Genomic DNA, 257,801 nt, shown 5'->3' on the forward strand with positions numbered 1-257,801 from the left:
GAATTTCTCTGGAGTCCCTGTAGCTGATTGTGCAAAGTAGAATGCTGCACAAGTTGATGAGCATAGTGGACTGCACACCCTTGATGAAACAACATAGTGTGTTCAGTCAGAGGCTTCTTTAGCTCTGCTGCAACTGTAAAGGAGGTCATTCCTGTCGACAGCAATAACTAATGACAAACGAATAATACTGACAATGCGTTAATCATAAAAAGAGGAATAACTTTTAAATATTATATGCCACATTTTTGCTCATTACTAACAAGTTAGATTAACTGCCAAGACGATGTCCACATGTGTAACTGTATTTTCAAACTTGTTATTTAACCAGCTGGCTGGTCATACAAAAGGGATATGGATGCTGCTTTTCATTGGCAAGGCCAAAGGAAAAAATCATGTCATTGGGAAGTACTGCTAAACAGCTTGTCAACATCAACATACAAACACACAGAAAGCCCAGACAATTTCACCCGGGACACAAAAAAACCCCAAATAGTGCAAATAATAGCTTCTGATAACAATAGTGCGCAGAGGGGCATCTCGGAATGAAACGATTTGTGAACTTTGATGGGTTACTGCAGTAGAGAACCCTGCTGCCTTTCAATCATGAGCCTCCAGTAGTAAGGCAACAAAGCATGCAACAAAGAGCAAGCGAGAACAAAACTCCATAAATAAAAAAAAAAAAAGAAAACGTTATCTGGTATGACAAATCATAATTTGACGTATAAAACCATGGACACATGCTGCCTAGAGTCAAATAACTACGTCGGAAGAGAACAGAGCCTTGTGGGGTTTTTTTAGGACATTTTGGCTAAGCCAGTTAAGCAACATTGTAACTTTCACAGTTGATTGGGTTTATTCTGTTCATTCTGTACAATTATGTTAGTAGAGTGACTGACCAACAGCAGCTTCAGTTAAATATAATACCAAACACAGTTACCAGCTCTTAACACAACAGGGCAGCCTTTATATTATCTACATTTGCTAAAAGGGAGAATCTGACAAGCAAAAATGCAAGAACTCGATGATGCTGTCAAGTCAGCAGGGCTCCAAATTTCCTATTCCGGAAATCGGGTCATCTTGGAGGAAACACTATCAAAGTCATCTACAAGTGCATCCAATCAAGCATCTTCTAAAGAAGTGCTTGATACATCCCCTTTAACTGTGAGTGCTGGTTGATGAATAAGTCACAGACTGCTCAGACAGTATTCCTATATTTTGAGATGTTTCCTCTCAACTTGACTTTTAAGAGACCTGAAAACACAGTGCCTCCATACAGTCTTATGACAACAAGGAACGATGAAAGAAGAGGAACAAAAACAAAGAATAACAGAAACAGACAACAGGAACACCAAATTATCAATCCATTGATTCATCTGGCTGTTTTTTTGCCTCGTTTTGAAATAATAATCACCATCAGCTGTCAGTTGAGCAAACAAAGTCAATGAACAGGCAGGCACATCTGTGGACAGCTCAGTCTTACTGCTGTGGATGACACTGCCCTTTGTGTCACGTAAATTGCCATGCGACCGATGTTACAAATCACCTTACATTAACTGTTGACCGTCAGTTGATTGCATTAGTACTTACTGATAGCAACTATGGCTGCTACAAAACCAGAAGAGTCTTACCGCTGTCAGGATCTGGATTTTTGGTTATATTTTTGTACGTAGACATTTTGTACTTAGTTAAAATCCATTTGATCACCAAATGGATTATTGTTCGAATGAACTGCCACGTACAATAAATATTCAGTCACATTGACAGGGCCTTATATTCATTTTTCAAAATATGGGGGAATTCCGCCGTCACCTGCTTCTCACACGGACATTTATTAACGCTGGGGGGATACTACTTGTTATCTCAACTACAGGTATTTTGCTTTCCCATTTATACTTTATCGCATTTTTTGCCTTCCTCCAACATGAGGGTTTCTCTAAACTATATACAGGTTAAAATCAGTTATCACTCTCCCTCCCCTCTCTTAAGACAAGTTCACACTAAGACAGATTTTAAAGTCGAAGACAAATTGAGAAGCTTGCTGTAACGCCCCAGGATCCCAGGATGCTTGATATTTGGTTGGTAGGGGATGATTTGACCCGTCAGAGAGAAACTAAAGCCAAGCAGAGCACAGCAGACTGGGTCAGGTGACACGACCAGGCAAAACCTGGAACATTAGAATAACAGTCATACATTAAACAATATGACTGAGAGCACAGTGAAGAACCACGGTCTGCTCAGGACACTGAGCAGAATTTGGTAAATAGTACATCCATGCTTACTAGATCTTATCAGTGTGTGATATGACAGACCAGAAAAACAGAATCTGTCAGAGGGAAACTGTCACTTTCTCTTCAACAACTCATGGGATGAATTTGTCAAAAAAATCTTGTAGTGTGTGACCTGTCGCAGATCAGTCATGTAGTGTGAACACACAACTTCATAAGTCCCAAACACAAGAGAAACATGCTGTTTAGTGTGACCAATAAAACAACCTGATGACACTGAAAATCTTGTAGTCTGAACTTGGATTTAGTGCTTATCTCTCTGAGCTGCATCAGTGTGTTAGTTTTTGTTTCGGTTGTCTCTCTTTTCACTCATTTCAGTGGTACATTAGTTTTGTTCATGGAGATTTTCTCTTAGTTTTGAGTTGTATTATCTTACATACTTCGTTTGACTGTGGCATTATTTATTCTATTAATTAATTTACTTTTTTAACATTTTCTTTTTCTAGAAAGGCCACTCCCAGGACAGACCGATTGAATTTGAATCTGGATCTTTGGCACGACGCCCCCAGTTGTTTTTTTTCTGTCCCTGCAGAAATTAGCATAAAAGCTGACCAGGACACTTTCTATGAATGATACATATTATATGATACATATTTTTTTTTAAATAGTAGAACATCAAATAATAGGTTAAATAACAGAGGTACAAGATATATTAATACATTTTGTGACATTGTGACTTTTGCTTGAATTCAAACTGTGTAAAGTCAAAAAGTGATAGGAAACTTAACCAGAAGAGCATGGCATTTTCAAGACATTTTCATGCCCACACTGAGAATCGTGGTGACACTATGTCCTGTGGATTTGCTGCTGAGCCGCAACGCTTCCCCCCTTACAACAGTATGTATCATTAAACATTTTTTCACACTCATTAGCTGTGTTGTAAAGTGGGGCCTTGTAGAAACCACTGCAGCCATAGACAATAATGAATTCGTGCCATTTCTGCTGAGATAAAAAAAAAAAGCCATCGCTCCAGGGAAAATGCTGAGCAGCCACTGTGTGAGCCCTCCAGTATGCCATCAACGTGAAATCTAAGCATTGCTCTTTTCATCACAATACTAGATCATAATCTGTCAGTGGGAGAAGAGCTGTATTGTGAGATGTTACACTTGACTGCACAGCAAGCAGATGAAGTATACAGCTGAGGACAGGAGGAGAGAAAAGATGATGTAGATTGATGCAAACAAATCAATATATTACCATCAAGATGGCATTCTCTCTATACTTATGTATGTCTTAATACTTATAGATTACTCTGTCATCATAAAATGCATGATAAATGTCTATGTTTTTGTTTACAGGCTTCCATTTACATTATATACTATATGTTTGAGCTGGGTAGTGAATTCAACATTCCCTGAGCTCTCTCTGACATTTAATCATCGTGCAACATTGTTCAACACTTGAGAAGTAGAGCTTTCTCCTCTTAAAAACATGCACACTTTAATTTTGATAGTGTGTCTACATCATGATGAAATGTCATAAACTCTGAAATCTAGCTGTCTAACACTGAAATTACAATTAAATCATTACACAGAATAAACTGCTAATAAGGGTAAGCATTCAAGTCTTCTGTACTCAATCCACTATATACACATAATAATAATAATAAATTTTATTTATAACGCACTTTACATTTACAACAAAATGTCAAAGTACTACAGTGGGATAAAAGACAATTTTAAGATCAAAAGCAGGGACAGTAAAATGCAAATAAAATACACAAATAAAAGTAGTGAGTCTTTTAAATGCAAAAAGAAATAAAAACAGGACAGAGTATTTAAAGGGAGATCATTAAAAACATTGGGTAAAAATAAAGGTTTTCAGGCCTGTTTTAACGTGTATGAATGCTATTTAAAGGTATTAATGCATGGAAAGTAAAAAGATAAACAACAGCAACCTAGACATTTTAATTGGGGTTTAACTTCTTTCAAAATGTTTGTGTTCTTTAGAATATAAATAAGATGCATTAACATTTACTGTAATTGGAATTATAGGTGCACGTAAATCATTTCTAGAATCTCTGCTGCTTCTAGTAGGAGCCTAAGGAACGTGTTGAAAATAGCTACTCATCGATGCAAATACACTTACACTAAGTAGCAGCAAGAGGACCTAACTGAAATACTTTATGTCATCCTGCTGTCAAATCAGGTTTATCTCCATCAGATGTGTCTCCTCTTTTTTTCTGTCAAATTACATTACAAGTATGTAGCCATTATTTTCATTTTGATTCTAATTCTTCAGCTGAAACTTTTCCATATCCATTGCGATTTGCTTGAGTCACATCCAATTTGAACGGTTCACCATCGTATAAGAGAATTAGAAGAAAATGTTCTAAGAAAATATTTGAAATCGAGCTGAGGCAATCAGGGAATAATAAACATATTTCCATGAAAAATTTGTACCAATAATTTACAACTATTTAACCGATTTACTAATTGTATTCACTTCATTGACCCAGGCTGCTTTCAGTCTGGCAATACCTATTGAATTATTAAAGCCCCTCAATATATACTACACATATGTACACATATTTATTTCATAATCTTCTATTATCATTGCAAAAAGAATCATGATATTTAAGTTATTGCAGTTTCACCAATTCTGGATGAAAACATGGGTATTTGGCAGCATGTGTAAAGCTTCCAGAAAATAAAGTAGGCTGTGCTATATTTCGAGGCTTATCATGCCACCGCCTGCCTGTCAGGTAGGAGGAATGTATTTGGTAACTCTCGCCCTGCTCCCGTCTCAGGGTTTTCATCTCAGATCATTTTCACCTCCCATTTCATGGCACTCAAAAAGGTGAAATCAACTGAGAGGAGCTGGAGCGCAACCCTCAAGTGTGTGGTGAAATTCTCAGATGAAGGTACAGTCATATAACATTGTCACATCCGATTTAGCATTGGAAGAGCACACACAGCTAAAGGTAGTCAGATTAGTGCCCATACAGAATGAATTGCCATGGTTATTCTAATGGAGAGGCAAGAAATTGTGCTCGCTATAAAAAGGATGACTCAGTTTGGTCATACTGTCACAGCCAAAGCCTTGAGGGAATTGTTGAAAAACTTCAAGGATTTAGAAGCAAAATGGGTGCACATGTCAGCTATAGCCATTGCCATAATACTAATAATTCCACCTTAGAATTTTCAGATTTGTGAGTCTTTTCTCTCTTTTGACAAAGGATATTGTGTCACTTAAGTCTACTTCAAATGTATTTTAGATCTCAGGATAAAATACTAAGGTTTCATAAGTATAGTCACATAAGTAGTACACCTTATTTCTATTCTAAGGTTTAACCATCATGACAGAATTTTGAAAAATCATCTGGTGCTTATCAGATCTTAAACTTAGGCAAATACAACCTCAAATGAACAATAATGCATGACATATTGCACAGTCGTTATTCATTTGATAGAAAACAAAGAAGGAGAGAAGAGGACACCATGAGACAGAACAGATGCATGATTGTCATCACTTCTTGTCAAACAGTTCATGTCAAAGACTTTCTCACTTATACAGTGCAGTAAGTTGTTCCTTTGATTCAGTTTGCTTGTCTGAGGCATTCAGGTGTGCCAAAGAGGAAAGACATTAGTAATGATCTAAGAGAAGCAATTGTTGCTTCCCATTAATCTGGAAAAGATGCTGGACAGTTTCCAGAGGTTCCCAGGAGTGGACGTCACAGCAAGTTGACCCCAAGGTCAGACTGTGCAAGAGTCGTGCCTCAGTTGGCATTTTAGATGTTAAAGTTCATAACAGTACAATTAGAAAAAGACAATTGGAAAGAAGAGTGGGCCAAAATTCCTCTGCAGCAATGTGAGAAACTGTGGCCTTTTTTCGATTAATCTGACAATGATTTTCTGTTTAGTTTATTAATATTTTGGTTTACTTACCAATAAATAATGACAATTTCTAGTAACCTTTCAACCAATATTGGGATTGCTTGTTTATACCTAAAATCATAATATTATTTTTTACAATATTTTACCCATGATTATTTACCCCATTTACTCAGTGACTTTCAATGCAACATTCATTTTAATGGTAACTTTTAATGAGATCTGGCTTTTAAATAGCAGGTTTTTCCTCTCTTAAAATGGGATCAAATACAACTGAAAAGCACCAACAAAAGCATGTTTAAAAAAAAAAAAAAAGGTTGAGTAGCACCGGGAGTCAGTCACTGATCAGGAGTTTTGCAGACTGAGCTATGTGTTTTTTAATCATAAAACGTGTCTTCCAAACTTGTGGAAGTCTACAGGTTAAGACAGGGGGCCTGGGACTACACGTGCACATCTTGAGACCTGCACTAAAGCTACAGGAACTAACTCTCAACAAAGGGGAGCGCTGTATGTATCACAGGAGACAAAAACAGGAGAATTGTTGTGAGATGGAATGCAGCAGGATAAAAATTTAATGCAGATGATCTCGTTTTACCATTGATGGCCATAACTGTTAAAGAACTGTAACCGAGTCCTCCACATAAACAAACTGCCTACAACTTGCACACGTGATCGAAAGTGGAAGCTGTTTCATTCTGCCCATTTGCATTTGCTATCCTACATAGAGCCTTACTTGAGTTGGTTTTAATCACAATATTTAACGAAATGCCTGGGAGTTATAAAATGACAACATCCAGGCGCTGATACCAACCAACAGTCAGTCTAACTCACAATACTAAGTACTTACGCTGTTACCTCATTGTCTTCGGGTCTCAGAGCTCAAGACTGTACCCTTGTTCATTTCAGTTCATTTGTCTGAGTGTCTGGTACACTTAGCATGCCTGTGTTCATTGCTTCATTAAGCTCCTGCTCTGTATCAGGGTTGCTTTGTTTTATGGTTTACTTATGCTCTTTGTTTCTACCAAATTCTTATTTTGTGTATTTTATTCTGTATAATCTATAGTTTTGCTTCTCTTCAACTCCACTTCTATTACACTTATTGATTTCACCTGTGTCTTGTTAAGCAATTAGTTCTCAGCATGTCTACATAGTCTTGCTGTGCTTGGTTATTCCATCTGTTCATCCTACTTAGTTGCCTGTTAAGTGTGCCTCTTTACCAAACCTCTGTTCAATTTCCTTGTGTAATCCTGCCATGATACTAGTTAAATAAATGCTGTAAGTCTTAGTTTATACTCAAGCTTTAGTTTCCCCCTCTGTGTCGTTGTCTTAGTTTTGTTATGTCTCTGTTGGATACATGTTGGACTGCATTTGGAAAATCCACCAACTTGTCACACGTTACAGAATCATTCCAATTGTTTAACACCATGCTCTTCAGAAATATTTTGTACCATTTCAACCTCTTAAAACTACATTTCATCTGAATAGCACTAACTTGTTGTTTAGATAGAAAACAAGTAGAATTGATATTTGGCATCTAGTGAGTTGTAGTGACGAGGTAACACAAAGCTCTGTACAGCAACTGTAGCAATAAACCACATCCAACATTTGCTGGTAATACACTGTCTGTTGAAGTGACATATTAAATATAAGGCTTAAAATTCACCTGATATGCAACAAAAGGCTAAAAACAGACTTCATCAGATAATTATTCACTTAAACATATCAAAATCACAAATATACATTGGCATAGGCCAGACACCCTCTTCATATAAAATGTTATTTAAAAAAAAGTGCTGATAAGCAGCAGGTGACCATCAATACCAGGATTTAAGCTTTGGGTTGACAAAGCCGAATGAAGCTGTGCAAGAGCCGGAGCACAGCAATACAGATGTAATTATGATATGAGGCCCGATAAGCAGTACTTTGAGCTGAGGCATTTCCTCATTGTGTTACTGAAAATAAATGGAGTGAAGAACATGTGAATGACAGTGATAAGGCCATTTTTACTGCGAAATATGACTGGGCTCTTTGCGGGACACAATCCGTTCTTGTTTTGTTTTTTCTTCATCAGAGTCAATGTATACTATTTTACATTTCGAAAGAGGAACAATAGGCCTGTGTAGTCACCAAAAACAACAACACGATGAGGTGCAACAACAAATAAACCTAAAACCATATGGCAGCGCCATGACGCACGTGAAGGTCGTCAAATAATTGCCAACGGACGACAGTGCAGATACTGCATGTGGATAACTAGCAAAAAGGCCGAAAGCAGACAACATTGTCGCATCAAAAGAGCATGAAAAGTACTTGATAACAGCTAAACACATTGCAATGATATCCACCCAAAACAAACTTTAAAGAAGAGGACTAAGCAGCCAACATTACCTTGGAGTAAAACCAATTAAGTCTCTTGGAGGGATCAGGGTCGTTTAAAATTATACCTTTTGTCTTAAAATGAGCTTTGTGGCATAGAAACAAAGCATGTCGCACAAATCTTCCTGAGATTACACAGTTGGTATGTTTGAGAGTTTTTGGGGTAAATATTTCCACAGACTTTCAAACGTGCAAAATCCGGAGCATTCTTCTGTAGCTTAAAGATATAGTCATATTTGCTGGCAACAACTTTAAGACGAATTTTACAAAGGATCCACGCATTCTACTTCAAATTTTGAATACATTGCACGAAAATTGGAAACGGTTCAGGTTTAAGCCGACTAGTCAAGGTTATTGACATATAACCCCTAGTATCAAATTCAGAAGTCACTCCTCACCCAAATTATGTCAAAAACAGTCATGTATTAAAAGGTTTTGCATAATCACAACATCACAATACATATAGGCTACATTTATGCATAATATGTAACAACATACACCAATACACATCATTCAGTAGTTGCTCACGGAATATCTTTATCTGGTCTGGGGCAATAGTGTGTTTACAGTGTTTTTTTGTTCATTAAGCAGCTTTAAACCGACCAACGTATTATTCACAACTTAACAAGGTATGCACTTTGCAGCTTGTCACAAAAACAAATACGTACCCATTTCTTTTGTTACATATATGCAAAATACCTTAGATATTTTGACATGTATATAATGTTACTTTTGCACCAACAAAGTGACTGCAAAAGAGCTACTAGCCAGAAAGTCAACATATTTTGGCACTGTTTGCAATGTGTCTTTGAAATTCAGGAGGAAACTGGACTTTTCGAGGAAAAAAGAGGAAATAGCAGGTCTAAAATATTATCTATAGTCAATGAGCAATATCTGAAAGTGATGTCCTTAAGAGATAAGGGAAAATATCCAGCAAAGAGCTGAATTAGGACATGAATGTTCATCCATCTATTGAAGGGCCAGAAATGATTTTGTCAGATTTTGATCCACCATGCAACACCATCTGGAAAGCATGATATTGGCATTCAGCATGACAATGATCCCATATACACTGCCAATGCAGTAAAAGCGTACCTGGATGGAAAAATGAACAATAGAACACTATGAAACATGGACTGATCTCCCCAGAGCCCAAATATCAACATTATTGAAGCAGTGCAGGATCATCATGAAAGAGGACAAAACAGTAGAGCTTTGGAATGTCCCTCAAGAATGTCCCTCGCTTTTTCCCTCCAGGAAAACTATTCATGGAAATTACTTTTGGAAAATTACAAGAAAGCTTGCCTGAGAGGATTGGGGCTTTGTCGAAGAAGATAAGTGGCCATATCAAATATTGTCCCCCCAACTTCTTAGGACTGTACAAGCTCTACGTTGTCTTGTATACTGTTTTTTTTTCATTTGTGTTCAAATAAATTATGCATATAGGCCCTTTATCTTAATTTTCATTTAAATTATTTTGTCATAGGTGATGATTGGTCATAAATCTTGATGCATGCTATTATAAATCATAATTATCGAAGTAATGACAACCACCAGACCTCCTGATTTATTCAGATAGAAACATAATTTTTGCTGTTCATGATATGTGACAGCTACTATGAAACAATACGCTGTCTCCGAACAGAATTTTCTAATAACTTGTGGACAACAGAATGAAAAATGTGAGCACATTTTCATTTTCAAACCATTTTCATGTTAATTATATTGCTATTGGTATCTTTTGTTTTGACATGTCTAATGCACGGACAAGGCACGTTTCCTCGAATAATTCAAAGAGGACAGAATGAATGCTTTTACCCTCACAAGTCTTAATATCCATTGCGTGACCTTTTCAAGCCACTTCCAAAGGGAACATTATTAAAGAGCCTGTGACAGCTGACAAAAGAACATGTCTGCTTTTAATCCTCTCAAAATCCTGAACAGCGGGTAATGTAGACATAATGGACATTTTTTAAGGGCATTCTTCTGTCTATCTATCTTTTTCTATCTATCTATCTATGAAGGAGGCAAAACATAATGTATATCTTATCAAGACAACAAATTATTGATTTTTGCACTAAAATTATCGGTATATATTGTTAAAGTTAAGCATAACTCACCTTGCCGGGTTTTATCTTTCTGGTTCATGTTTAAAGTGCAACATGAAATACAGTGGTATGCAAAAGTCTTGAGTCACCCCTCATTTCTTTTTATTCTACTTCCCAGGAACTGGACATTCTATTAAAGCAGGTGATTCAATATTCTCCAGGCTTTCTGAAGGTCTGTCCAAGTTTTTCTTTGGACACTGGCTACTTTTTCAGTCGTTTTTGGTTCTGTCCTTGTATCTGACCGTTTTTAGGATGTTTGTTTGTTAAGGCACTTCACACTAACCTATAATCATTCAAGCATAAAAAAGGCACCTAACTCAAGGAATGGACCAGCGGTGTGCCGACACATGCCAGACATCTTAGCAAAGAACCAATTTTAAATTGTATCTTTAGTCCTCTTTGTTATTAGCAGCCATTGACAAAAACACATGCATTGTTTCTATTTCCTTAGTTGCTGTTTTGTGGCTGTCATGAAGCCATTCTTAAGAAAGTGATACAGTCAGTAAAGGATATTTATGCCAAATGGAGCATCGCGGTAGTTCTGGCAGACCACGTAGTCAACGCGCCCTTTGCCTATTGGCTGACGCCGACCCAACCCCTATGGCTCCACAACGAGCTGCGCTCAATGGGTGATCAGCTCCTGCTCGCAATTGGATGCTGGCATTTGGGGCACTTCATTTAAACTTGGTTTGCTGTCACTGCTTTTTTTTGCTTTCTGCTTGCACCCACCACCTCCCCTGCTCCACCGACTTCTCATTGCCAAACAATGTCATACTGTTGTTCATTGTTGCTTGCTCTGTTCTAGGGGGTTTGTTGCCTTTACAGCAAATGGAAGGCACTCCACCTGAGGATGCTGCTGTTCCCTGTCTGGCTTCCATGGAGCTCATGGAAAAGTCGGGAACTTCCTCCGAACAGAGCCATACCGCCAAACACAAATTGTATGCATTCAGAATAAGCTTCTGAAATTCATCTCTGTTTCTCGTCTCGTTTTGACGAGAGTGGTTCTGACAGAAATGGTACAAGAACTGGACTGAAAATCAGTGGCAACAGGTCTTATGGAGTGATGACTCCTCCCCAGAGTCCAGACCTCAACATTATTGAAGCAGTGTGGGATCATCGTGATAGAGAACGGAACAAAAGGCAGCCGACATCCAAAGAAGAGTTTTGTCCTTCAAGAAGCCTGGAGAACTATTACTGAAGACTACTTAACGAAATGACAGAAAGCTTGTCAAAGTCTGTGTTAAAGAATAATGGTGTTCATACCAATTATAGCCTTTCAAGCTCATTAGAAATGTCCAAACTCTGTTTTAGCCATATGTAATTCACTTCAATTTCATCTATGTGGTTACAAATCACAACAAATGTCATGTCAAGGCACTTCAAAGATACAGTTCAAGTATACAGTATACAGTATTTATGTTTCCCGCTTTCCTGGCACAAGTGCTGTATCAACTAATATGTATCACATATTAGTTTGTACTGTCAATGCAATCATGTATACAGTGTCATACTTGTGTAAGGAGTGACTAAAGACAGGTAAAAAACTGTTCATATTATATTATCCACCCCCACATGTTTGCGTGTAAAGAGTCAAGTTCCCCAGCCTTGGAGCAACAGATAACTGCTGCCTTTCCGCCTCAGTTGAGCCTCCTCAGCCTATCCCCTTCACTCAGATTTATAGAAAGTAAACAGCATCAGAGGCAAACATTGATTCGTACATGTGTTTGGTTTCACCAACGGTTTGAAATATTGACAACATTTTTATCAGTAGCTTGTATAGTCAGAGATTCCATCAAGGATTGGCTTGTGATCCACTTATAGGCTTGATCCAATTAGTTTAGCTGATTAAATTAAAGGGGTGTCAATGAAATGCAGTGACTCAAAGTCACTGCATTCAGTACTTGATCTTTTACTGCTGTTTCTCCTGCAGCTATTTTATACAAACCATTACTGTTTTTTTTCCCCCATCCTGTCTTCTCGCTTTTCTGTTTCACAAATCATTAGATTAGGTTTATATTTTATATTTTTTATATTTTTTATATGCTCATGTCTGCACTGAGAAAGGAGATGCTTTTAATCTCATTGTACTTGTATAGTGACAATAAAAGGCATTCTATTCTATTCTAAATAATCCTCCCATTCTATTTTTCTTGCAGAGCTCCTCACCTCTTCTGCTATCACTTTCCCTCCTACAGTTGCTCATCTGCCACCACAGACAGGACTCTGCAGTGTGGTGTCAAGACAGCGAGGGAGAACTTTTGCTCCACAGCACAAGACAAGACAAAAAGCCACACAATGCAAATCTCAGAGTGCTGAGCATGGGCTTGCTCTGGGCTGATGCCCAGGGTTTTACTGTTTATCTGCCAACCCGTTTAGGCATTGTGTCCCCCACTTTTAGTCATGCATGCAGCACAATGAGATGAAATCCGCGTCTCACTGAGGGTGAACACAATGCTTGTATATAGATTTAAGAGTAATATCTCCCTTGTCATGGTACATCTTCCATCACTTACATCTAAAGAATATTGATTTGACATCCTTCTTTACCTGCGATCTGGATAAACAAAGTCATTGTTGCATGTCATCTGTACAGTGATAACATGAGCTAGTTCTATGTCCATGTTCACCCAGAATCTCTTCATCCACATCACTGCTTACCACTGGAAGCTTTTGGCTAAACTCACTGCCCTTAACATAAACTTATACTAAAGCTAAAGCATGTAAAGTGTTAATACATTAGGATTTGATTAACTGAATTTGTGGAACGTCCAAAAATGGTATGTGTACAAACTATGAATTCCCATTTAACTACTCTATCAAATAATCTAACTGGGCAAAGCCTTGGTGCTCTAATGCAAACAAACATCCCAAGCGAGCACACTTGTTTGTGTTGAAGCTTCGACCAGAACAAGCTAATTCAGACACAGATCGTTGTATCATCCTGGAAACCTGGCAATAAATAGATCAAATGTGCCTTTTAAAAACAAAGACTGAAGCTTTTCTGTAATTTGGATTTGATCAATTTTAAATGCTGGAAATACAACACCATGAATACTTCTGATGATAACTGCTTGTGGGGTTAAAATTCGATTTTATGTTTGAGGAATCACTGGTAATGATTGAACTGATGTGGCTCTACCTTCCATTGTTCCTTTTTTGTGTGCCTCTGAACACGAGCCTCTCTGTTACCAATTCCCCAGACAGCATTCTAAAGTTGATTTTAAAACATTGGATCACACAATGTTTTATCAGACACTGTGACATTGTGAATGCTCATAAATGCTCAGATTATTACCTAGACAAACATGATGGACATATTCCAACTACTATAAAGCATTTTAAACACTAAGACTTCACAACTTCAGATAACAATCAGTAACTGGGACCATTTTGTCCCCATAGATCGGACAACTATTAGCAATTGTGTAAACAGCTTATGCTATCATATGCAGCCCATAATGTTCTGCAACAACCTATTTTGTAAAATTCACAAAAGAATAGGCTAAAAAACCTGCCAGGAAAAGAAAATGATGGCATATTGCTGCAGGCCACCTTTGTTACCACAGGGTGTCAAATTAATTATACTGTCAATCAGTGGCAACAGAGGAGAAATTCTTAGGCTTTATGTCTTGTCAGTTTACATGAGCTTGAAATCCCCTGCAACATCTCAGCATTCATCTATTTTTCTGTCAGCTGTATGTTATCAGGGACAGCACTGTTTTTCAGTTTCGACCAAGATAAGAGTAATGACTGAGAATACAGCCGTGCCCGATGGGAATCTGCAAATTTCAGTCTTAACATTTGTTTGATTGATATGGCTTGATTTTGGATTTTTTTTTGTCTCATTCTTATTTTCTCAAGCCTATGATTAATCACTATGTGCCTGTTATGTGTGTGTTTCTGTTGTATTTGAGGTTTTTATTGCCGTATATAACATTTGACCTAGATCGAACCTTCTGTATGTAGGTTCTGTTTTACCCATGCTTTTATTCACGCGTCTCTTTTTTTCTAATATTTCTACAATTAATCTTTTAATGTAAAGCCGATAGAACTTACATGTAAAACAATGTAATAGTAAGTGCAATTTTAATCAGGTTCTTTTCAAATTCCCTCTGTTCTGAGAAAAAAAAAACGCTATTCTGTGACCACACTACCTCCGTATTTATCTCACAGTGCTCTATATTCATTGCCTGATGCTTTACTTCAGTGTCCAAATTATGGATGCATTGTATGGTGAGTAGTGCTTTTTTTTTTTCCTAGCATAGGAAACCAATATATTTTGACAGCCTTAAGTATTTTAACACAAATCTTAAAATGGACCAGTCACTACTGGTTTAAAGAGTTTTCTAAAGATTTCAAATGAAATTAAATAAGGTTGACAAAACAATTTTTGAGGTTGCGAGTGTGAAGAGTTCTTTTTTTCTGTTTTACATTTCTGGTGGGAAGTGATAAGAATGTAGGCTCAGCACATAAAGGCCTTTTGCTTCTGTGTTTGCCTGTCCAGTCACAACGTAACAGACTAACATTCATCTTTATTCATATTTAACACCTTACACTGACTGACTCGTGCTTGTTGCTGAACACCTTAACTGCTGTCAGTAATGATGCACAGATGACGTCTTAATGTGTATTACACAGAGAGTGGGTGGATGAAAACCAGGGGGCAAATTTAGAGGATTTTGAAGAAGAAATGATTTGTTTTCATAAAAAAATCATTTTAAATTTTTGTCGGATCATTTATTTTTCCTTGTCAGCAAATCCCAAAAGAATCAACATTCCTTTGGTCCACTCAGTAATACTCTCTCTCTGGCACTCAGCCTCAAATCTTTGTGTCTCTGCTGGACATGTACATTCTCAGTTGTATATTTTGAAAAGGTTCAATAATTTCCCAAAAACAGCTGCATGCTGTAGTTCTTTGCAAATATTAGTAAAACAGAAGTAAATATTGCATTTGCCAAAGTCTATTCCCGGGCATGGATTAGTCACTGTGCAGTATGTTTGGTGCTCTTGTGAGTATTTACAGCGGCATGAAAATGTACGTAGGGCCAAATCAAAATAGTACGCGCTGAGACCAGACATGAGGTTCATTCACATTACAAAAAAAATAGACTATCCTCAGCCTCACCGTTCTGCCTCTGCATGGTGACTGCATACTAAAGGCAAAGTTTTAAAATTTCCCAGTGTTGGTTCCTTTTTCTCACACTTAGTCTCACTGCATAGTCCGACATGCTTCCAAAGCTCCCAACTCTCTTCTGAGAGTCGTGTGAATGAAAGGCTGCCCTTGCTACCTCTTTGAAGGGCTGCTCGCAGCATGGGGAACACTGGCACCCTGAGGACACAAAAGCAGCAGTTACACTTAACTCCTGGTATCTGAGTGACAAGTAGACCGATTCAGAAATAACCTGTAGCACAGACCAGTGTTAAGTGCTAAAGTCTTTGCCTGAGGGAGCCAACAGGGAGCAGAGCCAACACAACAAGCAAGCTGAGTTACTATTTTGAACAGAAATGACTCTCCTTGAAGCATTCAGAGGCTTCAACACATACTGTAATCTGCTTACTGAGACACGGCATGCTAACGAGATGAGACAACATCAGCATGGACTATGGATTTACTTTCATTAAGGCTCCAGCTGTGGAATGGATATGGGCATTTTTGAAAGTAAAGCATGCCCTTTTTACTCTCTACGGCTTAATTAAACTTTGAGAATAACAAAGAAGGTTGCATTTTCTACTGACACTTATTCTGCCTTTATTACAGGCAGTAAATTAAAGTTTTTGCTCCTGTGTCGTAATCATTTGGGTGTTTATAAGTCAAGTAAAAGGTACGTGTGCTGTTTATCCTTTAAAACAAATCCTAGCTTGCTGCTCTGCTTAAGATACAGTCCAACTTTGTTTCAGCATATTAGTCTGGGGTTCTCTGGAGATTAAATCCAATCTTTGGGTTTCGGTTGAAGAATCTTTCAACGGTGCCATAAGTAAGAGAGATGCAATCAAAATATATCAAAGAATTAGGGAAAAAATATACATGACTAGAAACTGAAAATAACCCAATTATACCTGAAGAGAGTTAATGTATTAATTCAAGTTTAATGAAAATGCTCGACTAAACACTCCAAAACCTCGAACAATATCAACAGACATGCCAAATGTTTACATTATTTCTCAGGTTATTATAAACCCCTTTGTCCTACCCTGCAGTTACAAATGTTGCGTTTGTCACAGCTGCTCCTGTGTCAGACTCCTAGGCTGCTTCCCTTTGTGTGTTTGTTCATGTCTCTCTTTCAGATGCTGACATATCCCACCTGTCCACCAGTGTGTTTTCCCTGGTGCATGGCTTCCAGCACAGCTGGTACTCCTCTCCTCTGCTGTGTCTCCATCGCTTATTATATGCTAATTCTGAACGTGTTTGAAGTGTGGAGTGGTTCACATGGGATAACTGTGTATCAACAAACAAAAGGATTTTTTAGCTATCAGCTTCACAGAAACGGTTTCCCTGGACATTATGGCGTTATAATGGGAGTGTGAGAAGGATGTAAAACTATGTTTGTGTAATTTGGGTTTGCGTGCTTTTTCTTATTTAATAGCCTGCTTCAGTGTTACTCCATTCTGGGTTTTTTTTCACTTTGTATTATAAAATGGTTTTGTGTGTGCTGTTTTCAGGGAGAAAGGAGCAATAGAGCAAGACGAAGATAAAGTGATCACCAATGCAAACCTCATTCTGCCAGATGAATCAATGAGCTACAAATGAATCTTGACTGATGATGGCAAAGCCTGTCTTGGTTTTATACTAGCTGTGCAGATCCTGGATATAACCCCATAACTCAGCATTGTTGCTAACCGGGAGCATCCCCCTGTGGACACAGTTTACCATTTTCCCAATGAATACTTTCTTGAAGGAAATGCAACATGGCAGTGACTTACATTTACTCCAGTGGTCTCCCCAATGGCTGATTTCGATTCAGCAGAGAAACTCCAAAATGTGAAACAATGGACTGGAAACTCTACAGAAAATATGTGAAACTATCTTATAAGGGGATGAGTAATCATATTTTACTTTCAATAGCTACAGTAGTTATTACATATTAAATATTACATTTGTTAATTCATTTCTGCCTGGAATTCTTTTCATATCACCTATTGTCTTGTTGGAGTTTTTGTTTTAACCTTTATAATAAAAATCACAAAGTTGTAATCTCTCTAAAGGTTGGTTATTTATTTCAATTGACTATTTCAAGTTCAAATTATCAGTACACACAAGTAAACTGAAAACAGCTTCTGATGCTGTTTCATGATCAGAACATCTGCCATTTCTGCAGCTAATTTTCTGTTACTATTTTTGAGGGATAAATTAGTTCACCCACAGTGCATTGGTCATTTGCTTCTCTGTCTGCTGTTTGGAAATGAAGCACTTTCTTTTGCTGAACAAATTAAAGATGTGGGTGGTAAATAAAAAGTTGGAAACACTTATTTTACCAATTAGAAATGACATGAAGGACTTTGCTTTTGACAAAATCATATTTCCATGAAACAACAACTATCTGAAGTTAAAAAGTCTTGAGTTCGAAAAACGAGTGTGCAAGTGTTAGATTTTACACAATTAGCCTTTAGCTCTCAACAGAGAGTGTGTTTAGACATAACTCCTGGCCAAAATATATATTGCAGTTTAAGTCTTTGATCAGGAGAATGTTTTAAATACTTCCAAAAGTAGTTGAAAAGTAGCAATTGATTATTCAAAACATGTAGCTAGCTAGCTGCTCTGAAATTTTAAACCTGAGTAGTAGTTCAATAAAAGACCTCTGCAGTTAACAGATTTTCCCATAAAACACATAGAAAAAAAAATCATGAAACAAATGCATATAATACAGTAATGAAACATCTCGAGGCAGTGTGTTAAGGAAGCTTTGCATTTCTAACAAAGTTATTGGATGCTAGCTTGAATGTTGGAGCCCTGATGTCTGAAAAGGGGGTTTCTGGAATAATGAGAATCTCAATGTTAACCTCCTTTCTTTTTCAGTTTGACATAAATAAGATGTGCAATTATGAATAATATATCAGTTTGGTGTCCGAAAAGAACTTGCTACATATTGCACAAAATAAAAAATTATATGGTTCTCAACCTTTGAAACTGGTGAACAGCTTTATTTAAAGCTTTAACTGCATGCAGAATACATACTTTAACACCTAGATAAGTCTAATTTTGCTATTTCATCTATGAACTAAAGTTTGGTTCATAAATGAAATAGCACACACACACTCAAACTGGGTTGATTTTAATTTACTTGGAATTTACCCTGGGTGATAATGTTATGTGTAATGATTGATGGATTCCTAGTTTATTGATCCCACAAGAGAAATAGTTGTGTTGAAGCAGCAAAAGAAACTAGCACTTGCATAAATGGTAAATGGACCACATTTAAGTGCTTTTGATGTCTTGTTGATCTTTCAGAGTGCTTAGAGTAAAAGTCACATCTATCCATTCAGGTTGATGCAGTGCTTCTTAGAAATTAAATGAAAAATACTTTATCCCAAAGGGAAACTACATTGTTGCAGTCATGTTTTTTTCCTAAACAATAAATATGAATTTTCATTATTTCATTATGCATGTATTGCTTCTAGCAGGAATGACCTCCTGTATCTATCTGTGTCACATCAAAGTTGAAGAAATTTACTACTGATCATATTCCATTATAGTCTACACACACAGCCCTTTTTCTCTATCGTACCCACAATTACTGACCTATGAACACATCAGGTACTTCGGTATCTTTCTCAAGGCTATTTCAACACATGGACTGGTGACGCTTGGAATCAAATTGCTTACCTCCTTCAGATTGGTAGAAGATTGAGGCACATATTGAAAAATCTGAGCTTTATTAAGAAATAGTCTGCTCCCTCATTTCTTGTACACAGCATCATTGATCCTGCAGTCCAGTCTGTTATACAAGTTGAACATATTCAACTGAACATGTTCATATTGAACATCCAATTATTGCCTAATGGCACAATCTTCCTTACCCACAATGTTTACGGACTTGGTCACAGTTCTTATCCTCCTGTAATCAACCGTTTCTTTACTCTTGTTTACATTTAGGGGAAGATGACTCATGTTTTCTACCATATCCCTGTACTAACTTAATACCATGTAGGTAATTCAGTTAAATTTTACATGTAATATTTGTCATTAACTACTTTTTTAGTTGCTGTTTACCCGGCTACGAAATCGGACACTTTACAATCAATCATCACATAAACATTGCCACCTCGCAAAGCTGTAGTCACTGGTCACATGAAGACAACAGAGTGGGGAAAAAATAATATGTCATAATTGTTTGTAATTGTTATTATTGGGCTCAAATAGGAATCATTGAAGGTTGTCTCTGTTTTTTTTTTTTTGTTTCTAATGTGCTTTTAACCTGAAGTAGCTGCATACTGAATTGGGGTCGCAAAGGATACACCAATTGTGTTATTTAAAGTCAGGAAAAAGTAACAAGGCTGCATTCAGAGAAGTCTTTTGAAGGGGACTGTTTTGTCATTTTCAGTCTAAAAGCACTGACTTCAAAGAACCCAGCTCCTGAATTGGGCCACAGAAAACACAAATACAACAGCGTAAACTCAGTGACGCACTTGCTGAAGACTTCATCATTATTAATTTGGGTTATATTACAAAACGCATTACCTAAACCCATCTTTACGCATGATATGTGACTTGATTAGTAATGTCTTTACATGAATAGGCTTAGTCACTGGTAATTTGTTTATATGACCATAGAGGAATAGATCTCATTCCCTCTATGTGTTTATATTAGTCATAAATATGGAGGACAATAAAGTCTGAAATCCCATGACTAATTTCTACTGACTGGGCTGAACGCTTGGACAGAGACTGTTTGCGAAGGCTCTTAGCGCAGTACCCTGCAGAAACATTTCAACCTTGTGTAATTGCCTCTGGGTTCAAAGAATTTTTGACAAGTAACATAAATTAATTGCAAACTGTTAGTATTCTAGCTGTTATATTTTAAAATTATAGTCTGTACCCTCTCCCCCTCTAACTTTTTTGTTCTGTTTTTACCTTTTGTTTTCTTTAATTGGAAATCGCCACGTAATTAAAACAGAATGTTATTGTTTGTTCTCCACTGCAAACTACTTTATGAACTGTTGCTCTCTCAACTGGGAAAACAAATCCCATAATCTCAGCTGGATCAGCCTGGGTGAATAAAAGTTAATAACACAGTGCCCCTTTCATCTGTCCTTGAAGATGGAGGTGAGTGTCTAGGTTTTTCCAACTGTGCTGTAATGAAGGAAGGTAGATTCAACTAACTTTCTGACATCTGCCAGGTGTCAACCTCAGTAAGAACATCTTTCCTCTGTAGGTGATGCCAGTCTTCACACTTTCTCGTAGGACAGGAGTTTTAATGCTGAAGCATGTGTTGGGAGAAGGCAAAAATAAATATTATAGATTATGGGGAGTGGATTTGAAAATAGTGAAGTTGAGAAAACACCTACTCTAACACAACACATTGTATGTGATAATCATAAATATTCACATAAAAAAATCTACTGAATTAGCAAAAAATGCAATGCACAAAAGCTGATAAAAACTGTCTTAGTTGTCCTTGAAATGCAGATGTCATGGAGATATTGTATAGTTTAATATGATGAACTCCTTCATCAAAAACACAAAGATACTGTGTTTACTATAACTGAATCAAATTCTTGTATTTTGAAGGTTTGTATGAGTCAATCTTTTAAATGAAATTAAAATATTCTCAAATTTTCCCATAAGGCTGGTTATCACCTGTGTAACAAATAATCAGTTGATTGCTAAATGATTTTAATTTTGAAGCACATTCTTTTATTTATTTTTTTAACATTGGCCACACCCTTAACCATTTTAATATCTAATCTTTTCGAATAATCAAATCTGACAGAACAGGTGACTTTCATGACAATGCCCTTTCTGTAGAAAGACAAAATCTCAAATGTTGAGGGTGGCGTCCAACAGCAAGAGCCCATTGGAGTCATGTTTAATACCTATCTGGCAACAGATCCTGTCATCACGTGGATGCCACTCGACTCCTATTAAAATCCACTGCAGGGGACTTGTTTCCTCTCCCTTTGACTACCATAGCCAAGGTCACAGCGGAAGACATTTACTGTGTAACCTTGTCAAAAAGAGCTCCACGAGCTTCTTGGAATTAGACTAACGTCATTGTTACTTAACAAGAAATTAATCATAAATAAACCTGAAGACATATGTGTTTATAGATAGATTATGTTAGTTATGTCAGCTCAGATATTTGAAAATAACATAAAGTTTTATTGGTATTTTCAACAGCCCATGGTGGAAAAAAAAACAAGAGATTAAAGACAATAAATGAGGAACAAGTTAGTAACCTTGAACACATGTGCATACAGTCCTCTGTAACTTAGAGACCAAGTTGCTCGTCCTGATTATCCTGATTATTTGCAGTCTCTGCAGTTGTAGATCCCAGTTGGTGACAGGTTAGTGGAGGAGAATGGAGTTTCAGTTTTTCCCCAACATGTCAAACACTTTAAGACAAGTATTGTTACAACCAAGTTTCTTAACTGAGAATGAATGAGGGGGGAATTATTCACTGGCTGACAATGGGACAACACTGGGGAAAAAGAATTAAGCAAGTCAAAAGTTTACTCTGTAAGGATTTTAATAGAATAATGTAAAATGAAAACAGACACACATTGCTAATTACTTATTTATAGTTGTATGCCTGCGCATACGCAAGTTCTGGCTTGCGCATCTACTAAAGCTCCATCAACATATTGGGGCCTTTCACACATAATCACACAAATTATGAGTTTGTGTAAATCAATGAAAAGAAAACAAGCATCAGAAGGAAGTAGATGTTTGATGTTAATTGAAACCTCTTTAACTGCCTTTATATCCACTGCCTGACATTGCTGCCTTGTAAAAATAGTATATAGACATATAGATATTATGAACATTAATACTAGTACTCTACGTTCAACTGTCAAGACATCCAATAATCATAGTGAACTGCATGACATCTGTTTTAACAAATTTGCAGTTTGAGAAAAAATGAATTGTTGAAAGGCTCATGGTATGGAGAGGACGGAGCCCATCATTTACAGATTGCTTTTAATCAGTTCTGCTGAACGGTAGGTTACAGTAAAGCCTGGACAGCTGGTGACTCTCAGCGCACCGCCTGGTGACAGCTCTGCAGGCTGATAAGTGCTCTGAGAGAGGTAAGGGACACACATTCAAGACTCGCCCTGCCCTCAACAGCCCAGAGAATCGGAAAGTTAAGTTGAAGAAAACCCCCATCCTGGTGATTTAGAGCATATATAACCAAGTTTATGTAACAGTTTATGCGCCTTGGTACAATCAGGCGCGCAACAGAAAGTGAGCGCACATGGACCAACATTTGTCAGTTTGATTCAGTGACCGAAAAATAGCTGAAAAAGTTAAGCCAGCGACAGAGGAGTAGCGGAAGCCTACAATGTCTAATTCCCCCGCTCCCTTTCAGGGGAACGCACGGAGGTCTTCGACTGTGGCACGTGGAAGGAGACCGCCGGATTTGGAGCTGTCGGAATCCAAATTGAATGCGCATGATTCAGGGACACCTGTTGGCAACACTTTCCACGAGAGAGACAAAATGCAAATGGATTGTAGCTCTCCCACCGATGTCCCTGCTGTTCACCTACATCCCAACTTATCTCATCCCCGGATGTCTGTGCGAATGTCGGTATACAGCACCGGGGTTCGTCCTGTCCTCACCCGCGCCCACATCCAAGGACGCGTGTATAACTTTCTGGAAAGGCCTTCTGGCTGGAAATGCTTCGTGTATCACTTCGCAGTGTAAGTGTTTTTATTTTCATACTCACCCTGATCCATGGGATATTCAATAGTATTATTGCAACTCTGAGATCCAAATTCAACAAGGAGTAAGTTCGAGATGTCCGAGCCTAGGAAGTCATCACTGCAAATACTGTGAATTTCAAAGAGATGCTGCTCTGATTCCACATGCCACATGACTCCCCTTTAAGAACATTACAAACATATTTTGGTCGATAAATTTGATTAAACAAAAAACAAAGCAAAACCCAATTCATCCCAGACATGGGAAAGTAATCCCTCACAGAGAAAGCAATCCCTCATGGGACCACTAAAATAATATTTTACAGATATTTTCATTTGGAAGACTATTTTCCCATGCATAACTCATTTAAAAACAATTTAACCTTTCTTAAAAGTTGTTGCTACTAAAAAATTAACCTCTATACACAGATAAAATGACACTGTGTAGTTGTTGTTTTTTCTCATAACCCTTCTCATAGAAACCCACAAAGTATATCCATATGAGATAATTCTGCCACAGGTTTAGGAATGTGGGATATGATTTTCCAGCACACTCCCATGTGTGCTGCCTGTCCCCACTTGCTGGCATTGATAGCAGGCAGCTAAACTTGGCAGGATGTGTGCTGTGGAGGAGGTAGTGGCCCGGTCTCGCACTGCCACCCCGTGACCCCGTGGTGTTGGTGGGGACTCAGAGGAACGCAGCCTGTCGGAGCAGGTTACAGTCTCACTGACTCAGAGGGAACACGAACAAACATACTGCAATTCCAGGATATAAGAACAGTCCCAAGAACAAAATGCACAGCGCACTGTAAAAAACTTCTTGTTTTGATTATAGGGAAATCTTGTTTATCATTTGGGTTATTATCTGACTGTACATCAGTTACAGAGCTGCAAAATTAGGTGCTTTAATCTTTTTGTAATGGCTACTATTTGCTTATATAAAAAAAGGAGTTGTTTAACATACAAAAGCAATATGTTTTTCACTGTATCCAGAGCAAATTTAACTTCTTTGGTTGTTTGATCTGCTGATTATTCGCAAATCTGTGTTTTAATATTGAGCAATGCCCTGGCTTACTAAAGTTAAGTCTGTCACATCCAGCCCCAATTTTCAGTGTTTACTGCAACTAAGTTCAGCCCCAGCCATGTCTACTCAGATTTGAAATTGCTGGTATCACTACAGGTACAGGCATTTTGGCCTCAAGGCTTAATGAAATCTGCTTTTCATTTTTCCCCCTACTAAAAAAAGCATATGAGAAGGAGCTCCCGTATTGATTGTAAATGTTCAGCAGAGTGATCAGAAACTGTAAGAGTTGGTGAGAGCCATGCTGCAGGTCGATGCATGAAATTGAAAATTTGTACTAAGCACGATGATGGAAGGCTGCAGGGTAGTGTCATAAATCTTACGTTCAGAATCTGTTTCTGTTGGCTGGCCGTGCACATAAACAAGGTCAAAGTTAAACAAAGGAGACACTGCAAAGTTCTGTCCTTTGCACTGGATCCAGCTGATACAACAGACAGACAGACGCAGTATTTGAAGGACAGAGTATTGTGACGGCATTTGTGACAAAGATGGCAGGAATCAGGAGGTCCAAATCCTGGCCTCAAAAGCATAACCTTAGAAACCTATGGCACGATTTGTGGTCCTGTTCAATATCAGTATATAGTCTGTATTTGATTGTGTATTGTGGGGTAATTTATGACAAATCCCTCCTTGTGTGTGGCGTTGTAATATCTAATAGTTTTTGGGTGAGTTCAGAACCTTGTTTCGTAAATGTTTGTGTGGGAGAAAAGCAGCTTAGAACAAGCATGGCCTTATCACTGGCCCAGAACTCAAACTAGAGGGTGACCCGAAGCCTTATCAAAGGTACCCTTCCGAGTGTGCGTGTGTGTTTGCACTTCTATACGTATGCCGCTTTGGTGATACAGTATGGTTCTGGGACATTGTGTTCTGATACAAGTAAAAATGTGTACATTTCTTTAGAAATTTTAAGGATGAATAATTAGCATCTTCAAAGAAAAAAGCATTTCTGCATGTTTTATTAATAGTCTCTTCTGTTTTAGCTCACCACTTGCTTGTTTTCTTCTTTTTTTGTGCTAAAGCCGAACAGTTAAATGCAGTGTTTTGGTCAGCACCAGCATGGATCCATCCCACATGCTGGTTATGGATGTGTCAGCTGGGAGAGTTAAAAGAAAATAGATATCAAACAGTATTTTTCAGACTGAGCTCTATTAAACTGAACCACATATTCTGTCAAATAGTCAGAGGAGGGAAATTCAGACACATAATTTAATGATTTAACAAAAAGACTAAGAGATCACAAACTGTTATCCCTCTCCATCAGATCAACATTTTGACTCACTGTTTGGATTTCATTGTTTATTTTACTAAGCTGGGGGGAAAAAAAATCAGCACTTTTATTGTTTTTCTTTCTCCAGCAAATTCAGTTCTCTGTACTCCTGTGTCAAACTCAAATGTCAAAAATATTTCATTTGACTCCAAAGGGAGCTATGATTCTTAGTGGAGCACATAAACAAGTTTACCCATCAGTGATGGCCTTCTTTCACTTAACTATTAGTCCCATACTGACTAAAGCTTTGGCTCTTCTGTTGCTTTACAGCAATATTTATGATACTGTCAACTTTGAAAATAACAGCCGGTGGCATGGTCAGCCGAGTCGCCACCAGTTCTTATCAAATCTCCTTCTTTGTTTCAAATCTTACTGCACAACAGGCTGCAAATGAATCTGTCCATCAATAATAGATAGGAGCAATGCTTTGAGCTTTCGTTTAGAGTTCAGCTGTGCTTATATAGCTGTACCAATCTATTATTTTGTCTGTTGCTACCCCAAGCCCCAGGGTGCCAGACAAACATACAGAGCTTGTATTATCTAATGGCCAGGATGTAAAAGAAAGGAAATATGATGATGCAGTTAGTGGTGAATGAAAGATGAGTCTGACAGTCTTACATGAATAAATGGTGAAGCAGAAGTGTTTTGTTTACAGACATTTCAAATGTCTTGAAATAATTTGAGCAGAGCATCCCTGACAAATTGTAGTCATTATCAAACTAGCGTGTGGTTTGAAGAGTTTGATGCTCGGTTGTCTCTTTGATCCTCTTTTTAACTGCCCCTGTCCCGTTTTTGGTTAGAATTCTACAAAAAATACACTGCATATTAACCTGTCGTTTACCTTTTTTTGTCCACTTTCTTGTCATTCACCTCCCATTTGACAAACTGACTTGCATTTACTTAGCAAACATACTGAAGATGTCATTTTTGAAACTCCAGAGTAATTTATCTGTCCTGCTTTGTCTTCTTGCTCAGTTCTTTCAGACATGACCAGCTGTTATGGTGGTGTTATACACCAGTTCTGAGCAGGTCCCTCCTCAGTCTTTTATCTGTGTTGACGTGTGGCGTGCACGTTCATGCCTATATGTGTATGTGTTAGCTTTAAGGGGGGAGGGGGTATTTGGATTCCTGGCTGGACTTCAATAAACTCAGGCTGTAGTATGTGGTGATAAAGGTCTTCACGGTGCAAACACTGACTGGAAACTGTAACGCTCTCTACAAATACTTTCCATAATGTCTGCTCATATTTGAACAAAACAGATTTTTAAGAGCTGCCATCTGAACGTTTAAGACTAAATTAACTGGATGACAAGTGAGAAAAGTCCCTCAGCACAGTTTCCCTCATGCAGCAGCAAGACAATACCCGTGTTTTTATTGTTTGAAATGCATGTATAAAAACAGCTGAATGGAAACACCCTGAATTAAAAAAAACAAAAAACTCTAAATGTTGCAAGAAAGTTTCTATACTAGCAAAAGTTGAAACATTTGGCAATACTTGGACATAAATGAGATAATATATGATATTGAATCAGAGTGAATGCACACAGGAGTCCATAGTTGTAACAACAGTTGTTGAAAAGCCACACTTTTGTGTATTTTTCTTTCGTATTTTGAATTATCAACCTTAATTAACTAATATTTCAAAATTCTGTTAAATTAAGGTGTGATTAGATTTCATAAAACTAATTTTTTTGAACAGCTGCAGTTTAACTATTGCAGACCCACATCACAGTCATCTTTTCCCAAGTCCTTGTGAATCCTCCTCCTCTTAACCTCATAATATTTTCCAACAAGGTCATGTAAAAGCGCTTTAGGGGGAGATTATAGTCAATTTTTGACTTTTTGAACGATCCTTTTGTTTGAGGTTCTCCTGGTTTTTTTTTTTATAACTTCATCTTGTAGGGCCATATTCCTCTCGTCCCAAAGAATTAACTCTTAACAATCCTCAACAACAAGATTAGTGGATCTAAATGCACATAAATTTGCTTTTTATTTAGCAGATTTTCTTAAAACTTGTTTGCTAAACATTTAAAAACAGCTAATAGGATGTGACATTGATTAGATAATTTAGACGTTTGGGTAAAGGTGACTTCGGGTTTTCAGTTTTGACAGTGATGTTGACATGACCCCATAGTGGCGACTTCGGCAAAGGAGAAAGAGCTGTTGTTTGCTCTTTGGTGATTTGATGACTGGCTTCTCCTGTCTTTGTGTCAAAGTGTCCATCGGCAAGACGCAGAACCCCAAATTTGCCCTGATGCATAAGTGTGTGAGTGTGTAAATCATTCTGCATAGACTAAAAAATTGTATATATGAAGTAAATCCTGTGTTAAGGGGTCATTATGGTTTGTCTTTCTCAATACATTAAATTCTTTATCAGTAATATTCCATCTGCTCTGCAGTAAAACCACAGTCTGACTCTGCAATAAATCCAGTTAACGTTATCAGTTCTAAACTAAGCAGCATTACCACAGCCACATGCTTTCTCCACTGAAGAACGCGGAGGGCAAGAGATTATCTCACATCTTCACTAAATTACTACCATCTACTGTCTGAGGTAACATGAACAACAAAGATCTAAAGGGTGATTTAACCAGAGTGCCATTATTAATCATGGAGCGTAAAGCAGCAAGAGATAAATTAATCTGAAAGTAACTGTATCCACATGATCTGATAATGTGAGCAGTGAAGAATATGTTAACTAACTGGAAACTGTCATATGCAACTCCATACTTACATGAATGCTTTAATTTGCATTAAAACATGGACTACAAGGGCACTTAGGCAGCACACCTTAGGCTGGTCACATAGTGAATTAGGATATAAACTAAAAGGAAAATCGATGTAATGTAAATGTAAACAAATTGTCCTTTTTCTGAAACCCAGCCTATCCAACGAGTTTCGGTGCTGAGAGAAATCTTAAGTTAAACAATGGGTGAAAACAAAGTAAAGTTTAAAGTGAAAGCATTGATGGCTGATTAACTAAGGTCCTCGGTGTGTGTAATTCCAACATCTCAACATCCAGCCTCTTGATTATTTTGCCTGTTAAACTTGTACTTACAAGTGTAAATCACTCCTTTTGTAAAGACCTATGCAAACATGTGCAGGGGTTTGTCTGGGCCAGTCTTCACAGGTCGTGCCACCCAGAAAAACACACACACGTGATTTCATTCTGCCTTTCATCACCACATCCGTCTCCACCTCTTGCCAAAGGAAAGGAAAACTTTGCCCTTGCTTTCGTGTCAAACTTTCTGCAAAATTGAATACTGCTGCCTGACATGACTGGCCGAAACACATGTGAGCAAGGCAATGAGGTACAGGATGGTTCATGACTCATATTACAGTTCACACTGCTTTCCTATCTTCCTCAACTTTCATCAGATCCATCAGAATCTTCTCATTTTGACCTTTACGAACAGGTATGAAATATGATTGAAACAGGGTAACTTATGCTGGCCTTTATTTCATGCTATACAGTATTACATGAAAACTTTTAAACCGAGCTGTTATTCCCCTAAACGCATTCATAAAAAGACTTTTGAAATCCGGTTTGTCAGTCAACTTTAGGGGCACTTTACACGGAAACGAAAACGGGTTAAAAACGCAAAACCTTTTTGCGGATGCACTATATTGTTTAGATGGTAACGGCGTTTTGGCGGCATGAAAACGCAAAAAAGTGAAACCGCCCTCCAGAGTGGAATTCTCGAAAACGCTCCACTGTCGCGCCACCGTGTAAAGGATGAAAAACGCAAAACTGCGTTTCTCATCACATAGAAATGACGTGACAAGCATAATAAAGCGCCAGAAAACCGTGGGAAACACATCAGTAGGCTATCAACTTGTCCGTCCCTGCGGACTTTCAACTCGCCTTAGGCGCGGTAATTGACGTTCAAGAGTCATTTCATCAGATAACAGCAATGATGAGCGAGAGTAGTAAAGAACAGACCAAAAATATGAACTACGTTCTCGAAATTCTTGAAGTTCATAGAGAGAGCAGACCACCTAGCCATCTGGCGTGTTTACTGCATCGATAAATATGAAACGTCACACACTTTTGTGTTTCCGTATGCACGCAGATTTTCACCCTAAAACACTCGTCTAAATGCAGATTTAAAAGTGAAAACGAAACGCCACTTTTGCGTTTTGGTTTCAGATCGTTTCCGTGTAAAGGTAGCCTTAGACCTCTCTTTAAGAGTCAAAAGTTCAAAGTCATGTGAATGCTGCTTATAGTTGTGATGTAGTGTCACAGGAGCTTAAAACGTTTTTTTCAAGAATGATGTTTTTTTCTCTCCCTCTCAAGGAGTTTCAGGCATCCTGTTGTGTGGTACTTGAAACACGGTAAACCTTGAGTTGGATGAGAACATTGTTAGAGCAATTTAGAGTTATCCGTTTCTGTGTGTGCGTTGTGTTAAGTGTGAGCAAACCCGTGTGCTCGTTATTTTTACAAGTTTATGATGTGCTCTGCATTCGTACCATGGAATTCAAAAAGGTATTTCCCTCAGAGTGCCGTCAATGAGTGTTTGAAGTAAAATCTGACTTTTTAAAAAAGTTTTTCAGAGGGTATAACTTGAAGCAGATATCAAAGTTGAGCTTGAGTTTTGCAGTTTAAAACAAACTGAAATGCGTGAATATGAGGAGGGATTTTTAAAAGTAGATCGAGAAGCATCATGTTTGCATGATGTAACAGATGACAAACCATGCAAAGCTTTGATTTAAGGAAAAACTAAATTTTTTGATGAACAAGATTTAGTCCAGTTAATTATGCAATTGGATCTTTTCAAGTAAAAGAAAGGAAAATGATCACCAATATAAAATTTGCTGACATTCTCACCAAGACTAATATGTGTTCTGCTTTTATTTTCACAGGTTTGTTATAGTTCTGGCCTGTCTGATCCTCAGTGTCCTCTCTACCATTGATCAATACCAGGACCTGGCTTACACAACTCTCTTCTGGGTGGTGAGTGCAAACTTTGATTAAAAACTAATACCTGCTATTTTCCTCAAAAACAGAAAAATCTTTAGGTTTTTCTGTTTGTCATTTGATTTGGGATTATGGTTCCACTGTAGAAACAACGCTGAAGGTCAGGCATTTCAGTAAATGCCACAAAACAACATGATATATGAATCAAAATAGAGTGCACTGTACAGTATTATTAAGATATTGAAGCCGTTATAAAACGTTTTCTGTTAAAATATAAGCTAGTCATTCAGATTAGATCAGCTACACTGATAATAAAAGCCTCAAGGTAAAACTTTCAATTTTGAGATTACTCGTGTAATATTCATGCTACATCAAACCCACTGGCTATGCTTGCAGCTTGTGTAAAGTTCTAACATAACCTGTAAGATGACTCAATGTGGACACCATACAATTAGGAAACTAGATTTTGAGACTTCTTAGAAAAATAACTTTTATGTATGAATTAGGAGCATTTAATTGTAACATTATTAGACACGCTTACAAGCTCTTCACAAAAAGCGTTTTCAGCTCTTTTCTGAGGATTTATTTTATATAAGAAATATCTTCTTTCAGGCACCCTTCCAGCATCAATAAAACGTGATGTTGTCGAGCCGCTACTTAAACAGAGAAATCTGGATAATTCGATGCTTATTAACTACAGGCTGATCCCTAATCTTCCCTTAGTAAGTGAGATCATGGAGAAAGTTATTTTGAATACATTTGTGTAACTTCTTGCAGATGAATAATGACCTTCACAGGCTTTAACTGGGTTTTACATCACAGCACTGAAACTGTGACTTTGCTGTGTACATTAAGGAGGACGGAAGTCTCAACACTGAGGGTTGTTGAAAACTTACAAACACAGACCAGAATGTATCTGTTATTTGCGGGCCAGTGTCCACATAGCGCCTTTCTCTGGCAGGAAAGAGCTGGCTGCTGGCATTTAGCAGTTTCCATGACAACAACATCTCAACAGTACCTAGCCCAGGTCTCCACTTTAGCTGCTGTTAATGAAAAACCGAGTTTACCTCTTTGTTTTTGTATGATCTATTTGTCAGTCTACATCTTTGCCATGTTTTTTTCCACCATGAGTACTAAACAGAGGAAGCTTGCCCTCATATTAATGATTGAGTCTGCCATAACACATGTGTGGGGAAATGTCAGTGCCCAACACAGTTTGTCAGAAACACAGTGCATTTCACAGTCCTGCGCATGTGACACTATCAGAAGGAGCCCCCTTTAAGGCCTGTTTAAAGTTAAAAAAGGGACAGGTAGGGCTAATTTCTCATGGTTCAGGGTGACAATCAGCCGCACAGATCTTCTGCATCATCAGCTGTCACCTGTGGAACAGACTGCAGCTCATTTTAACAGACCATTTGAGCATCATCACCATCACATTATTAATATTATTACTATCAACATTTAGTGTCCAGCCAATCTGTCCCCACAAATTGACTTTTCTAAACCCTTCTGTGTGACTTGTCATTGAGGTTAGACAGACAGAGCAAATCAAGGTTATTTTCTGTTTCTGTCCATATGATTAGTTGCCTAAAAGAAAGCCAGCATGACGACATCAGTGCTTTTTGTGACAAATTCAGAGATTTTTAAGTTTGTGTCAGAGTAGCCGCACTAAAATGGTGGAGCTCCCTGAAAAAAAACCCTGGGTGAAGTGGTTTTTCTCAAGCCGGCTGCATGAGGATGTTCATGCTCTCTACTGAGGAAACATTTTCAAAAAGGTGCTGGCAAAGAGTGATGTGGACGCCAGCCCTGGCACACATTACCAACTGGAAGACAAATGGTCCGTCATCAAAACCCTACAACTTTGGGCTGAGATTGTCCCTGCAAAAGGAACACAAACATATCTATGAATCATTGCAAACATGTGGATACCCAAAATAGGCCATTGTCAAGTAAACTAAGAAATCTGGAAAAAAAACAACACAACATACATCAGAGGAAAAGAAGAATAAGGGAAGAATATTGTCATTTCATATGTGGCTCCAGTCAGGGGTGCCGACTTATGTTTATGCCGGTGGGTGCTCGTGGTTCCCAACTGGGGGTCGCAACCCACAGAAAGACCCATTTGCATAAAACCTTGCTTTCCAATAATATAACCGTTTCATGAGTTGGTCACTTTATTTGTATGTGTAATAAATGTATCCTATTTATTTTCCCTGCGGATGTCACATCAATATTTTACAATAAAATAGCCTATATTTGAATTGAAATTGATAATGGAATTAGGCCTACATTACAGTTGGCAAACGCTTTTCTACAAAGCGACTTAAAAACCGATGACATAATCACAACATGCACTGAATTGAACTGAAAATATATTTATACAAACTGAAACTAGTACTGAAACTTATACTCACGACTCGGAGACCGCATCCACTCAGATTCTTATACTTCTTTATTGGTCATACATAGTACGTCTTCTTAAAATGCACGCGTGCTGGAGCAGGAGCCCCGGGCGCAGTATGTGCATTGCACCGCACATTTGCTGAATTTAATGGTACATGACATCGCCCAAAGCATCCCTGCATGTAGAAACTTCATGTCCCTCATCCGCGAGTTGATCACACTGATCAGAAATTCACCAAAACGACTCGCTTGGTTCAAGGAGTTTCAGGGTACAGACGCACCATCGCTGAGACCTCTCTGCCCCACTCGCTGGACTGTGAAGGCGGCCTCTTTACAATCCATTGCTGCAAACTACAGTGCTTTGATGGACTTTCTAGAGGTCTTGAGCGCAAATGAAAAAGGTGATGCAGGGGGTAAAGCCAGTGGCCTGCTCGTGCACTTGCAGAAGTTTGGAACTTTTTTTTCTTTGCGGCTCATGCTCACTTTCTTCTCTCGCGTGGAGGCGGTCAACGCCGCTCTCCAAAAGCGCCAGCTACACACACAGAGCGCAAGAGAAATGATTGACACACCGAGAGGCGATCTGAAGGCTATTCGGGAAGGATTCGGTGAATTTTGGGAAAACACTACAGCAGCAGCAGATGACATGGTTTTGGAAAGCCCGGTTTTGCCCCGACCAAGAAAAATTCCCTGCCGGTTGGAAAACGCAATTGCGCCGGCGCGCAGCTTCCAGACACCTGACGAGCTATACTATATAATGGTTGATTGTGTCACTGCAATGCTCGGATTTTTCTGTGGGTGCTCATTAATCCCCGTGGGTGCCCGGGCTCCGAAGCACCCACGCAGACGGCGCCTATGGCTCCAGTGTCTGTGAAATTTAGAAGGATTTTCTCCAAACATTACATACTGGTGTACTTCAAACCCAACAACACCTTCAGACAGAAGCCCGTTCACCCGAAGGATTAAACACCCAAAAACAAGCCTTTAGTGGCATTATACATGCAGTCTGGACAACACAGGACACATGGTCTGAGGGAGCAGTTAGAGAAACGGTTTGTGTTAAATGGGAAAAACCTGCATTAAGCAGAGGAGGTACTGCCTATTTTAAGCTTACAATGACTCTCTCGAAGATGACACTGATCTAAACCACCCACCGAATGGGTCAGTGAAATATGTGACCTCAATGACTCCTAAAGTGTGAAGATCCCAAAAATAGCATATAAGCCTGAAACTCCAGCTGGTCAGAACTGAAGAAGCCTTTAGGATGAGAGGTGGAGCATCTTTTAGAACCAAGAAGCAAAGTTCATTTACCTTTTTTCAAGCTCATAGAATTACCATGACCTGGATGACTGAGAATGTCCACCATCATTTGAACGCGACGTCCGACTGCCAGCTGGAACGTTGGCAATTCAATCCCTAAATCCTTACACTGGTTTTTAGCAGTCTGGGCCCACTTTACACCGAGTATAAACCTGGAAGATGTCTTAAATCTGCAGGAATCGGTCAGCTGTTGGTGCTCAGAGTTTAAACCAAACAAGGTGAAAGTCATTTTGCCCCCCCCCATGGAACATAGTTTGCCTCAACTGCAGTCTGCGCTGAAGACAAGCGAAAAACTGTCTTCTCCATCGCCTTCCAGTTGTGTTACACTTGGATATATCAATTAGTTTATGGTGAACCCCTTTAAGATAAAGTCATACCCTCATTTTGTATCATCCACACACATGCCTCAACTAGTGTTGAGTTGTGTGGAATGGTTGGAAGATTCCCAAAATAATTCATAGATTTATTTTATTAATTTACTGAACAATACAACCAACCATCAGATGGTAAAGAAAATGCTCAGACTTTTAGGAGTAAAGATGGGACAAAGATCATGAGCTGCCCACAGTAGAAAATGTGTGGAGAATATTGGAATGGAAAATCCAACAACAGCCTTGTACTGTTGCACACCTTAAGATGCGTTTTCAGGAAGAATGCGGCATAAAAACAACTGAAAAACTTCATTGCTTGGTGTCCCCAATGCTAAAACGTGATTTGAATAAAAGGTTTAGCATCTAAATGTTTTTGGAATGTGCTGAAATGAAGTAGTGAAGAAAACGCATGAAATATCTTAGGATCATATACTGTCTGCAGTTAAACAGAAGAAACTCTTTCACTATAGAAATGATAATAAGTCTGCTGCGTTTAATCAGGCAACAAGAGCAACTAAAGAAGATTGGCAGTGCCTCCCATTTTACTTGGATGCCTGTAAAATGTTGGATCTCTGTAAAATGTAGCAATGTGCCTGTGTAAGATAAGAAAAAGAAGAAAATTGCAAGTGTGTAAATATTAATGAAATCTGTCCACTATATAGATATTTTGAATTATAATGCATCACATGTATTTTTTAGTCTTTAAGGAAACATGGAAGGTGTTGGGGAAAAATATATAATAAGTGTAAACCAAATTATGTTTTCAAAAAACTACAGTGTTGCTGTAATGATGCTGATCAGCGGTTCGTGAACCTCAGGTGTCAGTGAGATACAAGGAGAGTGACTGAGACCTGAAAGAATTTTAATATCAGTCACCCCCTTTTTTCTTATAATAACATTGTTTATATTGCAAGTTCAGCCTACATCATTTTCTACACATCTGATCTTTCCTTTAACTCCCATCATCTGCTCTGTGTGTTGGATTAGTCTGTTTATGTTGGCTGACATATGCAAGAAAGCTTGATTCTGGTACATTCAGTCGTTACTGAGGCATTTTTCTTCCTATCACTTTTTCCAAACAACTCCGATCAAACAAATAAATATACGGAATCAATATAATGTACTTTTGGAAATTAAATACAATACAGTCTTCCGATACACTTGTTTAATTAAGCACTGAATAAATAGAGAAAACGGAGATGTTTAATTTCCATTTAAAGGATTTTCTTTTTTGTTTGTTTTCTTTGAAAAAAAACAGAACAAATACCAAACCCCAGTGCCTGCTGTCTGAAAAGTTATTTTATTTGTTGATTACCCAAACCTCTGCCTCACCAAAAACAATTCAGGAACATTTTTGATCAAACCACATATCTGCTTTCTATGAACAATTATAGCATCCCGTTGTTCAACAGAATGAAGGCGCTGCCTTTAAAATCAATAGTAAATGGGATAAACTTAACCCCGAGCTGCTGTGCACAAGAACTGTTTTGGTGATGGGTAAGTCACTTAAGCTCAGATGAAAGAAAACCCATAACAAAGGATAAAAAGAACTTGAGGTTGTTTTGTGTTGAAGACTGAAGTGTGCCACATGTGACAAGTTCACCTTGGATTGAGAATAATGGGATAAGATAGTCATGGTCTTTTACTGGCTGCCACGTCAAATACTACAAGCTCATTGTTGGATTAAAAAAAGAAATCTACTAAACACGCATATTGGAGTATAAATAACTGGAAAAATGTCAATTTTTTTAATATAACACAAGCATAAAATATCAATTTTATGGCAAACTGATTTTCTGCCTGAGGTTCACCCTCTGGAAGATGTTTAATCTTCTTATTCTTCTCTTCTACATACTGAATAATTAGAATTTGCAACTTAACCTCGCGAAATCTCAGACGTTCATCTCTTCCATCCTCTGTCCCACAGAGACTGTGCTGTAGTTGCTTTTCAGTTTAGAGATTTACTCTGACCCTGCCACTCTTTCATCCTCCACCACAGAAGTGTCTCCTTTGTCTCGTTTTTTTCTTCCTGCACACCCAAGGTTAACATAGACCACTCTGTTCTTTACTTGGAGATGCAGCTCTGGCTGACAGTGTTTGTAGGATAGTGTTTGGCCAGATGCTTGCCTGAGGAATCTATGTTCTCAAAAGACTGTTTTTTTTTCTCATTTCCAAATAGAAAATACTACAAACAATTTAAAGTATTACTGCCTTTATTTTAATTCTGGACCACAGTACCAAAGTATTCTTGCCATTTGCCATTTAAGATGTTTTACTTGTGGTTTTAATAATGCAAGACCATCAAGTTTTGCTTGAATGCTATATTTTTTTTTTTTTAAATGACACAAGTGGGAGGATGAACAAGGCTCGATGTGAATCGATGATCGATTTGGGTCAAAAGATGTTGGAGAGATGAACTCTGGGAGTGAGACTCAATGTGGGAGAAATTACTTTGGGAGGAATCCTAGATTTATTGTCCCTCTTGTGGTTTCTGTAATGAGAGAGAAGGCAGAGTGAAGGCAGTGAAAATGTGGGGTTGTGGGGGGAATATATTCAAGAATTGTGAGTTGTGACAGAAAAGGAGGTTAGGAACATGTAGCTGTGTATAACTTTGCTCCTTAACATAGCTTGAAATAATTTAGTTAAGTATAGATAGCTGCCTTTACAGACGTTTTGTAGAATTGTCTTCCAGATTGTAAAGCTTCATCACAGAACAATTGCAAAGCAAATATGGGTGTAATAATGTTAGAAAATGTCATGTTTATTAGCTATCAGTCATGGTCTTCCCAGCTATTTATGGCAAATTGGGTGCATTATCACCATCAGTGGAAGAGTGTGAAACCACTGGCAGGAGCATCATAGCCCAAAATGCTCACCAAAAAAATGCTCCATAGTACGACCAGAAGCAAAAAATTCTATAGAGAAGTTAAACTTTGTAGGTACATAGCACTGGTAATGTATATAGACCACTACTAGCAGAGTGGTTCCTACCGCATCACACTTCCACTATAATCCATGAAACTGGCTGCATCAGGTGTGAGAGCGTTACACAAGCTAGCAGCCCAGTTACCCCAGAAAACATGGACTACGTACATTGTCCAATATAGATTGCAATCCATGACTATAAATTGTGAGATGTTGATCTATCACTTGGTTGCTGTTATATGTAGGGCAGCATTCATGTGACATGAGGGGAATTGCAACGATGCATTTCACCTTGTCCTAATAATATATGTCAGTTTTAACCCTAACCATTCGCTGATGTGAGTGCAGTAAAAAGTAGAAAATGCACTGACTGTTGAAAACATTGTGCAGGACGAATCTCAAATGAGCTGTGAGTTGGACGAAAGTGTTTAACTTGTTACTGTTACAGTTTTTTTAACTGGAGGTGGCTGTGGGCTGAAATTGCTGCACAGACCTTGTGCTTTAACCTATGAGGAAAACCCTCCTGAACGTAAACAGTTACATTATTTTCCAAAAAAGAGAACCCAAGCAGTTTTAATTTGTCATGTCATAGGTGCCTGAACAGAGCTACACAGATCAACCACTGGCAGGACAATCTTAACTCGTTTCACACATGAACACTAGATAATGTCCTTAAAATGTGGTTAACTGCTCTAAATCTGAAATCATCCTGACTTTGAACCAGGGAGATGGCGGGATAAAGTCTGCGCAGTGTTTAGTTTGACTAATTCAGGGATTTTATGTTTGCACATACAGTTCCTTCAGGTAGTATTTAGCAAATCTCTGGGCTGCAGAGCATGTGTGAAAATGGCTTATGTGTCTGTTTATTTTCCTCACTTGCTGTTGGATAATGTATAGATTTTTTTTGAAAAGACAGTTTGTTTTTCAACCTTTAAAAAGAAATCTTCCGTGAATAAATTAAGAAATGTAACATTTACTTAACATTAGCTTCCAGGAACAAAATTTAACATGTTATTAATCCAATTTTTCTCTTTTTGATACACCTCCAATAATTCAGAAAACATCTGCTGCTCAGCGTGGAAAACATAATCTGTCTGATCCTTCAGCGTTTTCCGATCATCATTCACTGCAATAGAATTGTGTCACCATTAAAAAGCTATGCTGCTATAGCCTGGGAATTCCCATGCTGCTTTGCGCTCGATTTCATTCTCACTGCAAAGTCAGCCTGGAAACCACCGCCCTTATTTTTGCTAGAGTTTGGGAACCAATCACAGAACGACGGGGGGAGCAAGACGATGACGACGTCCATGCGCTACACCGAAGCTTGTAGAGCGTTAATCCAACATGACAGCGGACACAACGTTACCGTTCAATGCAGCCTTAGAAAGTGTTTCACCCTAGGGTCATTTGAACCGTGATATCCAGCCAAGTAGCCCACCCGAAGTTTTTCCGATATTGGCTGAACATCAGCTGAGTTACCGAGTTATTAAATTACCACACTAAAATCACATGTCATGACACCAAACTTCTACAGTTGTACAAATATGGTCTGTACTCACCAAACGATGCATTTGGAAGTTTGTACATAGTCCAGGAGTTTATTATTATCATCAACACAAGCCTGATAGCTTTTCTGCTGCTAAAGCTTCGTTGACGTCACTTCTGGGAGCTGGGAGCTTCAAAGTAAGATGAGGGTTGATCTACTACTGTAGACAACAAAGTAAGGCTGCTCAATTTCTCCATTATTAAAATAAATTCACAACTCTACAACATAAAAATTCATGTAGAATATAGCATATAGGCCTACTTTGTTGTCAATTTGAGTAGCTTAGAGCGCAAGTTTACTTTTATTTTCCATTTTTTTCTTCTTCCTCGTCGAATTTCTGTCGTCATGTGGTATAAGTGATACAATTGGCTATGAATCGCGCGCAAAGCAGCATGGGAAGAACCTGACGTCATTTGATAGACATTCGTAGCGCCCAATAAACGGCTCTAGGCATTCGTAAACCACGCCTCAAATACGAGAAAATGCACACCTAGTTCCCAGACCACCATCTCATCGAGATTGTGGACGCGTCAGCCAGGCTAATGCTGCTATTGATTTCTCGTCTTTCAGCCTTATTTCCAAACAATTGTCAATGATTGAGGCACATGCGGAAGGAATTGCATTCTTATCCACACCAGCTTGTTAATTTCCACGTTGGGTTCATAGTGTGAAGCAATTGGTTTGTTTTTTAATCCAAGGAGCTCTGGATGAAACTTGCCTGGAATTGAAATTGAGCTGCTTTAATTCAGAAGCATGTGTGAGATTTTAGATCTGACACATGTTGTTGTGGACTTGTTTAGTTATAGTTCAACACATTCTCATTCCCAAGCGTGTCACACACTGACGCTTTGTCCAGAACCCCTCACGTCAGTTTTCAAGGCTTGGAGTGTCCCTTCAGCATCAATCTCTGACACACAAGAAGCTGCTCTACAGCTGCATATTTCCTTCAGCGGCAGTAGGTTTACAACCAGCTGTGCCGATTGTAAACTGCGTCAGGAAAAGCTCATTTTCTAAGTCTGGCTTATTAGCAAGTAACGAGGACTTTATAAGGAGGCTGAAGAGGAGGAGGATAGTCTCATTCCCAAGCCTGAGTGTCTCCACTTCTTTATATATTTTTGTTTATTTTACCTCTTGTGCTCTACTTCTAGTCTACTTTGTTAGGCATTTAAAGTACTTGGTTATGGTTCAGGATTAAAGTACCTGTTTGTGGTAAGAAAATGATCATGGTTAGTTGTAAAAAGGCACATTGACAGACACGCTATTGTCAAAATCTGTGCCGACATTTTCTATGTTTCTATGGCTACGCAGCCTATGGCTGTTACATTACCAGCTCAGGAAACCTTGCATTTCCTTATGTAATGCTTTTGGGGTTTTCTTTGCATTAAAACCTTTGCAGCAGACTCCTTACCAAGTTCCAATATATACATGTTTGGGAGAGAGAAAAAGATATAACAGAAATAAGAGAATAAGAAGAAATCAAAATCATGGAAGTAAGTCAACTAAACAATTGCACACTGTCCTCCCCAAAACATGCCCATGTTGCATTTTGTCATGATCTGTGTTTTTGGTTACCTCGTTCTCCCCTCTGTTTTTGGTTTCGCCCTTGTTAATTTGCCCCAGATGTTTCGAGTTCCCCTGATTACCCTCATGTGTATTTAAGTTCAGTTCTGTCCCTTGTTTCCTGTCAGATTCTTGTATGTCTACCTGTGCTTCAGTTCTGTGTATGTTTGCGCCCTGTCTTTGGATTATTGAGAATAAATACATTCCTTATATACAACGAGGAGTTCCTGTCTGCATTTGGATCCTACTCACCACAAGCCGTGACACATTTGTTCATAGAGGAAGATACAGCAAATAATTGCATTCAAAGAATATGCTAATCATAGTTGTGAGAGCACCTGCATATGCAGGGTAAACCATGGCATCCATGACAGTGACAGTCATGTTGTAAAAAGACTTCTAAAAAAAGAAGTATTTTAGACCTCATCATGATCATTTCTAACCATAACTGAGGAATGTTAACGTGTAAATCAAACAATAGTTTCAGTAAAGTGCGGGACTATTGATGTATGTTGGTCTCAATCTCATGTCACACAGAGACCCGTGGCTGAGAGTGCAGTCTTTAGCAGCACTATCCAATCAGCCATTCTTCCTCTTTATTAGAACTTTCTGACTTCTTATACAAAAACTTGTGAATCATGCCTGCTCTGTTGTAGAAAAGCTCATATGAGTTATTTTTTCCATTCTGCCATGTAGGGGCGTTACATCACCAGACACCATTATGAGCCATTCTGAGAGGTACGAACAAAAAACCTACGTGACCGTTTCAGCTGGAGGACTTATTTAAATATTGAGCTCATGCTGGCATCAAGCGAGCTTAGTGTAGCATTAAGACTAGAAACACCTACAGTGCACCTAAAATGTTCCGGATGGCAAATGAAGGAAACACTGTGCAAAAAATACCATGGTGACTATGTCCATCTTTTATATGCAGTCACTGATTATCTCTGCAGCCAAACTCTAGCAAATGAACACAACATCAATAAATATCGACACATTTTTCAGACCCTGGTACACTTAACAACTGAATCAAAGAACTCCGTATCTGCTTAGGGAGAATAAATAATCCTTGTTTAAGTGTGATGAAATTATGAAGTTTGTGTAAGAAGCTGTTCAGAGCCATCACATTTGTAATTTAACCATATGTGTTTAAAAGCAAACTTGACACAAAGCTTTATGTTGCACCGAATAACCAGCAAAACTTGTCTGTTGTGTGTTTTTTCTCATCCTCTGTCACTCTGCCTCATTTGTCTAACAGGAGATCGTCCTTGTGGTGTTCTTTGGTGTGGAATATTTCGTCCGTCTTTGGTCAGCTGGCTGCCGCAGTAAATATGTTGGCATCTGGGGACGACTACGCTTTGCCAGGAAGCCGATATCTATTATAGGTGGAAACACAACATCCATGCTCACACATATCTAAATACATGCAAACAAGTAGATATGCCACACTTCTTAAACAATTTCTAAACAATAACAGTAATATACCCCGAGCATCATCCCAGAAATGATATATCTTAGACTAATTCAGCGTGAAATTAAAACTGTCCCTGCAGTATTTTTCCACCTTCAGTTTTTATTCTTAAATTAGAGCCAAGTAGGTTTTTTTTTTTCATATCCAGCAGTAAATATTATTGTTAATATTATCCGTAACCCTTTTCACCTACATTGGTTGATGGAATAATTTTAAAATGAAAACCAACGACAATTTCTTAATTAAACACTTTACTTTTTTTGCACCTTTTCACACTCTTGTTACACTGACAATCCAAGTATATATCTGCAAAAATCTTTCACATTTTTTATGCTTGTGTCATATTCATACTGATAGGCTTGTTCTCTGTTAACACAGATTTAATTGTAGTTCTTGCCTCGATAATTGTGCTGTCAGTGGGCTCCAAAGGCCAGGTCTTTGCTACCTCTGCTGTAAGGTAAGAGACTCTGTATATGCAGGAGGTAAATATATTCAACTTAATGTAGATTCCTTGTTTGGTATGGCAGCAATGCCCTACACACAGTCCCTATCTGAATCCCATCTAATACTTTTGAGTTTAAATGCTAAATGTTTATTGTTTAGGTATCCACATTCTTTGAGCTTATTGTGTGTGTGTGCATGCATACTTACATAGTGTGAATGCAATGCCAGTATGTAAGCACTTTTGTGACATTCCAGAGGGATTCGCTTCCTGCAGATTCTGCGTATGCTCCATGTTGACAGGCAGGGAGGAACGTGGCGTCTCCTGGGCTCTGTTGTCTTTATCCATCGGCAGGTACACTTTCACAGCTGCAAATGCACATTACCTGTTAAGTCCACTGCCATCACTGCCACCAGGTTTTCTGATTATTATTAGTATGCTGGAGGCTCCACATGTATTATTTTTTCCCTACTATGCAGTACAAGTCTTTACATGGGAATACAACACACAATTAAAAGAGGGAAAGAAAAAAGCACAATTGTGCATTAGATTGGGTTTTTAATGTTATAGGCACATCTGGTACAGAGGATTATGTCTTCCTCTAGGGTGTCATTCAGCTGAGACACGGGGGTGGCTGCGATTATCCCTGGTGGCCACAGTAGTTGTCTTTAATGTCCATATAAAAGGAAAGTGATGAGCAGGGCATCATGGATTTTACTTTACAGTACCACCTGCTTGGTTTCATTGCCTTTGCCTCAGCTTATGTTCACATTTCTCCCAGCTGAAGATAGTCATCAGTAGCCACTGCACTTAGCTGGAAAGTGTGTGGGTACATGGAGGTATTAGAACATTTTTCGAAACAGATTTCTGACCTGCTGTACTAAGCATTTCAAGCTTAGATTATAGAATAACAGATAATTAGGATGCATAGAAAGTAAGAAACTCTGTCACAATACCAAATAGTGATTTTTTTTTTTTTTTTGTAATCAGTTATGTTCTATTTTCGTATAAATCTTCTCAAGCAATTAATATAACAAAGGCAGTATGTATAAAGTGTGGTATAAGCATAATAATAGATTATTTTTATTAAGCTGAGCACAAAGGCTTGGTTTGCAACTCTTTTAGACTGTGATCCTGTAAGGCAACGCTTCATCTGCTCAGCTCTTGCTGTTATTATTTCATTCTATAAGGATAATGAGCACAGGTTCATGTAGTGAATTATCTTGTTAATATATGACCTAAGCAACCAACAAAATAGTGTGCCATGACCTAAACTAATAGAGTTGAATAATTCTCACCATATCCTGGTCAAGTAGTTCTAGTGCCTCGAGATACAGAGACTTAGTTGAGTAATCCTTGCCAAGGACTTATTATGGATATAATTTGCCCCAGTAACCATCTTTTGCTCTTCTTGATCTTGCAAACGGTATCATATGCCGAAACTGACATCACAATACCTGGTGGGTCTGGGGCTTTGGGGTTCTTTTAGCCCGTCGTTCGTTTACGCTTATAACTTGTCATATGCTGCACAGCCAGCGCCTTTGAAAAATGGAACAGCTAGAGGGAAGAATGTGTAAGTACATCTGTATGACATAAAAACCCCTGATGGTAAAATAATTTCTAATGTTACAAAAATTTTACAGAGCACACATGACCCAAATGCAGACTCAACCAAAGTCAGACAGTTTAATAAATGCATAAAAGTTTTTAAACAAAATTACAGCTAACAGTCCTGCAAAGTCCAGAAAAAAACTGAAATCCAAAAATGCTGGATCAGAATCAGAAATCAAGATGACACAAACATTGTCGGCATGAAGCAGAAAAACACCCAGGGACTATAAGAACAATGGAACAGAACTAAAGAAACCCAGGAGTATGAATCCTGAGGGAAGTAATGACTAATGTAACACAGGTGTGGCAATCAGCGACTGCAACCTGGTGTGAAACAAGAACGAGAAACAGAACTTAACAATGCAAAAGGCAACAGGCTATATGAAATAAAGCAGGTGGTAAAGCTAATGAAGGTGCAGAAGGTAAACCGATTTCAAGATAAAAATGGAAATAAAGTATATTAGAATACATCCATTCCGTTTGTATGCACACTTAATCCAATTCACAGTCAGAACATGGGAATCCAATCTTTTAATTAAAAAACACTAACAGTTGAGTAAAGAAACAATGAACATAAAAAAAAAAATCTACAGACCAAAATATGAACATAACAAACCATGACGGATAAGTTGAAACTGCGCAATTCCTTTTGCGATGTACCTCCTGTACAATTTCTGACGCCGTTGCAGCGTAATCTCCTCAGTAGCGACACCTGTTTAGGAAGCAGACTGCAGCAAGTCCATCGCTTCTCAAGCTCTGGTACTGACGTGCATGATGCCGTGCTGACTTTACAATTCTCTTGCACAGTAATTGAGCATTGACATATTTATTTGTTGATATGAATGAGTCAGTACAGTCTGGTAGTAGGTAGTGTACTGAAGGTACTTACTGGCAAATATGCAGTAGAAGAATGTGCAATGACACTTAGAAATCCTCTGAGGAGAGAACAGAAAAGAAAAAGTATTTTTTTTACATTGGAGATATGCTTTATATTTCCTGGCTTGTTCTTTTTAATAATTTTGTCAACTTATTAAACATACATTTCTTATTTTTTAACCCAGCATTTTAACCTATGAGCACAAGATAGGATTTTTAATTCACATCATGTTTCCTCCACTGTCCGACCCCTGTTTGGCATGCACTCAGAGTAGGGGAGACTGACAGGTCAGCACTGATAGAGTATTTGAGGATTTCATCATCCAATTCCACTCACACACACACTAGCTTGGTCCTTAACATGGTGCCCCCTTCACGGTTTGACACAAATGGAGTCCAAAGGGTGAGGATGAGTGTAAGATTGACTTTGGGAGAGGCCCGGTTAAATGCAATACTGACCCAAGGCATCAGCAGTCAATATGTGTTCCATAGAGGTTCCATCTCCATTACAATGACAAGTTTTGTATTAATGTTTTACTTTTTTTCTATGTCACATTACAACCATTTCTGGGTGTAATCAGATGCTCTTGCCAGGCCCCATACAACTTCAGCAACTACAATGGAAAATACAGTGTGTACTTGTACAGCAACCAATACTGTAGAGGTCATATTGCCATCTTCATCTAAACTTTGCTATATTGTTTCCGTTATATTTTTTTCAATGCTGATTTATTTTTTTTTTTTCTTACTGTTACAAACCCTGAATCTTTTGTTGAGTAATGGAAGCTACAGTCCTGTGGTAATAGCTGCAGTTTTAAAAGTGAATGGAGTTTCGATTAGTCCAATCATTAGCCAGCCTTCTTTTTACGGCAGCATTTGAATACATTCTTAGTAGGTTTCTGCTTGTGGATTGTAAAGACAATTTTGCACCGTTTACTTGCAGATGGGAAGTACACTCTGCTTGAATGAGTTTGCCAGGTCAAAACAGCAGCTACATTTGTCCAAAGTCCCAGATAGCTACTCAAGGAAAATTTACCCATTGCATTAAATAGCTGTTTCCAAGAATTATTTAATCTTAAGCTGCAAGTAGTTGTTACAAGCTTGCTCAGCTATTCACTGCTGAAAGACCACAAGTAGTATTTGTCAAATGTAATGCGAGTATAGGTTTATGTGGAGCCAAACCTAATAAGAATGACAATGAGTGCTTTGGCCCTCTGAGCAGTACAACTCAGTTTAAATCACATAGTAGGTGAATGCACTTAAAAAGCGTTTTCAAAACTGTAAAGCAGTCGTCCAATAACAGTCAGACAGAATAAGAGTCAGGCCCAATTTGTCAGGATGGGTGGAGGTGAAGGTAGGACACGGATGCGGACTTCAAAAGAAAACTGGGTTTATTTCACAAACGAAAACAAAGTGCAAACCAAAGGCGCGGCTGAGCCGGATTAAAAAAAAACAACTGTGACAAAATAAACAAAGAACTTGGCATGGCATAGAATGAATAAATACTTAGCTTGAAGAACGACGAATATCATGGGACGCACAGGTAGGTATGGCAAACAACGAAAAGATCCGACCACAAGACAGGGGAGACAGGAAACTAAATAGAGGGCTGGGAGTTATTGGAGACAAGGTGCAGCTGGTGAAAATGACAGACAGGTGAGGGGAATTAACTGGTAAGTGAAGTGAGGGGAAAAACAATGGCAAAACCTAACACATGAACTCAAAAACCAAGACCTAAAACATGATAACTAAAAACAAGTCCCGTGGTGTGACACAATTGGTAATAACAGTAATAAGATAGGTTATTGTTATTTTGAATACAGCGCGTATGGAGAAAGTGGTTATCTGGGTTTCAGAGTAATTGGGGCACAAGCACCAAGGCTCCATGGGTAACCATTATTTTTCTTTCATTTCTTCATCATTTTCTTGTTTTTTTGTGCCATTAAAGTGAGTGGCAGTGAGCAGTTTTCCACTCAGGAAGCAAAGCAATTGTGGCCTTTAGAGATCTCTGGTGTTGTTCCTGGGATCTATTCGAGCCACTCCCCCAGTTTCTGGGTTATGTCTCAGAGTGCTCTGATTACCACTGACACAACTGTTGCTTTTACTCCTTCACTCCACATATCTTATCAACTTCCTCTTGCAGCCCATGCTATTTTTCAGGCTTCGTGTGCTCACCATTTATACACTACTGCCTTCTTCTGTAGCTAGTTGACCATCACAATGTCCATTTAGTAAGCCATAACCACTTTATCCGTCTGAATCTAGGAGTCCCACAGGATCTAAGCTCTTTCGTTCTCCATTTTCCCTCACCTTTGGTGGGCATCTCCCACTTTGACCTTTGGAGGGCATCTCCTACTTTGACCTTTGGACATCTACCCCATACTCAGCACAGATGTTCCTGTAAATTACCACTTGGTTAACTTGTGTTTACATTTATATCTATGCAGCTAGCAGATTATTTTATCCAAAGTGACTTAAAAGGAAAAGGGAGAATTAACTATTAATTGAATATATTTTAAAGAACAATTTACAATAAACAATTAGGTAGCTAGAGGGAGAGTGTGTTTAGGTTAAGGCCGGCGCACACCTTTACGATTCGTGTACGATTTTGTCGGCCCGATGACTTCGCATGGGAATCGTAAAGGTGTGCGGTAGCAGCCAACAAAAGATTTTGTCGTTTCATCGGATCAAATCAAACATGTTTGATATTTCTGTACGGATTTCCCTTGTGCCGAATACAATCGTATGTGTGTGCGGTCTCTGTTCCGATGTCATCGCGCAGGATTATTTAAACTGCCAATGGGAATAGCGCACTTAGTCACGTTGGACGACTACGACACAAACACAACTTTCTCTTCTCCCTGTTCTCAATTGCACGATTACGGCGTAATCGACACAGTAGAATTATGATAAATAATGCAAGCCGGGGAAAATCGATCGCCATTTTCAGTTTGAAAGTCACGTGATTTGTGGCTTCCTATTTCAGTCATGTGATAACATTCGGTCAAAAAAATCGTAGGTTCGCAAGTGTGTGCGGTGGACGTGCGAGCGTGTCAAATACGGTCCGAATTGTTATGCCGATCACCCGACAAACGATGCAACGATGACATCGTAAAGGTGTGCGCCGGCCTTTAGTTAGTTGCAGTACAAGAGAAAAAAAAAGGTATGTGTGTGAGGGGTTCTTCTGTTCTGGTAGAACTTGGTATGTCATTCCTCCATCTGGGGACCATGGATGAGAATAGTGCCTCGCTCGTAGGGGTGGCAGTGTCTGACGATGTTCCTTGGAGGAACATAGAAGCCGATGGGTAACACAGCTCTGTATGAGAGCGTTAAGGTACGAGGAAGCAGACCCTGAAGTCAAAATTTGAATTTGATACGAGCAGCTACAGTATACATCCTTTTCCTGGATGTTTGTTGTCTTGTCCTGAATAGTAGCTCTGACACTCACCAGTTGATTAGTGTACACTCTCAAGGTGCTGGACTTGAAATTCTCCATGTATTGGAGTTTTCTTGCCTTGATATTAGTTTATCTGGTCATTTGGCTAAGTTATAATACCAGTGGGGCATATGTGTAGATGGCTCAGACTTTATTCTTTCCATTCAGCTGACTCTTCATTACATGTCTTACTCTTTCTTGGAAAGGCTTTGTTAAGAGAGGCTACAATAAAGTTTATTCAGCTCAATAGTCTTTAAAAGGTCATTAGTTCTCTTAAATGTGTGTTGAAATCTAATTCGATTCAATTAGTATGATTAAAAGCAAAATTATTCTACCCTAACAATGTGAATTTGTCTTAATTTTCTATTGTCGAAACCTGTTAATATGTTAAAATAGCAATTTTTCAATGTCGTAGTCAGATTGACAATATGAATTTAAATTTAAATATACATTGTCAAACACAATTCAGAACAAGACCTCCCCTCCCCACTTTGGCTTTCAGTTTTTAAAGCAAATCCGGAAAACTGTAAACAGTCATTCCTTATGCTGTGTGATGCACTTATTTCTAAAGCCCTCAATGGTAAAGCTCTATGCTTCCTTAAAGACTGTTTCATTCATTATCATCCCACCAGACGTATTTGCTCTTGGAATGCAGGTTACTTATAGTTGCCAGAATAGATACCTGCAAAAGTGGTGGAGAATGACAGAGACAGCTATGGCACCTCCTGATCGATGTACAAATTTGTAAGAAACTGCGGAGGACAAAAGAAGGTGCAACAGTAACATCAAGAACAAGGAACACAAGAAAAATATGAATATGACTGCTTAGAATGAAGATACTTGGTTGCTTGTGTGCAGATTAACTAATGAAGTCCATGCAGTCTCAAAAATTTCATGGTGACATTTATATCACATAGACACAAACCAGACTACTTCTTATCCACATAAACACCCATTGACTGTATACACCTACATAATGCACTTTGACTGTTATGACAAATTCACTTATTACTAAGGATTGGTTGTTTTCCTGGCAATTAGAACACTTTACCCTTGTTTTGAAAATTATCCATCTCCTTTGATTGGTAACTCACACTGCTCCCAGACACAACCCTGCCGACTGCTACAATAGAAAGGTATCTTACTATCCCGCTGTCTGGATTTTCTGATATACAGGTACTCTGGTTTATTAAGTTTGACTTGGCTATGGGAACCAGTGGCACACTGAGAGTTGCAGACTGGTAAAATATATCTGTGGATCTGAGCCTCTTTTTATATGTGGGTTGGAGCCTCTGCCAATTTAAAAAATACTTCAAATGGGAAGCATGCAGTTTTAAAACTTATTTTGGGTTAGTTACTGATATTTATAGGCACCAGCTCCATTTGGCAGTCATGTAAACATGGCACCCAGAGGGATGCACTAATTCTTATTGAATGTGCTGCACTTGGGGCTGCAACAGCAAGCACAGCTTTCCTCAAACAGAGACTGGAAGTGACAGTGGCACCAACCAACAAATATAAAGAAATATGATGGATCTATTTAGCCAGTCCAGATGACCGCTTGCAGTTTCAGTCCTGCTGAATCAAAAATAATCAGAAGAGAGGGTCTCACAGGGGATTCACCAGAGACTGAGGTAATTTAGTTTAGCTTCAAAAAGAAAAAACAACAGTCTTGCTTTGGAGCCATCTCTGAGACTAACATCTGCCAATTTGTTCCACTGCCAGCCTTCCAATGTACAGATCTGGCTTATTTGCTATTTGAAACACACTTATAAAGGATCATTTTAGATGCACGTTCATGGACAGCTTGATGAGAGTTGTAATCTGTAACTTTGGAAAGTTGAGATTATATGTTCCCATGGTTTACAAACACAAAATGTTAGCGTTTTACTTTAGTTTACTACTAGAGGTAGTAACGATGCCCTCCAGAAATAGTAAAAGATCCACAAAGATCTGACCTGGGATCTGAGCATCTTGCCCAGTAGTTGATCCATGTACTGTTCATCAGAATCTCGTTAAAAATGGTCTCAATGAAAAGGTTGCTGGCAAGAAGCCATTCTTAAGGAGCAGAAACAAGGCGTAAAGGCCAAGGAATACAAAATGACTCAAGAATTGGACTGAAAATCAGAAACCTCCCCAGAGCCCAGCTTTAGATTTTAATGTAGTTTCCAGCTGGCTACAGTTACTCATGGTCGCACCAGTCGCACAAGTATTCACACAGCCACACTTAAAAATAAAGATTCTTCCCCAGTAGTCCTTTGCAACCCCAGGACTCCTCTGAGGCTCGAGAGTCCTCAGCGTGCACACAACATAGCCCCAGCCTAGCTGGATTGGCTGTCCTCTGCCACCCAAGAGTCCAACACAAAGCCCCCAAATGCTGAGGGAGAAGGCATCCCCTACGCCCACTCACCACTCACTGTTGGGGAAGAGCTGAGCCACTGCTGTCTCTAAAAGTAGGGGTCCTCTGTATGCTCTCGCTCCTCAAGGTTTCCTCTACCCTCAGCAAGATAGGGCGCTAAGCGGTTTCAGTGGAACACCACCACTCTGCACCCAGTTCTCAACCTCGGTGAGCTGCTTGAGCACAGTGCTGGACCCAACCCAGTGACTCATTAGTTTGGAAGAGAATCCTTTCTTCTTCATTGAGCAGTGCACACCTGCGCCCCAGAGGCAAAGTCTCCCTCCCTGCTCCGAATCTCGGGGCACCCCTGCTGCTGTCAGAGCCTGCTGTGCAAGCTTGTGCACATCTCGCAGCCGTTCCACCAGGCTGTAGTAATAGTCCAAGGCAGTCTCCCCACTCACTTCCGGTTCTGGAGGGGGGCCAAGTCCACCGATGTGTGGAGCTCATGGCAAAACGTCAGAGCCGAGGGGATGCACTGAGTTTACTCCTGGACAGCCGTTCGGTATGCCCACAGAATCAGGGGCAGGTGTCGGTCCCAGTCTCGTTGCCTTCGCTAGCTGGTGGTTAAGCTTTTGTTAAAACCTTCAGCAAGTCTGTCACTTTGTAAATTGAGCGGTGTGATGTGGACCTTCTTCACCCCCAACTTCTAGCACACCTCCTGGAAGGCCTTGCCCTCAAAGCTCTGCCCCTGGTCACTGTGCAGTTCCTCAGGCACACCAAACGGCTGAGCAGCTCACCCACCAGTTTGTCTGCAGTGATGGTGGCACTTTGGTCAGGCACCACTGTCAGCAGTGTAGGCGCCCAGCCGCTCACGAGTTCCTCTGCGGCACTTGGCCAGTCTAATAAACCTTTTGGTGTATTTTCAGCGGGAACACTTGAAAAAAATGTTATGCACATTTTAGTCTACTTTCAATCAAGATCTAAAATGCCATTATCATTATAATCAATTTTAAGAAAAGAGTGACGCAGCTGAAACAGAATGGCAGGTTGTATCATTAATGCAGCTGTCCATTCACCTAAGGTTCATGAATGACACAACACAGAACAAACAGCAGGGTTATTAAAAAAGGATTTTAATCCTCATATTTACATGAATATTTACATCCACGTGTCATTATGTTAACAAACACATCCACATTACATGTCAAGCAGTTATCTGCTTATTGCTTATATAACTGACAGAGTTAAACATTCAAGTACAAGTTTAGATAGATTCACATTATACTGTATTAAAATGTTCTGTAAAACGGTCTGTTTTCAGGAGCTGATCACCACCCTGTACATTGGCTTTCTGAGCCTGATCTTCTCATCGTACTTCGTCTACCTGGCAGAAAAAGATGCCAGCGGCTCCACTGAGTTCAGAAACTATGCTGATGCTTTGTGGTGGGGCGTGGTAAGACTACGTATTTGCTTGTGCCTGTCTTCATACATGTGTGTTACTTTAGCCTTACTAAACTTCTGTTTCGTGTCGTTGTTGAGTTTGTCTGTCATCAAGTCTCTTTAGATGCTCTTTCATCTTTGTTTTGTGTTATTATGATTTAAATCATGTTAAGGGTAGGACATTGAGTAAACCAAATTTACTCAGATACCTGTACGATTCTTATATTTTCCAAGTTACTGCTCATTTGTATGAGTGTTGTGATGCCCCGGCATTACATTTACTATCAGTTCTAAATTGTGCAGCAAGTGCTATTCATAGGAGATCATCACCTACAGAAGGGCTGCATTGTTTTATGATCCATTCATAGTCCTTAAAGTTTAAAATAAAATCCTGATTCAATTTTACATCTTAAAGCATTTTCATTAACATCTAGAGAGATGATCTGTGCCATAGTTTTGTTACATAAACGTCAATGTATAATTTAGGTAGACATTAACCTCGGAATGAATGAAATAGTGGATTTTCCAACCAACAGTACCAGTTAAGTAGTCTAGTTTACTCCTGTATTGGCTACTCATGTAATTCCCAAAGCAGTGTGAGCAAACAAAATGCAGGGACGCAACATCTGCTGGCAGCATGTTATATCAGAAAGAACCCCCCCCCCCGGCAGAGAGGCATGAGAGACTTTTTGTATTTTCCTCTCAGAATCAGAATCTTCCTTTGATGTCAGACTAAAAGATCTGTGCGTGTCTAATATTAATTACAAAATATTTCTCCCTTTGCATTTCCATCTGTCCAGCATCTGCCCATTAATCCAATGCCTAAAACAGCCCTGGTGAAAGGAATGATATCCCTCTTATGTTTGTATCAAGCTCTGCCCAGAGGACTGTGAGCTCAGCTCAGCATAAAAGAAAACACCATTTTTTGTGACAGGATGTCTTGTTTGTTTCATCCGTGCAAGACGCTGTTTACCCCTGCTTCCAGTGTTTGTGCTGCAAAAAGCTAACCACCTGTTGGCTGTACTTTCAATGAGGGCAACTTCAATAACACAACACACTTTAACTTGTTTCAGTGACTTACTGCAGTCCTGTAATTCATTTCAGATAATCTGTTGTTTGAAATAACTGGTGGCCTAAACTGAACCTGATATTCGACGATGAACATTTTGTAAATATTGTGTTTTTGCAGAAAAAAACCTTTTTTTTTTTTTTGGCTGCATTTCGGTAAGTGAGATATGCTCTGTTTTATATCCCCTACTATTGTTACAGTTGGAGTTGAATGAAAAACCTTGGGTAGATCCAGTGGGCAGCTAATACACACAGAAAATAATTTAGAGAGGAGAAAATAAGATGGACCTCAGCCCCTTGGAAACTTCAGGGACTCGGATATTAAAAAAGAATGTCCACACGTGGCCAACAGTCAACAGCTTTTCTCGTAGAAAAAAGTTGCATTGTCTTTTCTTTTCAGTCCAATTTTTACTCTATTTTGATCTCGTCTTACACAGATTTTGTTTTTGGCACTCCCAGTGCATGAAGATGTAACTGAAAGCCAAGGAAGTGTAGTTGGAGTTTTATCACCAACAACAAGAGCTGTCTTTAACTATTTTTGTCAAGTCCAAATCAGGTTACAATCTTTTTAATTATAAAATTGTGAACTCACCTAAAAAGCAAAATAACTGTTAACCGCTGTAAATCACTTGTCTGTAAACACCTTTCTGATGAAGTGTAACACTATTTGGTTGATAATTAGTTTTTAATAATCACATGACTTTACAGAATGAAGCACCAGCCCAAGGAACCAATGATATACCACTGAGTTTGGAATCCCCTCTTGATTTAATCAAGTGGAGCAATGACATGTACATAACGAAAAAAACCTGCTCATCATGTTTGCATTGTCATGATGAGCATGATGGCAATTTTCTGGGTAGAATTTATCTAGATACTTAACACTAAACATAGTATTTGTCCACATATGAGTCCCACTATACACAGTTTATTGTATTACTGAATGTGGTTTGCCAAATAAAGCTTCTTGCATTTATTCTGTGTTTTCTGTCTCTAAGGTGACAGTGACTACAATTGGTTATGGAGACAAAGTGCCACAAACCTGGATTGGAAAGACTATTGCTTCCTGTTTCTCAGTGTTTGCCATCTCTTTCTTTGCCTTGCCTGCTGTAAGTGGAAGTAGAACTTTCTGACTGAGGGTCTTTAAGGTTGACTTATTTGTGGTCGTTGAGCAGTGTTTTGCCAAATTCTAACTTACTAGTTACATGCAAATGTTACCGGTTGAAGAAAAACAAATGATTAATATAATTTTGTTTTCCAAAGCTGCCCTTTAAAACGCTGGTTTCATCTATTAAGAGGGGTACCTAAACTTGTCTCTAGTCTATCTCTTAGACTGTATCCAGTAAAAATAGAATTATGTATTTGGATATAACCAAGAGGCAAAAGCACTTTTATGAGCTAAAACTCGTGCGTGGTTTGCAAGGTGCATGTGCAATTCACAAAAAAAACTGTGATATTAGTGAGGATGCTACTTGCCTGGTAAATAGCACAAACTTTTCCATGACATTTTGTACATTGTACTTAAGTGGATATTTGCATACAAAGTGCATTGTAACTGGAAATCTTTTTAACATTTAAAAACTGATTTATTTATATTTTCAAGGCTCTGTTTCACCAAAGAATTAAGTGAAAAGAAAGAAGAAAAAGTATAACAAACTAAACAAACACAGCATAGCTGTCTGTCAAAGATGTATTACGTACTCCACCAATGGATGACAATGAGAAAACAGCTATAACTCAGAACACTATATGTTTACAGGCATTGTCTCCATTGCAGTCACTCAAGTCAATCAAACCAGTTGTCCCTCAAAATCACACCTGCACACTGGAGGTATTACACTTATGACAACATAAGAAAAAAATTATTTAATTTTTAGTATTTCTCAAGAGAAGCAGACATGTTTTCAATGTGAGTATACTGAGACCAGTGATGCCGTGGGTCCAGAACCTCGTGTTCCTTCGTAGGATTACACGAAGGATTTAGATCTGCAAAATGCTTCCCCCTCAGTTTGCAGCAGAGCAGTTAGTGCAAGAGCACCAGCAGTTTTTAAGGCAGGTTGCCGATAAACTACAAACAAATATATTGAAAATAAATGTCAATCTATCTATTAATTTCTGTTTTACCAAAGTAATAAACTGAAAAGTTTCAGTGCTACATAGCACATCTGTCCTTAGTTTTCTGTCTTGGATGTGTGTGGTTAAAAAAAAAAACGAGTAGAGTAAATGAGGAAAAACTCTGCTGTGCTGTTATTCACAGGGAATCTTAGGCTCAGGCTTCGCCCTGAAGGTGCAGCAGAAGCAAAGACAGAAACACTTCAACAGACAGATCCCCGCAGCTGCCTGTCTCATACAGGTATTTGAAAAACAAACAGAACTTCAATAAAGTCAGGGGGTTGAACTGTCTTGGAGCCACATGCTTATTATTGGGACCAGCCTTTCATGTAACCCTTTTTTTCTTTCTTGTAAGGCATGAAATATGTCCTGTCCAACCAATATATTTCTATTTCCATGCCCCCTCCAGACAGCATGGAGATGTGTTGCAGTGGAGAACTTTGATTCAGCAACCTTCAAGATGTTTTTGAGAAAGAGATCTCACATCCCTACCTCCTCTTTGTCCAGCCCCAAGACCAAAAAAGCGGTTGGTAATCATTTTATAGATTTCCCTTCACTGCTTCTTATATAAACCATTAGGTGCACGAAGATAAAAGTAAAAGAGTCTGAACGAATGTTGTAGTCATGCAATACTGTAAATCCTAAATCCATGACAGTTCAATTATGAAGTTTCAATCTTTTTTTCTTGGAAATGTTTTGAAAGGTTATTGATGGCACTTTTTGGTCTTTTTGCTGTTCTGTGTCATTATACTGCTTTATACTGAGAGATGTTTTTAATACTTTTCTGCTCTAACTCATGTAAGTTCAGTAGCTTATTCAATTTAGCAGAAACTATTCTAACTCATGAGGCTTCAGCTGTTTAAACTGGTATGTACATTTCTATGTAATGAACTAGCATATGTGTAGTGGTCATTTTCATAGCACTTGAAACTTAGAGCTGCAGTTCCTACATGCCTGTGGACCTTATGCTAAATTAAGCGAAGCTTAAAATCGCACAATCAATTTAAGCCACCAGGATGCGATTTATTAAATACTGAAGCCAAGTGATATTTTTTTAACTGTGTCACATATTACTGCTGTTGTAATTTAGATTAGAGATGCAACATTTAACCATTATTCTTGTGCTCAAATAGATGCCTATTTTAATGTGAGATATGTGAATAATGAAATTTAGTTAGATTATTAGATATTTTTCTTATTTGTATATGAGACCGTGCCATCAGTAGTGTAAACATTTTAAAATGTTGTTCAAGTGTCAACTTGAAAAAAAGTGGTGCCTCAATTTGAAGCCGTCAGTCACAAATCAATGCAAGATATAAATACAGAACAATATGAAATTTTAGTCATTTTAGTAGCCTGACACCTAAATAATACTTTTCTTACTATTAGTCATCATTCCTAAATGCTTATTCACTCATCAATTCTGAAAATAGGGAATTGCATGAATGACAGGTCCTATGCTACAAGTGTATCTTTTGACAGTGAGCTTCTTTAATGCTGCTGCAGAGTGTTTTGCCCACATTCGTGAAAGCTGCCAAACATAAGCACAGCTTGTGCTTCTTTGAAAATCTCAGTCATTTTCAAATGCTGTCACTGTGGAGACTGTTTAGTTATGAGGGTCAAAAATGGAGGTTTAGCAAGGATAGGAGGAGAAAAACAGTCTTTTTTTTGCCACAGGGTTAACTGTGTCGTTCTGTCCTGTCACTCAAATGTCACACAAACACTGCCTCTTTAAGCTGATATGTTTGTGTTGCTTGTACAGGTGAGAATAAGGAGGAAATTGAAGAGCACTGACAAGGACAACGGTCCAACTTCTCCCACGATTCCCCGCATCACCTGTGACTCTGCATTTGACAGTGGGAGGGAGATGAGCTCAGATGTTTACAGCACTGTTGGCACAGGTACTACAACACGACAAACCCTTCAGTATGCTTATCTCGAGCAGTATATTGGGACACAGTGCACAGTTAATCAGTATTCTTCTTCATAGATGTTACAGTAAGCAGGACTGCCAGGTGTTAAACCAACTGATGTGTTTCTGAAGCTCATATTTACTCTTAAAATGTCACTCAAGATGCTCCTAGCTGATGAAATCAGTCCATCAGTGCTCTTCTGGCTGCAGATCAAATTTTCCTTGATAAATACAGTCAACAGAAGCATAGAGTTAAACTTCAGATGAAGAGTTGTGACCACAGGAGATTCAGAGGAAAAGATAGATTAGTACTCTGCAGCAATAAAACATGAGGTTGCATAGATCAGTCTGGGCTACAAGACTCCACCCAAACGTTCTGTGCTTCTGTAACAATAATGGAGAACTAACAGAAGCACAACAAAGTTTTTCAAATGTAAATTTCATTCATTCAGTGTAATTTAAGGTAACCTGCATTTCATGCACCCCAAATGCCCCTTTCAGTTGACTTTAAATCTGTTTAAGGGGTTAGGACTTGAACAGATAAAGATCAACACATCACTTTCCCAATTTAATAGTAGGGTCGCTCCAGTGCTTCTAACTATTCTAGCTATTTGGAATTTTCTGTGTGTGTGAGTGCACGGCTGTCTGTCTCTTTGTTGGCTCTGTGGTCTACTGACGACCTGTTTACCCTGCTTCTTTATGCTGTGGTAGCTGGGATATGCTCCAGTTCCTCCGTAACTGTGACGAGGATAAAGAGGCGACAGGGAATGGATGGACCAACCTTAACATTACTCTGAATTCTATCTCTTGAATGCATATGGATTAGTTGCTTTCTGCCTTATGTGTGCAACAAAATGTAAATGTATTGATTTGCAAATCACTTTAACGATATATTTACTTGAAAATAGTACAAAAGCAGCATAAACAATGCTGCAACTGAGAATTGAATATCTTTTTGACATGTGGTCACTAATAAATTTGATACCATCCAAAACTCTCTTGGTAATAAGCTGGGGCAGGGGCATGTTTACCACAGTTTTTGCATCACCCTTTTTTTTAAGAACATTGGTGTTTAGGAACTGACCTAAAACCATTTGCTGCAGTTTTTAAAGTGAAATCTGTTCCCAATCTTTCTTCACATGGGATTTCAGCTGCTACACTGTTCAGGCCTGCCCTGCTTCATTGTGTTATTTGTTTCATAATGAAACCAAATGTTTTTAATCTGTGACAACAGCAATTTGAAATTTAGTTCAAATGTCTGTTCACTTTGAATATAACCATGTTGCAGACTTGTTGATGGCTGACATAATGAGTGTGAGATTTGTTTTTATTTAAATGAACATGTATCTTGTCAAATAAACAAGTTTATGTTTTATAGATAGATAGATAGAAAGATAGATAGATAGATAGATAGATAGATAGATAGATAGATAGATAGATAGATAGATAGATATTCTCATCTTTTTCAAGAGATATCTGAACAAATTGAATCATCACTTTTGTTATTATCAGTGGTACATGCAGAGCATTAATGGATACTTTGTTCATAGCTGAAAAAATAAGATACTCAGGGGGACAGTGTTTCAAAAGGAGATAAATAAGGGTACTTTTAGCACATTCATAACATATAACATCTAATTGGATGGGGCTCTTTGTAGTGCTGAGTTATAAAACCCTTTTTTCTTTTATACGGCTTGCTAACATGAAAAGCTGCTTGGAAGGCTGGCTGCAGCTCTGCCACTAACATGTAACTAGGTAAATGGTTTTGATTTGCACCCATTTCTCGGTATTACAGCAGAATTGTCCCAGTTTTACAGATTTATATGCATGCCTGCTCACTTCATGTTCTCTGCAGTATCTTTGATTTGAAGCTAAACTGATGTTTCATGTTTGACTGCACATCTAACATCTACAGCAAGCTGCTTTTAACTTTGATATATTTTACTAAATTACCACATCTGGTGTGCGTATGCATTGGCTGGATATACAAAAATGGTGGGCAGGTTTGCTGGTCTATCTATCCTTCATACTGTGTTAATTATCACTGCACTCTGCAAAAGTGTTGAGCCACCCTTAATCATAAGAAAGAAATGTAGATATTAATTGAAACAGATAAAAGGAAATACAATATATAAGACAAAACAATGTTTATGCAGTTGTAACCTTGTAAGTCAATAGTTAATATGAGTACCTTTATTCTTCAACACAGTCTGAACCCTAAGTACTCTTCATAACACTGCACATCATGCGTAGACATGCCAATTTATCAGCTAATAGCTCTTCCGTATTATATATTTTTTTGTCTGTCCAACTGTGTTATCTATGAAAAAGATTACAAGTCTGGCAGCTTGTAATCTTTTTAAGTGTAGGTGCACTGCAAGTGTAGTGATTTGATACACTTTTTTTTACCATTTCATGTCTTTTTGTAAATCCCACTTTTTTTTAGAACTAGTTCAGCTTTTTTTTTCATTCAATTTAACTGCCTGTTTTCCCGCTTGTGTCTCTTTTTTCCTCTGTTGGCGTTTTGTATCTGCACCTGGTTTAGCAGGACTCCAGACACGGGGAGGATGTGGTGAGGTGCTGTTAGTGTCCACGTTCTGCACATGTGTCCTCTGCACACGCACTGTCCTCCCCTGTCTGTTTTAACTACTGCTTGTTTTCTTGATTGTATAACTAATGAAAATAGAAATGTGTTTGAAAAATGCAGTAATGTTTTGAAAAGTAAAACTTGTCACAGTTGTGTTTGTGTTTGCCATCATATGTGATTCAGATCGCCAGCAATCGTGGACATCTTTGTCTTCCCTTCAGTTCAGCTCACCCCCTCCAGGTAACTTTATGTACTGATGAGTTATATTAATGTAACTTTATCCATCTTGAGGAAAAAAGCTGCATTATGTGGATCAAATATAGGTTTAGATAGAACCGAGGCGTTGACAATTCAAGTAAGCCCTTGGGAGCAAGGCTAAGGGTTGATCAGGAATATAAAGAAATGATTTAGAGTTTTGCATGTGATGAACTCTGAGACAAACCCACCAGGCAATTAAACCAATCTGCTTGTCATATCATATTTGTCCAGACTAACAGCAATTAAGACCTTTTCATTTCAAGTCCATCTAAGACACTGTCACTTCTCACCATCTTTTTTTCACACATCTTAATCATCATTTGTTGTATCACACTTCTCTAACTGGTGTGGCTTAAAAACACTCTGGCTCTGGATTGGATATTCAGCAGGTTTCTATGCAGTTTTCCACGACAGCTCTGCAAGCTTTGCTGTGAACATCTTTCTGTTCATTTATTTATTATTTAGTTTTTCTGTTTCACACAAAAATCACACCCACACGTGACCAATTATTGTGATATAACTATATGATCACTCTTCCTCTCATCAAAGAGACAGAGAGCTGCTTTCCTCACAGTGGGGTTTCTCACAAGTACTGTGCCCTTCAGAAATATTGGCACTCTTAGTGAATATGAACAAAATAAGCTGTGAAAAAAATATCTCAGCTGTTTATCCTCTTTCCCTTTGACTCAAAACATTTCAAATTGTTTTATCTTTTCACCAAAAAAAAAGGCAAATTGGAGGAAAAAATATCGATAGTAAATCAAATCATCCCATAGAATATGCGTGCTTCAACTACTGTTAGAAAATCGTTTGATTAAAATCACCTGCTTGATTTAAGGTTGAGTTTGCAGGATATAGTGCCATCTTAAGGAGCAAGTGAAAGCCCCACTTAAGAGACAGTGTTTGATTTGTCCCTGCTGGGCTACTGCAGTAGTATGGTTGTGCAACATGGCAAAGGGCCAAGGAGAGTGAAGACACAACACAGATGATCATTATTAAATGGAACATAGTTAAAAATATTATTTTGTTTTTCTGCCAAAAGATCACAGTTGAGGTTATGCCTGAAATTGCAAAATGATAAGCATTTTAATCACAGATTGACTTGAATGGACAGATTAGATAAGACTCCTTGTGGCAAATGTTTACTTTACCTCAATGCCTCTTGATGATGGATGTTAGATAGATAGATACTTTATTGATTCCGAAGGAAATTCAAGCATCCAGTTGCAGACATAATAAAGCAATAAAAATGTTTACACAATTATAAACACTTTAAAAACAGTCTAAGAATTAAAAAAATTTTTTTTTTTAAAAACAGTTTAAAAATATAAAGTGACCAGTGAAGGAAGACGAAAGTGAAATATAAAGTGATCAGTGAAGTAAGACGAAAGTGAAATATAAAGTGATCAGTGAAGTAAGACGAAAGTGAAATATGAAGTGATTAGTGAAATTTAGAAGTGCCATCACTGAGAGCTGTTGTACAGCCTGATGGCCAGAGGAACAAAAGAGTTTTTGAGTCTGTTGGTGGAGCAGGATTGAGACCACAGCCTGCCACTGAACAAACTCCTCTGCCTGATGAAGGTGTTGTGCAGAGGGTGGTGATTGTTGTCCAGTATGGACAGCAGTTTGTCCAGGGTCCTTCTCTCTGCCACCCACTGTCACCAGAGAGTCTAGCTCTGTGCCCACCACTGAGCCAGCTCTCCTCACCAGTCTGTCCAGTCGGGCAGAGTCCCTCTTCTTGCTGCTACCTCCCCAGCAAACCACAGCGTAGAAGAGGACGCTGGCCACCACAGACTGGTAAAACATCTGCAGCAGTTTTTTGCAGATGGTTGAAGGACCCCAGCCTTCTCAGGAAGTACAGACGGCTCTGTCCTTTCCTCTGTACAGAGTCTATGTTTGCTGACCAGTCCAACCTGTCATCCAGCTGCAGCCCCAGATATTTATATGTCCTGACCACCTCCACATCGACCCCCTCGATGGACACAGGTTGGAGCTGTTGTTTCTTCCTTCTGAAGTCCACCACCATCTCCTTGGTCTTGGAGGTGTTCAGCTGTAGGCGGTTGGACTTGTACCACCCCACAAAGTCCTCTACTAGGCTCCTGTACTCCCCCTCCCGTCCATCCTTGATACAGCCAACTATCGCAGTGTCATCTGAGTATTTCTGCATGTGGCAGAGCCCAGAGTTGTACTGGAAGTCAGACGTGTACAAGGTGAAGAGGACGGGGGAGAGCACAGTCCCCTGTGGTGCTCCGGTGCTGCTAACCACAGTGTCCGACGTGCAGTTCTTCAGTCTGACGTACTGTGGTCTCTCTGTGAGGTTGTCTGTGATCCATCTCACCAGGTGTGAGTCCACCCTCATCTCTGTCAGCTTGTCTCTCAGCAGGAGGGGCTGGATGGTGTTGAAGGCGCTGGAGAAATCAAAAAACATGATTCTCACAGCACAGCTCTCCTTGTCCAGATGGGAGTAAGCCCTGTGTAGCAGATAGAGGATGGCATCCTCCACGCCCACCTTCTCCTGGTATCCAAACTGCAGTGGATCCTGTGCGTGGTGGACCTGGGGTCTGAGGAGGTGGAGCAGCAGCCGTTCGAAGGTCTTCATGATGTGCGATGTTAGTGCAACTGGTCTGAAGTCACCCGGCTCCCTGGGATGTTTCGCCTTGGGAACAGGGATGAGACATGAAGTCTTCCAGACCCTCACCAGATGAAGGCTCAGGTTGAACACACGCTGAAGCGGCTCCCCCAGTTCAGCAGAACAGGCCTTGATAATCCTTGGACACACTTTGTCCGGGCCCGCTGCCTTCCCTGGTCTCAGCTTCCTGCTCACCTGCTCCTTGGTGATAGTGAAGGGGAGGGGGGTTGAAATGTCCGTGGGTGTGGCGGGTGGGGGTGTTCTGCCGTCTGAGGTGATGATGGTTGTGATGGGGGTGTTGAAGGGTGTGAAGTGGGCAGTCACTGGCTGTGGGAGCTGGAGAATCAAACCTGTTAAAAAACAAGTTTAGCTGCTTTGCTCTGCCAGCATCCCCCTCTTTTGTGCTGCTGCCCTTCTTCTTGCAACCTGTGATGGTTTTCATGCCATCCCAGACCTCCCTCATGTTGTTCCGCTGCAGCTTCTGTATTCCTCCTTTGCCTCTCTCAGCCGGACATTGAGTTCCCCCTGTACGCGCTTCAGCTCGTCTCTGTCACCATCCTTGAATGCCCTCTTCTTCCTGTTAAGGCAAGGCAAGGCATCTTTATTTAAAAGCTGCTTCACCGTGTCTAGTTTGAATTCTGGGCTCCACTATCTGACCTGAGTCAGCAGATCTCAGAGCTCTGCTGGGTTTATACTCCACCAGCATGTCATTCATGGATTCTGGACCTAAACCGTTCTGTGATTTGTAGACGAGTAGCAGAACTTTAAAATCTATTCTGTATCTGACCGGGAGCCAATGTAAAGACTTGAGAACTGGGGTGATGTGATGTGATCTCTTAGTTCTGGTTAAAACTCGGGCTGCAGCGTTCTGAATGAGCTGCAGCTGTTTGAGACTCTTTTGGGGGAGTCCAGTCAGAAGACCGTTACAGTAGTCAAGTCTGTTGGAGATGAAAGCATGAATCAGCTTCTCCTGATCTGTTTGGGACATGAAACCCTTAATTCTGGATATGTTCTTAAGTTGATAAAAGGCTGATTTGGTGACTGATTTGATATGATTGTTGAAGGTCAGGTCTGAGTCTATCAGCACGCCGAGGTTCCGGACTTGGTCTTTAGTTTCTAGAGACAGTGACTCAAGATGTTTACTGACAGCAAACCTCTTCTCTTTGTTGCCAAACACAATGACCTCAGTTTATTTCTTGATTTAACTGAAGGAAATTTTGGTTCATCCACTTTTTGACTTGCTCTACGCAGTCGCACAATGACTATAGGACTGCAGTCATCTGGAGACAGTGCGAGAGGATGTCCTTAACATCACTAGTGATCCAGGGCTTGTTGTTCGGGAAGCAGCGTACAGTTTTAACGGGAACCAAAATGTCCATGCAGAAGTTCAGGTAGTCAGTAGTCTCAGGAGACTGTGGTTGTGGACTGTCTCTGGATCTTTGGCTTGTAGTGTGGTGTGAGCAGGACCAGGTTATGGTCAGACTTTCCCAGATGGGGGCAGAGGAGTGGCCGTGTAAGCTTCCTTCACGTTGGCATACAGGAGGTCTAAAGTCCTGTCCTTACAATCTGGTGAAAGTCTGGTAGTGTGGTGGTGTCCAGTGTGATGTGGTTAAAGTCCCCCGATATGCCGATGAATGCGTCTGGGTGTTGTTTTTGCAGCCTGGGTATGGTGGCGTGGATGATGTCACACGTGGTCTCGGGATGAGCCCGCGGAGGAACGTAAACACAAACTGCAATGGCGTGGGAAAACTCTCTGGGCATGTAATACGGTCTGAGTCCTTTGTCTTCCTCATTCATTTGAGTATAAATATGAGGTGACACAGGCCAGATTCTTTTAGTCGTTTATCAGCATGATAAAGAACACAGTGACAGTGCAATGGAAAGGTGATATGCACATATCAGGGGGTGCATATGAGAAAACACCCACTTACACCAACAGGGTAATAATGAAGAGGTTTAAAGTGAAAACAAATGTTAGGCTCAACCCTGATGTGTGTGACTCTTGGAGTCATTAAGTCTTCAATTAGATGTCATCTACATCACAAGAAGTTGATAAGAAATGTGTGTATCAAAAGAGAAGGGACAATGAAGGGAAAACGAAGGGACACCTGCAGAACCAGTTCAAATCCAATTCCAGCCCTCCAGTCGATATCATCAAACAGGCCCTTTGTTCATCCCCTTTGTTCATCCCCTTAAATACGACCATAACAGCATTCTTTGAACTACAGTTTTGTATAAGCAGCGATATGCCTTATATGAGTTTCAAGCATGTCCTTTAACAAGCCAGAAAAATTATCTTCAAGTGGATGGACTGAAGGTGGGAGGAGTAGTTATGTGCAGCGCCATAAACTTTATAACAAAACCTGCAGAGGGTTAGGAACAATAAAGTTAGAGTTAATAAACTTCAAAGTAAGAACTAAAATAATTTCCTTCTACGACAGAGCCATCCCATTAATGGACACCATTATTATTCTTTATGATCTCTAGAGGTTGCATTTCCTTTGAATGTAATTATGTATTGTTTCTGCTGGCATGAACAAATGCCCCATGGGGCATTTTGGAAGGTCAGTCTCTCTAAAGCATTTTTTTAGAAGAGAGTAAACATTTTTTTTTTTGCACAACAGAAGAATTCACTGTTGTCCATTGCGCTGCTTTCAAGAGAGGCAGCACTCAAACTCCCAAGCTTTGGTGTAACTAAAGCAATCGCAGGAGCTATGCCATCTTCTTCAGAATCTGCGATTGTTGACTGTCGCCAAACCTAAAACCTGCCAGCATAGAAAGCTGATGAGTGTGCAGCTATATTAGCTGACTACAAACACATAGCCTTCAGATATGCAAGATAGATTCTCTCATGATTATGATCTCACAAATCTCACAAGAATTACGCTGCTTCACAATGTAATCAAATACTGGAAAATATTAGACATAAAACAAACAGAACAGCCTATGCCAGAAAATTTTAATTGGGCCATACAGAACCTAACAGCAGGAAATTATCTGAATTACTATCTCACATTTTACAACCATGTTTCATGACACTCCAGTACTACTTATTGGATATGTGGAAAAAAAGAACAGATGACACGTTTTCTGATGAGACTGGGTAATCATGATATTTCACTATTATTTATTTTACTTTAGTTAAAAAAATAAAAGACTCAAAGATTGCTAAAATGTAATATGTGTAAAATTAACATTCAGAAGGCATTTAGAATTGAAATTGTGACCAGGTTGTAACATTTAAGAGGCACACGTGCCACTCGTTTATCCAAGTTAAAAGTAGAGGATTTAAACGGATTTTACAGATTTCAAGTCAAGTCTGTTTTTGCCAGACGGCTTTGGCTTTAAACTCTTGTCTTTTTTCCCATCAAAAAAAAAAAAGGCAGCTCTGGAGTAATGCAAAGCAGATCTATGTGCACTACTGGAAGGGTCACATGGTAAAAATCTTTCTCCAATGAACAGGCATTCCCCAAATCATTTGGGATTTTCTGTTTGTTTGACTTTTGCTTTTTTCAAGATACGAGCTAAAGTCTCTCAGGAGTGCTTGAAAATGCTTGAATAAAGCTACGACAGAACATACCACTTTGTCGTTAATTGAAGTTAAACGAGTGTGTCTGTGGGTATTTGTGTGTGAACGTGCAGTGAGAAGAGGCCCAGGCCCTTTGGACGTCCAATCTCCCACCTCCCTTGAGAGGAACTGCAGCTTTGCAGAAGACTTGGAGCGGGAATCAGAGCGAGAGAGTGAACTGACTCCTGTCAGCTCAGTATCACAGTGAGTTAACCAACATTGCATCGTGACGCTGTTGTATTAGCTGCTGTGTTTATTTATTAATGAATTTTAATGAGCAACCATGAGAGGGTCTGCATGTATTTTTTTGCTATTTGTAATTAACCTTTGGAATATGCCAAACCTAGAGGGCTCGTGATTGTCCATCAGGGAGAATCACTTGTGCTTGCTGAGGCACTTACACTGCTAGAGACTGAGACTGATAGGAGGAAATGAGTGTTAAGTAACTGCAGCGTAAGGCAAGAGCACAGTAAGTGAAACAAACGGAGCGACAGTTCTGACCCGTGGGACTTGCTTTCTAAACATCGTTGTAATGATGCAGAGTGAGAACTTAATGCAGCAGTGTTGTTGGCAAAGACAACTCTGTGCTGTGCTGACTCCAAACTATGTCACCAGCTGGTCTCATGGAGCAATGCAGCATCAAATTCCATGCTACACTGAGCCATTAAGAGACACTACTGTGTGCGTAATCCACGATGACAGAACACAGTGTTAAAAGATCTTTGAAAAACCGTTTTCTTTACACTTGGTTGTCTTTGCTTTCAAGTTCAATGTCAGATTAAATTCCTAAGTGTTCACATTGTCTGTAAGCGTGGGGAAGAAAAAGATCAGTTCAGTCATTGTCTCTGAAGTCTTGATCAGAGAGAGGTCATGTTTTCACAGCCGCATTGTTTTTGACACTGCAGTTCAGTATGTTTTGAAAAACCGAAAATGATTCAGCTGTTCAACAAAGTTCGACATGTTTGTCTTAAACGAACAAAAATCACACTTTGATTACAACGTCAGACAAGGCCTAAAAGAAAAGAGTTAGGAAAGGTTAGCAGTTTAGTTAGTTAAGTAGGTGAGAGTTAAAGGATTCAGGTTCACATTAAAACTAATGGAAGTGTTTTGATCATTAGCACAAGGTAGTTAAAAAAGAAAAAATGCCGTAAAAAGCTGTTACATTTATTCACAGTGGGGGAAACAAGCCAAACTAAATGTTTCTTGGATAGTGACAGGGTTTATACTGTTATTGAATACAATGAAACAAGAGGAAGGAAACTTCAGTCTGGCTGCAACAATTTGATAATTATACTGAGAAGGCCAACCTCCTTATTCAGAGAGTATTATGATAAAAAGAAAAGTGCTAGCCCCCATGGTAATCATTAATGCAATCTTGTGTGTGGGAAGGGAGATGTTAAGTTATATAAAACATTAAGGATGATGTCAGACTTTCTCATGATGTAATTCCAGTTCAAGTGTGACCTTTGTGAACTTGCCTTTCATGGTTAGTGAGGTAGTATAATTTAAGGGATCTTTAACCCCGAGACCCAATTGTATGACCTTGGACACAATTGATTCCGTCTCAGTCCCTTGTGACACTTAACTTCTTAATCACTGTTTGGGCAACGAAACGACTTGCTTAGGGTTACATGTTTTGCTCCATGTGAAACGTATAGGGACCTTTAAACAGACATGATTGATTGATTTTGGAAAAGATCATAATTAGACATGAATTATATCCTTTCACATCCTGCATAAAGGCTCACTATGTGACAAGGTGGGAGAGATGGGGCTCTTCTGGAGTTGATTTGTCACAATGAACCATCTCAGAAGCATCTGTCCTTAACCAAGCAGATCAGTGAAGTCAGTGAATAGAAGCCAGCTTCATTCATCATCACACCTAAATCTCATAAGACACTAGGCAAAGGTGTTTTGGCCAGAAAACACATTGCTTGCAGCTTGGCAGGTTAGGTTATCTTGTGATTGTGATCTCACCGGAATCCAGCTTCCTCACAAGATAAAGCTGAGTAGTAGTAGAATGGCTTCATTGTCCTACAGAAAAAAGTATATAAAAAAAGTAAAACATCATTATGAAACATCATGTTCTGATAAGACAAATGCAGCACATTATCTTTTAACACTTTCAAGTATTCCTTTGGTCTAAAGAAATTGCTTCTGATCTTGCTAAAGTTATAATCCTTCAAATTGTAATCTCTTCCAACAGCTTCATCCTAAATAACTCAATTCAGCTTGTCTCACTGTCATGTTTAAAAAGATGAAAGATGTTGTCTGTTACACTAATAATGATCTCATGATCAAAAGCTTCTATCCTCTGCAGCATGCCCTGTATATGCGTACATAATTTCCTATGCAATTTGTATTCTACGCAGAGAAAGGTGGGCGCCATCAGTAAAGATTACAACTCATGTTACTAGAGGATAACACCATTAGAAGGATCTCAATTTGGGTTTGACAAAAAAAAAGAAAGAAAGAAAATCTTCAAAGGATGAGAGCAGCAATTTGGGAAATATACTTTTCCCGGTTTCATATGGAGTAAATAGAAAGGCCAGTATTACAGTTTATATAGCTAAGAATTCAATCAAAGTTTTAACTGCTTAAACTGAAATTAGTTATTGAGGTTGCCCATTAACTTGTAAAGATTCAAATGATAAATTTACCTCAGCAATGTCTTCCAAAATATTTTTAAAAAAGAAAATGTGAAAGAAAATGTGTTAACTGAATACATTAGAAAAAGGGAAGTTTAGGCTCTTGATGGAGCCTGACTATGTAGCTCAAGGTTTCTTTCTTTTTGTTTTATGATCATCAAACCATCCAACTCCAGTCTAATACAAGGCAGAATATCTTCAATGCAAACTTACCAAGGTTTTATTTGACAAAAAGTTGAATTATGCTTCAAGGATGATATCCTTAAAGCTATATAAAAGGTTCAAATCACAATGTTGATTAATGGCAAAAGAATATATTCACTATAAAAAAGTCTGATAGTTGAATTAAAATAGATTTGCTTCACTGCTTTGTCTCTGGTTATATCACGAAACCGTATTCCTTTTATAATGGAAAATGGATTTCTTATGATAACACACATAGCACATTATTGACATTTCATTGTGTTAATTTGACAAAATGTTACAATAGCGTCATTTTAAAATCAGCCCATTGCTGATTGTCAGGTCCACAATGAGACTCATGCAGGCCTTTTTCCACAGGATATCAGCAAACGTGGCTCACAAAGGGCTCACTGCTCTCCCACCTGGCATTCTCATTCACGGCTTTTTCAGAGTAATGAACCCTGATAAGTAACAGCTATTCAGCAATTCTCACAGCCTAATAATGGAGGCTAACTGCTTCACAATCACCCCGGGCTTTTTACCGTTTTTTCACGGACCCCAGAAATCACCTGCCTTTGTTCTTGCTGTTCATCACCTTGGCAACACTCATGGAAGGCAAGTCATAGGGGAGACTTTGAGACTGAGCAGTAATCATGGATGAATGACGTGCTTAATATTTTCCTATGTCAATGAAGAAAATTAAGGCCAGATTTTGAAGAAACAGCTTTGATTTTATGCCTGTGTAGGTTTTCAGTCATCCAGGTCATGGTAATCCTCAGTGCTTTAACAGACCGCTGAACTTCTTTAGGATTAACAGTGATTGAAATGTTATTTACGGTGGTGTCGTCTGCTTTTTGTCTGACGCATTTACTTTTTTTAAGGAAAGATACATAAATTCCTGCAAATTTTTTAACTAACACGTAAACGATATGAGTCTCTTTTTTTTACAGACTGACGGAGTCACACCGAAAAGCCATTCGTGTGATCCAGAGAATGCGTTACTTTGTGGCCAAGAGGAATTTTCAGGTGATTGCAAATGACATTTTCTCACGACACACGAAAAATGTAAATAGATAAATAATGTTTGCATGTATGTCTGTGGGCCAATCAAACCTGAGATTAATTTGTGTTAATCACAATCATGAGAGCAGAGTTTGAGGAGTGGCAGCCTCAAGGGAACATGGTCTTGAGAATAAGTAGATTAAACAAAGTATGGCAATAGGCGCTTTTTTTTGTCTTAAGAAAAAAAAAATGAAAAGAGCTATGACAAGTTCAAGTTGTTAAAAATGTGAAACAACAACATTTTGAATAACAATCATTCAATGAATGGAAATCAATCACAACATGAGCAGCAAAAAACTGAAAAAAAAAACTAAAGCTTCAAGTCTGTGTACATACAAACCTAATGTCGGTCTTCTATGACAAACCTGAGGCATCTTTAATGCAAAGCTGGATAAAAGCTGGATGAAGTGCAACATAAGGCACTGCTCAGAGCTGGAAGAGGCTGTGCTTTCTTTTTCACATGACTGGATTGTTCATTGTTAATAATTTTCTCCTGCAGCTCAGTGTTGCAACAGTTCACTTAAAACTGCTTACAGGGGTGTTACGCTTTAGGTGTGTACAGTTGTTTGAGTATCTGGTGGGGTCTGTGTAACACCGGCTGTGCACACCCACTAGCATTTCGCCGTAATTTGTTATGACCACGAGGATTTGTATACAACAACGAGAATTCAAGTATTAACTGACCCTAACAGGGTTTTCTCCACAGTGATCAGCTAAAATAAAAGTGATGTAAACAGAGTGCTGTGTGTGGGTCGTAAGTCTCACTACAGCAGATGTACACCATGTTCAGCAGCAGACATTAGGGAGTGACAAACAACAACCAGCACCAAACAACACCTTTGTTATTGCTTTAAATAATTATCTTCCCGCACAAAAACAAATCTGACATAAAATCCAGAAATACAAAGGCTTCACGGTGAACAAGACGACTGTAAAGAAATACATTTTTCATTTTATTTTCTGTTGCAGCAAGCCCGTAAGCCATATGATGTGCGAGATGTGATCGAGCAATACTCCCAGGGTCACCTTAACCTCATGGTGCGAATCAAGGAGCTTCAAAGAAGGTGTGCGGTCAGATAAGCCTCATATGAATTACATCCCACAGTGATGCATATTGTCCGTGTTTGTTCTTCCATGTAAGACCAGCAAAAACACACACAAAAAAAACAGAAGGTCTGTGTAAATAATCTCCTGACTTCAGCTTCCCATTGTTTCTCTCAGACTCGACCAGTCTTTAGGGAAGATGACTTTGTTCCAGACCGGTTCAGGTAATGAATCACTACACGTTTGTCACAAAGTACATGACAGCAAATATGAAACGAACTGCAGATCTAATCCTCCTGTTATGTCATTTACTTGACTAATATCTACACTCGAAGACAGAGCTAGAGACAAAGGCAACAACTCTATCGGGTCCAGACTCAACAGAATGGAGGACAAGGTGGGATTTGTGCACCATCAGAAGGAAACTAGCGTAATTCCTGCTTGCCTTTAAGTCTTTCCAGATTGCTTGCAGTGTTTTTTTTAAAAGAGGAAAAGTTAGATACTGAAATCATGTCTTGTTTGTCTTCTACTGTTTTTTTTACACGTGCAGCTCATAAACTGTCGACAATACAGTTAACTTATTAAAATTAAATGCATTTGAGATTAGATTTGGAAAAAGCAACAAATGTTCAGCTTTCCTCATTTGCTGTAATGAAATAGGAAATATCTGATTACACATGTGGCCCTGTTGTTTTTGATTCAAATAAAATCTTTAAATATTTGATGCTACTTCTGCAGGACAAATCCTTTTTCTTTTCATTTTCGTCTAAAGATGCATCAAATCAAACGGGCCACCTGTAATACCCTCACCAAGTGCTTCCACAGATGTGCAATGATAAAAGGATTAAAAACAATTCATATCTCATAGAGAAATAACTTTTTGTGATTTAGATTTGGATTTTTCGGAAATACAAGAGCCGTTAAGGTACTGCTTGTAATGTTTGTTCTAAGTGCTCTGTTTCCTTTTTTGACTCGTAAAATTCAACTCACAAGGTTCATAAAATATCATTCTAGTTGAATAACAATAGACAGTAACTGTAACACCCATCTGTGGTAAACATGGAAATACTTTAATTATAAGCACCGTAAATGGTGAATCGTTTTCTGTACTCTTTAAGTATTCATTATCTGATGCAATATTCATAGATAACCCACATGGACCAGACTCTGAACTGTATCGCAGAGTCCCTCACCTTTCTGCTGGACCAGAGGGATGTTGGTGATGGCGAAGGTGGGGGCAAGCTGAGGCCGCGCCCCCGACGGACATTTAATGTCCTCCACAGCCAGGACAGCCTGCCAAGTTATGACCAGCTGTCTTCATCCCCTTCGTCGTTCTCTTCAAACAACGCCAGCACCATGCCCTGCCCTAGCCATCCCCTGAGCTCTGCTGCCAGTAAGGACGAGAGCTGCTGAAACCAAACAGCCTCAATGTCTAGTTTGGTTCTGTGTAATGTCCTAGAATATACTCATCTATGTTTAACTCATCTAGCTTAAGCTTCTTTGCTGGATGTTGGCATCATAACTTTTAGGTGGAGTACCTCGTCAGAGCATATATTGAATGTACAATGTATGAGAAAGAAACGGTTGCAAAATGCCTTAGAATTTATATTCTTGTGAGATTTTTAGGTGAGGTTTTTAGGTGTTATACTTGAAATTTATTTAGGTTGATGCCAAAGGCTCTTCAACTGCATGCTGTGCCATGATTCTGTTTACAGTGTCATGCAAGAGTTTGGGTATAATCTGGTAAAAAAAAAAAAAAAAAAGTCTGTTACTGTGAATAATTCAAAGTGTAAAGGGTTCACTCATTTCCCAAAGGCATGAAGCCAAAGTTGACATATTTATTTAACACCTTAAGCAGGATTATTGTTTTATTTCCATTTTTAACGGTTTCAAAATAACATAAAAGCAGAAGCGCCCAAAGCAAAAGTTTGCATGGTCAGTACTCATTAATATCCCCTTTGGCAAGTATCACAGCTTGTAAACCCTTTTTTGTAGTCGGCTAAGAATCTTTCAGTTCATGTTTTGGGATTCTCTCCCATACCCTGTGTATCCTGAAAAGGGCTCCTACTTCTGTGAAATTATTTGCCATCTTGAATGTACTGCTCCTCTGAAGTCTGCCCACAGTGTTCAGAGTTGTTAAGGTTGGGGGACTGTTAGCAACACATTAAAACCTTCAGCTAGCGCCTCTGTTAGGTTCTTTTAGGATCAATATCCTGTTATAAAAGCTGCCCTCGCTTAATCTTTTTAACACAATGGGATTTTTTGCTGGTATTTGATTGGATTTATGCTTCCCTCTACCAATGCATGCGTTTCACATGCCACTGGCTACGACAAGCTCAAAGCATGATCGATCCCCTTTGTGTTTAACAGATTGGGGGAGTTTCCTTTCATCAAATTGTTGAGCCTTTTTTCAACAAACATACCTTTTCTCATTGTATTTAAAAAGTTCTAGAAATTTCCATATTGATTGCATACTTTTGATGACTCCTACAGGGAGATGACTCTGCTGGGAGACGCTTGCTACCAGCAGTTTTCTCTGAAAGTGTTCTTGGCCAGCTTAACCACGACTATTCCTGTTACAGCTACCTGAAATGACTTTACTATCTTTACATGCCCCCCCGCTTTTGTGACCATCAAAAGCGGGGGGCTTGTCGCAGACATGACGCAGTTATTTTTGATTTATGCCCAATTTGAAGCGCGGTCTGCGCTATGTTAATTCCACGCCACAACGCAAGAGGGACAATCACGAACAAGCTAGGATTGTGGGTGTGGTGGGTGGCGTGTTTCTCTTCCGGTTACGGAGGTCATTCAACAACAATGGCGACTGGACGAATGCGCACTTTGATTGAGATGCAGCTGATCGATCTAGAAATAGAAGAAATATTGCTACTACTGGAGCTGGCAGAGAGGCGAAAGAATCGTCACGGTTAGCACGGTTAGCGTCACCATTAGCCGGTTAGCAAACCGGAAATACGCATAGTGTAGAGCGAATGTAGAGTTGACCAATCAGAGGCCTCCTTTCTCTCCTCCCTGCGACGATATCTGCGGCACTGTCTGCGGTGAGTTACAACTTTAGGGCGGTTTATGGTCGGAAACCAGGTCGTCTGCATGTGTGTCGCAGTTAACGCAGACATGCCCCTCCCCCCCTTACGCAGACACTCTGGTGCACCTCCCCAAAATTGTAACTCACCGCAGACAGTGCCGATATCGTCGCAGGGAGGAGAGAAAGGAGGCCTCTGATTGGTCAACTCTACATCCGCTCTACACTATGCGTATTTCCGGTTTGCTAACCGGCTAATGGTGACGCTAACCGTGACGATTCTTTCGCCTCTCTGCCTGCTCCAGAAGTAGCAATATTTCTTCTATTTCTAGATCGATCAGCTGCATGTCAATCAATGTGCGCATTCGTCCAGTCGCCATTGTTGTTGAATGACCTCCGTAACCGGAAGAGAAACACGCCACCCACCACACCCACAATCCTAGCTTGTTCGTGATTGTCCCTCTTGCGTTGTGGCGTGGAATTAACATAGCACAGACCGCGCTTCAAATTGGGCATAAATCAAAAATAACTGCGTCATGTCTGCGACAAGCTCACTGCGACACATTGCTGTGAGATTATACACGGCCCTTTTGGGGAGGTGCACCAGAGTGTCTGCGTAAGGGGGGGGGACATGTCTGCGTTAACTGCGACACACACGCAGACGACCTGGTTTCCGACCATAAACCGCCCTTTAGAGTGCATAGCAGCTACGAATTAATTGGGAGAGGTTTAAAGAGTGAGAGTATGTGTAAAACTTTGAAATTTGCATCACTTGGTCTTTGGTCTATATTAAACTTTGGTCCTAATAAGTTATTTGGCAACGGAGACCTTGGTAGAGTCTCAGGATAGCAAACCTTTAGCATGGAACCTCGTTCCTATTTTCCACTCTGGAATTGTACAAAACACAAATGTAAAGAGGGTTTAATCTTTAACTTTTGTTCATTTCAACATCACTTCATCTGCTACCTAGTAAACCGGGCAAACGGAGATTATGGTTAGAGCATTTGCCATTGAAATATTACAGTAATTTGAAGTGTTTTCATCTTGATGAGGGGGCCTTTCCATTTTAATATCTTTGACTGTTTTTAATTTGTTTTGCTTATTGTAAGTATGTCTTTTTAATTTTCTGTGATTATAATAGATGGGGCATCCGTGATATTTACATCAAATAGCAGAGCGTTTTAAATACATGTACAGTCGTGTTAAAATGAAAGTACACCATCTTTCAATTTTAAGATCGCAATGAAAATCCAAGTAAAAATCATGATAAAAAATCATTTGGTCTTTACCAGGTCTTAGAATTAGGTAAGTAAATCCTCAGATGAAAACTAAAACATGGTATATTACACTCTGATAACTACTTACTAAAAAATAATCCAAAATACAGAAGCAGTGTGGGAAAAACTAAGTATACCCCTGATTCAGTAGTTTTTTAAACATCTAAAGCATAAATTCCTTGAGGTAATCTTTTTCTGCATGATGTTATCAGTCTCTCATATCATTGTGAAGGACTTTTAGCTCACTCTTCCTTACAATGCTGCTTCAGTTCACTGAGGTTTGCAGCATTATTTATGTTCTGCTCTTTTAAAGTCCCACCACAGTGTTTCAGTCAGCGTGAGGTCTGGACTTTGCTGGACCATTGATTCTTTTCATTTTTGCATGATCCAATTTTAGCCAAGCTTTAAGTGTCAGACAGATGGTCTCTTATTTGACTCTAGAATACTTTGTTATACAGAGGAGTTTATGCTCGACTCCATGACTGCAAGGTAAAGTATCCAGATTCAAAACCAAATAATCAGCCCTCCACCACCTTGCCTGACAGCAAGGACCAAACATCTTCACTTTGGTCTAGTTTGTCCAAAGGACATAGTTCTAGAATTCTTGTGGGTCGTTCACATGCAACTTTGCAAACTAAAGCCGTGCTGCCATGTTTATTTAAAGCTGCAGTCTGCAGGATTTGTTGTTGTCATACGTAAAGTCCTAATTTTTGGCATTTTAAGAGTTTACATGATCTATCAGAACGCTTGAAGTTGAAAACGGTGACCTCCGTAGTCGCAAAATACAAGAAATGCTTATTTTTTAACCGAAAAATAAAAAGTTATTCAACTTCCTGTCCCGCCCCATCAAAACACATGAGAACTCGTGCACGTCTACGTGCACGCCAGATGCGCTTACACGACTCCTCATTCATCAACTCACCTGTCATTTGCGATCATGGAAGACACAGTAAGTAGACTAGCCCGTAATGATGTTCAATAGTCCAGATAAATAAGCGTGGGGACGAGCCTACCTTGTATCGCGCGTGCACAATCGGTGATTGACAGGCAGCAGAGCCCAGCTCGTAAACCTGATTGGTTACCTTTTACCGGTCCGGTCTGCAATTTTGTAAACAAACCTGCTGGCTTTGGAGGGACCTAGCGGGACATATAGGGGACCTAGAGAACTAATTTTTTTTTGTATTGGGGTATTTAATGTACTACTTTCAGAATCCACGGACAGTTCCAGGCATTATGCTTGAAAAAGAGTTGCAGACTGCAGCTTTAAGGTTTTCAAAATTCCGAGTCTAAAGTTGGAAAATTCGAACTGATACAACTTTCAGGTCCCTCCCCCAACCTCTACCAAGCTCCAAATCGCCCCCCCAAACCCCGCCCCCTCTGTGGACGAGGTTGTGCACGTGAGTTCACATCAGTGTGCGCGCACACAAGCTGGGGGTTCGATAGCAGCGTGTGCACAAGCTGTGATTGACAGGTAGGTAACGTGATTGGGTAAAAACAGCCGAGAGCGCTCGATTTTTGCAAGCACGATTACAGGCTTTAGAGGGAGCTACAGAATTTGGGATTTTTCTTAAACAGCCTATTTAATATTCTACTTCCAGAATCCCATGACATTTCAAGCTAATATGACTAAAAAAAAGTTGCCGACGGCACCTTTAAGAAAGAAAAGGCTTTCTCTTTGCAACCCTTCAAAACAATCCTTACTTGTTCAGTCTTTTCTAATTGTTCTGTCAGGAACTTCAATATTTAACATGCTACTTAAGGTTTTTCTGAGCACCGTATGGTCTGATCTTTGGTGAACTTGCTAGGACGTCCACTCTTGGGAGGATTGATAAGTGTTTTGGATGTTTTTCACATGCGAAAAGTCTATATCACTGTAGAATGATAGACTTTGTAAAATGCATTTTGGCTTAGTTTTTGTCAAATAAAATAATGACACAATGTAAGATGTCATATGCTGTTGTTCATCTGAGATTGTATTTGCCTAATTTAAAGACCTGATAAGGGACAGATTGCTTTTTTTTGTATTATATCCTGGTATGTGAAATTCTGAGATATATAAGATAAGAAAAAATATATATTTTAGAAATAAAAATAAGTGTGCTTTCCTTTTAACATATATAAATCAACAACTGAAGTACTTGCTGGATTCTTATTGCCTTTTTGATATCTTTTTTTATATATGCTATATGTTTGTGATAAATAATATCATAGTTGACCTATAAAGATCTTTCTCACATGTTTTACCTGCATTAGAGGCAGCACAAAGTCTTCAAAGGATTCATTATTTAACATTCAAGCATTACACCCAAAGACACTGGCTCTGTCTTGGAATCTCATAGTTGTGGTTCAATATCCTGTTTCTATTTGAAAATAATTGAATTGATTCATCTTAGGAAGGAAGCTTTATATTCTAAAAAGTTAACTGCAAAAGGTTCAGTTAAATGAGACACTGTTTTCACTGTTTCAAAATTATTTTCACTTATTTTGTAAACATTTGGAAATACTCCTCTGTAACAATAAAGGATTGTGGTAATTATTACCAAGTGTTTGGAGCCTTAAGGGGAGTCATTTCACTAAAGCAAATTAGCTGAATATTCCCATTTCCCCTTTTGCATTAATTTGTTTGAAAGACAGAAAAGTTCTGTTTTTACAATAGAAATTATTGGGCTTTTCATTTGTCTGAATCAAATTAATGCTTTATATTGGAGGAACCAGTCAGGTTTCTGTTTCCAAAAAATGATGCAGCACTCGCACTGGCAGCAAAATTTCTCATGACACTACGGGGAGGGAGTGGTTATGTCGTGTCTTCACTGACTGATAGAAAGGTTTTATAGTCTGTTCTTTACATAGGCGACCCTTGGGCAGCAGATGGTGACCTTTCTCTCGCTGGCCATCCGTGGGGTGTCCAAGCATTCCTTCACACAAGGGGCCATCTGCCTCTGGAGTCCACAACAATGGGCTGCACCCTCCTGAAGTGTGCTGAGGGTGTTTGGCCTTTGTGCTGACCAGGGCATGGGTGAGGAGCGTGTCATTACACTGAGAGCCAAGTTTTAAAGTTTTTCTACTCCCTGTAATTAGTGCGATATGGGTTATAAACACTCGGACATTATAAAGGGTCAACCTGGAATGCAATTTCAGTTAGATTGCTTACTACTGCAAAAGTAAAAATAGATTATCGACACCAGAGGCTGCAATGTTTTAAACAGACAAAGGGTTTAAACGGATCTGGAGAAAGCTGCATGTGCCTCTTCTACAGCATCCCATGCATTGGAGTCATTTGCAAACATGTATGAACTTAGCACCATCTTTATGTGATGATTTTTTCCTATATTCTCATTTTTGGTGAATTTTCTACATATTCATTGTTGTGTTTATGTTGTGTATAAGGTCATGCAGATCTATCACTGATGAGCCGCCACCAGTCTTAGTCAGGATATCGTTTTTAACATTAGATTTTACAGTGGACATAAAACAACAAGAAAAAAAAAAAGAAACAACAACATTCAGAAAACACATCACTGAAGCAGAAAACATAGCAATGGATCACACACCACAACATTTCAGAAAATACAAAAAGTAAAACTACGATATTTATAAAACACATGGATGGCTGAGGGGGAAAAAACATCAGAATACAAAACAAAAAAGACTACATTTCAGAAAATCATCAACTAAATCATCAATTATGCAAAACATAGCCATTTTGATATGTAAAAATATCTGTCCTTCCTGCAGTTTTCCAATTTATTTTCGTCTAATTTGTACAAACATTTGATCAGAGGAGGCTACAGAAACAAGAGGTTCCCTTCAATGACAACACTGTATAACTAATTTAAACTGTCACTGCAGTGTTGTTGGTGACAGCTATATTTTCTGATGATGTACTGAACAATTTCTCATGCAAATCTTCATGGTGTGCTAATTATAATGCTGGGTGGGGAAATTCAGAACCTGTGGGAGATCCTCAAGCCAAGAGATAGTTTGATCATTGTGTTTTTTTTTAGTGATCCATCTAAAAATAAATCCAGTGGAGAAATTGGTTAAATCATCTGTTTGTAATACAGAAACTGCACACTAAATTTATCTCTGAAGCAGTTGAAATTGGAATGTTTGTTTCTTCTTTTCCGCTTGACGAACACGGTCACTGCACGACGACAGGAAACATGAGCCAGGGTAAGAATAAGCATAAGTGTGATTGCTTTGGGCACATGTCATCATTTTGGCTATGAAAAGGAACAAAGGGGAAAAGAGAAAAAGCAGAGAAAAGTCCTGGGAGGGGTTGAGAAGCTCCAAAGGCTCATTTGCAGGTGAAATAGATGGCACACTCTGCTTTGTTGCCATTGTCCTGCTCTCTGGCCAGATGGCCTCTTCATATTCTTTAGAGCTGAGACCCCAACACAGTGGGACTGAATACACTTGTGTTGAACTGGCCTCTCTAATGGGTAATTTGGAAGTTACAGTTCATGTTAATGGATTTCATTCTAAGCCTGACAGCACATTATTTATACTGTGATTATGAAATATCTCATAATGCATCTGAGAAAATGCAATTACTCTAAAACAAATTTCTTCTGCGGCCGCTAAACTTTCAGCACCAATTGAGTTTTCTGGGGCTTCTGAGAGACACTTATTAACCCACTCATATGTGGCACACACGTAGTAATGCTTTCTCATAAGCCCGCCGTCTTCACACAAGGGGTGCAACTGTGAAACTGATCGTAAAATGGTTGCTTTTACATAAAGTGTTTGTTACTCTTCTGAAGAATAGAATTATCTTGTGATTTTGAACCTCGCTTGGATCATATTCCTTAACTGATGATCTCTGAATTATGAACTAATCACATAAGCTTGCTAATTGGTAACAACAGAACTTTATGATACATCCTTCAGTCATTCTTTCATGAAATAATCATCATCACTTGATGGTTACTTGGAGTATGGAGTACTGAATGAGGAACTGTGTAGCTTGTGGTTATGTCACATTGTATTCCAAATGTATATATAAGAATGCAAAGAGGGGGTGATTATGTTCTGCATATTTAAAATGGTTTGATGTGTTGGATGTTAAGTTTATTAGCAACTCAATCCAGTCTATGGATTATTGTGTTGAGTCTGTAAGCTTTACAGGATACATTTTGTTTTATGCACCAAAAACTATTTGCCTGGAAGAAAATGTCATGTATGTAATGTAAACACAAAATGTGAAGCATCTGCAACATCTCAGATTATTTAGTTACTTTTTTTATTTGCACTAACAGCACCACACTTACAAGGTTTTCGTATAATTTAAAGATAACAACATAAAATACGGATTTTTTATATACAGAAAGAGATGATGCATAAATTCAATAACAGTGTAGATAAAGCCTCACCAAATTTCATTCAGTCAGTCACCAGTGAAGTCATTTTAAATAATAAATAAACGAAAACATCCTGATATAGCAGTAAATATATCTGCAAAACAACAAGTGAGGAAATGGAACAGACTTTAAATAAAGGTCTATATAAATAAAATAAATAATCAAAAATATTCGTTGAACTTCATCTTGAGCACTGAATCCAAAAACTGAAAATAGAATAAAATGTGTCTGCAGTAAATAAGATTATGCCTATAAACGTGCATGGAAAAACATAAATAGTCCAGTTCCAGATGCGTGTTCATCGTATTGTCTTGCACTGAGCTCTTTCAGTTGAACTGTTGTGGAATGGAGTATGTGTGCTCTTGGCTTCTGTTGTCCTTCTCCTCTTTGCAAAAAAATCTGCCAAGAAAAACATGAAAAACAGACTTTTAATCATACGGTATTATCTTGTCATAACTGTGTGTATATCTGAAGGAAATAACAAACTCGTGGATCTGCCAGACGTGTTTTTTTTTTTTTACCTGTAATTCGTGCGTTAGTTATGGGTTTGGCTGCCAGTTTGGAAAGCGATCTTTTCCTCCGGACAGGCGTCACTTCAGCGGGACACTTGAGTTTGTTTGAGATGCTGGAGCAGTTCTCCCGGTCGGTCACTGAGCTTTCCTCGCAGACTCTGTCGGCATCCTCAGGTTTTGGAGAACTCGCTACGTGATTCGTTTGCGCGGACTCCAGATAGAAAGCCGCGGTGCAGTTTGCGGGCATCTCTTCCCACTGGAACCTGCCAGGTAGCGGCGTCTCAGACAGGAAGTTGAAGTTCCAGCGACGGCTGTCCTGCTCGGCGATCTCCCAAAGCTTTAGCTTGAGATCCCGTTGCAGCTGCTCGTGATCCACCGGCCCAAAGAGGCTCCTGCAAACGGACTCCCCGCGTCTGATGAGGTCCATCCTTCAAATGATTCTTTCTGATGGGAAGGAAAACTCTAAAAGTAATTTTAGGCAAAGTCTCCTCCTGTTGCTGTCTCCTTCTGGTCTGCTCTGGCCATCACGGTGCTGGAGGTCCATTTAAAGGCTGGAGGGCTCACGGTGTTTTGGTAGTACACAATGAGCAGAGCCTTCTGATTGGCCGCAGCTGTCTGACTTGGAGGACAGGCGTAAGGGGGCCAAATTCATTCATTGTTGGATGAAGACCATTCAGACCTTAAAAGCCCCCGGTGATAAAAATTCTATCCTAACAAGTAGAGGTCAAATTAGAATTATCATAACAATGGCGGTTTGTTTCACAGAGAACACCGTTGTTGCGCAGTTTCTATTCATTTTAAATGGGTCAAAATACCAAGACAACAATGTAAATAAAATATATAGTCCTACTAGCCTATGGCAGGCCAAATCCTTCTCAACTAAAAAGCAGGTTACGATACATCCAGCTCCTTACTAAAGAATTCACTCCCCATGGCATTTTCTTCAATTTTGTTGCGATACAACTTGGAATGTCTGCTACTCTGCTTCTAAGATGCTGCACTTCCCTCTGAACACATTGTATGTATACTTACCTTTAAATCTGTTAATATTTCTTCAACGTCAACTTATTCAGTCATGGTATCTGCATTTGGATCAACCGATCGCTCACAACAACGTTTGAGTTACAAAATAATTTTTCAAAAGTTTTGAAGACCCTTTGAAGCACTACTAAATCTGTTTTGGAAAGACAATACATCATACAAGAACAAACCTGCCAAGAAAGGGTAAATGATCAAAAGTCAACTCAGACAAGAAGGGTAGCCTAATATTCAGAAGTAACAAAGAGGTCACAGTTATAATTGGAGTGTCTGTTCATACGACTACTTTCTGTACGTTCCAAAAAGATGAGATTTCTGGGAAAATTACCAGGAAATGGCCATCAGTTGAAGAAAAAATAGAAGAAAGCATCTGAAAGACTCCACAAATATTTGACCTGTTAGGAAAAGCAAAAGAGAAAAAAAATCCATTTCTGAAATAATAACATTTCCTACTCTTGTGTTTACAAAAAAAATAAAAATAAAATTTCATCAAAGCACCGCAAAAAGGAGTTGTGCAGTTTAGTTTCTAGTTGAGGACAACAAAAACCAAAGTATTCTTGCCAATTTTAAGTAAAAAATTGCAGTTACATTTTCGTACCACATAGCCTATGCTTTTTAAAATGTGGACTATTTTCTGAATCTATACACATTCTCAAAGCTATTCTTCAGTGAATAATTAAAAGTAGGGCTGGGCGAATTAACTCGTTATTATTGCGTTAACTCACTTATTATTTAACTCCGATAAATATTTTACTGCGCATTAACGCAGTTTTTTTTATTTTATTTTATTTATTTATTTATTATTTTGGGGGGCTTTTTTGCCCTTAATGTATAGGAAAGTTCAGAGAGACAGAATGCAGGGGGCAGAGAGAGGGGGAAGGACATGCAGCAAAGGGCCATCTGATGTGGGACTTGAACCGGGGCCAGCTGTGAAGACTGTAGCCTCTCGTACATGGGGCGCCTGCTCAACCCACTATGCCACGGACCACCCCTGTTTTATTATTTATTTTATGATTGTAAAAGTCTATTGCTCACAGGCTTTTATTTTGTAAAAGTCTGTTGCTGTCTGCTGCGGAACCGGAAAACAAAGTAATCTGCCGATCCGGAGAACGGTACGGAACTTTTACTCGGCCCTTTTCATTTTAAAGTTCTTCCAGACGGCGGAGTCGACAGAACCAAAGTCATCTGTAAACACTGACAAGTTGAATTGTCTTCTCAGCGTAGTAGTTCCAGTCTAAAATATCACTTAAAGGCAAAACACACAACTGATAGCAGCAAGTCATTCAAGGAAACAGACAGTGGAGCGAGGCTTCTACATAAAAACTACAGAAAGATGCTGATGTTAAAAGTGTGTTTGCACTGGCGTTTTCATTTCGCAGTACATTTAAAATAAAACTAAATGCTAAAAGCTATACACTACTTTTGAATTCCTTTTTGGATTTTCGTACAAATGCGATTAGTCATGATTAATCAGGGAAATCATGCGATTAATTAGATTAAAAATTTTAATTGTTGTCCAGACCTAATTAAAAGTAAACCTTGAATAAATGATTGGACTTGATTGATGTACTTTCTGAAAGAAGAGATTATGGAAGTGTTAAAAAGTCACAAGTATGCATAAAGCTATCCACTTTAACAGTAAAGGCGTGGTCCCAAGAGGAGAAGTGTAGAGTTGCTAACCAACATGCAAAGTAATGGTGCACAGCAGCATCTGGGACTGGCGGGAGGGACAGCACCACCTGTGCACCACTTCCTGATGACCCAGGCGGTTCACTTGAAGGGAAAACCTCGCAGTTCTTTCAGGTGTGGCTCACCAGAAGAGGGAGAGGGACCTACGTTACAACAATGCAGCAGAGACAAGACACACCTCTGGTAAGTATGCACAATGCAGCCGTGTCCTTTTTTCTTTTGAAGTGAAAAACTGTAAAAAAAAACAAAAAACTGTTTTCATAAAGAACTGTTTGGTTGAAGGTTCCCATCTTTACTGTGCAGTTAGTCAAGGATAATAAAGCATTAAGGTAAAATCAGTGGACTATTCAATGTACTGTCTAAGGTAAGCCTCTGTGGGCTTTCAGCTGTGGACGATGTAATTACACAGCTGAATTCAGTTTTATTTATGTAGCGCCAAATAACACTTTCTCAGGGGACTTTACATAGTAAAGTCATGACCTGAAAGTATTACAGAGAGAAAAAGAGCAATTCCCCCTTGAGCAGCACTTACAGAGGGGAGTAAAAACTTCCTTTTTAAGAAGCAGAAGCCTCTAACAGAACGTGGTTCAGGGAGGAAGGCCGTGTGAAATTGATAAGTACTAGGAATGTACTTACATTATTTTGACAAGAATTTGTAATGTAAATACATATTGCATTTTTTTTCTACCATATCCTGATAAAACGAGCCTTTCACCACTAAATGGCGCACATGTTTAGGCCATTATCTTACATCTTTGTTTGCGGTAAAGGGAAACAATGGAGTCTTTAAATTGATAAAAAGCTTAAATTTGCTTATATTTCAAACCTCAACTATATTTCAACGTCTTTTCTGTACAGCCAGATATTCAGACACTGCGTTTCGTGCAAACTTTCCATGAATTATAAATAGATGAAAATATTTTTATTCAAAAACTAGTATTCACTGTACAATGTATTTTTCTTTCTTTCTTTCATTTTTTTTTTTCCAAGTATGCAGTTTCCTACAAGGGTCCAAAGGGGGTCTTGGATGTTACAGTTTTACTTAAACGGAAAAAGAGAAAATTTTATAATGTTCGACTTAAAGCTGAATGTCAAATGTGTGGATGGAAGTGTGTCTCCTTGAGATATCTAAACACACACACTCGCACACCCACACAGACACACAAGCACATTTATGCACACAGCCCAACCTCCTTTCCTCCACTTCTGCATGCAAATTGTCTCGTTTGCATGCCCAGTAGTCTTTTCCCTCCCAGACCCAAACCTATAGTCAAATAAGAGCTTTCCCAACAAGCTGCTCACTTACATTAAACAGATGGCTAAACAGAAACTGACTCTGAGTCTGTACAGGGTATTAATATTGCACCAACATTTTAATTTAAAGTACAGAGAGCAACTACTGCATTTCTGTTGCATTATTTTTCTTTTTGTTTTGTTTTGATCATCTTTCACTTGCAGCTCAAGTGCCCATGCAAATAAGGCTGGCTGATAAAAGTCTGAGGCAAATGGATAATCTCATCAATAATGAATGAGTTTGCTTTCTGAACTGAGTGCCATTTATTTCTGTGAAAAGAATCATTCAAAGATGAATAGACGTTGGCCATTGTCATTGTAAAGCAACAGCTACCGTCGTCATGTCAGAAGCGAATTTGATAAAAAATGCTATTCTATTTAATAGAACCAACTAACCATAGAAAAAAGCAAACATTTTAGGCACAGGAAGTAAAGTGAAAATGCTTTTAAAAATTATGGCATAAATAGCATTTAGATATCTTCACACAAATTGCTCTGAATGGAAAGAAAACCTTGATTGAAACAATATTTGGTAAAGTCACTTTTCACTGCCTTGAAGGCAACACTCTTTGTCACACTCATGCATATGCACTAAACTTTATTTACATTTTGCATTGTATCAGAAGAGTTTCATGTGTTATGAGCCCACAGTAGGTGCAGGTCAGTTTTACTAGTTTTATGAGTCGAAGGGACTGTTTTGTGTTTCTCTTGATTCAGCATCAGACAGGAAGAAGCACTTTGCATCTGAGGCGAGAATGAAAATTCAGCCAGCTTTGCATTAACCACAAGCACTTATTACAGCCTTTCCATCGGTAAAAATGCGGTGAGTGAGTCATAAACGATTAAGTGGAAAAATGACCTAGTATCGTTGTATTCATTTGTGTACAGAGGACATTGCAGCCACAGACACGATGCCTTCAATGCGGGGACGCCCTGGAGTGGTCAGAGGAACTCGGGTATGTGTGGGTGTGTGTCTGTGTGTGCATGTCAAAATGAAAGACAAAATTATTGGGTACGTCTGTTCCCTCCACATGAAGTGATGCTTTCACCACATTCATGGCAACTGAGAGAAGCTCTTATTTGAGATAGATTGTGGGACGTTAAGGTTGCATTATAAAGAAATGTCATCTGATCAGTTGAAAACAGACAATTGCTTGCTCTCTGATCAGCCCTGTGATTTAGACGCCTGCTACAGGAAGAAAACATTTGTGCATGACTAACAAGTCTTAAGTAAGTAAATAGATGTCCTACTTAAATTATTCATGAGAGATGGTATTTTTCTCAGCTGTAGAATAGAATGTTTTGTGGATGAGCATCGTGGACAAAGAAGCCAAAGCATAAAGTTGAATAATCCCATAGATCTAAATGATCAAATCAAATCAAATCAAATTTATTTATATAGCACATTTCATGTAGAAACAGTTCAAAGTGCTTTACATAAAATAAAAGCATTGCAGCAGGGAGTGCAAGAAGCATTAAAAATACATAAAATAATATAAAAAGAAACAAATAAAATCATTTAAATGAATTTAAAAACAGGCAACAGTCTAGATAAGTTAAAAGATATTTCATGCATAGACACATGAGAACAGAAATGTCTTTAACCTGGATTTAAAAATGTCTACATTTGGTGAAAGTTTAATCTCCACTGGCAGTTTGTTCCACTTGTTTGCAGCATAACAGCTAAATGCTGCTTCTCCATGTTTAGTCTGGACTCTGGACTGGACCAGCTGACCTGAGTCCTTGGATCTAAGAGCTCTACTAGGTTTATATTCTCTGAACATATCACAGATGTATTTTGGGCCTAAACCGTTCTGGGATTTGTAAACCATCAGCAGGCTTTTAAAATCTATTCTGTGACTGACTGGAAGCCAGAGTAAAGATTTTAAAACTGGTGTGATGTGTTCAGATCTCTTAGTCCGGGTTAAAACTCTAGCAGCAGCGTTCTGGATGAGCTGCAGATGTTTAATGCTCTTTTTGGGAAGTCCAGTTAAAAGAGCATTACAGTTATCGAGTCTACTGGAGATGAATGCATGGATGAGTTTCTCCTGGTCTTTTTGGGAGAGGAAACCTTTAATTGTGTTGATGTTTCTGAGGTGGTAAAAAGCTGCCTTGGTGACAGCTTTGATGTGGCTGCTGAAAGTCAGATCTGAGTCTATCAACACTCCAAGGTTACGAACTTGGTCAGTGATTGTAAGATCCAGAGTCTCAAGATATTTACCAACGCTGACCCTCTTCTCTTTGCTACCAAACAGAATGATCTCAGTTTTGTCTTCATTTAATTGTAGAAAATTCTCTCTCATCCAGGTGTTTACTTCCTCCAGACACTGACACAGTACGTCTGCTGGGCTGCAGTCGTCCGGTGACAGAGACACATAAAGTTGTGTATCGTCTGCATAACTGTGATAATTAATGTTAAAGTTCTGCAATATCTGACCCAAAGGGAGCATATACAAGTTAAACAGAAGAGGTCCAAGAATTGACCCCTGGGGGACTCCACAACTCATGGCCACTCGCTCAGATTCATAGCTGCCAATAGTAACAAAATAACTCCGGCCTTCTAAGTAGGACCTGAACCAGTTAAGGACCGCTCCAGAAAGTCCAACCCAGTTTTCCAGCCTGTGCAACAGGATTCTGTGATCTACAGTATCAAACGCAGCGCTGAGGTCCAACAGAACCAGGACTGAAACATTACCAGAATCAGTATTCAACCTAATGTCGTTTAACACTTTGACCAGAGCTGTTTCAGTGCTGTGATGACGTCTGAAGCCTGATTGAAAGTTATCAAGACTTCCACTTTCATTCAGAAAGTCGTTGAGCTGGTTAAATACAACTTTCTCAATAATCTTAGAAATAAAAGAGAGATTAGAGACAGGTCTGTAGTTGTTCATCATAGAGGCGTCTAGAGTTCTCTTCTTTAGGAGTGGCTTAATGGCAGCTGTCTTTAGTGACTTGGGAAAAATGCCTGATGCCAGTGAGCTGTTAACTATTTTTAGAAGATCACATTCTACTGAGGTAAAAACAGTTTTTAAAAAGTCGGATGGTATTATGTCCAGAGAACAAGTTGTTGATTTCAGATGCCGAACTGTTTCCTCTAGGATTTTTAAATTAACAATATTAAATTGGGACATAACGTCACAGTTATTTCTAGGTTTTAGACACAGATTAGTTTTCTTGTTTTTCTGTGTTGCGTGAATGTTTTGTCTAATTGTTTTGATTTTTTGGCTAAAAAAGTTGGCAAATTCGTTGCGTTTCTCAGTGGAGAGGAGGTCTGGGTTTGACTGTTTAGGAGGATTTGTGAGTTTTTCAACCATAGCAAACAGAGTTTGAGAATTGTTGACATTCTTATTAATCATTTCAGATATATGCAGCTGTCTGGCCTTGCACAGCTCATTGTTATAACTACGCAGGCTTTGTTTGTACAGCTCATAGTAAATCTGAAGCTTTGTTTCCCTCCATTTACGTTCAGCTCTCCTGCATTCTCTTTTCAGGTTTTTGACCGTAGTGGTGTTTCTCCATGGTGTTTTCTGTTTGATCAAGGTGCTCTTGATTCTTATCGGTGCAAATTTTCAAGTTAAAATGATCCAGCTGTCCTTCAACCGACTCTGCGCTCATTGTTGGTAACATAGCCATGACCTCCCTAAACTGAGCACTTGTTTTCTCATTGATGTACCTCTTCTTAACAGAGAAGCTGGTTGTTTGAACATTCTGAGTAATATGTAAATCAAATAAAATACAAAAATGGTCAGACAAGGCCAAATCAATAACCACAACAGAAGAAATATCAACACCTTTAGAAATGACCAGGTCCAGAATGTGACCTCGAAGGTGGGTAGGTTCTGTTACATGCTGCCACAAACCAAACATGTCCAGCACAGAAGAAAATTCTTTGGCATTACCATCCGTCATATTATCTATGTGAATGTTAAAATCCCCGGTCAAGATTAAATGGTTAAAATCAGTTTAAATAACAGACAATAATTCAGAAAAATCATCAATAAAACTTGCACAGTATCCTGGAGATCTGTAAATGATTAAGAACAGGATTTTAGGAACACCCTTTAAAATAAAACTCAGATATTCAAAAGAAGTGAAATCACCAAATGAGATCTCTTTACACTGGAATGTATCTTTAAATAAAGCAGCTTCACCCCCACCTTTCCTACCATTTCGGCATTTATCCATAAAACTAAAGTTTGGGGGGGCTGCTTCATTAAGAACAGTAGCACTTGTGCTCTCTGTTAACCATGTTTCTGTCAGAAAAAGAAAATCTAAATTGTGTGAAATTATGAAGTCATTAACTAACAGTGACTTATTGGACAGAGATCTAATATTAAGTAAGGCTAGCTTTGTGGAGTTTACAGTGGTCTCTGTTGTATTCTGAGTTGTACGTGGTATCGTTAACAGATTAGATAGATTCACCCAGCAGGTTGACTGTTTTCGATTCCTTCTTTTACTAACTAAAACAGGAAGCCTATTGGGTCCCAGCTTGTTCTCAGAACAGCTGTCAGAAGTCGGACTTCTATAGCAGGGACCCTGAACACATCATGGCATGGTATCTTTGTTTTGAACAGTACTATCTTTGTTTTGAACTCTGGATGTTGTGCTGCTCCTTGAACACCCTGCACATCCCCTTGTGTCCTGCTCTGCCAGGACAGATGATGTAAGAGGAGGAGGAGGGGGTGCCCTGCGTTTCTTGGTTGATGGTGGTCGCTGGAGTCCTGGCTGGGATAGAGACATCCTTTGGAGACCTTGGGTGATGTGGAGTAAAGGGTCTGGTGAGGGGGGAGGGCTGGGGATTGTTTGCCTCACTGCTGTGTCCTTCAGTCTAATCTGTACAGTCATGTTTGGGTTTGCCGTCCCAACAGCATGACGTAAATGTGCACCAAGTAATCTGCATCCAGTTCGATTGGGATGCACGCCATCAGCTCTGAAACGCTCCTTACAGTTCCAAAAGATATTAAAGTTATCAATGAACTTAATCCCATGGGCGATGCATGCATTTGACAACCATGTGTTTAGGCCAAGAAGTCTGATGAAAAGTTCAATTCCTTTATCCACAGTAGGAATGGGGCCTGAAATGGAGACCCTATGTGCTCCATAGTGACACAGTCTCTCAAACAGCAGAGAAAAATCCTTCTTCAGGATCTCAGAGCCAGTCTTCCTTCTCAGAATATCAAAAGACCCTGTATGGACAATGATCCTCATGCCATCTGGATGAGTAGACAGAATGGTCGGCAAAATATCTATCAGTTCCCTGACTGATGTATCAGAAAAAGTTATATTTTCCGTCTTTGCCATTCTGACATGCTGTGTTATAGAGTCCCCGATTAGAATGCTGTCTATTCCTTTTTGCGTGGAGGTGTCGATCGCTTCTGTAGTCCTCACCTTGGTTGTGGGATTTGGGCTTCTCCTGATGATCTGGTTAGCCCTTGGCTGAGGTTTGGGGCCATTTCTCTTGTTTCTCTTCATGTTTGGGTTACATTCATCATCACACACTCTATTTTGAGTCAACGGATCGTATCTATTATGCAATAGAACTTCAGGTGGCGGAGTGAGTGCTGGAGATTTAGGTTTCGTGCTGGATTTACCTCTGCGACGGACAACATGAGACCAGATCCTGGCTGGGGTTGATGATTTGGGTTTGGCACCAACACTGTTCCAGTGGGAGATGTCAGTCGGACCGTCCGGGTTGGAAGCTTCACCAGATATTCCAGTGTCATTTGGACAGATCCAGGGAAGTGTGTCAGCCAGGGCTGCAGTGTGAGATTCCACATCAGCTGTGATCCCGTGTAGAAATATCTGAGTTAGTCCTTTGTCACATGAAGGCTCCACAGCCTGCGCAGGAGCTATCATAGAGTCAATAAATTCCTCGTTGTTACGAATGTCTTGCAGCGTTTCAATCCTCTTCTCGAGCTGTGCTACCTTCGCAAAGAGTAGCTCACACTGTGTGCTGCTCACTGATACTGCAGGGTTAGGAGACATTGTTCTGTCCGATTCTCTTTGTAAACAAGAGGGCTAATACCGTTTACAAATACACAATTAAAAGAAAAAGAATGAAAGAATAAAATTATATCCAAGACTTGTGGAAAGAAGTAGAATGATTTAAAAGCGAATAAAGCAATAAGCAGCAGGAGGAAGCAGGAGGAAGCAGAGACACGTCTGCACTCTTCAGAAGCAGGAAGGAGGTCACATTATTGTAATAATATCTACAGACTCTACCTATTTAACATAGGCTACATGATTTTTTAATGAAAGCTTTGACCCTGTCTGGAAGTTCTAAAGCTTTAAGCTCGGTAACTTAAAATTATGAGTCGATCCAAACAGGTTCCTCTGGTTCCTCCTAAGTAAGTGTCAGGTGAAGTGTCTGACCAGAGTTAGTCACCACTCCTTTTACAGCTGCCATAGTTACTTGTCTTGCATGCAATTGACTGCCTCTGCTGTAGAGATGGCTTTCAGAGGCAGTGCTGAAGCACAGCAGAGAGGGAGGGGGACTTCCTCATTGTATTCGTTAAAATTTTCAAACCAAGTCTATCTGCTTTTCAAGGTTACAAAGTTCTGCTTTAACGATGAAAGAGAAATTTATAGTAAGACATGTAGATCAATTATACTTTTTTGGAATATGTAGTTTCACTAATGATATTAGTATTAATGAGAAAATGTGGTTAATGCAAAGAAAAAAAGTTCTTCAGACAGCGATTCCAAAATGGTTGGGATGTTAAACCAATATTTTATTCACAGCACAGAAAAGATTTAAGAGACATTTAACATTTCATGATGAATATTAGCTCCCCTTGAATTGGTTGGCTGCAACACATCACAACACTGAAGGTGGAAGGTTATAGGACAAATTATATCTCTTTATTTTGGATTCTAAGAGTTGAGTACGGGCCAGTCAGAATTACAAGTTTCCTGTCTACTACAGAGGACTTTGTGATGCAGTATAATGACCAATCTTATCTGTCTCTCATAGTGTCCTCCTCGGCTGTTCATGCTGTTCTATGGTGGATGAGACTATTGAGAACGTTGCCAGAGGGCTGGCCAGCAAAATGAAGAAGAAGAGTCACTGGGCAGCTGGAAGAGTGGGTGATATTGACTTTATTGGCTCAACAAAGACACGAGGAAAGGTGAAGTTAAAAATCACAAAAAGTGTGGAGGGTTTCATGGTGGCCTAGCAATAATTATTTTGACAGCAGGATGCTTATATGGTGATATTTCTCTTCCATTTATTCAGTTTGTGAGAGTGCGCAGCAACACGGACCCAGTGCTGATCTACCAGATGCTGACTGAAGAGTGGGGCCTTTCTCCTCCACACCTGGTAGTGGCGTTGGTGGGAGGGGATGAGCTGGCTCAGATGAAGCCCTGGCTCAGGGACACTCTTAGAAAAGGACTTGTGAAGGCTGCACAGAGCACAGGTTATTATCAAAGGGGCCAAATTAGCCAAGGCTTTTGACAAGAAGTGAATACTTTCTTTGATGCCCTCTATTGACTGGTGGAAGGATTGTTATTATAATTTGCATTGTCTTACTCTTTTATGCAAGAAATTGTTCTCTTAAATGAACGGTTCTTTTTTATGCTTGCTTATGTTTGTATAAATATTGTTGAATAATCTCAAAAATCTTATTTACATTGACTTTTGAACCGCTATTAAAGTATCTTCTGGTATAGTACTGTGTTAGATAAAGTTCCTGTAGAAGCTAGTCCAAATGTCCACTGCATGCACACACACACTTATACACTCATGCATCTCTGTTCTCCAGGGGCATGGATTCTGACTAATGGCCTTCGCTTTGGCATCACCAAGCACTTGGGCCAGGCAGTGCGAGATCACTCCTTGGCCAGCACCTCCTCTAAAGTTCGTGTGGTGGCCATTGGCATTGCACCTTGGAACATGATCCACAACCGAGAGGCACTGCTCAATGCCAAGGTTCCTGTTCACACATAGACAATACAGGGCCACAAAAGCCAACATCATTTCTGAGAATTGTTAATGTGCCAAAGCTGTCCTCAGTCTTTCTGCATAACTGTATTCTTTTTCATCAGGTGGATGAGCCTGCAGTATACCAACCACAGGACTTGCCCCATGGCTCAGTGTATTCTCTGGACAGCCACCACTCTCACTTTGTACTTGTGGAGGAGGATCCCAACAGACCGGGAGCCACGAGTGAAATGAGTGTGAAGCTCCTCAAACACATCTCTCTTCAGCGCACAGGTTATGGAGGTAAAATCCATTCAGTCACAGTTAGAAACAAATAACAATGTGAGAATTTTTTTTAGACAAAATGAGATAAGAATGCCATCACTTAATATTAGTTAATTAAAAGTTCAAATCCAACATGAACTTTTACTCGTAAAGTTAAGTCAGTTTAACAGTCAAATATGAATTGTGGGAATATTCATTTGAAAAACGGTAGCTTTCGTGATGTTAAATTATAAATGCATTATCCATTATTTCATTGTGCTGTACATAATACATGTGGCTGCTTCATATATGCATATCTGAAAGGAGAAATTGTGCTTCATATTTTATAACCTTTTGATGTGGCTTGCTGTAAAATCCAAGACCTCAACATTGTACAAAAGGGCAGCAGTCATGTTAAGAATTCTTTTTAAACCAATAAACCACGCTATTCCTCTTTCTGCCATTCAAGGCCAACTCTGTGAAAAGTTTCCAGGAAAAATAATGAGACATCAAAGACTTGGGCTTGTGCTCTTATGGTTTACTTGTTCACTCACTCACTCACTCACTCACTCACTCACTCACTCACTCAATATATAGTGTTCACAATATAAAAGACTCACTAGGGTAGGGGGAGCCAGCTGCCAATCCATTTCAGACCCAACTTGAATGCAACAGTACTTCATAATTATGCGCTGTACGTGTTGCATAAACAAACAACGGCAGGATACATACACACCTCAAGTGGTTGAGAACACGTTGTAATTAACAATTGCATGTTTACAAGACACTAGAAAAAAACAAATGATTTTGTTAGCCAGAAAAATTGACTTTTAAAAGGCATGTGAATATGTTAGTCTGACCAAAATCGTACATAAATCCCAAATTGTGACAGAAAAGCAGTCCTTAAAGACTATATGTCAACTTGCAATAGCAAAAAGCAATTACAGACTGTTGCTTTGCTCTAAAAGATAAAAAACTTTATTCATTAAACTTTAATAGTTCATCTGAAAAAAAAAAATCACCAATCCATTAATATAAAGGTAATGTCGCTGTGGTGAATTAAGCCATACTTACTTCTACAATAGTCTTCATTCAAGATGTTTGAAGTGGTAGAATGTCTTGGATATTTTCTCATACAGTCTACAATGTCAGAGGTATACTTCATATTAACTCCAATCCACTCCTCTGTGCATGTATACTGGGATAAGGACCATTATCCAGTGATATGGCGAAGTCAAACCCTAACAGTAGCTTGACTCAACTGTGCATGTAACCCTACCAACTGACATACAATTTCATGACACAAAAAAAGTATGTGTGCGCTTTTTGATCGTCCCATTGACTGCAGCCGTAACACGATACGATAATCTCAATAATAACGATTTAGTATTACCGACAAAAAGTAATCAAACAAGTCAAAACCCCTGTTGGTAAACAACTCATTTTGGAGCCATGTGGTTGACCCATTATTGTAACTGAATTATTTCAAAAGCAAGTTGCATTACAACATATACCTAACATGTTTACATTTTGACTGAACAACCCAAGTTTCAAATGTGGTTTCTTAAAATATAGAACTCTAGTCCAACATGTCAGGCAAACAAGTAGAGACTAACCACTTTCAGGTTGCGAGGTCTGAGGAGTTTGATGTGTTTATCAAACATTCTCAACAGATCAGACAAGTGAAAATCCCCAAAAAGCGACCAATCAACCGTAGAAGACAAAGTTTATAGTGAGACATTTTGCTATTTCGTGAAAAATATGAGCTCATCCTGAATTTGATGGCAGCAACACATTTCAAATAAATGGGGAAGGGGGCAACAAAAGAATTAAAAAGTAATTGGTAGTAAAGAGGAAATGTTACAACTACTTAGCTTAACTGGCAAAGGCTTTCAAAAGTAGGCAGAAGTTCAGCAGTGTGCAAAAATCAGAATTTATAAATTGTGGAGCAGTTTCACAATAGTGTTCCTCAACGTAAGACTTTGATTTTTAAATCATCAGTAAATGATATACATAAATATACAGTACATATCATCCAAAGATTCAAAGAATTGTAACCTGATGTTGCAAGATAAAAATGAAGAGCTGCAAGATCATTAACAGGAATATGAAGACTATAACCATTCACATTTTTCTGTTTTTACATTGCATTTTGGAAAATTATTCCAATCCCATTTGATCTCTTTGGAGGTTAAAAAAAAGACTCACACTTTGGCTTCAGTAATTCAAATTCCGTAAAAGTCTGTGGTACATTCACACAAAGTGACACCACAGTAGTACAAATTTGAGATGTGCCTCTTGGTGCTTGCAGGCGCAGGAAGTTTCGAGATCCCTGTACTGTGTCTCTTGGTTCATGGGGAACCCAGAATCCTAAAGGTAAGTCATATTTCATTATGGTATGTTTGCTATGTTATTTTTTGTCATTTGAATATCCAAACATTTGACTGAACAAGACAGCTAAGGCGTGAGAATCAGGATCAGAGTCAGAATTTGACAGTAATATCAACTGTAACTATCAGACCAAAGTCAGACTGAAAGCAAACTATTCATATCATCACTAAAATCGTCTACCAAAATGCCTGCCCAGGACAACAATGTATTTGCGTAGCTATAACACAACTAACGACTCCAAAGAAAAAGGCATTCACTTAACAATGTGTTTTTTGTTGATGAGTTAACTTTTTAAAAATAAGATCTCAGCTGACCATGAACAGAAATTTTATCATAACACTGTGTTTCCTCCTGTAGAGGATGTATAAAGGAATTGGAAATTCGACACCGTGGCTTATCCTGGCAGGCTCTGGAGGTGTGGCTGACATCCTTGTCACGCTGATGAATAGGGGCTGCTGGGACACAGACAGTGTTCATGAGCTGATGCTGGACACCTTTCCAAATGCCCACCACAGCACAGACATCAGTAACTGGGTCAAGCTGGTGAGAGCCATGTGCACAGCATGGGGGCAGGCACCTACAAAGATATGCACAAGACTTGAGCATTTGCAGAAAAATGGGACACACTGGGAAGTACTTTGAGGCGAGCTAATGTGGGATTTATCTTAAGAATTTGAATGTGACCCTAATAAGGGTATGAGGAAGGAGGGCAATATTCAAAGCATGTTGAAGATTTTGTGCTGACGTAAAACAATTTAGTGGTAAAAACATAAATTGAAAAAATAAATTGCATATTACACACTAATAACTGTTAATCTGCCGATCAGATCCAGAGGATACTTGATCATGGGCATCTCCTAACTGTACATGACCCTGAACAGGAGAGCTCTGAGCTGGATACAGTCATTCTCAAAGCTCTTGTCAAGGGTAAAGTACTTCTTGTGAGAGATATGTTCAAGAAATTTGGAATTCCCTGCAGCTGTACGATTACATGTTTTCTGACTTGACAGAGCTGTGGCATTGTTGCTGTGAACCTGATGATGTTTACCTGTCTGTGTGTTTATCAGCTTGTAAGAGCCAAAGTCAGGAAGCTCAAGACTTCCTGGATGAATTGAAGCTGGCTGTGGCGTGGAACAGAGTGGATATTGCCAAGAGTGACATCTTCAACGGCGATGTGGAGTGGAAGGTGGGTTAATACATTATACTTTTGCATTAATTGTGCAGTCAGGTTAGCTGGAAGTCTGTTTCTCATAAGCTTGAAAAAAAAAGACAATATTTGTATTCTGTTGAAAGGGACTTATAAAATAAGGATTTGACAGGCAAGCCAGTTTGAATTGTAGTATCGACAAAACAAAAATATTTGTAATTTGTGTTGCAACGAAGCATATTTATTTTTGCAGGCATGTGACCTTGAAGAAGTGATGATGGATGCTCTTATCAATGACAAACCCGACTTTGTGCGCCTCTTTGTTGACAACGGAGTGAACCTGGGTGAGTTCCTTACCTACGGTCGACTACAGGACCTTTATTGGTCTGTGTCGGAGAAGAGCCTCCTTCACAACTTGCTCCTCAAAAAGTACGAGGAGAAGCAGCTCCTGCTGGGAGCGGCCAGGACACCTGGTCCACCTGGACACCATCCTCCTGAGCAAGGGAAACCCCGTTTCACCCTCTACGAGGTCGCCAAAGTGCTGAAAGACTTTCTCCATGACTCCTGTAAAGGCTTTTACCAAAAGATCCCCACAGTGAGTCATATTCGCCACCTCAAATGTTCCAGTGAATAATTCATACTTTCAGCTGATAAGTTCTAAGTTTGAGATGTTGCTGTTGTTGTTGTTCTCAATCCTTTTGGCTTGCCACCTTAAATGTAGATTCTTGACACCTTGTCACAGTTTGTCTTTCTCTTGTGAGCGGAGAAGAAATTTTCCCTTCGAGCCCTCTCAGACTCTCTCATTTTAAACTTTTAAAGGCATCTGAAAGATGCAATAAGGCAGACAATATTTAGACTTCATTGTAAACTCACTTCTTGGTAGACAGTAAATCTTTAATTGTGACCTCAATGGCCACTCATCATGCGCGAGTAGAAATAGAACTCAAGATCTAACCATTAAAGCAATAACAATTTCAAGGTGATCCATGCTTATTCTAATTCCAATTGACTCACTCGTTGTCACCATGATTTGATAGAACAATTAATTATTTATTTATTCATTGCTGAGTGAGTCATTTCACATTCCAATTGATAAAAAATCGGGCAAAAATGAATAGTGGAAGTAATTGGTTTGTAATAACAGTTTCCATAAATTATGTGACTCCTATAAGCATTGCATGTTGTTTAAACTGTCTGCATCTGCCCCATTTACTTTACAGGTTAGATAAATTCTATATAATGTGTGTGTACTTCAGGAGAAGCCGGCAAAGGGTCGACTGTTCCACAGCCAGAAGAACCTGGCTGAGTTAGAGGAGCGCTGCGAACATCCTTGGCGGGATCTTTTCCTCTGGGCTGTCCTTCAGAACCGACAGCAGATGGCCAACTACTTCTGGGCAATGGTCAGTCTTGACGGCTTCTTTGCTCAGTCCTGCTCTAGCTCATACTAGAAAAACACTGCATGGGTCAATCAGCAGCAGCCTAAATGTGCCTGGCATTGGAAAAAAATGTATCTTCAAACCAAACTGAAGTGAGCTGAATTACATGATGAGAATTTGTATTCTGGATTCAGTGAGGCAGGTGGAATGTGGGCCAGCACAGGGCAGGTGTAGGTCAGTCCTACTATATGAAAATGTCACTCTAGATAAAAGAGCCCAAAAAGCTGCATATTTATCAAGAGCTAAAGTGAACTAAAAAGCTATCTTATCTCCAAGAACATTATTGAAACGAAGGGCATGCGGCTTGCTGAGGCAGTCAACCGGTGGTGAGATAGTGCAGGCACATCTAAAATCCTGACAAAGTTAATGAGAAATGTATCCTGACAGGGGACTGATGCTCCATGAATTGTTTAAATGACACCAATCAATGATGATTGCTCTTGTTTTCAACGTCTCGTCAAAGCACTTTTTATTTCTTACTTTCTTTCTGCCCTTCCTCAGACTAAGTTAACCAATTATTCTAATCTCATAAGCGGTCACCCTTATGTGCTCCTTTCCTGCGTCCTATTTCAAACATTATCTGAAATTATGGTAATTGCATGCAGCATGTATACACCCCACACTGCAAATCTCTCCAGCACTCAGACTGTGGCCTGGGTAGCTGCATTTATAATTTGATTGTTTGAAGTATCTCTCATGTTGAAAGCCTCATCACAATTATCCTCACAGGCTGGCATATGTGAGCAAAATCTCAGATTTTCAATAGGTAGCCCATATGAACCCATGAATTACATTACAGAGCACGATGGATACAAATCATTCCTTACTGAAAGAAAAGCGGGATAAGGTCCACAGAGAATGTAACGTCAAATGAAATCTGCGTCAGTATGCCTTCTCTTCATTTACGCTACACTTGCCATGTTAGTGCAATAAATGTTTATTCTGCAGTACTGAACATCGAGTTATTAACTGTATGTCATCTGTTGATGATAGAAAATGACAATGCAATACAATGAACATAATGTACTATGAGGCCATGCAAGGACAATGCCAGTCACTTGCTTTAATGATTTTCTTTTTTTCATGAAAGAACATCCTTTGACTCTTACTTTCCCTCGAGCTTCATGTCTTTGTCTTCAAAATGGCAGTTAGATGTTAAAACAAAAATAGCTGTATACCCAGGGAAATATACCTTTTTGTCCTCCTCCTGAGAGACAGGTGAGAGGGTTAATGCTGTATTAATTAGTTCTACCATAAAGTGCTTAAAACATTTAAAGGATGAAGAATCACAAGAGCTTCTTGAAACACACTGACTTTCTATTGTACAAAACAAATTCACACGGTGACTATGTCTAACAGTCTTCAGATGCTTCCCTTGAAGCCAAAAATGATATGAAATTGAAAAAAAAAAAAAAAATCTAATTATACAGGAGGCAAATACACACTTAGCTACTGTACATCTCCTTAGGGTGCTTCACTAAAGCATATGCGCACCACCGAGTTAAACTATTCGCACACAAGTGTGACAATGATAGATCAGTTGCATTGCTGGCTTACACAGAGTCAGGCTGTGTGTTTTAACATTACTAGACATTCTGTTGCTGTCTTGGTGTGCTGGAGGCTGTTTTCTCATCTAACTATTAGTAAGAAAACAAAAAGTGTATTGCTCTAAAGGCCAGATGATAAAAGCATGATTATGTATGTCATTCACTGAAAATTGTATCGTTTTCACAAAACTCCCACATTTTCTTTTAATTTCAGCTGGTCACTTGTTTCATTTAATTTAATTAAGTTGTCAAATATTTTTAGAGCCATAACCACTCTTTGCACAAAATATAAGCTAAAGTAAATGCAGTCCTCTTTGATAGATTACTTCTTTCTTATATTGTATCTAAAGAGATTGAAAGTTAGGCCTTGGAGGAGCAGATGAAAAACTCCCTGAAATGCATATTTAATACTAATGGGCAAAGATACTGTTAAATCTCTTTCATGATCACCACAGTTTATCCTCTCAGGTGACACCACCATGATAAAATATTGCATCACCAAGACTTTAAACAGCTGTTTGAAGTCTGCTATAACAAAGAAAATTATATTATTTCCGTGTGAAAAGCCATCACTTTCAGGAAGAAATCAAACAGTAAAAATGTGCAGGTAGAATTGTTGATGATGCACAACATCATTGAGATGCAAAATATGGAGCTCCAAAACATTTCTACACAAGATCTCTCTTCCAGACCCATTTCTTGGATACAGCTTTCTTTTAATCCTTCAGGGCCCTGAGGCAGTTGCAGCAGCGCTGGCAGGTTGTAAGATTCTGAAAGAGATGGCACGCCTGGAATCTGAGGCTGAGTCTGCACGCAGTATGAAGGAGGCCAAGTATGAGCAATTTTCCCTTGGTGAGTACTTAAACTGTTCGATGACGAGCTGACAACATGGTCAAAGAAAACTTGAGATGGTCAAGTATACCTCCATTTACCTCAAACCAACATTGTCCTAGCTAAACATAAACAAATCCCACTGGAAGGGAGGAAAATATTAATCTGATAGCTGGAGTTCTTCAAAAGTAGAATGGATTGGCTGAGACAGTTTTCTGACTCTTCTTATTCTGTTAGATGTTTTTGGAGAGTGTTATTCCAACAGCGAAGACAGAGCCTATGCTTTGCTAGTGAGACGAACACGCTGCTGGAGCAAATCTACTGTACTCAACTTGGCAACTGAGGCAGATGCCAAATCTTTCTTTGCCCACGATGGAGTCCAGGTAACGGGGACAAGCTTTCTCAAGCTCATTTGGCTTCCACTTATCTGATTTTTTTTTAAATAAAAAGATAAGTGATAAATTCAGACTATTCTATACTAAAGAACATTGCAGTTATTAAACATGTTTCAGATGCATTGTGTGCTAATAGAGAAATCATACACTGTACAGTTTTCCCTGAATAATACAGTTTTACCCTCTGAAATGTCCTTGTCATTAGAAAGTCATCACTGAGAGTTAATTGGTATTCAGTATCAGTCGGAAACGTTAACACACAGTGAATAACATCTTTTATTTAAGGCACACAGTCGGAATTATCAAGTCTTTTTAATAGCATGCTGTTAATTATGATTCAGGACGTGTATTATTTTAATAGAATGCGGATTGCTCTGCTTCTGAGGGTGGACAAGTCCATGATTAAGCAACATGCGAGTCATCTCAATCTGCAGCTCGATGTCAAATGAAATAATGTGCTTTAAGGAAGATTTTTTTCTTTCCTATATAACTCTTATTGTGTGTATTCTAAGAAGATCCAAAGACTTTAAAGTGAAAATATTCCAAGAACTATGTCGCCCCCTTGTGATGAATTTATTCATGTGGATGTTGTAAAAGTAGATTAAAATATCAACTCTCTCTGCAGGCTCTCCTCACAAAGATTTGGTGGGGGGCTATGACCACAGACACAGCCATCTCCAGACTCGTGGTATCTTTCTTCTGTCCACCCCTCATCTGGACCAACCTCATAAAGTTCAGGTGATACGTCTCATAATCACCCAGCATTCGTCTGAAACATGAGGATGTGCTTGATGTCATTTTGTTGTATCCACTGACAACCTCTTATGTGTCTTCAGTGATGAGGAGCTGGATAATCGTAATGGCAACAAGCAGTTTGTGGAGCTGGACAGTCTGGATACAGAAAAGGCTCTACTGCTAACTGATGATGATGACCCTTTGTGAGTTTGCCATTAACACTGTTTCAGTTCGAGCTCATTTCATTGGTAGCCAGAAACTAAGTAACTTTGAAAAGCGTCATGTTAGTTTTTCTCATGCTAATTTGCTAATTTAATTATTTTTCTTAATGTATAATATACTGTTTTCCTACATTGTACGACTAAAACTATACTTGTCCTCACTTTACTGTGTCTCATTTTTTTGCTACCTCAGTTTTATTCTTCTTATGGGAAATTTGTCCTGTAACCAAGTGAAAGCAAATACATGTAACATACTGTAGATTGAAACAAAAACATTCAAAAGTCCGTAATGTCATCTCACTTATAATAAGCTACATCAGTGACACATAACATGATAAGAAATAACAATGTTCTGATTAAAGGGAACATGCTGTACCTCGTAAATAGATCATTTCTATCTGAATTTTCTTTGTAAAAATGATTTTCAGAAACAGCTGTGTGTGTTTTCCACTTGTTTTCCAGGGACTCTTCAGCTGGGGGTCCAGACACACAAAGCTGCGCTTTTGTCTGGTGGCGCTTCTTTCTCCGCCGCTGGCGTCGCTTCTGGAGTGCTCCTGTCACTGTGTTTCTTGGCAACGTCATCATGTACTTTGCTTTCCTCTTCCTCTTCACCTACGTGCTCCTGCTAGACTTCCGTCCGCCACCACCCTTTGGCCCTGGAGCTCCAGAGATAATGCTCTACTTCTGGGTCTTCACTTTGGTGCTGGAGGAACTTCGACAGGTGACGATTAAAGAATCCCAGCCTCTGTTGTTCCTTTATTAACCTATTTTGTAAGTTTAAACAGCGTTAAAGCTCCTACATCATTATTTTGTGATCATTTTGTTAAGAATGCACAATTATCTAGCCAGGCTTTTCTCACCTACTGTACTAGAGCAGTATTTTTATTAGATGTGTTACAGTGTTCAATCCTGACGAGTCAGACACATCTGAGGTGGTGAAGATGTGATTCGCTGGAGTGAGCTCATTCTCTCTTGGGTTTTTAAGGATTAATGAGCCTCTCACCTCTCTGCATTACTCCCTCCCCGTGAGCCTGGTCAGACAAGCATGGTCCCTTATTGCAGTAATCCTGTTGGGCCTCCCCTGGGCATAAAAGACCCATATGAGACAGGTCTTCACTGCTGTTCCCTCTGTTTGCTGTTACAATGTGCAGCTCAGACAGTCCCTGAGATTAACAGAACCAAGGTAAAAGTAAAAAGGAAGCATAAGCAGCTGCCGGAAGAAGCTCTGGCATTTTATTCTATGCCTTCAAAGGGATGCTCTATCTATCTATCTATCTATCTATCTATCTATCTATCTATCTATCTATCTATCTATCTATCTATCTATCTATCTATCTATCTATCTATCTATCTATCTATCTATACATAGGTGTGTGAATTGCTATCACACTTTCATGTTAATATTTTGAGAGTGACGGTCAGGGCTTGCACACCAGTCTGTCACTTAATGAAAGCGTCATCCCGCCCTCAGCTTTTTGTACAGATAACAGCACCATAAAGGGACCAAGGACTGGTTCTTGATGCACTTACAGGTCTCCTGTTGGGGCCACAGGAGACAACTCAACCTTACACTCCTGGTGTGAGAGGCATTTCAACGAAGTGACAAACTGGAACATTGCAGGTGCCTCTAACACGTCAGGGCTGTGTACCTGTTAAGACCCTTTTGGTCCCTGCAGGTGTCTCTGAAAGGTACCTCAATGTGTGACCTGGCAGGGGGCATGTAGATGTAGGAAATTGCAGCCTGTGATTTTAGTATCTTCAAAGATGTTCTTACAAAACAAGAACAATACAATAATGCATTAACTATTTTTGTGAGACAGAGCTTCTTCACTGATGAAGAGATGAGCATCTTGAAGAAGTTTAAACTCTATGTAGAAGACAACTGGAACAAGTGTGACATGGTGGCCATCTCCCTCTTTGTTGTTGGGGTGTCTTGCAGGTAATTACCACTAAATGACTCGGATGACTTTAAGAAATAGTGTGGAAGCTCTACATTAGATTTGCTATTTTGATAGTGCAAGCTGTAAAAAAATCAAATATATTGTACTGTGCAAACTGCTGAAACCAGCCCTCATTTCCAAATATTTCGCTTCTAAGAAGCCAGACTTTCTTGTAATTTTTTTAAAGTCCTGAATGTCTTGTTAAAGTTTTCTTTGGATATCGGCTGCTTTTTTGCTCATTTTAAACTTGGATATCTCAATGTGGTGTGAGTTATTTTTGAAAAAGCTGAGATGGAAAGAAGTAAAGGCAGGCCTAAAAAACTATCTACAACAGATGAACAGTATCTAAAAGTGAAGAAATGGGGGAAAAAAAAAAAATCGGGGAAAAACATGCAGAGCCTGAGTGTTGCATCTGGCCTTTTAGTTGATCCATTTATAGTTCGCCAAAGCTTCATCAGGAAAACTCTCCAAGAAAGGCTGAGATATGTGAAATGACACAGGAGCTGGGCTGAAAATCAGGGGCAACAGGTCTTATGGAGTGATGAAGCCCACTAAAGCAGCGTGGGATCATCTTGAGTGAGAACGGAACAAAAGGCAGCCAACATCCAAAGAAGAGCTTTGTCTGGAGAACTTTACTCAAAGACAATTGCGAGAAACTACAAGAACGTTTTGTTTAAGAGGGTTCAGGCTGTGTTGAAGAATATATGAGCTCATACCACATATTGACTTTCAAGCTCATTCGAATTGTACAAAGAGTTTTTGCCTTATATACTGTGTTTCCATTTATGTTTGCATGTTTCAACAAATCTCTGCACCTATTTCCTTTTTTTTTGGCAATATAAACAAAGAGAGATAAATCAAGACCTCTGCACATGACTGTAGGGATGAGTGACAAGAGCGGCAAGAAATGGTAGAAATCATTAAACCAAACAAATGTATATGTGTATCCTTTCCAGAATGGTGGATGACACCTATGAAGCAGGACGAACAGTTCTGGCGATAGATTTCATGGTTTTCACTCTTCGTCTGATCCACATCTTTGCTATTCATAAGCAGTTGGGTCCCAAGATCATCATTGTGGAAAGAATGGTGACCAAAACAAAATTCTAGTGTCTGAACATACTAACTCTGAAGACTCTTAAATCATAGATTAATACAACGTAGAATCTATGCTGCCATTAAGGAGATAAAAATGTCTGTCTTACAGATGAAGGATGTTTTCTTCTTCCTCTTTTTTCTGAGTGTGTGGCTCATTGCTTATGGAGTTGCCACCCAGGCTCTTCTTCACCCAAATGACCCAAGAATTGACTGGGTGTTTCGCAGGGCCTTGTACCGCCCCTATTTGCACATCTTTGGCCAGATTCCCTTGGAGGAAATAGATGGTAAACTACAGTAAAAAAAAAAAAAAAAAAACTTTTTATATATTTTCCAAAGAGTATAGAACTTTTAAAATGTTTTCATTCATGAAAAATGTACTAAAGCCTGATTTATTGTAAAAATGAAACAGTTCTATCAAGCATACCATCAGGGACAGCTTTCTTTTGACCTGAGCTAATCTTATTTTTTCGTATTCTCTCATTAAATGGGCCACAGCTGCTCGGATGCCTGAAATTAACTGCACCAATGACTCAGAAGAGATTTACATGGGCCTGCGGCCGCCATGTCCCAACATCTATGCCAACTGGCTGGTCATTCTGTTGCTGGTTATCTTTCTTCTTGTCACTAACGTCCTGCTGCTTAACCTCCTCATTGCCATGTTCAGGTCAGTCAAGGGCTCACAATCAAGGAAAACACTCATTTGCCCAATAGAATCACTGAAAATGGTTGATTCTTTGTGAATTATTAAATCAAAAAACAAAAACGCAGCACTGTTGGCCATTTGTTAATTTTTTCCCAATTTGCAGCTACACCTTCCAGGTTGTTCAGGGCAACACAGACATCTTCTGGAAATTCCAAAGGTATAATCTGATCGTGGAATACCACAGCCGGCCAGCACTGGCCCCACCCTTCATCATCATCAGCCACCTCTCCCAGCTCTTCCTGTGCCTGGTCAAACGGCCTGAGTCTAAGCAGGAACATCTTGGTATGAATGATCTACAAGTTTGTTTTCTGCTTTTATGACATTCCTTGTTGCTTACTGGCTAAATCAAAATCAATACTCGAAAACCCTGTTATCCTTAAACCTCCCTTTTTCTTTTCATGGAAACTCTGTTAGTTTGATGGAGTCTTGCTCTGCCTCCTTGCGTGCCTGCATGTATGTTTTGTTTTTGTGGGCAGAGAGGGAGCTGCCAGCAGGATTAGACCAGAGGCTGATAACATGGGAAACGGTGCAGAAAGAAAACTACCTGGCAAAACTGGAGCGGCAGCACTGGGAGAGCAGTGAGGAGAGACTCAAGAGTACCTCCTCAAAGTAATTATTGTACAGTTTTACAGTGTCATCAGCTATTTGTCAGACTGTTATTACATTTTCGCTTTTAATCAGTAATCTTTTTGCCTTTGTAGCATACTGTACATTACATGCTTTAACCCCAGCCTGTAGCTTATTTTAAAGCTCACACCATTTATTAGAAAACAAAGATTATTTCAGAATTGGACACTGTTTAAACCGACTGATCATTATCAAGGGTTCAGAACTTGCTGAAGATTGTTGGCGGATTTAAGGACCAAGAGAAACGAATAGCATCCACGGAGGCTCAGGTAGGCCCCAGAGAAAGGAAATCTGGCAGATTTTATGTGTTGCACATACTCTGACAGACTGCATGAGCCTCCGTCATGTCTTTTTTTTGTATCTAGGTCAGATATTGTGGAGAGGTGTTGTCCTGGATGGCGGAGTGTTTTGCTCAGAGTACCCTCAAATGCGGTAAAGAACCTCCAAGAGCTCCAAGTAAGTCTAAAGTCAGAAACAGGAGTCTGACTTATAAAAGGTGACAAAAAATAAAGAAATAAAAACATTGAAGACAGTATAAAACCTTGAACATACACTTCTACTGCTGCATGGGGGTTAGGGTTTCCCATTTTATATTAATGCTGCATGAAATGTCAGTGTCTCTAACAGGCGGCAAGGCAGACAGCACTGTGGATGCACCCCAAAGTCATCCAGAGAAAGAAACCAAACAAGAAGCAGCAGAAGCCAAACCAGGTCACCCAGGATATGGAGCCAACAAGAAATTTCCTTACATTGATGAATAAAAGTCAGAATGGCAACATGAAGCACATGGAGAGTCAATGGTGATGCTATCGCCCCATCCAAATTCCTCCATCCGGTCCTACCGCTCCATTTCTCATCCTGGCATGTCGGGTGTACATTTTCTTTAAGGGGTTGAGACATAGTGGTCACCTGGGCATACATCCCTACTCACCACAATGCAAAAGAGGGGGAGTGAGCCAAGGGGGTAAATGGGATTCAGTTTATAGAGAAGTTGTTGTTTTTTTAAAGAATTTTTCAAAAACAAAATGATGGATTTAGCTTGGACTCAAATTTAGATTAACCAAAATAATATGATATCTATTTATTTCAGCAGGTTGCTTTGATGCAGCAAATGGTAGAAACTGTTCTAATAGCATAAAATGTGAATTCCTTCAGTACTAGACATTAAACGTTCTACAACATTGGCACGATGCAAGAGGACATCAAGAACATTTCAATTTGTAATGAATCCCATGTTTAGGAATCAGACATCCAGATATAAGCATTAATACAATACACTTTGATTAGATAAATCAAATTACACTAAACAACATAATTCAATGTCACAGATGGAAAACATAACGGAGTAAAATACCCTTACATCACGTAGGCTTAACAAAGAAGCATCTTGTTTTAAAAGTGAGAACATTAAGCCAATGCAACTGTCTCTATGATTAGAATATTTGTCTCGATCACATTAACCAGGAACTTGTTTGAAACACATATGATGACATTTGCGAGATCACCTTTTTGTAAACAGAAGGAAAACAATATTGGTTTTGCTGTGAACAGCTGTGTTTACGATCATAATTTATACTGAGTTCAAAGCATGAAAAACAAGACTTTTGAATATCTTAAACTCACTGCTCCCAGAAAAGGTCATCCTCTTCATCCGGCAGGTTACTCTCTGCTCAACAATGTCATCCCTAAAAGTCCAGTGTAATGCAGTGAAACTAATGATCATTTACTTTGATGGACATTGAAGGCTTGTTTCTTTTTTATTTTTATTATTTAGACTGCTGCCTCATCTTCTCCAGTCTCTCACTGAGTCTTCTTCTCTACTCTAACATACCACCTTATTCTTTCCAGTGAATGTTGCTCATCTGTAAAAAAAGGTTTGGCACATCGAAGTGTTCAGGCTTAAATGTGTTCATGTCAATGCGCTTTTTTCTTCTTATTAAGGTCTCAAAAAATGTTTTGTTACACTTATTCATTGTTGTCCAAGTTTGACACGGAATGTAATTTTACCAAATGTGGGTACAATAAAACAGTTCTGACACAACCCAGCTCTGTTTATGGGGGGCTTGCCAGTTTACCCTTTATGACTTATTTGCACTTGTTAGGCATCCACACATTGATGTGGATCCCTGTATGTGGGATGAAAAAATACAAAGAAACCTGCTTAATAAAACATTGCTCAATGGTTTCATTTGAGGTGGCACTTTGAATTCTCATCTTGTCTTCTACAACCACAAGGGAGCAAGAGGGAAATTCAGTCTTCAGGCTGACAATATTCAGCCTATCCAGCACAGGACTTTTAAACTAGTTGAACATACTAGATTGAATTGAGCAAGTAAATGTTGATTTAAAATTAACTGAAAGCATTGTATAATATGTAGTAGGAGTGTGAAGACTAACAAATAGCAATCAGAACATGATTTTAACATTTAAAAAGGTGTCACTACATTTGTATGAGGACTCCTGGATCAAAGTAAATGTACCATAAATCAATGAATGGCATAACCCCACCGTTAAAAGTTGGTTGATTGTAGATCTTGCACGAGGCGAGTCGAGGCGAGATTTTCACATCAAAGCACAACTAAAATGATCGAGTGTGTCCCCCATAATTAGAGTGGGACACACTGGTGGTGGTGCGACATTGTTTAAATAGTGGCCCACACGCTGGATGTCCTGCTCAGATCTAGCAGCAAAAGCAGAGAAACCTTTGGTTGTTGCGAGGTACAAATCATTTGAATTTTATAATGAGTAATATTGGACAAAAGTCTGTAGAGCATCAGTTAAGTACAGCTGTAGCACGGCAAATCTGAACTCACTTGGTGAGATGTCAATCCTAGGATGCTAATGCAGGAGCACAAGCAAGAATACCAACAAGGTAAAGACACCGACGTTGAAGACTTTTTCCACCACAATCTAGCCACAACTCTGCAAGCTCGAGGGCAATTACAGCACCTGTAGCCTGATTTAATGCTAAAGATTCATTATTTAACAGCCTGGTTGAAAGATGGATTTTAAGACAAAATACATAGATTAGTGCCGAGGTACAGGATACAAACTAGACAGCCTTTCATAAATATGTGTCAAACTTGAAGAACAAAGTTAAGACCAACATCAGACTGCATCTAAGTGCACCAAAGAAAATCTGTATAAAAAATCTTGTCACTGAATCCCACCGTATGCACCTATTTAAGCGTGTGGTTACACCTCACGAGGGGAGAGATGTACAACCTAGAATAGAACTATTAAAAAAAAAAAAAAAAAGAGAAAACAAAACTAAACCCGGACCTTTACTTTGGAAAACCAAATAAATACTTACTCTGCAGTTTTTTGTAAAACTTTCCTCCTCCTAACATCAGTGTCTAATCAGTGGAAATGAACTGAGCAATACTGAAACACGGGAAGCTGCGCTGTACACAGCAGCACAAAGACAATCCCACAGAAATTAGTTTGACATTAGTCCCTTGAAATCGTTGCTTCGGGTCCTCTGGGTTGTACCGCGGGTCCCTCCCGGCCGAGCATACTGTCAAAACGTGGTGTCACCTCACAGCGGATAAGAAGAGTGTCATCTTTAACAAAAGCTCTCTGACTCAGCTGAGACAAGTGCATAAAGGTGACATAACCAAATCCTTTGGGGTTGCGCTGAATAACAGGCTTCTGGAAGGCTTGCAGGTCTGGCTTGGTCTCCATGACCTCAACGTGATGCTGACTCTCAGGTCCTTGGTCTAGTATGGCAAGCCGGATGCTCCCTTGAAATGGCCAGGTCAGCTGCCCGTCATAGGCTCCTTGCATGGTGTGAACAAAAAGGGAGATGTAGTTGGAGCAGCGTGGGGCGTTCGGGGTCTGCAGGTGTAAACGCAGACACAGCTTGTAGCCTGGGCGGCCCGTGTAGAAGCCGGGGCTGTGCTCAACCACCGGCATCCCTGCTTCTTGGTTCCGCAAGTGGGCAGAGAAACCTCTGAGGCGCCAGATGAAGATGCCTTGGCACTGTTGGGCCTCTAGCTCCTTCACCGTCTCCTCCAGCATGGACACCCTACGCCTGAGCTCTGCAAGTTGGCCTGCCTGTGAAAGAAATAGCACAACAGTTTCAAAAGACAAGAATTGGCTGCTCTGAACGCAATGTTGCGTTTGGACACAGAGCTCTGAGATTTACATGTTCTCAACTGATCTCCTTAACTTTAGATAAACCCCTCTATCCATCAGAATAAACCTGCTGAAAACAACATCCAATATTCGTTTGTTTGCAGCAGACACCGACTGACACAATTCAGGCTTTGTTTGCTTTTGGTGTTTAAAAGCAAACCGTAGCTCTTTCTAATCACCGACCGATCTGCTCGGAAATTCTAATGCAGCCTGCACATTATGTATTCGATGCTGTCGTTTAGAAAAAAAAAAAAAGAAGACATAACGACCCTCAAGACAGTGTTAAAGGCACAATTTATGTTTCTGCTTGGTGGTGAGGCCTGATGTAAATTTCGTCATTCTCACTCGTCTGTGAGGGTCCACCTGGAGTCCAAATAATTGTGACTATTTCGACTACGCATCTGCATGTTTATGTCTAAGTCTATGTAGGAAAGCTCTGGCACAGGTGGCCAAAAAGGTAGTATGTATAGGACCACGTGGGCGTCTGCCGAGTCCCAATCAACTTACGCAAACACAGAAATCTTGTACTCAGCCTTAGAGACAACACTTCACTTTGGAGACACTGTGGATAAAGTCCATAACTACGTAGTAAATGAACCCACTTTTCTGTTTTCAAACGTCATCGCACAGTAAATCATGTGAAAACATCAGGAGGTAGCGAAAGGAGAACTAATTCAAGGCTCTAATCATCGTGACAAAGGAGGGTGAGCTTAACTCTGCGTGGACTGTGGAGTACCGGTGTGCAGTCAGTACCCAACTCTGCACGATCCGCTTATTTTCCAAAATGAAATATTATTCAGAGCCTCCAGGCCACTACAGTCACACACGTTTGAAAAGAACAGAAATGAGTAAGCAGCAGGTGATCTTGTGTAAACAAAGACAAACGATTGTATTTCTGACAGGAATGACTCACTAACTTGAGATAGAAGAGAGAAGAAAAATGTCCTGCATGTATCTCTCTTGGAGGGGCCCAATGTTTGAGGGGGAAATTCAAGTGAAGCGGATTTACAGCGACAGATGCACTGATGCAAATTAAGGGCATCTGCCTCTATCATTGCACAGGACAGGGTCTACTAATTGGCCTGCAGAAGAGCCTGAAATGACACTTAAATGAACTACAGTGCATTACAATGCAAATGGACACCATTTATGAAATTCAGGTGCACACTAAATTGTTGAAAAAAAAAAAAAAAAGACTTAGAGAAATGACACAGCTTGGCTGCAGTTCAGTGGTGGTGCGCTGATATGTTAATCTGTTAACTTGTGTCAACATAAAAAGCAATAAACTCACATTTCATCCATCCTAAATGTATCAATGATAAATGTTTTGATAGTAAGTCGACAATTTACAGAAATAACAAACTGATTTTTAACTGAATGGAATACTATTGATACACTCGGGTGCCCCCTACTTGTGTCTCTTTTAAGATGATGAGCTCACGCAGCTGGTGATCCTGTTTCACCAATCGTCCATCCATCTCTCTGAGCCTCTGCATCTCCTCACTCGGCGGACTTGAAGCGGTGCCGCTGCAGCTGTTCACTGCTCCTCTGGGCCCACTACAGGCTGGCAAAGATGCTGCAGCTCCTTGATCATCAGAGGAAACGGAGGGTCCTAGCGTTCGCAGAAGTTTGGGTGTGGTACCGTTGAGGCTTAGGCCCCGCAAAAACTCGGCCATGTAGCGCATATGCATCTGTGTGAACTCCTGCATGTGTTGAGCCAGATTGTGGCGCTGCATCTGCAAAGCAGAAACAGTTTTGGAATGTGAGGTCTGGTCTGTGAGGCTGACAGCAACAATAGTTGTGGAACAAAGCAAATTCTTCAGGAATGTTCTTTTTTTTTTTGCCCTGTTCAGAGCTGGTGCTAACATGTATCTTGGGGGGGATCTGATCATAAGTGGACACTGTGGACATTGTTAACCAGGGGTGGGAACATTCAAACCAGACTTAGGCTAAAAGAACACTTAAAATATTAAGTAAAGCCATTTCTGCAAGGAAAATATCAATATGTGGATTACCAAGAGGGCTTTGATGGAGAGTTGCTTGTAATTTCTGTTTTGATTGTTGTTAACAGGTTACCGTATCGTAGAATTCTTTGCATCGATCAAATTACAAGGGTCTTAGCTTTCCAATGGTATCTGCAACCACGTATATACATTATGCAGACACAACAAAGTTGTATAGAAAACAGCTGACAGTCCAAATTTAAGGAATAAAAAGCATCAATGTTTTTCTAAGCAGAGGTTCACAAATAATCAATTTCATGCTACCCCTCTCATCTTTTACATAAATAAGCTTTTTGAAAAGTGTGTAAATAATACACTAGAAATGGGAAAACTGATGATATAAAGCCCCTGACAAAAATGATGTAACCACAACTCTTAGAGGATGTTCATTCGGTTTTTTAAATCTTTTTATAAAAAAGGGAAAAAAACTAAAAGAACAAAACAAACAAACAAAAGAAAGACAAAAAAAAAACACAGTTATGATACAAAACTATTGCATATAATAGCTGGAAATTCTGGCTCTGTAAAACATTCCTAAAAATTATAAATTGTAATTTTTTTGCAAACGTTTTCAGATGGTTTAAGGGGAAAAAAATGATGGAATCACCTTGTAATTTTCATTTCTTAAATACGCAAATGGGTTAAAAGTGAGTGCTTGCAGAGCTAAAGGAACTGTTGCACCATGGGTGACTGACAGAAAACATGGCTCCAACACGAGAGGCATCAGCGGAAACAATAGCCTCTTTCACACATGGGTTGCACCTCACAGAAAGAAAAAGATGTCTTTGTTTACCCGCCATTGTTCCTCGTCATAATTTGGACTTGCCAAACAGAGGGAGATCAGCCCCACATCGCTGTGTCCTTTCAAATATCAAGCTGGCGTCTTGGAATCAGTGACAACAACACCATCAGCTAAGAGTGACGAGTTCCATGATGCCAGCTTGAGGTGGGATCGTTTGGCCTCTGTTATTACCCACATTTAACACGTTACACAAAGCGTAATGAAGGCGCATCAGCTTGAAAAGGCATGAGCGAATTAGGCTTGTGCAAAGGATTGTAAGAGGGTACAGAGTTGAATTAAACTCCGAGTGTGGCAAAAGATGTTGGTTGTTCGACATCAGCTGTGTCGGAAAACTCAAAACAATATGTTTGAAAATAGGAAAGACACAACAGAATGAAAAACAAATGGACAGATACAGGAGTCAGTGGTTGTGACCAAACTGTAAAACACCGGCTGAAGAGAGGAGTAAACTGTAGCCCCTTTCACACTGCGACCCGCTACCTTAGCGGGTCCAAATTGCACCTTCGACCCGCGTCGAGCAATGTGAACGCTTGGCGTGTTAGGTGACCCGTGTCGCCTGAAGCCGAGCTCAGGGGGCGTTGCCTAGTGGCAGAGCGTCACACGAAACACATAAAAAGCTGGGCGTGTACAATGACGTAGGCACAAGCCATGCGTCGGAGGTAGGGTTAAATAGAGTAGAGTGGAGTACTATTTATTAATCCCAAAGGAAATTAAGGTGTCAAGTAGCAAAGATATATCAATACAAAAAACACAAGGCACTATACACAACATTGCACATATAACAGCCATATAGCTGTTCCATACAATCAGCAAACAAAAAAAAAAATCACCTTGAGGACTCGTTTTTGCAATTGTATATGCAGTTCATGGAGATGTTATTTTACGGGGTGTGGATGGTTACAACGTGGGATGCCGCCGAAGAACATATGCGGAGAATACAAGAGCACTATAGTCCCCGAAATGTGGCGGTAAATAACGTCCTCTGCTCGGGGGCAGAGGAGCTCGCGGACCTCCTTGTCTCCCCAGTTGGCCATCTTCAAAAATGTCTCAAACTTGATGTAGGCTAAAACAGAGTAAAACTTGTCCTCACCTGTCGCTGTTGTTCTGAATCAGCTGTCCATTCTGTCTTTTAAACTCCTCAAGTCACGCCCACGTCCGACCCGCGTCAATTGTGTTCACACCAAACTCGGCTCGGCAAAAAGACTAGGGTCCGGCGCGGGTCAAAAGGCGAGTCGAGTTGACGCGGCAGCCCGGGTCGGCAGTGTGAACGCAACAGCGGACACGCTAAATTCGCGGATTAAACACGGGTTATTCCTCGGTGTGAAAGGGGCTAATGACTAATCCCTAAACATTTCAACTTTACAGTGAACGAAAGAGATGCGGTCGTGGACTGTGGATAGCGTTCACATTGCTCGACGCGGGTCGAAGGTGCAATTTGGACCCGCTAAGGTAGCGGGTCTCAGTGTGAAAGGGGCTGATGATTGGATGAAAGTGATACTCAGTGATGAATCACCAGAACTTTTGTTTGGTGCAGGTCCACTGAAAAAGTCTGTGATTTGATGTCAGGTACAGGACCAGGGGAGATGGCAATCATTACCTCTACAGTAAACACTCAGGTGGACATAGATTTTTTGTAAACTTTGCTCATTCTATCAATCAAAATGAGGTTTGGTGATGTGGAATTACCACAAAGAGAAGAGTGTTCAAACGTTTCTTGAGGAAGGACATATCAACTCAATGACATGGCCAACAAACAGTGTGAATCTCAATCTGACTCAAAGGTCGTGGTGTAAATTAGAGAAAAAAAAAAAAAAGGTCCATGACAAGGCTTCATCCCACAAGTGCAGATCTGTCAACTTCTTTTGGTTGAGGGATCGTTGGATGTCCTGTTTATTCAGCGGACTGTGTGATGTGGGCGTCGTGTTTATTTGCATAAAGAGTGGGCAACTGAGATCTGACCACAAGTGATTGCTCGAGACGAGTGTTGGAATGCATTGCAACACTAGGTGTGAGCACACATACTTAAGAGTTGTCCAGTTATGAAAGGATCACCTAAAATGCATGCCGGCACCAAACTGCGAACAGGTATAAGAAATGTAAGAAAAGAAACTTTAAATGCGATCACCTACCATTTCCTTACATCCAAAGATGCTGAAGTTACAGGCAATGGGTGCTTTCGGACAATCTGTGTCACAATGAGATTCCAACTGGGAAAAAAAAAAAAAAAAGAACAAACCAAAACGCATTAACAACTTAGCTTCATTCATACTCATTTACTCAAACCAGGTTTTGAACAAAAGCATTTCAAAATATCAGTTATTACTTTATACTGGTAGAAAAAAAAGTAACGAGGGAACCTGTTTCAAATAGAAAACTATTAAAATACCAGTCAACCACAGTATGTGCTGTGACTGGGTGTGGAAAGCTTCCCCTTTGTTTCAACAAAAGAGAAGTTGTTGTTGAGAAGTAAATAATTCCTAAACATGGTATAAATCAGAGGTCTTCATCATGGCAGACTCACCTGATCTCTGATGAGCTCCATCTCACAGTACTGGCACTTCACATTGGCAAAAAGGCACTGTTGCTCATGAAGCTAGAGGAGCGACAAAAACAAGATTACGACAAAGCTAATCCTCACTTATACACAATTCAGTTACATATCAGTAAGACAGCAGTACCTCTCTCTCCTCATAAGCAAAACAAGTGACACAGTCAGGACATGACATCAGTCTTCTCGGGCATTCGAGAGTTATGTGCTCCTCGAGGCAGCTCTTTCTCACGGCCTGCTGGCACTGTGTGCAAGGCACAGTAGCAAACTGACACTGTGCCAGATGATTCTGGAAGGGAAACAATATATTGATGGAAGGAAGTTAATCACATGCCTGTGAAGGAAAGCAGTAGTTGAGATAACCCACATCTATTTCCCAAACTGGCGAAAGATACTGTTCTTGATACCTATAGCTATAAAAGTCATTCTTCATTACTGCCTTTAAAGAACTTAATTTTTGAGATGCTACAAAAAATGCTGACCAGCAATGTCTCAAGCTTGTGAAAGATGATAACAGAATCACAGCATGGTTGCATATCTAGACTGGAACTTCATGAAAAAAAACTCCCGATTGGCAGTTGATCAGGAGCCAACAGTGTGATTAAATGCTGGAACAAGGAAGGATGTGGGACCACTATATTGTTCAAAGAGGAGGACGTAAGGTTACCACTTTCAATTGTTGCTCAATTGAATTTAAAGGGATAGTTTGCCTCTTTTGACATGAAGCTGTATGACATCCCATATTAGCAATTGGTGCTAATCGCTTGGTGTTATTTTCTCTCTACCTTCGTATCACTGCGTGCTGTGTAGACCGAAGTGCAGACCGAGCAGTAAACACCGTAACAGGTGCGGCTATCGGCAGGTGGCTGCACGCATTGATATGAAGGGAGAGAAAATAGGGCCAAGAGATTGTGAGGTCTGACTTTTTCTGGATGAACGATTTTGTGATGCAAATGTATTACTCTTTTGAACACATTATTTTGAGAAGCAAAACGCTTTATTTTTTAAGCCCCAGCCAACTAGCCGGACTACCTTCGTCAACGCCAAAACGAGGCTGGAACTCTGCTCACAGGACACAGCAGGGGGTAAGAAAATGTTCATAAATGATGTTGCTAATATGGGATGTCATACAGCTTCATGTCAAGAGAGGCAAACTATCCCTTTAAAATAATCCTAACAGGAATCATCTTTTTCGTAGGTTTTTACACACACTTTGAAAACTCCAGAGTGGAACTTTCTGAAGACTTTGTCTCTTTTTTCACAGGTTCATGGTCAATAATATCACATAAGTGACGTTAAATCAGTGATAATTTATGGCCCGTTCGGTATGATAAACACATTTCAGTAACACAACAGTCAGTATGTAAATGACATTTTCCTTTAGATCTTGCAACTCAGCATAATTTTATAGCACTGAAAAATCTGAACCTCTAAACGTCGGAGTTCCATTTTCTCAGCACAGCCAGAGTTTGGACAGCGAACGGTTAGCGACAGAATCTCCCTTTTGGCAAAGTTGTCAGGAAACAGTTGGTCCTCTGACAGCATTTCATTGTCCACAGGGCACCGCTGTCCTGTATCCCTGTTTTGTAAGAGGAAGAAAAGTGATTATTCAGGCTGAGCATTACGATTCTTGGTTTCCACGTGGTGACTTTATAATGCAGCATGGGAATTTACTGAAATCTTGCCTCATGGCTCTGTTACTTACTGATTGCTCTATTATTAATAAAATATAAATCCTTCCAAGAATACACCACAAACCTGATCAGAACAAATGCATTTTAAGCTTGTGTTAGTGTTTCGGTTTTATCATGAGCGCAGCACAATAACGCACCGAATGGACTTCTCAATACAGCTCTTGCAGAAACGGTGACCGCAGCGGGTTTGAACGGCATTCCTTAAGGCCATGAGGCAGATAGGGCACTCATATTTACTCTCCAGCGGTGGATCGAACTCCACGTCATAGCCTTGAAGGGGTGCAGCAGCCTGAAGACTACTGGAGGAGTTACTGTTGAAAGGGCCAGGACCATCTGATGGGCTAAGAAGGGATTCCCGTTCTATTTCCATCATCATCAAGGCACAACCCGACGGCTCTCCACCAACAGCTCCTTCATAGCTGTCCTCCTCCAAACTCCCCTTATTGCTTTCAAAGCTCGCCATCTGTAGAGAGAAGCAACCAGTGGCAGAAAGCGGCAAATTGCTCAATAGTTTTTCAATAAGCCTCATTAAGTCATTTTTTCTCTTCTCGAAGTGTTATGAATAAGCACTTCAGCACACACACACACCAAGAAATCAAGATGAGGAATGGTCCCAAAAAGGTACATATACTTTATGTACATTCCCTACTGGAAAAATAACACCCTTGTGTTCTGGTGCAGAAATGTTTCCAGTGGTAAAAGTCATCGAATTTTCAGTCAATTTAGAATCACCACTGAACCTAACATACATGTTTTGTTTTGAAATGTGAGAGGAAGCTCAATAACCCAAAGAAACATGGAGAACATGCAAACTCCAGAAAGAAAAGCCACAGATTAGATTCAAACTAGTAACTTTTTTTTGTTACAAAGTAATCGTTCTACCAACATCTATTATTAAAGAGTTTAGCCTATATATATATATATATTCGGCTTTATCTTAAGTTTCTTTTTATATTCTTTTATGTATTTTTAATGCTTCTTACACTGCAATGCTTTTATTTTATGTGAAGCACTTTGAATTGTTTTGTACATGAAATGTGCTATACAGATAAATTTGATTTGATTCGATTTTGATTTAAGTGTATTATGAGTAAAGTTATGTACACTTAGATGTCAGTGATGATTTTGCAACGTCAAAATTAAGCCAGCGTTCACATTATTTACCTAAAGCATCGGTGTACCTAACAGGAAACTCCTCTGGGTACAGAGAGAACTGTCCTTTTGGTACAGAAATGAAATGCTTATTTCTCTGTGTGTTGCACTAAAGGAATCATCAGGGTCTTTCATTTTCATTACTGCTGAGGTTTGTGATGTGACACAGCTGTTGTGACATAATCATGTTGTCCTTGAGAGCATCCTATGCGCAACGTGTTGTGTGGTATTCCAACATAAAACTCCAACAAATTGCAAGAAAAATTGGTGTCTGTGATAATAATATTTTAAAAAAGATAAACCACAAGCCAGAGGCTGATATTTTTCTTTATCCCACTGGGCTAAAATGTCTGATAAAAGACAAAAGATTCTACTTGTTTCATCTCATTTTAGTCTTTGTTTAACTTCCTCCTGTCAAATGACAATCTCTTCAACTTCCTCCATAATCTTAGAGAGGAAAAAAACCAAAGCAGTCACACGTGATAGGCTAACTAATGTGTTGAGAATACAAATACGATACCTGTTTTCAGATTGCATCTAAAAATATTTTCCTCAGTGAACAATAAGTAAAGTAATAAGTGAAATAATTTTTCATATAACTATTTCATCACATACAAAGTCTTGAAAGTATCATGATAAATTATCATATGTAAAACTTCCCGAGCTAAAGGTAATGACTTAATAAGGCTTACTTTCTTAATCCAAAGGTCCTAAACAAAAACATATCAAGATTTCAACTTAACTTTACGAATAAATGCAAAAAATATTTTCAAATGACAGACTTTCGAGAGAGATTTTTGTTTTAAAAGCGACTTAAATTCCTCATTGGTAGCCAGAGGTGTGGCAATCATTTTGCTTTAATCAATTTCGCCTCAACGGTACTTATTTCTTTTGAGGTTTCTGTTTTGTTTTTGTGTTATGGGTTCGTCAAAGTAGATTCCTACCAACTAAGAAATAAACACCTTGAATGGTAAGTCTTAAGCTAGAACTTCGTCATAAGTAAGACCGATTACCACAACAGTCAATTATAACATAAAATGCATCACAAATGAGATTTATCAGCTTTATCCAGCCAGTTACATATCAGAGATATCATGGTATAACCCATTCTCTGTATCGTTTACTGCAAACAAGGCTGTGAACTCCTCCTTAAAGCTAACGTTACACGAACGTTAGAAGTAACTACCGTAACTTTTAAACCTTTAGTTTAATAGTTAATTTGACTTTATGTCAGCTAAAACTGGAATGGAAATAATTTCTCGCAATTCATAATTATTAAGCTATAACTAGCCCATCCTTGGCACACAAAAAAAAATGTTTGCAATAGTGTCACTTGATGACAGTCATGCCCTCAATGCGGAACTGCAAATTCGAACAGAACTGCACTAAAAAAGCAACCAAATGAAACAATACTAACCACAGCATCAGGCAGCACACACACGTCCCCAAACACCGGAGAAACATTAACGTTACGAATAATTTTTGTGTATGTGAATGTCTGATATATTCCCGGAATATACCCACCTTTACCTTCAAAAACGTCTCGGACTTTTCGTTTCAGATTTCCTGTTTTTTTTTTTTGTTTTTTTTTCCAAACGTCATCAAAGACGGAGACAGTCTTTTTATCGGCGGGAACATGAGCGCCGCCGTGTGTCCGGAGGCTGGAGTTGCCACAGAGTAGCAGAAGATAGAAAAAAATGGCGGAGCTCAGGAAAATCTGTCCTGAATCTGTCCCCTGTCGTGTTAACTACACACGGAAAACATCGTTCCAGGGGAGGCTTTTCATCCTTCTTTGTGTTCTTATAGTGGATTCCGGTGGAGCTACGACCCATTGGGTTGTCACAGAAGATGGGAAAATTCAACAACAAGTATGCCAGTTAGCTCATTGACTTGCTAACGCTTACGTTATATGGCTAGCTTCTAAAGCTAACTATTTCTCTTGGCATGAATTAGAACTGTTTGTTATATTGTTTAGTTATGTAGTTGAAGCGTTTGTCTAAACCCAGTAAAACAGCTGCGGCTGGTTACAAGTTGGAGGAAAACTAGCATTGACATTAAAATAACATTTGTGTAGGTAAGTCGCTTATCTTAATTTAACAAGATAAGACGACGGTACTTTATCAGCAGAGTCAGGCGTCTGTTAACGTCTGCTTCAGAAACTGCTTGTCAGATTTAATGACACTTGTCAGTGCTGGTTTTCCAACCGTTAGCAAATTGTTATCCTCTGTTATAAAACCCGTGTTTTGTTTATGTGTCAAGCTTTGGGAGTCTGACAGGATGAGTTAGCACATCTTAGAGTAAGATAGACCGTTTTGTACATGACTTCATGGGATAAGTTTGAGATCTGAATCTGTTTCGTTTCAGGTGGACTCCCCTTTGAATCTGAAACACCCTCATGATGTTGTGATCTTCATGAGGCAAGAAACTCGTGTAAACTACCTCAAAAAGCTGGAGGTGTGTAGTTTTTCTTTCTTTGAGTTGCGATTCTGGTTAATTTTTGTTCAAGTTAATTTGAGTTTGGACAAAAAAAAAAAAAAGCAGCAGAAAATCCCATTTTAGTGCTAATACAGCCTTTCCTTTTTGATAATCCCCTCCTGTCACCACAATATTCACTGCTTTGCATTACATCTTTCCTCTGCTCTGAATTTCATGCGTTTACTCAGCTTCACTGCTTGTTAATTTTCTTGTTATTGTTGAGCAGAAGCAGCTAGTAGCACAAAAGATACACATAGAGGAGAACGAAGATCGAGACACCGGTTTGGAGCAGCGACACTATAAAGAGGATGCAGACTGTGTAATGGCTAAGGTCCCCCTGGGAGATCTGGACCTGTATGATGGCACTTATATTGCATTGGAAAGCAAAGACATAAGGTAAACTCCCAGTAAAACGCCCAAAGCATGTAGTTGTGATTTGAGAATATGAATGTGTACAGTCTGTCTTCATAGTTATATTAAAATCTATTGAAATCATTTCTGTCTCCTCTCCTCCTTGCAGCCCTGAAGACTATGTTGATTCCCGGCCTGCTCTGCCACCAGATCTGGAAAAACCAGACTGTGCCAAAGTGTTCGAACTGCCTTATAGTATCCACGGTTTCCAGCATCTCAGGGTAAGTAGAGTATTCTTTAGTATTCACAGTTATTAGTAGCATGTAGGTAATTATTTATCACCTAACAATTGTTATGTGTAAAATGACGAGGTTGAAGTAAACGTCTGTGCTTGAAACGTGTGCTTTACAGTCTGTGTGTGAAAGTGCTTGTCATTGTTAAAGTTGTGCAAGTCAAAGGTGCTGAACATAACTAATCCTGTTTCAAAATGTTTCAAGGCTTTTTTTTGTATTCTTTGTTTACCCTTTGTAAACATTTGTAACAGGGTTGTCATTTGAAATCACTTGGGGCACGCACTTTGTTAACTGGCTTACATCTACAGAAGTCACATTTGCAGTAATATTCTAAAATGGTCATACAGCTGCGGTTACAAGTGTTCATTTTTTGTTAACACATTGTATATTCACACTGTTAGTTGTCAATTATTCTGCTCATCATTGTCAGAAAAGTAAGGGCGACTCGCTTTTGTTCTCTTTTCGGAAGGACACGAACTTCCTCTATACACATTTAAATAGGACATGGTGTAACACAGGTGTCTGTCTTCAGGTTTATATTGTTTTTAAACTAGAAGTACAAATTGCCACGCACACACAAGTCTAATAACAATTTAATAAATTAGGCCTTGAGATAAAGAAGTATTGTTATACTGTGAATATTGTTATTATTGTAATTATTATTATTGAGGTCAAGTAATGTGAAAAAAGATAATGATTAATAATAATGAGCAAACTGCTCATTATTTAGACATGACAACATTACATGTAATAAGAACTTCTCGTTTCTTTATTCTAGGGTGTACAGGAGAGGGCGAACTTGACCTCTCCCCTTCTTTCTAAGGAGGATCCCATTTTTAGTTCATTGTCTCAAAAGCTGGGTCGCAGTGTTGACGAGTTGGGCCATCACATCCATCAAGGCCTGCTGAAGGTAATTCTTACTTGGTAACCCCCCCCCCCCCCCCAAAATGTACAAATAATCGTAACCCTTGTTTTACAAATATTGAAGGGGGAAAAAAGCACAACACATCCTTTTTTTCCATAGAATTTGTCAAGTTTGGATAATGTGCCATCAATGCATTTTGGGGGATTTTCTGTACATATATACGTGTGTGCTTTTTATTTGCTTGTGTTTATTTCATTTCAGTCAAACATATGAAAGATTATTTTTTACAGAGGCCAAACAAGTGTGAGCTTGACTTTGAAAGATATTTGAAAAACCTGTTCCTGACTATGCGTTTCTGTTCCAGAATTCATCCTCCTGGGTGCTATACAACATGGCGTCATTTTACTGGCGCATGAAAAACGAGCCTCAGAGAGCAGTGGACTGTGTCGTGCGTGCTCTGCATTTCTCCCCAAGGTAGTGTCAGGCTAGCCACAGAGCTAATCACAGCACACCACCAATCTACAGTTTATTTTATGATGCTACTCACAGATATGTGTCTGTGTTTGCTCTTCTTTTAGGCAGCATAAGGATATCGCACTTGTCAACATGGCCAACATCCTGCACCGAGCCCATTTCTCAGCGGATGCTGCTATTCTCGCCCACGCTGCCCTTGACCTTACCTCAGATCTCTTCACGAGTCACTACACCTTGGGCAACATTTATGCTGTAAGTAAAAGTGAAACCGTAGTAAAGGTTTGCATCTTTTAAACCACAAAACAAGCATGTATTCAGCCATGCAGACTGTTTGTGAGCTTACATGGCAAAACTGTTTAAAAGTAAAATGATCAAGGGAAGTCCATTGTTAATTAGTTATATTGATATATACTTTCTAGTTGTATGTTTATGCTGCTTTATTTACTGTATATGTAGCTCTTAAAAAGGTCACATGGTCCTGCTGGGATGACAGATTTATTGATCAGGACTTTTTTTACGATGTCATTTCGTTTTAGGAAAGAAAACTGTCTGCAGTTTCTGTTCTTACAGATGAATATTTTTAAATACAATTTGTAATATTAAATTAGATTTGTGCAAAGGACTAAATAAAATCAACATTTGACCTAATGTAATATGTGTGTACTACGCTGTACATATTTTTAGTGTACTTGTTATTGTGATTTCTGTATGAAAGAAATGATAGTTTGATCTGTGCTATATCCGTGGTTGGGGACGACTGTGGAACTTATGCAATAATGCAAAGAAGGATTTTGCATAAAATCAAGAGAATTATGGACAACCCTGAACATCCTCTCCATGAGACTGTTATCGGAAAACAGAGTCTCTTCAGTCAAAGGCTTCTTCAGTTTGGATGCAAAATGGACCGCTACTGGAAATCTTTCCTGCCCACAGCCATCAGCATCTATAATAACTCCCTTGATTTAATTGAGTTACATCAACATTTAATTTCCCTCTGGGATAAATAAAAGTATTTTTTGAATTTGAATTTGAATTTGAATTTATGTCTTCTTTTCTATTGCTGCCTTACCAGATGCTTGGGGAATACAACCACTCAGTGCTGTGTTACGAGCAGGCACTGCAGGCCCAGCCAGGCTTTGAGCAGGCCCTGAGGAGGAAACACGCTGTGCTCTGTCAGCAAAAGCTGGAGCAGCGCCTGGAAGCCCAGCACAGGTAGACGAGCACTTATGCAATGCTCCAATTTTTTTGGTTGTTTGCATCATGCTTCTCTAAATTGATCACAAAATCTGAATATTACACAAGTAAAAATATCACATATCAAAGCAGGGTCTATTTGGAGAGACTGAGAGACGCAATAAATGAATGAACTTGTATAAGAATAAATCAATGATGGTTATTGTTTCTGAGTAAACATCACAATCATTTATTTCTGTGCTTTTCTGTATTTAGTTCAACTTTTTCCCATAAAAATTACAATTGTATTGCTGAGCTTATTATTTTGTTTAGAGCTGTTCGTTAAAAAATAGGCTTTTAGGTAGACTAAGAGTTTAGAGTACCGTCTTCTAATTTTGATCAATGACTGGTTGGTGTATTATTTGATGAAAGCCTGTTTTGGCTTGCAAAAAATCTGGATTTTATGTTGCCGATACATAATATGTAATTCTGCCAATTGCCCTATATTTCCCCTCTTAATTTTGTGGTGGTTGTAGATCCCTGCAGCGGACACTGAATGAGCTGAAAGAGTACCAGAAGCAGCATGACCACTACCTCCGCCAACAGGAGGCACTGGATAAACACAAGCTGCTGCAGGAAGAACAGATCCTGCGCAACATTATCCATGAAACCCAGATGGCTAAAGAAGCTCAACTTGGTGAGATCCCATGGGCAGTAACTGAGAATAATTCTAAGAATCACGAATCCTAAGTTTTTTAACTTTAAATGCTTATGGAATGATTTAGCGACTTGTGCTGGTTGTGAATTAGTACGTTTTATGCTGGAACAAAGCTTATGTTTATAATAATCAGAAGTAACTAATTAGTTGGTGAATGTTTTCCGTATTATTAGTTTAATTGAATGAATTGAGTGCACTTGGTAACTGCCATGAGCACTCTGTTACGGGGGGCATGACAGTTTCTTCTTCAGTTCATGACTTCCTTTTTCTAACTGCAGTTTCCAAATGTTGTTCAGATGGGTGTTGTCTTCTATCACTGTAAATATAACGTTTGAATCAGACCTATGAGGTCTGAACAGGATTTAAGTTAGGATTCATGTGACAGTCGGGTCAGTATTTGGTCATATTTAGAGCCCTGTCTGTAGAAAGCAGTGGCGTGTGCATTGTCCTACATAAAGACTGTGCCTTTCTTGATCGCTGTGGACTTCTTGAAGAATTTAACTTTCTGAAACTGGCATCAGGTTTGAAAGTTTATTTTTTTCAGTCCACCTTCAAGCTTAAAAGTTGTAACTAGCTCATCCTTATGACAGCAGCCTAAACCAATACCCCCCACCCTTTACCTTGTTGGCGCCAGACTTAAGATGCCCAACAGTGATCCATGCATCTGATCCATTAAGAGACGCTCTCATCTTATCTCTCCATAAAACTTTGAAAAATTTGTCCTTAACTATATCTTATTCAAATATTGGTTCTGTAGTTTGTAAATCTTAATCACTGGGCACTATTTCTGCCTCAGACCTTTGTGAGCGCTGTACACCTTGAACCTTTGCATACTACACTTTTGAAATACAGTATAGGAGCCTTGTAAGAAAATGGGCCACTGGTAGTTGTTTTTCATTTTTCTTCATGATTTTTTGTTGTCAATTTGTTCCTTTTTTCCAGGTAGTTTTTTTTATGATACAGTTAACTGTTTTCATTAAGATATTTAACTGTCTGGTGGCCATATCTCAGTAGTTTAGCTGAAGGCCGTACGCTTTTATATTACACAAATGTATATGAAAATGATTAGATCCATTGAGAACTCAAGTTTGTATGATTTGGACTTGGAAAATGTCCTTATAGATATGATGATACGATTACTAATTACCTGCCTATGTTGAATGATCTTGCTGTGTAGAGCAACACCTAAGTTTTGTGTGTGTTTCCATGTGTTTCTGTGTGTTCTATTTTAGGGAACCATCAGATGTGTCGACTGGGTCAGCAGCAGCGCAGCCTCTACTGCCCCTTTGACCTTCCTGTGCGTTATCATCGGGGGGACCTTTTTGAACATGTACACTACGTTCAAGTGAGTTTTGGGGATAATGCAGTGTTAGACATACAATACCAATTGAAAGTGTGGGGGTACCGTCATCATAATATTACTCTGAAGAACAATGCTGAAGACATCAAATAAAAAAAAGACATATTTTGTGGTGATGTTTCAGACATAGCTGCTGTAGGCATAATATTAGAAAGCTCTCTGAGGTAGTAACCTGGACAGGTTAGAATTTCCTAATGTATTTGAGACCACCAGTTATGTTACATGGGAGTAATGTTGGCATACACCAAATAGACCTCTGCCACTTTTGGAGTGATCCACATCATTGCAAGAACTGCTAAAGTAAGTCGGAACAAAAGGCGATCCACCAATGCTTCAATGGATGAAGGTCCGTCTGGCCTGAAGATTTTAAGAACTTTAAGATGATGAAACTCACGATCTCTTCACCTCAGGTGAATATGGAGAGTTCAAACGGCATACAGCGACTGCTCAGTCATTGTATGAATCAAGACCTTATGGTTCTATTGCAAATAAGCCTCTCCTAATAAGAAGACAATATCTTAAGTCAAAGAAACACAAGGAATGCCTATTACAACAACGGAAATCTGCATGTGGTTTTCTGAGTTCAAATTTTTGACTTGAATCCAACAACTGTGTTTTTGGAAAACATGCAGAAAGTGTACTGATTGTATTGACATCTGTGTATGCACTGTGAAGCAAGGAGGATGAGCTGTGATGCTGTTGGATGATTTGCTGAATAATGGTGATTCCTTTAGAATTCGAGTTGACATTTAACCGGCCTAGCAACTAGAGCATTCTGCATAGATGCAAGCTGTCCCATCTGGTCTGTGATTGATGTGACCGTCATTTGTTTTTCATCTCAGTTGTGATACAAAACACAGTCAGAGTCTGTAAATGACATTTGACCATCAGCGGAGTGATGGAGTGCTGCATTAGCTGAACTGAACCCAGCAGATATGACATGGACTGATAAGGATGACAGAAGGCAGGTTCTGGCTGCCTCGAAAAAAATCTAAAATATCTCTTGTACACTTTTTTTCCTTCGTACCTGCCTATTACATAGAAAAGTATTATGTATATCTAATGTTTGACAAAGTAAAAAAACAACAGAAACCATCAAAAGCCCTTGAATGAGTAGGTATGTCCAAACATTTGACTGATCCATTCCTTTTCTAACGCACACTGTTTTTCACAATTGCAGCACAAAAAAGTATGACTCATTACCAAGAAAGAATTTATTTAGTTTCTGTTTCTCAGTTGTTTTTTTTGTTTCTTTTAGTTTGGAGACGAGGTGTCTGTGGCATCCAGTGTGGCACTTGTGTCAGAACCCAACTCAAACCTGACGGCAGCCAACCCCCAGCTCCATCCCTCTGTGTCTGGGGACCAGGATCCCGCTGCTGCCCTCTGGGGCAGCCATCAGGATCACACACAGGCAAGATAAGAGGACTGAAACCAAATTCTCTTGCATATCAAAAGGATGAAAGAAACATCTGCATTGTTACTGCAAAACATTTCAGAGACTGAAGAGAACTTAAACAGTGTCTGAATTTCCATTCGAATGTATGTGGGATGTTTTAACAGATATTTTTTTAATTTATTATTTATCAGAAAATTAGCCAAGTCCGATTTAAAAAATGAGCATTTCAACTTGCTATTTTTATATAAATGTAGAGTCGGTCATTAGGCAGCCACCACCTAATGCCTGACTCAGGACAGTCATTAGGTGGCGCTACTGCTCCATCCAGAATTAAAAGGGGGGGAAGTGAGAAATAGCACAAAGTGATAAATGAACATGATGGAAAGTCTGGCAACAGAGAACACAATTTACAATGGAAAATATGACTTCTGAACAAATGATATTCCAACTTTGTTCTTTTGGATGAAGTCATGTGATCAGCATTAATTTTTTGAACACTGTTCCAAAGCATTAAAACTGTTTTTCAACATTTTCTGATTCCTGTTGGAAATATTTAGCAGTTAGTTGATAGATTATTGACGATTTTGGGTTCTCGAAAGATTTTTAAATTCCAGAAAGGACTCATTTATAGATGTTAAGATTTGATTTGGCCTGACTGTACTCTCATGGTACACTTTGTCATTCAGCTACTGAAACTGCTTTTGTTTTAGGACATACAGAGGATGTTATGGCCTCAAAGGACTGACTGCGCCCACGAGTACCCGAGTGTTCCCCCTGCTCACCTGCTACCAACCTATTACCTTCCACCTGAAACACAGGGCCTCAGGTCAGTAGACTATACTGCGTTAGCATCTTAATTGGACACAGTTTGTGCATAGTTGCAATTCACTTGGGTTTTAGTTCTCCTCTTTTCTTAGAGAATCGATGGAGAGGCTACAGAATAGTCATGTACACTATAATGTAGCGTCCCCATAGCCTGACATGCTTCTACCCAGAATGTCAACAGCTTTAACTGGTCAGCTTGGTATGTCGTGTTTATGCGGCATATTGCTTAAATAAAGTTTCAATGTGGAAAAAAAAAAAAAAAAAGCAATATGTAACAGGCTCTCTCAAGATTTCTCAAAATGGTAAAACAATAATCAGTATTCCGTCTGTTTAGATGTATGCTGTTGCTTCCGTTTCATAACTCTGCCGATCCATGTAAACTCAAACATTTCAAAAGTTTAACACACATCTCCTCTGGCGCCTTGCCTCTTTTCAGCGTTGCAGTATTTCAAGCAAAAGTAAATGTTGATCAGTATTTATTTGCTCCTGAGATATTCATAAAACCATAGCTACATTGTGTAACTTCTGTTTTCAGTTGCCATTGTTTGAAGCTTTCAGAAAAGCTCACAGGCATTCATTCTTCTGATGTTTACATAGATTTCATACAGTCTATAAAGGGGCTTTGGGGTTTATCACTCAGTCTTAAGCTCTTACTCGTCAGAGCTTGTTTTATGCTCTTATTGGATGGTCGGCCTATGCGTACACTCCATCATTACCATGTTCTTGTTTACAAAGCCATTCTTGGAGAGCTTCTTCATTACTTTTAGTCTTGCATTGCTCAAAAAAAGCTCAGTAAAGCATGGTCTGTGCTTTCAGGATTCACTCCTGCCATTTTCTGTACTGAACCTTGAAGAGGAGCATTTAGATATGCTGCTTCCTTTGCTTGAAACAAGTTTCAAAAGTGTTTGAATTTACAGAAGCTGATCAAGTTGAATGAACTCTAAGTGACTTAAAGTAACCGATTTAAAACGTATACATCTTTATGTAAAAGATGTTTGATGTATTAATCAATTGTGAACTTTTGTCACATATTTGTATGGTTTTATTACATTAAGTTCTTGTTGTCTTGGCCAAGGATAGAATAACTAAAACATGAAGGCAGAGAAACTCGAATGTACACGAGCCTTTTGTGGATCTTTTAAGCAAACAGATCTATAGATGGTCATTTACATAGGCCACATTGCAGATTGTGCTTCTATCTATAAAAGGCTTCTGTACTTAAAGCTGTACATCAAACTGAAAAACGATACGCGAGTGAAATTTGTCTTTATCGGTTTTATTCAGCCCAGTAGCAGCTCTCCTTTATGGGAGCAGCAATCCTCCTCAGACCGCAGCTGTGCCCGACTGTAGCCCAGCCACACAACCATATCCAGCTCTCCTGCCTGCCTCATTAGACTGGCCCCTGGAAGAAAAGGAGCTGCCAGATCCCTTTGCCTCTGAGGTACATGTCTGTTCATTGTGTTACAGAGAGTTGTTTAGCAACATGATGCTATAGATACATTTATTGATCCATATGTTTACAGCTTTAAGCATATTGTTGCTCTTTGTCTGTTTTTTTTTTTAATGCAATAGAAAGTCAAATATTGAATATTACTGCTTGCTTCAACAGATTCTACTGTTACGCAGTGGAGGATGGACACTGGAGCAAATTGGTAGCAGAATAGCTCAAGCTATGAAACAAGTAAGAGCGTCTCAGTCATCCATTCTCACAGGACTACATTATACCTCACTATTTATGGGAAAATGCTTGATAGGGTAAAACAGTGGAAAGTGGCAGATTGTATGATTTTGGTCTTATTAAGTTACAATGTATGCTTCATTGAGTCAGTACTCAAACGCTTAAGTTGTATTTGGTTAATAAAAGGTCTCCATCACATCTCAGATTTTGGTCTTATGACTCACCCGGCCACCTTATTTGCTTCCATCTCCATCCGTCTGATACCATCTTAAATCATTCTTTTCAAGGCTAACAGAGGTTTGTTTGTATATGCAGGTTACTATACCCTGCTGGCAGGTCCACAATGAGGCAGCTCTATTTTGGCGGGCCAAAGGCAATGGCAGCCGTGCCCTGCAGTGCCTGCGCCAAGTATTGAGCTCAGCACCGCCTCCTTACCACCACTTGCCCCTCACCAACGCTGCTAACCTGCTGCTGCACAACGGCTTGAGCACCCATGCACAAACACTGCTGGAGCACGCATTGACGCTCAATGCGTCAGAGGTAAAGGCACATTGGTTAATAGCTTTTTTTTAGCATTCTAAAGTTGAATACATACAGTGGTAAGAAAAAAAGGACTGAACCAAAGGAAGAAAGGCTAGTTGGAGACATGTGTGCCTGTTAAGCAGGTGAGAGTGGAAGTATAGCTGGACTCCGGCCGTTCAGCTCAAAAAGCTCATTTTTGTTGAAAATGTCTTTGTCTTGCACATGCAAGGACAGATGAAGTGATAGCGGGCAGTGTCGGGCTCTGCATCCTGCCCAAAGACGCTTCAACTTGTGGAGCTGGGAGATCAGAGATTGAATATTGATACATTTTTTTCATTTTGACTGCATTACTGATATTATAGTTAAAAGTACGAAATTTCCTGCTTTATTTCTGTTGGCTCACCTTTCTGCTCATTATCAAGACATTTATCAACAATCGTGTTAAGATGGAACAAATATTAATGTGTCGAGTTGTATGTTGGCTTTATTGTTTGAAAAGTGGCCTCCTGTGTGTCATTTTTCTGACATTCATACATTCTTTTCTTTGTCAACAAATAATTAAATGTCACTTTTCTGATAGCTTTTCCCTTACGACCTTGTTGGATGTAATCATTTGTGTCACTTTAGTCTCTGCTTCAGTCTGATTAGTTGATACCGGTCTCTAAAATGCTGTTCGTCAGTGCCCCTGCAGAGTTTACACCAGTTTGTGAGTCAGTAATACAGTTATCCCCATACAAGTTGGGCCTCAGCAAAAGCAGTATATTAAAAACACAGCTTTCCTTTCTTTGCAATAACTTGACATTAAATTACATGACCGTTTGATGTTTGAAGCAGGAGATCTTTTCCTGCTGATTTCACATCATATCCTCCTCATTATTTCGGGACCGTCATGTCACGACTGAATGAGTGTTTGCTCAATCCTAGAGTGTGCATTGTCAAAGTATAAAGTATGCTCACCTGTACTGTTAACCTTTTACCATGTTTGATGTTCCCTCTCCATGGAACAAACCAGTAGTTTTTTCTCAATAATCAAGTCCCACAGTAATGCTTATGATTTAGATTTAACCACAATCACAGCACAGCCAACGTCTTAAACTTTTGTGTTTTCGTACTTTTTTTCAGCTGATGTCACAGTTAAGGTCAACTGTCATTACATCAGTGTACCAGTATTGATTTTTAAAAAAGACCAGTGGAGGCATCACATTCTTTTTCAAAAACAAAAAACTATTTCCACTGTTCAGTGCGCATGTTAATATTGGATAAAAGATCCCAAACTATTACCAGTCAAAAGGTTTTACAAAAGATATTCTTTTTTTAAACGCTGTGTAACACACAGCCTATGCAAAAGGCATTTATTTTATTTCCGTTTTTTTTTTTTTTTTTTTTTTGTGGGAGTTTGTGTTGCAGAGCACTCCTTATTTTCCGAGTGAAATTAGTCCTCTCCACAGATTCTCCACTTTTTAACTCAGTGAGTGTCTTGGGAAAGTTTTAGGGTTGAGTGTGTTGTCTGAAAATGTGCCGGTCATTATGGACCAAAATCGAGTGTTTTCAACATCTTATTAAACTGAGCCTTGGGGGAAAAGTGGGAGGCGGGGGGAGGAAAAAAGGATTGTATGTGTTCAATGAATGATAATAGCAAACCTAACCTAAATACTGCATGTTCTTATTTAATGTCTGGATTTGGAAAGTATAGTAGGTAATGGCAATCAATATACTGTCAGTCACTTTCTGATGTCACTGCCAATTGTACATAGAAAGCGGTATACCTTCATTTGTCCCTTTATCTGAGTTGGAGCTACAGATGTATTCTACAGCTCTGTGCCATTTTCTACATGCTACCGATGAGCTAATTTTCCACGGTTGTCTTGTTTTGTTTTACTCCCTCAGCCCCACACCCTGCTCAGCCTGGTGAGCGTGCATTTGGCCCAGAGCAACGTGACAGGTGCTTTGGCCATATTCCGCCACATCCTGGAGATAACACTTTCTTCGTCCTCCTCCTTCTCATCCTTTGCTGGCTGTGAACAGTGCCGCACCTGCTTACCTTTGCTGCGTTGCCTTCAGTTTTATCCTTTCCTTTACAATCTGTCACGACAGCCCTGCTCACGTGAGTTACTAAAAACATACACATGCTAATTTAATTGTTTCTAAATGTGTTGTTTAAAGGTATGTGTTATAAGTATTTATCAGTTTTAAAGTATGTGGAGCCACAGGGAAACGAGGTTTTCAATAATATAATAATAATAATAATACATTTTACTAATGAGTTAAAAATGAACATGGAAAACATTAAGCTAAACAAAGTAGGCAAAACTGAAAGCTTTGCCACAGAAACTATTTTAGAATGTTAGTTTTTCTTGTAGGTGGAGAGCGTATTTGCTTGTTGGTGGATGTAGCTGTAACATTATGAGTTTGTGCTGATGCTTTGGATAAAACTAGCTTACTTGGCGTTAGCGATGGCTTTTCTAGCATTGTCAACACTGGGTTGTTGAGAAGTGCAGCTGCACATTACAGCAACAAGTGGAGACTGAAATTGATTTAAATTTAAATGAAAGCTTATAAACTGTTCAGATCACGTGAATTAAATATTTAATTCCCGGATTGTTTTACCCCACCCACCCTTTAGTTTTTAATGGAAGGAGAAGCACTGCTTGTTTTGTATCCAGTAGAACGCTTTCATTTCCTGTCTGTACAGGCTTTGAGGCTTCTGTTTTTACACACAAAAAAAAGTAGATGGTATTCCCCTCGCTGTTTCATTGGAACTTTAAAGCTGTGGGAGAACCTGAGGTATTTCTAGGTTTTTCTGAAGCTAAGTATTCAATCAGTATTAATTAAGCTCTCCTTTTTTGACAAAAATATCATCATTCTCCAAAGTAAGATTTAAATCTGAGCTGCATCACACAAATTGACAAACCGACTGGACTAAGCTGCAGCCTGTAGTTGCCTTATATTGTGCTTGGTGTCTTTTCTTCATGAATTATTGTGATTATTTAGTTGTTGGTCATAGCACAGTGGAATGGAGTGCACACATGGGTAGAACCCGGCACATCTACATGTGTATTATAGTTTTATTTCATCTGAAGTGTTCTTGGGCTTTGCTGAACATCCTTTCTACAACTCTGAAAATGTAGTAAAGGTAAAGGTTTGCTTTGTGCTATGGGCATTAAACGCCCAGTGTGTCTCTTGAAGCTGTTAGTTGTGGTGAAAAGCAAGTTGTACTTTGTTGTATTCCTGATTTTAACTGAAACTGCACCATTGCCTTCATATTATTGCGAGTGAAGAGAAAAGTGCTTTGAAGTGGAGAAATTTTGCCACTCAATAATTTAAGCTGCAGAAAATAGCTGATGCTATATTTAGACAGGACTATATTTTACTCTCTAAAGCTAAATATCGCTGCAATAAAGCACACTGAGTTCTTGAGGTCAAACAAGCACTTACAAAACACAACCACCTTTGGGAAAAAGCTTTAGTAAACACAAACAATTGTTGTATTCATCAAAAACAATTTTGTGTTTGCTACAGTACAAAAAAGTCCAGTTTTGGAGTCTCAGAAATGAAGTTAAACAACTGCAAAAAATGACTAGTTTCAACACAGAAAGCAGAGCTGCAATGAGCTTAAATTTCCAAGGTAGGAAAGAACAAAACAAGCTAAGCCAGAGTAAAATGAGACGGTAAGTAGTGTCAGCATAGTGTGGAGAAAAAGAAGCGAAAAGGACTGAATATCCAAACAAAAGTCTAACTTAAACACTACTGTCACACTTTCTGAAAGGGGTGAAAGTTATGAAACTGACCTGATATGCAGATTGTTTTAATTTAACATTATTATTCACAGTGACTCGTCTGAAACAAGATGATAAGATGTACGCTGTTTAATTCACATTTTTATGCATTAGATTCTCTAATGTAGCAAATGTACATTTCTATGTTTATAAGTGAATAAAACCGCATTAGAAGTAGTTTAAATCAAAATTCTATGTACTTTGATAATTAAAAAAAGATGCTTAGGTTTTTCATCTATGTTTGTGAATATGTTAAGGTTTTGAATAAGTGAATCTGTATTTGCGTTCATGCAGGGGGTGGCGCCTGCATGGCTGAGGAGGACCTTAGAATACAACTGGAAGAATGGGACGGCAGTGAAGAGAAGCAGGACGCACCTTCCCTCTCTGCCATAGAGGACACGCTGCTGTTTGAGAGTAAGAATGCCATCAACCCAGTCTATAGCCACCAAAACTTAATCTACTCAATCGCTGTGCCACTGCACACACAAATAACACAACACAAATGTCACAGCATTCTGTCAGACAGTCATACATTTATTGTTAAATCGCACGTAACAAGTAAAGAAGTTAACATTCGGAGGTCTGAGAGGTTGGTGTTTGATGGTATACACGAGAGCCAGAATGGAGTGCCGTCCTGACCGCTCATGTTTTCAAGTAACTTAACTTTAAAACATTTTTGTATTCAGTTGCTGCTTCTTTGCACTTTGATTTGCTGTTTCATAGCTGTTATTCCTAAGTACAAACTGCTAGGTTTATATATAAATTGATGGGGTTATGGCTTGGATAACATTGTGGCTGTACCACGCGTCAGCAGATCACAAAAAGTGAATCTCTACTAGTAACGTAGTTGGTTAGTTATGTCCTGTAATAGCGCACTACTATTAGTAGTTTCACACATGTCAAATTTCTGCTCTGACAAAGAGTAGAAAAAAAAAACAGACTTTAGATGATGTTTCTATCAGTATTCTTTTGTAGCTCAACACAACTTCCCTCCTTTGTCCCCTACCTGTCAGAGGTTATCTTGGACAGTAATGGCTCTGGTGAAGTAGCTGGGCAGCAGCAGGCGTCTCCCTCTACCTCAGGGGCATCTAAAATGACCACTTCTTTTGGAGATGGAGGAGTGGAAAAAGAAGAAGACTGGCAACTGAAGGAGGACCTGATGGGTGCATTTGAGGGAGCACTGGATGTCGGAGGGAAACGAGGGGACCTGCGAGGTATCCGGGTGCTAAAGAATGACCGTGTGATGGGTGCTCGTGCAGGAAGTGGGCCGTGTTTTGGGAACTGTGAGGATGACGAAGGAGCAGAGTGGGTAAGTGTGGAAGCTCACCTTTTTTCTTTTTTCTTCAGTAGTGAGAACAACTCTGTGAGGTGTGTGTCTGTGTGTGTATAACTCAACTAAATGAGTGAGTGTGTCTTGTTGTTGGTTTCAAGATAACTTTCCAGGTGAAGCGGGTCAGGAAAGCTAAGGTCGACGGGTCAGAGAGTGTCGCCATCTCCGATGACAGCCAGAGCGGGGAGTTGCTGCCTGGAGGGCACTCTGTCTTGGAAATCAGCGGTCCAACTATCCCATCTCCTGGTCCTTCAGGTAGTTGTTGCACCTGCATTTTATGTGCCTACAACAGCATGAACACAGAAAAGTGACATGAGAGGGATGTTTTTGTGAAGGACGATGGAGAGACTACACAAGTCTTGGCTGGCCAGGACCAGAGGAGTGCCAACGGACACGGAGGGTGGACCTCACCACTGTAGCAAGCACTTGGTTGGCTGTTTCTGCCAAGAATATTGAGTAAGACAGTCCATGTCCAAATCATGGAAGTATTTTCTAATACCTGGCTTTGAAATGTATTCTAACAATATACGTTTTGTGTGAAAGCCCAAAAAAGGCATTCTTGTCTTTTTTGACATTTTAATGATACAGAATATCAACAACTGAAAGTCTTATGCTTTGATTTTATATTTCCCTTCACCACCTCTCTGTAGCATCACAGAGCACATAGATTTCGCCACTCCACTCCAAGAGCCAGCGGCTGAACCTTTATGCAATGCCAACCTTGCTGCCAGTATGCACACCCTCGACCACCTGGCGGGGGTAGCCAATCGTGCTGCCATTCACTACACTGGGGAGAGCCAACTGCGCGAGGTATGCCATGAAAGAAGCCACAGATTACACACAAACCAAATACAAACAGTGGGGAGCCTGGAAAGTATGTGTTGCATAAAGATGGCTGTTCCTGTCTTTACTAAAACAAAAACAGTCGAACAGAATCGCATCAAAACTAAAGTAATGAAATTTATAAAAATTATATTCTCTGCAGATTGTTTTCAAATCAACAGCATGGTCACATCTCTTGGTTAAGTCCCCCTTTTCTTGTTTTCACCAAAAGGTCCTACAGAACCTCGGCAAAGATAAGTTCTCCCCCCAGTCCTTTGAGCAGGTGGGCACACGCATTGCTAAAGTTCTGGAGAAGGTAAGGACTGCCAGGTGTTCCAGGGAGAAAGTTTGCCTTGAGATAAATGTTTTTATGCTCCCGAAGACTTGAATGTGAAACGGCAAATAATCTTCTTATATTCACTTATTTTAAGTTGTGCTCGTTCAAACAAACTCTGTACCATTCAACAGTGGACTGCTATTGTAACATTAATGATTATGTCAGGAACCAGAGGTGGGTAGAGTAGCCAAAACTTTTACTCAAGTAAAAGTACTGTTACTTTAGAATAATATGACTCAAGTAAAAGTAAAAAGTAGTCATCCAAATAATTACTTGAGTAAGAGTAAAAAAGTGCTTGGTGAAAAAACTACTCAAGTACTGAGTAAATGTTGAGTAACGTCTATTTATTTGTTAACACAAAAATTCAATCAGGCAAATTAGAGTTCATCCAATTGATAAAATAAATTAAAATTAATTAATTAATTACAAAATAGTTTAAATTAAAATAATCCAGGTAAATTCAAGTACTTCAATAAAAAATAAGAGACTTAGGAAATGTTTAAAACCTATGTAACCTAAAAAACAAACATTCGCCCGTCCATGGGGGGGGGGCGAATTTAGGAAACTTATCGCTACCTGTTTCCTCAAGTTAGATGTTGAGTTTCTGCTGAAATGTTTGTTTTGGTTGACACAGAAGATACATAACGTAGCTGCTGTTTCGCACTTTTTGTAAGGTAAACATGCTTTCAGTATGAGGCCTCATCTTTGTTTTCATTTCCGACCGTTGATTCTGACATTTTTCATCTATTTCTTTTTTTGTTTGCTACGACTGTAAATTATAAAGCTAACCCGTCCCGCCGCTGAGATTCAGTTATGGTCACGTGACGAGACTGCACGGCTACGTTTGATTGGTGAAACACAGTCAGGTGGTAGAGCCTTTGGCGGAATGAGGCGTACACGGGGGGATAAAAATAATGAGGCGTAGAATACCAAAGAGGTAAGAAGAAAAGTAACGAGCTCATTGTAGCCTTAATGTAGCGGAGTAAGAGGACAGTTTCTTCTTCACAAATCTACTCAAGTAAAAGTAAAAAGTATAGTGACTTAAAACTACTCCTAAAAGTATAATTTTTTCAAACACTTACTCAAGTAAATGTAACTCGTTACTACCCACCTCTGTCAGTAACATCTCGAGATGGCTGGACAACGCATTACATTAGAATACATTCAGTTGTGTAAACGGATGCTCAGTAACCATCTCTTGATGCTCCTAATTCACTTCTGTTGGTTGAATTAGTCTCATCGGGGCTTCATTGAAGTAAATCCTCAGCCAAAGAAAAAAGATTAAAATTTTATCCTGTGGAAAGAAGAAGTAATGGTTGAACATGGCAGAGTTGTGATCCTAATTGAGACTCAGAGTATGTTTGGAAATGTGCTAATGTGGCAGAAAAAAAAAGCTACTCTGCAACAGTAACCATTTGACAGCGTGATGGCTGTGCATAAGTTAACAGCTCTAACCTCCAGCTGTTGTAACACCTAACTTCAATGAATGTAACACTCACTAAATACTAATTAAATTGCATTTTTTTTTTTTTACATTTTTCTCTTTCCCGTTTCCTAAAACTGCAGAATCAGACATCTTGGGTGTTATCCAGCATGGCGGCTCTGTACTGGAGAGTCAAAGGCCAAGGCAAAAGAGCCATCGACTGTCTGCGGCAGGCACTCAACTATGCCCCTCATCACATGAAGGCAAATTAGACTTAAGATGTTCCTAACAGTTAACCCTTCTGAATGTTTTCCTAGCATACATTAAACATGTATATGTTTTATTCTTCCTTCCTTCCTCAATCATGGACCAGGATGTGCCACTCATCAGCCTCGCCAACATCTTTCAGAATGCTCGCTTATGGGAAGACGCCCTAACGGTCGCACGCATGGCAGTAGAGATCGCCCCGCACTTTGTTGTGAACCACTTTACCCTCGCCAATGTCTATATTGCAATGGTAACGAGCAAAAACAAGTTTTTATTCTTTCTTTTTTCCTTTGTCACGTTGTCTCTCAGCTTCTCAAGTTTAACCAGAAAGTCGAGTTGTTTCTTCATCATTGATACGAGCCAAGTTTGTCTTGATCACAGGAAGAGTTTGAGAAAGCCATGCGCTGGTACGAGTCGACTCTGAAGCTGCAGCCGGAGTTCGCTCCCGCCAAAGACCGACTGAGAACCATTCAGTGTTACCTGCTCACCAAGCGGGAGCGTCGTCAGCCCTAAAGCGCTCAGTCGGACTGACCCCAGGAGTACCCGAACCCCTGGACACATGGGCACGCTCTTATGAATCGCACAGATAACCTTCACAAAGTCAAAGTGAGGAAATTTAAATTTCCAAAGGGAGGTATCAACCCTCATATTTAGTTGGATTAGTGTCCTTTTTTTCCCTTTGAGGCCAAACCACCCCCAGGAATTAGTTATGAAGTGTCACAGAGTACAGCTTGTAGATACGTTTTTTCCCACAATTTTAAGACATTTTGCTATCCAACAATCAAGGCTGTGTGACAGTCAGTTCTGTTTTGTCAGGATTGCTTGACTTGCAAAGATATACAGGGAATAGAAGTCATATATGGTCCTACGTTTCAGCTAATTTTAATATAATTTCAATCTGCTAATTGGGGGGGAAAAGCTTTCTCTTTTATGCTAAAAGGCATTTCATATCGGGAGTTGGCATCAAAAAAGCAGTCCCGTTGTGATAAAGAATAACACATCACCATCTTCAGATGGTACCATTTTTAAAATAACTTATTGAAGAATTTAACTGAAAAAGGATGTTATACCGTCTTTGCTTGATTTCTTTTGCTCGGATGGCAAAGAATGTGCTTCTCGACTCAGAAGTGAAATGAGTTTGAATCGAGCAATATTTGCCCTCACTGTCTGTGCTTCTTAAAATGACTTCTCAGTTTTTGCACTTTTTTTCTCTTATCATTCCTATTTATACGGGACCTAAAAAGTAATTTTGCAACCCAATAACTTAAATTCAAAAGAGTGAAATTGAAAAATGATATTACATTTGCTTCTTAAATGTATGGAAATCATAAAACCGAATAAGGGTTCATCATTGACCATCTATTAAAAAAATAATCTGTATTAAATGTACAGTATTAAAGGCAGTGTGTTGATTTAATTTTGCTTCTCTGCATCAGTTCTTTTTCTCTTTGGGAAGTGATACACCATTAAATAAATGCTAACATTTTGCTTAGTTTAAAGCAATAGTTTACTTTTTGAAAACTATGATGAACAAATAAGGTTCTCAAGCTGGCCTGGTGGTGGCGCTGTTTGAACTTCTTTACAGCGGACCCCATCTTCTCCCCCTCTTTATGGTCACACCAGTTGTCTTTATATCCTGTCAAAACTCCTTTTTTCAGAAAAGAATACTGTACCATATGAAATGATATTAGTGATGGTTCTCTTCTGACCATTTTACCCCTGGAAGCATATTCCTTCTAGTTGTTTTCAAAGACCGTTGGTGCACTTTGTGTTCAAACATGATTTGGAAAAGGGAATTTATCTCAATCACAGTGAATCTGGGATTAATTATATTCTTGATTCTCTTTAAGTACAAGTTGATATCTATGCAAATATAGCTAAATAACATTAGATGTGATGAATGCACCTTAAACCTCACGAGTCGGGTTCAATTCTTTCTTGCTATCTCAATGGACGTGTTGCTTTTGAGCATGTGTAGCTCGGTTCTCAGATGGATGAGAATCTACTCTCCAGTCTTTTATAAAGATGCTGAAATCCTAATATTTTACTGAATAAACTTTTTTCTGTGCGCTTGTCACCATCTGCTACAAACTACAGAAATAAATCAACTGACTCTTGATTGGTTAAAATATCTGCACAGACAGACAAGTCTGCGTTTCTGACACCGTATCACATATCGAAAACGAGTGCTTTTATTTTTATAGTGTGCTCGGTTTAAATTTAATGCTGGCAACTAGCCTGGGAATTCCCATGCTGCTTTGTGCTCGATTTCATTCTCACTGCAAAGTCAGCCTGGAAACCACTGCCCTTATTTTTGCCTGAGTTTGGGAACCAATCACAGAACGGGGGGGCAGCAAGACGATGACGACGTCTATGTGCGACACCGAAGCTTGTAGAGTGTTAATCCAACATGACAGCGGACACAACGTTACCGTTCGATGCAGCCTTAGAAAGTGTTTCGGAGTAGATTCACCCTAGGGTCATTTGAACCGTGACATCCAGCCAAGTAGCCCACCCGACGGTTTTCCGATCTTGGCTGAACATCAGCTGAGTTACTGAGTTATCCCGAATAACTTAGTACAAGCGCTAATGGATCCTAGGCAGTATCTCCAAAATTACCACACTAAAATCACATGCCATGACACCAAACTTCTACAGTAGCACAAATATGGTCTGTACTCACAAAACGATGCATTTGGAAGTTTGTACATAGTCCAGGAGTTTATTATTATCAACACAAGCCTGATAGCTTTTCTGCTGCTAAAGCTGCGTCGACGTCACTTCCTTGATCTGGGAGCTTAAATGTAAAATTAGGGTTGATCTACTACTGTAGACAACAAAGCAAGGCTGCTCAATTTCTCCATTGATAAAATAAATTTATCAACTCTACAACATACAAATTCATGTAGAATATAGCATATACTTTGTAGTCTACAGTAGTAGATCAACCCTCATCTTACTTTGAAGCTCCCAGATCAAGGAAGTGACGTCGACGCAGCTTTAGCAGCAGAGAAGCTATCAGGCTTGTGTTGATAATAATAATCTCCTGGACTATGTACAAACTTCCAAATGCATAATTTTGTGAGTACAGACCATATTTGTACTACTGTAGAAGTTTGGTGTCATGGCATGTGATTTTAGTGTGGTAATTTTGGAGATACTGCCAGGGTCCGTTAGCGCTTGCACTAAGCTATTCGGGATAACTCAGTAACTCAGCTGATGTTCAGCCAAGATCGCAAAAACTTGGCTGGATGTCACGGTTCAAATGACCCTAGGGTGAATCTACTCTGAACCATCACTTTAAGTAGCTTAGAGCGCAAGTTTACTTTTATTTTACTTTTTTTTCTTCTTCTTCCTCGTCGAATTTCTGTCGTCATCTGGTATGAGTGATACAATTGGCTATGAATCGTGCGCAAAGCAGCATGGGAAGAACCTGACGTCATTTGATAGACATTCGTAGCGCCCAATAAACGGCTCTAGGCATTCGTAAACCACGCCTCAAATACAAGTAAATGCACACCTAGTTCCCAGACCACCATCTCATCGAGATTGTGGACACGTCAGCCAGGCTAGCTGGCAACAAGATTAGTTTGTACATTCTGATGTGTCAGCTATTTTTATTGCTTTGGTGTGTTTGGGAAATGAGCCTGACACCAGCTGTTTTTCAGTGCCTCCTTTGTTGTATATATTTTTTTTTTAAATGTTCCCAGTGATTGATAGGTCCGGACTGAGGGGATGCCGTTTCAGTTCCTGGACTCTTAGCACAGTCATGATGTTTGAATACGAGCAGAATGCAGTTGGCTTTGTCTTGTTTGAATTAGCAAAACCTTCCCTGAGCATATAGCAACATATATTGTTCCAAAGGCTGTTTATTTTATTCAAAATGATTTGTGCTTTCACAGATGTGTGGTTATCCGTGCCAGTGAACCCCCCGTACTGTAGCATCACAGATGCTGGCTGGTTAACCTGTTTGTCACACTACAGGGCAGTTTTTCATCGTCAGAGGCGGTGGAGAAACCCTTTCTTTGCATTTTTTTTGTTCGAATAGTTGAACTCGAAATTTGTTGATGCAGGAACAAAATGTTCTCACTGATGTTTGTTTTCAGAAGTGTTCCAAAGCATATGCAGTGATTCCATCCCAGAATAGTACCAGCTTTTAATGCAAACATTGGCCTTTTCCCCTGCGTGCAGAAATCTCTTACTACGAGGAACAATATTCTTGAATAAGATATTCAAGTTGCCTGCAAAGAATTTGACAGATTTTTTTTCTTTCACCTTCTCAGCCTTTCTGAGATGCTTTTTTTTAAACCTAAACATGTTTTTAGTTCTATTACTAAGAAATATCCACATTTATAATGTTGTCTTTGTTCTATTTTCAGTTGGCTGTGAATGACTTCCTAATTAATGCGTACTGTTATTTTTACATTTTGCACAGTGCCCCAGTCCAGTAGCTTTCAAACTGTTTGTCATGCCTCTTCTTCATTATTTCTGCACAGGCCATATTCATACAGCTTTTCTATATGATCTTATGTTTGTTGTCATGGATGATATTCACATCTGTTGTGAATTCTTACTTGTAAAACTACTTAGATTGATAATAACTTGTAAAAACTGCTGCTAAATTTTCTTTGACTCAACAAATGTATGAATCATCTAAGCATTTTGGCTGTAGAGCTCTTCTGCTTGCCTTTGTATTGGCTAACAAATGCTTACTTTCTCAGGGGTCTCTCAGGAGGCTGATGCATCTTATTTTTAAAAAAAAAGAATTAATTCAAACGTAAAGAAGCGTTTGCCGTTTTAAAATGATGAGCCTGAAATACAGATTATATAGGATATGTTTGTGGAAAGCAATACATACAGGAGATAAACATTCAAACATTGTGGTTAGAAGTTGTTTATTTGAATCCTGTGCTACCAATGCAGCATCTTAATCGAAAGATGGAACAGTGTGTTCATTCACAGAAAAAGTTACACAGAGTATTTGCTAAAAAAAAAACTGCTTTTTTTAACTGCTGGCTTTTTTCCCCCCTTGAAGTTACAAGATCTAAAAAAAAGACACAAGCCAATGCTATTTTTAGAAGCCCGTTAAGGAACAAGATGGTTGCAGAGGAGCTGAAGTGTATGCTCACACTCCTGTGAATATAAGCACAACAAGAGAGGCAAATTTGCAGCTCCAGATTTCCCACCCCGCTCCTTCAGAAGCACAGTGGACAAACCTGCTGCTGCATCGTTAATGGGTCTTATTTATTATCATCTCCTCGGTCTATTCCTGTGCATCCAAGCCCCTTCCCCACTCTGTTTTGGAATGTTTCTCAATGAATAATTGACTGGAGAGGTATTTTTGACCAACCCCGTCTTGGGTGCAGTATATAAATAGCCCATGTGCAGCAAAGCGTGCATGGATTTGTCAGGGGTGTTAGACCCGGGAGTATGAGCTCTGTTATGTAATAGGCATGTGAGTTGGCACACCACTGAAACACTGCATTGAATGGGTGTGTGTGATACTCTGTTCCCATTGAGTGTTTTCAGAACGATGGTATAGTCAATGGGTGTCTTTTGTTGAGTCTGCTGCAGCAGCAGCAGCTAATTTTTTCATTGCATTAGCAAACAAAAGCATATATGCGTCTTTTATACGTATAGATAATGCACTGTGCTCAGCTGAAGTGTTTACGCTGATTAACAGGCATTAAAGTAAGCCTATTGATGCTATTCGGTTAAATAAACGATTTTCACTTTGCCATATCAGCATTTGAACCATGTGCTCTTTCATTGTTGTGTGGAAAAAATTATTTTTAACATTGAACTTCTGTTTACAGTGCAAACTCATGTATTATATTAGGCTAGTCTTGCAATCTTATATTTCTGCGTTTCATGTTTGTAATAGATATTAAATGTTTTTTTTTTGTTTTGTTTTGTTTTTTTAAGTGAAGATACATTAAACATCCCATCTATATTTACAAATCAACCTTGGAAGGACTACAGATGCGTAAAGTAACATTGTTTTGAGAAAACAATCAAAAAGCTCAAGGTTAAAAGTTCTTATTTATTCTGAAGCTAAACTTTTGATTGCCTTTTATACATTGAAATTTGCTCTCACGTCTTGTGGACACATATTGAACTCATCATCGCTTGAAATAGAAACACTGAATAGGTGCTACTGCAGGATGTTACATAATAATACTGAGTTTCTCACATGGACATGAAAGGCAGTGACTTTTAAAAGCCTGGTGCTGAAGTGGTTAAGATTTGAAAACAAGGCAAGAATGCCTTCTTCTCTTTTTTTCAGTGTTCAGTATCATCTGACATGACTGAGTTGATCAGATATTTATCTGATATCAAATAAACTTTAGTGTATCTATTAAACAAACATAGTTAGAAAATAATTACCTAAAAGCGTGGTAGAATCCCCACCCTGTTTTACAATCTGTGTGGGTCCTCTTTTTGTGTTGGTGCCATTAAATGTTAAACTGATGCACTCCATTCCCAAAGAGTTCACTTTGGATGTCTCTGACCACAGAGCGGTGAGTTTGTTACTTACCGGCGATGTTTTTCAAACATCACTCTTTCCTTTTTATTTCAAGAGGAGTAAGAACTAAAAAAAAAAAAAAAATGCAACTGGTAATATTTAAAACCCAGTGGAACATTAATCTTAAAAATGTGATTTACAGACATCCTGTACTTGATTTAATTTCTTTTTTACAGATCTGTGTATCGGTAAGGGGTATGATGTGTAACTTTTCTAAACTATGAAAAACTTTGTCTTGGAAGCACAACTCAAGAGCGATGTTGAACAATGCACAAAATGGTGCATAGACCACACAAAGAGAACAACAACGCAGTGCGAGAATATCAGCTTCATTGACCAATGATCCTTTGCCTTTTTTAAAGATAATTTATGTATGGTGGATGCCCAAAGAAGTCTTTGATCCCAATTGCCTGACCCCAGCTGTGCATGGACGTGGTTCTGTGATGCTCTGGATGACTATATTGTTGAATTAGCTTTTTCCTGTAATTGCACTGTGTAGTGAGATCACCTGTAAGGAAGGAGTAATCATCAGTTTGGGATAACAATTTCTCTAACCACTGTCAAAAACGTATATTGCAGATATTGAAGCAGTTATTGCCACCAAAGGATGACGAGCTCAATATTTGATTAAAAAAAAAAAAAATTCAAAGAGTTTGGAGTTGATGCTGTTAAACCACTTTATTTGTCATCTCAGGTGTGAAAAGGAAACTGGAAACAATCCCAAGTCTTTTTTTTTCATACAATGAAACCCTCATTCATTGGTTGTTTCGGGTCATGTGAACACTGAAAATGAAGCACAAGGGAGTCTTTAGTTATTTTATTTTGCCTAAGGAGATTAGTAAGATTAATGCAAATTATAAAAATGAGAGTCTATACTTTTCATGTTACTATATCGATCTTTTTGTCGTTGGTGTTTGTGGTGGTCAAGAACTTTGCTAGAATTTTAAAAAAATTGGTTCGCCTGCTTGTGTTTTGCTTTTGCAATATGTTATGGAGACAATATAAGCACGTTGATATGTTGATGTAAGTTTTCATTCTATCTTTGAAATGTGTATATATATTACGCAGTCCATGTAAAATGCAAATGTGGCAATTTTGATATCTATGGAAAGAAAGGATACTCTTGCTATTTGTGTTTGAGGATTAAGTTCTTATTAAGTCCACATTGATGTACAATATGTATTGTTTCTGGCACAGAAACAATCAATTTCTCCTTTTTGTTTCAGGTAGATTTAATCTGAACACTTTCTGCAGCATTAACAACTCTCTGCCCTAAGCTAACTGTATCTTTGGTACCATGGACAGCTCCTCGGAAATTCTACAACACTATTTCGCACCCTGCTGTCCCCAATCAGACTTTATTTGCCAATGAGTAGAAAAAATAAACAATTTAGATTTCAGTCCATGCGTTTACCATAACACACAAACTGAGGACCGACTATTAAGGTTGTGGATATGGCCCTTTTTGTATGTTTTCTTGTAATTGCGAGCAGATTGGAACCCACTCCAAAGGAGAACTAAGGTCTTTGTAAAATGTTGAATCTCTACTTGCAAGCAAGTCCAGTACCAGCTCAAGACTCGCAAGTCTTCCCAAGTGCTTGTTGCTGTACAGAATACAAATACTGCCACTGCCTTGTGGAGGTTTACAGTGTTTTGTTTCAATCAAAAATTCAAGTGAGAGCAAATTCAAATTAATTTTCTCTGCTTTGTTTTTGGTGGCCCTAAAACACACATTACACGCTTCTTCTCTAAGTTAAATGTTATGAGTCCACTCCTTCTTTGTTTCCCATCCTCTTCATCTGAAGAGAGTTTTAAAAATTTTAGATTTTAGACCTTTGGTCTTTGCAGTAATGCTGACTCTCTCTGAGATTGATATAGATATTCTTGCGTTTGAAATTTTAAAAATGCAGTTATCTTTTTCAGGTATACAGAATTATTCACCTTCCCCTTTTTACAATCATCTCATTATAAAACATTCAGATTCCAGGCATGTCCAGGTATTCCTACCAAGGACCTCCATGGTGTCATCCTCTCAAGATTAGAGCTTCTCCTCACTGTGCTGCCGTTAGTTTATATTTATCTAGATTCAATCAGCTAACCAAGACCAATTGTAATCAAAGCACATTGGGCAAACTGCACAAAAAGCTTGATTATATACCACCTTTATGATCAAAACACATTTGTATTTGCTGTATATTTACCACATCAGCCATAATCTGTCTTTGACTATTTGTAGGTCTTCTGCGAACAACTTTCATGATACCAAAGAAGAAAAAACATTACAGGATGGCCTGCTTCTATTTACATAACCTTAGATTTTCTTGAATCTTCCCAGTATCATCCCTCACTAAACACATATAGCACCTATTATCCTTTTCGGTAATCACACAGAACGCATCAAGGATCACACTAGTGTTCTTGATGTGTGTAGTGTGACTGAATTATGTATGAAAAACGGGCCTGATTATTTATTTTCAGGAAAAGTCGCATTTGTAAGTGTAAAACTAATATAGGTACACTTTTACAACAAAATATGTTTGTAAATGCAAAATGTTTAATAAGAGTTGACTCTCCTGTAAATGCACTGCCATGAAAATCCTGTAGGTTGCAGTTCTAATGAATAAGGCAGTGTCTCATTCTTAAAGGGATACATTTATAAAGAAAGTCTTATCATCTGAGGATTATTCGCCTCCATAGTCGCATTGTATTTTTGCTCGGGGAAGCCTAATTTTGGCTGTTGGAAGCCGTCCTGTGTTTATATTTTGCCTCCCGTACAGTAGTACCTTGAACAGAGAAACCCGCAGCGCCAGGCATGTTGAGTATGGGAGTTAAAAATAGCATCATCGGTCGGCCAAGCGCCGCTCCGTTACTACGCGTTTCAGCATTCTGCCCTGTGTAAGGGGGGGGTGGGGGTGGGGGTCTGCAGGACTGAGACCGCGGCAGCCCTCCACCTTTTTGTGTAGCTCCGCATCATCTCACTGAGGGCCAAGTTGTGGTTCTGAAAGAGTAAACCCAAACTGGAGTCATTTTTTAAAAACACAATTACAGGTCGTATGCTTGGAACATGACCCCATTTCTGAACAAGGACGTTGTGGCATTTTGGTTTGGTTTATCTCAGAGTTTACTCACCGCATTGCTGCTCCTTTGCTCCCAATGACATGACATGGAGGTTTGAATGCCAGCAAATATTGGCCTTTCCAGTTTGAAGGGGGCGGCGGCCTCTTTAGGCTATCCTCTGCTATCTTAAATGGTCTCAATGTGCTTAATTGGACCATCGATGGTTTCTGGAAACACTATAGACAAAGGAGGCTTTGCTTCCTCCTTCAAAGTGGGAGATTCTCCACCTGACGTCAATGCCTGTGTGACTGACGCAGCCCGCAGCAGAAGGAAGCCTGTTTTATTTCTCCATTTGTTTTGACGTTAAATATAAAACTAACCGCCCCAAAATAATATCACCCTCAAGCGATCTGTAGACTTGGAGGTTAGCGTGAAAATTTTTAGAAAATTTCTATAGTCTAAATTGATAGGATGGGGGCGTCTCTGTGTGTTTGTGCGCGCGCGTTTGGGAAATGAAGGGGAGGGATGGAGTGCTTTCAGCAGCAAATCATGAATTAATAAAAGCCAAATTCTGCACACTTTCATCATTCCGTTTAATTTTCTACCACTGACGTGCGCGCGCGTGCAAGGAGGAAGAATCGGGAGCTCGCGCCAGTTCTCAAACGCCGCACGCTCGAAATTCCTCCAAGGAACCTCTGCGAGCTTTTCTTTTTTCATCACGCGCGAGCTAAAAATAGAAACGGGGTTGGATCGTGATCCAGAAATAGATAGGGGGCATCACTCCTATAAAAGGCACACCATTCAAGAGTACAGTGAGAGGAGCGGAAAGCCGGAGATGATTTTATAGACAAAGAAGCTTTTTTTTGGGCGCTTTTTAAAGCTACTTTTCGAGTTTTAAACGGAGGCTGCTACAGCGGTGAGTAGTATTAACCTCTCTCTGGCTGCGCTTGTTTCTGTTTTCATCACAGCGCTTCGCCGTAGATGTTTCCTGCCAAACGTTGGGCAGCTGGAACTGTGTGCAGGAAAAAAAAAATCGCGATGTCACGAGTGTTCTGTGAGGATTTCTGCTATTTTTTTGCTCCATGCTTGAACGGAAATCAACCGGTTTGTGTTTGCAGCTACACGGGGATCACCCTCAGTCATGGTTTAAAGGGGTGGATGAGTCTTCTGAGCAAAAAATTGACATTTTTACTCTCATTGCTGTTACTATTTCCTGAAATTTGTGGATTGTTTTGCAGTCGAGTGTAATCAGAAGGGAGCTGTCCTTCTGGTTGTGGTGCTGAACTATTTGTAGACTGTGTTTGCTGTTTTACACCAAGCGCCCTTACACTCCCACTGTGGGCATTACTGATAAGTTTGGTGCACCAGTTTTCACATTAAAGGCTTCAGGCTTTTCGGATCGTTTTGTTCTTCGTGCAGCCGCAGCACAGACCTCTGAGATCACCTCAGATTGAAGGGATTTTTCATGCAGATGTTGGAGGGATGAGCAGCTCGACGCCTCGCGTACAATTTGATCCTCGTTTGCAGATATTTTGTTTTCCCCTTTTGTGCACAATGAGCCTCGAGTCGTGACTGCTAAAAGTGAGTAAGGCGCGTGCTGCGTCAGTGGCGTCTGGCTCCAGTGCGCTCGAGACAGATGGGGGGAATCGTGACCGGCTGGGAGACTCGTCCACGAATGAAAGGCTGCACGGCCCAATGAAAACGAGCCGAGGGTGGGGCCCCTACATCGGCAACCGGAGATTTGGAGCCAAAATGAACCCTTTGCAAATAAAGAAAACTTTATCATTAATTCAACTGGTGGCACCTTGAGTAACAGATTTAAACCGCTCACCAGGTCACGATAATGTCGCGTAATTATCAAAATGTTTAGTTGTTTTCAGTGACAATAGGGTCCACGGTGAACGCTAAGAGGAATCGTTAAACTGTCAGGTGCTTTGGCCTCCTGCTTAGGTGCTCTTTTCAATTGCATCACGATTGGTAGATGACTAGTCGCCTTGTCCAATCAGATCACGAGCATTCCTCTGCTGCGCGTTAAAGTCTATAACGGCACTGAGATGCCGCCTCTCTTCATCGCCGCTCTTTTTGATACCAAGGAGGCATGCTGCTGCAAAGCTAAGGCATAACAGCAGATTTCAGTTTTTGGAAACTACAAATCCATCAACGGAAAAAAACCAAACAACCGGAGACCGAAGTGCAAAAGAATAAACACCCTCATTAGCAAGGTGCTGAAAACACTTTAAGGAGGAATACCCTCATGGAGCCGTGGACTGGAGTGAATGTAGATTTGGGAGTTGTTTTTTTTGTTTTTTTGGAGCAGCTGTCCGTCACGACTCTTTTTGCGGTCTGGGCTTGCTGTGCATACCTGAATCTGGGAAGCCCTTACCCCAAAAAGCATTCGTGGAGGATCTAAACGTCGTTCATGTTGTTTGAAACGAGGAGTCACACTGCTCTGTGGTGTGTTGTAACGCCGAAGTCTGGACTCACAAAGTGCTTCAGCACACACAGACAGGAGGCTGACATGGAACAAGATGCATGTTTGAATATGAGTATTAATAGCTCGCATATCCTGCTGTGATGCATCAAAACCTATACTTCACACAAATGAATCTTCTTTTCAGCAGTCTTTGGGTTGGTTATTGGTAGGTTTGTGAGTTGTTTCTATTGTGCTATGAATAAACATGTTTAACAGGTAAAAATATGTACTGTAGAGGAGTTTTTGTCACATCGTTTAAATGTAGTCAGCATCTACAAAAATATTTCTGTGTTGATTCTGTAGTTACTTGACCTACACAGTCTGCATATCAGAATTTGATCTCAAAACATGACATTCCTTCTTATCTGGTGTATCTATATACATTTATGTAACTAATTCCAAGCCCTCGTTTGGTTATCTAAAAGGGAAAAATGCTCACATCATTTAACAGAAGCTTTCATTTTGGCAGTTTTGATTGTTGTACTTCTGCTGCAACATCTGGGACAGAAGCATGTTGAAGAGAACAGATTGAATCAGCTGTGGGGAAATGTATAAACTAATGTATATAAGGTAATTAAAAAGGATTTATTTGGAGCATTGTTTCTGCACAGATGCTGCAGTATTTAAAGTAAATAAATCTACTGCCTTATATCAGGTTTTGGGGTTTTGAGACTTTTACACAGACATCAAAAAGATAATTTGATGCTAGAAAATAACATGTAGTGTAGTGGGTTTTACATTTTTCTTCAATGTAAATATTTTCTTCCTTTCTGCATGCAACCTGGAAAGTTTACGTATACCTTAAATATGTTAGAGAGTATTGACATGTTTTTATTTCTTTGATTCCTTAACACCCACCACATACCAGTGTGCACTGTTTTTAGATCACTCTCCTCTGTGACACAGGAACTGATGAGGGGAAAAAAAATATCATGGTCGGAAGACTGTTCCTAAAATTCTCATGTTCTTGTCACTTTCGTCTTTGTGCCTTTTGAATTCACAGGTTTTCCACATTGCAATCAAATACACAGCGCTGGGAGACAGGATCAGTGACCAAACCACAGCGAGGTCAGATGATGGAATACACTGTGTGTGTGGGAAAAACTATAAAAGGGAAGTAAACAATAGTTTTAATCATACTCTGTAACATGATTATACACTGAGGATATTATCTAAATCCTCAATAATTGTGCTGTATCTATGTAGCATCTTTTTCCTTTTCCCCCCCGCTTTTTATTGTTTTTGATCATCACATATGGCGATAATTCCATAAGAAGGGACACATAATTTTGTGTTTGCTTATTTCTCCAAGCTGTGAATGAGCCCATATCCCACAGATCAGTCACCCAGCTATTCACGCACTAAAACAAAGAGAAAGTGTCACGATGTTGACGACCAAATTACTCATACACATGAACTGGCAGCATTCTTCCACACTGCCATGCGAACATCTAATTCCTCTGATTACAGCATATGATGCATCATATACTGAGAGACATCTCTAAAAGAGAGAAACCTCATGTAATAGATGATGGCTTCATCCACGTGACAAATTCAGATGTGATTTTTGGTAATTTGACATCAAAATAGACGACTGAACCCTTCGTTAATCTTAAAAACGCTTCATGCAGCTTTGGTCCTGAGGTGTCACCAGTGTTGATGAAAAGACGTTGAACTTGTACAGATGTGGTTGAGTGGCCGAGCGCCTCACAGAGTCAAAAGCTGCTGTTCTGTGAGAGACAGTGTTATCATCTAAGCCTCCTTTTTACTGCCGTATCCTCGATAGGGCATCTTTTTAATCAGCTTAGCTGCTTATGACAATTACAGAAAAGTCCGATCACACACACGCGTGCACACACACGCCGGTCAGATGGCAGTCTGTGTCCTCAGGTCTCTGTTTTGTGAGGTGTGACGGTGGTGGTGATGATGACGTGCTGAAAAGACAAAAAGCATAAAAATTTGAAGTTACATATTGTGTAAAGAACAGGGTTTATAAGCCATAGATAGGCTTTTCATGTCTACAATTGATTTTACAGGCTTACATTGAGCGTCTGTGTAGAAACATTTGTCCTGACACTTAACAAAAAGATTAAAAAAAGATATACTATAGGAAAACTATGCTTCTGGATGTATTAACATGTCATTCCTTGTTATAGATAATCTTTGACTTTCTACTCTGTTATTTTTGCTGTGACAATCATATCACTGTTTCCTCTACAGCAGAAGCAACATTCAAATCTTGATCTTAATACACAGAGACAGTAGAAGGTGTGTTTATATGGATATGGGGATACGTGATTTTTACATTTATTTACAAACTAAAGATGTAGCACATAATCCAGCTGTGCTATTGATGGGAATCCTTTGTTAAAATTGTACAGAGATGTTTCATGCAAAAGTAACGAAGCCACGTGCACGTGTGCTGCCAATGCTTTTATGTCTGGCAGAAAAGTTCATCAAGCAGCGTCTGATCCTACAATTGTAGACTTACACTTCACATCAATTAAATGCAAATCTGTTTAAGCAGGAGTCATTTTTGAACCGGAATACATCAGATGCACATGTACAGCTGCAGAAGCTGCAGTATACATGTGATAACAGATGAGAATGATAAGAAACCGAGGCCATGCGATGTACAAGATTTATGTGTTTGTAAAAGCTTTTGCTGTGTAGCTCTATTTCCTGCATTCAAGCATGCTTATACATCTATATATATATCGTTGGAATAATTTGATCATAATTTGATATTTTTAATTCATTCTGCGTTGTTTATCTAGTGTCTCTTTTTATTTGGATGTGTACAATTTGTGTGAATTACATATAAACTTCAATAAACAGATTTTAAAAATGGCAGATTTCAGTGAATTTACTCAGATTTCTCTGATCACGAGCGTTTAATGTAGGATTTATTATCACTGATTCTCTTTCTGTTCCACAGCAGCTTTGATTCATAATAAAAGACAATGTGTGAAATCTGATATGTACTATATATATCTGCAATGTACTTTCCATCAGTCACTGAAGCTTTGTGATGATTTGCTGTAGAGATGCAAATTGAAATAAAGTCAGTTGAGAAGATGCGCTGTGGTTGTTTTTTATTTGAATCTGACAGATGAGATAAATAATATGTAGAATGTTTAATGAGTTTAATGAGCATGTAAATATCAGAATGAAAGGCTTAATGAAAAAAAAACATATTGCACATTTTTAATGTTTTGTCCCAAGTCAACAATATTTCATCCTCATACGCAACAATTTAAACTCCCGTCATTCACTTGCGCCTGGACTTCATACCTGCAGCACTCACCTTTAAGTTCTCACGGTCATGATCAGCTGTTGATGCATTTGGGTTTGAGACAGCGCTCTAATTTATATTTCCTTCTGAAAGATTACAGCAAAAAATTTAGACTCATGTTTACAGTTGCTGCATTTCTATTTTTAGGTACATTGAGCTTATGTAACACCCACCCTAACATTATGGACCATTGCCGTCTGCTCCACTCGACTGAACTGTGTACTGCATGTTTACGTATGCATGTGCCTGTAAACTAAGTTGAGTTGAGTTCTGTAGTGTAATTTCCATGAAGCAAAACCAAAGAAAAACAAGGTATAAAAAATAAAAAAGTTAAGCATCTGTCACACATATAGCTAGAAAAACATTCCAATCAAAAAATGAACCCTGCCAGATGTTCTATATACTTTTTACTATATACAACCTGTTTGAACCTCCCTATGAAGTTCACATAAACTCCAAACAGTTGTCATAAATATCTGTGGGAGGATATAGTCTACTTTTGAAATAATATTTATATTCCTGTTTATTTCACAAATAACATTTATTAATTCTAAACCATAAGCATTTTCACATTTTGAAGAATATAAATTCCACAAACTGCATGCAGCATTTTCACTAAAAGCTAAAATACACAAAGAGAGGCAAGCTGAAATGCATGACAAAATCTGTCATCTTAATTTGAACAAACACAGAAACCTCTAAAACACCAAAGGTGTAAAATGATGTACAGGCTTTTTGTCACAACTTAAAAATCCCAAACAGTCATAGAAGACTGAGAATACATAGCTGAGTATAGTGAAATTCTACATCAGTTGCCTTTTTAAAACTTCAGCATTTCAACAAGTTCACCTACAAGTAAAAGAAAAACTCAGTCAAGTGCTTGAGAACTGCCCAAACGCATCAATGTGTCGGTCTGCAGCAATCATTACATCGATAAACGACTTGAAATTTATCGATGTATTTTTATCCTTAGAAAATTTTAACTGTAAAACAAAATACAAAATAACTGTAAAACAAAAAGTCAATTATTTTCTTAATCTTTTACAAACCATTTGGGGTTACAGTTAACGATGAAACAAGGAACAAATGCAAAATACTCATACATTGTTAATTACTTTGGATAATTATTAATAACTATCCAAAATGATAGAATATCAAGACATTTACAAACTCTGGTTGAGGATATTTATATTATATTGCTGTTGTTGGACACTTAAGACACATAAAGAAAACATGACTAAGTCTGAAAGTCACAGTCCAGATAAAGATGATACATAGAATTCATTTTGAATTCATAACTGACAATAACCTGGATTTCCTCTGTATTACTGAAACCTGACACAAACCTCTGGTCTACTTTTCTCCCAATCAGACCACACCCACCGGATTCACTTATTTGGACAAACCCCGACCTGTGGGGCGGGGAGGAGGTGTCGCAGCACCATCTCCATCCCTGCTGCTCACTCCTTCCAACATCTCACTTTCAAACTCTCTGGTCCCACTCCTTTGGTCACTGCCATCATCTACCGCCCTCCCAAACCAAACCCCTCCTTTCTCTCTGACTTTTCTAACTTCCTCACCCAGTTATCTGCCATCTCACCTTCCGTTCTTCTTCTGGGAGATTTCAACATTCATATCGACACTGACTCCAAATCTGCCACTGAATTCCTGGGACTGCTACACTGCTTCAACTTCACTCAACATGTCAACTTTCCCGCCCACAGCCGTAGTCACATCCTGGATCTGGTCTACTCCACTGGTCTCATCATACAATACCTTTACAGCATCATGGACATTGACATTCCCATTCCTACCGCTAAGGATAAACGGACAATATCTTTCAGAAACCTCAAATCCATCTCCCCTTCAGCTCTTTCTGCTTCTCTTGCAAGTAAAATATCTGCCTCCTCCCTTCTCATAACTGGCAATCCCTCTGACCACACCAAATTCTACAACGAAACACTCTCCTCCTGTCTCAATCAGCTGGCCCCCATCAAAACTAAACTCTCATTCACCCAGTCTGCCCCCTGGTACACTCCCAAACTACACAAAATGAATCACAACAAAGAGAGCTTGAAAGACAAGGAAACCGGTTTAACTGTCCACCTACAAACCTATACAGATTACCTTCAGCAGTGCAAGGATGCCCTCAATACTGCCCGGTCCACCTACTACTCTCACCTCATACACTCTGGCTCCACCAATCCCAAGCCTCTGTTTTATACAGTAAATAAATTCCTCAAGCCCAGCGACAATACCTTCAACTCATTTACCACTGTAAAATGCAACTCCTTTCTCTCATTCTTCCAAACAAAAATCGACACCATCTATAACAACTTCTCCAACTCTCCTGCCCCCACTGCCTGATGACATGATGTTGAACTTTCGGCCCATCTCCAATCTCACCTTTCTGTCCAAAATACTGGAGCGTACTGTCGCCACACAACTCAAAGCCCACCTCTGCTCAAATGACATGTTCGAACCATTTTAATCCGGTTTCCGTTCCCAACACAGCACTGAAAAAGCCCTCCTGAAAGTCACCAACGACATCCTCCTCTCACCATCCTCATCCTACTGGACCTCACGGCAGCTTTCGACACCATCAACCACACCATTCTTCTCTCCCACCTTGAGTCCTCCCTCAGCATCACTGGCACTGCACTCTCCTGGCTCAAATCATACCTCACAGACCGACAACAATTCATCCACATCAACATTTGCACCTCCTCCACTGTTCCTCTGTCCCAAGGTGTCCCCCAGGGTTCTGTACTTGGTCCTCTCATCCTTATACTTTATCTGTGCCCCCTTGAACACATCATTCACCACCACAGCCTCCATTTCCACTGTAATGCCAATGACGGCCAGCTTTACATCTCCACCAACTCCATCACCCCCGCCACTCACTCCTCTCTCTCCAACTGCCTCACCGATATCAAATCCTGAATGCAGACCAACTTCCTCAACCTCAACTGTAACAAATCCGACCTGATCATTATCGGCCCCAAATCGCTCACCAAAACCACAGACAGTTTCCGCCTCACCATTGACAACTACACCCTGTTTCCATCCCCCCACAGTCGCAACCTTGGCGTCATCTTTGAGAGTAACCTCCCGTGATCGCATCACTCCTGTCCTCCAGAACCTCTACTGGCTCCCAGTTCCACAGTGTCTTCTCACACACAAAGCCCTCCATAATCAGGCCCCGTCCTACCTCACTGACTTGGTCCATCGACACAATCCATCCCGAAGCCTCCGTTCATCTGATGCTAACCTCCCTACTCCACCATTAAAAACCAAGCACCGAACCTGGGGCAACAGAGCCTTCTCTGCATCTGCCCCCTCCCTCTGGAACTCTCTCCCCAAACACATCCGTGACTGAACTGACTTGTCCACCTTCAAATCTCTGACAAAAACACAACTTTTTAAAATGGCTTTTAATGTTTAACCTCAGTCTAATGTGTTTTTAGTGTACTATTTTATATTGTTTTGCTGATTTTCTGTTGTTTTCATGTGAAGTGTCTTTGAGTATTTAGAAAAGCGATTTTGAATAAAATGTATTATTATTATTATTATTATTATTATTATTATTATTATAGAGGTCTATTAAAGAAAGAAAAAAAGAGAAACGTGTTTATACATTTGAAAAGTACAATGCATATCCACATTTCAAGTGATCAAGCAAAACTGAAGAAGAAGCGTAGAAACATGGAGGTAGACTCGAGGGTTTATAAAGCTGCATAGACTTTATAAGTGTTTAAATATAAGCCCCAAGACACAGAACAGAAGGATCATCTAATGGAGCAACGAAAAAATCATGCAAGGTATTTTTGTGTAGAGCCTATTACTTGATCAAACCGAAATTGATCAATAGTTTCACAGTTCTAAAGCCTTAAAAGTAGGCCAAACCTCTCTGCAACGTGTTATTATGGCTTTTTTTCTTTTGTTTGTTTCTTTTTTAAAAAAAAATCAGAACATCTCCGGGAAATTTCAAGTTCTTGATTGAAAGATAGGGCTCATGCCCGACTGTAGGTGGCAGAAATGCTCTTATTTGCTGCGTTGTTGCTATGACACGCATAAAGGCAGACGAAGAAGAAAAGGGACCAATCATCAGTAGCCAAACGCTGATGCGGAAGTGTCAGATTTGGGTACCAGCCTGATGCGTGCACTTGCACTTTGAGCAGCTGTTTAGATAAAGATTAAAAGTCCGGACTTTACCACATAGAACAGACAGAGGTGTGCACGGTGCAACTATGTCGTCCAGCGGAGAATCCGTGCTTCGGGCCGTGGAGGTGCCCCTCTTCTGGCTCGGAGCCCTGACCGCGGCCTGGCTGTCCGTGTGTTCCGTGTACCGACTGCTGTCCGGGCTCAGGGTGTGGGTGCTGGGCAACGGACGGCTCGTGTCCCCCAACAAACTGGGAAAGTGGGCAGGTGAGAAACCCTCACGCGATCACTTTCAATTGTTCAATATAATTGGGATAAACAGCTAAACCCAGCTTCAAACTCTTGTCACTATTAAAACTGAAGCTAAAAAATATTTCATTTCAACCTAAAAACAAGTGACAACGCCTGTTAGTGGAGCCAGTTCTTTTCAATCACGGTCTGTATTCTAAGGTGAAAGAATGCGGTGCTTAAATACTGAGAAAGTAAGGAAGACCTCTCTGCTCCGTGTTAATAGGCAGCCTCTTTCACTGGAAATCTTCAAGGAAAAGTAAAAGTTTATCTTTTTAATGCGCATAATAAAATCTGAAGTTCTTCAACATTTTTAACTTGCTTTTTTCAGTGTCCAGTTCCAGAAGATCCTCTCCAAGTTGCTCAGTTATTAGTCGAGTATGAATTGGTAAAAAATGAGAAACGTTTTCTGTTTTTTTTTATTTTTTTTTTCGTCTCAAACATTCATATGTCATGTTTGCCTGTGAAACTAAAGACAACATGCTTTGACCAGATTTGGGACTTTTGCGTTGCTATTATTGACATTTTCCAGTAAGTCCCTCTTACTATTTATAGAATAAGCTGTTGCAAAAGTAAGTGATAGGAGATTGCTGTTTTTGTGTAATTTATTATTTTTCTATTCAACATCTAAAATATTACAGTTTTTAGGTATTCATAGAAGCATTTTGGAAATGTGGTGCTGTGTGGCTTCTAAAAGCCCTGCTCACTGACCTCTTCTGGCTGAAAGTTCCACTCTGTTGCACACACACAACTCCCCTGCTGGATGTTTTATGCAATAGCTCAGCTTTTAACATGCGATGTGGAACATACTCTGGTTGACTTTTGACCATACTTCTTCTTATCAACAAATCTTACTTGGTTTTGGTAGACTTTGAGTCCAGTTCATCCTCAATGTCATGACTTTTTAAAATGATTCAACTCTGTAAATGAAAATGTAAAGTTTGAGGAAAGTGAATGAATGGTTGTTTTTCTTCTTATTTTTAACCTTGATTAATCAACAAATAAGACTACAGATTTTAAATCTCTTTTGAAAGAGTGTCCTGCCCATGACAAGCAGCAACTCAGGTTAGCAGAAATAACACATTTGTAACTGCATGTACAAATGATAAAGAGGAACTATAAGATTTAGATTACTTTATTGTCATGTACACACGAATGTTAACACGAAATTATAAAACATCAGGATTAAAAATGTATATGCTAAAGAAACAATAAAAGCCTCCGAATATTTTATCTTCACACTCAGCACGGGCCTAATTAATCTTTTAATGAGACTAGTTCCTGAATATTCAGGTGACTTGCAGCTGATTGCACAATGAGGGAGCAGCATGTTTAAATGCCTTTTCACCCTTTTCATTACAGGTTTGAAGTATAGATGAAAAAAATCTATAAAAAAAAAAAGAGAAGATAACTTCCTGTACTTTTTTTGAAGGATAAGATAGATATCACGCCAAGAATTGGCCTTGTAAATGATAACACTCCATTAGTGGAGTCTACAGAAGGACAAATAAGAGTATCCAACCCAAGCACACGAGATGCAGTTGGTACCTTGAACGAAAAGAATGGGCAGGAAATGATCAGTCTTGTCATTGGTTGAACACTGTAGCAAAGCTTGTGACTGGATTATGGTTCGAGGGGATTATCAAATCAGATTGAAGACTGTCCGTCTGTTCACCCAGCTCACTGACTGAACCTTGAAATTTGAACGCACTAGATCATGTTGCTTAACATTTGATCAAAGTTCATCTTTCAACATTAAAGCTGTCTGTTCGGAGGCAGTTATTAGAGGTTTTCTAAAGCTGTCACGGTTTGGAAGAAAATGGGGAATACAGTTAATGTCCCACTGTATCCTACGTGATCAGCGAAGATTTAAAAGTGAAATCAGTTTATTCTGCTTTAGATGGTAAAGAGTAAATGTGAAATTGGGGTTAAATTTCATTGTAGTTTCAACCTGTGCTGTTTGTCGCATCAGTCTGATCCAAATGGTTTGAGGTTATGAGCTGAAGTTCCCTTTGATTTTTTTTTTCTGTGTGGCTAAAAATGGAAACGATCACAGTGGGGATTTGGATCAAACATGCAAAATGATTCAAAACATGCAGCGAGGTAAAACAAAAAGCCTGTTGGCCTCAGCTACTACATTCATTCACAAACTTTGCCTCAGTGAAGTGGACTTGATTGAGAGGACAGCCTGATTATATAACGAGAGCAGAGCTATTCATAAGTGAGACTCACATGAGACGCAGCATCCTCAGGATTCTGGTTCAGTGGTGCCCACATTTCACGTGTGTGTGTGCAGGGGTGTGTGTGTGTGTGTGTATGTATGATAGATGCTGAGGGAGTGAGGGAACGAGCAGCTTTTGTACTATTACAGAGAGTCATTGTGTTCTAATGAAATGTGGTCTTGTATTTTTAGACAAAAGCTCAGTCATTAATGTTAAAGCTTCATCATTATATTGCACATACTGTGTTTTTGTAATCCAAAACATTTGAAATTAAAATGTCAATCTTTTTATTTATATAGGCAAGGCAATTTTATTTGTAGAGCACAATTCATACACAAGGCAATTCAAAGTGCTTTACAGCTACATAAAATCACAAGAAGGCAATAAAATCATTCCAAAAAAACATAAAAAATAATCATTAATTAATTTAAAAGTGAAGAGTGCAGATAAAATACTTTTAGGTGTCAAATGCACAGCTAAATAGAACTGTTTTCAGCCTAGATTTAAACATTGTCAGAGTTGTCATATACTATATATACATTTTTTTTTTTTTTTTTTCCCAACAAGATATTGGAGACTCGGCTCCACATTCTGCAATTTCTCTGTTGCACTTTCATGATGCTGATCTCTGTTGACAATATCAACTGATATCCTATCACATTAGAACTGGGGTAGGGTTTATAGGTGGGATTAAATCAAGCAAAACGCAAAAGAAAATCACTTGATTTAATTTAAGATGTACTGTGTTGTGATACCCTCTTATAATTCCTAATTTTACATGTTGGGAAATGTTAAAATAAGATCAGGTCTTCAACAAGGTCTTAAAATTGGGTTAAATGGAACCTCAGATTAACAACATTGTGTGACCTGTTACAACGTATCATTATTTGTTTATTAAAAACAAGTTGATCAGCCAATTCAGACGGAAAAACGAAACTGAAATGTCTTCAAGTAGGACAGTGAAAGCTGATGAACGGCATTGTAACAACATTAACCATCAGATTATTAAATGGCCAAACTAACAGAAGATTAGTATTTGCTAAAATTCAACTGTCATTTAAAATGGAGATAAAATGTTTAGACGTTGATCCAGTGTTGGCATTTTAATCACCAAATTTAACCACAATACAACATTGATTCAGTGACATCTGTTTAGTATTTAAACTACGGTATAAAACTTTTTTGATTGTCATAAAAAAGCTTTGCAGTTTCAGGAAAACATGTTATTTGTGTGTGTTACTATGGGAACCATGCATACAGATATGACCCATTCTGATTCACCTACCTGGTACATGAATCAGAATGGGTCATATGTTTTTAAATCTTGTCCCAAGTTGCCAACACATCCATTTAGTAAGTTACTGCTAACATCAGTTCTAACACACCAGAAAATTAATTAGTCCATCATAGTATATCAGCGCTGTAAATTTCTGCTTGCCTCATGGTTTCATTATATATGATCAAAGCATTGGCAAGAAAGAGGAAGAGAGGCTGCACGTTCCGCTAAAAACTTTGATACATGGCTGTGTCATTGCTTAGCAAGTTGGTTGCTGCATTATTGAGGTTTATAATAAACAATTTGATAATACTTGCTGTTGGAACATTAGTGTTCGTGTGTCAGAACCATTAATGAGCATTTTCCTTTAGGTAAGTACTTTCAGTTGGCATTTTCTCATTTACCTTTTTAAGCCTGGACAGATGTGCATTGGTTTCCAGGTTGATCCGCCACTTATAAGGGGCAAGTCGGCATCATGGGACCATGCACTCTAACCAACAATGTTGTTGTCACTCAGCTAATTTTGCCTGCTGATTCTTGCTTGATTTGTAAGCTCAACCAGTGCAGGTCTGATCAGGCTCCATCAGGCGTGTGTGAAATACTGAGAAGGAACAGCAGGAAGTTAACACGCGTGTCTTATTATGTATTTCTTTCACTGATAAGCCGCAACCAATATGTAAAATGATGTCAGCTGCTTCAGACCTCTCAAAGGTCTGTTTCCCTGCTGACCCTTTCATGACCCCCTACAATGATGAGAAATTCGTCTTTACTGTCATCTCGAAGATTATCAAAGCAGGATCTGTCCTTGCAATCTGTGGACTCTACATTTCTGTTCTTGGCTAAGTGAAACCCTGACTGGTCCTCAGCTGTTTTAGTCACCTCCAGGTTGGACCTGTTGTTCATTCTGAGTAGCTTTTTGTGTTCATTACTGTGTTAAGAAAATTTCCTGCAGCAGAGCTGCCACCCTCGGGGTGTTCTTTTGTTTTCTTACTCTTTACTTTAGGTAAACTTTGGAGGTAGCTGTGCTGAATTTCCAGATCCGATCGAAATGAGTAACCAAATCAGCCCGTGCCCAAAAAAATCTACCATGGCCAAAGTTACTAAGATTAAAAAATATATTTTTGTGTTAATATACTGAATAGTATACTTAAGCAGGCAACCTTCTTTTCATTGCTTAACTCCGTTCACTTTTGATTGGTAAATTTGGGGCTGTCAGTTCGGAGATCTAAATGTCCTGTTTTTGTTTCTGCACATCAATACAAAATCCAATGATATTCATTTTGCTGTGATGGAGAATAGAGGTCACGAGTGACAAATTCTCCCATTTGATTAGCTGGTATCAGGAAACGCTCACTATGTTTGCATTAGAAGTAATCTAAATGGGTGTCACAGTAGTTGCTCATTTATTCGGTCTGTCAACAAGTCGACTAATCACGTCACAGTTGCTTGACCCTGTTGGCGCCGCCTCAGAGCACTTGAAATGATGCTATTTACCTTGTAAACAAGGCCTGAGCTTAGCTGATGCTGATTAGGGCCTGAAGACTGAAACGTCTCATTGATTATGAGATTTCACGTGCACATAGTAGCAGTATCATCAGGACACGTAGCCAGTCTGACCCAGTTTTGCAGGAGACATCAGCTCCTAAAATAGACCTTGTCTTATTTGAGTGAAGGGAACATGCACTCAGCTGTTTTAGTTCCGACTGCAAAGCAGTTCATTCTTAAAACTGCTAAAAATAACCCAGCCTTTGTTTCCCTCATCATTCTGCCAGCAGACTCTCCCACCCCTTTCCCTGTCGCTTTCTCTCTCTTTGTGCTATTTTTAGTTGCCCTCAGGATCCCCAGTGTTCGTGTCTGTCATTTTTTCCCCTCTTTTCCTCCTCCACTCCCTTCTGTTCGGCTCTGCTGAAGCCCTAGAGGATGCTCGGCATCTCAGCATCGTCTGCACTCAAGAAAATCACACAAAGGGGAGATGAGCACAGTGAAAGGGGAGGCGCACATACGGACAAGATTGAGAATGAAAAGTATTCTCAAAATAACAACATTTTTCGCCTCGGATAAACTTGATTATCTCTGCCGGGATGTTTCTGTAGGACCTTGCGGCAATGGCATTTCATAAAAACAGAAACAATTGTTGCAGTATTAGAAACTGCTTTCCGTGGGATTGCAGCTAATAAGCTTTCAGACTCATTGGGCCGTCTGAAAACAAAAGCAGCCGTGTGAGTTCATGTTGTTGTTTCAGGCACTGAGACGAGACCTGGGAGAGCTGGTCCGGTAATTGATTGTCCTGCAATAATTGTTGCAGAGGTGCAACTGTCTTACTGTAGCGCAATGATACTCACTATTTTTTTCACAAGAGCCACATTGGCAGAGCAAAATCAAGGGAAGAGCCACTTTTACGACAACATACTAAGTCCCCTTTAGCAAATATGCATTTCTACATATAAAACATCCCACAAAAAAAGAAACGACACAGCCAATACATTTTTAATTAAGACCACATTTGCCTTAATACTGGGATGAGCGGAAGCTGGCTGCATGTCCTTGACTTTCTTCATGTTGTATTTGTAGTTTGTTGTTGTAATCATAGTGAGACATTTAAGATGAACATGGTTTTTGTTCTGGTTTTTGCCATTTTTTTTTTTAATTAAAAAAAAACTATCTATTGTGCCTGCATCTCGCGCTGGCTAAAGGAGCTAGCGTGCACTGCGGTCAAGTGTGACGGTGGTTTAAGCGGGCTGCGTTGCCAGGTTTAACAGTTCCCCCTTTAGGAAACACCATTAAGCCTGAATTAATACTTAATAAAAATACTTAATACTACAAAAATGCAAACTTAATAAAAATACTTAATACTGTGCAGTGTTCGCTGTACGTTATAAGCTACTGTGCGAGCCACCAATTAAAGCTTGAGGACCCGCATGTGGCTCGCGAGCCGCGCAATGAGTATCTCTGCTGTAGCGCTATAGATGGATTTCATCTTTTAAATTAATTTGGAAAAAAAAGAGAAAGTGAAAGGGGGGGGCGCCCAGTTGATTAAACTTTAGTGTAAAACAGGATTTTATTTGATATTGAGTGAGTAAATACCAAAGTAATGAATTTGTCTATTCACAAATAAACATCTCTATGAGATAAATAAAGTAAATAGAAATGAGTGCCAGTAAAAAGTTTTAAATTATTTTATTCCATTCATTTTGGTGTGTCCGAACTTTTAACTGGTACTGCGGTTAGATTTATTTCTGTCAATAAAGGCTTTTGTTCATTTCAAGATACTTTTATTTAATAATGTTACATTTACACTGATCAGCCACAACACTTAGAGGTAGGATGAGTAACAGAAACTGCACATCATGTAACTGTGCCTCTTGCCACCTACTTGAACAGTTTTGCAGACCAGTCACACTACATAAAGTAACAACACTCACCTACTGTAGGAGGCTCCCCCAGTCAAACAGCAGTGGGCCCCGAAAAAAACTGCTTGGTCTCAAAGAACACGCTAAAGACTCTGCGGTTTTCACCTTGCCTTCAAACTCCTCCTACCAGTCTCATGGGAGCTCATGGATCTGTGTGACGCAAGCCTAGAGGGCACAAAGGATCCATTACTAAAGTCCCAGTACCAGACACTCCAGGAAACCCTCAGATTTTCTTTGTATGGAACCAGTATATCTTGGGTAATGATGTTTTTTTTTTTTTTTTTAAATTCATTTTTTACTTTGGCTAAGTACTAAGGTACTTAGCTAAGGTTTCAGTGTCTAAAAGTCATGCAGGTCGACCTCTGAGGGTGCAAACCTGTATTTTCATCATATGTGCACTTCACACCTTCAAGTAGATCTAAGCCATATTGGGAAAACAAAAGTTAAGAAAATGAGATTGAAGGGGGGGGGAGTGGGAAAGTATGAGTTTACACAACTGTGAGATCAGTATTCCTCTTTAAGCGAGTCTTGGCAGGTTACACAGGGACACACTGTAACACTCCCACTCTCATCCCCTTTTTGTTACATTTAGCCAGAGGTGTGATGAATAGTTCCTTTTGGAAGACGGGTGTTGCTAAATATAGCCCCCTGCTGCTGCTGCCGCTGTTTGTGCCAGGCAGTTCCAGGGCATCTGCTTGCTCCGCTGCCCCTGATGACAGTGCCTCACACTCTCCTGTCTTTGTCCTCCTTGTCACCTCAGCTGCTCTTCAAGTACCTTGCTCAGCAGCACATCTCAGCTCTGTACCCTTGAAAGTTGATTTGTTTTATTTTTTCAAAGCTTTTTTTTTTTTTTTTTTGCCTGACTATTATTGATGTTTTTGCACAGCATTTGCCACAGAAGTTCCTGTAGGTGGCACTCTTTGTCTGTTCATCTGTGCTGGCGAGCACAGCCAAGTTTTTCTGCTTTTCTTCTGGTTTCCTTTGGTGTTTTATCCTCCTCTTGAGGTCACACAAAATAAATATACAGGAGTTGGCTCATGATTATACCTTGGGGCAATTAAAAAATATCAGTATCCTTCAGGTTTCTAAATATTTTCCTTTATGGTAATGCTTGTTTCTCTTTTTCTTGTAGCTGCTCAGTGAAATGGCACATTCAATGCTGCAGCAATGTCTGATAGTGAAGGTGATGTTTGATACTAAGCTTACACATAGAAAGATAGCCAGCTAGAAGGTGCCTAAGGCTACCTTTACACGGAAACGATCTGAAACCAAAACGCAAAATTGGCGTTTCGTTTTCACTTTTAAATCTGCATTTAGACGAGCGTTTTAGGGTGAAAATCTGCGTGTATACGGAAATGCAAAAGTGTGTCACCTTTCATATTTATCGATGCAGTAAACACGCCAGATGGCTAGGTGGCAACACTACCAAGACCAAGTCTTTCTACTTCTATGTGACGAGAAACGCAGTTTTGCGTTTTTCATCCTTTACACGGTGGAGCGTTTTCAAGAATTCCACTCTGGAGGGCGGTTTCACTTTTTTGCGTTTTCATGCCCCCAAAACGCCGTTACCATCTAAACGATATAGTGCATCCGCAAAAAGGTTTTGCGTTTTTAACCCGTTTTCGTTTCCGTGTAAAGTGCCCCTAAGGCCACGAGTTTGAGGCTGAATATTAAGGACACACAGCTTATCTTTATTGATACTTTCCGTAAAAACGTCCAGATGACTATGTAGTAACATTACTCTCCAGATAGTTTCTTTTCTTGACTTTTTATTCTGGGTTTTCATCAGACTGCAAAGTTTAAAGTTGGCCAAAATGATACAGTATGGTACTGTTGGTTACCTTGCTCCTGCCCTACTGTAAGGTACCACTCGGTGTACCTTGCAGCTCCAGGAGGGTCCTGTCCTGTATGTTTTCTCTAACCTGGACAGCAGACAGTTCTTCGAGCTCTTATATGGTCCTCTTTCCATCCAAACAGTGCTGTTTGGCCTTGTTTGGACTGGGCCAGTCAAAGCATTAATCTAATTTGGAGTGTGTTTCACATGATAAGAGTACTGGCAGGATTGTTTAGGCACGTTGTTCATGGCTACAACATCGGTTTAGAAAGAGGAAAAAAAAATCTCATTTTGCACATTTGTCAGGTTATACAAGGGTACGATTTGCCACATTGTTGTAGAAGATTGGCTGGGTCCTCGTCGTGAGTTTAGCTTCGTCACCCGTGTGGTGAATTGGAGCGCTGACTGTAAGCCAGGCCTGATTACCCAACATAAGTGACCTGCCTTACTGAGTCTCTTGTGGCTGAATTAGGGCAAATATCATCCAAGCTCCAAATTCTTGCTGAAATTCTTCCCAGAGTAGAGAGGGCTGTTACAGATTAGGATCATGATTTGGTTGTGCAAATTAGAACCAGCACTCACAATTTGGTTTAGTAGCGGTTTGGACCAAACAGCCAAAGATTTATTTATTAATTTTTCCCTCCAGTAGCAAACAGCCAATATTCAGGGCTGAATGATCTCTGTACATTCTGTATGTTATTACTCTGTATATCTCGTAGGACAAGATTGATGTAAAATATTCATTTTTTTTCAGTTTATGTACAAACATTATTGATGGAAATAATCTGTAATGGTGTACCAGATTAAATTCTGAGTTATAGAATTGCTTTATTTTTTCTTTCTAATTCAGACACTTCTGTCTTTTTTCCCTCCATTTCAGTTGTAACAGGAGCCACAGATGGGATTGGAAAGGCATATGCAGAGGAGGTGAGATTCCTTTGGAACTGTTCCATTATAAAGTAGTGCTGGAAAATAATTGTTTCCGTATTGTTTGTTTTGTAAGCCTGCATGTTGAATTTGGTATTTGTTCTGTTAAAGGCAGTGTGTGATCCTAGTTCTGCAATATTTCATTTCTTGGATATTTTTGCTTCTTAATGTTGGTGTATTCAGATCCTTCTGTATACACCTTCTGTGTAATTTGATTTTTATTAACAAAGTTACAATGTCAAGTCACAAAGGTCAAAGCTTTACATCAAATGTAAAGCTTTACAGAACTAAAATGACAGTATTTTCAAATGCACTCTTTGAATATTTCAAGAATTTCCAAGCATTTCAGCCCTGATAAACACACCTCTGTTTGAAGCCACATTCACTCTAGCAGGCAGGTTGATCATTGCAACATGTTGCTCATGTTGACTTGTGTGTGTGTGTGTGTGTGTTTGCAGCTTGCTCGGAGAGGTTTTTCCATCGTGCTGATCAGCCGTTCTCAGGAGAAGCTCGATGACGTATCAAAGGCAATTGGTGAGATAAATGCGTGTTTGCTTTGTTTTCTTTTGAACATACCACATCGCTATAAACTATAGAGGGTGGTAATCTACATCTATGAGTCAAGGGAAATCAACAGTAACTGTGATCCAAAGGCACAAGTCAAATACAGTTTATATATTAGGCTGGACCGGTGCTGGACTGGGATTCAACCTTAAAGATGCATGCAGCTGGACAGGTTCATTTACGCTGTACCCTTTAGTGGTCATGGTCCAGAGTGGATAGTTGACTAGTTCCTAAATGATATTGCGCAGAATTAAGTGGTTTGCACATATGTACCTTTATTGAGTAGAGATGCATCAAGGCCCTTTGATTATGAGGCAATAAAGCCTCTTGCCGGAGCTCAAAGTGAATGGCTACAATTTAAAAAAAAAAAAAAAAAAAAAAAAAAAAAGCTTTCTCTGAGGAGAGGAATGTCCTTACTAATGGTTTTTCTTTTTTAAATAACTTTGATAGCGCTCTGGTCATTCAAAAATGCTTTATAAGTGTATAATGTTTGTTTTCTTTCACTGATTAATGCAATGAAAACATTTGTGCTTTCAGCCAGCAAATGTGGCATCGAGACCAAAACCATTTCAGCAGACTTCAGTGCCGTGGATATCTACTCTAAGATTGAAGACGGACTTAAGGGACTGGAGATTGGAGTGTTGGGTAAGACTGCAGCAGTTTCTGGGCCCACTTTTTTTTTTTTCTTGTGGAAAATTCAGTTTTTCATTCATATTAGAAGAAATTTAATCTCAAACGAGGCCTGCTGCACTCAGGAAGGCCCTTTAACCCACTGTGATAAATGTAACCTTTGCATGTATTCATTAAACTTAATTTAATAGCCCTTTGCTGCCCTCTTAAGACTAAAAAAGGCATGACAATTAGATTTTTTATTTTTTTTTATCTTCTTTTTTTGAGTATTTTTTTGTTAAAGTTCACACCTTTTTTGTTCTTTTTTTTTTTTTCTTGTTTACAGTGAACAATGTTGGAATATCCTATTCTTACCCTGAATTCTTCCTCAACGTTCCCAATCTGGACACTGTAAGTTTTAGAATGATTGTGTTTGACAATAATTTCTGAGTATCTAAAATGAGTTCATTTAAAAAATAACGATTTGTAAGCATTTTCCAAGATAATTCTGTATGAATCGCAGTGAAGGCATTGCACAGCGATGCCACTCTGAGTCGGATTTTGGTTGATCATCTTTACATTCATGAAAATCTGATTTCTTCTGTAATGTCTGAAGTAGTCCAGGTTGGATTTAATTAAGGTCCACTTCAGAGTAGATCAATACGCTGTAAGTGGACTGCTTTGCTCTGCTTTCATCAGTCTTTTGCCTCTTAAAGCTGGGGAAGTGACTTCTGAAAAAAAACTTCTGATAGTGCTAGTTACTTACTCATTAAATCATTCAGGTTTGTAAGTCATAAAGTCGGTGACACAGCCATATTGACCCTAAAAAGCAATTTAACCTTTTTTGTACAAGTGTGTGCCATTTCCTCTGTCATATATGACAGAATGTTGCTTTAGTTAAGTAGACCTTTGGTAGTGCTTGCGCATTATGTCAAAAGCTGATAAAAATCATATTTAGGCTGCACGGTTGTGTGGTGGTGAGCACCGTCGCCTCACAGCAAGAGGATCCCAGGTTCGATTCCCGGCTGGGCCTTTCTGTGTGGAGTTAGCATGTTCTCCCCGTGTATGCGTGGGTTCTCTCCGGGTACTCTGGCTTCCTCCCACCGTCCAAAAACATGCATGTTAGGGTAATTGGTGAGTGTGGGTGTGCGTGTGGTTGTTAGTCTCTGTGTGGCCCTGTGATGGACTGGCGGCCTGTCCAGGGTGTAACTCCGCCTCACGCCCAATGACTGCTGGGATAGGCTCCAGCCCCCCTGCGACCCTACAGTTGGATTGAGCGGGTATAGAAAATGGATGGATGGAAAATCATATTTATTTCCTGATAATACTTTGAGTAGTATTTACATACAGATGGAAAAACACTCCACTAATGCTCCTGTTCTTGTTTCAGTTCATCGACACAATGGTGAACATCAACATAACATCGGTGTGCCAGGTGAGTGTTGCAGCTTTCTTTCAAGTAGAAAAATCATTATAAAATGCCAATGTGGAAACAAAGCAAAAGTGCAAGAGAAAAAAAACCCAAAACCGATTGCATGTGTTTCTGTACATACACTTTGACGTTTAGTAGATGCAGCTTTATTAGTAATATCAGCCTTGACTCTACTTGGAAGGATGGCTAGATATGCTTTTGACTTGAGGGCTTAGTTTTTTTTTTTTAAACCAGCTTTTCTTGGCAAAAAAACTCTAACTCAAAGGAATAAAAGAATGTCCAAACCCAGAAGCTGTTAAAGTATTCTAAGGTGCTCTTATGTAAGTGTCTGTTTACAGACCTGCAGCAAACAGTTGATCTTAAATGTCCGGCTCAGCCTTCATCTGCACTCGATGGACTCTATAAACTTTGATTAATATATTTATCATGCGTCTTCTTGTAGTGTCTGAGCTGCCTTTGAGTAATTAAGTTTGTCTAAGTGGATTCAAATTGCGGATAGTTTGCGATCCACAGACAGTTAGTCCTACGGGCCAGTTGACGCACACACACACACACACACACACAAAAAAAACGGTGATATACAGCACACTAAATCACTTCCGTCCCTGTTCTCCATGTTCAGCAATTCCCCGAGCAGCAGCTAAACTCCACCCACTCTCTTAACTCTCAATTTATGTTATTCAATATTTCTTGAAACTGCTCCCTCTGCTATCATTAGCATCTCTTCTCTCTTTCTTTTGCTTCTTTGGCCACCTCTTCACACACCTCCCACACACACGCTTGTTTGCAAATATGGACGCAAACTTCCACACAGAATCCACAAGAAATAGCCTTTTCTTTAGTCCGTCTGGTGCATTAATTTTGTATTGCTCACATTGTTTTTCATTCTTTTTTTCCAGATGACACGTCTTGTGTTGCCTCAAATGGTTGAGAGGTGAGTTTATGAGATCAAGTCTTGTTTTAACATTACAGATGTTTGTAAATGTTTGTTCTCAAGTTTACATGGTTCTAAAAGATTTTGGCTCCAAACAAAAGTTCCAGCATCATCTCTTTACCGAATGCAGATTAGCGATTCGTCGCTGAATATCACTTTCATTCAAACATCCACAGTCCAGGGCTGCTTCCTTTCAGCCCACTGTTTATATTTGGCTTTTCTGGATGTAAATACCATCTCCTTTAGTCGGTTTGTTTCTGTTCCTTCCCATTTGTTTTTCTTTTCCTTTGCTGTGCATTTTCTATTTTCAGGCATATTGCTTTGAGTTTTCTATCCTGACGCTTTGACATCCTACTTGGTCGACCTTTATGTTTCCCTTTTTTACTTCCTACATTTTTATTTTTTTTGCACTTGCTCCTATTTTTAGACACAGCTGGCTGGTAACAACTGTCACCTTTTCCCACACTGCAAGTTTGTTTATGTAGTTTTTTGACTAAATTAAGAAGCTGAATGAAGATCCTCCAGTGTGGTAACTCCAGGATTTTTGCCAAAGATCGTATGGGAATGATATCTAGTGCTGTCAGATGCTGGTGGATTGCATGCTGAAATATAGGTCGCTGTTGTCTGAAGTTGTTGGTTGTTGTTGTCCAGTGAATGAATAATTCCTGGAGGGATGTTATCACCACAGCCTGTGGCAGAAATGTCATCAGATTGTAAACATTTAAGTATTGATGCTGCTACATCTTTTTGATCTTATCATTATCTACCAGCTTTACACTTTGATGTACTGTGAGTGCAGCTTTGCACATACACAAAGCAGCATATTCTTTTATCTTGCTCGGATTGATTTCAGGCTGAAGCATCCGTTGCACCCACCCACCCCGTTTTTCTCTCATGGCGTCTGTTTTTTTTTTGTTTTTTTGTTTTTTTTTGTTGTTTTTTTTCTGGTACCTTACAATCACTGACCAAGTTCGTAACCTCGGAGTGTTGATAGACTCAGATCTGACTTTCAGCAGCCACATCAAAGCTGTCACCAAGGCAGCTTTTTACCACCTCAGAAATATCAACAGAATTAAAGGTTTCCTCTCCCAAAAAGACCAGGAGAAACTCATCCATGCATTCATCTCCAGTAGACTCGATTACTGTAACGCTCTTTTAACTGGACTTCCCAAAAAGAGCATTAAACATCTGCAGCTCATCCAGAACGCTGCTGCTGGAGTTTTAACCCGGACTAAGAGATCTGAACACATCACAGCAGTTTTAAAATCTTTACTCTGGCTTCCAGTCAGTCACAGAATAGATTTTAAAAGCCTGCTGATGGTTTACAAATCCCAGAACGGTTTAGGCCCAGAATACATCTGTGACATGTTCAGAGAATATAAACCCAGCAGAGCTCTTAGATCCAAGGACTCAGGTCAGCTGGTCCAGTCCAGAGTCCAGACTAAACATGGAGAAGCAGCATTTAGCTGTTATGCTGCAAACAAGTGGAACAAACTGCCAGTGGAGATTAAACTTTCACCAAATGGAGACATTTTTAAATCCAGGTTAAAAACATTTCTTTTCTCATGTGTCTATGCATGAAATCTGCACGATACCTTTTAATTAATCTAGACTGTTGCTTGTTTTTAAATTCATTTATTTGTTTCTCTTTATATTCTTTTATGTATTTTTAATGCTTCTTCCACTCCCTGCTGCAATGCTTTTATTTTATGTGAAGCGCTTTGAATTGTTCTGTACATGAAATGTGCTATATAAATAAATTTGATTTGGTGTAAAAGAGCATTTGCTTATATTTGGTTTCCAGGAAGAAGGGGGCCATCCTCAACATCTCTTCTGTCAGTGGGATGTACCCTGTTCCTCTCCTTACCATCTATTCTGCCTCCAAGGTAATTGCAGTACACGGTGAATGATCTTTGCATGGCATCTTAGCTGAGGGGATACCTGACAACACATCCCAGCTTCATAAACAGTTTATATTTTAACACATTTGAGGAGAATTCAGTCTTTGTCCTCATCTTATGAGTCATTATTTGATCTAATCCACAAATATTGATGCAAAACCAATAGATACAAGTCAAACATTTACTTGGATGAAGGAATAACTCCCATGCTAGAGAACAAATTGGAAATATCTGAAAGAGCTTGTGGCGCCATAATGTTTCATTCCAGACTTTCCTGTGTTTGTTGGCTTAAAAACAACCTGCTGTTCACAGCTGCAGCTGATTTATTTGCTCGTGTCTTAATAGTGGGTCAGCTCGACATACTTAATCCCAGTTTCTGCAGTTCAAGTTTTGAAGTGTAACTGGAATGAATTCATGTACTTTACTCTGGAAAAAAAAACCACAGACTTAGTAAAAAAAAAAAAAAAAATGTTTTCTTTGTTTTGAGCTTGTTTTTACTCCTTGAGAACTTTTCTTTGTATGATATCACCTTAATGACACGTCTTTACTTAAAATAGGCATTTGTGGACTTCTTTTCACGAGGACTGCAAGCTGAATACAAGAGCAAAGGTATCATCATTCAGGTAAATCATGAACCCACTTAGATTTTCATAACAGACCCATGTGTTTCAATAATCTGTTGTGGTTTATAATTGTGGCGATAAATGCAATATGTATTCAGGTGTAAGAAAAATACATTTCTCAGTAGGTTGTTGCTATTTTACTAAGTAATGAGGCTGTTACACAGTGCTGTTTCATGTAATCATTCTCTTTGCTTCTGTTTTCTTTCTTTTTTTTTTTTTTTTTTTTGTTAGAGTGTTTTACCATTTTATGTTGCAACCAAGCTGAGTAAAATCCGACGGCCTACGCTGGACAAGCCCAGTCCAGAGCGCTACGTTGCAGCAGAGCTCAACACTGTCGGGCTGCAGACGCAGACCAATGGCTACCTGCCGCATGCCATAATGGTAAGTCTGGGAAAAGTACAATTGGATCACAGAGTCTAAAATGAATTCTACAATCTGTATGTTTTTGCATTTTGTGAGTAAAACTGAGATTATTTATATTTTTCTTTCATATTCATGATATTTTTACCTTTAATTCAGCAGCAAACAAGTACTTGCTATATAAAATAGTGCAGTGTGTTTTTGTTCTTACCAGAGAGAGCAGCATCGAGACAGCATTTCTCTCTGCATGCCTCTGGTTTCCTGATCTATGAGCTGTTTGTTTTGGCTCCAGGCTGGGATGTATTGTGCTTTCTGACAACTGTATCAGCCATTTATTATGCTGATTGAAATCTGTTTCATAGCTGAACCTGCCAAGCAGTAGTCACAGCTTGCTTGTCTGGCCAGGGTCAACCTAGAACAGTCCTGATAGCGTTCTACCCTTACTGCAGACATGCATTCAGGACGTTTGCCTGGTTGTATATCATCTGCTCAGGTCAGTCCCAGCAGACCAATGGCTCTGCTTCTGTGGCTCAGTCAGCTGTGGGTTTGTGCAGATGTATGAGGCTTTATTTCCTGGTTCTTTTTATAGATCTGAGGCACACAGTATTAAGGAGTGGGTGACGGTTTTGTCAACACTCCTCTGAAGTTAGAACTGATCAAGATTTTGTTCTGCAAATCGATGTATTACGTAAGAACCCTTAGTTCTCTATTCCGTTTCTCAGGCTTTGCTCCCAGGGAACACATAAGAACATCAGAGTTGGAAATGTAAATAAGTATTTAATTATTAAAATGATGATTCACGCTATGCAGGTTTTTGGATTTCATTTGAGTCAGCTATATGCGATATCTTTTCAGAGATTCACTCTTACAGATTCGGGCTTCATTTTGGCTTTGACAAAAAAAAAAAAAAAAAAAAAAAAAAATGTTAAAGAAAAGCAAGAATCCATTGAAAAATGTCTGCATCAACCAAACTCAAGCTGAACTAAATAGGAAAAGATTAGCCTCGTATACAAGAAAGCCCCTTCTTATAAACTAATCCCAGTTGCTTTATACAACGCTAAACCTCAGTGTATCAGGGAAGACTTTATTTTTTATCATATGGTTGAAGCTAGCCTCTTGGAACAAATTTTGCACATGATAGAGAGGGTAACTGTGAAGATTTAGTCTTTTGTGTGTGCTAAGCTGACCACTGACGGCATCGCAACTGTGAGCTGGAATTTAAAAACATGCCGCGGCCCACATTCTCCTGCGTTTTGTAGTCGATTTTATATAATCAGCTTGAAAAACTGAAACGCACCTCATGCATTCAGAATGTCAGTAACAGACGGCAGAGAACAGGTGCAGCACTTGAGTGATGCAATTTCAAGACTAGAGGTTTGTCAAAGTAATGCACCGTGTGAGCATAACACATTGTCAGAGTAGTGAGGGCATGTCATGGCAACAGTATTGAGACCTCATAAGGCTTCAGTTTCATACAAAAGAGCCCCCCAGCTCATCTCCATTCATTGAGTGAACCCTCCAACAGCTGCTTTCAGCATCTGTGGAAAAAATAAAAATCCTCTGAAATAATGGCGGGGGACGCTTCACCACCTTTCAGTATGGTCTGCATCCTGACATTGTAATTACTCTGTGGAGGCATGAGCATCAGGAATGAAATGGGAACTCAAATCCAGGCCTAATGTTTCAGTGAGTGTCCTCCATTCATTTGAGGTTGCAAAGACAGTTGTTTGTCTCTCTCCAGTTCATCCATGTCGTGTTGTACAGCAGTGGTCTGTGTGAGCAGAATATCAACCATCACGTGTATTGATTATACATACAGATAACACAATTCATCCAAGCATGCTGCTGATCAATAAATCCCTTTTTATTAATCAACAGATTTTGTGCAAATAGCACTGATTCAGTGCAGATGTCTGCAGTCAGCCCATGTATTCCACAAACAGGGATGTGATTATCTGATAATCCCTCCCTACACAGTTGTGTTGCACAGCATTTCAGTTATAAGCCTCATTTCAACAGCACCTAATTTAGACTGCTGTAAAGCTGCAATCTGTAACATTCTCAAACAAGTACATATGCTCTGTCAACTCTTCTGTAGCTAATTTTTCTTTTAGCTGTGCAATTACGGCCGCATAATATCCAATTAATTTGATTATTTTAGGTCTTCTACTGAGTCGAGGGATATTAGTCCCTTGAAGTAGCATACAAGCTCAAATTCAATCAAGTCTTCAAGCTAAAGTTCAAACTAATTTAGTTTGAAATTCTGTGTTGTTGTTGCGCTATAAAAGGGTCTTTGACCAACCAGATGGTGTAAATGTGTGGCGATGAGGCTGAACAGCTTTGTTGAGATTTTCTTCTGGACATGTGTGATCCAACAACTCTGAGTTGCAAAGTTTGCAGAGTCTTTAACTGAGATAATATATTATCCTTTATCATCAGTGTTTGATAATAATAATTATAATAATGATAATAGGTTCAGCTTTATACTGAAATAACATTTTTTTTAAATTTTTTTTTTTTTTTTTTTTTTAAAGGAACGATCCAGATCCAATCAAACATTTATTAGAAAGTGACTTTCGCTTCCATCTGAGATGCTGCATTTCTAATTTTTATTCTTTTATGTTTTTGTTGAGTGTTGTACTTTGCGAATGAAGTTGTACCGGAGTCAAATTCCTTGTTTGTTTAGTCAAATCTGGCCAATAAATCTGATTCTGATTCTGATCTGTCCAAAAAGTCGCATGAAATTTGGCTTGATAATTTTTAACCTATTTATTTATTTAATTAATTTTCAAACCGATAGGTGACAGTAATTACATTCTTCCTCCTCAGCCCTCAACTTGATGTTGAAATGCATTTAATGTGTTTTTTTAAAAAATTTTTTTTTTTTTTTTTTTTTTTCAAAGAAGCGCAGGTGATGCTGCACGGCTGTGAAGTTAAAGCTGACTCGGCTGACTTTGTGGTTAGAGGGGATTTTATGATTTTATGTAATTTAAACTGACCACAGATGTGTCGTATTTAAAGTACATGCAAATGAAGTGAATTTATATGTGGACCCCGGAGAGGCAGACCATTTAACTATTAATAAACTGTGATTGTTTAAGTAGCATTTGAGATCTGAAGGTGGATTTAAATAGTCAAAATGAGGACTTGGGTTTTTTTTCGATCGCTCATGTCAACCAAAAAGCTTGTATTTCAGGCACAACTAGAAATTAGCATTAAAATGACACAATTATTTGAATTTTCCTTTTGTACAAACATGCTTGCCGCAATAGTTTTCCCGTGTGTTGGAGATTAATAATGAATGCTAATCTGTTATTTGTAAATGCCACCAGCTGACCATGTAATTTCCCTCCGTAGGGTTGGGTGACTACAGCTCTGATCCCAGCCAAGATGCTGAACAGCTACGTGATGGGGATGGGTTTGTCCCAGCGCGCTCGTTACCTCAAGAAGCAGAAGCAGGGATAGCTGGATCGGGGGAGGCTGGGAGCTGCAGCAACAGACAGAGGGGACCAGCTTTGTTAATGACTTGTCCAACTATCACTATCATCCTCATCATCGTAGACCAAGCAGAGAAAATGTGACACTTTCTGGGCAGCATCTCAGTTTTCCTCCCTCTGATAGTGATAGATGATGTGAGCCAGTATCTTAGCACGTGATATGTGTTCAATCCAAACAGTTGTGTAAAAACTTTTGGACCAATTGGTGCTCTTTTGTTGAGTAAACAGCTTTAATGGAACAAACTAAAACCAACTCCCAGAACTGACCATCTGTCTTCAAAATGTGATGAGACAATAAGCCCATTTGGATTTGTGTGGTAAAACCGTTTGTACATGTGTTTGAGGCTTTCGTGGGTATCGCCTAAAGCAATTTCATAAGACACCGGAGGCGGTACTTACTATTTTGAAAGCACATTAACGCTGAGTTGTAAGGATTCAAAAGGCAGAAGTCAATTATTGTCGACAATTCCAGTTGAGATATAAATAACCTCATAATTTTTTTTTAATTATTATTTTCATGTCCAGTTTCAAAGCACTTTTCTTTTGAGCACTGACACAAAATGATTCAAAAGTTAATGTTTTCATCTCTATTCTATCATTACAAAAATCCCGAGTTTACGCGACTTGTTCACATGACTCCGTTCTGAGATACTTAACACGGACATATTTTGATTAGATCCTTGTATGATGAGTTGGTGGTTTTGTTGTGCACATGTGGAAATAAATGGACCAACATTTGTCAGTCTTCACACTGGTATCATTGGAAGTCACAGCAAATGTATAATTGGGAAAAATCTGGAAAGTACAAGTTTTCTGACCCAATTCTGTCCTTTTCTGTAAGGTGTTGGTTGAGTTTGTGTGTTCATGTAGTTTGTCAGCACATGGTGTCATACTTGCCTTGTCTTGAGTCACATTTCAGTTTAGTGCCCAATGTTGAAAGTTTTGATCTTAACATTTCACTAACTCCAGCATCCTGGGATCAACTTCAACTCTAAAGTGGAAGTTTATACTGAGGGGCAGCAGTTTTGCTTAGATCCATGCTGTAACTAGGTTATTAACACACTATAGAAAACTACTTTGCTAATTTGCTTCCTGCCATTAATAAATATGCTTTTTCAAAAAATTTGGTCTTTTTTGACTTCCATTCATTGATTCATCCTTCCTGCCACTTCTTGTTGTTTTTGATTTTCTGTCATGTGTCTCTAACTTTTAGAGCATAAAGGAACAGATTGTAGTTTATTTTGAACTAAATTCAAGAAAGAGTTGTAACTTTTATAGAGCCCATATTCGAATACTTTGGGGGTCTGTAGAAGAGGTTTATGTTGTTTACTTTTGAAAGAAGTGGATAATTTTTCTTAAAGTTTTCTGTTGGAAATACCCCATCTTATGTCCTGTCTCTTATTGCTATCTGTACCTCTGCAGACCTTTTTATTAACACAAATCTGTAACAATCAAGTAAAATGTTAGCCTGGGAATTCCCATGCTGCTTTGCACGCGATTTCATTCACACTGCAAAGGCAGCCTGGAAACCACCGCCCTTATTTTTGCCTGAGTTAGGGAACCAATCACAGAACGGAGGGGGGGCAGCAAGACGATGACAACGTCTATGCGCGACACCGAAGCTTGTAGAGTGTTAATCCAACATGGCAGCGGACACAACGTTACCGTTCGATGCAGCCTTAGAAAGTGTTTTAAGTAGCTTAGAACGCAAGTTTACTTTTAAAAAAGAGCAACGTTTGGTGTTGAAAGATTTCATTGCCAAGAAGGATGTTTTTCCTCGTCGAATTTCTGTCGCTCTACATACGTCATCTGGTATGAGTGATACAATTGGCTATGAATCGCGTGCAAAGCAGCATGGGAAGAACCGGACGCCATTTGATAGACATTCGTATCGCCCAATAAACGGCTCTAGGCATTCGTAAACCACGCCTCAAATACGAGAAAATGCACACCTAGTTCCCAGACCACCATCTCATTGAGATGTGGACGCGTCAGCCAGGCTAGTAAAATGTATCTTTAATCCTCTTTTTGGGATTTGTCAAAAGAGTGAAAGTGAATGAATGTGGAGTAACTGAGTCAAAAAGCACGTCTTGCGTATCCATATCCTGTAATATTCTTCATAACCCATCAATCAATTCGTATAACTGTCTTAAGTGATTGTATCTTTATTTATCATTTTTACAGACCAATTAAATGTGTTGCTTTTTCACTGTTCTGCCCATCCCTCCCAAACCTCCCCATCCGGTTCCCATGCCAACAGTTTCTGGAAGATTATTCCGGTGCACCGGTATGGAAGCTGCGGAAATGTGTCATCACTGAGGATGTAGGAGCAGAGAAGAGCTCTGTGCGTGGAGGGATGCCCAAAGGAAGAAGCGAGTGGGTTGCAGAGATGTATATAAAGAGGAGCTCTGTGGTGCTCAGACTCAACGGCTCGCTCAGACTCTGTGTTTTCAAAGAGGAGAGCTGGTCATCTTGACAGCTTTTTGTCATTTTTTGCATCATCTGTCCAGGAACAGTTGAGAAAGCTGATCAGAAAAGGTTGCAAACCCTGCATCATCCGCCACATCTTTCAGAGAGATTTACCGTCTACAGTTCATCATCTTCACATTTTGGCCTCCGTTCACCATGGCGACCAGCATGGACACTCTCCCTGCCCATCTGCTACCTTTAGTGATGGAGGAGTTCCCCCAGTCTCTGGACACAGCTTGTGTCTGCAGGGCTGGGCGACGTGAGCCCCACCTCCGCTGCATACAGTGCGGCATCATTGAGGAGGAGGAGGAAGACTGCTCCACCCTGGAAGAGGACCAGGCCCAGCGCTCATTTCAGCAGACGGTAGAAAACCTGAGGAGGAGTACCAGATGAGCTCCCGAGGAACCTCGAGCACGACATGTTTGACCTCATTGGCTTTCTTGCAGTGATTTGGAAACAAGCAGACGTCTGAAGCGAATTCTGTGGGTGGTGATTTTTTTTGGCAAAACTGCCATGATTGGTCTGGAATATATGTGGCAATACATGAGACGGCACTGAGTGAAGACTTTAAGAACTGTGACTGAGTATTTGTTTAAAATTGCTAGTCAAAAGGCGCTGGCAGTAAATTAGCTTAGTTTTACAAAGACTTTCTGCAAAACACTACTTTCACCTTGTCCAGTAGCTATTACATTATGCACAAAGTTAGATTTCTGTATGTTTACATTGCTCACTGCTGCTAAGATATTGAGTTTACAATATAAAGCTTATGTTCTAATATTTATTGGGTGGTCTGTCTTCTATTTGTAAGCTAAACTGAAGAAAAATATGTTAAATTAGAATTGACAATGCACTTTACACATCAGGCTTCCTATTGATTTTAATTTCTAATACTAGAAAGTGTTTCTCAAGAAGAGGTTTCAGCATGCAACAAGCCATTAGAATGTTTCACACTTCCATGTGGTGGCACTATTGATACACTTTTTGCATCTCAATAGCCAAAACTCCACTCTACTGCTCAACATTTCATCTTAACTGCATATTAACAGCTGCAATGTTTAAATTATGATTAAACATGATTCATGATTCAGTTATTATGTGTTTTTTTTTACCTTTGATTGTTTTCTCAAAAGCATACTGCCACGAATTATGAGGAAACGACACGTCACAACAGTAATTCTCCGGCCCTCCTTGAGCTTTTAAGTAAAACCAACATTTCACCCTCTGCCTGTGACATGTTTTCTGCTTTCTAAATTTTCCATCCTGTGACCGATTTATTCACATCAAGATTGTAAAGATGGTCTCTGTCCAACTCTCTCTGCATTATCTCTCACAATACCTTTCTGTATAAAATGCCAAAAAAAATAAAACAGAATAAAAAAACTATTATGAAGCAGCAATTACAGAGAGAATAATGAATAAGAAGCTGTTTAAATCACGGGTATTAGATTTCTTAGAGAGTTTCAAGAAACAGCTAAAATCTTTGCAAAAGCCTGCTCCATAATCTAATTAAATGACATATATTGTTTGCCATCTGGAGCCTGTTTAATTTGGCTGTTAGGAAAATATCTGCTTTTTTTTATGGGGGAGCCTTTCTTTTAAAAAAATCTGAAAGCAAGAAAACGACTCCTTCACTTCTATTTGCTCCATGGTTTAATTCAGAGATTACTGCTGAGGTGTTTAAGTCAGGCACCTTTTCCATTTGCCAAAACTTCAGTTCAGCAGACCTGAAAGGCTCCATAAAGAAATCTCTTTAAGTTACCCGTAGACTATTTTTTCAAATCTTTTAAAGAGAAGTTTGTAAGACTCGCTTTTTCTGCTGGTGTATTTTTCACTAACGCTCAACATCATTTTCTGAACACACAGCTCTTTTGCTTGCGTCAGGACAAATCACCAGTCGGTTACTTGGCTTACAAAGACAGACCAGACCCACACTGACATCCAAAGGCAACTTCAGAGTTGCTGACCTGTGTATGGCTCTGCCTTTCTGTTTGACAGAAACTCATACATGCAGGTGTGGGTGAGCATGCCAACTCTGCACATAGTCTCTTTGAAATTCAGGGCAGCCTTGTTGGGAAGTGACACAACAATTATTAAGCTTATTGAAGCATTTCTGAAATATGTTTGTCCAGTGTGCCGAGACGTTCCGTTACGCTAAATCTCTGCTTATGAGTCAAAAAGGACACTGCACACACCCCGGCTGGAAAAATACTAATCTCCACCGCGAGCTGCAGTGTCTCTTAAACTCTATGTCCAAGAGGTAGCTCTGAGATAAGAAAACTACCCCCTTTTGGTGAGAAATTTTCCTTTAAATGTAAAGATGTGTTGAATAGAAGATTATTTTTTTATTTAAATAAACTAGACTCCATTTTTCAGAGATGACATAAATAAGACATTGGTTGTGGTATTGAGCCACAGGTTAATAAGATAAAAAAAAAATCATTTATGTATCAAAAATCGAGAAAAAGAAGGTAATTTAATCGATTTATTTTGTAACGTTTGTTACTGGCACATTTTTGCAAAAAAGTGTGAGACGTTCTCCATGTTGTAGTCACTATTATAGTTTTGTTTAGTTCACTTTTCTTTCACTGCGATACATTTGATGATGTGGCATACAGGAATGCATTTTGTCAATACTGACTGAAGGAAATCCTATTAGGCTAAAGTTTAGGTGTCATGGTGGGTCAGGTCATGTGGGATAGAGCATTTCAGATGTGGGATTAGTTTAGCCGTAGTCTTTTAGTTGTGCCTTGCAGCTAAAGGTCACAAACAAACTTACACCAACCTCAGTTTTAAAGATTGGTATGAGATGATTGATTTTTCATTATGTCTCGATTGAGCTTTTGTTTGCGTTTTGTGCACTGCCTTCTTGAGTTATGTTTTTTTATTTCATGAGCTTCTGTTCTATGGGCAGTGATGTATTTTATTGTTAGTTTTTCAGTCTGTGGGTTCATCAAGGACCAAACATTTTAGTGCAGCGGTGGCTATGCAGGCTGTGGAGAGTGACTTGTTCACGCATACTTTTAAATGAACAATGAAAAAGTCGTATCTTTTTCCTTTAGACACACAAACACTGACAAATTAATTCATATATATGAGCAAAGTTTATCTTGTTTCATGCAAACCAACATTTCAAAATTTTTTTTACTTTTTTTTTTTAACCATGTGTTTAAGTCAAATGCATCTTCAAACGCCACAGCTGCAGCTGTTGAGCTTATGGCAGCTTTGCTTATCACACACTTAACAAATAAACTCATATAGACCTACTGCAGTAACTACAGTGCTGAGCTTGAAACCAAATTTCTTACAGTGTCTCTTAAACTAGCTGCTTGCAGATTAAAGTTACCACATGACAGCTTTTCCTAAGTTTTATGGGCTCAGCGGTCTTAACCTTTTGCTGTCGCCTGTTTATCGTCTTTAATTGGTTGTTAAAGACACAGGACTGTTTCATTTAATGTTGTGGAGCCCATAACAACAGCACTAATGTGTTAATAATGTATTCTCGTAAACCTTTGCAAAAATCAGGCAGACATACTGCCTTTGCAATTTGCGATGGCTGTCCGCCACAGTGGGCCGTTTTTCCAGTTTGCACCATCCTCGATTAATTTCCCTGCCTGAGTCTTGTGTTGAGTCTGAGTAGTGTAGCCCAATCACGTTGGAACAAACACCGAAGTTTTCGTATGCGTGGACACCGAGTTCTACCTTTATGATTGTGTTTTACACAGACACCGTAGGATTAGCCTCAAATGCAAGACCATGACTCAGCACTAAATGCCAAACATATCTGTCAAGTGAAAGTTGGAGAAAGCAAAACAAAACAAACAGCCGCGCGTTTTTAATGAACTTCATGATTACACCAAATCTTTATTTTCAATATGGAATATTCATTTAAAATGATAGCTATTAACTGGGGTCAAATTGAGAAGAGAACCAGACTTTGGCTCAGTACCAGTTTATAAATTTGCAGAACTTGCAGTATGCAACATTTTTGGTCCATCTTCCTCCCTTTCCCTCATCCTTTCACCATGTCATTCCATCTCCACCAGGTAACAGCCTAACAGCTAGTAATGGTGGCAGCAGTCACAGATAATGGTAGAGCTTTCTTACAATGTGGTGCTCTTAATTCAGCAGGCAACATGGCGTGACGGACCTTCACTTTCTCCATTGTGTGATGGCAGTTCAGATTTTTATTCTTACAATTTACCCAAACTCAAACAACACCCAGCGGATGGTCATAGCCTGAAAATCCCTTATTTGGATATCCTCCTGTTACAACAGATGTCCCAGAACTGATCTTTGGCTGTTATTAGACCATCACCAACGTGTTCCTAGAGTGGAGTAATGGTAACCATCGAACCTTCAGAAGTGGTCTTTAAAATGTATCTCAGGGTGTGTGGATGGATAGACTCAATGTTTATGATTTTCTTGGATTAGAGCCCATCCCAGTGAAAGTTGTGACTGTTCAGAAAGTAAATTTGTGGCTTTCAATTAATTAGATCTACCCTTCAGGGACTGAATTTGATGCCATTAAGTGATAAACTTAACTCCATGAAAATTGGCTTGGAATTAGACCTGGTACAGCTTTGTCAGTATGTTTGTTTCTCTCAAAATGCTTTTTTTTAATTTATTAGTATACAAGTGAATTTCACCCCCTCAATATAGAGGATACAGTCTGTACAGACACTTAGCAGCAACATACGGTGTGGCAGTAGCCAGTAAGATCTTCACGTTTTTATGCCTCTTCTTGTGGATACCTGTTGAAATATAATGGCTGCTGGTTATTTACTGTATCCTTTCTGTCTCTCTCTGAGTAGAACTTCCCGTACTGATGTGATGTTAAATACACATAATTATGTTGGGATGGAAATTAATTTAGCATATCTTTCCTCCTAATGTTATTCTGCTATTCTGTGGATTTTCATCTCCTGTCCACAGGAGACTGAGCTTGCTTTTTCTGACAGTCACACACATAATCTCTCCACACAGCTTATGATCGCTGATTACCAAAATCGTTTAATCTCAGCACATTTGTGAGCTCATTCTCAAATCGTTATTACATATTAAACAATTTGAGGAATTATTAAAAAAGCGTGTCCTGTTCCACCTTTTCCCCTGGTGCTTAATGTTTCCCACTCATTGTCAGGCTTATGTCTGTGTGTTGGTGGTCATCATCTGCTCACTGCTATATCTCATTTCAAGACATTTCCTGCTCCAAACCTGAGTTCTTGTAAATTTTTTATATGAATAAATTCAAAATTATATACTGCAAAGCTTCCATGTCTCAGTTTGCTGCTGCTGCAAATCAGGTGGATTGCTGGGTTTAAATTTATCCTCCTCTCTTCACAAAAAGTAAATCCCCCTCGTGGGTGCAGGTACCCAGCAGGGGAAACGGCCCCATGGTGGTTGATGCCGCTGGCATTCATGCTAACTGCTGCAAAAACTTCAGCAGCTGCTCAAGTTACTTCTTGTAGCATTTCATAAACCCCACCCAGCATCCACCTGTAGGTTTTACCTCTAAATTTCTCTTCGGGGACTTTATTATCGTCACTCCCCAGTTGATGCAATGTGGAGGTTTGTGTTTATTTGTGGTAAATGACAAACTCAGAGTCTGACACCAAATATCAACTCTGAATATGCTCCTTTACTTATGCAATAGTTTTGCTTTATGGGAGTTGCCTGTCTGTTGTTAAGTGTAGCAACTTCTCTAAATCCTGTTAATTCTAATCATTTACATAATTTCTTAATAATTCCCAATTAAATATCTGACCATTTTGGAGATTTTACAGGTGGAAATTGCAGGGGGACAGTGGGTGCACTACCACCAATTTATGAAAAAATAGACTTGTTCCCCTCATTATATAATTGTACAGCTGACTATGTTATTTTACATAACTGAATAAAATATATTTGAATTACCCATGCTAAGTACAGACAAAAGTGGACCAAATGTTGCACATATCTACTTTGTTGTTTTGTTAAGTTAAAGCAAAAGATGCGTCAAACTTTATTTTATTATTTTATTGTGGTAAAAAATGTTACAGTTGTCGGTTGGAACTGTTTATTGTTTTTTTCCCCTTTATTTAATCTTGTGGCAATCCTGTATTTTATATTACTGTCCGCAGCAGTTTGCATCTGCCTGTGTTAAAACATGTCCATACACTAAAATCATTATAACATTATAATATTATATTTTTTCAAAAATTTAAAGCCTTGTGATTTTTTAGAATGACCATACTTGTATCTCCCATTATGGGATCTTGGTTTAATTAAACATGATTTCCTTTTCTTTGGAAACTCAAAACATTTTCTTTTTTAAACAATAATTTTTCAATAAACTTTCCCTAAGTAGTCATATTGTAAGCGTGTTATGTTTCCTTAAAATGAAGTGGCTGCCATTTTGTAACTTTCTTTAGGCTATAAATCATGAAGATTTAATTTATGGAAATATATATAATAATAAAAGAAATAAGTTGAAATATCAGAATTATCTGGTTGGTTTCATGGCGTTTTGGAGATTTCCACATTGAAAAAGTAAGAGATTATTCAGCAGCATTGGGAAAACTAAACTTCACTTTACTCCTTTACTACAGTTTACCAAAGCACCAAGTAAGTAGAATGTCCCCAGTACTAGCAAAGACAGTGTCATAAAGCTCTAATGAAAATGTTTCAAAATTGCCACATTAAGTGAAAGGCAGACAGGGATATCCGGAGAAAAGCAGAGTCCGAGCTAAGTTTCCTGATGTTTCATCAGTGTTATGAAATATAAAGTAGAGCCCTGTCACATCTAGAATTGTAAAAATCTGAAGACAGCAGTCTTTAGTGTTGTGGTGAATCATGCATGGTAGGTATGTTGTTTGGTAGCTTAGAGTGTGGAAACAAGTCTACTCTAAAAGTCAGAGGCAGGGAGAGAAGCTTAGACTTCCAATGACAACACATGCAACAGGTGCATACTGATTAATGATAAAACTATTGAAGCAGTAGTGTCCCCTTCAAAATATGCCCTTGAAATGTTTTCAGTTTTTTGCCCTCTCGACAGCGAAATGGAGTATCCCCCTTGTAACCTGTTCGAATGCACTTGTGTTTATATATAGAGAGCAACTTTTAGCTTTATTTCACGGTCTGCCTTCTCTTACTTACTTTTTGACACCGTGGGTTCAAATAGAAGTGCTGAATTGATTTTTGTGTCAATTTTCCATTGATCGTTTCTTTGTGAAGATGTAGAGCTTAAATTAACGACAAACAAATACACACTGGATACTTCTGTGTTATATACACCAGTCATTATTCCACTCCAGTCTGCTTGCTGAGCACATGTACCTACATGATTGGACTTGCCCTTCCATTCCACCAGCAAATCGCTGGCGCGCTGTCGGGTTCACTTCATTCGGGCATGGCATGCTATTAGGGGGTTATTTGTATAATTTACCACTTCTAATTCCAAGACTCAGCCATATTGGCAGGAACATTCAAGACTAAATTGAGTGTGAAGATTGAGAGGAATTAATGTCTGCTGGACTGTGAGCTGAATGCATGCCTTCATTGAGCCCTCGGCCAACACAAGGACAAGAGTCTGAGCAGGATTTGTATGTTAAAGGTTGACTTAGCAAAGTCAATAATTGAGCTACTCTGTGGGACTTGGACTGCCCCAAAGCAATCATCAATTCTTTTCTGCTATATGAAAGGAGAGAGGCGAGCAATCTAATTAGACTGTAAGGCTTGTAAGCGTAATAAAAAACAAAAACTCAAAAGGAATTATTTTAAAGGAAATCTAAGCTTTACTATGTTTTTCGAAGGCCTCTGAAAACTGCTTTGAAGCCAGACATTCATTGTCAGTGCTTTGTATTCTTCCTTTTCCCTTTTTAAAATGCAGTAATGACTTTTTGAAAATAAAATTCAGGATTGATCTGCTTGAATAGTCAGTAACTGTATTTCCAGAAACACTTGAATAATGCATTGTGGTTTTAACTGTGATTTTATAGTAGCAATATGTCTTGTCTCTGATTCAGCTCAGTAGGTGACAATATTAAAAGTGGAAAAAAGAAGGTAGAGGGAAGAATAGAGACAAACAGCTCAATCGATCACAGTCAGACAGATAGTTTCACACACCAGGCTAAGCCCCACATTGAGTTTCAGTCTGTTTAAGGTTAGTTATTGCACAGCTGGCTCTGTTTTTGTAGCTAATGTACGGTATGTTATGTTTGCATCAGTGACTGGACTGTCAGATGCAGCTTAAGTTAGTTAAAACTACCATTAAAATCTTGTACAATTCCTGCTGAGTGTTAATGTGACTTAATGATGGAAAAAACCCGCATTTACACATATTAACTTTCCTGTCTTACTGTAAGCATGTAGGGGGAGCTGTTAGGGGATATAGAATACACAAATCAGCAAATCCAAATTCTCAATTGTCATGGAGTCCTGTTGAAAACTGGCAGTCTGTTAGTTTTAATTCATAAGCCTTTTCTTTTTCAGTTAGAATGCATCTAATGTGCATTTAATGACGTTGACATCTTAGATATTACTTTAAGGTGAACCATAATTGAGGTTTACATAGTGTTGCATACGCTTTTTGATGTATGCTTCACTTCATCATTTCTGTCTTGACACAAAGAAAACCATTCTCTTCGAACAGATCAGACAAGTTCTTCAGAAACCATAGAAGCAGCAGCCGTTGAAAACCGGTGCTTTAATCTTAAGCGACCTCGAGAGACACTGCATTATTTAATGATCCTTTTCCTGTTATGCATGATACACATCTTACGGTGTTGAGCGGGTAACTTATTAGTTGACTGTAGTTACCAATTAAAAATGGAAGGGACTGAAGCATCGTTCATGCACTCGTTGATTGGATTCTGGTGAGAAACTGCAATAGATTGCCGACATTCCAATTACTTCTAAAAAGATCCAGCTCTGTGAATGGAAAATCCTTATCGCTTCAGTGTGATGATCCCATTTCTTTTTACCAATTTAATCTTTTTAACATGTTGCAACTGTTGAATACCGTATATTTATTTTCTTAAACTTGCTAAATGCTGCAGTTTTACTACCCCTGAGGATTCCCACTTCCTATTGTCCACACTGATTCTTGCTTGTTTTTCAGCTTTGACAGCCTACTTTCCTGTCGGAGAGGAGAGCAGTTTTATCTCACAGTGCAGGTTTAAAATGAAGCAGTAAAAAATAGAAACATCAGGGGAAAGCAAGAGTTGAGTCACTGATGCCGATCAAACTTTTAGGATGACACCAGTCTGCTTTTTTTTTTCTTTTGTGTGTCTGTATATTTGTGTGTATCCCTGCATCTGTATCTATTTTACTTGTCTTGTTGCGTGATTAGAATGTTTTTGTTTGTATCTCCAGATAAGTTTGTGTTAGATCAATTAGCTGTAGGAGCAGTGACCCTAAAAACACATATGTCGCGTACACAAGCATCTCATATGACGACCTCATGGTTTATCAGTGTAGTATTATCTCATCTCACTGTCTAGATAAATGATAATCCATATAATGACTTATAAACATTTTGTCAGTCGGTCCTTTTTCTTTGTGCTTACTTAGGGAATAATTGTACATCTAATGATCGACAAATGAAGCACAAATTGTACACCACTGCATTGGTACATGCAGTTGAACTGTGATTTTGTTTCTGTATCACCATAACACAAAACACTGGGAAACATAACTTCTTATGGATGTTTAGCATGTAATTTAAAGACATTTTAAAGGTGGTTTTAAAACTTTGGTCTGATGATTTGGTCTCAGTGGCAGTGATTTACTAGCTTGGGCGAACGCCGGCTGTTGACTCCGACAAACAGTCTGGAAAAACCCAAGAGGAATCCGTTCCCATGGAGGGTGGGACCTTACTCAGCAACTTAAATTTATTGGAGTTCCCTTAACCAATGAGTAATGTTTAGAAATGACGTAGGTTATGCGCTGAGGTTCATGCTTACTCTCGCGAGGCTCTAGCTCGCGAATCACGCTTCCCACATCCGCTTTAAATAAATAAATAAATCAAACTTTTCCCAAAGCCAGTTGGAAGGAGAGCTACGACATCCTTGCCACTAACAAAATTGACGAGGCATTCCTCTTGCTCTCGTTTTAATTGTGTAATGATCTCCAGAGTTGAGACAACTTCATGGATAGCTTCTAGCGTCTCTTCTTCCGTCGCCATGTTTATTTCCGCTGCGGTTGAACTACAATTACATGGACTACAATGGACTCCGCGGGTGAGTTCTGCGTCACCACTCTCAACTGTTTGCTGATTGGCAAAACACTGAGCGAACCGAGGTAGGGGGGTTGGGCCAGACTATGTGCGGAGCCAAAATCTTTGGGCGTAAGTACGTAGGATGGCGTGCACTTTTCATTTTTTCATGTATTTGCATATGAAAAAGGTTCAGTTCATCCCTGACATAATCATTCACCTGGACAGTTGCTGACGCACACTTCTAAACCTTTTCATATAGAATGGTCAAAAACATTCAAAGTAAATAGTAGCAAATAGCTCTGCCAACACACCAAACAATATGTGGTCATATAATGATGCTTTTTTTTTCATGTAAGCAGGATTTCATACTCGAAATACTACAAACAGATACCCTAATGTTTTTCTTGAAACTGCTTACAAAATAGATATCCAGTGCAAACCTTTTCAGAAGCATTGGAATTAAAATTATGGTTCATAGATCAGATTGTTTACCGAATTTTGTGCTGCACCATAAATGCAAAAATCCACCTAGTGCTTTCCTTAAAGACATCAGAGTTTGCTGTTGTTGTGTGATGGTGGGCAGTTTCTCTTCCTCTACTTTATTTCCTTACTCATGCTTTGAAATTTGACTTTAAATGTATTGTTTCTCAGAGTACCCACAAGTACAAAAGAACTTCAGTGCAAAGACGCTCCTTCTAAAGCCCCTTTCATACATGCCCCGGAGTCCTGAAATGTTCTAGAGATGTTTGTGAGAGGTTGCATGTGAGAACACAAATGTCTACAACGTTCGCTCCAGACTTTCCACCCAGCTCCTTGCAAAATGTTTGAAGCATCAGCAGATAGGATGTATAAAGGTGTCTCTGGAGCATTTGCGGCCACAGGGGGAGTGCGCTTGTGTGTGTTTGTCCTTTCGGCTGACCTGTATGCTGCTTTCCTCTCTGTCTCCACAAGTGTAGATACAGCCAAATACATGTAATACTCGAAATAAAACATTTTCCTAGGGCGTAATTTCTGCATCATGTGCTGCCTCCTGGATGCTCTACACCCCCCCCCTCCTGCGCTGAGGCACAAAAAGGTACACTAAAGTTGTGTATGTGGTGTAAGAGGTTGTGAGGCACAGAGAACAATGTTGCACTTCTTTTTCTGCTTTTATTTTTGACAGTACAGAGTCAAATGATTATTAGATAAATGTGTACAGATTTTTAATACACAAGAAATGTGTAAAGACTTAGAGTACCAGTCAAACATTTTGCAAATATAAAAATGAATAGAAAGGTTGTCCCAGTCTAAAACTTTAGACTGGGATTATATATGCTTACAATGTCAGATATGCTGTACATTAACCCAGAGAAAAAGAAAACTTATAAATATATGGTGTATGTAAAGATTTGCTGTCGAGAGGATTTGTCAACCTGCCAAACTGATATGAATCACAGCGTGCGCCTACTTTGAATTACTTATTGAACAACAATGTTTCTAACATTTTCTTCACCCTATTTGGTAACAAAGATTATTTGCATAATTTTACATATTTCTGTGTCAGACAAATTAATGAATGGAGACAGTCAGATAAGTAGTTTATCTGGAAGGTTACGCTTAAGCTTAGGATAACCTCTCAGATTATGCCATTCTCCTGAAAGCTATCTGAAGCATTTGGTTTCAAGCGATGGAAGCAGTATGCACTTAATTCATCCTTCTGTCTTCTCTTCTTTATAATGAAAGCCTTCCAAGTATATTTCTATTTCATCGCATCTGAACAACACATTCTGCTGATTAAGGCTGCTTTGGCAGCTTTGCGTTAAATATGTCCTTTAAAGAATGACCCCAAACATGAGGTGCTATTTTTACGAGCTGCATTACGTAACTTGTTACGCCTCTGTGTTGAGCCTCTTTTACACACTTTGCTGTCAAGTAGCATGGTGCTTTACGTTTACATGACAGTCTGAATTGTCTTGCCTTCATATAAAGCCCACGTTTACCCTACAGAGTGTTAGAGCTCTTTGTGTCTGCATGACAGCAGTGTATTCTTCAGAGGTTGTGTGTTTTTGTGGAGCTGTGCTTCAAAGAGATTAGAATAATACCTACAAAGAACATCTATTGATAGTGTGATTGCACAAGTACAGTAAACAAACTGTAATGTCATTCAAATGGCACTCTCCCTGGGTTGCCAGGTTTGTCTCTGAAGAGGAAAAATTTGTGATGATGGGGGGAAAAAGCCTCTTTGTTTGCCTTGGTGACAAATAACCCTTTCTACATCCCTCCGTTCAACCAGGAAATGTACCCTCCAAGCCCCCAATCCAATCAACACCGCACTGGGCCATTGTGTCTTTTCACTCACTGTGAGTCCTAACATATATGCACCCTTTGTCTCCAACCTGTGCTCTCATGTGCTTCTTCTTTATTTTAGAATCATAAAGCTGGTGAATAGTGGCTATAGAATGGAATTTTGGCATTTAGTTTTTCTGTCACATCTAGCAATGCTTAGGAAGAAATGAACAAAAGGCACATTTGTCTTTTTGTTTAACAGAATGCTCTAAAATATAGAGACTAGGAGAGGGGAGGTAAATGATCACTTTACTCATGTAAGTATTGTCCTCCAACAAAAAGAGTTCTCCTGCTTATGATCTGACTTTCTTTTTCCTTTGAAGAATTAGTTCCATTCAGGCATGGCATGAGACATGGTTTATTTAATAAAGTGGACTTTTGTATTAGATTAGATGAACAATTTGAATGATGCTGCACTGGCAGAGTCATAGCTCTGTCGTTTTAGCATGAATTACGATGCGGAGATGTTGACAAAAGCCATTTTGCAAGGTCACTTGTCACAAAGAATTTAAAGGAAACTCAAAGAGATTGATTGACCTCGCAGAGTTGGGAAAGGGAGAAGGAGAGGAACATATTGCTCCCTGCTTGTGCTGTTAAAGTACACAGAACAAAGATGATCAGCTGATGAATTATTAATTATTGGTCAGTTGACAGAAAATTCATCTTCAGCTACTTTGATTATTGATTATCCATAATGTTTGTATCTAAATGCCAGACATTATCTTCTCCTTCTCCGCCTTTCAGATGTACAACCTCAAATCCACAAGGTCTGGACACAGTTTGAAATGTGAATAAATACAAAATGCAGTGATGTGAACATCTCAAACCAGTTTTTTTGTTTACAATAGTACATAGAAAACATGTAAAATATTGTGAGACATAGCTGCTCAGCAGACCTGGGTCTTTTTTTGTTGCATTTTGCATTTTGCATTTCATGCTGGAAGTAACAGCTTCCACGGTTTCCAAAAAGTATTTCAAATTTCAATTTGTCTACGTGGGTGTGGTGGTTAGCACTGTCGCATGTCTCTGTCGAATCTCGGCTGGGGCCTTTCTGTGTGGAATTTGCACTCCATGCACGTGTGCATTTTCCCGAGTACTCTGGCTTTTCTTTGGAAGTCCAAAAACATGCATGTTGGGTTGTTTGGTTATACCTAATTGACTGCAGGGATGACTGTCAACATGCATGGTTGTTTGTCTCTGTGTTTGCCCTGTTTGCTACAGAAAGTGGATGGATAGATTTGTCCACAGGACAGTTTTCCACTTTGGCTCAGTCAATTTTAAATGAGTTTTGCCCCGAAGAAGACGATAGCATTTCTGGATCATGTCCACATATGGCTTCTTCTTGTGATAGACCTTTAGCCTGCATTTGTCAATGGCACTCTGAACTGTGTTTACAGACAATGATTTCTGGAAGTGTTCCTGAGTCCATGCAGGGATTTCCATGACAGAATAATGGCTGTTTCAATGCAGTGTCTCCTGAGGACCCGAAGATCATGGGTATCCAGCACTGATTTGTGGCTATGTCGCTTGCACACTCCAGATTCTCTAAAAATGTTAAGCATATTATGTACTGTATGTAAATAGTGATGATAGAAGATTCAAAGACTGCATTTTACATTGAAGTAACATTTTTCTGGAGCTGTTCTCAATTAATGGATCCAGTTTTTTTTTTTTTAGATTGATGAACATTTGTCTAAAATTTGCCTTTTTTAAATAATTTTACTGACTTGTTAACAGTAATGCTTATTAGGCGCAACATGTTTCGCCAGCAGCTGTTTCTTTGTTTCAGAGCTTGTTGTTGCCCTTGTCCCCACTTTTTACATTTGATACCTTCTCTATGTTCCATTGTGAATGAAATATCTGTTTATGATATGTGCAGGTAACTGTGATCTGTTCTAATTTACATTATTGGCAGTGTGTTCACACTTTTGTTGAATTGGGTTTGCAAAGTGCAGCTTTTCATGATAGAATGTGTAAATAAACTGAACCCATTTGCATTTTGGATCACCTGGGACACAGCTGATTAATCAATCTACAGAAATTGATCAACAACTATTCAAAAACAATTCAATTGTTAAGTTGTTTTCAGAGAATTGAAAGTTTATTATTTTCAACATGGCTTCAGCATCTCATTTTTGTATTTTTGTATTTATAGTTATAAATTTATCATAATCTTTCCAGATTAAGCATTCATTAATTGACTGAAAAAATGATCAATGGACTGTACTTGTATGGCGCTTTTCTAGTCTAATTGACCACTCAAAGCGTTTTTCTACCACAAGCCACACTCACTCATTAACCTACACTCATACAGTATTTCTTAGTCTATGCAGTGTTACAGGCTTCTCAGTGCTTTTCCCCCCCGCTATCACACACATTAATTTGACGATAAAGGCAATGTGGGGTGCAGTTTCTTGCCCAAAACTTTTCAACAAGTGGTCCAGGAAATCCGGGAGTTTAACCACGACCTTCTAATTGGCAGACAACTGCTGTTTCTCCTGAGCTACCCAATAAAAGATCAATCCAAATGAAAATAATTGTTCCAGCTGTACATGACTTATCTGTTGGAAACTTGTAACAGTGTAGAGCTTCCTGTTGTACAAGGGTATGCTGAGAGACAGGAGGAGTAAAGGATTTTTGCAAGTTAATTTGTGCAGTGTTGTCTGAGGAATAGGGGTTAGTTAAGACTCAAACCTGTGAATTTAGCTGGCACAATTCTTGGTTCTTTCTATGCTCAGTTCGATCCTCTTTTTAACATGAACAAAGTCTTGTTTGTGTCTGGCACTTTTCGTTCGCCTGTTATCCATTTTGGGAAGACACTGGTGCTATTCATCAAGGGCACTGTATGCATTCATCAAACGGCCGATTATTCCTCTATTCTCTCATTCCTGTCCTACTCATTTGATTTCCATCAGTGAGGTCTTGTTCTCTTGCTCTCTTCCCCCCACTTAATTAGCCTCGGAGTAGACACAAGGAGAAAGTAGTGATAATGAAGCAAGGAGAAGAAAGATTCTAATTTAGAGATGCATTACTTCACCCCAAATTAATCCTTCCAAGCCCACACGTGAAGTTTCATTATAACCATTATGTCTAAATTTTGACTGTAAATGTGCAACTAATTTAGACAATAGCTGTAAAACTTGGGGGACAGATCACTTCCTATTTACTGTGTACATACTTGCCCTAAATGAGTTGGGTATTTACATTTTATAAATAAAGAAATGAAAAGGGGATTAAAGATCTTACTGCAGTTGGCGAAACTTGACCAAACCAAAAGTAATTTTTCTTAAAAAGTTTACAACAAAAACTAAATCGGGTATAAGGTGGCTAAATAAATGCTGCTGGATTATCTGTCATTCTGTGTATCTGGCGATTGTGAGGACCAACATGTAGAGTATTCCATGCAGCTTTTACAAGATTTTTTAGAATGTGTCTCTCATTTAGATTTAGTTTCCCCCAAACATGCCTTATGATCAGTCAGTACACTTACATTAATTTAACGCATGCGGGGAGAGAATGATTGCACTCCCTGTGGGAGACAAACTGGTAAGAGGATTGATTGACAGATCAGGGGGTGTTGCAGTGGGATGATTTATCTCTGAATGGCTGCTACAGGGTTCACATTGAGGGAAGTTAATGTAATTTTGCGCCTAATAAGCTAATGGATCCTAAATCCATTTTTTAGCTTGCATATGAGCTGAGCACCATTACTCTAATGGGGATGCACAGACTAGCGATGAGGGAATGGCAGTAAATGTTATTTGAGTTTAAATCCATTCTAACCTCAAACATGTGGGGGGGTGGATTATGACACTGGATGTGACAGATGCAGCGTCTCTCCAGTAAACTCTGCCTTGGCGTTAAGCATTTTCTCAGAGGGATTAAACTGTATTAGTGGAATTGAGGTAATTTATACATAATTGTGGATTATACCTTTAATCATTTACTATTAACTAGTTCTTTATAATGACATATGTTTGATTATAGTTTAAAACATCTCTAAATACAAATAACAAAGCCAGTCCATCTGTTCCTGGGATGTAAAAGAAGAACAAAAACAAAAAGGAAACAAAGGATGAAAATACACCAGATGATAATGGCTGACAATTATTTTGGCAGAGATTTTGAAGAGACCTGTGCTTTCTAGTGTCAGAACTGTCCCTTAAAGCATCCTCGGATTTAATGCTAAATGTGACAAAGAAAGCACAATTTTACGTTCAATAATCTACAAATATATGAAGACGTACCTAAGGATCAAATTAATTCCAGTAATTAATGTAAAAGTCCAGTTGAAGAAGTCTTTTTGAAGCAGCTTCTTTATCTGAGCAGCATGTTGTAGAGCGGATTTAGGATGCCTTCTGTGATCTGTACAGTTTCTTGCTTGCCACAGCCAATCTAAGAGGCTCCAGTGAAATCCTCAGACAGATTTCTTGATTAGTTTATTCATCTGATATCTCTGATTCATGTACTGAGATCATTATGTGACAAATATCTTAATGATATTTCCTGTTTTTGTTTGCTCCTTTGATTGAACACCACAGTGACTGCTGTCCAATATTTAGGCATTTCTCATGGTCGCCATTCTGCACTGACGATCGTGATATCATCTTTTACGAAGCCACCTCTCACTTCACTGCTTTTGCATTCACCTGTGTGATGAAACAAGTTTTTTTTTTTGTCCCTGCAGAAATAGATGTTCCACTGACTGAAAAAAAGCATGGCATGTTCAAACAAATGTAGGAAGAAATTCAGCCACCCATGCCCACAATGCTTCCTTATAAACACACACAGACGCAATCTCTGACTTAATTTTCTGCATCAGGGATTTTCCAAATCTGTTAAAACTCATGTCTTTTTATGTAATTTGTTGTTTTTTTTGGTTTGTTTGGGATCTATTGTCTCCTTTCATTGTCCATTTCTCATCTTACACCTTTTTTAGAAAAAAATTGTTATCTTGTGTTTCCCAGAGAGTTGTTTGTTTGTGTGTGTGTGTTTTAGATAACATTTTTTTTTCTTTTCTTCATGTTTCCAGGTTTGTCCCATCACTACCTTTATGTGTTAAATGTCCAACAGTGTAATCAGTAGAAGTTGACTTGATCTGCAGGTGCTGTTAATTTTTTTTTAGAATTTTTCAAACTCTTTCATTAGACATTTAGAATAAAGTAAAACCATGACATTTTGGATAAATATTTACTCTTCTTCAGGCTCTAACTTAGATCTAGTGGCTCAAATGTATACACTTTCAAGGGTTAGTGTAAAATTCAGGTTAGGTTGTTTTCTGTTACGAGTACACTTCATAAAATGACAAATTTATAAAAATGTTAACAATTAATTAAGTAAGTAATGTATGTATCCATTATAAAATTGACATTTTGCTTATCTGAGTAAAAATGTCAGATTGAAAATGGATTTTTTTTGCAGGAAAACTGAGAATATATTCTGAAAAATGCTTTTAGTCTTTGTGCGGTACCAGATATTACAGGGGCTGTATTAGCTTTTGTATGTGTAGTCATTTGGCGTTAGCTTGTAATTTCTTTCTGTATGGATGTACAATGTCAGAGCGTTGGCAGGTATTCTATAGGCGCATAGTGACACAGTTACACATGCTGTGATATGATTGACCTCTAGTTGAAATCAAACCATGTCCATGACAAATTGTGATTTTCTTCTTCATATCTATTTTTAAGCCCCTTTTGAATGATACTTTAGCTTGAAAAGAACACCTTAACATACACTGTTATTGATGGTTGCTACACACTGGCTACATAACACCTTTGGCTCCAATAATTCAGTTAATTTCAGATCAAATCAGTATATTTATGTAGCATCAAATCCCAACAAATGTCATCTCAGGAATTTATGCGGAGAGAACAAGGAAGTCAAATTAAAAACAATGAAATTCAATCCATTTATATATATTTCATAAAAAAATCCTTTTTTTAGAATTCTAATTAAAGTTAATACATTTTTCCTACAAGTTAAGGTGTCAGTGACTAGATTAATTAAAATAAATTTCTGTGCTAGAGTTCCTTTTAAAAATAATTTAATAATTTAAATGTTTTTACTGCTTTCAAGTACTACTCCCTGTACTACTCCCTGCTTGACTAAAATATAATCAACTCCTGAAATATCAACATGGACACGGCCAGATGTTGAATTTGAAGCTTCAAAAAAGCTTTTAACAGGACCTTGTCCACCTTTTATTTACAATGAACGGATTTGATGCACAAAGTTGTCACCAATGAGTTGTGAGTGTGTCTGTATTGGTTTGCTCATTGACACAAAGAGATAGTGGAGGTGGGGCTGTGATATATATATATCACACATCACACACTGGTGCAGTTTCATATAGAGAAGAGGTAATCTAATGCAACATCAAACTACACCAACAGAAACAATGTTGTCTTCTTTTATATCTAATTGAAAAAAATATCAATATGAACTTAAAAAGTCCAGTCTTTGTACTCTCATTGATATTCTTCCTCGGTTTAATGGGATTAAAATGGATTACCGAAAAAAACAGCTATCAATGTGCTTTTCATTCATTAATTTCATTAATCATTGCAAAGCGATCATTCTGTTAACTATTCACTGGGATGGAGATAAAATTCTAATAGGTTATGGGATATGGTTATTAGTTAGGATTATTTAGTGCACTAGTAGTCTAGGCGCAAAACGGGTTGGAGATCTGACGACAGTACTTTGCCATTCGTTTCAGATCAGATAGTATCTAAATGTTGAGCCTGATATCCAGCTTGACACTGATACTTTGGCAGAGCTCCTGGTGTCGTTATGTAACACCATGTGCACCTTTTTAAACTTACTTTTCAGTGTGAAGGGTTGATGTTGCATTTTGAGCCAAACCAGGATCTTTTACTTACCACAAGCAAGTTGTTTTGTCCCCTAAACCTTAATAGTTTTTGAGCCCAGTAATTGTCCTAGATGGGTCTCACAATGGATTCAAATGACACTTTCCAACGCAGAACAGAAGTCAAACATGAATTAAATTAATATTACTTAATTGTCAAGTTGTCACACGAAATAACACACTTGACCCATCCAGGTTGGCACCTGTTGAATACATGCACACGGTCACACACTCATGGAGACAGATGCCATACACTGGAGCAATGGGCAGCCAATCACACGGTGACCTTGGTGCTCAAGGGCACCTCGGCCATGGCGAGGAGGTGGAGTCAGCTGTGAGATCACTCTCATTGATATTTGAGCCAAAGTGGAAATCAAACTGCCGACCCACTCTAACCACTGAGCCACAGCAGCCCTTAAATGTCTGTAGAATCCTGCATGAAATACATACCAACAGCACCCCTCCTTTCTCCTGAACACTTTGTTGCTTCTTCATAATGTAGACACACTTACTGTGGGAGCTGTTGCTCTCTTTGTCAGACACAGCCGTGGTTGGCATGTTATCATATTAACACCAAAAAGACTGTGTGCATCTCAGAGACGCCCACTGTTCAGCTTTTATGAAATGGCAGTATTTTACAATGTGAGAATGAGAACAGGTTGTACCAATACCAGGGCAGCAAGGATGATGGCATGCCTAAGTTATCGTTGGCATTTGAACTGTAGCTGGTAATGACTTTCATTCCTCAGGGCCGAGGTTGAGGACTGACACCAGTTCACAGAATGCACATAAACCCAACAATGGCTAAGTTAAAGTTTGGCCTTGCATCAAGCTACTTGTGGCATTAATGTTAATTAACAGCTGAGCTGCCAGCAGTAACATTTGTCATCTTAATTAGGATAGGGGACTGTCACTGCAAGCTAAAAACTAGAAGCTGCTCCCTGAAAGCTGTTCACTGCACTCTCATCAGCTTTATTTTACCAAAACTGCCCCAACTCTAATCCTAAAGACCAGTTCAGGACATCACAAATATTGTTATTTTGTTTGTTTTTTCATTCATGTTTAGGCTTTGCTTTATAGATATATATTATAAAACCTGAAGGACAACTGCCCTCAAGAACCAAATGTGGGTATCAATGCACTATTGCCATAATCAGCAGTCTAAATCAAGTTCTCAGTTCTACTTGAACATAATGTGATATGTTTAAATTTTCATATAAGGGCGTCCTGTAAGCTTTCCTTCTCTTACTTTGTCAGGCATAGATTTTTCCACATGTGAACAGACCCACAATTATACTGAGTACACCAACACTGAATATTTTGTATCTTATATTAGGTGGCGTGTGTTAGTGCAAAGCTACAGAAAGTAGAGCTGGTGAGTATACCATCAGCACTGCAAACTACAGAACTTGATGAGCGAGCCTCTGCAAAAAACATCTGATTAGGCAATTGGTGTATCGAGCTATGGAGAAGTGGCTGGGCAGCCCTGCTGTTGCTCTCTTGACTTTTTAGGGCTGAGCAGGCTCATCCTTATTAGCTGAGCACATAGTTTCCATGCAAATTATTTCAATCTCAGGGCACTGAGAAATGCAGAAATAACAGAAATATCACTCTTCAGGGAAAACTGACAGTGAAAAAGAATATTTTGAATAACCTTGCAATATTGATTTTAACATTTATAAAAAACTATATTTTTACATTCCATTATTGACACGAAACTCCTTCCATTATTGACATGAAACAGTGAGACTTAAAGTTGAGGGAAAAGCTGGCTTTGGTGTGTTTCCAGAGTCTGTCTACTTTGGAGTTTTAATAGGTAGCCTGAGGACACTGAAACCAGAACCGTTCAATGCTGTAGTTGAAAGGTGATGCACTTTTAACAGGAAATCTTTAGCCATTACTTGAAGAAACCACATACCCTAAAATATAAAAAAAAGATTATACTATGCAGAAGGTTACTTATCTTCTTGACAACAAAAAAAGAAAGCCAGTGGCAGTCAATTGTCAGTTTTTGTTTTTCTAAAACCCTCCTGACACTGCTTTTTAATATGCTCTTAAAACGTTCAAGACAAAACAGATTCATAGAAAGATGTCCTTAGTTACCTGAAGATGTTGCATTTAGTAAGAATGGATTTATATTTGCTCTCTGCAAATAGCCAGCAGTGAAGAAGAAGCCATTCACAACTTAGAGACTCATTGAGCAATTTGGTATGAATAATAAAGTAATTTTGGGTGGTTTGGAACATAAAAACAAGAAGTAGGTTCAAGCAGTTATACGTTTACACGAGAGCACCTCAAGACCAAATTATTCACTTACTGGAATAGATTTGTTGTGTTGTAACAGAAAAAAGTCATTGGGATTTATATTTTCAAGGGCAATTTAGGTTTGTAATTTTGGTATGGAAGAAGAGAATAAAATTAAATCAAAAATTGATAAATGAATGTCAACCTTAAAAGTACACTCTATTCACAAGAACATCTTTACAACATTTAAAGCGGAACTATGCAACTTTTTCATGGTCATAAAATTGCTTGGCAATCATCAGATAGCTTGGCTGACCTGTTCTGATGAAAACGGTGACATTTCCATCTCCATCTGGTGGCCCTAGCCCGAAACAGCGCTTGCAACTTTGCCTGTGGCGCCGCGTGCTTTGTTTACCTCTGGAAGTCTCGCGACACACGAGAGCCGAGAACTACTGCTTCACGGCAGGTCTAAAGGGCTCTGAGCCGAGCCAGGGAGCCTGATAAGACACACCCACAGATTCTATAATAGTACAGATACGCCACTCACGGTGCATTTCCGGTTTACAACGAGGCGATTTTGGTTGCAGTTCCACCCTTTTTCCACGTGGGGCGCTCAATTTTGGAGACCAGAATGAATGGAGTCCTATGGAGCTATATGCCCTTTCGTGCCCTTATCTCAAGATATAATTTTTTCTCTAGTAATTCAAATGTTGTTTTAGAAAGAGGATGTTTAGAAAATACCCATGGCTGAGTTTTAGATTTTTAGAGCCACTCATTTGCTTAAAAAAAGGATTTGAAGTGTATATGACGTCATACATAGCTTACGACCGGAGATGCCGCTTTACGGCAACAATCCTGCTTGTTGTTGGTCTCAAAGGCAGCAGCGTTTTCAAGGAAGAGCTGTAGTAAGAGAGAATGTGTGGTAACATCACAGATTCTTAGGCTGTGGTAACATAAGCGGAAAAAGTCCATCTTAATTCTGTTGTCGCTTGGTATGGAGCCAGCCGTCAAGCGGTGCCTCTGGTCGTAATTTTGGTCGAGCGCTGTCATTAGCACAATGCTAGCGCGTGGTGGACAACAAGAAGCCAACCTGTAAGAAATCAAAGGGATATATGTACTCGTTCAGTAGATTTTTTACTTGAAACCCATGTTGAGCTCTCAGAAACTACATTCAAATCTGAGCGCTCTTGAGGAGACTTAGGTGAAACTGACCATTTGTAGCATCTAGCTCCATTGGGCCCCATTCATTCTGGTCTCCACCGACGCCCCCAGTGGAATTCTGGTGGAACTGCAGCCAAAAAGCCGGTACAATGGGGCTTAATAGCGAGTGGCAAGGCTGTTCGTTATAATGGCTGTGACACACCTCTCTCCATTAGCTGTCGACGGCTAAATTGAATGTGGTTAGCTTTTAGAGTAGTAATATATAATATGGCTAGACTGTCGCCTTATTTTCTACGGAGCTCCCCCTACAGCTTTGGGGTGTGTATTGCATGGTAAACAAACCCTGTATTACTGAAAGTTGCATAGTGCCGCTTTAAAAGAAGAAAAAACATAGTAATAAATGAAATATAGAGCTCTTTAGAATTTTATACATGAGCACCTCAAGGCCAAATTACTCACTTACAGAAATAGATTTGTTGTGTTTGAACAGAAAAAAAATCACTGGGATTTAGTAGGGTTTATAGTTTTGCATGGAATGAAAATTTTGATAAATGATTGGCAACCTTGAAATTAAACTCTATTTACAAGAACATTTTAGTCTAATTTTTTTTCATTAAAACCATACTGTACAATTAGTAATTGGAATTATATCATGACAATTAGGTAAGAGCACAACAATTACTGGTCACCAGATGCAATTAAAATATGGTAGAAGGTGTTGCATTTCTGTACGGTCATGGTTAGCTTGTCCAGCAGGTGTTTGATGTGTGGCTCGTAACGTCTTTAGCTTACTGGCAGGTTCTGTTGCACTTACATGGAAAAAAAGGATTGTTGTCTTGATTGGAGGATAACTTGTTTAACTGTCATGCCACATGCCTTTTTCTGTGTGTGTAAGGAGCTGCGTCCTGCTATGTACAGCAGTGACATAAGCTCCTTTCACACGGGCCCAGAACAGATGTAGTCACAGAGCCACACACCGATATGTGTGTAAGGGAAAAAAAGAGGCTTAACTTGTTCAGCTTTTATCAGTGATGCTGTCGTCATTCAGCAGTCTGCCCATTCTCCTATGACCTCTCACATCAACAAGGCATTTTCGTCCACACAACTGCCGCTCACTGGATATTTTCTCTTTTTCGGAACCATTCTCTGTAAACCCTAGAGATGGTTGTGTTTGAAAATCCCAGTAGATCAGCAGTTTCTGAAATACTCAGACCAGCCCGTCTGGCACCAACAACCATGCCATGTTCAAAGTCCCTTAAATCCCTGATGCTCGGTTTGAACTTCTTCTTCTACTGGTGTGTTTTCTGATGCTTTTAATTTGGTCTTATCCCCTTATAATGATGTTGATTTTTCAACAAATCTTTTCAATGATTATTGTGTTTCCATTTTAGATAAAGTCTGTCCTGTTTAAACAAGACTAGCTCCTGTTGCAAAGTCATCCCCTTGGGTAAATGACAGCATTCACTGTCAAAAACATTCTTGTAGGAAAGTTGATGGGGAAAAACAGACTTGCATGTTCATTTGCTTCACTTTTAGTTTCCTTTTATTTTCTTTAAACCATGCAGTTAGAGATGCGAGGACAGCATATTTTTTAAAACCTGGTTTTGAAGTGCAGAGTTAATCCTAAAGTGCTATTTAACACCATAAGTGATATTGTTACTCCTACTCCTCCTGCTGTCTGGATTTTCTCAAATGGATTGTGAAAAATCTCTTGCTTTTTTTTTATTGAAATCGTCAGTTATGTGAGAAGAAATATTTCTCCCTCAGCTTCTTAAATGTCTGTTCCCAGTTCAGCTTGGCCTGTAATTACCTGTTTCTTTATGTTTCTTTAGCTGGTCCGATTAGTTGGCTCGATGAAAGCATGGTTCTGGTCTCTTCATATTTTACCTACATCCCTGTTCAAAGATGTCTTACAGTCCATTGGTCCCTGTATGCTCACTATAATTAACTCTTCCCTGGTGTCTGGTCATGTCCCTGTTTATTTTAAGAATGCTGTCATCCACCCACTCTTGAAAAAAAACAAGCTTGAGCCCTCTCTTTTTAGCAGCTATAGACCCATTTCAAAATTACTATTTATTGCTAAGATTTTAGATTTTAAGCATCTTAGCCACAACCTTTTCTACAAAGCACTCTCTGGAACTCCATCTGAGCCTGAGATCTGTACTCTGTAATATCTTTTAAAAAGCAGTTAAAAACCCATCTTTTTGAACTTGCTTTTGATGAGCTTTTGTTGTTGTGTTTTTATCCATCCATCCATCGCTGGTCCGGGGATCGGGTCGCGGGGGCAGCAGCTTGAGCAAAGAGACCCAGACGTCCCTGTCCCCGGCCACTTCCTCCAGCTCTTCTGGGAGGACCCCGAGGCGTTCCCAGGCCACCCAAGAAACGTAGTCTCTCCAACGTGTCCTGGGTCTTCCCCGGGGCCTCTCTTTTTGTTGTAGTGTTTTTATATTTTTCAGTATTCCCTGAATTTCACTGTGAAGCACTTTTGGAACAATCTTGTTTCCAACAGCATCACGTAATAACTCATTACACTCACCACAAGGTGGAGGTAATGGGTCTACATGCTAACTGCCATAAAAAAAAAAAACGGGAAAATGTTTCACTACAATGTTGACGGGCTCCAGTACAACGTGAATGGGGCTGTGAGCTTAGATGCTGATGATCTACAAGTAAGAGAAACATGCAAAGCCAAAAACCTTTCTGTGTGGAACTCCATCAATAATAAATTAAAATAAAGTCCAGTGCAAACTCTGATAGGTAAAGCTAAAAACCTACCAGGACTATGCACTGGTACTTGAGAACGAAGCACAGTTTTCACTGATCTATGAAAAAGTTTGTTATAGTGACACATTTTGCACCAATGAATTAAAGCCGGGCTGCACTGTGGCGTGTTGGTTAGTACTGTCACCTTAAAGCAAGAGGGTTTGAATCCCGGCAGGGGCCTTTCTGTTTGGAGTTTGCATGTGTATGCGTGGGTTCTCTGCCGGTACTCCCGTTTCCTCCCACCACCCAAAAACGTGCATGTCAGGTTAATTTTTTACTCTAAATTGACCCTAGGTGTGTGCGAGCGGGGATGGTTGTTTGCCTAATTTGTCTCTATGTCCTGTCATGGACTGGCGACCTGTCCAGGGTGTACCCACTCTCTCCCAATGACAGTGACCCTGAGTTGGATAAGGCAGGCATAGAGAATGGATGAATGGATGGATGAATTAGCCTTGTATAGCTCAAGGTGATAGGTAAATAAAGAAGCATTATGCTCACTCTTGTGTACGTGTGTCTTTGTGTGCATGTACGTAAATGGTTGGGAGGGGATTATCGAAAAATGAAAATGGTCCAATAACTGCCAGTGATTTTAAATTGTATTTTTTATTTGAAATGCACATCCCTAGTGTGGAGCATGAAATATTTTAATTTACGGTGGATTATTAGGACCAGATGTTGGTAATAAAGATATTACCATTCATTTCTAATATGCATGGTCGCGATTGTTTACCAAACATTTGAGAAAATACAACATTATTTTCCCTGCAGGCTTAATGTCAAAGTAACACAGGAAATATATATTTCATTTTTTTCAGCAAACGCAACAATTCTTTGCATAACACAAAAATAAAAGAAAATTCAACAAAAATAATTAAAACAAAACAGACATTTCACAAAAGAAGACCACAGCTAATCAGAAGGTGTACGGCAAACAATGTAAGTGAGCTTCAGGGTTCCTTCAAGAGAATAGTTATCTTCGGGTTTTTTGTGGCATCATAGTGTTACAAGTTTGCTTTGATGACTGTAGAGGCTGTTGATTTTTAAAGCAAAAAGAAAGGTGCAACATCTGGAAAACTTTCTCTATATCAGCAATAATGTCTTGCAATGTTTAGACAGGTTGAGTAGATATTATTGCTTTAAAACGTTATGCAACTTATGTGTATACCATTGTCCAATTTTAGGTATGAATGGGTTCAACCCAATACAACTGTATTTTTAAAGGCCTATCCTTGTTACGGTGCTGGTATATAAATATTCCAGTGAATTGGAGCTTGACAACATTATATGACAGAGAGCTTGTACAATACCCTGGCACCCAAACGATGTCTAGTGCGATCACCATTTATCCAAACGCTATGTTAATATTAATACACAAAGAGTGAAAATGAGGAAAAACTTTTTTAGAGAGGGCAGTGACATGTTCATAGGAAATAACAACTCAATGAATGAGTTTTGCTATTATAATAATTGCTAATTACTAAATGTAATTTAGTGACCCATACATAAAACCAATACACATGAGAGTAGAAGATATGTGGCATCATTACCTAAAAGAAAGGTTGTTATTCTGATTTAGTTGCTTCTCATAAGATTATTACAGTGCTAAGATGCAGGTTATGACTGGAGCTCTACAAAAAAAATCTCATTTTATCACATTTTACCCCTTTCTTACACTGAGCGGGTTGACCATTAAAACAGTAAATATTTGCCTTTGAGGCCATAAAACTTGCCAATTACCCATTGAATGTATTCCAAAAATAAACATGAGCCATTTTTGATGCGCTGATAATTAAGTAGAAAACACTCTTCGCATGCAAAAGAAAATGTCAGATGCACTTCCAAACATCGTCATCTGCACTCATCCTCATTACACAGTTGTAGGTTTAACTCATTAATAATAAAAAGCCATATAAAGCTATCTAGTTGAACAAACCAGTCAAATTGATTCATAAAAATATTCAGTGGCCATGAAGCTTGAATTTCAAAATCTTCTATGCCTACAGGTCATAACATATTAGAGGTGCTGTCATTCACATGTCTTTATTTTCAGCTTCCCCCTCTAGAAAAATATCATGCTGTAATTAATTGTGCTCCCAAGCCAGTGCTTCTTCGCTTTACCAGACAGCAGTGGAGGGATTAGATGGATGCACTGGATGGCAGTCTCTTAATTTCAGTAGATTCTTTATGAGATTGTACTTTAATTTCCTCTGTTGAAGCAAGAGGAACATTATCACAAGTTTTTTTATCCACAGCAACATAATTGCTTTGTATTTGTAGACATAAGTGAAGAAGAATTCTAATATAACAATAATGATTTAATGCACAATAGCAATTTCAAGATTCTTACGCAGTACCAATGTTTCATAAGTCAGGGGAGTGCAGAATCTGTGTGTACCTCAACTTAAGAACAATCCACCACAGCAATCTTGCAGATTTCTATGCTATATTGCTTCTCGTTATTTGTGCATAATCTTTCAGGCTTAACTATATTTTCTGAGACATGGAGATATGAATAAATTACTTAAATTACACGGGTTTGGAGTTTTTTAAAGGTTTACCATAAAAAAAAAAGACAACCTTAAAGCAAAAAGGAAAAAACAAAAAAATTGACATTTTTAAATGTTAGTGTTGAGTTTTTGTTACGTTTTCTACCAAAAGCCTGGGCTGACTACGACTCCAAATTTACAACCGCAGCAGAAGTAAATTGCTGATAGTTTTTAAAAATGTATGTATTCATAACTTACTCACGTATCTTCTCTTACTTTGCTTAATATATAAAGAAAAATAAAGATGAAATATTACTCTAACTCTAAATCGTACTGTCAACCATTACAGAGAAACAGTGTGTGTTGGAAAATAACACAAAATGTGTGAATGTTGACAAAATGTTATTCTGAATACTGAATAAAGAATTACTCTCTTTTCAGCTTCAGGTTTTGGTTCTTCCTTTGTTATGTGCTGTCATATACAGATCAAACTTATTGATGTAATGCATACAGGCAAACATCTGGAAAATAGACGACCTATGAAAATGAATCTGTTATTGAACTCTGGTTAATTTACATTCACTTCTTTGTATGTGGACTGATGTAGATTGTCTCTTTTCACACAAATAGAAATTAATAAAAAATTCAATCATTGTCACAAAAACCCACAACACACCTGGACTTGTCCCATAGCACACCATTAAGATCCCTATGTATATATATATCCAGACGTATATATATTCCGATGTATGTATTTAAAGCAATACAATGTAACTTCTCAAAAAGCCCATTATGGAGCTCCCCCTACAGGCTTGGAGGTAATGTACGGTTACACTGTCGTAAATACAACACCCTTTCGCTTTCACGTTTCACGTTTGTTGACGAACCGGCGAGGAGTCAGAAGGTGCAAGCTATGTCGACCGAGAAGGTAAGAGTAATCAAATGTACCTGGGAGCGTGAGAGGGGTCTATTTGTTTTTGCGGTAGGTGTGCCAGAAAGCAAGTCGAAGTACTTCCGCTCAGCTCCCGGGCCGGTCCAGCAAAGTTGCATAGCGCAGTTTTTCCAACTCAGACCCCCGAAGGGCATGGGAGACAGGCCAATCGTAATATTAAAACTCATTCTAGCCGCACAATTTTTTTCAAGCTGTTATTTTAAGGTAGAAATGTTACATAGTATTGCTTTAAGTTCTAAATACATTTCTTTGTCACCAGTTTGTCGCCATACAATTACACTTGAAAGCCAAAATAATGTACAAACAGTTTGCAGATTGGTCATTGAGGAAAAAGTGTGGTCGCTTCTGAAATCTGAAATTTGAAAAATATTTGTTTTTACGATTGTTTACGATGTACTAAAGCTAAATGTTTTACCTCATAGTTCAGAGGTTTTCTACATTGTTCAACGGTTTTTAAAGAAAAAACGAATGAGGTTTTTCTCTCCTTAGGGAGACATATTCACCAAAGTTAAGTAATTCTCAGAATTAAAAACCTTTTCTTTTTCTCCAAACTCTTCAACACTTTCATTATTTGAAATGATCACTTCCCTCAAAGTAATACCCCCTAAGGAGAGTGTTCATTTATTAGCAAAGCTTCAATAGCAATTATTTTCTTCTAAAATCAGAAATAACCCCTCATAGATGCTGATAGGTATCTATTTAACATATTCACCAAAGTTCAGGAGTTATTTTGTGATGAAGCTCTTAATTTGACTTTAATTCGGTGGTGCACACACTTGACCTTCACTTGCCTGACACATTTCTATTTCAGTTTGCTATCCCCTTTGTCCCCCCACATAACTGAGCAACATGAAGAGAAGGGGACATGAACTTTTTTATTTCAATCAAAGTGGGTGTAAAGGAATAATTGTCTCACTAATGCAGTCTTGACCACTGGGGCAACTGAATGATTGCGGCCAAGCCCTTTAACTAAAATGTCATGTGGCAAAATTGCAATTTTCTAAATTATATTACTATTCAATGCCAAAAGAGAAATGGGTGGCTGTGCTTCTATTTTTGAGATTTTTTCCCTTGACTTTGGAAGGAGCTTTAGTGTAAAATGGTGGCTGTTGACCCAAAAATTAATTTCAGAAATTGTTTTTTCTTTTGTTTTTTTATTGCAGATTATTTGGTCAACTAATTAACATCAAAATCCTTAAATGCAACCAGAATAGTTGCATAAAATTTTGCTTTTGAAACATGAAGTACAGTGCTTGACATCTTTTTAGACCCTATGTACAGTACATATAAGCAACAGATTTTTTTTTCTTTCCATTGAAAGAGAATGAGTAAACTCAGTGGTTCAGTGCCACTTAACAAAAGCAGCATTTGCCATTTATACTTTGTCTCTTCTTTGTATACAGCTCGATAAAAAGAAAAGTGGTGCCCATGGGATTGCTATGGCTCATTTCTTGGTTTTGTCTCACATTCACTGCACACAATTCCATCAAACTGAGAGGTCTTTTGAGAAGCAGAGCATGCACGGCCCTGTGCAATACAAACTAATGCACCCTCAATGTACATAAACACACATTTAAACACAACATTCAGGCTTCCTTTCTTGGCAACAGAGAGCTCACTTAAAAACGTGTCAGAGTGCAACGATTGGAGACTCAGTAAGCGGTAGGAAACACGTGGTGTGGAATTATAGGATGTTTGATGTTAACAGAAGAGTCTGTACACTTTTGCTGTTAAGACTGATTGGCACTAGAGAGATTGCACCAAATTAGATTCTATTTTGGGGAATGCAGTTCCCACATGGTATTTATCTAGAATGTGAATTCTATATTTTGGGACTGTGAGTGTGCATCTGAAGAAATTTGAGCAGGCTTGGGTGATTCCATTGTGTTGGGTATGATTTTCAGTATTATCAAAAATAGATACTCATCTGTTATAATGAATCATTAAATGGAATGGAATGCAAACATGACACTGGAAATCATGACACAATCATCCCTGTGTGTGATTATCAGGCTTAATTTGCAAATAGACTCACACACACACTGTCTGATTTGCAAAATACCTTTAGTTGCAACTGTTCAGTGCTAAAACAAACTTCATTTGGCAAATAGTAGATAGAGAGTGGTCTTTTTAAAATTGAATTGGCTTTAATTATGCAATCAGCCAGATTGCCATACAGGCATGAATCCCAAACATATTGCCACAGTTCTTGAGCCACACAACATTTCTTTATATTTTGCCTGTATATAGTACAGTATATAGGTGCAGCAATTTATTGAAACATGCAAAAAAGTGGTGAGCTTTAAAGTCAATACGGGCAACTTTATTCTTCAACATAGTCTGAACCCCTTTAGACAAGCTTTCTTGTTATTTCATAAATTAGTCTTCAGGAATAGTTCTCCAGGCTTCTTGAAGGACATCCCAAAGCTCTTCTTTGGATGTTGGCGGCCTTTTGTTCCATTCTCTGTCAAGATGATCCCACACTGCTTCCGTATTGTTAAAGTCTAGGCTCTGGGGAGGATTCATCAGATTATGGGTAGATTTTTGGGACTGCTGCTTTTGTCCTCCACTTGTCCAGTTTCCTCAGATTGTTTAAGGACACACTGCACACTTTGCTGAGATAAACCAAAGAGCTTTCACAATGTTGATACTGAAATACAGTACTATTTAATGTCCATCAAACTGTGTTATCTGGGACCATTTTTGTGGGCGCAGTGGGTGAGAATTATGTCTTTGCAACAGAAATAAAAAACATCCAAAAGATCTAATTTGTTCAGTTCGTTGTTAAGTTTTCGGTTCTTTGTAAACACAACACTGTTCAACCACTGAGTTAAGGTGCCTTTTTTATGCATGAATGATTCACAGATCAGTGTGAAGTGGCTTACACTAAAGAAAAAGCAGTCAATGTCCGTGAGAAATTTTGAAAAAAGAAAATCAGGAGAACTATTACTCAATACCACTTTAAAAGATGGTTGGCTCAAGTATTGTAAAGAAGTCTCCATTACCATGCATGACATTAGAAAAGTAAAACACTTGATAATAGTGATAGTCATAAATGTACGTCATATTTGTTTACATTTTGATTTGCAAATTAATATAAAACAAATGCTAAAAGATTAAAGAAGAGCCTAACTGCACTAAAAAAAATGTATTGATAAAACTTGCAAGTTGTATTTTATGATAAGTTGGGGGGGGGGAAATCAACAAACAGAACCTGACATATGAAATAGAAGACCTCTCAAAATTCCAATGGGAAAACAGCAACCATGAATAAATATTTCAAAACATGATGTTAAAATGTATCTCTTTCATGTCAGTCCGACTCACATTAAATGAAGTGAGTCCCTAAAAATAAAACCCACTGTCCTCAAGACATAATTGCAATGCAATATTTAAACATTTAGGATAAAAAAAGTTTTTTCATGACCTACAGAGAAAGTAAACATCTATAATGAATTTACTGAATCTCCCCCATAGTACCATAAATACATGTTTTGAACATCAAAGACTTAAACCTTGATACAGCAACACTGTATCTATCAACGGACAAAATGAACAGGTCAGAATGGTACTATTATAATTGTATAATATATTATTATAATATACTATTATTTACAAATTCATATGTATCTGGTGTTCACAAAGAAACCCCTGGGGTTTGTTCATGGAAAATGTGGCACATAGAAAAGAATCCATTAAATTATACGGAATATAAAGAATAACAGGAGAATCAAAGGAGCGATTCATCATTCTACCCATGCAAATGTTTGAAGAGTATAAACCCTGTTGGAATGTTTTTATCATGGTCACCAGTTGTGGTAAGTGACGCATTGGATGCCTTTTAAAAATAGCGAAGCAATGTCACGGTGAGCATAATTGAAACGCACAGCTATGCGCTAATCCCTGCCGTTTGTGCGTATTGTGCTTTTGTTCTTACTGATCCTTTGTTTAAGACTTCTTGTTCTTGCCCACAGAGATAGCAGACTGCAATGATCCCATACGGATGCAGCAGTGATACACTGATAATGGAGAATTTTTTTTACTGGTATGGGAATTAGAAAATGCATTTGTTTTAATGGTGTTATTATTCTGTAGAAGTACCCCAAAGGTAGTTTTCATTCTTGGGAGGATCCAAGCATTTCTTGTTACTTGGGTTTCCTGGTGTGCTCAAAATTGGTTTCTTTGTGAGGCAGGTGATTTTCCAGCCTGTTCTCACTTCAATGATATTGCATAATACCATTTTGAGAGTACCCTTTGGTGTCAACAGTCAACAAAGAAGGAATCCATTAGCATCAATTATCAGTGCAGTAGGTAAACATAGTGAAACGGGGTGTTACCCTATAGAGAACGTGAGGATGCAGCACACTGTGTTGAATGGATATTAGGATTATTCTCTTGTTACCTGTTTCCTGTTGTTGATATCTGGTGGTTTTCTGGTTTGTTTGCAAAAACTGTCAAATCTGTTTGAGAAAAGAAGAGATGGAGAAAAGAATAAGGGGGAGAAGATGGACCTAAGAGAAATTCAATTGTGCTGCTGAAAGCAAAAGCTGCCAATTAATAAGTCTGTGTTGTGCCGATATTTGATCGTCCTGCAAAGTCTGGCCTCCTTTTTTGCGAGGGGCAAATTTAGTAAACACATTTTAATACTTCCAAATACATTCAATGTTATGTTTAGTCTATGGAGTCATATGCTGGATTTTATGAGTTACAATATTGTAAATGAAGATGTTTTATTTTGAAAATCGTTGAATAAAGATTTTTTTTTTTTCTATAACTATTCTGAAGTTAGAGTTCAGGTTATGTGCAGACAAAAGACAGCCTCAGGGCAAATACAGTACGGTGTCTAAAAAAAACTACCCTTCAGATTTTCTACAGCCAACCAACACACTGAATTATTGTTTTGAAGTTTTTTAAACCAAACCCTGATCTGTACCTTAACCTAACTGAGAAGTTTTGGTTCCGAAATCAAAGTATTTCAGTGCCTAATCTTAGCCAGGAAATTGTGCAGTATTAAAAGATAGACAACAAGGAACTGAAGAAAAGTAAACGATGGTCCCAAAATGGTCTCAGACTCGGATCTCATGGTTTTTTTAAGTCTTGTGTCTTTCTGCTGTGAATGTGCTACTGTATAATGCAGTAGCTTTTTAACTCAGGGCAAGACTCTCTATGGGACAATAAAATATATTTATCTTTGATCTTATCTGTCACATCTCCTCCAACTCCCTTATGAAGACTTTTAGCTTGTCCATAAGTAATCACTTCAGTATAACGCCTGCTGTCAGTGTCTGTTACTAAGCCAGCTGGTGCATCAGGGCACACTTTGTGTGTCTCTTAAAGATGCTCTGAGATGACACTTGTGAAATAGTATTAACAGAGAAGCCATCTAGCCAGGCTTTAAATTATTTGCTCATTGAAAAGGAACAGTGGGTTGAACCAATCAGAGTCCTACACTGGCAGCTGTCATGAGGTTTTAGGTGTGACAGTAATCAGTGTAGATTGTGCTATGGCATCAGTTTTATCACAACTAAAGAATATTTCCTTACTGTCAAATCTGATTTTGTCTGTGGAAAAGATGTTTTTGCCTCACTACAATTGACTTTTGAGAGTTTGATGAGTTTGTTATAACATTTTGTTGAAGCTAACACGACAAGCGGTCATCAACAGATGGTTTGTCCAGTCATCTGCCAGGTATGATTTTGAATGTTTGTGCTTTTTTTCTACACCACTGTGTAACAAACCATCTGATGAACCAGGTCACAGAGTAGGGCAGACAGAGTGGGACGGTTCATGTAACGGATATTTATTCTGGGTTTTTTTGCACTCTTTGACTATCCATGTGTCTTTTTGAGGGCCAACTCAAATTTTGTATTAATATACAGGGAATATTACCCAGCAATGTGCAAATCTATTTTTCTCATCTATGGCCTTTTCAATGCAGTCCTCCATGAAATGACAGATCCTTCTCACATTCAGCATCAGTTGGGGTGACCTTGTTTGACAGATCTGAAGAGTCTATTTTTCAGGGGGTTGAGTGAGGGTCTGGGTGACTGAATCTCCTCATTACATTGAGCAAAATATTTAAATCCGAGACCAGTTGCATGTACCCCATGTTACATGTAGTCTTACAGTCTTGTTTGTCTGATATGAATCTCATTCTCATGACCCTGAAAAGGATGATGAAGGTATAAAGAATTTTGTAATCTTTCTATTACATGGTATAGTACACTTGGGGTATTAGGGATTTTGTTTTCCATTACAAATAGTACTACCTTGATGCAGGCGAGATGCCTTGCTGATTAAGATAGCAATTGTTTTTCATTCTCAACCAAACTGAGAAACGTTTAGTGTCTCCTGGACTGACGATGGTGTGGATTTGTGAGCTTCTGTTATTGTTAAACGACATGTTTTCAGAACAAAGAAAATGCTGCTCCAAGTAGCTTTGCTGTTCTTTTTTTTAAAAAGCGGTGCCATCGATAGTTCTGGCTGCATTTCCTGTGACAATTTTCCATCCATTTAGTGTTCCACAGTGGCTTGATTGTTTTGGTTCAGATTAGTTAAAGGGTAATGCCTACAATGAAAAAAACAAACGAACAAAAAAAAACGAGCTTCAGTACTGTACCTTACAATTGGAAAAAACTCTATTAGTGAATGGATAGACAGATGGATTCTAAAATAAAATCCTACAAATTGGATCCTACCAGTTGTTGCTATTCTCTGGCAGACACATCTTTGGCATGTTTGTGTTGGAAATTCTTGTAACATATCCATCCATCCATCCATCCATTATCTTCCGCTGGTCCGGGGATCGGGTCGCGGGGGCAGCAGCTTGAGCAAAGAGACCCAGATGTCCCTGTCCCCGGCCACTTCCTCCAGCTCTTCTGGGGGGACCCCGAGGCGTTCCCAGGCCAGCCGAGAGACATAGTCTCTCCAACGTGTCCTGGGTCTTCCCCGGGGCCTCCTCCCAGTGGGACGGGCCCGGAACACCTCACCGGGGAGGCGTCCAGGAGGCATTCTCACCAGATGCCCGAGCCACCTCATCTGACTCCTCTCGATGCGGAGGAGCAGCGGTTCTACTCCGAGCCCCTCCCGGATGACCGAGCTTCTCACCCTATCTCTAAGGGAGAGCCCAGACACCCTGCGGAGGAAACTCATTTCGGCCGCTTGTATTCGCGATCTCGGTCTTTCGGTCACTACCCACAGCTCGTGACCATAGGTGAGGGTAGGAACATAGATTGACCGGTAAATCGAGAGCTTCGCCTTCTGGCTCAGCTCCTTCTTCACCACGACGGGCCGGTGCAGAGCCCGCATCACTGCAGACGCCGCACCAATCCGTCTGTCAATCTCCTGTTCCATTCGTCCCTCACTCGTGAACAAGACCCCGAGATACTTGAACTCCTCCACTTGGGGAAGGATCTCATTCCCGACCCGAAGAGAGCATTCCACCCTTTTCCGGCCGAAGACCATGGTCTCGGATTTGGAGGTGCTGATGGTCATCCCAGCCGCTTCACACTCGGCTGCGAACCGCTCCAGTGAGAGCTGAAGGTCACGGCCTGACGACGCCAACAGAACCAAATCGTCCGCAAAAAGCAGAGACCCGATTCTGAGGTCGCCAAACCGGACCCCCTCGACGCCCTGGCTGCGCCTAGAAATTCTGTCCATAAAAATTGTGAACAGAATCGGTGACAAAGGGCAGCCCTGACGGAGTCCAACCCTCACAGGAAACATGTCCGACTTACTGCCGGCAATGCGGACCAAACTCTGACACCGGTCATACAGGGACCGAACAGCCCATATCAAGGAGTCCGGCACTCCATACTCCCGGAGCACCCCCCACAAGAGTCCCCGAGGGACACGGTCGAACGCCTTCTCCAAGTCCACAAAACACATGTAGACCGGTTGGGCGAACTCCCATGCACCCTCCAGGATCCTGCGGAGGGTATAGAGCTGGTCCACTGTTCCACGGCCAGGACGAAAACCACACTGCACCTCCTGAATCCGAGATTCGACTATCCGGCGGATCCTCCTCTCCAGTACCCCCGAAAAGACCTTACCAGGGAGGCTGAGGAGTGTGATCCCCCTATAGTTGGAACACACCCTCCGGTCCCCCTTTTTAAAGAGGGGGACCACCACCCCGATCTGCCAGTCCACAGGCACTGCCCCCGATGTCCACGCGATGCTGCAGAGGCGTGTCAACCAAGACAGCCCCACAACATCCAGAGCCTTGAGGAACTCAGGACGGACCTCATCCACCCCCGGGGCCTTGCCACCGAGGAGTTTTTTGACCACCTCGGCAACCTCAGCCCCAGAAATGGGAGGTCCCACGTCCGAGCTCCCCAACTCTGCTTCCTCATCGGAAGGCGTGTCGGTAGGATTGAGGAGGCCCTCGAAGTATTCCCCCCACCGACTCACGACGTCCCTAGTTGAAGTCAGCAGAGCCCCGCCCTCACCATACACGGTGTTGACGGTGCACCGCTTCCCCCCCCTGAGCCGCCGGATGGTGGACCAGAATCTCCTCGAGGCCGTCCGGAAATCGTTCTCCATGGCCTCCCCGAACTCCTCCCAAGCCCGAGTTTTTGCCTCAGCAACCGCCGAGGCTGCGTTCCGCTTGGCCTGTCGGTACCCATCAGCTGCTTCCAGAGTCCCACTGGCCAAAAAGGCCCGATAGGACTCCTTCTTCAGCTTGACGGCCTCCCTCACCACTGGGGTCCACCAGCGGGTTCGGGGATTGCCGCCACGACAGGCACCGACCACCTTGCGGCCACAGCTCCGGTCGGCCGCCTCAACAATGGAGGCACGGAACATGGCCCATTCGGGCTCAATGTCCCCCACCTCCCCCGGGACATGGTTGAAGCTCTGCCGGAGGTGGGAGTTGAAACTCCTCCTTACAGGGGATTCCGCCAGCCGTTCCCAGCAGACCCTCACAATACGTTTGGGCCTGCCAGGTCTGACCGGCTTCCTCCCCCACCAGCGGAGCCAGCTCACCACCAGGTGGTGATCAGTTGACAGCTCCGCCCCTCTCTTCACCCGAGTGTCCAGGACATACGGCCGCAAGTCCGATGATACGACTACAAAGTCGATCATCGAGCTGCGGCCTAGGGTGTCCTGGTGCCAAGTGCACATATGGACACCCTTATGCCTGAACATGGTGTTCGTTATGGACAATCCGTGACGAGCACAGAAGTCCAACAACAAAACACCACTCTGATTCAGATCGGGGGGGCCGTTCCTCCCAATCACGCCCCTCCAGGTCTCACTGTCATTGCCCACGTGAGCATTGAAGTCCCCCAGCAGGACGAGGGAGTCTCCCGGAGGAGCACTCTCTAGTGCCTCCTCCAGGGACTCCAAAAAGGGTGGGTACTCTGAACTGCCGTTCGGTGCATAAGCACAAACAACAGTCAGGACCCGTCCCCCCACCCTAAGGCGGAGGGAGGCTACCCTCTCGTCTACCGGGGTGAACCCCAATGTACAGGCGCACAGCCGGGGGGCGATAAGTATGCCCACACCTGCTCTACGCCTCTCACCGCGGGCAACTCCAGAGTGGAAGAGAGTCCAACCCCTCTCGAGGAGGCTGGTTCCGGAGCCCAAGCCATGCGTCGAGGTGAGTCCGACTATATCTAGCCGGAACCGCTCAGCCTCGCGCACCAGCTCAGGCTCCTTCCCCAGCAGAGAGGTGACGTTCCACATCCCAAGAACCAGCTTCAGTAGCCGAAGATCAGACCGCCAAGGTCCCTGCCTTCGGCTGCCGCCCAGCTCACATTGCACCCGACCCCCATGGCCCCTCCCACGGATGGTGAGCCCGTAGGAAGGGGGACCTGTGTCGTTTCTTCGGGCTGTGCCCGACCGAGCCCCACGGGCACAGACCCAGCCACCAGGCGCTCGCCGGCGGGCCCCACCCCTGGGCCTGGCTCCAGGGGGAGGCCCCGGTGACCCGCGTCCGGGCAAGGGAACACGGCGTCCAAAAGTATCACTCATCATAGGGGTCTTGTGAGCTGTTCTTTGTCTGGTCCCTCATCTAGGATCTGTTTGCCATGGGTGACCCTACCAGGGGCTTAAAGCCCCAGACAACATAGCTCCCAGACTCATTGGGGCACGCAAACCCCCCCACCACGGTAAGGTGACAGCTCAAGGGGGAGACATATTGATTGACCAACTAAATCAATATACAGTGTCTGCAATAAGCTAATAAGGGTTAAAATTGTATTCATCTGAAAGAATTGTTGCTGTAGTTCTAGTAATTGAATGATATTAATGTTTGGAAGCTTAATCCCATATATGCTGGATTTGTTGATCTACTGTTTATTCAACTTTGTTGAACACATGAGATATTACTTGCAATTCATAACAGGAACTCTAGTGACTCAGCACTGTCATTGATTCTCTAAGATAAGTGGTTAGTTCATTTTCCCCATGAAATTTGTTGGAATTTATTAGATTATTATTGCTGAATAATAGGCCCAAATTTCAAACCTAATTTCTAGTGTGGTGTTAGTACAAAGGAATTAGACCTAATGCTCAGTGTGTGAGCTCTGCTTTGAATTCAAGAAGCCTTGAGGTGATGAAAAAGTCACTGCAGAGAATGAAACGTTCCTCAGGCACTCTTACGCAGAGCAAGGAGAGAAGCTGTATTAGAAGAGTCATGCATATTATTAAAAATCCAGACTGGCTTTGACCACTGTGGTTTCAAGGTGAAAATGGTTATAGCAGACTGGGAAAAAGCAGTACTGCAAAACGTGATAAATTAATCACAAAAATAACATTGTACCATTAATATAACAAAGAAACAATATGGGAAGACATTAAACTCACTCATATCACTTATAGATCCCATTTGAAAATTCTGTAAGGTTTTCATACGTTTTCTCTTTGAAACAGCAGTCACATAGTGATTTGGTTGCTATGGCTCTTAATGCAGATTTAAGGGAGCTGTTTTGTGTTTGGTACTGCACTTAACTCGTCCTTTTTAGGGTTTAATTGACTCATTGGAGAGTTAGAACCCTCACTCACTATACAGTCTGTTTCAAACCAAGTTGAGTTTGACCAAATTTAACGATACAGGACCTAAATTTTTACCTCCCTGTATGTGACTCGGATCCTTATTAATGTTGGTTCACTGTAGATAATAATGTTAAATGTCTCGTTTATACCTCTGATTTTTCTCATTTTGAGGTCAAAGCTAATTCTCCTGGTGGTAGCTGCATTAGATATTTGCATATCCATTTAGCTGAGAGGCATGATGTCATAGGCCTTGTATGAAAGTATTGCTCAGGCCGGACTAAAATCAGAGTAAAAATCAAAGCTTTTTTAGTATAAAAACAGGCTTGTCAAGTACAAAGGCAGAAAAATATCTTGAAAAATGAATGAGCATCACAAATGGCTTTCAGAGCAGCTCTTTAAATCTAAGAAGCAGTTCTCTGGTTCAAATTAGGAGGTTGTGCTTTAGCTGATAAGCAAGGTTCAATGTGTCCAATGCAAAAAACAAAAGCACTTCAAATTCACTTTCCCAGCACTAAGTTATGTGTTTTGAATACAGAGAAAGTAGAGTGTTCCAAGTATTTAACCTGTTGCAGTTGAAATTTTTAAGGGACGGTTTTTGTAAAATTTGAAGCTTCTTATTTTTGATCTAAGCGTAAATTTTTTTTCATTATTTCATTGTAACCCAAGTGGCTTGCAGTTATTTTTCTAGTTTGAATACTTTAGTAAATTTCCTTTATCATCCTCTGATTTCAGTACTTCCAGGGTTGCTTTTTGCCTGTTCACACCCAAGTTATGTAACATCAACTTTATCAAGACATTGAATTGACGACATTCAGTCAAAACACACATTTGTAACTTTTCCATAAATGTTCTTCAGGCTTTATTCAAACATATCCGTGAAAGAGTCGTGCATATACTGTCACACCGCGGTGAGGTCAAGCGGGTTTTTTGTCTCGTCTCCATGTCATGTCTCGTCATTTCCTGTTTTAGTTTGAAAGATTAACTCTCCTCTCGTTTCAGGTCCCTTGCCCTTCCTCTCGTGTTCCAGTCTGATTGTCGCATGAATGATTCCACCTGTTCCCCGTTAAAGGACAAGACCGTTTTTTTGACATTGGGCCCTTGATTTCACATTATAACATGATGTTCTACTCACCCCTGCTTGTTGTTTTGAATTTTTGTCGTAAAGTGGGTGTTACTGACGTCATCATCGTGCTACTACCACAGACAGCCCACAGACCCACTTTACGACAAAAATTCAAAATTACAGTAACCCGGATTTTTTGAAGTAAGCGACGCACCTCCACGTTATCAGTGCTAGTGTACAGTAATTAATAAATTATAAACAGCATAGTTTGTGCCTGTATAACGTTGCCCATAGGAAACCGTTTCATGGCCGAATTTCTCAAGAGAGCAGCCAGACGCCTCTCGAATATCTTCGGAGCAGCTCCAAATTACCAACAACAAGCAGGGGTGAGTAGAACATCATGTTATAATGTGAAATCAAGGGCCCAATGTCAAAAAAACGGTCTTGTCCTTTAACCCTGTGTGTATAAGAGTCTGCGTCTCTCCTTGTCTTGTGCCAGTGTGTCGTATCTGTTGTTCCCAACGTGCTTCACTCTCGCCTTTGAAAAACCATAGTCCATGTACCAAGCCATTGTTTTGATCAATTCCTCGCTAAGAGAATTTTAGTTTTTTGATAACTTTAATAAGATAGCCTTGATTAAGCATAGTTTAAGTTTTATAGCGTTCTTGCTTTTTCCTCCAAGTGGAGTGATCTTTTGTTTGGATAAGATTTCATATTGTAGTGCCTCCTATTCTACAAGAGAGGTATTTTGTTTTCCTCCGCAGCAGGAGTGACTTTAAGTTTAAGATCAAAGTTTGATAGTATTTTGTTTTTCTCCTTAGTGGAGTGATTATTATTTTGCTAAATTTTCATAGATATGCTTCTCTCATTTTGGAAGAAGTATATATATTATTGATAACTTATATAGTCTGTTTTGTTCTCTCTTGGAGAGTTTTTGGAAACACCTGCTCCTCCAAATAAAGCTTGTGGATTGAACATCACCTGCTCCTGCGTCCTGCATTCCCTGGGTGTGACATATACGATATCCACCATGCATGCAAGATTTGATAGTACGTAAAGTGTAGTATAATAGTCCATGGAAATTATGGAATCACACGTTATCACAGCAACATATCACTGTAACAGCTTATATGTGCAAAGCACATCTCACTAAGCCTATTAACAAGTTGGTGTTATACTTGTGAGAGTTTAATTGCTCTAGAATAGCTGCTACTATACTGCAAGGTTTGTCAGAAGGTTTTGTCACAAGATAGTGTTGGATCGGAGCAGTTGAATATATACAGTAGATATATATGGTCAGTCCGCAGAAACTAAAAAACAAAAAAAAGCGCTTGAATGCTTTTCTCGTGGCTTATAAGTTGAGAAAATTATGTCTTACTGCGGCAGGTCAAGAAAAAACATGGAGGAGGAAGATTTGTATAGCACTTATCACATTATTATTTATGAACACAATCTGTTCATATGTCAAATTAACACAAGGTTACTACATATCTGTACGTTAATTGGACTGTAGAAGATCACACTTTAGCTGTGTTGAAAGTGATGCCTTAATAGGTCCAACCTAGACTGCTTTCCATTTCAAAATGCTACATTGTGCACAAGGTGGGTAATTTACACATGACACCAACATGTTCATTTGCTGCCAGATTAACAGAAAGCAGTGCTTGTGTGTGCTTCGACTTCTCCTGAAAGAACATTATCTCCATGTAAAACCCTACAAGCAATATGCACACTGTTTGCAGACTATTCATTTCTAAAATCTTTGGGTTTCACACTTCAACAAAGGAAACGCATTTTTGCATTTTAATAACTGAGTTTGCCAGTATTTGAATCCTTCTGCCCTGTGTACACACACGTGGGCATCGTCCACATGCAAATGCAATTTTAGGCACTGAGATCATTGTTTTGGAACTTGTTTTGTTTTCTTCTAGGGTTAGGATTTTTTCCCTTATTCTGACTGTAAAGTTGATGCATAGAATGTAAAATTAGAGTTTTTTTAGCTTGTCACGTATGATTGTGTGCTATTTTCTCCTTTGGTTTGACGTTTGAATTTCCTTTTCTGACATGGCAATGGGAGATGCTAAGCAGATAATCCAAGTGCTAACCTTGTTAACGACACTTGCACACAAATGAGCAAATGTTATTCTCCAACTATACTGAAGACTGAAGGTAGCAGAATGCTCTACAGAGGTCATTGTATAATAAACCAACACAGGATCAACTGCCAGCATTGACATTTTTTCAGAAGACCTTATAGGACCTCTAGTTGTTAGACCAACTGTGAGAATAAAGTAATAGCAATTTGGTGCTTGCCTGCACAGTGGTGGGAAGACAGTTATAATGATATCATTAATATTGAGTTACATTGATACAATTTGTTTAATATGAAGGGCTAACTTGTGGTAACAAACTCATAATTTTCTTCCCGACTTTGCTGTTTTAAAGAAAACTAGCTATTGATCATAGAGCTATAAATTTACCTCACATTTAATTTGGCGTTTTAGATTATTTGTCTTTTTAAAAAAAAAAAGCTTGATCACGCTATGCATGAGTGAATCAATATTTATTTAATCCAGGTTTGCCACGGTTTATGTGTTGATTAGATTAAATGTCAGACTTTGATTCGATGAGTGTAAGACTACTATATGTTTTACAAACATTTGACGGATTATTTTAATCATATTCAGATTGTGCACGCAGGGAGAATTGAGGTAAAAAGTGTAAACTCTTATTATATAACTAAATAGTCCTTAGGTTGTTATAGAATGATTTAGAGAGGGAAGACAACCTACCTCGAAGATATGACACACAAACCAATTAACTGCTTTGCCTGCAATTTCCATAAAAACTCCAATACAATTAAAAAATCAGTGATAACAATACCACAGGCAGCACTGCTAGTGGGACTGTAATAGATAGACAGTGAAATTCTCTACTAAGAGGTCATTTGTGACTAAATAAAAGTGAAATATTAAGTATCTCCAATGTGTAGAAAGTGTAAAGCTTATGGTGCAAGTCAATTTTAAATGTTTATGCTGTCATTTCTGATCAAAGACTACCTGCCAGTGAAAGAAACTGACTGATTCTTTAGGATGTGCAGAGTGCATTCTGCAGTTATTCATTCACACTGCTTGCTTTTCCCATGTATTTTACAAAACACCTGACAGGATTTTGTCAGGTGTTTTGTTCTCATGTTTACAAGGACTTCACATTCATAAATGACTACTTAGTCTGCAACCATAATAGCTTGGGAAATGTACTTTTAAATAGTTGTTTTTCTTTGTTGCAGTAGCTCTACCGGATGTTTCATTCATGGGAGTTTTATTTGAATAATTGATTGTATGATGTCTGACACAAAAATTGCTGTTAAACACAAATGAAACTACCATTTACCAAATGTGTGTAAGCAAATAACCCTTTTGATTCTAAAGAAAAGGTTTAAAATTGGTTAATTAACATGTTGGAAAGTAAAGTTTCCCTAGAACTATATCCTAATTGAATCTAATCTAATCTAAGTATCATTACTTAATATTACTTAAGCATATTAATACATTTAGGCCTCATGTCAATGAGAAGCACATTATGATACACAAGATATCTAGAACCGGAATAGTGCAGTACAAAAATGAATCACTGTGACAGTAAATAAGTCAGAATGAACTGACTAACAACACTGCAGACACATTCATCATCACATGTCACATTGTACATTATACTGCATCTTTATTCCTTATTTCCTGTTGAAATGCATATGTAAATATGTGTGCCTGTGCAGTGAGTGAAGGAGGGAGTGCAAGAGCTGTGTACAGAAAATAGGGTATCCCCAGGGACAGTACTTACTCCTGGTGGAGCAACCTGTCTTAAATAAATCATTCCATTTCCTTGCCCAGCTTCCCTATCTCCCCCTAATCCAGTGTGGGAGAGAGTGGAAAAAGATAGGGGAGTAAGCTGTTTTCCTTCCTCCTCTGCCTGTGTGTTGCTTTAAGCCTTTAGTAACTTGAGTTCCCAACTTTTTTTCTTTTTTTTTGTTGTTGACCCACTTAAATGTTACTGTAAACCCACAAACTGGGTTGTACAGTGAGGGGAAAAAAAATATCCCCAAAATATTTTTATCTGTAAACAAGACTGTTTTCAGCAATGCCTGTGCTCAAGCTGCCTTAGTTGAGCAGGTCGACCATACATGCTCAACAGACAGATCAATTTTCAATGGACACTGGAACCAGTGTATAAATTTAAACAGCTCTGCCTTACAAAAAAAGCTTGGAAAAAAATCAAATATCATTTAACATTTAATTAAATTAAATTTATTTGTAGGGCATCAGTTCAAAACAGAATTATCTCTGGGCATTTTACGAGGAAAGTAAAAAAAAACATCCTATTAAATGAATTTATAATCCAACCACAATGTAGATAATTCCAATTCAAATCCATTTAATACAGGTCAATTCAACCCAGTAAAAATCCAACAATTCCAAACATATTCCAATTTATATCAATTCAAAGCCATTAATCATTCAATTTCAATGCTAAACCAGTCAATTTTGTCATAATTAAATTAATTTCAATGGTAATCCAGTTAAATATATTCAATTAAATCAGAATTACATTTATTTCAATTAAATTTCAATAAAATATAATCAAATAGATTAGATTTCTAATTGAATTTCTAATAATTAATTAGATTACAATTGGATTACAATCCAAAAAGTATTTTAGATTTAAATTGGTTATAAATATCTATTTACATTCAATCATAATCCAATAATTTAAATCAATATCCAATTCAGTTAAATCATTATCTAAGTCACTCCACTTAGAAACAGTCTACTTCAATCAATTCACCATCCATTCATCCCAATTCAAGTCCAATGAAATACAGTCTACTTGAATCCAATCACAATCTAGTTTAATTATTTTGTTTTCAAATTCGATCATTACCCGGTTCATTCCAGTTAAACTGCATTTACATACAGTCCACTTCAGAACTTCAATTCAGTCAAATTCAGTCCAGTTATAATTCAGTCATTTCCAATTTAAATCAAAACGGATATAAAATAATCTAATCCAATCAGAGCAATTTTTATTCCAATGAATATGCACTTAAATGCAGTTCAATTCACTCCAACAGTAATCCAATTCAATCCAGTGATAAAATAGTTAATTCCAATTAAATACAAACTGATATCAATCCAACAATAATCCTGTTCAATCCAATCATAATCCTATTCATTTCTATTCAAAGTAAATTCAATACAGTCCAGTTTAATCCAGTCACAGTCCACTTTGTCCCTATTTAAATCCATGTATACAGGCCGCTGTAATTATAACACATGTCAAATTAAATTATATGAATTATAATAACATGATGGCAGATAGCTCTACCACTGCTATGCAGACGACACCCAGCTGATTCTGTCTTTTCCCCCTTCTGACACCCAAGTGGAGGCACGCATTGCTGCGTGCCTGGCAGACATCTCGGGGTGGATGTCGATGTACCACCTTAAGCTCAACCTGGACAAGACTGAGCTGGTGTTTCTCCCGGGGAAGGGCTGCCCGTTCGGAGATCTGGCCATCACCATGGATGACTCCGTGGTGACGTCAACCCGGACCGCGAGGAATCTGGGTGTGACCCTGGACGACCAACTGTTGTTCTCGGCAAACATGGCATCAGTGACCAGTTCCTGCCGATTCCTCCTCTAAAACATCCGGAGGATTCGCCCCTTCCTCACCGACAAGGCAGCACAGGTGCTCATCCAGGCTCTTGTCATCTCCCGCCTGGACTACTGCAACTCCCTCCTTGCTGGCGCCCCGGCTTCTGCCATCAGACCTTTGGAGCTGGTTCAGAAAACTGCTGCTCGTCTGGTGTTCAACCTCCCCAAGTTCTCCCACACCACTCCCCTTCTCCGCTCTCTATACTGGCTCCATGTAGCTGCTCGCATCCAGTTTAAGACTCTGGTGCTAGCCTACAGGGCAGTGGAAGGAACAGCTCCTTCATACCTCCAGGCTATGGTCAAGCCCTACACCCCCGCCCGACCACTTCGCTCTGCGGCCACCAGGCGCCTGGCTGCCCCGTCACTCAGTGGTCCCTGCGCACGATCGACACGGTCACGGCTTTTCTCTGTTCTGGCACCCCGATGGTGGAACGATCTCCCGACTGATGTCAGGACAGCTGAGTCGCTGCCCATCTTTCGCCGCAGGCTGAAAACCCATCTCTTCAGGAAACACTACCCTGATCCGCCCTCTTAGGACAGCACCTGCGCCGTCCTAGTTCCTTATGCACTTATTAGTTTCCTAAATTGTCTTCCCATGTGTCTAGGTACCTGACTTATCGTACTTACTCTAGCACTAGTTATGCTCTTAGCTGTTTGGTTTAGGAAGGAAATGCACTTATGATTTCTTGTGACCTGAAGTTCTTTTGCCAACCGATGTAGAACGCACTTATTGTAAGTCGCCTTGGTTAAAAGCGTCTGCAAAATGACTGTAATGTAATGTAATGTAATGTAATGTAACATATTTAGATATCTCATATTTGTCGAGACTGTAAAATTATTTCTATTTACAATCAACTCACTTATTTTTGCTGACTTCAAAGTAAAAACTAAACATAACTGCCAAATATGTCTTTAGGGTGTGAGGAATCCTATAGGAACACCAAATTAGATTTGGAGGTTATTGGTAGTCTTAAGAACAGCAACGCAGTTCTTTAGCTACCCTTGGCACACCCCATGGGTCTGTCTGAAAAGTGCACATACTGCATAACAAATCAGATGACCCTGTCAGCTTTGCCTCGCAGTGATTGACACTGCACTCTTAGAAAGCTGCACACTTTTACTAGTGCTGACAAGACAAGGTTTTCTCCTCAAACAGATTTTTTTTACCTCGCTGTGCCTCAATACCCTTCAGACTTGCATGGTGTGATCAAAAACACGAGATGTGAGTGAAACTTGTCTAGTCCTTGATTCCTCATTGAGCACTGTGCTGGCAATCTGAAGCTGCAAACAGAGCAAATACAAACTGTGACATAAACAGCCATCTTAGAAATGTAATGTTCATTTCATCACCCACATTCAAAAAAGCTTGTGGAGTTAAAGCAGCCACTTCATAAAGCCTGTAATGTTTCATGAGACAAAATTGGGCAATTTTTGCAGCGCAGATGAAAAATAGTCTAATACACAGTTCAACAGAGACAAATGGTAACAGTACAGACACAGCAGGCTGGACTAATTTAGCATAATTTACTGTGTTGTGGGGATGTGTACCTACAAGCTTCGAGAATGGTTTCCCTCTGTTCCCCCGCAGCTCATGAGTAAACATATAATGATGAAAATGCTCAAACATTCTCAGTAAGAACAGATGCAATTATACAGGAACAGCTTTGTACAACATGCATTTGTTTTGTCAAAATCTAATATTTATTACTCCAAAAGGTTTAATGGCATGCAAGTGTGTCTACACTCCATTGCATGACAAAAGCCATTATGTCCAGTTTCTCTTGCTGTCCTCTGAGTGCAACAGGGACAATCAGCCTCGTGAGGAAGTGACTCCCGAAGTTTCACAGTTACCCGTTAATTCACATCCTCTGGCTTGGAGCTTATAGCCGATATCTCTTGGAAGTCAGCCATTTTCGACATATCCTTATCTTAGTTAGTGGCGCGCACCAGGACAAGCTTATACTGGCTGTTTTAGAGCCCAGAACATGTTAGTTAGTTAGTTTGATCTGATTGTATTTTATTCTATAATTTTCTACAAATGCATATTTCCAGTTTGAACTTTGTTTAACCTCAGCTTTCAAAAGTTTGGAAATAAGACTTTTGGATAAAAGGTTAATGCACGACCCTACTTGACAGTTTCAAAAAATAGTGAATTTCACTGATAAAGTGAAGGCAGCAGCCTTTACTTTATTTCTGAATGAAAGAATTATATGTTATTACATTTTCTTTTGTCATTCTATTTGATGCTGCCGTCAGAAATGTTTGTCAGAAAGACATATTACAACTTCCAAAATAAACTCAGAAGCTGCACGCATACCTATCGGTATGAAAAAATAATTAGGAAAAATCTTTGGTCCAGACACCATGAATAATACATCACTTGCAGTGGAAATTGCTGCTACAGGTTTCAAAACTGTGATGTTTGCTGCAAATATTAAACTATATCTAACTGCGACCGATTATGTTTATTCTGACTGACAAAGACATTTTTTTTACCTGAAAATATTCAAATGGCAGTACAGCAAGCATTGCTGAAATGCTGGCCATTTTATAAGATACTTTGTGTCAGTGACACAGTCTAGTGACAAAGTGTAAAGAAACATAAATGACTTTTAAAAGCCAAGAAATCAAATCACATAATGTCTATTTGCAAGTGGTTCTCTAACAAGAGTTCTCTAACTTTTCCAGCCCACAACCTCCTTAAAGTGAAAAATCAACAAGATTAGCCACAACATTGCGATATAATATGTATGTACTATTTTTTCTGCCATAACATTTCGGTTCAGCAGGTGTTTCTTTTATTTTTTTAAATTTTACACAGCATTTGAAGTCTTTTGTGAAGCTAGATTGTACTTTGTTCTGAGTATTCGTTCTGTTTATCTCCACTGCAATGTATTCTGTAGATTTATTTTTTGTTTTCCCAGAGTCAGGACTAAACAAGCTGCGGCTGCGTTTCAGTTTTATGCTCCTAAAATCTGGAACAGTCTTCCAGAAGATGAGACAGGCCTCAACTCTGACAATGTTTAAATCCAGGCTGAAAACAGTTCTGTTTAGCTGTGCATATGACACCTGAAAGTATTTTATCTGCACTCTTCACTTTTAAATTAATTAATTAATGATTATTTTTAATGTTTTTTTAATATATATTTTTAAATTTTTTATTATTTTTTATTTTTATTTTTATTATTTTTTTATTTCTGTTTAATGATTTTATTGCCTTCTTGTGATTTTATGTAGCTGTGAAGCACTTTGAATTGCCTTGTGTATGAATTGTGCTCTATAAATAAAATTGCCTTGCCTTGCCTTGCCTTTAAAGCACTTTCTAAAATGTTTCCCTCTACTTTACAGTATAAGCTCAGATAAAAATGTTGAGAAGTAGGATGTTTAGCGGTAGTTGCTCTCTAACACAATGTTAGCCAATAATTTCTGAAAACGTAACAATCTGTTTCAAATTTACTGAGGTCATAGTGTTTGGAGATTCTGAATGAATCGATTTTGACACTCTTTGATAATCAGATCTCTTTGGTCTTTAGATCTTGCGTCTTAAAGTTGAGACTCACAAGGACTCAATGTAAAGGTCTGTCATCTGAAAAAAGATTTGAAGAAAGTGATCCATTCATAACCCCTTGTTTTGAGTTCTGTCATTCTTTGTTGTGTGTTTATGTATAGTATAAACAAGTCATCCAGGCATCGCCTGCAGCTGGTCCAAAATGCAGCCTCTCTGGGCCTTGTCATGGTAGAATTTCTGACTTAAATCCTTCAATGGGGCAGCTCTAGTGCCACCTTACCTAGCCAAACTGCTTCATTTCTACTCTCAAGCCAGAGAGCTGAAGTCATCTAGCCAGTTGCTCATGGATATGCCTAAAATTAGGCTCAAAACTAGAGGTGACTAAGCATTCTGTGTAATAGTCTACCATCTGCCATTAGTGCTGCCTCCAAAGACACATTTCTTCTCTTTGGCCTTCCATTTGTGCTGAGAATGTCACCACTCTTGCCATTTTGATATGTTTTGCTATTTTCTATATTATATTTCTTGATCTTATTGTTTTAGTTTAATCGTAATTGTTATATTATACCTTTTTCATTGGTGTAGCACTTTGATATGTAAAGTCTAAAACTATTTTTTAAATCTTTTTTTTACAGTGGTGAAGAGTGTGAAACGTGCACAGGATAAACAGTCTTGTACATTCTTTTATTGGGATAAAGGCATTTCCTGAAAGGACTTCAGGGAGTTACAGAATTACTGAAGGATTAACAGTTGATGAGTGAAAATGTGCATGCCCACAAAACAATACATGCATCCGGATTTTTTTTGCCTGCTTAGATGTTAGAATGGATGTTTAATTTATTGACATTTTAACTCTGAAAATTTGAAAGGAGGCATATTTGATCAGACACCCCCTCGTGGAGATCTTAATAACTAGAAATGAATGTTCAGTATTTAGCATCTTGCAAAGCTCAAGCATATTCTTCTAATGGCAAACATTAGAGAGTGAAATGTGCAGTCTTGGACACAGTTAAATTGTGTAAAACTGCAAAATAAGCAGCATTAAGTACTAGAGTCATATCAAGCAAGGCAAACATTTCAAGATTTTATAGCACACTGAATATGCAACACTATTCAGATGCATTTGATTATCATTTTTCCTTCTTTAGATAATACACAGGCAAAGAAAATTCCTTTTTTGACCAACCTCGTGAAAAATTCTACTGTCAAGAGAAGGACTCGGTTCATGGCTGTTGTGGATGTGCTTCTGTTTGCCAACAATAACATTAACATTTCAGGGTATGAACATTGAGATGACAAGTTGTCATACATGATTTACAACTCCTCTTAAGATCCAGATGTCGGCCTTTGAAGTAGATGCGTTTGAGGAGTTTCCTACTTTGGTTCTCTGTGAAACTGTTTGTATACTGCCTTTGGGTTGCCTGTATTTTGACCCCAATCATCTGACTCAAACACTCCCATATAAGTACATTTTCTGTCTATTTTTCTTTTCCCCTACACATCACTGCAGATATCTGCTGCACTGAGCTGCAATTTTAGAAGTTGTTTTTATAGACCAACATTGCCAGCGTCTATCACCTCTGTGGTAGTGCCACAGGGAGAAAATTAGTACATTTCTAACTGCTTTATGAAATTTAGTTTTTTTTGCAGTCAGTGTATATTCTGTGCAGGTGCAGGGATTCTTTGTCAACTTGTTTACATGTATGACAGGCACTAAGCCAATATATGGTAGCCAGTAAATGGGTTTTTTTTGGCACGATGCCAGTGCTAGTGAAAAGAGTAAGTTAGAAGTCTGGTCAGCCTTATTCAGTCAGCTGAATAATAAGGGAGTTAGTAGACAAGTCGAGAATGAACCATGACCATATATGTAAACCATGTGATTAATTTATTTTTTACAGCCATATATTACTATTCAGATGGGGTTTGCCTACTGTTGGATGGGGTTTCCTTCGTGTGAATGCATGTGATGTACAGCCTACTCAAGCGCTAAAAATAAAGCTCCATTCCAAGTTTCTATTTTTAATAAGTGCCTAATATTACTATTATTATTATTATTATTATTATTATTATTATTATTATTATTATTATTATTATTATTATTAATAATCCTAATTATAAGAAGACTGTTGGTTCATGACATATCTTTAGAGTTGCACAATGATTTGTCTAGTCCTCCAGTGAGAATCATTCCTTATTACAACTGAAGTCTATATATTTTATCTGGTATTTTGTCAGGCTCTGGTTGCTTTTAAATAACAGTAAATATTAAAAAATTTAGAGATCCAAGCTCTGACAAAATTTTATACACATAGGTTAAGATGAAACATGTGTGATTTTGACTATATTTGTATATGTTTCTCTCACACAGGGCAGTTTCTCCTCTAAAAACCTGCAAGAACAACACTGTGTGTACACACAGTTTATGTATGGATGCTGCTGCTCACTGTCTTCTGCCGCTGATTTAACCGGGTCAAGGCATAGAGGTGAGCAGGTGGTGGAGGACTGCAGGGCAATTCTGGCCAGAATTAGCCAAAAAGTAAGACCATCAAAAACAAAAAAAAATTTGTGAGGTCTGAAAAGTTGCCAATTCTAGAAATAAAGTTGTTTGTTAGGAATGTTGAAAATCAGGTTGGAGCAAATTTTTTTTTAAAGTATTTTTTGGGGCTTTTTATACCTTTAATGATAGGACAGTTGGAGAGAGACAGGAAGCAGAGAGAGGGGGAAGACATGCAGCAAAGGGCCGCTCGGTGCGGGACTCAAACCGGGGCCAGCTGCAGCGAGGACTGTAGCCTCTGAACATGGGGCGGCTGCTTAACCCACTACGCCACCAACCGCCCCTGGAGCAAATTTTAATGAGACACGATTATTATTAATTCAGATGTCCTTAGAACTTTGTTTTCAATACAGAGTAATAAAAGTGGCTTTGTACAAAGCCAGAAAACTTTTTCAACATTTTTTTTTACACCATCTTCTTGTTCATTTTGGGATACAAAATACTTCCAAACACTGCTGCTCTGATGCTTTGGCATTGTTATTATTCTCTCAGGGAGGCTGTGCTTGCTAGTTTCCTCAATTTTCATAGCAAGAATAATATAAGATCACTTTTCAACAAAGTTGACAGGGCATGCATAAGGTCAAGCTGATAAGAATTCAATCTGCTGGATCCCAAGAGAAACTGCTTTTAACAGCCTGATGCCTGCTTTTATAAAGTCAATGGCCAATAGTGCTGAAAAACTACAAATTTTTCAATTTGAATGGGTCATTGCCGTTCAAACAGATGATTGTCATTTGAATGAAACGTGACAGCTCTGTCGCTCAATTGAGGTGAACTAAGGTGTAGCGTTTTACTGTTGAGAGATGTCAGGCATGGAACCTGAGAAGGTTTAAATGCAATTTCACAAAACTGTATAGCTGCCCACTAAAGTAAATTCCCAGACTTCTGGTGCAGTTCTAATATTTTGTTTTTTGGTATGATGACTGATAAGTATTGGCGGTTCTATAACAAAGGACTCCTTTTATGTAATAGATAATTTTGATATCTTGACTTGTTCCTACAGAACAGTTCTTGGCTGAACATAGTGTTGAATTTGCATCCTCTTTGTTCACAACTTTGTGGGCTACATGAAAGCAAATTCGAAAGAATACAGGATTTAAAAAAAAAAAAAACATCAAAAAACCCCTTTGAGACTTCCTCAAAGGCAAGGGGTCACACAGTTCAGTGCACGGACACCTGCCCACTCTGCTTCAAAACTGTTTCCTGTGGAATGCTTAAAATGAGAAGAAGAAAAAAAATAGCACAGCTACTCTAGCTCTATTTTTCATATAGACAAGCAATTTCTTGGTTTTACCTTGAAGATTTTAATATTACAGGCCGTATTAGTTTAGAACCCCTTGTGTGGAGGTGCTCACAGGATCAGCATCGGTTTAGTTTTCACCTTCAGTCTGAGTGTAGCTGCTTGAGAGGATATCAAAGATGCATTTGTTTCTTACTCTTTTCAAGGTGTTTGTGAAGTATACAAGGAGCTTACTGTATGCTAATGCATGTGAATGTTGTCCCTCCGATTTCTCCCAATTTAGCACGTATTTTTGTGCACGTTTTTTTCTAAGTAAACAGGTCAGTAATTACTCCAACAAACTTTATTCATTCGCATGGAGTGTTTCCATCCTGCTACATAAATGTCAACATCCATGGTGTTCTACAAAGCTAATCAATTAACAGAGCAAAGGGGAGAAAACTGCACAAATCCATGTACATGCAAATGTTGATTTTAGAGTCAAGATAAATACTCAATTATTTGAGTTGGATATTTTAACCTTTTAGTTCTTCATATTAATTTGTATGTTTCCCAAGGCTATAGAACATAAGTAACAATGATAACAATAAAGCATCAATGATAATAATAACTGTATCGCTATATAATATAATAATGTTGAGAGTAATTCATTGTTTGCTCGCGAGAGGTTTATGAGACAAGTAATCTCTGCACAGTCTAAAAGTGTTGTGTATTTGCAGTAGCGGGAGAAGTCACGGGTTTCTGGTCACACTGATGCACTGCAGTTTGTTCTTGGATTTGGCAGAAGCAGTGGGGGAATTGGGCAGTTAGAAGGAGGTGATCGATTGTATTATATTGGCTGTATGGAATTAGACCACTGTAATATCCCTGAAGAGAGTGGACCTCAGTTTTTGTTGCCAGAATGTATACACAGTATCTCCTGCAGGATTTCAGTCCTTGTGGAGTTGGAGATTAAACTTAGGGGGGAAGGATTACAGGACATTGCAGAGGTTGTTTGCGACTTTCCACCAATCAACTTTCATTTACCTGTGAGTGACAAAAACAAAGAATTGCACCATCTACAAGCGGCAGGCGTATAACTAAAGGATTCTCAGGAAACCAAAGAGGTATTAGGGTAAAGTAATGATAAATTTCTTTTTTAAATGAGTTAGATGGCCATGCTGTGGGACCACACTGACTCTCAGCCTTGATGGATTGTATTTTGAGTGTAAAAACAGGCAATTAAATGCTGGAGACAAAGCTTAGGTGTGATTTAGCACTGTTCCTCTGAATGTTACATCATAAAAACGTTATGGCTCTAAATTATACATCAGTGGATCTGCAGTAAAATTAGATGTATTGCACACTTTATTTTCTTTTACTTTGCTCCAATTTTAGGGAATTAATGAATGAATTGGCTTCAATGAAGCCGAATACTTTGGAAACATGACAAACGGGAGAAATCACATGACATGTTTCTATTCAGAGGAGGATGAAAAACACCTGGTTGTAGTTTCCTCTAACCAAAGGACCGTCAAGCAAGCTTTGTCAGAGCTTCCACAAAACTTGGAAAAGCTGACGTGAAATACAATCTCTATTGCAACTGTTATTACCAGCTATTTGAGTCCATATAGAGTCATGCAATAGTCATACAAGTCATACTTTTGAGTTGCGTTGCCTACTTTGGTGCCGAGGTACAACGTCCCATGCCAAAGATATTTTGCTCACACAGGTCTCCCCACACTCTACAAGTGTGAAAATCATTTAACAAAGCACATAGGACATCTCTAACATATGATGCGTGGATTTCAATTGTCACAGACTTTTGTCTATCACCGTAACTGTATATTTTATTGCCATTAATTGGTAGATAGCTTCTCAAGATTAATAAAAGAGTGAATATATTGCTCATTGCACATAACAAGATGATGTTGATTAGAAGTTTTTACCCTTCTTGATTCAGATAATGCCGACATCTGTATTAATTTACTACAAGTATGCTGCTACAGTCACAATTTTCTTCATGTTATTTTTCAATGATGGGGAATATTATGGCAAATGGAAGCTCCCAGGTAACTACCCAAATCTTTTTAATCTGTTTTATTAATTAAATCTACTGGAAGAAACTTTTTAAAGTCATGTAAAAATGCATCAAGATGCTTTGATAATCGTTTTAAAATCGCATCGCAGCCCCCTGAATCAAAATCGAATAGTGATCTGCCTAAAGATTCCCACATTTAGTTGTAGATTTGTTTGTGGTATTTCTTTTCTGGCTTTCACCCTTTTATGTCCTCTCACGCCATCTCTTGCACTCTCATTGGCTGTAGCTCCATCACTTATCAACTCCTCCCCTACTTCCTCTTGCAAAATTTTTAGCATACCAGATATTTAGTCGAGATATTTAGGGTCTGAGACTTGTTTGAGAGCCTCACAAGTCATGTCTTTGAGGCACTCAGACACAGCTATTAACAATTTCTGTTAAAATGAGAAACAATCTGTTGGCTTTTAAGAGGGCTGCATGCAAGTTTGTCTCAATATCCTCTGTGTTAGTTATAAATCCAATGTAATAAAGCAACCGTTTTTGTATCACATATTAATACTGAGTTGTTCAAAGATCATGAGACAGCAAAAGCTTTAAAGACATATCAGAAAAGTCCAGAAATAAAAGACATTAATAAATGTTATGATTTGGTGGTGGAAGAGAGAAGAAGACCCAAATGCAGACAGCCGACTGGAGGCTCATGGAAACTTAATTCAAGGTTTATTAAGAACTGAAACCAAAAATGAGTCCGAAAGCCATAAACTAAACTGTGAAAACAAAAAGATGAAATTACAGAACAAATCAGATGTAGAAAACCAGACAGAGAATAACAAAGAGGGTGTAACAACAATAATGTAACGATGACTGAGAGAGCAGCTGACACAGGGGCGGCCGTGGCTCAGTGGTTAGAGTGGGTCGTCCAATTGGGGATTCGATTCCCACTCTCGCCACTCAAAAAGATTGGTAAAACTGACAGCTGGAGGGGTGTCAGTCCACCTCCTTCTCATGGCTGAGGTGCCCTTGAGCAAGGCACCGTACCCCCATGCTCACCGGGTGCTGTGTGCCAACCTGGATGGGTTAAAAGCGGAGGACAAATGTTGTGTGTGTGACTGTATGCATGACAATAAATCTAATCTTAAAAAATCTTTAAAAAACTATTTGACTACAGGTGAGTATGGAGCGGAGGACCAAAATGTGGAATCGAGGACAACTACTGGTGAGAATGTGGAAAAGAGAAAACTTGAAACTAAACTGAGACCAAGACATAAGTACAGACTGAGGCAAGGCAAAACTAAGAGTACAGACAAAAGCAAGTGTAACAACAGAGGCAAACCCTGAGAGGGGCTATAAACAAAAAGGTGAATCCAGAATAGACACAAACAGAGAATAAATCCTAATACAAACAATTTTCTCCAAAATACTGAGAATACAAAAAAGAAAATGGAACAAACACAAAAAAATTCACAAACCTTATTACTGTGAAAAGAAAAAGGAATATTACTGTAAATTATTTGAATATAAGCCGCACCCTCTAATTTTAAAAAGAAAATCCATTTTCTATTTGCGCATTATAAACCGCAGGTGTCCACATTTTAATATGAGATATTTACACAGAAAGATGTTACACGTGAGGATTTTTAAACTTTTAATTAAATGGTTTTATGTTGTATGGTAACATAAACAAATACATACTGCAAATGCTTTTTTCCCGAACAGTGCCAGTAACACCGATGGTTTTAACTTAAATACCTATTGATAGCGCACAAATAAGCTTTTTAATAAATGCTTTTTTTTCAAACAAGGCCTGTAACACCGCTGGTAAAAAAAAAAAGACAGCAGCCTACCAGGAAAAGTCATGGATCGCCTGTAAGTTAAAAGCTGCATCATATGCATTTCTTCGTTTGTTTTCCATGTTGAGGGTAAGTACTAATGACCAATTTACAATAATTTAGTAGTGTAAGTGTATTTGATTTATCGTACAATTTCATTGGACCACTGTGAACTATTCGTTAATTTTATTGGTCTAATGTTACGAGGGACAATGTTTTTGGCGGCATGAAAAAAAAAAGAAAAAAAACATATATTAGCCACACCCCTTTATAAGAGGCGGTGCTCAAAGCCTGAGAAATAAGTAGTGGCTTATAGGTCCGTAATTTACGGTATTTAAAAAAAGGCAAATTCTAACATTTTTTCAGTAATTTTTGGGTAATAATTGCTTTAATTGACATTGAAATAGCACCACGTAAAAGGAATTAGGTAGAAAGATAAAAGTCATGGGCTAAAACAGCATCTGATCGATATAACACTATGGTGCCTTGACACATACCATGTAACTGATTTAAAATGCTTACAATAAGTCTCTCCACATTGTTGTAGCACAGCCAAAACCATGTCCTTCTTTTTGTGTAATTTCTGGACAAATTCTATTTTCTATTTTTTTATAGTAACATTCCACAGATTTTAGACTTGATAAACTCTTTCTACTGAAATTCTGCAGCTTTTATCTTTACACGTTTTCACCTCCAAATGTTTGACAGGATAATAATGAACAGCTCAAGTAGTGTGCTGCATTTCAAGTACACTTGTTAATAACATGCAGCTGTTGCCTCTTGAAAAGTCCAGCATGTGTTTGAACTGCTCAAATCCAGCACCTTTGTGTTATACCTAAAATATGTTATCCTTTCATTGGTGTTTTTTTTCAAAATTGGTATGTGTTCTGCAGAAAACAAAGTCTGTGAAAAATGTTCCCACTTAAAGGATACGTTTTTAGTTTGAATGCTTTCAAGAGAAAAATCAAGTCACCTTGAAGGCAACTGGTGGCAATCGCACAGTCATTACATATGTTACAGAGTAGGCTACGTGTTGAGTAGAAAGTCAAGGGGAATGCTTGTTAAGGGTTTGTTGGCTGTATTTGGTGCATATCAGCAGCCTTATGTTTAATTAATCTGAGAGGAAAACTTTCATATCTTGTACTCTTAAAGATGTGGGAAGGGGAAATAATTCTAGGAATCCAAGTACTGCTATGAGCACATTTGTAGTAGTTATTATTGTTTAATGAACAGTTTCAAATTGATCAAATGCCAGAACCACTTCTCTAATCTTTCTTACAATCATTCAAAAAAGGAAAAAGGATGATTATTTATTTCAGTTTATTCTCCCATTAGTAAACAGGTCAATACTTAAAGCAGCATGTCAGGTTGCTTTAATTACACAAACAGGGTGGCCCCTGATGTCTACAGTTTACAACTCATGAAAGATAATTATGTCAACAAAATGACTCTCAGCCCCATGATTTCCTACATGATCTCGAGGAAATTAGGAAAATAAACACAGTAGGTTAGAAACAAAGTCTGAGACGTCTCGATGTGCTGATGTTGTTGTGGATAAAACAGCAATGCCTAATTATTTATTCATTCAGGATTACTATGAAGTCATTTCTTACACCATGCAGTGCAAACCTGTTTCTTATAAAGCCAGATTTACTCCACCATTAGAGAAGCCCACAAATTATGAAAATCAACCCTCGCTCTTAACTTGATGGGAACCTCTTGTTGGGGGCATATTTTGAGGTGCAGGGAACTGAGCTACAGCATCTTATTGATTGATGGCTTTATACCACCAGCAAAGATACTGTTTCATTGTTGTAAAGGTGGAGGAATTGGTGGCGTTTAGGAGAGCTGAGTTAGAATCTTGTGACTGGAATTGAAATGTCTGATAGTGTTACGTTGTTACTATAATGACATTTTACCTTTTCAGTCACTGTTTGATTGGGGTAAGGCTCAAACACTACTGGATTCGATTTTGGAAAACACTGTGGTTTAGGTAAAAATACGGAAGTATTGGATCTAACATGAAATCCTGAATACCTTAGATAGCATTCTTCTTCCATTTGCAACAAGCTTCTGGTCCATTTTCTGGGTTTCACAATGATCATGTCCCACAATAAGCAAGGCAAGGCAAGGCAATTTTATTTGTAGAGCACAATTCGTACACAAGGTAATTCAAAGTGCTTTACAGCTACATAAAATCACAAGAAGGAAATAAAATCATTAAAAAGAAATAAAAAATAAAAAAAACATTAAAAATAATCATTAATTAATTAATTTAAAAGTGAAGAGTGCAGATAAAATACTTTCAGTTGTCATTGCACAGCTAAATAGAACTGTTTTCAGCCTGGATTTAAACATTGTCAGAGTTGAGGCCTGTCTCACATCTTCTGGAAGACTGTTCCAGACTTTAGGAGCATAAAACTGAAACGCAGCCTCAGCTTGTTTAGTCCTGACTCTGGGCACCAGCAGGAGACCCCTCCCTGAGGTTCTCAGAGCCCGAGTTGGTTCATATGGCTTTAACATGTCAGAGATGCACTTTGGCGCTTGACCATGAAGAGACTTGTACACAAGCAGAGCTGTTTAAAGTCTATTCTCTGAGCGACAGGAAGCCAGTGCAGAGACCTGAGCACTGGACTAATATGGTCGTATTTCCTGGTTCTAGTCAGGACTCGAGCAGCAGTGTTCTGGATGTACTGCAGCTGTCTTACAGCTCGTTTAAAGAGCCCAGTGAGCAGGCCGTTACAGTAGTCTAACCTGCTGGAGACAAACACATGGATTAGTCTTTCTAAGTCTGGTTTAGACACTATTCCTTTGATTCTGGCAATGTTTTTTTAGATGGTAAAAAGGTGCTGATGTTACAGATTTAATGTGGCTGTTAAAGTTCAGGTCTGAGTCCAATATTACCCCGAGATTTCTAACTTGATATTTAGGTTTTAGAGAGAGTCTCAAGGTGACTGATAACACGTTCTCTTTGTTTCTGTGGGCCACAGACAATGATTTCAGTTTTGTCTGAGTTTAGCTGGAGATAATTGTTTTGCATCCACACACTGATCTGTTCAATGCAGCGACACAGTGTATCTACAGGCCCGTGTTCTCCTGCCGTCAGTGACACTTAGTCACTGACAACTATGAGTGTCATCTGCATAGTTGTGGTAGGACACATTATAGCTGCGTATTAGCTAGCCTAATGGAAGCATGTACAGATTGAACGATACGGGTCCCAGGATACGGGTACCACATCCTGGGACCACAATAGTGGTGTAAGTTACAGAGAGTGTTTGACTGCAGTCTTAAAGCATCTGTTGATGGACTTCTAAAAAAAGTATGTCACACCTCCATTTACATTGAAGATACAATTGTTACAACCTGACTCCAGGACTTTTGGCATCCTCACCAGATGTCCAAAGCAGATAACAATACATTCTTAACAGAGAATTGTTAAACAACATACATTTTTAGGGCTTGTATATAGTCTGTAGTCATAATAAACTGAAATCTGTCACGAACATGGGGTTTTTCGCCACGTTTTTAGTCCTTAGTTTTACCATGTTTTAGTTAGTCATGTCTTAGTTTTCAAGTTTATGCCTTAGTTTCTTAGTTCAGTCCAGTACTTAGTTTGCCATGTTTTCCCCACAGTTTATGTTGCTCATCCATCACCTTCATTCACTTCACCTGTAGTTTCCCATCAGCTGCACTCACTCACCTATCACCCAGTCAGTATTTAGTTTCCAGGTGTCCCCATGCACTTTGTGAGATCCTTTCACCCTTCACGCCACGCCAAGTCAAGTATAATCATGCCAAGTGAAGTTCTTTGTTTTTTCTCAGCCATAGTGATGTTTTGTTTTCTCACAGTTTAGTGATTGTCATCCGGCTCAGCCGCGTTTTGTGTTAACCTTGTTTTTGAATAATAAATCAGTTTGCCTTTTGAAGTCCATCCGTGTCCTTCCACGCCTCGCAGCCCACCATTCTGACAGAAATCAACTGAACCAACACACTGACTCCAAAATAACTTGATTCTGACCTGACATGTGATCCCATCAACACAAACCACAACGACCATATTTCAGCATATCTGATGGATAACAGCTATCCGTTATGCTCCCTTTTCTACTTTAGTGTAGATATTGTCTAACTTCATAGAATTCTCACATTCACCACCAATGACAAAGTGATTTGAGAAACCTGATATTAAATACATTGTTTATATAAAAGCTGATATTTCTCATCAATAAATGTATTAGCTTTTTAGTTCAGCATTTTTTAAAACAACTTGTGACAATAGTTACAGCTTTTGCTACAAGCTTTGCACACCTCTTCCTCCAACTCTCATAAACTCTGTCAGAATCATGGGGAGCGTCTGTGAACTTCCTTTTACTTACCTTTAACTTAAAGGGCTCATCATCAAAGTAGAGAAGAGATTGAACATTAAAACTATGTGTTTCTTACTTGTTTTGAAGTACAACAACCATTATACACATTCCACAGCACAAGCTGTGTGTGCAATAAAATCCCATTTTTATGAATTACTTCTGTCACCTTTTGGCAGAAGTTAAGTAAATGCCTTTATGAGAAAGATGACGACCCTAAAATTAGTCTCTGACTGCTGAGAGGATAGGTAGGATACCAGTTTTAAAAAGATATGTTTATTAAAGTAGTGGCAGTTGACTGGGACATACAAACAAGGTGCACCAATGAATTCTTGATGAAATGTTCATAGACTTCTGATATGTACATTGTTGATTCAAAGGACCACAGGGGTTAAATCTGTTTAATCAAGAGCTTACTGGCTCTGGGGAACTTGGAGGTCTTCATGCAAATATGTACTGAAATGGAAATCCTCATGTCCACTGACAAAGAGATGGTCAAACAAAGTTGTAGAAACCCGCACTCTGACGGCAGTGAAATGGTAGACTTTTTTTTACTTACAAAGACTAGTACTGAAAACTAAAGGATAGTAAGATCTGAACTGTTATTAAATTTATCGAGTTACTCCCATATTGAAAAGAAGTTGGCTGGTCTTGAACATAAAACCTCTGTGATTAAAAACTGGTTCCCTGCTCTTCTTGTCCTCCACCAACTTTACAAGGTATGAGTTTACACAAGGGTTGCAGGGTGAAACCTTCTGGGCAAGAATTGTAAATTTATTGATTTAAATTGTAATTCAAAACACAATACAATGTTAAAAGCTAAGACTGTACTCTGCTTCTTTCTATTGTATAATGTCTTGTTTTTGTCTCTGCTTTCTGTTTGTTCCTTATGTAAAGCGTCTTTGAGCATTTGGAAAAGCGCTATATAAAACTTATATATTATTATTATTATTGTATCTGATCAAAAAACTGTGTGCACCACATGACATGCCAGAATTAGACAAAATTAAAATGGTAAGTGGTGGGGCTATCAAATGATTGCAATCACGATTTATCACATTTAATAGCAAATATATTACTTTTGGTAATCTGTTAAAAGATTATGGTCTCAAATATACTTCAGTCAATACCAGATTGTATCTTTTGACGTAGCTTTGGTCCTTCAATGTCTGCACCAAGATGTTGCATTTCATAAATAAGTCTGTGGTGGAGAGTTGGAGCTGCCGTCTCCTTTGCAGGCATTTGTTTGGGCAGCAACAAAGAAACTGAACAAACTGATGAAGGAGGCTGACTCTGTGCTGGCGACTGCTCTGGAGGAAGTGGAGCTGACTATGCAAAGAAGAAGGCTACACAAATTGCAAAACATAATGGACAATGTCAAATACCCTCTTCGAAACATAGTGATCAAACAGCAAAGTGTGTTCAGTGAGAGGCTTCTTTAGCTTAGCTGCAACAAAAAAATGACAGGAAGGCATTCCTGCCCACAATAATAGCTAATAACTACTGTATTATTGATCTTTATGCTGCAAAAGATATGTCCTTGTTTGGTATTATTATTATTATTATTATCATTATTATATGTGTTCATCTGCATCAACATTTAGTGATAAAGAGATGTGCTAAAAATGCATTAAATTTGACAGTAGTTAGGAGGCAGTTGTAGAGGGTCATGAATGCAATTTTCTTAAGATGAACACAATAAAGCTTGGCAGGAATCAAAAACACTAATAGAAAGAAAGGAAGATGAAATTTGTATGTGTAAAAATGTCAAAATGTCAAGGCATGTAATCCTTTCAAAAGGTGGTGAGGTCTTCTGTTAGCACTTGGCATGACTCCAAACTAACACATGAAAAGTGCTTCCTCAAAGTACTAGAGGTGAACGCTGAGTTCTGATCCCACTTTCTGCTTCTCTCACTCTCCTTCATTCCTTCTTGCTTTGAGGGGATTATTTTGGTCTCATAACATGTGGATTTACAGTGAGGCTTGATCCATCTTATTTAATGTAAGGACACTTCAACTATTGCAAGGACATGTAGTGCATGGGGTTGTTTAAATATTTTTATGAAACCACTGAGATACAATCATAACTCTAGAAATCCCCCATCATCTTAAGAGGAATTTATCTTAAGACCCATATCACAATATCAAAAACAATTTCAAAACATTTTAAAAGTGCAGTCCAAAAACTGATACAGTGTCAGATTTTGGCAGTGAAATAACAGCGGTTTGTAGTGTCATCTGACACAGACTTGTACAGTTTACCAAAAAATTTAGATTTATCCAGAAAACATTGCTAATCAGTGCTTGTTATTCATAATGGGATTCTTTTTACTCATCAAAACACTCACTTCAGCTAAATGTTTATTAATGACTTATGTTGAGTCAAAAGTAGAAGTAAATAATACTCTTGCTAACTGTGAGTTTTTAATTAGCATTTGATAAAGAAAATACTGTTATATTGTTTTCCTTTAAATAGTGTTCTGTATATTCACTGAAGTCCCTCAAGTGCCCTTTCAAGTGCTGATGTTGTAGGTTTTAAAGAAAAAAAAAATTGCCTGTGGTTAGGCACACTGAGCTGCATGTTCTAAATTATGATTTTAAAAAAGTTTGATATTATTTTCTTTGCCATTGCTTTGCCATCTGGCATTTTGCAAGTGTTTGAAAATACCTCCTAATAGTTTCCTTTGGGGTTTTACCACCCATTGGTTTTCTTTTGCAAATTATTTCTAATAAAAAATGGAAGGCTTCATTTAATATTCTATGTGTTCCTTTACTACATTTTAAAGATTCTATCCAGCATCTGTCCTCCACCCCTTGTCTCACTTCCTTCACTTACAGCAACTGTTGCTAGGCAACAGCTCGTGGCTGCATTAGATTATTAATATTTACATAAAAACAATATTCACGAGTCGATGAATAGCCTAGATGGAGGTTGCATCATTGAGTAATTCAGTAGAGTTTAAATGTGTTGGGTAGACAAGGACATATCCCTACATTTTATGAAGTGATCTTTTGTAAATGTCAGTAACCTTGACTTAGTCATTACGATACATTTAAAGGACCGTAATTACGATATTCAGCTGTCTTCAATCAGACATGATTGGCATTCATCAATGAGTGAAAATGATAAAACTAAATAAGATGAATTGGGGTACAGCTCAGTTTAAATCCCCAAACATACATACTATATGCTGTTTTTATTTAAATCTCTTGTTCTGAGACCCTGTAATGCAGGACATACAGGCCAGTTTGAAGTTACAGATCAGTTTAATACAGTATATGAGGTCAGATTAACCTGCAAAAAGTATTGTTGAGTCATGGTCCTTTCTAACCATACAGGATGATCCATCCATCCATCCATTTTCTATACCTGCTTAATCCGTCGGTCGGGTTGCAGGGGCCTATTCCAGAGGCGGGGTACACCCTGGACAGGTCGCCAGTCCATCACAGGGCCACACAGAGAAAAATCAAGACGAACAACCACACACACACTCACACTCACTCCTAGGTACAATTTAGAGACACCAATTAACCTAACATGTATGTTTTTGGATAGTGGGAGGACGGCGGAGTATACAGGATGATTACAAAGATAATTCTTATGTTTGCCACATTGGAACTTCTGGATGTGCTTTGCCGTGTGAGGACGTGTGTGCGAAGGCTCTGTGTAAAAGTTGTCAAGAAATATTAATATCGCCATATTTTTACCATGGGGGGGGTTGGACTAATAACGTTTTGTTTTGGGAGCTAACAAGTTAATTTTTAGTGCAGTTTAAAGCAATACTATGTAATTTTTCTACCTTAAAATAACAGCTTGAAAAAAATTGTGCGGCTAGAATGAGTTTTTAATATTACGATTGGCCTGTCTCCTATGCCCTTGGGGGTCTGAGTTGGAAAAACTGCGCTATGTAACTTTGCTGTACCGCCCTGGGAGCTGAGCGGAAGTACTTCAACTTGCTTTCTGGCACACCTACCGCAAAAACAAATAGACCCCTCTCAAGCTCCCAGGTATAAGGCTAAGCTAGCGCAACATTGTCAGTACAATCATCATGGCAGAGGCACCTAATAAACAGAAGAAGACGTTGACTGATGAAGCAAGGAAGAGAAAGAGAGAGGCCGACAAAGCAAGAGACCGTAACCGTACATTACCTCCAAGCCTGCAGGGGGAGCTCCATAATGGGCTTTTTGAGAAGTTAAATTGTATTGCTTTAAGACTGAAAAGTTTAAGAAATAAATGAGCGAGTGAAGATTTTTTTTGAAAATCTGGAAATGCCATCCCCAGAGAGGGCAGATAGGGAAAGATTAGAGGGACCTCTGTCTACAAGGGAGATAGAGAATGCAATTTGGAATATGAAGACAGGTAAAGCTCCGGGCCCAGATGGGTTCCCGAGTGAATTTTATAAGACATTTGTGCCTAAACTTCTCTGTAAAGTATATGAGGAGGTCCTTGAAAAAAATACTTTGCCTCAAGCAATGTCATATGCTATGATCTTTGTGCTCCTTAAGAAAAATAAGGATCCGCTTAAATGCGAATCGTACCGCCGTGTGAGTTTACTTGGCTGTGATTATAAGATATTGACCAAAGTATTGGCATCTAGTATTAAGGTGTGCTTGTCATACACTCTGTGAGTGTCTTGTTGTGGCTTGTCTTGTCTTAATGTTTTGTGTGAGGACCACAATGGAAATAAGTCCTGGACTTTATTGTGTTTTTATCCTCAATTGTGTTTTGAGTCTTTGAATGTGTGTAAGACTTTTCTGATACAATTAAATAAATAAATCAAAATCAAAAAAGCCTGTTATAAGTTAGATAGTACATCCTGACCAGACAGGGTTTGTTGCTGGTAGACAACTCTCCAGTAATCTCCGTCGCCTTTTCAACGTAATGTACACTGTTGAAGATAACATTGAGCCTGAGATTGTGATGTTCCTGGGGCGGTCCGTGGTGTAGTGGGTACAGCAGACGCCCCATGTACAGAGGCTATAGTCCTCGCTGCAGCTGGCCCCGGTTCAAATCCTGCATCGGACGGCCCTTTGCTGTGTGTTATTCCCCCTCTCTCTGCCCCCTGCTTCCTGTCTCTATAAAACTGTCCTATATAATAAATAGATGTCCTATATAATAATAAAAAAAATTAAAAAAGAGATTGTGATATCCCTAGATGCCCACAAAGTCTTTGATAGAATAGAGTATTTCTATCTGTTCACAGCTCTTGAGAAATTCTGATTTGGTCCTAAATTTTGTTTGTGGATTGAGATAATATATGCAAACCCCCAGGCTATGGTAAGAACAAACAATATAATATCTGAACCTTTTCCCCTGTTTCGGGGAACAAGGCAGGGGTGCCAGGTTTGGGAACTTGGCTGGGGATTTTTTGATTTTTCTTTGTTCCAGGAGGTGGCGTTGGTGTCAGGAGCTATCAACAGGTGCATCAACAGGTGCAACCCATTATCCGGTCATCAGGGGAGGCTTAAGGCGCTAGCATGGTTGACGCGTCTGTCACGGTGGTGGCGGACCGTGACGTCAAAATGACGTATCAGGCCTGGCGCTTCCCTTGAAGAGACGGCGCAGCGCGTTGTTGTGCACCAGTCGATTTTTGTAACTTGGCGGCGCCACCAACGAAAAACCGGATGGACCTTTGTGAGACCAGGCTCAGTGAGGAGGTGCGTTTGTACAGGCAGCTGTACGAAACTGCAGTGAAACAGCACAGGGAGCACGTAAACTACCAAAACTGGTGCACAGAGATTGGCAGAACTTTGGGGAAAGAGGGAGAGTTCTGTAAGAATGTGTGGAAGAAGCTACGGGACAGGTACGTGAAAGCAAAGAAGAGGGCACAGCTGTGTCATTAATGACAGTATTCCTGCTCTTCATTGTTTTCTTCTCCACTTTCGTGGTTGTAGAGTAGCGGTAACCTTCACGTAGCAGCGCCACCTCTGTGACGGAGAAAATTGCAACTACTGGCGCAACGACTTGCGCCACCATATATGGCGGGCACAAACTCCTGACGTCATCAACAACGCTCGCGCGAGCAGACGCAGCAACCATGCTAGAGCCTTTATAAGAACCACTGTTGCCAGCTGTTCCTTATCGAAGTGTTCACGCGTGTGGTACGTTCGTTACCTCCTGACCAAGCTAAATTTTTGTCCTAGCTCATGTATCTTGTTTTTGCTTTTGACATCAGGTGTTCACGGAACTATCACTTCTCTCGGATCAAGTTAAATGGATCACCTTTCCTGGACCAAGTAAGAAACTTGGATAAGAAGATTACTCTCACCCATGAGACTTTGCCGACTCTCTGGATTGCCTGCTCTGACCGAACGCTGTTCACCCTCCAACGCACGCCACCTTCGGATTCCTCAAAAGCCTCTCGAGACCCCTCCCTGGTGGATGTCCTGTCCTCATATGTAAGCCGTTCACCCTATTTACCTTTCCAGTGTCTTTTGACGATTCATCACTAACTTACCTCCTCTTGTGCAGTGCTCATCCAGTTCCCAGATCTGCGGTTACCTGACCATCCGTGTTATCATCAGTAAACATTTATTCTTTACATTGGTCTCCTGGGTGTGTTCTGCTCGTGGACTATCAGTTGCTAAACCATGACAGTAACAAGTAAATACAAAGATTTGTTTAATCACAAGTTTAAAGTAACATTGGATAAGGAAAAATTAGACATGGAAGGGTGATCGTCTCTCTCCCTATTATTAGCAGGGAAGATAAATTCTGTCAAAATGAATGTAATGCCATGGTTCCTCTATTTGTTCCAGTTTTAACTGAATAAGTGTACATCCACCTTATCTGGAAAAAAAAATAGTCCCCCAGATAAGAAGAGAGTTCCTTGAGAGACAGAGAGAAGAGGCAGGCCTGGCTCCACCAAATTATATGCACTATTATTGGGCTGCTAATATACATAAGCTGTTGTTTTGGGTCTCGCAGTTAGATGACGATGAAACCCCAGTGTGGGTTTATATGGAAAGATATACATCTAACCCAGTGTCCCTACGCTCCCTGGTCTGCGCTCCTCTGCCCTTAAGCAAACACCTTCACACAAACAACCCTGTGTTGTACATGACTATTAGCCTGATTAACATCGACTTTCAAATCTCTTCGAGATTCCGTTCTGACGAAGACAATAACGAATACGATTTGAAATGGCCTGGTCAACCCGCCTCCCTCGGGTTGCTACTGGTTGAGGCCAGAAAAGGCTGTGCCTAAGCTTAAACCAATCACACCACTCTTTCCTCTAACGTATGTAACGCGCCCCATTGATTTAGCTACCAGCGGGGCTAACTGGTAGATTAAACTCTTACCAAAACCAGTAGGGAGCAAGGCAAAAACGTCTTTCCTGTCAAGAAATGATTCAAGGGCTGTTCTTTGCTCGATTTTTAACGAGAATCTCCCGTCGAACACTTTCATTACAGCATCTACAGCAGTGTCAAAAGCTTGACGCTGCTCCATGTTGATATTGAATGAAGCGCTTCCGTGTACAATCCATGGGTTGAGTGGCAGTTCAACCACGTCACTACCTTGAACACGCCTCTACCTGGGCCGTTGCCGCTTCTCAAAGTTGATTGCTTCCCGACAAAGTGGGTGGAGTTCCCACTTTGTCGGGAACTCGAATCAACCTGAACGAGCAGTTTGCCTGAGGTAGTGCAGCAGAGCCGAAGGTTTTGCGTCACTGCGAGGGCGGAGCCTGGGTACATGACTATATCAAAATATGGGTCCAGTTAAGAACACATTTTAAAAACAGAAACGCCGTCCAATCTGCTACCGTCTATGGCAATCATTTGTTTTCCCCGGCCCTTGGGGGAACAGGGTTTAGGGAATGGTATAGAGCTGGGGTGGAATGTGTTAAAAAAATTTTAAAGCTGGGGTATTTATGTCTGCTGCTCAACTGGAGAAGGAGTATGGAATCCCTTCAAAGACTAACTACCTCAGATATTTTCAGGTTCAAGAATTTGTGAAAAAAACATTCTCTTCATCCCTTACGCTACCACAGAGTGGATGGATAGATATAATAGGTTCTTAATATTTTAAATATTATTTTTAAATCTTGACAACCAGTTGAATCATATCTCAATTGTTTTATTTCCTTTTGAAGAAAGTGTTCTGAGATTCTCCTTGGACATTTTACATTCCCAGTCCTGATACAGTAAAGGTGGTTGGGCTTTTGACCCATTTGTAAAATAACTCTGGGATGTCCTGTTAAAGGAGGTCAGAGGAAAACAAGAAAAAAGAAAATACTTAAAATACACTTCCTCCTGTGTGTATAACTTTTCATTTTTAGCTTTTTTTTATGCTTAACTGTAATTATGTTACTTTTTATATAAGACATTTTGTTTGTCCTGCGCAATTTCATGTTTTTAATGAGTATTTCATATACTTTGGCTATCCATAACCGCTGTAACAAATATACTCCTGAGCCAAATGCTGACGCTGCACTGCAGACCTCATCTGTGATCAGTTTTTCTGTCACTCTAATGCTAATCCTGCATCTTATTACTTCGTACAACGCCAATTCCAAAAAAGTATAAAAATGTTGTAAGTGAAACATTTTATTACATCATGTGATGGCAGCAACACATCTCAAAAAAGTTGGGACAGGCCCTGTGTAGCATCTCTTCTTTTAACAATTTCTGAGAACTGAGGAGAACAGTTGTTGGACCTTTGGGAGAGAAATGGTTTCTCATTCTTGTCTAATGAATGCAGGATTCAAGCTGCTTAACATTCCTGGGTCTTGTTTGTGATATTTTGCAGTTTATTGTGCTCTAAAACTTTTAAAAATGGTGAAAGGTTTTAGCTGCTGTCAGGCCAGTCCAGCACCTGGTCTCTTCTGCTATGATGTTGTAATAGATGCAGTGTGTGATTTAGCTTTTTCTTACTTCTTGCTGAGATAAAGGCAAAGGCCGTCTCTGTAAAAGGTGTCTTCTGAGCATGTTGTTCTAATGCCTGTAATCAGCATTGATGCAACCTTTCTAGACCTGCAAGTTGCCAGTTCCATCCCCAGACCATCAAACATACAGGTTTGTGAACTGTGTGCTGACAACAAGCTGTATTGTCCCTCTCTTCCTTAGTCTGGAGGACGTGGAATACATCATATCCAAAATAAACTTCAAATTTCAATTTGTCTGACTGATTTACAATGAGCTTTGGTCCAGAGAGGACAGCAGCATTTCTGAATCATATTCACATCAGGTTTCTTTGCATGATGATGATGGAGGTTAAATCAGCATTTCACTGTGTCATCCACAAATCCTTAGTTTTTCTTAGTCTATAGCCGCTTTCGGACTGTAGGAACCATTGGCAGTTCTGATAACCTTTTATCCGCAGGGCCGTTTTCTCCCGTGTTCAGACATACAGGAACTCGGGGCTATCTCCCTTAGTTCCTATAACCATTTCAGCTCCTTCTCCGAGGTCGGGTCTTTTCATGGTTCTATAGAACGCATCTGGCGGAGGTGTTTGGTGGTTGGTAGCTACGCCCCAGGTCATGCTGTCACGGCTGAAATGTTTACTCATACCACACAGACAGAACCGGCAGGTGTTTAATAAGTTAAACTTACACTGGTCTCATTTGTCTGCAGCGCTCTGCTCTCCTTTCTTCCTACATGAAATGAAAAAGTATTGTCTCCTGACTCTTTGTGAGCTCTTCCAGCCTCGATGTTAGACGCCTGATTTTGATTGTCCATGATTAATATCACCATCATGCAGACCTTGAACACAGTGGCCTCCCCGCTCTCCATGTTAGCTTCTTTGTGGTGTTTTTTCTTCTCTCCTTACTTTTACCGGGTTTTGTTTTGTTGTTGAATGTGGCGCTAAACGGCTAACGTAACACGTCACTGACGCAGACAGCTGCGCGCGGCGCATCAGTCCCGACCTGGTCCCGACTCATGTGCGAATGCAGACTGAAACAGAAGGACAGTTATCAGAACGAAATTCGAGTAGGACAGTTCTGATAACTGCGTTCTTAGAACGGCTCTGTCTGAAAGCGGCTTATGCAGTGATTTCCATGACAGAATGCCAGTTTTCAATGTCTCCAAATTCTCTAAATCTTTTGATGATATTGTTTACTACAGATGATGAAATATTCAAGGACTTTGTAGTTTTATATTGAGTAACATAATTCTAAAATCAGTCCTTACTTTTTTTGAGATTTCTTGCAGAACCTCTGCACATCTTTTCTTCCGAGTCTCTCTGCCCTTTTTTTTTTTACCCATTCAAATGACTGATGAGTTCTAGACAGGGTTGATGCAACCTTGTCTAGACCTGCAAGTTGCCAGTTCCATCCCCAGACCATCAAACATACAGGTTTGTGAACTGTGTGCTGACAACAAGCTGTATTGTCCCTCTCCTCCTTAGTCTGGAGGACGTGAAATACATCATATCCAAAATGAACTTCAAATTTAAATTTGTCTGACTGATTTACAATGAGCTTTGGTCCAGAGAGTGCAGCAGCATTTCTGAATCATGTTCACATCAGGATTCTTTGCATGATGGAGGTTAAATCAGCATTTCACTGTGTCTTCCACAAATCCTCAGTTTTTCTATGCAGTGATTTCCATGATAGAATGCCAGTTTTCAATGTCTCCAAATTCTCTAAATCTTTTGATGATTTTGTTTACTACTGATGATGAAATGTTCAAGGACTTTGTAGTTTCATATTTAACATGAGCTCTTCCAGCCTCGATGTTAGACGCCTGATGTGATCGTCCATGATTAATATCACCATCATGCAGACCATGAACACGGTTTTAGAACATAATTCTAAAATCGGTCCTTAATTTTTTTCGAGATTTCTTGTAGAACCTCTGCCCATCTTTTCTTCCGAGACGTCTCGGCCCTTTTTTTTTTTTACCCAGTCAAATGACTGACCTGCGGCTAAATAACCTCATTACCTGCAGGGATGTCCCTTCAGCTCTTTCATTTGTACCATTTACTTTTCCAGCCTTTTGATGCCCCTGTCCCGGTCCTTAATTTTTTTGAGACCGTTTTGAGACCTGTTGCCGCCATCACAATTAGTAAAATGACTCTCTTTTCAACATTTGGCATGTTTTCTATGTTCTCTTCTGAATAAGATATTGGTCCATGAGATGCAAATCATTGCATTCTTTTTTTTAGTCAAATTTTACATTGCATCATAACTTTTCTGGGTTTTTGTTTGGATACACAAGTATGTAACAACAATAGCGCTAATAAATCATTTATTTTAGCTTTGCCATCACAACAGCACAAACAATTTGGAAAATCTGGTACTCGGTGCTGCCCGATTAGCTCTCTTACAAGTGCCAGAATGAGGCAGCAGCTTGTCACTTGAACGGCTGAACAGTCAGGTAGTTTGATGCCAGCTCATGAAAGCATGGAAAAGGGCAGTCAATATCACTGTCAGTCGTGTCTGCCAACTTTGGTAACCACCTGTTTAGCATAAGACATTTCAGGTGTAACTGAACTCACAGCAGCCACCACTACAGCAGCAGTCTTACTCTTCTACTAACTGTTTAAGACTCTAAAAATCACTACCCTCGAGTCCCTATCATTTACCCACATACTGGCCCAGGCTTGCAAGTAACAGCTGTTAATGAATCATTAAAATGTCAGGCTTAGTTATTAGTGTCCATCAAAATTCATCTAGGCCCAAACTGGTCAAATTGCCTTTTTTGACCGACCAGCACACAACTGCAAAGTATTAAGTTTGGACTGACATAGAAAAGACAGAAAATCCAATCTAAGAAATTTTTTTTTGGGCTGGGAAAAGTAATTTAAGCAAAAATATGCCTACATATGAGGGAGTCGCATGCACTCTGAGAGTTTCTCTTCTATGTTGACCCATATGCACTATGTACTGCTTGAAATTGTGCCAAAGCAGCAGTAGAGCAGTACAGTCAAAATATACTTCTGTCTTAAATGGATCGGCTACTTCATGTGTATATACACATTTAATCTGCCACCTGACAGTTTGATTTGTCACCACTACATATCAGTTGCTTTGACAGTTTGTCCTCCATTGAATGTGTTAATCTAGTAACATGTACCTCACTTCTAACTTGTTAGCACCAGTTAGCAAAGACACATTCCGTCTGCTCCCTGCTGAGTGGATACTATTCATTCAGATTTGGATTCAAGCTTGGAAGTAATAGATTCAGACTTTAATATGTAACATATGTAGCATATTTTTTTTCTTCTGCTGCCTAAAATAGACAAATAGTTTAGGAATTAGTATCCAATCTAAGTACAATACTATGCTTTTAGCAAAATAAAAAAAATAAAGATGAATATGAACAAGTGAAGCACAACACATTGAATATAAACTACTGGCACATTTAATCTGAATTTATTTTTATTCACATTGTGCCTATCTTTTGTTAGTTATAAATACCACCAATAAAAATATATTAAATAGCACTCTTTTCAGATTTTACCCTGCTAGTTATTTTTATATTAACAAACACATAGGCTACTACAGATTAACGAGAACAGATGTCTTCTTCCAACAAAACAGGGCTGATACTGGCTGGTTTCTCAAAGAGGGTTTGTATTCCAGCCGATGTGAACCCAACAGGCTGTATTATATACAGGCTGCAACCACATGTCTTCTCTGCTTCTGCCAATTTTCTTAAATCAACATTATGTGTGTAATCAAGATTATGGGTGTAGCTCTTTTTGTCCCACAGAAGGTAAAATTTAACACTCAAATAACTGCAGCAAAGGGCAATGTGCACCTCAGCCCTGCTACACTTACAGCGTGTGACACGTGTCAGTATTTCCATCCATCCATCCATCCATCATCTTCCGCTTCTCCGGGGATCGGGTCGCTTAAGCAGAGAAACCCAGACGTCCCTGTCCCCGGCCACTTCCTCCAGCTCTTCTGGGGGGACCCCGAGGCGTTCCCAGGCCAGCCGAGAAACATAGTCTCTCCAACGTGTCCTGGGTCTTCCCCGGGGCCTCCTCCCAGTGGGACGGGCCCGGAACACCTCACCGGGGAGGCGTCCAGGAGGCATCCTAACCAGATGCCCGAGCCACCTCATCTGACTCCTCTCGATGCGGAGGAGCAGCGGTTCTACTCCAAGCCCCTCCCGGATGACCGAGCTTCTCACCCTATCTCTAAGGGAGAGCCCAGACACCCTGCGGAGGAAACTCATTTCGGCCGCTTGTATTCACGATCTCAGTATTTATCTATCTGATATACAGTGTGTTCAAATAATGCACTCTCTAAGTTGTCTTTACTCTAAAAGTCTGTAGTTTCTGTAATTATTCTGCTGTAACGGAACAAAACTCATAAATGTAACACAAATAAAGTTCAGCTCAGCTTCATCATCTCTGCTGTGATAAACTGGGATGTTGCTACCTTTAAATGTGGTTGAGCTTGAGTTTTTCTTGCTTTGTTTTTTGCTTGTTTCAGTCAGTTATTGCAATAAATTACCCAATAAGAAGCAAATTAATCATATGAAATAAAAAAGCATCTGGTACCTCATGCACACACACTAAATATGATGCACACATGCCGTGTGAGCATTGAGGCCACATGAATATTTTCCTCTTCTCTTCTCCACAAAATCACAAGAAACTTGGCTCCCTCTCTTATCCAGTCTGTGCAGGCAAATGTCTGAAGCTACTTTGAGCAGAAAAAGCTGCCAAAACTGCGAGAGATGCCAAACTATAGTGAGAGGCAACCATCAGAGCCTGGAAACTCGATTTAAGGCCTTGGCCTCCAGCTGTTTCAAATTGGCTCCCACTGATGCTAAATGCAGCAAACCCTATTTCATAGCATTTCTTTCAAACAATATTTGTTGAACAAATTCCCCTCCATTGGATAATTCATTGTGAAAGGGAAAACTAAAAAGGAGAAAAACAAGCAACCATGTGCCCACTGTTGACTGCAACTAACATTACATGTTACATGGTGTGTGACATGAAGTGTATACAGAGAAAGCATTTCAGCTGAATTCTCCAAACATCCCTCACAGGCTTGTCTGATGGTATGCACCAGTTTTAATCAATATACATGAAACTCATGCTTTAATGATCCCACAGAACATGACCCAAAGCCTATCTTCATACTATTATTGGTTAACATAGCCCGAGAATATTTCCAAAGTGACTTAAATCGTGGTTTAACTTGAAACTGTGTTGCACTTACAAATAAAGATGGAATAGTTTTAGACGTGTCTTCAAACCTTAGTTTAGTTTTTACTTTGAACCTGGGTTACATTTTATTCGATTGCACCTGAAGTTTTTTTTCCCGTTTTTTTTTTCCAAATATAA

At 39.2% G+C, this 257,801-nt stretch overlaps 5 protein-coding genes across 11 annotated transcripts; 4 read left to right on the forward strand and 1 right to left on the reverse strand.

The window, feature by feature from the left end:
* Positions 1–22,808: 22,808 nt before the first annotated feature.
* kcnq1.1 (potassium voltage-gated channel, KQT-like subfamily, member 1.1) lies at positions 22,809–74,453 on the forward strand. 4 transcript variants are annotated; one of them, XM_075466539.1, is made up of 18 exons: positions 22,809–23,458; positions 30,670–30,760; positions 42,105–42,231; positions 42,696–42,774; positions 43,017–43,113; positions 52,342–52,473; positions 54,527–54,637; positions 55,786–55,881; positions 56,050–56,166; positions 57,403–57,541; positions 60,098–60,124; positions 60,323–60,379; positions 66,669–66,798; positions 70,376–70,451; positions 71,457–71,551; positions 71,709–71,755; positions 71,871–71,928; positions 72,678–72,764. In XM_075466539.1, the coding sequence occupies exons 1-18, from the start codon at positions 23,100–23,102 to the stop codon at positions 72,679–72,681; spliced, it is 1,842 nt and encodes a 613-aa protein (XP_075322654.1). In that variant the 5' UTR covers positions 22,809–23,099; the 3' UTR covers positions 72,682–72,764. The 4 variants fall into 4 exon arrangements, with proteins under 4 accessions (XP_075322654.1, XP_075322632.1, XP_075322640.1 ...); XM_075466517.1 differs by having other exon boundaries at positions 22,810–23,458; positions 71,867–71,928; positions 72,678–74,453; XM_075466525.1 differs by having other exon boundaries at positions 22,810–23,458; positions 60,101–60,124; positions 71,867–71,928; positions 72,678–74,453.
* A 9,955-nt stretch (positions 74,454–84,408) lies between these two features.
* trpm5 (transient receptor potential cation channel, subfamily M, member 5) lies at positions 84,409–109,034 on the forward strand. 2 transcript variants are annotated; one of them, XM_075466548.1, is made up of 26 exons: positions 84,503–84,630; positions 86,629–86,696; positions 92,714–92,867; positions 92,975–93,155; positions 93,501–93,667; positions 93,784–93,961; positions 96,234–96,298; positions 96,671–96,856; positions 97,141–97,240; positions 97,381–97,499; positions 97,714–98,055; positions 98,717–98,860; positions 101,172–101,295; positions 101,512–101,657; positions 102,295–102,407; positions 102,506–102,607; positions 103,088–103,346; positions 104,446–104,564; positions 105,522–105,654; positions 105,773–105,947; positions 106,159–106,327; positions 106,470–106,648; positions 106,843–106,975; positions 107,190–107,262; positions 107,359–107,449; positions 107,609–109,034. In XM_075466548.1, exons 1-26 carry the CDS (start codon positions 84,604–84,606, stop codon positions 107,752–107,754), a joined length of 3,693 nt encoding a protein of 1,230 aa, XP_075322663.1. In that variant the 5' UTR covers positions 84,503–84,603; the 3' UTR covers positions 107,755–109,034. The 2 variants fall into 2 exon arrangements, with proteins under 2 accessions (XP_075322660.1, XP_075322663.1); XM_075466545.1 differs by lacking the exon at positions 86,629–86,696 and having other exon boundaries at positions 84,409–84,630.
* Positions 106,964–120,927, reverse strand: traf6 (TNF receptor-associated factor 6). 3 transcript variants are annotated; one of them, XM_075466563.1, is made up of 8 exons: positions 120,854–120,927; positions 118,315–118,640; positions 117,912–118,062; positions 116,614–116,772; positions 116,457–116,528; positions 116,065–116,142; positions 112,543–112,866; positions 106,964–111,049 (listed from the first exon to the last, which is right to left on the reverse strand). In XM_075466563.1, the coding sequence occupies exons 2-8, from the start codon at positions 118,638–118,640 to the stop codon at positions 110,444–110,446; spliced, it is 1,716 nt and encodes a 571-aa protein (XP_075322678.1). In that variant the 5' UTR covers positions 120,854–120,927; the 3' UTR covers positions 106,964–110,443. The 3 variants fall into 3 exon arrangements, with proteins under 3 accessions (XP_075322678.1, XP_075322682.1, XP_075322690.1); XM_075466567.1 differs by having other exon boundaries at positions 120,860–120,926; XM_075466575.1 differs by lacking the exon at positions 120,854–120,927 and adding an exon at positions 120,747–120,824.
* A 51-nt stretch (positions 120,928–120,978) lies between these two features.
* ttc17 (tetratricopeptide repeat domain 17) lies at positions 120,979–140,831 on the forward strand. Its single transcript, XM_075466552.1, has 25 exons — positions 120,979–121,197; positions 121,694–121,783; positions 122,031–122,200; positions 122,325–122,436; positions 123,227–123,358; positions 123,678–123,787; positions 123,892–124,039; positions 124,860–124,999; positions 125,497–125,657; positions 126,911–127,023; positions 128,297–128,449; positions 129,145–129,260; positions 130,544–130,700; positions 130,869–130,940; positions 131,253–131,477; positions 133,347–133,563; positions 135,530–135,649; positions 136,249–136,544; positions 136,667–136,820; positions 136,901–137,021; positions 137,216–137,375; positions 137,620–137,703; positions 139,291–139,410; positions 139,521–139,664; positions 139,796–140,831. Exons 1-25 carry the CDS (start codon positions 121,027–121,029, stop codon positions 139,925–139,927), a joined length of 3,618 nt encoding a protein of 1,205 aa, XP_075322667.1. The 5' UTR covers positions 120,979–121,026; the 3' UTR covers positions 139,928–140,831.
* Positions 140,832–158,867: 18,036 nt separating this feature from the next.
* hsd17b12b (hydroxysteroid (17-beta) dehydrogenase 12b) lies at positions 158,868–179,413 on the forward strand. Its single transcript, XM_075466583.1, has 11 exons — positions 158,868–159,193; positions 168,837–168,883; positions 169,342–169,417; positions 169,985–170,092; positions 170,403–170,467; positions 171,447–171,491; positions 172,388–172,422; positions 174,227–174,308; positions 174,881–174,946; positions 175,178–175,327; positions 178,664–179,413. The coding sequence occupies exons 1-11, from the start codon at positions 159,016–159,018 to the stop codon at positions 178,769–178,771; spliced, it is 960 nt and encodes a 319-aa protein (XP_075322698.1). The 5' UTR covers positions 158,868–159,015; the 3' UTR covers positions 178,772–179,413.
* Positions 179,414–257,801: the final 78,388 nt, after the last annotated feature.

This window comes from Odontesthes bonariensis, chromosome 1 (genome assembly GCF_027942865.1).
Source record: "Odontesthes bonariensis isolate fOdoBon6 chromosome 1, fOdoBon6.hap1, whole genome shotgun sequence".
Taxonomy (NCBI): Eukaryota; Metazoa; Chordata; class Actinopteri; order Atheriniformes; family Atherinopsidae; genus Odontesthes; species Odontesthes bonariensis.

What these genes read in the sequence shown, in the direction of transcription:
- kcnq1.1 (XM_075466517.1), top strand. Translation starts at nt 23,100, where the DNA reads ATGTCTAATTCCCCCGCTCCCTTTCAGGGGAACGCACGGAGGTCTTCG. An exon ending in ACACAACTCTCTTCTGGGTG is followed by an intron (nt 30,761 to 42,104) that starts GTGAGTGCAAAC and finishes TTTGTCTAACAG; the next exon opens with GAGATCGTCCTTGTGGTGTT. An exon ending in ATCAAGGAGCTTCAAAGAAG is followed by an intron (nt 71,552 to 71,708) that starts GTGTGCGGTCAG and finishes TGTTTCTCTCAG; the next exon opens with ACTCGACCAGTCTTTAGGGA.
- trpm5 (XM_075466545.1), top strand. Translation starts at nt 84,443, where the DNA reads ATGCAAAGTAATGGTGCACAGCAGCATCTGGGACTGGCGGGAGGGACA. An exon ending in AGAGACAAGACACACCTCTG is followed by an intron (nt 84,631 to 92,713) that starts GTAAGTATGCAC and finishes TGTCTCTCATAG; the next exon opens with TGTCCTCCTCGGCTGTTCAT. An exon ending in ACCAACCTCATAAAGTTCAG is followed by an intron (nt 102,408 to 102,505) that starts GTGATACGTCTC and finishes ATGTGTCTTCAG; the next exon opens with TGATGAGGAGCTGGATAATC.
- traf6 (XM_075466563.1), bottom strand. Translation starts at nt 118,640, where the DNA reads ATGGCGAGCTTTGAAAGCAATAAGGGGAGTTTGGAGGAGGACAGCTAT. An exon ending in TTGCTTATGAGGAGAGAGAG is followed by an intron (nt 116,529 to 116,613) that starts GTACTGCTGTCT and finishes TCGCTCCTCTAG; the next exon opens with CTTCATGAGCAACAGTGCCT. An exon ending in TGGAGCTCATCAGAGATCAG is followed by an intron (nt 116,143 to 116,456) that starts GTGAGTCTGCCA and finishes TTTTTTTCCCAG; the next exon opens with TTGGAATCTCATTGTGACAC.
- ttc17 (XM_075466552.1), top strand. Translation starts at nt 121,027, where the DNA reads ATGGCGGAGCTCAGGAAAATCTGTCCTGAATCTGTCCCCTGTCGTGTT. An exon ending in CCTTGGGCAACATTTATGCT is followed by an intron (nt 124,040 to 124,859) that starts GTAAGTAAAAGT and finishes CTGCCTTACCAG; the next exon opens with ATGCTTGGGGAATACAACCA. An exon ending in TGACGCTCAATGCGTCAGAG is followed by an intron (nt 131,478 to 133,346) that starts GTAAAGGCACAT and finishes TTACTCCCTCAG; the next exon opens with CCCCACACCCTGCTCAGCCT.
- hsd17b12b (XM_075466583.1), top strand. Translation starts at nt 159,016, where the DNA reads ATGTCGTCCAGCGGAGAATCCGTGCTTCGGGCCGTGGAGGTGCCCCTC. An exon ending in GAAAGGCATATGCAGAGGAG is followed by an intron (nt 168,884 to 169,341) that starts GTGAGATTCCTT and finishes GTGTGTTTGCAG; the next exon opens with CTTGCTCGGAGAGGTTTTTC. An exon ending in TTGCCTCAAATGGTTGAGAG is followed by an intron (nt 172,423 to 174,226) that starts GTGAGTTTATGA and finishes TTTGGTTTCCAG; the next exon opens with GAAGAAGGGGGCCATCCTCA.